The 230,054-nt window shown below is 39.6% G+C and overlaps 4 protein-coding genes and 1 non-coding gene across 14 annotated transcripts; 2 read left to right on the top strand and 3 right to left on the bottom strand.

Moving 5' to 3' along the window:
* Positions 1-5,906: 5,906 nt before the first annotated feature.
* On the bottom strand, positions 5,907-27,411 carry QTRT2 (queuine tRNA-ribosyltransferase accessory subunit 2). 2 transcript variants are annotated; one of them, XM_037057409.1, is made up of 9 exons: positions 27,229-27,411; positions 22,838-23,061; positions 22,019-22,074; positions 20,064-20,140; positions 18,214-18,426; positions 13,610-13,809; positions 11,404-11,555; positions 9,233-9,350; positions 5,907-6,575 (listed from the first exon to the last, which is right to left on the bottom strand). In XM_037057409.1, exons 2-9 carry the CDS (start codon positions 23,035-23,037, stop codon positions 6,344-6,346), a joined length of 1,248 nt encoding a protein of 415 aa, XP_036913304.1. In that variant the 5' UTR covers positions 23,038-23,061; positions 27,229-27,411; the 3' UTR covers positions 5,907-6,343. The 2 variants fall into 2 exon arrangements, with proteins under 2 accessions (XP_036913304.1, XP_036913305.1); XM_037057410.1 differs by having other exon boundaries at positions 22,838-23,058.
* A 112-nt stretch (positions 27,412-27,523) lies between these two features.
* CCDC191 (coiled-coil domain containing 191) lies at positions 27,524-103,917 on the top strand. 2 transcript variants are annotated; one of them, XM_037057400.1, is made up of 17 exons: positions 27,524-27,720; positions 29,790-29,828; positions 37,884-38,025; positions 43,169-43,306; positions 49,876-50,054; positions 52,373-52,596; positions 54,757-54,910; positions 65,779-65,969; positions 72,380-72,623; positions 76,312-76,766; positions 77,524-77,636; positions 79,491-79,573; positions 80,327-80,428; positions 94,531-94,674; positions 99,359-99,511; positions 100,012-100,157; positions 101,172-103,917. In XM_037057400.1, exons 1-17 carry the CDS (start codon positions 27,631-27,633, stop codon positions 101,314-101,316), a joined length of 2,742 nt encoding a protein of 913 aa, XP_036913295.1. In that variant the 5' UTR covers positions 27,524-27,630; the 3' UTR covers positions 101,317-103,917. The 2 variants fall into 2 exon arrangements, with proteins under 2 accessions (XP_036913295.1, XP_036913296.1); XM_037057401.1 differs by lacking the exons at positions 27,524-27,720; positions 29,790-29,828 and having other exon boundaries at positions 37,911-38,025; positions 43,174-43,306.
* ZDHHC23 (zDHHC palmitoyltransferase 23) lies at positions 103,063-116,299 on the bottom strand. 6 transcript variants are annotated; one of them, XM_037057406.1, is made up of 6 exons: positions 116,058-116,299; positions 115,011-115,206; positions 111,685-112,392; positions 109,804-109,971; positions 107,756-107,931; positions 103,063-103,473 (listed from the first exon to the last, which is right to left on the bottom strand). In XM_037057406.1, the coding sequence occupies exons 2-6, from the start codon at positions 115,169-115,171 to the stop codon at positions 103,445-103,447; spliced, it is 1,242 nt and encodes a 413-aa protein (XP_036913301.1). In that variant the 5' UTR covers positions 115,172-115,206; positions 116,058-116,299; the 3' UTR covers positions 103,063-103,444. The 6 variants fall into 6 exon arrangements, with proteins under 6 accessions (XP_036913301.1, XP_036913297.1, XP_036913300.1 ...); XM_037057402.1 differs by having other exon boundaries at positions 103,063-107,931; XM_037057405.1 differs by having other exon boundaries at positions 103,063-107,931; positions 109,804-109,962.
* On the top strand, positions 113,252-113,341 carry LOC118994894 (small nucleolar RNA SNORA27). The gene has a single exon (XR_005068158.1). It is a non-coding gene; the product is annotated as a small nucleolar RNA SNORA27 (small nucleolar RNA).
* A 772-nt stretch (positions 116,300-117,071) lies between the features above and the next one.
* GRAMD1C (GRAM domain containing 1C) lies at positions 117,072-219,153 on the bottom strand. Of its 3 annotated transcripts, XM_037057397.1 has the most exons (18): positions 219,053-219,153; positions 215,322-215,471; positions 188,655-188,739; positions 179,463-179,566; positions 178,652-178,747; positions 173,526-173,606; positions 151,696-151,814; positions 148,407-148,539; positions 145,306-145,468; positions 140,153-140,290; positions 135,491-135,609; positions 133,931-134,073; positions 133,043-133,146; positions 131,601-131,777; positions 130,517-130,574; positions 128,688-128,798; positions 128,361-128,466; positions 117,072-118,681 (listed from the first exon to the last, which is right to left on the bottom strand). In XM_037057397.1, exons 1-18 carry the CDS (start codon positions 219,077-219,079, stop codon positions 118,601-118,603), a joined length of 1,995 nt encoding a protein of 664 aa, XP_036913292.1. In that variant the 5' UTR covers positions 219,080-219,153; the 3' UTR covers positions 117,072-118,600. The 3 variants fall into 3 exon arrangements, with proteins under 3 accessions (XP_036913292.1, XP_036913293.1, XP_036913294.1); XM_037057398.1 differs by lacking the exon at positions 215,322-215,471 and having other exon boundaries at positions 219,053-219,094; XM_037057399.1 differs by lacking the exons at positions 173,526-173,606; positions 178,652-178,747; positions 179,463-179,566; ... (1 more) ...; positions 215,322-215,471; positions 219,053-219,153 and adding an exon at positions 156,926-157,275.
* Between the last annotated feature and the right edge of the window lie 10,901 nt (positions 219,154-230,054).

Genomic DNA, 230,054 nt, shown 5'->3' with positions numbered 1-230,054 from the left:
CCCATGTGTCTACTACATGAGCCTTACAGAATGGAACGCCCGAGCAAACCACATGCCCAGAGCCCTGGTTGTTGGTGCCTTTATGAACAAGGGAAGCCAGAATAAAAGCCCCTCTGTTTAATCCTGAGAGAAAAGCCAAATTTTTGTGGAAGATCTGGTTCTTGCACCTTAAGACATGACCACTGGATACAGTAAGATGACTACGGGCCTGGAAATGTGCCAGCCAGTTGAGACCTGCTCTGGGTAACAATGGAGAGTCAATGAAGACTTTTATCAGAGAGTACCCCAGTGAAGATAATATTTATGACGGCTTAGCCTACTAACAGTAAAACTAAAGGGGGAAGTAAGTGGGAGAGGACAAGAGGGAGTAAGGGCAGGATAGGTGGTAATCTTCCTTGAACCATGCCTTAACTGCATTCTTCGCATCCTCTCTTGATGAAGAGTCGTCAGGTCTGCCGATCTCTTCCTTGAAATATCTTATCCCCACCACTTCTATAAGTTATTCCCTTTATCCAAGGACTAAGTTTTCCAGTTGGATTGACTGGAAGACTAGTGCCATGGCCAGAGGCAGGGAAGTTGGGGCACCAGCTTGGTTGACGATAAATAATGGATTTGTTCTGACATGTTGAATTTGTGGTAGTAGCTGAATGTTCAAATGGAAAAGTAAAGTTGAACTGACTTTTTCAACATGACTGGAGGCAACTCTGATACTTAAACAACAAGAAATTCAAGAGTTTAATCAAAATCAGAAAAAAACCTGAACACACTGTTATTCTCTCTTGAGGTGGAATTACTATGTGGGGAACTGAGTATATCTGTATGGTGTGTTTTCTTCAACTGGCATTATGGGGAATAGCAAATGCACTTGTGATGGAAATGTTATTTAAGATTGTTAAATAAAAATAAGAGCAGGGAATGGAAAACACTAGAAAATATGGATAAATATTTTAGCTTTTTGGAGGTATGGTCAGAAAAACTCTTACCTTTTATGTAACTGGATTCTATGAAAGGAGTCATCACCACCATAAATGATACTGGGATAGTTCTAAGCAATATTTTAACAATTTGGAAGATGGTCTCCCCTCAGAGGGATTCCATCCCTACAACTTGAAGGAGCCCTGGCCAATGTGGCTCAGTTGATTGGAGCCTCATACCACGCACCCATAGACTGCGGGTTCGATTCCTGGCAGAGTAGCTACCCAGGTTGTGGGTTGGATCCCCGGTTTGGGCGCATATGTCCTGGCAGCTGATCGAATGTTTCTCTTCTCATATTGATGTTTTCTCTCTTTCTCTTTCCCTTCCTCCCTCTCTAAAAGCAATGAAAAATATCCTTAGGTGAAGATTAAAAAAATTAAAGGAAAACTTCACTAAGCTACCGGGCTTGTAACATGCAGTTTTGGAGCTAATCTTGTCTAATTTCTTCTTAAGAGTCCTGAAGATGCTTGCTACTTCTCAATGATTGGAGTACCCCTCACTTTCAGTTTCTCTCCCCTTTTATCTCCTCCCTCTTGTGCCTTATTGATAGCAACTATAAAGAAGTAGTTATAAAATGGTAATGAAACTTTTATTTGAAGCAGAGATGATTACATGGTTCGGGAGGTAAGGGGAAAGGACTAAATAGAGTAAGGTGACTCTAAGCTGTTAAAGGAAGAGAGGAACATTAACAGCAACACCTTGATTTTGTTAAGAGGCGAGCTGAAGCCATCTGAAACAGGCAGGGAACAAGGTGATAATAAGAGAAAATGTGTTTCTCAGACAAAGGAGCAGACAGCAGGAGACAGCAGTTCAAGGAAAGAGGCGAACACCAGGCAGAGTGTAGAGAGAACGTGCTAATCCCTCTGCAGGCGGAAGCACGGGCTGTTTGAACTCCTTGGCAACTTCCGCGGGGTCTCCAAGTGGACTGCGAAGAATGAGAACAAAAGAAAAGTTCACTCTGAGTTCCTCGTGTCAGATCTGGGGAAATTGCTTTGAGGCCAGCACTAGAAGATGCTAATGGTGGAAAACAGAACCCAATAAAAGAAGAAAAAAAGTCAGGTCACTGGGACCTGCCTGGCATAAAGGAGGTAAAACCACCCCTGACAAGACATTCAGCCAAGGTCCTACCACATACGGCTGTGCGGGTCACTTCTAACTAGTGCTCAGCAGGCTGAAATCTGCAGATAATGTCTCAACTGCTCTGAGAATTTTCCTTCACCTGACAAAGGGTAATTGAGCTCTCACGGTGTCAGCAAGGGCTATTGCCATTAACACTGGAAGGTGCGATGGGAGCCCTATGCTTTTGCACCGACTGGTTTTGTGAGTCACAAAGGATCCCTGGAGAGTGAGTACTGGGAAATCGCTGCTGACCCTGGAAGGGCAGAACCTAGCAGAAAAGACGGTAAGATGCAGGACAGCCAAAGGGGTAACTGGAAAGAAGTATATGTCTGTTCAGACTCTGTAAGGCATAGCAACAGCTGGCCTTTCTTCTCCATGCCCGAGTTCTCATCCAAAAAACAGGTGATGCTCGTCCTCTTTCTGGGCATTTCAGAATGGTTCTGGGAGTTGTGTGGGAATCTTGCCATGAAGTTGGGAGAACATGAGAATCTTTTAATGTAGGAATCTGTAATCAGCTGCAGGAGCTAGAAACTATAGGTACCTTTTCTCTAGATTTTATGAGTTGTAGAGTTTTAAAATGCTCAAAATGCCTTCCCTCCAGACTCTAACCCAAAGGCTGCAAGTAAGGCACACCTAGGTTTTGTTTGGCTAGCAGAAAATGTTTTCAAAAAGACCCAACACTCAAAAACTGTGCTATTTCACCTGCAAATCCAGAATTTGGCCTCTTGGAGAGACCAGAAGATCCGACAACATGGGGCCCACAGCAGCAATTGGTGAGTGGGCAGCAGCTGCTTGATTTGGCTGGACACCTGCACTCCCTCCTGTTTGGCCAGTGCCCTGCCACGCACAGTGGGGTGACCGTAATATAACTTGTTGTCCAAGCTACTGAGAGTAAAGGAGGTGCTGTTAGTACTCATGCCTGGACCACGGACAGAAACCAGGGTTGCTGCGGACAGTGAGGAGGGATGGTGATCCTAATCCACATGGCTTACACTGGGCTTGCTCTTCTTCCTGCGCACTGGCATTGGGTTATGTGGTCATAAATCAGAGACTCTTGAGGAATAAGGGAGAGAGAGACCTGAAATTAAAAAAAAAAAAAAGGAACAAAATGAAGAAGAATTTTAAATGAATGCCAATTACACCAAACCTTCAGGTAAAGGCAGAGGCTTGCTGGTGGCTGGCTCAGCAAGTAAGCTTGACCTTCCTGGCTCCCTGCCCTACGCAGCACTGTCAGTTTTAATTAGCTGTGATCCTGCAGCTACCAGCACACTAATCAAACCACAGAGAGCAGCCTGTTCCTAATCAGGAAGGCACAGGATAATCATTTAACTCTGTGATTACCCAGTGAGCTCCAAGCTGCTGCAATGGAAAAAAAACATCCTGGATAAGAAAGTTTCTTACACACTCTACTCTTGACCTTTTGACGGTCTTTGTTTGAAGTTTTTATTTTATTTTATTTTATTTTATTTTTTAAAGATTTTATTTATTTATCTTTAGAGGGGAAGGGGAGAGGGAGAGAAATATCAATGTATGGTTGCCTCTCGTGCGCCCCCTGCCAGGAACTGCATCCCCTGCTGGGAATTGGCCTGCAACCCTGAAGTTTTTATTAAAATTCTTTAATTACACTAGTATTTGGTTTAAAAATGTTTTAGAAGACTCTTTCCCTATTCCCAAAGAATAACAGAATATCCCTCCCCCATGGCACATAGGAAACCTCAGACTCCTGTTGATCACCCAGGAGGGCACCTGAACCTATCCCAGACCCAAACACGCTCAACACCATTTAGGATGGGAGTAGTCCCCAAACTGGGGGGGCAAGAGCGATTTGGGGACATGGAATGGCAACACATGCGGAGCACCTACAGACCTGCAGGTGACAGTGGTACTGCGGGTGACACAGGGCAGTGCCAGCTCTCCTCCGTTAGAGGAGGGGGAGCAAGGTCCGAGCTACAGCAAAGCTCCAGAGGCGCCTTATACTTCAAGGCCACACGGCCCCTCTGTTCAGTCCTTGCTTCTCTTAGTCCCTACAACCCAGGAGCCTTCACAAAGGAGCAGGTCACAAAGTAAGAGGTTACTTAGCGCAATGGTTAACTGTTGAGTTTTAATCAGATGGAGCCAAAGTCTAACCTGTGAGCTAACTAGTCCTAGGTAGATCCTTAGGCAAACTATTCAATCTCCCAGAAATTTCTGGTAGGCCCCCAGGCAGGGTACTCAACCTTCCTGAAACCAGTACCAGGAATAATAATACCAACACCTCACAGCCCTGCTCTAAGGGTCAATGAGATATATATGGAAAGCATTCATTTACTGAGGTGCCTGTCACATTAAAAATGCTCCAAAGAGTGTGGTTATTATTATTTTCAATTGTGTGCTAAGCACGGCCTGAAGGTCCCTAATTATATAATTTAAAGTGACAGGTGCATCTCTGAGTCTCCCTGGATTCTGCATTTAGTGTGAGTGCACTTAAAACAATGACTGTAAATGGAGTAAATGTACTAGAATATTTTTCCAAGGACGAACATTTCTGGTACCATGGAAATTCAAAATATTCTGTTTAATAGATTCACTACTATTTACAGGAAACAACATAGTATATATATTTTAGTTGAAATGTTTACTGGCTATAGATTTACATTAAAGACGCATCTGATTCTCTTTTTCATAAGTGCCTTTGCCATTCATGGAGGAGAGATGTCAGAAGAAGGTCCATGAATTCCAAAAGCTGTGAATTCCAAAACAGAATTCATGAACACACCTATGCCACTATTAAAAGACAAACATATAGATGGTCATTCAACACATAAAAATATAGAAACCACATAATAATTTTTAAAAAAATTGTTCACTAATGCCCACTAAAATGAACACACAGCAAAATACTGCACAATAATGTAAAACAAATATTCCACACTCCTACAAACAAAACAAAAGCATCTTTTAGGTTCTGTTGTTATTTTTACAAAAACAATGTATATACATGTCTGTGTGTATTCTTACAGAAAATTTCATAAACATAAAAAAGCACACAGTAAAGTAGAAGTCACCTGCCAGGCCATCAGCACGAATGCCACTCCTTGGACAAGGGCAGGAAAAAACTCACTGAATCAGAGATGATCCGGGAGGGTCTCTCTGGCCTCAGGACCTGCTAATGCCAGTTCACCAAGCACTTCCAAACCCACAGGCCACACCTCTGTGTAGGCTCTCAGATAGCTCCACTGTTGCCTGACGCCAGGCACCGCTGCATTTTTCATCAGGCCAATAGCGATCAATACAAAAGAACGACGAGGCTATGACTCTAACCTAAAACTTTTTGTTCCCCAAATATTAGAGCTAGATGGAATCTTAGAAATTCATTCAGTCCTATCCACTGTGTCTGTGTCCCCATTTGTCCAGGAGGAAAGAGGCATGAAAGGTGAGTACCCTGCGCTCCAGCTGCCAGTCCAAAGCTCTGTCCAAGTGAACCCATGGTGAAGGGACCTCCCCCAGTGATGGGGCCACAGTTACGGTCAGGCTACTGATGAACCTGAGGGTGGATATGGTGGACTTGCACAACCAGATGCAGCTAGTCTAGGGAGACAAGTCTCAAACAGACCATGTAGCCAAATGAAGGAGTGTGTGCTGGGGCAACCGGTCATAGGAGCAATGTGTGAGCCCCGCGTTCCAGAGAGATGAGAGCCTGGTCAAGTCACAGAGCCCTTTCAGAAAGACTGTACTGCTGGGGCAGCTGGGAAGACAGAACAGTCCAGAAGAGGCCCCCGAGAATATAAGTATGAAAGAAAACACTTGACAGAAAACTGTACTTGAAAAATAATTTAAAAAAAAACAAAAAACACTTGATTCAACCCGATTCCTTCTCCAGTGAGTAGGCATGTGTCCAAAGGGTTACGCTAGTCACAGCCAATCATCTCCCTTTAAGTTCCAATCAACTCGGCGAACCCTCAGAATCTCATCACCGCCACCTCAAGGCTGTCTCTTCACATCTGAAGCTTTTGTCTTTGACTAAAAAATGTCTACTGACTTTTAGCACTGAAATATTAAAGGTCATGGTTCAATTCTTTCTGATCAATCCAGGTCACTTAAGTCTTTAGAAAAAAATCTCTTTGGTCTCACATGGACAGTTTGGTACGGATGAGCAGACCTTATTCTCCAATATAAATGATGAAAGCTAAGATCATTTCTTGTTCTCTCCTTCCCACCTTACCAGGGTGGTACTGGCTCAATGTGAAGTCAGACTTCTGTACGCCAGGTCTCAAGATGCTTGCCTGCGGATGAGCTCTTTCAACAGCGCCAGTTTGTCACTTTTTAGTGCTTCCCGGATAGAGTGGAAGAATCCAAAGTAGTGCTCAAAGTTGTGTATCATAAGCAGGACCCCGGCCAACAGTTCACTGGTCACCAGTAGATGGTGGATGTATGCACGAGTGTGATTCTTACAGCAGTAACAGGAGCACCCTCTCACCAGTGGGTCAAAGTCCTCCTGGTACCTGAGAAAGGGAGTTAGAATGACATCCCAGAAAGTGAGGAATACAAGAACTCGACGACCTAGGCTCTCTGTTCTGCTGGAGTGTAAGCAATACAGTTAATAACATCACTGGCAGTGTACGGCCAGGTACCTGCTTAACATGGGCAATGTGGTCCAAGTTAACAGAGCACGATGAGCCAGGAGACTCGGGAGTCTTCCTCTGCCAGACATCACCTCCTAGCCTGAGGCTTACAAAGGAGCAGCAAAGAGAGTCCTGTGGTCGTGCCATCAGGCTGAGCACTATTGGTCACACCATAAAGGTACACAATGTTAGGAAATGCTGTCTGAAGAACACACATTTCTCCTATTTGCCGCCAGAACCATGCCAGAAGACACAGTCTGACCTTTTACCTGCATCGCTTTTTGCACTTTCCAAAGCACTTTTACATACACTGTGTCATTTAATCTTTCAGCAACTCCCGGAGACAGGCATTTTTGCTGTTGTTTAACCTAGGCAGACCACTCAGGGGTTAAGCGGGCTCTGAAGCTACAATGGCTACTTTGGATTCCTGGCTCAGAGTTCACTTGGGCAAGTCACTCACCTCCCTCTGTCTTTGTTTGCNGACCTAGGCTCTCTGTTCTGCTGGCACGTAAGCAATACAGTTAATAACATCACTGGCAGTGTACGGCCAGGCACCTGCTTAACATGGCAATGTGGTCCAAGTTAACAGAGCACGATGAGCCAGGAGACTCAGGAGTCTTCCTCTGCCAGACATCACCTCCTAGCCTGAGGCTTACAAAGGAGCAGCAAAGAGAGTCCTGTGGTCGCGCCATCAGGCTGAGCACTATTGGTCACACCATAAAGGTACACAATGTTAGGAAATGCTGTCTGAAGAACACACATTTCTCCTATTTGCCGCCAGAACCATGCCAGAAGACACAGTCTGACCTTTTACCTGCATCGCTTTTTGCACTTTCCAAAGCACTTTTACATACACTGTATCATTTAATCTTTCAGCAACTCCCGGAGACAGGCATTTTTGCTGTTGTTTAACCTAGGCAGACCACTCGGGTTAAGCGGGCTCTGAAGCTACAATGGCTTCTTTGGATTCCTGGCTCAGAGTTCACTTGGGCAAGTCACTCACCTCCCTCTGTCTTTGTTTGCTCACCTGTAATGCCTACCTTACGGAGCTGTCCCAAGTATGAAATGAGTTAATCGAGTAAAGGCTTGGACACGGCTGAGCACACGTTAAGCACCGTATACATGTTACCTTGTATCAGCTATCAAAAAGAAGCCGAGTGACTTGGCCGATGTCACTGAGGCATGAGCAGGGCTAGGCTCCAAACTCCAGGTCTCTGTAACTTCGAGTCTACTGCTAATAATAAGAAAACTACAAAAACTACAACTTCCAGCTAAATTTATAACATGTAGAAAATTTTAGCAGTAACCATTTATACTACTCTAACAATTTAGAAATAGAGATGAGTCCCTCTGGCTATTTTTCAAGAAGTTAAACATCATTATTTCAGACCAACGATCAAGAAGCCCCTATAGGATAGTTAAGAACTAGGACTTACATATTCTTTCATAAGTTTTCAAGTCTGTACTATTGTTAGACACACATCAGTAAGTCTGAATCTCTAGACTGTCCCTTTACGTGAGACCAAAATCAGCCAAGTTCTAAAGTGGGTGTACCCAAGTCATAGATAAACTACTCACCGGTTCACTGATTATTTTACTGCTTTCAACCGAATATGAGCAAAGTTACAAGATATCCTAATTCATTCTTTATAGAGGAAAATATTTAAGGTCCATAATCTGTATATAACCAAGATAACTTAAATTCCTTAAAATTAAAAAAAAAACTTTGTTGTATTTTTTCTCTCTGTTCTCACCCCTTCTTGCCCAAGTGAACTCTGAGCCAGGAATCCAAAGTAGCCATTGTAGCTTCAGAGCCCACTTAACCCCTGAGTGGTCTGCCTAGGTTAAACAACAGCAAAAATGCCTGTCTCCGGGAGTTGCTGAAAGATTAAATGACACAGTGTATGTAAAAGTGCTTTGGAAAGTGCAAAAAGCGATGCGGGTAAAAGGTCAGACTGTGTCTTCTGGCATGGTTCTGGTGGCAAATAGGAGAAATGTGTGTTCTTCAGACAGCATTTCTTAACATTGTGTACCTTTATGGTGTGACCAATAGTGCTCAGCCTGATGGCGTGACCACAGGACTCTCTTTGCTGCTCCTTTGTAAGCCTCAGGCTAGGAGGTGATGTCTGGCAGAGGAAGACTCCTGAGTCTCCTGGCTCATCGTGCTCTGTTAACTTGGACCACATTGCCATGTTAAGCAGGTGCCTGGCCGTACACTGCCAGTGATGTTATTAACTGTATTGCTTATTAACTTATTTTGCTCTGCCTTATTAAAAGTAACTGGAAGGAGTAAAAAACCCCAAACATGGATTTGGTCTAATCTTTACGACAGCTCTCCTAAAACAACTTACCTAGCCTCAGGTCTATGATAAGACAAGTATAAAAAGGTTTTCTGGAAGTGAATTTGAGAAGGCCTAAATAATACCCAATTGTAAGTATTTTATGAAGTCACAAACTGAAAAGGGAATAGTTACACAAACTATTAGATTGAGATATAAGTCAGAAATCAAAATCTAAACTTAAAAAAAATTCCTTACTTTTTTTCCTTCAGATTAATTTCAAATGATGTCATTTCTTGGTCGCAACTGGTGGTTTTAATTTTCTTTGTTTGATCCACACACTTTATTTCTTCCTGTGTCCCATTTTGCTGTAATACTGAAGGACAAACCAACACAAAGTCTTCAATGGAGATCAGATAAAAAGTGGCCATTGGGAGAATTTTTGGTTACCATTTCATGCCCTTTACTCTCTAGTGTCACTCCTGAGGAAATGACACAAGAAAATAAGCAAGATGATTACTGACCTATTATCTATACATCTATCATACCAAAATTTGGAGGTTCAACAATGTCTAAATTATGGTCACAAGTATATAACACGTATTCTTATCGTCAAGAAGTGATTTTTTAAAACCAGTTAGTGTGTACATGTGTGAAAAAATGTGTGTATGTTAAAGTTATGTCTCTGCATAATGTACATGCAAATTAACTGGGCTTTCGAACTGCCTATGTCCCAAAGGGATTAAAAGTAGAATATGGTTTAAATTATGTACTCTGTAGGGAGACCCTGGTCCTCCAGGGAACTCAGATAATCCAGAACTGAATGGGGACTTGAATTATTCCCTTGAACTCTCTGCTTTAAGAAAGAACATTCCTGGGATTAAAAGAGCAACACCCATTCTCATGCAAAGAGTGAGTTGCCTTAAAGGAGGACAAGTAGAAAGGTATTTCTGGGAACAAGTCATAACAATCTCAGAGTTCACCAAGGAAATGGGCAAATGGTCCCAGGGAGGTAATTTTGTCCAAGCCAAAGGAAAAAGAGAGGGGTGGCCTGAGCATGGCGCACAGGGCTATAATTTTGCTGCCATGAGTTTGCCTGGGGGTAAGGGAACCCATAAAGCCCCGGCCCTGGGGGGAACTGCTGCCTACAGTAGGCAGCTTATTCCTTTCTAATTTTTACATTGTATTTGGCAAAGGACTATAATTTACTATACAAACATACACAAATGGGATTAACAATAACACTTTAATAAAAATGTTCAAGCTATTTCAAAACCTCAATCACAAAGAAACAGCTTTCTCTGGCCAAAAAAGGAACTTGTTTGTTTCAGAGAACTCAATATCACGTTCTTTATCAGAGCCTGCATCTTCATGGTGCGCAATGACTAACAGTCACATATATCCTGGTGGAAATAATCAAGTTTATAAGTAATGTCATAAACGTTTATAAATGTTTATTTATGGTACACACATTATATTCTGGTCTGTCTAAATTAGGACAGTAAAATTGACTTCCTATTTGACCAACTGATTTGTTTTGTTTCCAGAAGTAATTCCATTTAGATCAATGCTTAAGCTACTTTATAAATGTGTAACATCTTCTGAATGAAATTTTGATAACTTGTGGGGAACAAAATGGACCTTTAAAGGAAGTCTCTAGCCCTAGTCGAATTTGAGGTTGACATGACACAGGAAGAGTTTGAAGGACGGCAGGAAGGGAGAGGCCCTGACCCCGCCCCAGGCCGGAGGGGACACTGGGCCTGCAACACTCTCTAGAAACACGCGGCAGGTGCTTTGAGGGCCCCAGCCCAAAGTCTGTATCCCAATTCCTTTACTGCGCCAATTAAATGCCAGAATCTGAAACTGATCTCTCTTGACCTCTGAATAACTAAGCAATAGAAGGAAAATGGCAGTGCTTCAAAGGAATATCAGCAGAGCAAAATGGCTTTCACCTCTCAGTGTGCAGACAAAGACGAAAAAGCCCATGTATCACTAGGATCAGGGGGGATGAGACTCCCCATATTTTAATAGCACAAGGTTTGCAAAAAGCAGACAAGCACTCTTTTGTGAAAAAACAAATTAACTTTTTCCAAGCCGTTCAAAGGTTTTCTTTTGTTAGATTTTCATCACTATTCACTCTGAATGGTCTTTTTCAGGTTGTTAATAGAAGAGGTTTTGTGGGGTTTTTTTTTTTGCTTCTGCTCATTACAAAATTACTTCCTAATACTGATGGGCTATGTGTACAGTATTAAGTACCCAGGTTTTGTGGACCAACATGCCAAAGTGTACAGATAAGAAACAAAGATGGAGTTTTATAAAAGGCTGGCTTCAGAATATGCACATATTTCTAACTTGAATCACAAGCCAAAAAGTGATAGGAAATAGAAGAAACTTAGGGATAGCATTGAGATTAACTTCAAAAGACCTACATGTGTCCTCAGGATTGGGCTGGAAATCAAAGCTGAAGGTCAGGGCACATCCCCGCTCTGTCACTTGATAAGGGAAAAAGCTCTCAAATAAGTCCACTCCTCTTTCAACGCACTCGAGCACCTCGTCGGGCCGGCTAACACCAGAGATGAGCCTGTGAAAATAAGAACAGTGACATGAGAGCAATGCCGGGAATCAGAGTCTTTCCAGAGGGCATTAAAATACTCATGAAAACCACCAGTCCCGGTTGGCATGGCAGGCAGCAAAGAATGAGATGGGGTGGGAAGAACCTTTGCTTTGGAGGCAGAGACCGGGGCTACATTCCCAGTTCTGCTATTAATTTACTTGCTGTGTTCTTTGGGAAAACTTCTTACCCTCTCTGAGTTTTAGTTTTCTTATTTTAAAAATAAGAGCATTGATACAAACTCCAGGAATAATGAGATATTTGAAGAAGCACACGGTGTATTTTCTGGTCCCAAAGAGAAACTCAGTAAAGGTTAGTTTTCTCTCTGTTTTCACCCCTTCCGAACAACCTCCCTTGTCTCAGACTGAACTTACTAGTCTACCTATCCACCACACAGATTTTTTAAGAGTGCAGAGGTGTGTGCTTTATTTCCCCCTCAGATACTTTTATGTTTTCACTGTAATTTGCCTATAATTTTTTTAATAATTGGTTCCAGAAAGACATTTTTATCTACTGTGTTCTTCATGTAGTCATTTACAAAGGAACTCTTGCTCTTAGAATTTTAATTCTGCCCCCAGAATCTAGGAATCTAGTTGGCTTTATTTATGCTTCCTTACATTTTCTCCACTAATAAACTGTCTGCACGGTGGAATGAGATGGTAATTTTAGAGGTACCGGGCAAGGCATTCTGAGACTATGAATAACACTCAGCCAGGTTCTGCCACTAAAACAAGACGGGAAGATGCACTAGATTAGGGCTGACTGGCTACTATGTTTCATGCTTGTTCATAGTTCCTTTTATGAACTGGCAGAGAAAAGCTTATAGACTCTCTGACTTCTATAAGAAGTTAAAAAAAAGGCTTATGCAATATTAAACAAATAGAACCCTTAAATATATGCTGGTTTTTCTGACTACAGTTCAGAAAAAGTAACATATTCTCCTTCAAGTAACATAACGTTTTAGAACTCCTCTCTGACTGAAGCTGGCATTTCTACACACTTACAGAAGGAAAGCAATTTCAGCTTTCAAATCCAGCAACAGACATCTGTGAGCATTTAACTCAAAGTCCAGAAAACGACTAGAAATACTAGCACCAAAACGTTACCTGTACCAGAATGAAAGAGGAGGAGAAGCAGTGAACACAGAGAACTAGGTTAAAGTTGAGGCAAATACTGCTGTGATGAAAATATCTCCTCCTGGCTAGTGTTTACCGCTCTCCATGAGATTCATACGCTTCGCTGCAAGTCATACCTGGATTTTTTAAGCGGTCAAGTTACATATAGATACTGTCCAACAGCCCAAGTAGCACCATGATCAAACCTCTTACTGTATCTGCAGGAAAAGGCTGTGAACATTCACACCAAGTGGGATAAGACTAGTCTTTCAAAAAAAAATTAGGGTAGTCTAAAAAGACATCAGCAGCACTCAGAAACCTTAAGCTCTGAATCTTGTAGATCATCTCTTCTCACCAGCACATCGTAAAACCTGTGATCTAGAGAAAAAAAAACAAAACAACCCAGCTAGTGTTGCTGGTTGTTTCGATTTCAAAAAATGATACCACTGCCTCAAATGTAAAAACTTCTTAAAAGATCCCTATTAGCAGCGCCCATCTTCACTCCGCTACGCATCCCAGATCTGTCCTCAACATGCTTTGAGGAAGGACAGAGTTCCACATGACTTTATACACGTCCCGAGAAACCATGTTATTGTATGAGTAAAGAACAGTATTTGTATTTGCCACAAGAATGAGGGGAAAGAGTATGACACTTGCCCTCACTTAGAATGAACATCAAATAAACTAATTCACATGGCAACTGTCCTCTGGTCTACATTCTGAAATCAAGCACAGGACAGCCTTGATGGAGACTCCCCCTACGGTGGGCACGGCAGATTCAGCTCAGAAAGAACATAATCAACACATCAAAAGATATGCCCATGTAGAGACTGCGTAACACCCATCCCCCAGAACTCCTGTTCTGCAGCAGCCCGTGAGGCTTGGCCAGCATCCTAACTCAACACTAGCCTTGGTTTGTCTTCTGGCAGCTCTGCGGTAACTGATGACAGCAAGTTCAGCCTCGTCTCCAGAGTTGCTGGATTCCCTCGAAAGCCATCCAGAAGGAAGCCGCCTACAGGCCGCTTGGCTGTCTCTCTTGCTGACCTCAGCCTCTCCTCCATCACGTCTCCACCTTCAATCACACCAATGATCGTACTTTTTTGGAGGACCTAAGGTAAAAAAAAAAAATGAATGTTTTTAACTGTTTCCAGTACCTTGGGTGTCCAACCCATGGCCGGCAGGCCGATGCGGCCCAGGATGGCTATGAATGTGGTCCAACACAAAATTGTAAATTTACTTAACACCATTTTTTGGCTTATCAGTTTTCATGAGTGTTTGTGTATTTAATTTGTGGCCCAAGACAACTCTTCTTCATCCGCTGTAGCCCACAAAGCCAAAAGGCTGGACGTCCCTGGAAAGAAATGAACCTTACACATGGCCCTGGACAAGCAGCTCAGTTGTTTAGAGAGTCATCCTGATGCACCCAGGTTGCGGGTTTAATCCCTGGTCAGGGCACATACAAGAATCAACCAACGAATGCATAAGAAACAAACTAATGTTTTTGTCCCTTTCTCTACCCCCCACTCATATATACACATATATATCCCTTTCTCTCTAAAAAAATCTATAAATAAATTTTATTTTTTTAAGATTTTATTTTTAGAGAGAGAGTAAGGGAAGGAGAGAAGGAGAGAAAGCAACATCAGTCAGCTGTTTCTCACGTGCCCCCAACCAGGACCTGGCCCACAACCCAGGCATGTGTTCCGACCGGGAATCAAACCAGCACCCTTTCAGTTCACAGGCAGGTGCCCAACCCACTCAGCCACACTAGCCAGGGCAATAAATACATTTTTAAAAATGAACCTTATACAGAAGACCAGGGGATAGACAAGACTTCAGTGCAGCTGCTACAGTCAAAGCAAGCAAGGAAATGGTGCTCCCTCTGCCCTGAGAACTCTCGGGACTCCGGAGAGCAGGTTAAGTAAAGACTGGGGAGAAACTGAGGCAACCTACATATGCAGCTGTGCTTTAGCTTAGATTCAATTAAATGCATGCTGAGCAGGTACAAGAGAAAAATACAAAAGAGTTTCAATTTGTTTAAATGACCATCCATGCCTGCTTGAGGTCACTGCCAAGTCTTTTAGAGACAACTTGAGGTACTTCGAACCTATTTGGTTAGAAAAATTGACTATCTGGAAAAAAAACAAAAATAAAATACTGCCACATACCATCCTCAGAAGTAAATTTAAACATAAAAATGTAGTTATTCAAGCATTAAAAGAACATACTGAATATTTTTATAATCTTGGCATAAGGAAGACCTTCCTAAGCAACCTAAAGGTTACAGGAAAAGGCCAACATATTTGAGTACAAAAACATTAAAACTTCTCTAGTAAAATATACTATGAACATGGACGAAGGAGGACTTACTCTTTGGAGGAATAGGTAAATATCTACGCAATGGAAAAAGCTCCAAAAATCTTCTAAGGAACTGAAAACTCTAAGGAAATCTAGGCAGATGTGTGAATATGAACTTCAGAAAAATAAATGTAAATTCCCTGTGTATACATGGAGAGCTTACTAAACTTTGCCAGCAAGGCAATGCATACTGGAAACCATCAAATACCATTCGTGCCCATCACACTGACATGAAAACTCAAAGACAACACAGTGGAAGTGAAAGTGAAAAATGTATTCATATACCCCAATAACCAGAGATTAAAAATCACTTCAGCCTCATGGGAGTGCACGTCCACAACACTTGTCACAGCGCCAGTATTTTTATCTTAATATCCTAAAATTCAAACTTCTCTTACAAATATATTCACAGGGTGTTTCAAGAGATTGTTGAACAAAAACAAGCCAATTTCTGAACATGAGATCACATTCATGTTGTTAAAAACACATATACGTACACATATATATGTAATAATCATGTATATGTGACTATAAAAATAAGGTTTGCAAGAAATGACACAAAACAACACTGGCTCTCTGGAAGAACACGGACAGGGAGGGAGCCAGCAGGCTCCGAAGAGTGAGTTTTGCTTCCTGGCTTGAGCAGGAGGGGCACAGTCAGACTGCCTCTCCAGAAAGAACGCTTCGGACACTGTGTGGAGAATGAATTAAGGGGGTGTACAGCTAAAGGATGGGACAGGAGACAACTGCAATGATCCAGGTACAAGGCAAAGAGGACCTGGACCAAGGCAGCGGCAGTGGGGAAAAGAGGAGGGGTGGGAGTTGAAACCTTATCAAGAGGTACAATCTACACAATCGAAAAGCTGTCCAAGGGGAGGACGAAGACAGCCTAGCAGGTCTCCTGGCTCCTCTCTTGGAAGTCCAGGGAGATGGTGAGAAGAGCAGGTGGAGGATCCTAAAAAAATAATAAGACCTCTCCTTCCTGCTGCTCCCAGACACAGCCCTAAGCACCTTGGGATGAAACCCATTTGCCATTCCCGGCCTAGGGAATCTGGGAAGAAGAAAAGAAAGCCAACAACAGAACCTTGGGAAGTGTCAATATTTAAGGGTATTTAGAATAAGGGGATCCAGTGAGAGGGGAGGAACCATAGGAAAAGGAAAAGATGTGTGCAGACATACAAAGCAGATGGTTACAGTCTCTCCCCTTTACATGACCGGCACAGGCTTTTCTGGAAAACTCCTTTTCATGGGTGTAAAAAGTACGATGATATATAGTTTACTGTCCAAAACTGAATATACTAAACAGTAAAAGGGGCACTATTAGTAATCATATCAAGACAATAGCATAAGAGTTAGGGGTATAGAGAGGAACCCCAGCTTTGACCAACACACAGAAATAGTGTGAAATGGTGAGGCTGACGGTAACTGTAACACAGAAGAGGGACTTGAGGCTCATGTGGCCTTTCTAACAATCATGTTCTGTCAGTCGCTGTCCTCCCTTCTACTTATCAGACATTACTTACCCTACAAGGATAATCACTGGCTCAGAACAATGGCCAGTGAGCAACACTGAAAACTCAGACCCACGGCATTGTCCCCAAGCTGAATTCCTACCGCAGATACTGAGAGTCTATTCAGAATGATGACTAAGTTTCCTCTAATTATTTCATGCATATTAACTTCATTAGTCAAGTTATATTTTTATTGGTAAACTCACGTAACAATGTTCCTCACAATGAATGTGCTTGCCATGGTGGGAATTGGCCACTGCTCGGGGTGACTCCACGAGTCACCGGGGACACCGATTCTCCCCTCTGTTCTCCTACCGCCTCTGCTTTCTCCAGGTGAATGCATCCTTTCCCGGCTTCATTAGTCCTGCTATCAGGAGCCCTTATTTATTGCTACAACTTCTTCCCCACCCCATCAGAACCACTCACCATCAGCAATCATTTACTGAGGGCTTACTATACGTCAGGAATTTTGCTACATGATGAAGACACAAAAATGACACACAGAAACTGAGCTTAAGGAGGTCAAGTTTAATAACAACAAACATAAATCACTGCAGTAGAATATGATTAGGGCTATAACATAGCTACATACAAATGAAAGGATGGCAAAGGATGAAAAGTGCTTCCTGGAATGGTCAGGTCAATTTCCTAGAATGAACAATGGAATTAAATGAGCCAATCAGGAAGCAAGAGGGAAAATATGGCTAAGGATTAAAAAAAAAAAAGAAAAGAAACAATCCAGAAAGAAATCTGTGTACAGGCACAGTGGCATGAAATAGGATAACACCTCGGGGAACTGAAAGTAACTCAGAAGGGGCAGAGCGCCAACCACAGGAGAAAGTAGGTCACATTGGGCTGCAGGAAGAGGTGGAGGCTGGATTTCTGCTGGCTGTCCATGCCCTCTAAGAGTATAAGTGGAGAACCACTAAATTCTTTTAAGAAAGCAGGAGACAAGTTCATATTTGTGCTTTACAGCAAGGAGGGCTGAAGCTAGATTGGGTGGAAAGGAGAACAGAAGCAGAAAGAACAATTGAAAGGTATCTGTTCACCTAAGAGATGCTGAGGCTATGATACCTTAAGGTGACGATAAGGGTAATAAGGGGGACAATTCTAGATATATTTAGGGAGATGGAATCAAAAAGGAGTGAATATTGGAGATTAATCGGACATTGAAAGAAATCTTGAAAGACTCACAATTCTGGGCTGAGGAACTTGGTGGCCAACAAAAACTGAGACAGAGTACAGAGGGAGAGCAAAAGGAAGAAGAGGATTGAAGAGATAAGACTCAGAGTTTAGGGTGCACGTGAGGGGTATTTTAGTGACAGAATCTAATGAAAGCCCTGTACTTATGTAATTCTGAAGCTAAGGAGAGTGATCTCGATTGTACCTACAATTTTAGAACCATTCAACAATAAAAAGTAAGGGGCAACTGCCTAGTGAGAACATATAAAGTGGGATATAAAGAGAGCCTTAGACAGAATCCTGGAGAGCAATAATACTTAATGGTTCAGGAAAAAAGACAGAAGAGCATAATAGAGACCAAGAAGTGAGGAGCCGAGAGGTAGGAGGAACAGTAAAAGCAGCATCATGGAATGTCAATTAGCGTGAGTTTCAAAGAAAAAGTAGTGAGATGTACAGCTTTACCTCTGACTCCTCCTGCAGCCGCAGACAATGATCCAGGAATAGAAGCGACCGGTCAACAGACTTTCTGGCTCTTTTTATGGAAGTTGCTTCTGCACAAGATGCTTCTCCATCTGAGAGGCACTGGAACCAGTCTGGCTGGAGGGCCTGCTGAATTGCCATGAACCTGGAAGCAGTCATTTCCACTCGTCCTCCAAAACCCCACACAGACACAGACTGCCAGGGAACAAGATGATGGGGAGTTAGCAAGAGTAAATTGCAAATAAAAAGAAAATAAAAAAATGCTAAAGGAATTCTGAATTTAATTCTTTACAACTAGAGATGGTAGCAATTCAATCCAAGACATGGTGATTAAAAGGTTTCCTATGCTATATTCCAAATTCTCTAAGAACCTTATAGCTCATAGAGAATCCTTCAATAGCCATACAAGCCAGCTTCTGAGCTTGTCCCCAAGAATTCATTATACTTCTCTAGAAGCCCAGGCTTCCAGTCTCCTCTCCCCCACAGCCCGCTCTGCCCATGTTGTTCTTGAGTATACTGCAGCCTTTGATTTTGTCTTTGATCACACTGTTCCTTTTGACTGAAATACCCTCCTGGTAAAATACTGTGCACCCTTCAAGACATGAGTTCAAATACCGCCTAGCGTAACGTGTTCCCCAAACCTTCCCTGGTGTAATCAATTGCTCACCCTTTTAAATTCTTTCAGAAAGTTGTGCTTATTTCCTTTGTAGAAATTATGGCACACCACTGTATATTTGTCTGACTAGAGTATCCCAATTCATGTTCGTACCCCAAAAGCACAGTCTAGGGCCTTGCACATTATTAACAAGTATTTACCGAGTTGACTTAGATGTAGAATTTGTGTGCTGAAACATAAATCCCATAGCCCACGAGAATCTCTGCGTGGCCCTCTGGTTCTTTCTCCTACAGCACCTCTCTTCTTAGAAGAGATTGACAAGGACGTAGATGGGGAGGCAACATACAGTCTTTATTCCGGCATAAGAACACAATTTAAAGGAGTCCTCTCTCCCTTATAAAGGGGGTAGGATAACTGATGTCAAAATATTTTCTTTTGTAAACATATTACAAAATAAAAATTTAAAGCAGAAGGGTAATTTAAAAGAATAGTCTTAGGTAAGATTACGAGATACTGTTGACACCAATGAAGTGGGGGCAGGAAACAAAACTGCATCTGCAAAGTAGCCGTGCATACAGGGGTGGGCAAAAGGAGGTCGGCAGCTGCTCGTATGGAAACACGTATAATACAAGAATAATGAATGATACAAGAATAAACTCTGTGTTTCACGTACTCACAACTAGAAACCTCCTTTTGCCCACCCCTGGACTGAAGCCTTGTCAGAATGCGATCCCCAAGGACAATGAAATGGGGCCACGTCTCAGGTGAAAACTTGTAATGAAGTCCTTTTGATACTGTTCTTCACTAGCTAAAAAACTCTGGCTGTGGACGGACCTTTTTCAAATTCTGTCCTAAAAACAAGCAGTATTACACGGGGGTTCTACTATATATAGTTGTGCATGTGATAACACCCATCAGCAACTTTCCCTACTCTTCCTGAGGTTGTTAAAACTGCAAATAAAGCATGGCAGAAAAAGACTATTGTTTTCTACTATCACAGCAATTTCTTTTTTTGGAATGTACTTAACCCTTTTCCAACCCCCAAATTTTTGCAACAATGAAAAAGCTGAAAATACATTCCTTACCTTCACCCCATCCTCAGGCAGACCGCCTTTAACTCCTATAAACTACCCCACCCCACTATGTTCACAGAAATGAAGAGAAGGAAAAAAGGGTCAGGATGTGGCCAACATCCCAGGAAGAACTGAGAACACACCTTGTTTGTCACATAACCAGCTGGGCAGGGGCTGACTGGATCGTGCAGGGAGCAGTACAAGAGAGATTCTGGCATGCCTGTACAAACACAGAAAAGAACCCCAGAAGGCACTTATGTCAACGACCATACTGCGCTGTAACAAAGAGCAGCCTCATAATGTGTACTGCTAGACAGAGCAACACTAAGCAGAGTGAACTGCTCATACCTGACGTTAGAAGTACAGGAGGCCTATCAATGTGAATGAACAGATCACTTTGAAACTTACTAATCTAAAAGAACAATTAACTGTAAAGGTTCATTTCTGATGACAAAGAAAGTTGCTACAAGGGGAAGGTATATCTTAAAGTATGAGATACATGAAAGTGTTGAATGACATGACCTGACTCAATTTGCTTTGAAGAAGAACTGAGTATCGAGTATGTGCATTCTAGGTACTACGCAAGGAACTAGCTCCTGGAAAGGTGACATGATATAATCAAAGGTACTCATTAAAAAAGCCATCCCACATCAGGAGTCCCTAGTGGCAGAATTAAAAGGAAACTATAGGATAGTTCATTTCAGTTACTCAAGATAACAGTTCCAGGCCCTGGCTGGTGTAGCTCAGTGGATTGAGCGCGGGCCTGTGAACCAGAGGATCGTGGTTCGATTCCCAGTCAGGGCACATGCCTGGGTTGCAGGCTGGTTCCCTGCAGGCCAACTCCCAGCAGGGGATGCACGAAAGGCAACCATACATTGATGTTTCTCTCCCTCTCTCCTTCCCCTCTAAAGATAAATAAATAAATAAAATCTTTAAAAAGAAAAAAAAAGATAACAGTTCCTGGAGGTTCTTTAGACAAATAGTTGTTTAAAAAAATGTTTAACAAACCATATATACAAAAATTTTATATGCTACCCTTCATTTTCATAAGAAAAAAGTTAGAATTCATTTTCATAAGAAAAAAGTTAGAAAAAAACCCAAATAAATAAATAAATAAAATTAACAAAATAAATCTCTGAAGTTCTCCACCTTATTTTCCACAACTTCAATTACTACAATTATCTGTAGAAAGCTTATATTAGCTATTTTCACTTAATTATATGCTTGCGTACTTTAAAGCTGGCTATTAAAATTGGTCTCACATGAAGAAAAATGATATTACATAAATTCCTCTACTGAAATAGTCTTGTCACAACCAAGTCATCATGCAGTCTTTTCCCAGAAGCGGACTGAACAACCAATGGAAACAGGGTTTTCATTTAAGTGAGTCTTAGATATTGGAAAAAGCTTCAGGAGAAGGTGGTCTACAGAAGAATGTGTTCTCTGGCTGTCACTGCTAAGCTTTTCCTGTAAATAAATGGCATGTACATCTGCATTTGAAGTCCTATTTCTGGAACAAAAGATAACATTAACATATCAGAATATAGCAGTATATAAATTCTTTGTCCACTGCCTTATGTTGTAGGCTCCAACGTGACAATACTGCTTTGGACCTTAGGGATGGCCCACGCAGGGTCTCACCTCTGGGTCCCTGCTCTACGCCTGGCACATCTGCCCACACCTGCCTACGACCACCAGCCCCTGACCTGCCTAACTCCCACTCTTCCCTGCCCCAGTTAAGGTGCCCCTTCATCTGCTCTCTCAAGAATTCTTTCTTCATTCTGACCTCCTTCCACGTGGACCGTACAGCAGGTTATGTTTCTCCCTCTGGTTCTCATGATACATGTATGTACTCCTGACCCCGCACTCTACTAGAATTACCTATTTATCTTTATCCCAACTGGGCTTGGGTTCCACGGGGCATCAACTGCTTCCTATTCGTCTTTGAATCCCCAGTGCCTGGTTCTTAGATGCTCAATAAATGCTGACTAAATCAGTGAGTAAATAAATGTATGAAGGAAAGAGAACAGAACAAATAGCACCTCCAAATTCCAAATTAATGTATTACAAGGTGCACACAAGTACTAAATTATTTTACCTATAAACTTTCCAATTCCTTCCTTATATTCTGTCAAGACTTCATGATGTTCAGCCCTGTAAGTAAAACAGAAAAATATGTAACATAACAATGGATCACCCTACAGATGCTCCATACAGCTGAAGCCCTCTGCTCGCCCAAACAAGCTACATGACAGTCCATGTAGTCTTGAACAACAAATATACCATTCCTCCAGAGTTCCAACTCACCAGGCCCACTTCTTTAGCCAGAGTAAAGTTTTTCAATTTGCAAGTGGTAATGTGAGAAGAGAAACTGGCAAAGTTCAACTGCTCTAGGAAAATCTGGATTTTCTTCTTCCCCTTGCTACTTCAAAAGCAGTTTATTATTCACACAATACTAAAGAGGCATTTCATCATATAGGCAGACTATGCAATTAAGGATACCATCCATATGTACATTATACAAAATGATCTAACTCCATCAGTTAGGTTTCCATAAGCAGTATATGCAAGTACATGCACAGAGACCAGAGGAATCACTGAGGCTGGTGCTTGAAGGCAGCCTCTAGGCTCCAAGCTGAGCTCTGTCACCCCTGGGAGCAGCAGCAATGAGGACAGGATGGGACCTTGGATTCATAGGAAAAATAAAGCAGCTTTAACATGTAGGCCCAGCCAATGGCTTCCGTATTAGGGCCAGATAATATACAATATTTGGTATATTTCTTGTGATATCATTCTAAAAATCTACAAGTTTTATACATATAAGCCAAAAAAGTCTTTTGCTTGCTTCACTGAACCTTGTTAAGGTAACTAAGCTGATGCAAAAGTTGAAACTTGGATGGCTGGGCCTAACACTTACAGCGATGACAGTGTCAGCTGAGCCATGGCAGGAACCCCGTGGATTTTATGCAGTGTGTGATGGGTCAGGTGTGGGGCAGAGCCAGTCTTGGTGTACAGAAGGCAGCCTGGGATGTCCATGGAGCTGTCCCGGGCTTTGCCTAGGTTTTTTATTTTTCCTAGGCGACAGCCATCAGCTACCTTGGTAAGACTCAGCTTCATCTTGAGGGGTTATTTCAGGTCCTGCTAAGAAAAGAGCATTAAATTCAGAAGTTTTATGACATCTAAAGGCTAACCATTTCGCAAAGGTAGCAACCTACGAAAAATTAAATGATAGCCTACTTATCACTATTTCCAGTCTAGGATTTTTTTTAGTTATCAGGAATAGGAGAATGGGAAAAAACAAGAAGAGAATAAGGCACCTTCCCCCAAGTCCCAGAGCAATATGACACCCATCACACTGGAATTCAGTCCTGGAATTTTTGTCTGACCTGATGAAATCCAAACAAATAGGGTAGAAGTGAAAATTAATCTCAGGAAGAGTGCTGTAAAGCCAAGGCTCGCTCTCAGCCTTGCAAATGTGGAAAGAAAAGTCATACTGCTTAGGAAATACTGCTGATTAATATGACCCATTTTTGTTTCTCTAACATATGAGGATCCTAGGCAACATAGCAATTTTGTCTAATATGTAGTTAAAAGAAGAAAATGGGTCCCCAAACTGCATTCTGGTGTTTATTAAAAATGCATGAAAGAATATACATCAAAGATAAAACATAGAGATTATATCTGAAAGGTGAAATTATTTTCCAATTTGTTCTTACGTGGTGTTCAAATAGACGTGAGAAACTGTTGAGTATGCATGTAGTTCATAAGCAGTTTAGCAGTACTTTTATAAATGGTAAAAAATATTTGATAAAAGAAAAATTAAGATATACTTTATAATTTCTATAGATACAGAGAAAAAAAGTTAGAAAATATTTATTACTTTGTTGGATGCTGTTAATTAGTTATTAGTTAGTGAAGCAAATCCTAAACTCCACTCCTTAAAATACACTACAAAATTTGGTAACCAGGCATGGCAGAAAATGTCATTGGAGATGCCGGCACTTTACAAATCCTGGTACATCTACAGTGGGTACCACACCCTCTTGCCAGTGCATTCTTGCCAGTGCAGGTAGGCCAAGTTTTACTAGTGGTAAGTTATTACAGCTATCTAGAGGCTCCAACCTTAGACTCTGCCTGTGTAAGCATTATGCTGTAACATACTCTGAAGGTCAACCATCATTCAAGGCATTACCAAACGAACAGGCATCATTATATATCATCAGTTAAAAAATATTCAGGAATGTAACTACTACTTTTTTGGGAGTCGTAAATCCTGATATTGAAATAAAATAGCCAATACAGTCTTTAGAATTTGAGAAATAATAACTACCTTCTGCATGGTTCAATAAGAAATTTCATGCTAAAAATTAATTATTAAAAAAATACTATGTTTAAGGAAGCTTGGTCAATTTTCTATGACTCTACTTTCATTATTTCAAATCATCACAAAGATAGACACAAAAAATAAGTATCAGTGAAACCTACAGAATTGGAGATTCAGGGGAAAAGTTATGCTTTAACAAAGAGTAACATAAAAGCAATTTTTAAAAAGCCTGTTACGGAACATTAAAACTGTTAAAAAATAAAGTGTATACCCAACAAATTATACAAATGTAAATTATTTTAAAAATATTTTATTTATTTATTTTAAGAGAGAGGAAAGGAGGGAGAGAGGAGGAGAAATGCTGATATGAAAGAGAAATAACAACTGTTTGCCTCTCTCTTGCATCCTGACCAGGGACCAAACCAGCAACAAGGCATTTGCCCTGACCGTGGAAAGTGAATGAGTGACCTTTGCTTTGTGGGACAACACCCAATACAGCCACACTAGTCAGGGCAAATATAAATTATTTTCGTATAATTCACATAAATTATAATAAGAACACACTCAGAAAATATAAGAGTCATTAGTTTATACAACCATATTCCTTATTGATTTATTGGGTAATACATATAACCTTCTGATTTCAAGTGATAAAAATATATTTTAAACTAACAGAACTCTGAAGCCATTTGTAGCAAAGTTAAAAACTGCATTTTACAATCTAAGTTCTGGGGAATTGAATAGGAGGAGCAAAAAGATGAGAAATACACTTTAAAGTTAATGAATCAATGACTGTTATTGTGACTGAATACTAGAATCAACCAAATACAGAATAGGTTTTGAAACATAAGTAAGAACTAATGGAAGATTCTATAGTCTAGAATTTTTCAGAAAAGGCTAGAAACAAGCATTTGCTGGTTCCTTTCCTTACTCTAAAAATTCTGTCTCATCTGACTTATTTAAGTCTTGTAAAGAGTTTAAATGTATGCTCATAAGTTGTATTTTTAAAATTAAATTCATACACGCTCTACAAGGTTTGCATATGCACAGAAAAAAGTCAGAAGGATTTCCTAACAATACAGTGCTCCAAGCTAACTCAGAGACAGAGAAATAACAGACTCTAAAATTCTAGAATACAGTAACTGAACATAAGACTTCTTGAAATAGAGTATTTCAGAATCCTCACATTATTTGGGAGGAGAAAGACAATGAGTAGTGTTAAACTTTGTGTGTTTAAAAATTTTTTTAAGTAACCATTAAATGGCTAATGACAGAATGCCTAATCTCCAAATTCACTGTGGAGGGGCAGGAGAGGATAAAGAAAAATGGGTTCCTGGCTGGTGTAGCCTGAGAACCACATGATCGAGGTTCAATTCTCAGTCAGGGCACATGCCTGGGTTGCAGGCCAGTTCCCAGCAGGGGACTCACGAGAAGCAACCATACATTGATATTTCTCTCCTTCTCTCCTTCCCTTCCTCTCTACAGACAAAAAAATAAAATCTTTAAAAAAAAAGAAAGAAAAAATGGGTTAACACAATAAAGAGCAAGAAAGAGGAAAAGAAGCCAAAAACAGAAAATACAAAATAAGATTGTAGAAGTCAGTCTGAATAGGTTAGTAATCACAATAAAATTGAGCAAATTAATTTGACCTATTTAAAGACAACAATAACAGCAAATAGCATTTATTGGACATCTACTATGTATCAAGTACTGTTCTTTATGTGTTAACTCCATTAATATGTATCATCATATTAAGACAGGTGCTATTACTATGTGCATTTTACAGATGAGAAAACTGAGACTAACAAAGTCACTGCCTGGGAAGAGGCAGAGCCAGAACTTAAATCATACAAGTCTGGCTTTAGAGGCTGTACTCTCATAGGCTGGTAACCTGTTAGAAGTCCCGAATCTTGTCCATTAGCATATGCAATATTTACTTATTAACTCTAACGTTAAGATACAATTTTATAGTCATATATTATTCCATTTTGCTCTAGTGTTGTTTTTTCCTTATCTCCCTTATAGGTCTCTATCCATCTTCCCAGCCTCTACAAACTTTTTCCTCTCATACGTTTAAACATTTTTGTATATGGGAATGGGTGGGTGCTTTCTTTTTTTTTTAAAAAAGAAACATATTGTAAGCACTTCTCTGTAATTTGTTTTTCTCCCCAGGATGGCTGAAAGATAGCTGATGGTTACCTTTCCTGAAGAAGCGACACAGAGCTAACTTACTCTTATAAAATAACTACTTCACGATATTGCACGATTTGGCTGTAATACAATTTCATCAACCATCAGCTTTCCCATGAGTAATGAAGACACAGAACAGGTCCTAAGATCGCTGCAAAAAGTGTGAAGGCAGGGCTTCCCTGATCTCATTTTCACCAATCTCACGTCTACGTTAGTTTACGTTTCCTGGCAGAATTCTATACATACCATACTCCAAAGATTTAGATACTATCTCCCTCATTTTGTCAACGGGTCAGAGAGTAATTAAACAAGTTATCTGAGGTTATACAGCCACAAAGTAGCTGGGTCCTAAGTTCCCGCGCTAAACATCTACCTCAGTGTTCCAGAAAGGACTGCCCACGGAAACATCTATGCGCGGTCAATGAGGATGGATTTGTCGTTACCCCATAAGCCATCTCCCAGCGCCCCAGTGCTTGTGAAGCGTTTAGCTCAGGGATTTGCGATCGTCCCAAGCCTCTCGAGTACCCTGGGCAGTCCCGGGAAAAAAACCCCACCGACTAACAACCTGACCCATAAGCAGACGCCAGTCGAAAGGAGACCCCTTCCACTCAGAGATGCGGTGACCCTCACACGATCTGAGAGAATCTGGACTTATGGTAGCCACCGTGAGACCCAGAAAAGAGACACAGTGGGCGTACAATTACAGCTAGTACAACACAACCACAAACATCTGGGAGCAACGCGACTCATCCAACCGTAGTAGCTCCACACCATCAGGGAGAGGGGCCACTTACCTACAAACCTCCCAACTTTTTTGGAATTCAGACCCCTCCAATTCCCTATAGTTCGCAACCATGTGTCCAGCCGGAAAAATTCTGGGCCTCCTAAACCACCGCCTCCGATACAGAGCCAATCAGGAAGCATTGTGTCATCACCGGGCGCCATTAAAAGGCAAAGGAAATCTCAAACCGAACTCTAGTGAAAGCGAGGAAGCGGGACTGTTGTCGTTGCCAAGGGTAACTGAGCTAACGCATTCCTCTTGCGCAAGGCCTCCTGGGAGTGGTGGTTCGTAGGCGCCCCCACAGCTGCCGTCCTTGGGGGCAGAGGAACTACAATTCCCAGGGTGCTCCAGGAGCAGACGGTGCGGAGGAGCGGCTGTTTCAGCTTCGGCCAGGGTTCGGGCCTGGACCTGTAAAATGCAGCTGGCGCCCCAGGGAGGGTCCTCTTCGTGGAAGAGGGCCGGGCGGAGTCGCTGGAAACAGTTTACGAGGAAGTCAAATCCCAAGGTGATCCATCCCACTCGGGAGTTTTGGGGGGCGGGTATCGGCCCCGCCTGTGCTTCCTTCCTCTTCCACCAAGAGCATCCTTATCTGGCGTGCCTTTTGCCTTTACCAGCATTGTCCTGGTGAAGGGGGCCTAGGAACTTTAGGGTCTGGGTAACTTACACCTTTGGTGGGCAGCATCATGGAAGAACTGTTTCGATCTAACGTTCTTTTACAAACCGCAGAGGTCTGGTGGTACTCGTCTGGTTGAAGAGAATTCACGAACTCCTTTGCCTCCTACTTACTGTCACTCTCACAATTTTAGCGAAGTTCCCTCACATTATTTTTGTTTTTTATACTTTGCAAGTCATAGAGAACTGATCTTATTGGAAGATCTTCACGTTAAGTCCTCTGTTTCATATCCCTACCCCTCATTTTACATATTTTGGGTAAATAGTTTTACCCAAAATATGTAAAATGAGCTCAGAAATGCAAGCGGATAGATATATCAATACTTGATTCACTTGAAAATTTCCAAATTCAACCAGCATTTAAAAAATAGACCCTCTTTATATTTGTTTCCTCCTTTGATGCATTAGCATCCAAAGCATGGAAAACTGGTAACCCCATTTTTTAAGCTTGAAATATACGTAAATGACATGTGCAAAGTCGGTCACATGATGTGTGCTTTCCACAGACTACCTTTTTAACGGCCATAAAAATAAATGCTTTGTATGTAGGTGAGAGTACCAAAATGGAGCTGGCTTCTCAGTTTTTAGCTCCAGAGAACTTTCACCAGCTGTTTTCACCCTTAAGTTACACTTTCTTAAAAATATAATCTATAGACATGTGACTTTTCAGAGGGCCCTAGGAAGTTGTGCTTGCAGTGTATTCTAAATATACCAGCTATGTAACTCACTGGATATATTCCACCTGGTGAATATCTTGCCCCACATACTGGAGGGTGCAAATGGAGGTGTTAGAGAGTTGGAAAGAGTCTGCTCCTATTGTAATGTACCAGTTCCATAACGGATTGGATCCAAATAGGTTAGGGATATAGACTTGACAATGAAAGGTAAACATTTGGGACAATTTTTTAGGACTCCAGAAAAAGGATGTTCACTGTTAGTGCTCATTGCTACTTCCAGGAGTTACTTCCTGGAGGATGAAAGGGTAAAAAGGCAAGAGCTCCTCGAAGTTCACTTGTGTTCTAATAGAATGAGCTCCTCTTTGAGTCTTTAATAGAACCAGCAGTGCAGTTCCATTAATTAGTTATCTGTAAGGTGCTTTGAAGGTGAAGTGTTATGTAAGTGAAAGGGTTATATCTTTTCTTCCTCCATATTTAGATATTCCCTTAGTTCTTAAAAAAAACCCACCTGCATTATTAGCAAAGCAAATATCTCTATTCATTAAGTAACTATTAGGGAGAATTCTGCAAGCTTTTGAATGTTACTAAGAAGGAGGTGTATTACTTTATTGATTAACATGCGACTGATCTGGGTGGGCATTTATATGATTTCCACTTCATTTTCTGCTTTGTAAAACAGTAGAAGATTGATTATCCCTCACTGCACCCCTTCTCCCCAGTTCTTACTGGACCAAACAATATCTCTGCTCCAGTTAAGAGAGGAAAACCTCTTGCTACAGGTTACTCCTGAGAAAGGGGCCTGAGGAGAAGCACACACCCTTCTCTAAGCAGATTTGCTTCTGTGACACTTAAATAGTCTGGCTGATTATTCAGTGCTTGTTTGTGTTTTTACAAGCAATGTTACTCCTAGCATTCCTCTGTTTTGGCTCTTTATCCTGTGGGGCTTGAAAAAATACTCATGCCTGGGCTCTACCCGAAGCCAATGAAGTCAGAATATGGTGGGCCTAGGCAGGAGATGAAAACATTGAGATGATGTCCCAGAGAAGGCTCCATGTTTCTTCCTCTTACCATCATTCTTTGTTCTTTTGTTGCTGAACTTTCTAATGATCTGAGATGGGGAAAGAATAAAGGATACTTTCATGTGCTTTGGTCCGAAGGATAGGTTAAAATGCAAAGGTGATGATGATAGTACTGTGTATTAATATTCTGTATGTATTATCCACAGCCTGCTTTTGACCCTGACAATGTGGAACATTGGATTAAGGTAAGGGCATTACACAATTAAGATAGAAAGAGAATTAATACTCAGACATAATCGGATGGAAAAGGCATACTAATAGGTCTCTATTTTGCACATATTTTGCTGTTTTTGTGCCCATGTGACTACATATGTTGCCTTAGTTGAGCAGAGGAGAGAAGAAACCTTAGGAGAGGCATTCCTCAGATCATTGGAAAGACCATATTGTAGGTACTTTAACCTGTGGGACCAATACAATAGGTAAAAGCTATGTGTACATCACAAGTAAGAATCTTTTAATGACTAGAGCTATCCAAATACGGAATGGGCATATCGCTGAAATATTCCAGTTGGTTCTGCATGGTCACTTAATGTTAGGACTAATGAAAAATATGTCTGAGCATTCAGTGAGAAGGTGGGGGGATTGGGTTGGATAACCTCTGAGATCTCTTCCAGGCCTGAAATGAGTGTTTTAGAGTCCAACTGCCATTTAAGTAGAAATACTGTTAAACCACGTGAGGTTCAGGCTTCTGCGTACCTCCCTGGCAACTTGGCATACTCAATTCATTGGCGCACCACATGGTTTAAAATGATGCAGCACTTTCCTGAGAAAATAGTCTTCTCTCTGGTAATGTTTGAAGAGTTGTTACTTACCTAAATTAATAGGTATTATGAACATCAGGCCAGATGGAACCTAGGCCAGATAGGTTAACCATTGTTAAGCATTTTTCACCCCCCACCCCAGTATTTATTAAGTGCCCACTAAGTGCTAGCCCACTATTTTGAGCACTAAAGGTAATACTGTGCTGAGGGCAGATACAGCCCCTGCCTTCCCAGAGTTTATAGTTCAGTGGGGGATAAACAATTTAAAGTCGTTGGGAGAATTAAGAATGAAATGGAAGCACATGGAAGGGGTTGCTAATATAGGTGGAGTCATTTTCCTCTTTTGTAGAGTTGTTACCCAACATGACTTGGTCAGGTTTTTTTACCTTCTTATAAAGCTTCTGCAATAGTTCTTTTCCATTATGTCCTCAATTCCCCTATCTTGAAAAAAAATCAGTAAGTCCTCATTTGACCCCTGCATCTATTTTGATTGTCATGCAATTTCTTTTTCTTATCTAATGCCTTTGGATGCCTGGACTTCTTGCTCTTGTATTTTTATTATCCTGTTTTTGTTCACAATTCCTATTTTATTCCAGTTTCTGTTTCTTACCACTCCACAGAAACTGCTGTCATAAATGATTTACTGATCAAATCTGATGGTCTCTTCTTTCTCCTCAAACTTTTTAAGGTTCATTTGCTATAGTTACTGATTTTTTTTTATTCTAGAACTCCATTATCTTTTTTAACACTGTTTTTACTAGCTTTTCCTACCTCTCTGTTAACCTCTATGTCTTCTTTTCTGATTTTGCTTCCTAATATTTCTCAGCTCTGGGTGTACCCTAAAACAGGTATAACCTCTGGACCTAACACTTCCAAATCTACTCAAGTGGACCACCCTCTCAAAATCAACTAAGACTTTGTTATGTGGAAGAGTGGGGAATATATAGAAAGGATGTGGAGCACGGTGAAGGTTGGGAATGGGCTTTCTTTAGAACAGAAAAGGAAGCTCAATATAACTACAGCACTGGGGACTTGGCTGAAGCAGGTAACCATAGTTTTTTGTGGTACTGAAAATTGCTAAATCAGATAGATCCAGGCTTGAAAGTTCTCATTGGGAAGGGAAAAGAACAGGAGATGTGAGGCTTATGAAAGACAGTAGCTGAGTATCAACACAGAGTAGGAAAGGAAGGGGACCCTTTAAAGGACTCACAGGTTAATAGCGACTTGGTTGGTGCGACACCGGTGTAGTGGAGTAGGGGGAGTGGAAGAGGGACATGGGTAGGAGGTTGGTGTTGGAGAGGAGATGATCATCATTCGGTTTGACCAATGGAAAATTCTGTGTGACATGATTTAGGATGACCGTGTCAGTGGGTTGCAATGAAAGTGTAATGAAAGGAAAGGTTGTTGGAAAATAGGACATCAAAGCAAACCTGGAGGCTGGAATGTGAGTGGGACTTCCTCAGGGATGTTAGAGTCACTTAGAATCAGAAAGATGCTTGGCAGAACTGTGAGTCCTGGGGTAGTTCATCCCAAAAGGGACTGTCCACCACAATTTACAGTTCATCCTCATCCTGATTTGGTAGACTGGGTCATCTTCTATTTATTTATTTTTATTTTTGATATGTTTTATTGATTATGCTATTACAGTTGCCCTAATTTTTTCCCCTTTTCCCCCTCTGTTCAGTACCCTCACTCCCTTCAGGACTCTTCCCCTGTCGTTCATGTCCATGGGTCATGCATATAAGTTCTTGAGCTACTCTAGTCCCTATACTGTTCTTAACATCCCCCTGTTTATTTTGTACCTACCCTTTATCCTTCTTATTCTCTACCTTTTCCCCCATTCTACTCCTTCTCCCTGCAGCTAATAACCCTCCAAATGATCTCCATATCTACGATTCTGTTCCTGTTCTGGTTGTTTGCTTAATTTGTTTTTTAGATTCAGTTGTTGATAGTTGTGAATTTATTGCCTTTTTAATGTCCATAGTTTGATCTTTTTCTTATATACTTCCCCTAACATTCCGTGTGACCATGGCCTGGTGATGATGAACTTCTTTAGTTTTATCTTGTCTGGGAAGCTCTTTATCTGCCCTTCCATTCTCAGTGATAGCTTTGCTGGATAGAGTAATCTAGGTTTTAGGCCCTTGCTTTTAATCACTTTGAATATTTCTTGCCAGTCCCTCCTAGCCTGTGAAGTTTCTTTTGAGAGATCAGCTGATAGTCTTATGGGAACTCCTTTGTAGGTAACTCTCTGCTCTTCTCTTGCTGCTTTTAAGATTCTCTCCTTATCTTTAACTATGGCATTTTAATTATGATGTGTCTTGGTGTGGCACTCTTTGGGTCCAACTTGTTTGGGACTCTGTGCTACCTGGACTTGTATGTCTGTTTCCTTTGCCAAATTATGGAAGTTTTCTTTCATTGTTTTTTCAACTAAATTTTCAGTTTCTTGCTCTTCCTCTTCTCCTTCTGGCAGCCCTATGATTCAGTTGTTATGTTAGAAGATGTCTCAGAGGCTCCTTTGTCTATCCTCGTTTTCATTGGTTTTTTTTTAGTTCTTTTTCCTTGCTGTTCTGATTGAATGCTTTTTTTCTTCCTTATGTTCCAAATTATTGATTTAATTCTTGGCTTCCCCACAGTTAGTTCCTTGTAGATTTTTCTTTATTTCACTTTTTGTAACCTTCATTTCTCCTAGGTTTTTTTAATGCTGTTGCAGTACCCATTGAGTTCTTTGAATATCCTTATAACCAGTGTTTTGAACTCTGCACCAATAGGTTGCTCATCTCTGTTTTGTTTAGTTCTTTTTGTGGGTCTTTTACATGTTTCTTGGTCTCCTCAATTTGGCAGCCTCCTTCTGTTTGTTTCTGTGTGTTAGGTAGAGCTGCTTTGACTCCCTGTCTTAGTAGCATGGCCTATTTTAGAAAAGTGCACCTGTAAGTTCTATGGGGTAGAGCCTTAGGTAATTGTCAGGGCAGGGCAACCCGTGTTACGGCTCTGTGGTACTGTGTTGGGGAGGGTTCAGAGAGGGACGGTGCCACTGCCTGGCATCTGAAGGTTTGCTCAGGAGGGAGTTGTCTCCCACTGCTTGCCCTGTTGCCAGTCACTTCCCTTTTTCCCTGTCTGCCACTTGTTGCCCTGGTGCTGAATTCCAGAGCGGGTGAGTCTGCATAAGTTCTAAGACCTTTGTGGGCCCTTTAGAAGGAGTCTCCTGAGAATCCTGCAGTTTGTTCCACTGCTCCAACCATCACTGGTTTTTATATGCAGAAGTTAATGAAAGTTATTTTCCTTGTGCTGGAACCCTAAGTTGTATGGTCTGGGGCTGGGAGCCCCTGCTTCTGAAAGACCCCCCGATTTTCATTCACCACACATGAGGGTGGAACCCCTGTTCACCTCCCGTCCAGGCCACTTCATGTCTCCATGCCTCTCTGTGCTTCTTCACTCCTCTGCTCCTCTCCGCACGTCCCCACCCCTACTACCCGTCTGGATGGATGTGGTTTCTTTAAATCCTTGGCGGACTCCCATACAGCTTGATTTTCTGATGAATCTGGGTGATATTTGTTTTGTAGTCTACTTGTCATTTTTATGGTTGTGCAAGGAGATGAAGCATGTTTACTATGCCTCCGTCTTGATGGGAAGTTTGACTCATCTTCTTACTCCAGTGCATTCTGCTACTTTGAGCTCTTTAAACGTTTTCATCGTGTTGGTTCTTCAGTGTTGAACCTTCAGTGATTCTCCGTGCCATCAGATGAAATTCTAAATCCGGACTGGCATTTAAGACCCTCTATCAACCTACCTCTTACAGCCCTTCTACTGATACTCGGTGTGACTCCCTGTTGTTAGCTAATCTCCTTTCCCTCCATCATGTAAGACTTCCCTTTGCTTTGGCTCATGCTGATCCCCCCAGCTTGGAATACCCTTCCTCTTTGGGAGGCCAATTCAGATCCTTCCATTAAAGCTCAGTTTGAGATGACCCTCTCAGTGAACAACTTCCCCTCATCACAACCACCTGACCCCCTTGTAATACTCTTTTCTTTGGAATTATTTTGGCGTTCATGCAGACAGATACAGTGTTAAGCATTTGCTTGTATACAGAGTGAATTAAAAAGAAATGGGCACTTTCAAAAATACATTACTCCCAAAACTAGTATATATATGAACAGGCAGTTTGCACATTCAAGAAACTCATGTTTGTACTTCTGAGCCCTGAGGGGATGCAGGAGTGCACTGTAGCTGCTGTTTGTGCCATCGATGGCGATAGTCTACAGAGAGTCTAGTAGCGTGGACAATAGGATTGATGCGTGCCAGGCACATGAGGAGCACATGCAGGTATACCTCGTCTTACTGAGCTCTGCACTATTGAACTTCACAGACAGTACAATTTTATCAACATGAAGGCAAGACCTGCTACCAGCAAAAAGATTGTAACTTGCTGAAGGCTCAGATGCTGGTTAGCATTTTTTAGCAACAAAGTATTTTTAATGAAGTTAAATATGTTGTTTTTTAGACCTAATACTATTGCACACTTAATAGACTACAGTATAGTGTAAACATTACTTTTATGTGCACTGGACAACCCCACAATTTTATGTGGCTTTATTGCGATATTCACTTTACTGTGGTGGTCTAGAATCTAATTCACATTATCTCCAAGGTATATGCCTGTACTGAGAATTTATAAGATCATGGAAATAACTGAGATAGTTCCTTTACAAATTACTTATATATACTGTAGATCTTAAGTAATAAACTTTAGAAGGTATTTAGTTATTTAAAAAAAAAACACACACATACACCCTGTATTGCTTTAGAATTGTTTTGCAGTTGCTTACTGTGCATGTGGTATAGGAAACAAACCAACAGAAAAGTGAAGTCTTTGAAAACAGATTTTAGTTGTGTTTTTCCCTTAATATTCACTACAGAGCTGGCAACAGAGCTACCACTCAGTGAACTAGCTTAAAAAATAATTTGTTCAATCAACACGATGTTTGTTCCACTGAAATATAATGTAGGATAGACCTCTCCTGTCTTTACATGTTTATTAAAAAAATACATGGTAAGAATATACTATTTTAAAACACAAAAATATAGAGATTATTTTAAAACATTTTTCACTTACTGACTTTTAGAGAGAGAGGAAAGGGGAGAGAGAGAGAGAGAGAGAGAAATATCAGTTTGTTGGTCTACTTATTTGTGCATTCATTGGTTGATTCTTGTGTGCCCTGTGCCCTGACCGGGGATCAAACCCACAACCTTGGTGTATTGGGTTGATGCTCCAACCCACTGAGCTACCTGGCCAGGGCTGTTGTTTATTTTTTGTATGTGTGTGTTAGTTTAAAAATTAAAGTTGATTGATTTATTTGCACGTTATTTATATTTGTGTGTATATTCGTACAACCACACACAATATATGTAAAATTCATCTTTCTGTCTTAGAATTTAAAAACCTTAAGGAAGAACAGAGTACCAAGCATTTTATAACTATCCAATAAATGTCATATGGCAGCCACCATCATATCCTTTCCTGTGTGTTCTATTTTTTACATCTTTTTCGACTTTTTAACTTTATTTCTCTGCTTCTGATCTAAACTTAGTATATGAAAACCTTGATACTTAAAATGGAAAGCCCATGCCAAGATTGGCCATACCTAGCCCATTTTCAAAATAGGTCTAGTGACAATGTAAACTATGGGAAAATGCAACTTTTTAAAATAAATTTTTCATTTATTCATTTCTTTAACAAGTATTTGTGGGCACCTATTATGTGCCAAATACTCTTCTAGGTGTTAAGGGTTTCAAGACAAAAATTTTTAGGGGTAAAAGACAAAAATTCGCCATGGCTGGTGTAGCTCAGTGGATTGAGCACGGGCCTGTGAAGCAAAGGGTCGCTGGTTTGGTTCTCAGTCAGGGCACATGCCTGGGTTGCAGGCCAGTTCCTGGCACGGGATGCACGAGAGGCAACCATACATTGGTGTTTCTCTCCCACTCTTTCTCCTTCCCTTCCCCTCTCTCTAAAAAATAAATAAATAAAAAATGTATTTTTTAAAGACAAAAATTTCTGTTTACATTCTACTTGAGTGGAGCCACAAATGAAAAATATTATAAGGTCTTAAGTGCTATAAAGTCAAAACAGAAGGGGAATAGGTAGAGCCATGAGCGGGGTGGTTGCAATTCCATACAGGATTGTCTGCGAAGGCCCTACTACAAAGTGGACATTTGAGTCAAGACTTGGGGTGGAGGGTGAAGGGACAAGTCATATGGATATCTGGGGGACAGCAGTGCACAGAGGGGAAGTTCAGTGCAAAGGTCCTGAGGTGGGAACATGCTTGGTGTATTTGAGGAGGAGGGAACAAGGAGGTTAGTGTGGCTGAAGTCGAGGGAGCAATGGGAAAAGTAGCAGAGGAGGAGGTTGAAGACCTCACGAAGGGCCTGATGGTGCAGGACCTTGAAGCTTGATATAAGGACTCAGGTTTTTATTCTGAGTTGAATGAAATAGGGAGCCATGGTAGGGTTTGAGGGAGGGGGTTAACATGTTATGCCTTTCATTTAAAGTGGTCTCTCTGGCTGCTGTGCTGGAAGCTGTTATAGAAAACCAGTCAAGAAATTGTGGTGCCTTGAGCTAGAATAATAGCTGTAGAGGTGACAAGAAGGGGTCAGATCCTGGATATGTTTTCAAAATAGAGTCAACAGTTTTCCTGTATGTGGGTTAAGAAAGAAAGAATGAGAGAAAAACCATATTCAAGAAGGTTTTTGAGGAACCGAAAGAATGGAGTTGTCACTACCCAGGTAAGAAGACCTGAGACACAGAAGGCATGGAGGAAAGCAGGTTTATGGAGATGGGAAGGGGGTAAAACTGGGCTTTGATTGTAAAGGAAGTTCTTTTACACTGTGTGGGTAAAGCCAAAATGCTGAGAAAGTCTGTCCACCTCTGCCAACCCCTCCCCCAAGCCCCTGAATTCGGCCTTGTTTCTACTAGATCCTTACTGTTGACTTAAAATAGTCTGAAGACTACAGTACAGAGATTATCCCAATTTTATTTAGCCTATGGTTTGCCCACATGGTGGAATACTTCTTTCAGGGTAGTAATTTGAGGAAGTATAGCTACTCTGCCTCTGGCTCACAGTCATATGCAAATTTTAGTAGCATGGAAGCTAGTAGTATATTTTTTTACTTAAAATAAAATATTCAGGTGTTAGAATCCCATAACTAATGCTTAGCGAAAGTTATCTAAAGCTTAGATAACATTTTGTTCTAATATAAACATTGTGAACACCTGTTAAAACTTGGTAAAATACTATAGTTAATTTCATGTTTAATGAATGGAATTATGTAGGGTGGATGTTTAAGCCCCACAGTCCCTGAAGAAATGGAAAAATGAAAGTATTTTAGTAACTGCTAAAAAAATAAGGTTCTTGAGGGTTGGAGAGAAATTTTCTAATGCTGTACAAAGCTGTCATCTTAATGGATTTTTTTTCTGTTATATTAAAGAAAGTGGAGAGAGCTTCAGAATTTGGAGTTTCGAAAGCATTTTCTGCTGGAAATTCTGATTTATTCAGAAGGCTTTGGGGCCAAAATATAGATTTGGAAACATCTGAGCCAATAGAGGATCATGATGAAGTCTACGCAGAAGGTGAGAGACTGCGTTTTCCTGCTTCGAGGTTAACAGTTCTTTGGAGTACGGCCTATTACAGCGTAACCTATAATGAATTCTAAAGTATGAAAGAAAGCTTTTCTTTCTCTTCTTCTTAAGTTTTGTTTACTTTACTGCCCTGAATTTACTCTGAAATTAACTCAGTATTACAGGTTAGGCTGTATTTAAGCCCCATTTTGTCTTCTGAAGTAGAACCACAGCCAGAGGCAGTTTGAGGTAACAGTTAACTGATGAGTGTTGGAAGGTATTAGTCATGTGGCTCAGAGGGCAGCCTGTGAATCTGACCACTAGTTTATAATTCAGCTTTGTTCTTCATGAAGAGAGTCTGCAACTGATCTAACCCTCCGACCTCCCCAAAGCGTTTATTCCTCTGCCGTTTGGTGTTTTAGTCACTGCTGCCCTGACGAACTCCACTGTTTAGGGAAAAAGAGATGAGGAGGAGCTAGCCAAAAAAGCCTGGGAAGGAGAGGCCACAGAGACAGGAGGAAAGTCAGTACCATGTGCTGGAAGCCAGCTTCCATCTGGATTATTTACGTCTCTAGTTATTCAGTTTACTTCTTTTATTCAACACATATATATATTTAAATCTCTTCAGTGTCAGGAACTATTTTAGGCACTAGAGGAACAGGTTGTGAACAAGACAGGCAAAGCCTTGGCTTTTATGCACTACACATTTTAGTGTGGGAATAAAGAAAAAATTTTAGAAATTATCAGATAGTGACAAGTCATTCAAATCTGGACCTGAATAATAAAAAGGAGCTGTCTGAGCAGTAATGGAGGAACATCCCAGGCTGAGAGGCAGGTGGCATCAAGAGCTAAAGTACAGCCCTGGCTGGTGTGGCTCAGTGGGTCAAGTGCCAGCCTGTGACCTAAGGGGTTGCTGGTTTGATTCCCAGTCGGGGCACCTGCCTGGGTTGTAGGTGAGGTCCCTGATAGAGGGCGTGCGAGAGGCAATCACACACTGATGTTTCTCTCTCATTCTCCCTCCCATACCCTCTCTCTAAAAGAAATAAATAAAATCTTAAAAAAGAAAAAGAGAGCTAAAGTGCAGATAAGCTGCAAGAACTGAAGGATGACCAGTGCGGCAACCAATGTGACTGGAGCTTCCTGAGGGAGGTGGCCTTGCAAGAGTGCACAGGAGACATGTCACACAGGACCTTGTAAATCTGCAGAAAGAATTAGATTTTCTTTGGAGTATGATGAGGCATCATTGAAAGGTTTTAAGCAGGATAATTTAAACATTGAAAGGTTTTAATAGGATAATTTTTTTAATGTATTAAAAATTGATTGTAAGGGAGAGAAAGAGAGAAAAGGGAGAACAGTGGGGTTGGCAGTAAAAGTCCCTGGTCTTGGATGGCTGGTAGTGCTGGAGACGGAGGGAGGGGCTAGGTTCAGAAATTGTCAAGGGATGTCTTATCCATCCTACTTTCCATTCCACCGATAGGATTACACAATATACTTTAGAAGGTTTCTGAGAAGTCCTGCAGTTAAAAATGTTTTTACTTATCCCACTTCCCAACTTTCCTATACCACGAAACTCTTTTTATCCAGAAATACCTATTATTATCCTGAGAAACTAGTGACCACATTAGGAAGTACTGTTATGTGGATGGAATGTGGTTTTTGAAGGTTTTTATCCTCTTCTCTCATCAACCAGCTGTTAATACTCTGCATGAGCGAGTGTTCTGAGGCGCATCCTTTGAAAAGTTCTGCTTTAAATTGGCCTTCTGTACCCCTCCTCTGGTCCAACGTGAGGAGTTCCTACAGTTGACTCCTCCAGGGAAAGTTACCATTTTTATTCTTTTGGAACACTGTATCGCATAGTAGTCCCCCCTTACCCATGGTTTCACTTTCCACAGAAAAATATTAAGTGGAAAACTCCATAAATAAATAAAATGCATACATTTAAACTTGCATGCCATTTGGAGTAGATGATGAAATCTCTCCCTGTCCGCCTTGTTTTAATGTGAATCATCCCTTCGTCCAGCTCATCCACACTGAAGACCACTCCCCTCCCCTGAGTCACCTAGTAGCAGTCCTGGTTAGCAGGTAGACTGCACCTGTATCACAGTGCTTGTGTTCAAGTACCATTTATTTTGGTTAATAATGGCGCCCAAGTACAAGAGTAGTGATGCTGGCAATTCAGATACGCCAAAGAAGCTGTAAGTGCTTCCTTTAAGTAAAAAGGTGAGTGTCGAACAATAAGATATTTTGAAAGAGAGAAACTACATTCACATAACTTTTATTGTAGTATATTGTTATAACTGTTCTGTTTTACCATTAGTTATTGTTAATCTCTTATTGTGCCTAATTATAAACTAAACTTTATTATAGGTATGTGTGTATAGGATAAAACAGTACTCGTAGGATTTGGTACTGTCCACTGTTTCAGGCATTTGCTGGGAGTCTTAGAACTTTTCTCCCATAGGTAAGGGGATGCGGGACTATTGTGATCCTCTATTTACCAATGAAGTGTGTTTAGTAGATCTGAATTATTCTATATGTAAGTTATTATACACATAAATATCTGAATTATACATAGGGTTTCTCAATAAATGTCTGCTTCCTTTCTCTGCTTTCCTCTGAAAGCCAAAAATGTTTGCTGCCAGTATAGTTTTTTACATCTACTTTCTACTACCTTGATTCATTTTTTCCTGTTTTCTGTATGTCTAGCTATACTAAGTGCCTTTTAGCATCATTTAGTATATAGAAACATTCCATTCTCTTAGGGCTGTGTGATAATGATACTAATGATGACAATAATGTTGACATATGAGGGGGGAACCCCCCAAAGTGGAATAATTTTCTAGAGGGCACGCCCCTGGTAATACAGCTTTCCCCTGCTAGGTGAGTATTCTAGAAACCAATGTGTATCAGTGTACCAACTGGTGTTATCATGAGAGGCTGGGTTCAGCCTCAGTGAATTTTTGTTGAAGACTGTTTCAGCCTGTTTGCCCATTTCACGATGGGTAATTGACCAGCGCACCTGCCCACAGTGTGCTGAGTGTTTCTGACCAGAAGCGGCATGACTCCCATGCCCTGCCCTCCCTGTTCACCTGAACTCACCCCAAGCAACTTTTCTTTTCCCTTGGTTTGTTTCCCTGGATGAAAAAGTCCTCAAAGGGAAACATTTTGCCAAAGTGGAAAAAGTGAAAGAAAAAGTGGCAGAAGCACTAAAAAGCACCAAAATGGAAGAGTTCAAAAACTATCTTGAGCAGTGGAAAATACATCTCAGTAGTTGTATTGCATCAAATGGAGAGAACTTTGAAGGTGACTGAAGTTTAAACATGTAAGAATAAATACACAATTTTTTATAAATAAATATGGGGGGAATATTTTCCTCTTTGAAACCCTCATACCATACCCATAAGAACTTTGAAAATGAAGAAGGTAATACTAAAGTAGATGTTTTCTCACCTATGCATTTAAGATTTTTCTTGATATCACTAGGAAAGAAATTCAAATGGAATTGGCTTTCAGGATATCACATTCAGTTTTTTGTCTCCTGTCTCAATGACCGCTCCCTCCTAGTTTGCTTTCCTGGTTCTGCCTTATCTCTGCAGCCTGTAAATACTGGAGTTCCTCAGGGTTGGTCCTTGAACTGGTCTCTTTCCACCTTCCTCTGGCAACTCTATCCACTTTTACAGCTTTAGGTACCATCTGTATATTAACAACACCTACATTAATTTCTTCAGCTTGGATTTCTTCACCTCTCCCCTGAAATACCCATTTAACATCCCTATTTGGATATCATAAGCATCTCAAACCTAACAAGTCTAAAACTGAACTGACCTTCCTCCCAACCTGCTGCTCCCTTGGCCTTCCCTGGCTCAGCGAGTGGTATCTCCACTCTTGCAGATGCTTAGGCCAAAAACCTGTATGTTTATTTCTCTTGCATCCCAGTCCATCAGCAAATCATGTCAATTTTACCTCAAAACATTATTTTTTAGAATATTACCATTTTTAATATCTCTACTCGAGATCCCGGCCATCATCACCCGCCTCCTAGATCGTCGCATCTGTCTTCCAGTTGGTATGCCCTGCCTCCGAGTGTATCCCCTTATAGTTTGTTTTAACATAGTAGGCAGAGTGGCCTTGTTGCTCACAGCCCTCCTGGGGCTTCCTTCCCACTGCATTCAGAGTAAAAGCCAAAGTGCCTAGAATGGTGTCAGGACTCTAAAGAAAGGGTTTTCAACTTCAGCACTGTTGACATTTTGGGCCAGGTAAGTTCTGTTGGTGTTGCCCTGTGCATTGTGGGATGTTTAGCAGCATCCTTAGTCTCTACCTGCTAAATGCCAGTATCACCTCCTCCAGTTGTGACAACAAAAAATGGCTTCAGGCATTGCCAAATGTCCCTTGGAGCACGGTTTTGCCCTAATCTAGAGCCACTGCTCTAAACTTGATCCAAATACCACTGCCACCTCATCTTCTACCCTTTCTCCCAGTGCCCTTCACTCACTCCTCTCCAGCTACACTGCCTCCTTACTATTTCTTCCAACACACTGAACACTCGCCTGCCTTAGGTATGGAATAATGTCCCTTACATATCCATATGGCTCACACCCTCACTTCCTCCCCTTTGCTCAAATATCTTCACTGTGAGGCCACTTTTACCACCCAATTTAAAACTACCAACACCTATCTTCCATTTCTTGTATACCATTTCTTATTCTCCTGCTTTGATTTTTTTTAAAATGAAAGATTTTATTTATTTATTTTTAGAGAGAGGGTAAGAGGAAGAGAAACGTCAGTGTATGGTTGCCTCTCGTGCACCCCCTACTGAGCCTGGCCCACAACCCTGGCATGTGTCCTGACTGGGAATCGATCTGGCAACCCTTTGGTTCGCAGGCCAGTGCTCAAGCTACTGAGCCACACCAGCCAGAGCTCTACTCTTCTGACTTAGTTGTTTATGGTCTCTCTTCCCCAATTAGAATGTAAGCTTTGTGGTATAGGTTTAATTTTTCCTGTTTGGTTCGCTGCTGTATTTCTAGCATCAAGAACGATGCATCTGGAGAAACGATCAGTGCTCAATTAATATTTATTGAATGAATGAAAACAGTGAATGAAGTAAGGTCTCTGAAGTAATTGAAATCTTTAAAAAATGTTTTTGTTTTATTGGTAGCTCAGGAGCTGGTCAGTGAGTGGTTAGACACCAAACTTAAGCAAGAACTATCAAGTGACGGGGAAGCTGAAGACACTGCGGCAAGTATCCCTCCTGCGTTAGAAGCCAGTGGTCATTTAAAACATGACAGGTTTGATGGTAAGAACTGATCTCATTGTTCTAAGCTTTAACATCCAATAAATGTGTCTAAGGTGTCTTTTTTTAAAGATTTTATTTATTCATTTCTAGAGAGAGGGGAAGGGAGGGAAAAAGAGAGTAAGAGAAACATCAGTGTGACACAGAAACAGCTATTGGATGAGTGTCATATGCACCCCAACCAGGGACTGAACCCACAGCCTCAGCCTGTGCCCTGACCCGAATTGAATTGGCAACCTTTCACTTTCCAGGACAACACCCAGCCAACTAGCCACACTGGTCAGGGCAAGGATGTATTTATTTTCAACTCTTTTGAATAATGAATATGTTATTTAGCTTTTCAGTGTTTTGCTTATGTTTATAATTGGATTCAATTTTTCTTGACTCAGTTTAAATGATATCTTCAGTAAATTCATGATGTTCTTTAAAATATTCTATGATTGATAATTCTTATGATTATAATAGTAAATAATGCTGTTTAGGAGTGCTTCTGCCTATATGTTGTTAGATGACTACTTACTTTGGACACTGCATTTGAACACTCATACATCACTTTATATTTACTTTATTTATATTTATATGTCTTTATAAAAAATTACTCCTTGTACACAGAGCTAGTGTCAGACAAGTTAAATAGCTAACTTGTGATGATTCCTCAAATGTAGCCAGAGCCTTGAGATTGTTTCCCCTGAGCATAATGGTAGGCAGGTGACAGTGGTGGCAGTCCTTGTGCATTACTGGGACACCCTTGGTCAACTCACCTGGCAGCGTTCCCTTTGTTAGGACTCTTCAAGATCAGCAGCTCAGGACTCGCAAAGTCATGAGCTCTTAAAGTTAGAGGAGTCCTTCAAGATCACCTAGTCCGATCTGTTCCCTTCACCCCTGCACAGAGATCCTTCCACAGCACAGCTCATGGGGACGACACAGTCTCTGCCTGAACCCCTCCCGGGACAGAGAGCCTGTGCTTCCGAGGGGCCCCTCCTGCTGCTGGGAGGCTCTGCTTGTCATTGCGTTTCTTCTTAGGAGAGTCAGAATTTTAGCCTGAGGAACTTTTTTATTTTATTTTTTAAGATATATTTTATTGATTATGCTATTATAGTTGTCTCATTTTTTTCTCCCCTTTATTCTCTGTCCTGTACCCCTCCTGTCATCCTCCCCTCCTTAGTTCTTGTCCATGGGTCTTACATTTAAGCTCTTTGGCCTCTCCATTTCCCATGCTGTTCTTAATCTCCCCCCGTTTGTTTTGTATCTACCATTTATGCTTCGTATTCCCTGTACCTTCCCCCCCATTCTCTCTCCTTCCCCTCCCCGCTGATAACCCTCCATGTGATCTCTATTTCTGTGAATCTGTTCCTGTTCTAGTTGTTGGATTAGTTCATTTTTGGTTTTGTCTTTGTTTTTAGGTTCAGTTGTTGATAGTTTGAGTTCATTGTCATTTTACTGCTGGTATTTTGTTTTTGATTTTTAAATGCTAATTTTATTTTACTGTTGGTATTTTTGATCATCATCTTTTTCTTAGATAAGTCCCTTTAACATTTCATATAATAGGGGGTTGGTAATGATGTACTCCTTGAACTTGACCTTATCTGGGAAGCATTATATCTGCCCTTCCATTCTAAATGAAAGCTTTACTGGATAGCATCATCTTGGATGTAGGTTCTTGCCTTTCCTGACTTTGAACACTTCTTTCCAGACCCTTCTTTCCTGCAAGGTTTCTTTTGAGAAATCAGCTGACACTCTTATGGGAACTCCTTTTTAGGTAACTGTGTCCTTTTCTCTTCCTGCTTTTAAGATTCTCTCTTCTTTAATCTTGGATAATTATGATGTGCCTTGATGTGTGCTTCCTTGGGACCAACATTTTTGGGACTCACTGAGCTTCTTGGACTTCATAGAAGTCTATTTCCTTTGCAAGACTGGGGGAGTTCTCCTTTATTATTTGTTCAAATAACTTTTCCACTTGTTGCTTTTCCTCTTCTCCTTCTGGCACCCCCAATTTGTATGTTGGGATGTTTAAAGATATCCTGCAGGTTCCTAAGCCTCTCCACATTTTTTTGAATTCTTGTTTCTCATTCTGTTCTGGTTGAATGTTTATTTCTTCCTTCTGGTCCAAACCATTTGTTTGAATCCTGGTTCCCTTCCCATCACTATTGGTTCCCAGTACATTTTCCTTTATTTCATTTAGCATAGCCTTCTTTTTTTTCATCTAATTTGTGACCATATTCAACCAATTCTGTGAGCATCCTGATTACCAGTGTTTTGAACTCTGCATCTGATAGGTTGGCTATCTCTTCGTCACTTAGTTGTGTTTTTTCTGGAGTTTTGACCTGTTCTTTCATTTGGGCCATTAATTTTTTTGTCTTAGTGTGCCTGTTAACGTAGTCAGGGGTGGAGCCTTAGGTGTTCACCAGGGCGGGGCAACCCACATTTCTGCATGGTGTATATGGGGCAGGGGTCTGAGAGGGAATAGTGCCACTTGTTCAGCTCTTGGCTGGCTTTTGGTCACTTCCACTGTTACCCACAAGCAAATGGGGCCCTTTTGGTGCTGATTCCTGGGTGGGTGGGTTTGTGTGCATTAGGACCCTGCGGGTCTCTCCAATGAACTCTCCTGTGAGGCTGGGAGTTTCTTCTGTGGCCTCAACCCCCACAGCTTTTTTCAGTCAGAGATTTTGAGGCTCTATTTCCCTTTGCTGGAACTCTGGGTTGTGTGGGCTGTCTTGCTTCCCAGTTGTTTCTCCCAGTTTACCTACACACAAATGTGGACCACCCCATCTGCCAGCTGCCACCTCGCCACCCTTGCCCACCCTGGTCCTCCAGCCACAGCCTTGCCATGAGTCCTCTCTGCCCTGGCTGCCCATTTCCTCCCCTCCTACCAGCCTGGGTGAATGTTTCTTCTTTAATTCCTTGTGTTACAGAACAGACCCTGGGGGGAATGAACAATATAGTATTACCAAAAGGACCCCACCTTTTTCTCCAGGGGTTCCCCCCGTACTAGGTTCACTTTGCCTGCCACCAGATGAAAGATGTCTCTCAATGCCAGAGATTGGTGAAAAGGAAAGAAATTATTTATTTAAAGGTTATACAGACTTAGAGTAATGACTTAGTGTCTTCATTAAAATACTAAAGTTCTTTAGAATACCCACAAACACACACGCAGTCTTTCCTTCTCCCTCTGCCCAGTCTGGGGTACTGTGTCTCAGGAAAAGAAGCAGAAGTCCATGATTCAGGCTCCCAACACCATCAGCTGTGTCACTGCCACAATGTCCAGTTAATCCAAAGCCATGTGGCACCTTCTTATGGCTCACCAGCAAGAGTCCTTTCACTCCCTTTCTTCCAGGCAGTCTCTCCTGTTTTTTAAGCCATATGGTGATTCCTGTCCTGGCTACTACACCTCGCCAAACTTCCTCTGCAGCCCCATTTCCGACTCCTCCCACAACCAGTTACACCTGCCAGCATTCCCGTATTCTTCCAGCTTTACTGGGCTGCCATAGTGAGTCTGGGCAGGTGTGGCCCCATGGCGTGGAGCCAGTCTTCTCCAAGCTCTTACGTAGGTGCTGTAAACAGGGGGAGTTGCTTCCCAGTCACATCCTGGGTTGAAGTCATTCCCATCCCCCTGGCTCAGAGCATGGCCGCAGCTATTTAAAATATCTGTGAAAACAGTTAAAGGCTTTAGACATGTTAAATGACCATGCCATAGGTTAGCTGCAAAGCTGTTGCTGTACAAAACAGCTCTCAATGGCCCTATTCCGTGTGTCCCATCCTCCAGCTCAGATTGGTGGGAGTAAGGACATCATATATACACTTTTCTCTAATATTTCTTGACACCCTGAGTTCTGGACCCCATTACACATCCCTATTTGGGCCCCCTGCCTTGGCTGCAGCCCGTTACACTTGGTTGTCAGACTTCCATACTCTTCGACTTTCTGGCACTTCTGATTATTTTTTGTTTTTAAATTTGTTGTTGTCCTTCTGGTTGTGTGAGGTTGTGTGAGGAGGTAGACACTGTGTCTACCTACGCCTCCATCTTGGCCGGAAGTTGTCCTCAGTAACTTTTACCCTATAATGCCACAGAACATAATAATGTATTCCCTCTCTCAAGAACAGCCTTTATGTTTTTGTGGAAGCTGTAATAGTATCTGATCTCTCATATACTTCACTGCTCCTACATTAAATTAACCCCAGTTCTCTCAACAGTTCTTTATTACCTAATTGTGTCTAGATCTTCCCCTGGTTGCCACCTTTGGAATATTTTCTAGTTCGTTAATGTCATTACTAAAGTGAGGCATTTTCATACTTCATAGTCATTCCGAAACACAGATGAAATGTAGTGGAACTATCGCTTCCTTTCGTGTGGTGCCAGTGGAGCTGGTTGTGGCTCAGGGTGGCTGTCACTGCCTAGTGTCATCCAGGCCTCACTCATCTTATGCTTACAGAGTTGTGTTTGGGGGGTTTAGTCTAATTTAATTTCTGTTTTTAGTAAAACATTAAACAAAATTATTATGTAGCCATAAAAAGGATGCTTACCAAAAATATTAATTAACATGTGATTATTCCAGTAGACATAGGAAAAGTCCTTTGTCCTGATTAAAAACTCTTAACAAACTAGTAATAGAAGGTAAATTCTTTAACTTCACAAGGGGCATTTACATAAGACGTATAGAAAACAAATACCAAGATGATAAATGTATTTCCTGCCTTACCGGGAATTACATTAACTATAAATGAATTAAACACTCTAATCAAAAGACGGATTGGCAGATTGAATCGAAAAACATGACCTACCTATATGCTATTACAGGAGACACAATTTAGTTTCAAAGATATAAAAAGGTTGAAAGTAAAAAGATGGAAAAAGATATAGTATGCAAACAGTGACCAGAAAGAGCAAGAGCAGCTTGCTAATACAAGAAAAAAATAGACTAAGATTGAAAAAAAAATGGTACTGGAGACAAAGGGCATTTTATAATGATCAAAGGGTCAATCCATCAAGAAAGCATAAGCATAAACATATGTGTATATAACAAAAGAGTCCCAAAATATGTGAAGCAGAAACTGACAAAATTGAAAGGAGAAATAGGTAGTTCAACAATAACCGTTAGAAACTTCAATACCCCATTTTATTTTACTTTATTTTTAAGATTTTATTTATTTATTTTTAGAGAGAGTAGAAGGGAGGAAGGAAAAAAAGGGAGAGAGAAACATCAATTGATTGCCTCTTGCATGACCCCAGCCGAGAACCTGGTCCATGACCCAGGCATGTGCCCTGACCAGGAATCAAACTAGCAACCTTTTGGTTTACAGGATGACGCCCAACCCACTGAGCCACACCAGTCAGGGCAATATCCTATTTTTAATAATGTATGTAACTACATAGTATACCAAACAGAACATCAACAAGGAAGATGTTCAATATTGTGAATTGTTAGGATAACACAAGTTAAAAGTACCACTTACATACCTATTAAAATGGTTTAAATTAAAAGACCTTGCTAAATATTTGTAAGGATGTGGGCGAACTGGCACATTCCTATACTGCTAGTGAGAATATAAAGTCATATAGCCACTTTGGAAAACAGTTTGGCAGTTTCTTAAAAAGTTTCTCTTCCCAAGGGAAGAGAAAGCACATGTTTATACAAGAACTTGTACATAAATGTTCTTAACAACTTTATTTGCAATAGCCCAAATCTGGAAATAACCCAAATGTTATTTCCACAGATGAGTGATTGAATAAACTGTGGTATACATTTACAATGGAATACTACTCAGCAGTAAAAAGAGATAAACTATTGATACAGCATGGATGAATCTCAAAATAATTACCCTGAGTAAAAGAAGCCTGACCTCCCCCCCAGCAAAAAAGTACAAAACTCTAGAAAATGTAACATCTGTAGTGACAGAAAGCAGGTCTGTGTTTGCGTGGGATAGGGCGGAGAGTTTGTGGAAGAGCGGGAGAAGAGTTATAAATAAGCACAAGGGCGTTTTTAAGGCTGACAGACATGTTCATTATCGTGATTATAGTAATGGTTTATTGGTATATGTATATGTCAAAACTTATTGTAAACTTTTAAATATTTACTTTATTTGTTAATTACAACTGCAATTGTCATTTAAAAAAAAAAATAGAGCCCTGGCCAGCGTAGCTCAGTTGGTTGGAGCTTTGTCCCATAGACCAGAAGTTCTCGGGTTTGATGCCCCATAGGCGCATATATAGAAAGGAAACTGATTGATGTTTCTCTTTCTTCACCCCCACCTCTGAAAACAATAAAAGTATGTCCTCAGGTGAGGATTAAAAACACAAAAACTAACAGAGTCCTCAAGGATGTTTAGATTAAATAAATTTGTCAGGAATTCTTTAGTGACATGGATGAGGGCAATTCTTCATGAGTAAAGGTTTTTTCTCTCTTAATTGCAGTTAATTGCTGAGGACTATACTCATCCAACTGGCATTAGCAGTTACCATGTATTGAACACTAACAGTATTGTATTTTTATTGTACCAGGATTGTTTACATAAATGTGGAAATTATATTAACATTTTTAAATAAAATTTTTTTGTCATTTTTCTGTTTCCTCCAGATTTCTGCGGCTATTTGGAGGAAGAAGAGGAAAGTACCACTGTTCAAAAATTTATAGACCATCTGCTCCATAAAGATGTGGTGGATTCTGGGATGTTGGAAGATCTTGGAATGAATGGAAAGCAAGACAAGAAGCAGCAGAAGGATCCTCGTCTTACCATGGAGATAAGACATAAGCAGGTGGGAGGGAAAAACAAAATTAAAATGGATAACAGGAAGCAATCTTTGTATAACACATTTAATAAGCTTAAATAAAGACTGAGGATTTATTATGAAAAAGGGTGCCATCTGTGATTCAGTTAGAAAGAATAAAATAAAAGAACTTCAGAAGAAAAGTAGTGCTCATAGACTGAGGATAGGAAACTATTTAAGAAACGTCCAAAAAAGAAATAATTGAATTTGACCAATAGAGCTGTGAGCTGAACTTGATTAGTTGGATATGGTACTTCCTATTATAAGTATGTAGATTGGGTTTTGCCTGAATTTGGTTTTGAATTGAGACATCGGTATGTTAATATCATGAATATTCTGGTGAGTGTTATAGTGATAATTCTTTTCTAGACAACTGAAAAAAATTCACTCGTTTTGTGATTATAATTTGAAAGGGAGGACAAATCTGAATTAAATCTAGTTCAGCTGTTTTGAATTAGAAAGTCATATGGAAACTTTCTTTTCTCTGGAGGGAATAGTAGGTTATAGGAAAAAGATGCATCTCCACACTTTGTAGAGAAGCTCCACGGAATCAGAAGGACTCTATCTTTGCCATATGTCCATAGCCGAGACTAAACCAGAACTCATGTCTAGACATGAGTGCTGTCTTTCATAACACTGAACTTCCGATTGCTTTAAATGATAAGGTGTGCCTAATCAGGACTGGGCATGTTAGGAAAACGACATAGAAGTACATCCTGGTTTGGATTTGTAACGAGGAGGAGGAAAGACGTTTCATAAGAGATAGCCATTACCTAGAAGTCATATATCTGGAGGGTAAGATAGGAGTAAAGTCCAGTGAAGCAGGAGGGGAAGGACCAATCCTTAATTTATAGCTAGTCCAGCCTCTAGCAGGGATATCCAATCTTTTGGCACCTCTGCACCACCCTGGGAAAAGAAGAGTTGTCTTGGGCCACACGTTAAATACACTGTAACACGTGACCAAAAACAAATATCCTTACGTTCTGAGTTAATTTAGAATTTTGTGTTGGGCCGCAGTCACAGCCATCCTGGGCTGCATGCAGCCTCCAGGCTGCAGGTTGGACACTCCTGCAAATTAGTAGATTTTTAAAAAATCACTGTGCTTATTCAGAGATATCTGTGAAGTTCATGGTTTTGATTTTCAAATTTGACCCAGAATCGTTAATATATTTAAATAGTGATAGAAATGAATGCAGGATTGTGATGTTTCTTAAGACAATACAGATGCTCCTTGACTTGTAATGGGGTCACACCTCAATATATCCACTGTAAGTTGAAAATATTGTGAGTCAAAACCTCATTTACTGTTTTTTGCTGTGTATAATGCACTCCTGTGTCTAGTGCACACCCACGTTTTTGGCCCAAACTTTCAAGAAAAAAAGCTTTCATTTTAATTTTTGATTAAATTATTTATTTATTTATATTTAGAAACAAAACTGATTAACATATTCCAAGGCATTCTTTTGCATACAGATATTGTTACTGCTCTCTAGTGTTACACTTTTAATGCATAAGCATAAATAAAAGAAGTAAAAACATTTATATAGGTACAGAATTAGTACTACCCATGTATAATGCGCATCCTTATTTTTCCCTCAAAATTTTGGTAAAAAAGTGCACATTATACACAGCAAAATACGGTAACACACTTTCTGCCCAGACTACCTTAAACGTGCTCAGGACATTTACATTAGCTTCCAGGTGGGCAAATTAATCTCACTGCTGCTGCCCAGTATTACAAGAAAGTGTTATACCACATGCCACTAGCCCGGGGAAAGATCAAAATTCAGAATTTAAAGTATGGTGTCTACTGAAGACATATTGCCTTTGTACCATTGTAAAGTCAAAAAATTGTAAGTCAAGCAATCATATGTTGGGGACCATCTGTAAATCACTGTTCTCTATCCTTCACAATGTAGCCTCCCCAAAATATTATTTTTAAAAAGATTATAATTAGTATGCAGACATGGCATAAATAAATAGTATAATGTATATTTTGAAAAATCTTATGGGTGGGAAATCATTACTAAATAAGAATCCAGACCTTGGCAGCTGACCCATTAGATTTTCAACTTTTCCATGGTGCAAATAATTCCCTAACTGTTGGAGAGTCATTTTACCTAACTTCACTTAAAATTTTGTATTGGCCCTTACCCAGTAAACAAATGAATTCCCTCCATTCTTCTGATAAACAGTGGAGTTCTGGAGCAGAATGGGTATATTCTAAACTTCAAAATGTGTTCTATGATTTTGCAAATCTCTTTTCTACTTGAAAAGCTGCATTTTACCTTTGTATTCTCCTTAAGGTAAAAGAAAATCGCGTAAGACGGGAGAAAGAATTGGAGCGCCAGAGAATTGAAAAGACCCTGAAAAAATCAGCCTTCGTAGAGGCTCAGTATCTGGTACAGGAAGAGAAGAAAAGGAAGGCTCTGGAGGCCAAGAAAGAGGAGGAGGAGATTCAGAGGGAGATGGTAAAGCTGCGGAGAGAGATAATTGAGAGGAGGCGCACTGTGGAAGAAGCTTGGAAAATGTAAGTCAGCTGTGATGAGCAGTGTAGCGTTTGTTTTTGTTCAAGCAGTCATTTTGGAAGTACTTTAAAGTTTTTTTAAGTGAACAAACATTAAAATTAGAAAACACAACAGAGAAATCACCCATTATTCCACCATCTTAACAAATTAACTCTTTTCACTTTTCCATATGTCTTCCTGGTCTTTGTCCCTTTACATACTTAATTGCAACTATAAAGTACATTTAATTTGTTATCTGGTTGTTGTAATTATCACATTAACTGGAGTCCTGAGGTCTGTATGTTACTCCATTGAGTTCTATACCATAATTTATGTAATAATCTCCTCTCCTTATACTGGTAGTCATTACAGCTATTTCAGACTTTTCCACCGATAGTGCACTGAGCATCCTTAAGCAAAGAACTTTTTTATTCCTTTGAATTATATTCTTAGGATTGTAATTACTGAGTTAAATGGTATAGGCCTTTTTATGACTCTTGAAATATTGCCAAGTTGCTTTCCAAATGGATTGGACTATTACTATTCTGGTTGTGGGTTGGTTTACCAGTTTTCTTAACATTAAGGAGTATCCTCATTTTCAATGTATTTTGCACTTATAATAGGTATTATATTGGTTGGTTTGCATCTCTTAGGTTACCTGAACATTTCGAAGGTTTAACGTGTTGCCTTATGCACGGTCACTAATTGTGCCTCATTCTATTTTGAATGGCGTCCATGTAGTGTCTTGTGACAGTCACAGGGAGAGTCTCCATGGCCAGGCTGCCACTGATAAAGAAAAGGAGTATCTGACATAAGAGGAAAATCAAAGTAGTTCTCACAGGATGTAGTACTATTATGTGTCCTCATGAAGGAAATGAGCTTCACAAAGGAAATAACATGTATTTATTCAGAGACACAGCATTGATGCTTGAACTGCAAAGGCCTGGGAACAGTGTGCCTGAAGTGACTGAATACTCAAACAGAGAGGCCACAAAGACCTATTAGATAGCCGCTTCCACGCCCATCAGCCCACACAGCTTTGCCCTCTGTGTTCTTGATTGCTCTCATTCTACCCACTTTAAAACAGCTCTGCAGGGGGCTTGCCCTTCACTTTCAAGTGCTGGGCTCAGCCTCCTCTGGACACCATTCATCTTAGAAAGCCATCACCAGTGTTTTAGTGAGTTCTTGCTAAGGTCAACCATGCTTTTTCCATTGCTCTTAAGCCCTGAGAAATCTAGGCTGACCTGAAATAAACTGTGAAGCTAGTAACATTTGTTGGTAGCAGGGAGCTCTGCTCCAGTGGGCACTCAGCAAATGATCACTCACCAGTCATTACTTTTAAAAGTTAAAATCTTATCCATGGTTACAGTGAGGCCGATACTGTGCTATTCTTCTGGCAGATGAACTGATTTAAATGCTGCAGAAAGCAATTTGGCAATAAAAACAAGAGCCATAAAAATGTTAGTATCACTTGAGCTGGGAATTTCCAGTTCTAGGGGAACTGCCCTAAGAAAATGATCAGAAATCCAGACGAAGATTTGTGCACAAAGATAATTAAAGTAATATTACTTATGATAACAGGCATTAATAAACCGTGGAGGAATGAATAAACAGTGACTCTATAGTGAAACAGCACTGGCATGTTATCAGTGTTTGAGTCTGTGTGGAAATATAGATAGCTTTTATCTCCCTCCCGTTTTTTACCATGAGCCAATAATACTTCTCTACTTTTCAGAACACATTACAACAATTTCCTTTCATTTAATCCATACTTTATTTTTTAAAAAGGAATAAATTAAGGCTCAAAAACATCACCATACCATGTAGTTTTTTGTTTTTGTTTTAAAGATTTTATTTATTTATTTTTAGAGAGGGGAAGGGAGGGAGAAAGAGAAACATCAATGTGTGGTTGCCTCTCGAGCGCCCCCTACTGGACACCTGGCCCTCAACCCGGGTATGTGCTCCAACTGATAATCAAGCTAGTGACCCTTTGGTTCTTAGGCCGGCACTCAATGCACTGAGCCACACCAGCCAGGGCCCCCTATCATGTAGGTTTAGATTTTAAAGCCAGATCTAAATCTGTGTCTTCTGATGGAAAATTGAGTATTCATTCCACAATGGTCTGTAATTACTCATTGTTAAGTCTATTGTTTATGTATGTATTTTTAAATTGTTATAAATAGAGAAAAGAAAAAGCAAGAAGAAAGTTCTCCAAAACATCCAGAAAAAGACATGTTTCAACATGTTCATATTCTTCAGGAGGAAGAAAAATTGGCAAAAGAAAGAAAGAAGAAACTGAAAGAGCTATTAATTCAAACTTACAAGGAAAATCACCAGGTGGGACTTGTACTGTTTTTTATTCATCATTCTGTCACATCATCTACAAGCATCCTTGTAGAATGACAAAAGGCTCCATCAGTGATGGGGCAAAGTAACCCTAAGCCCACCTGAGTAATCTTTTCAGAAAGCTGGTTGTGTTTGGTGGTGGCATTTTGGACTGATGGTCAAGAGGTCATAATTATTCAGATATAAAATAACAAGAATTTGGTCAGATTTTGGTTTTAGGAATAAAGAGGAAAGTGTGGTGGGAGGAAATGTTAAGAACTGGGATTAACATTTTGAGAAAGATGAGCAAATAGTCTTTGATGCTGTGTTCTTCCTGAAGTTAGATCGTCCTAATGCAGTAACCATTCAGGTTTCTGACAATAAGTAGGAAGGGGAATCAGTACTCAGGGGGCCCTCTTGAGAGGGCATAAGGAAAAAGTGCCAACCAGTGAGAGACGAGTAAGACTTGTGTTCCCGATAAGATTCACTTTTAAATTTCATTGAAGTCCTGTACAAGAAGAAATAATGTATGTTTTAGATAGAAGTGTTAGGTATGAATTTAAGACACATAAGAGTTTTACAAATTGAGTGCTCTACTAGAACAGATTACTCGACTTTAACAGGACCAGCCAGTGTATTTTAAAATGAGAGATTGTGAATTAATTACTTCCCTTTTGCCACAGATTCTGTTTGATTTGAAGCTATACTCTATTGTTTTTAAGTTTTTATTTTGAAACAGTTTTAGATCTACAGAGTCGTACACAGAGTTCCTGAATAGTACACAGAGTTGCTAAAATAGTACACAGAGTTCCTGAATACCCTTCACCCAGCTTTCCCCAATGTTAATGTCTTACATAAACATAGTATAATTATCAAAACTGGGAAATTAACACTGATATAATATTATTAAATATCATTGCCTAAACTGTAGCTTTTAGTAGAATGTTATTGGTTTTTCCACTAAGGTCCTTTTTCCACTCCAGGACTCAGTCCATTATTTCACGTTGCCTTTAGTTGTAATGTCTCCCTAGTCCCCTCCCGGTGCCTATCTTTCCTCGTCTTTTATAATCTGGGCATTTTTGAAGAGTACTAGTCAGGTATTCTGTAGAATATCTTTTAGTTTTGGTTTTCTGATGTTTTCTTTTGTTTAGATTGAGATTATGATCTTCTGTAAGAATACTACAGAAAGCGAGGCCCTTCTCAGTGTATCTTATCAGGGGTAAATAGCATTAATAGGTCTGATTACTGTTGATGTTAACCTTGTCTGATGAGTTTCCCCACTCTAAAATTACCATTTCCCCTTTGTAACTCATAAATGCCTTAGAGGGAATATTGTGAAATTATGCAACCATCCTGCTTATCCTTTAACTTTAACCTGTTAATTTTAGTATCCATCGGTGGAGCTTACCTGTTACAGTTCTATAGTGAGGTGTTTGTCTAATGATAATTTTATACTTATTTATTCTCCAGTTATTAATTGAAATTCTTTGAGAAAGAAAAACTGTCCTATTCCCCCATCTGTTTATTTATTCATTTATTCAATTATTTATTTGTATCAGTATAGGCTCGTGGGTATTTATTGTATTCTGTGGGTTATAATCTAATATTATGGTTGTTTTTACTTTGTTACTCAAATTGTTCTAACTTATGCCATTAGAAAATATTTTAGGTTGACTCTTTTGCCCTTTTTTGGGCACTCCCTTTCTTTCTTTCACCACAAGATGTTTCAGGCTCATATATATTCCCTGCCCTAACCCTGGAATCAACTACTTTTACATGGAAGCCTGGTTCCTTTTATTGGAGAATAATATTTAGAAACCAAGACCTTGGAACTAGGTGTGTTCACTGCTCCTGGAATGTCACTGTTTCTGGGCCCTCTGAGCAGACAGGACTTGGAAATGTAATATATATATATATATATATATATATATATATATTTATATATGTGTACTAACCCATACACGTTATATTATTTCTGTGTCTATCAGTGTGTATATTAAAACCCATCAGTTCACACCAACACATCCAATTCCAGTGCAGCAACACGGGGTCATGCCATCCCTCCTCCTTCCTTATTTGCATCTTATTTCTGTATCTGTATGTATTTTAATCATGAGTTTATAATGATAACTTCTACCCTACCCTAGTACCACAGGTTTCAGCATAGCTTTCCCTTCTTGCTTGTCTATAACTTCTTTCTTGGACAGTGAGAAACCTGAGCTTATTATCTGAAATATATTTACTTATTTGTTTATTTAGTATATTATAGTTCAGAATTCCTAATCCATATAGCTATGGAAACAAATTTATTAACGAGGGTATAATATTTGTAGAATTATTTTCATTTTTAGCCATATTAGCCAAAACATTGTTTTTCAGAGTTACTTAGGTTAGTTCTTTTCTTCTTTCCCCTTCAGTGGGATTATTGTCAGTGCCTCCTACTTAGATTTCCCCAGTGTGTACAGGTGTAGCTGAGACACAGGACAAATCTACCTGCCATACTTCTCAGGCTTTTACATTGACTTGGCTGGAGACCACGTGGTCCTCTGGTAAATGTCACCAGAGTAGCAGGCCCTCTGGGATCCTCTTGGTCCCAGTCCACATTCCTAGCCTGGTTCTAGAGGAGCCTGAGGCTGCCCTTGGGTAGTGAAACTTGGACACTCAGCAGCTTAAATATGACCGCAGGAGAAAAGGGGGGAAATGCCTAGCTGACTTCACTGTGAGTGACTAAACAACAGGAAGCTCTTGTCAGCACCCTCAGAATGTGCACTGGCACAAGCCCAGCGGCTGGGTCTGTGGAGCATTTGCAGGAAGACTGAATGTTTCCAGGAGTTGCTTGACTTTGGGCTCCTTTAATTTCTATACTTTTTTGTGCTTTGACTCTGGATTGTATTTGCTCCTCCAAACAGTCTCTAGCATCACATTAGGACCACATTATTTAATAGAAGACTTTCTGAGAGAAGCAGAACAGGCTCTCATTAAAGTTCAGATGCAGCACTATTCATGCATCTTTCCTGCACATTTTGTTTCTACGTCTCTTTGTTTTATTAAAAAAATTATTTTTATAGAAATTTTCTACTTCTAGCCTATCTTATTTTTTCTATGATCTTGCAGTGAAATCTCTTGGGAAAATTCAGCAATCCACATGTCATTTTTGTTTAGCAAAAACAAGGGATTAACTATGAAATTCTTATACCATTTGGAAAACAGCCTTCGTAATTTTGCACCCTATTCTGAAATACATTTCATGTTTTCTTAATGAAAGTCTGTGATCTTTCCTGCTTGTGAAAGTTGGAACAGTGAAAGATGTGTTGCCACTACCTAAATCTTTAACCTATAGGGGAACCAAAATTGCTTATTTTGTTGTTTTTTTCCTGTTAGAGAGTAAGATAGTAATGACCCAAAGGAGTCATTGTTACTGTTATGTTTGTGACACTGTGCCTTCCAAAAGGCCACCTCAAACTAAACCAAGGGATCATGGGTATATATGGAAAACAAGCCTGGATTTTTCTATTACAAGATGATGAAAACTGTGGTTAAGGTTATAACCTCATTTATATACCATGATTCCTTCCCAAAGATCTTAGTTTTACCAGGATTGCCTACAGACTACTGAAACAAACTGCTGTGTTTCATTTCTGAACTGAAACACAGCAACCATGCTCTCAGCAGTATTGTCTGTTTGGGGAAAGAAATGAAGGAAACACCACTTTGCAAATAAAATTGCAGGTAAGAGAAATGTCGGGCACATAGGTAGAGAATATTGAGGTTCGTTTAACTCCCCTCTTAAGTTTATTGCCAAGAGCCATGTGTGGTGTACAATTGAGTATTTACAGCATTATTACATGTTACCTAATATAGCCAACTCTAGAAATTTATCAAGTAAAATTTTAGGATTGGTAAGGAGGTTGTTTGTTTTGTTATTATATTCTTTCTTACCCTCATCCTACAAGTAACCCGGGTTTCCTATTCTAGCAGAAGGGACAGTGAGGACCAAGTTACCAAACCGTTGCACTGGTGTTTTGTTTTTCAAACATAAAGCCTTTTTTTGATCCCACAGGTTCCATTTATGCACAGATGGAACCCAGCAGTGGTTGTCAAAGTTTAGGCCTCTAGGCTTTTCCACGGAACTCAATAGCATCAAGTCTTAGCACTGCGTGCTGAGAGTTGAATGCATTTTCCCTAATGTGATTAGTTATAGAAACACATGTGGCTGAGGTTAGGGGACACAATGATTTCCTCTGTTTTCTTTTGAAAATTATAAAAATCAGGAGTAGGGTGGTTCACAAGGTAGCACTTTTCAGTGCTGCTCCTTCCCAGGGTATTTATTCTGCCAATACGTAGGTCTTCCCCTCTCCAACTCCCACACACTTCATGTGGCATGTGGGGTCTTTTGCCCAGCTATAGTTGTTCCCAAAAGGAAAAAAGGAGTTGGGGGTTGCTTCCTTATGTAGCAATCCAATGCCTGTTCCTTTTGGCCTGGGAGCAGCAAGGAGTCAGCGAGGGCCCTGGGGAGAGTGTAGCCTGATTCCTACCACTCACCCCATGGCCAGCTCCCCCAGACCCACTAGTTGCACCAGTTATTTCCATCGACAGAGATAAATTGTGAACTTGTTGACATTCGTGTCCTCTTTACAATTCATTGTTTATTTTTCCATGGCGGAGAATTTTCTAGCAATTATCACTAGGCTTTCTGACAAAAGGGAAATAGCTGAGGAATTTTGATGAGTTACCCACTTCATTAATCAGAACAAGCATCTCTAGTGACAGGGTTAGAATTACAATGAAGATTAGATAGCAAATTGCTGTTCCACCTAAAGTCAATCATTCCCGGTGACAGCAGTGTGATTACACTTCAGGCAAGAGCTTTCTTGCCGAAACAATGAGGGCAATTCCAGTGCAGGTAATACATTTGGCAGGGAGAACTGTCATTTCTTCTCGTTAGTGGAATTCTTAATGACCTGATGATGCCTTGTAGAAGATTCTGAGAGGGGAAAAGCATTTCACTTAGCATTTAAATTTCTATAAATTTAAATGCTAAATTTCATAAGCATTTAAAAAGTTTCTAAATTTCACTTTGTAGTATTTTATTGTCAAAATTATTATAGGTGTTTACTTAGGTGTGAACAGTCCTTCCCACCGTGATTTTCAGTATTTTATTGACCTGAATCAAGCCTTAATTATCATGACAACTGTGGGAAAATATGTGGAAGTTAGTAAAAGAATGCTTGACTATACAGGGGTGGGTAAAAGTAGTTTTATAGTTGTGAGTATGTGAAACTACAGAGTTTATTCTCATATTATTATTTATTAATTATTATCTTATTATTAACCTACTTTTTCCCACCCCTATATTTGAAAATCTATCAGAAATAAAAACATGGTACAGAAATAACTGAACTAGGTAAGAAGTGGAGTCTGAACTAGGTCAGTCTGGCCGTTGGACTAAGTTAAAACACTAAGTTCCAACTTAAGCAGAATGTATTCCTCTTCCACCCCAGTTGTGGTTTTAAGTAATAGTTCTGTTTCAAAGAGCCAAGAGATGAAGTAGTATTGTAGCTCCAGAGTGTAGAACTACAGAGGAGGAGCAGTCCGGGAGCAGCAGGAACTCAGCTGGGTAGTGGGAAGGATACACAGATAATGACTGCGAAAGTTGCCACTTCTCATCCCTTCTGCGTCAGTCAGAGTGCGTTCATCTCCCAGAGAAGACAGAGTATTGTCCTTTTCCAAATATTTTTCTCTAAGCACATTTGCGGGACTCTTGTTTGCCTGAATAATATGTGCTGTAAATCAAGAATATCCAAGCGGCTATTCTTGATTCATACTTCTCTTTTTTTTTTTTTTTTTAGATTTTATTTATTTATCTTTAGAGGGGAAGGAGAGAGGGAGAGAAACATCAATGTATGGTTGCCTTTTGTGCGTCCCCTGCTGGTAGTTAGCCTGCAAGGAACCTGCCTTCAACCCAGGCATGTGCCCTGACTGGGAATCGAACCGCGATCCTCTGGTTCGCAGGCCCGTGCTCAATCCACTGAGCTACGCCAGCCAGGGCCATACTTCTCTTTTTTAATTAAAGTTTTAATGAGATTGCTTTTTTTGAGTTGGCAGAAAAAAAACCAATAGCAAGCTGACTTTGAGAAAGCTGCTATTTAAAACAACTAGGGTGGATCTTAAGAATATCATGCTAAGTGAAGTAAGGCATACAGAAAAAGTTAACCATATGATTTCACTCATGTGTGGCATATAAAACCTAAAGTAACAAGTGAACAAAGCAAGAAAAACAACAAACGAAAATGTAGACACAGTCAAAACAGTATGATGGTTACCAGAGGGAAAGGGGGTGGGAGGTAGCAAAGGGTACGAGGGGTCAAACGTATGAGGGAAGAAGATTTCAGTTTGGGTGGTGGGCACACAGTGCAGTATACAGATGATGTACCATAGACTTGTGCACTTAAAACCTACATAATCTTATGAACCAATGTCACCCCAATAAAATTATTTTTAAAAGGTGGGGGCAACATTAGCCTTAGGAGGTAGAAAGGAAGGCAATTGCTGCATGAGTTTGTCACTTTGCTGATACTAACTTCTGTATAGTAAGACTGAATTATAGACCTTTAAAACTGATCATTTTTGGCTTCTGGCCAAGATGGAGACATAGGTAGATGCACTTTGCCCTCCTGCATAACCAAAAGAAGGACAACAACAAATTTAAAAACAAAAAACAATCAGAACTACCAGAAAATCAAACTGTATGGAAGTCCAACAACCAAGGACTTAAAGAAGAAACCTTCATCCACACCAGTAGGAGAGGCAGAGACTAACAGTGAGGGTGGGGAAGACTAGTGGCAAGGTGGTAGCTGGAAGACCAGGTGGTCCCACATTTGTGTGCAGATAAACCAGGAGAAACAACTGGGGAACGAGACATACCAAGCAACCCAGGGTTCCAGCATGGGGAAGTAAAGCCTCGAAACCTCTGACTGTAAAAACCTGTGGGGATTGAGGCCACAGGAGAAACTCCCAGCCTCACAGGAGAATTCTTTGGAGAGACCCACAGGATCCTAGAATGTACACAAACCCACCCACCTGGGAATCAGCACCAGAAGGGGCAGATTTGCTTGTGGGTAGTGGGGGAAGTGACTGAAAGCTGGCAGAGAGTTGAACACAGTGCATTGTTTCTTCTCTGACCCCTTCCTCACATACAGTGCCACAATACAGCTAGGGGGGGTTGCCCCACCCTGGCGAATACCTAAGGCTCCACCCCTTACTACATAAAAGATGTGCTGAGACAAAAAAAGTTATGGCCCAAATGAAAACAGATCAAAGCTTCAGAAAAAATACAACAGTGATGAAGAGATAGCCAACCTATCAGATGCAGAGTTCAAAAACCTGGTTATCAGGATGCTCACAGAAATAGTTGAATATGGTCACAAAATAGAAGAAAAAGTCAGGGGTATGAAAAGTGAAATAAAGGAAAATGTGCAGGGAACCAACAGTGAAGGGAAGGAAACCAGCCCTCAATCTATGGTTTGGAGCAGAAGGAAGAAATAAACATTCAAGCAGAAAATAATGAAGAAATAAGAATTTTTTAAAAATGAGGAAAGGCTTAGGAATTTCTGGGGCAACTTTAAATGTTCCAACATCTGAATCATAGGGTACCAGAAGGAGAAGAGGAAGAGCAAGAAATTGAAAACATAATGAAGGAGGACTTCTCCAATCTGGCAAAGTAAATAGACTTCGAAGAGGTCCAGGAAGCTCAGAGGGCTTCCCCAAGAAGTTGGACCCAAGGAAACACACACCAAGGCACATCATCATTGCATTACCCAAGATTAAAGATGAGAGAATCTTAAAAAGCAGCAAGAGAAAAGGACACAGTTGCCTGGGAAGGAGTTCCCATAAGACTGTCAGCTGATTTCTGAAAAGAAACCTTGCAGGAAAGAAGGGTCTGGAAAGAAGTATTCAAAGTCAGGAAAGGCAAGGACCTACATCCAAGATTGCTCTATCCAGCAAAGCTCTCATTTAGAATGGAAGGGAAGATAAAATGCTTCCCAGATAAGGTCAAGTTAAAGGAGTTCACCAACACCAAGCCCTTATTATATGAAATGTTAAAGGGACTTATCTGAGAAGAAAAAGATCAAAAATATGAACAGTAAAATAACAAACTCACAACTGTCAACAACCGAACCTAAAAAAAAACAAAAATGAACTAAGCAAACAACTAGAACAGGAACAGATTCACAGAAATAGAGATCACACAAAGGGTTATCAGCAGGCAGGGGGAGGGGAGAGAATTGGGGAAAAGGTACAGAGAATAAGAAGCATAAATGGTAGGTACAAAAGAGACAGGGGGAGGTTAAGAATAGTATAGGAAATGGAGAAGCCAAAGAACTTGTATGTATGACCCATGGACATGAACTGAGGTGGGGAAATGATGGTGGGAAGAGGTAACAGGGTGGAGGGGGATAAAGGGGAGGAAAAAAATGAGACAACTGTAATAGCATAAACAATAAAATACATTTTAAAAAACATCATTTTGCTCTCAAAATCTAAACTTAAGTATTTTTCAAGAAATGTATTAACAGTAGAATTTATCAACTCAAATTTTCCCCCTATATATTCTAGCAGTGCTTTTCTACCCATAGCAAGTTTTATATTGAATTCTTCTTCTTTCAGTGAAAAACAAAAACAAAAACAAAACAAAGAATGTGCCTTCCTTTTGAAGCAAGACTTTTTGCCTAAAAGATGAGGGTCACCAGGATGCCAGAATGTTCCAGTTTTAGCCTCAGGGGTACCACTAACTTTTTACTTTGTGAATTTAGTTGTTAACTCTTCTCTACTTGAAGTTTAACTTTGTAGTGTAAATTATAATGACATGTGCAGTATCCATTTTGTAATGATGGTCTACAGATTAATAAAATAGTACATGTAAGGTGCTTTGAACTTCACAGAGAAAAGGAATGTAGAAATCCAAGAAGGACACTATTAATAGTGTTGCTGCCGAAGTGGATTATGTTTGTGCTATTTCATCATTAGAAATATGCCAGGAGTTAAAATTAAGTCATTCAAGAAGAATCCTTTAAATGAATCTGGTAAATAGAAGATATTTTCTTTTGACGATGGCATACGAGTGAGCACTGTTTTGTCATACTGTATTTTGTGCGATAATAATACAAGAAGCATAATCTGCTGAACCTGGCAGCTGTGGGTGTTTTGCGTTAGGACGGAAGGATGTCCTGTATTCAGCCAGTCTCCCCCCTCCGCTCTTCTCCTCCTCTCTCCTTCTGCCATCTCTCCCTCCTTGCCTGGAGTCTGAGGTAAAGGTCCAGGAAATGTGCCCTCGTTTGACATAACAGAGGCAATAATGGCTTTTAAAAGTTTTACGTGGTTTCTCCTGATGGGAAATACAGATTTTGTAATTGGATTAAATGGGACTCTGACTGGTTTCCTACATAGAAAATATTTTTAGCTAAATAGCCTATTTCTAAAATTCTAGCATAATGTCCCTCATATTACAGATCTTTTAATTTATATATTTTCTCTCCCTATGACACCTCAAAATCTAGATCTTAAACAACTTTGTTCAGAGTTCCCAAATTCAAATACAGTGGTGAATGCTTAGTAAATGTTGAGGCCGTGAACGATAAGTCTCTTTATAGAGAAAGAAGCAGTAAATCAGGCTGACCTTGGTTGGGCTTCCAAGTTCTTGATGTAGGTCATCAGCCGTCCCTCATACCTGCCACAAAGGCACTTCTTATGAGGTCACTTTCTATTGCTTAGTGCTTTCCACACTTGGTAACACTCCCAGATCTGCCATTCCCATTTGTGGGACCCATCTCTTCCTTCCAGAGAACGACGGCTCATATTCTAGTGGAAATCAGTAAACACATGATTATAATACAGGGCGTTGGGTGTCTTGACAGAAGAGAGCGTAGATTGCTCTGGAATACAGTGGAGGAGAGCTGACATTTGGGAGAGTATTTGGAAACAGGAGGACTCCCTCCGAGAAGTGACTCCTGAAGTAGTCAGGCGGAGAGAGGGAAGAAAAGGATGGAGAATTAGGAATTAGGATGACCACAGATAGAAAAGTGTGAAACAGCAGGGTTGATGCAAGGCCAAGAGATGAAAGTAATTTGGTGTGCTAGGAACGTAAAGTTTGCTGTGAAGATACAAGAAATACTCGTAGGTCAGCATTGGATCTCAGAGATATTCTAAGACTAGGGCCAGAGTGCTTCTCCAGGATGTCCTCAGGGTCAGTAAACCTTGTGTTATTTGCTGTCACTTGCACATAGTGGAAGATAGCAAGCATCCTGAGTATCTAGGCCTGTTCAGACAAGGCCCTAACACAGTTACTGGTAGCCCAGCTGAAGCTATTGTTTTTACCTCTCTTGTTCCTAGAGACTAGAGAACCCATTCCATCCTCATGGAATCTCCCATGTCATTTGTGCAGGACATTGGCAGAGTCTGTAACAGGAATGAACGAAATGGTTGGCAGAGTTAGTAACAGGAATGAATGAAATGGTTAGCATTTTAAGCTCCCAGACAGCCTGGCAGGGGAGGTCCTGTTGGAAGCAGGTCTTTCAAGCCGCTCAAACAAGCCCTTTAACTTAGATCTTTGCTGGGACTGTTACTCCAGCTCCCCATAGGACTGGGGCCTTAACCATGAGGATTGACTATTTCAGTTTGTCACAAAGCTGAGAGTGTCGCAATTTCATGACTTGAATATTTCTCGTCATTATTAGCATAACGCAGTTGTGCCTGGTGTCCTTCCATCAGGACAGTGGTTCCCGCTTTTGTTAGAGTGAGGGGAGAGTCTGAGGGAGGGCTCTAGTTCATGTTAGAAACACTGTTGCGGATCAGTGATGATTTTCCAAATGTTTCCATTGTAGTGTCAAAAACGATACTTCTCTGCCTGGCACAAGCTGCTTCTTGATCACAGGATTAAGCTGGGGAAAGCTGGGGCCCTTTCTGACTGGAAGTTTCAGCTGAAGGTCCTGAGGGCCTGGAGAGACTACACGAGATCTCAGAAGCTGCAGCGGGAGACACAAGCCATGGAGAATGACCTTAGGGAAGAAAACAGGTACCATCCTTGTACCGTGAAAACCCCTTTAGCATGTTTAGGACAGCTCTCCTCCTGAAGAATCCAGAAATGGCCTCCGAAAGTGCTGTTCACTGGAATCATCTCATCTGCTTATAAATGTGGTAATCACTATTTTCCTGTGTTTCATTCCAAACTAGGGAAATCTAACTGAACACTATAAGTACGAAATGATTTGATTAATATGTACTAATGTGCATGCTTTCCTTTGTTAAAGGAAGCGAATATTATGCTTTCCCCTTGTCCTTTGATGTAGTAGCATTGCACTTGGACCATTTTACAATTCAAAAGACAGAGTTTGGTTTGTATGCCAGCAATTCACATTTATAGAAATCACTGTCTGCACTCAGAATATTAATCAGGGACACAGGGAACATCAATCTGAGAGGGCAGACCTGCCAAGAGTGATGCCTCCTGTTCCCCCATCTTTTGTTCCTCATCTTATACAGTTTTGACACCTTTGTATCAACTCCCTCATATTCTTGTGAATGACAGAATTTGCCTTCAAATAAAAATCTCTTTGCTCCATCGTCTTAAAACTAAATACATTTTGTTCTTTTCATTCTAAATTTAGCTTTGCATTCTTGAACCAAAATCGCAAATTTAGAAGGAACCATTTATTTATTGGGGAGAGGGCAGTTCATGTTTTTCTGTTTGCTCACTTCTCTACCAGCAACTCTGTTACTCATTGAGGATGACAGATTAAACAAATGGTATGTGAAAGCATTGTTATGTGGAAGAGAGCGCCCCCTACCCCCGGCGTTGCACAGCCTTGTGTTAGTGCTGGGCCCTGAGGATGACAGAGGAGAATGATGCACGGCCCCTTGTCCTCCAAGAGCTCACTTGTTTGTGGGGGAAACAAGATCTGGAAACAGTAGAGATGTTGAGGATCATCATAAACTGTGGAGTGCATCCCCTTCTGAGAAGACCTTAGCCGAGGGCTCCCACGGAGTGCCAGGAGAGGCGTTATCTAGGAGCTGGGTCTTGAGCTGGGCTCTGCACAGTTAGTGGGATGTTCCTGGTGGAAATGGGGAGACAAGGTGGTGGCATGCAGTGTCACCATCCCGACAGGCTGGAGGCCATCAAGCATGTGCTTGTAAAGTTCATTGACTTGCAAAGGGCCTTTAATGCCAAGACAAGGAGTTTAGTTATTTTGTAAATAAAGATAAATTATTGAAGGTTTTTAAGCAGAAGGGTGACCTAGTCAATTTTACTTTCTACAGTGTACTGGGAAAAATCTTCATTTTTTTTTAAAAAGGTCAACATAGAGAACTCTTCCATAATTCATTTCCAAGTTCTCAGGTCCTAGTGACTGATGTAAGGGTGGGATGACAGTCTAACTGAAAGAGCAATGGCTGAGAAAAGGTCTGCTGGACAGCGAAGGGTGCGTGGCGGTGCGGCGAAAGGGCGGCAGCCTGGGTGGGGGCCCGGAGGGGTAGACACTGAGGTGTTCAAGTCAGAAATGGCCTGTGAAATTTACATGCCAGGAGAAACTTGTAGAAAAAAAATCTGAAGAACTAGGTATGCCATTCCAATTAAACTGTTTTATANGACAGTCTAACTGAAAGAGCAATGGCTGAGAAAAGGTCTGCTGGACAGCGAAGGGTGCGTGGTGGTGCAGCGAAAGGGCGGCAGCCTGGGTGGGGGCCCGGAGGGGTAGACACTGAGGTGTTCAAGTCAGAAATGGCCTGTGAAATTTACATGCCAGGAGAAACTTGTAGAAAAAAAATCTGAAGAACTAGGTATGCCATTCCAATTAAACTGTTTTATATAAAAAAACACTAAAAGGGGATTTCATAATAATGTAATGTGCCTTTTTCATAATAGCATAGTTATTCATAGTTAACATAGAGGATTTCATAATAACATAATGTGCCTTTTTTTTAAGATCTCAGAACTTCCTGTCTCATATCTGTGAATTATTTTCAAGTGTCTATTTTTAAATGTTTAGAATGGGTGCTACATTTTTTAAAACTGCAAGAGATAGAAAATATTTACCTTATAATAATTTTTAGTGTAATACTTTGGAGCAAACATACCTTAGAGCAGGAATGCTCTAATCCCGCCCCTCGTTTTACAGACACTACAAGGAAAGCCCGAGAGGGAAACCGTTTCCCAAGGCTGTGGAGTCAAGAGCAGCCAGCCCAGAGCCGGACCCTGGCCTTTTGATTCCGAGCCCAGTACTTTTTCCCTGTAGCACACAGCTCCTGTGTTCAGTGGCATCTGGGTGATGGTGTCCTAAGACAACCACGTTTGTCAGTTACAATGTAATTTACTCATAGATGGTTTCAGAAAAGAGCAGCAATTTACAAATGATAAGTCATGCTAAAAACATGAGGAGAAAGGATCTGTTAGACATAAACCACACATTGTGCTGCTTTCCTACAAATCCCTGGCTTTCTGCATCTTATTCTTTGTTCTAGAAATTGGTTTAGGATATTAAGTTGGGAGATATTGTTCAAAGAAGGCTGGGATATTAATGGTGGAAAAAATACTCGAAGGTAGTTGCTGCAAGCAGAAACCAAGAAATGTCAGTGGGATTGAGGGTGTCAGTCCCCGCTTCTGTAGCGCTTTTGTTAATCATGTCAGACCACCCTTCCTCCATGCTCACCTGGGTATCCAGGTCAGAGGCCAGAAACTGAAGGGCGTCTGAAGCTGGTAAAATTCCTAATGTGTCTGTCAGAGAGGCAGGAGGGAGGACAAGACTTGCATCGTTTGGCTCACTTGAAAGCTCTAAAACAGAATTATCTTCTCCTTTTTCTCTGAGAGGTGCCTGCTGCATTATTGAATACATAAGCTTTTTTCCTTCCTATTCTTGCATTTGCATCATTGCTGTTTTTGTTTTGTTTGCATCAGATCTCTGCACTTAATCAGATTACTAGTATGTGGCTATTTACTTCTTGTTTCTCACTTTTAAAAAATTCAAGACATTCTTTAGATACCTAGAATCGTCCTGAGGTAGTATTACTAACTTACGTGAGAATTTGTTTCCTATTTTTCAGGTTCTTTTATTAAAGATTCCTGTAGGATAGGTAGTAGAGGGCTTTTCTGGCGGGGGCCAGTGACATCATTTTGAGGAGGAGTCTGGAGCTTAGAAAATTCAGGTCACTCCGGGCTTTTCTGGCGGGGGCCAGTGACATCATTTTGAGGAGGAGTCTGGAGCTTAGAAAATTCAGGTCACTCCCCAGTATCCCATGTATAGTGAGTCCTCTGACTTTTCCATTCTGTAACACGCACCAACAGCTAAGTATCATTTGAGGTGTTCTGAGAATCATGGTTCATATATTTCTATTTAAATCTTTTGTAAGGTTTAAATAGAAACCTTATTCTTTTACATGTATAAGAGAATATATTTTATATTCTTTGGTCTGCATGCAGTTATATAATTGTGATGATCAATTTATAAATTTATATACTCTTGCCACAAATTCCCTGATTGCGGCTTGGAAGCATATTGGGACAGGATGTTTTCTGTGTGGGAACTCTGTCCTTCATTTTATGGTTATCTGGGAAATATGTCTGAAACCATTTCTTTGGGTTAGCGTACCCAAGCAAATCACATCTGGTTGAGCTTTTAAGAAATTTAAGTGATTTTTCATTTTCAGAAATACTTATGTCTTTTGGTATAATCTTTTTAAAAGTATAGAAATTGGCTTATCTGGAACATCATCACTCTGCTAAAGTGAATTGCAAGGGTGCAGGAGTAGAGGCAACCTGGTCTCTGGATCCCTGGCTTCGGTTTCTACCTTCTACCTCAATTCAGAAACATAGATTATTAAATGGGTATTCAAGACGTCCACATAACCATCGGAGAGTGGGCTCTGAGCACTATAGTGAACGTGCATTTTTATACCTATTTTCTTACTGTTTAGTGTTTTTGTTATACTTACAACAGTATTTTTCTCTTTGCCTTTTTATAGTGTCCAAATAATTTTTTTCCCTGACAGTCAAAACCTCAGTGTTGTTTGACTGTTTATAACTGTAAAAACATGAAAATAACACATCAGGTAATATATACTCCTCTTTTCTGAGCAGATTCATATAAATCGAATTTCACATTAATCAGAGCACTGTACATCCTCTGTTCTGTGAAAATTTATGATTTTCACTTAAAGTGCTATAGAGTTGTGGGGGCTTTGTTCTTACCTGTGTTGCTGCCTGACTTACTATTTTTATTTCCTCTATAATTTTTATTTCAAGGTTATTCAGTCTCATATTAGATACTTCTTTTCTTTTTAAAAATATTTTATTTATTTATTTTTAGGCAGAGGGGAGAGGAGAAAGAGGGAGAGGAACATTAATGGGTGGCTGCCTCCTGCATGCCCCTTACTGGGGACCTGGCCCACAACCCAGGCATGTGCCCTGACTGGGAATAGAACCCTCAGCCCTTTCGTTCGCAGGCTAGTGCTCAGTCCACTGAGCCACACCAGCCAAGGCTAGATACTTACTTTCATCAAAGTAAAATAATATACAAATGTCTATTGTACCTATATTGTACTTTCATTACAAAAACCATCAGTCAGTCACCAAGTATTTATTGAATACCTATTATTAAATTATTAAAAAGAAGCAATTACATGTAATAAAAAATGCTGTTAGCAGAGGTGCCATTAGTTTTTATCCTGAAATTCATTATTTCAGTCGACTTTGCTCTCACTGGTTGGTTGTTTCACCCAGCTCTTCTGACACAGAGTAAAGTCCGTGACCCTAGAGTAGTCTTTTTCAGAGTAAGGGTTTTAACCCAGCAGTGGGTCCTGAAATCAGGCTCAAGATGAGCTGTGTGTTTTAAAGAAATAGAACATATTAGAACAGAAATAACCAAGCACATCTCTGGTAATAGAGTAGATATTGTTTGGTGAAACTTTTGTTTCAGTTACGTATAGTTTTGCTTCATACATGCACATGTAAATTTACATAATGAGTCACAGTGTAACATTTTTTCTTACTGTAGGTGGCAATTAAAAAGATTTAAGAGTCACTTAAGTGCCCCAACTGGTGTGGCTCAGTGGATTGAGGACCGACCTGTGAACCACAGGGTCACTGGTTCAATTCCCAGTTGGGGCACGTGCCTGGGATGCAGGCTGGGTTGCCCAATGTGGGGCATGCAAGAGGCAACCCAACATTCATGTTTCTCTCTCTTTCTCCCTCCCCTCCCCTCTGTCTAAAAATAAGTAAATAAAATATTTTTGAAAAACAGTCACTTAAGTATTTAAGAATTATAAAAATGTTCTTCTGACACATTGACTTTAAAACGGTATAACTTCTATCTTGTTATAATCCCCAAAAGTCCATGAGGAGAGTGAAGCCTTTTGTTTTTTTTTAAACAGAGATGGATATATAAATAGTGTTATGGAGAACTTGATTTTATCTTTACAAGATAAAATTAAAGATTTATCTTTACAAGATAAAATCAAGTAGGTATCTAAACAATATTGGATTTTAAACTTCTACACGGACCCATTTATGATGCGACATAATTTCCGAGCTCTATGCCTCACTTCTTCAGGGACAGTAACCATCCGTGTGTGGGTAGAGCACAGGGAACTCTACACTTCATTCTCAACTGGCTGCTTCCAGACTGCCTCCTAATGGAGATCCCCTGTGCGAAGGGAGTGTAGCTGGCAGCTTATACCTCCACTCAGTCACGTCCCACCATGTTCGTGAAGTGTCCGGGAATCAGAGGAGCTCTTCCTTAGGGAGAGGGTGAATTGAGACAACCCCCACCAGGCTGTGAATGAGTTCCATGAGAGCAAGTGCCTGTCTCTGCCTTTCACATGTGTCTGGTGTTTGGCGATTATTTTCACAAGGCAGTCCTTCATTCACTTAGTTTTCAGGTCTGTGAATGAGTCCTTCTTTAGGGAACCTTTCCCCAACTAAGTCCTCCTTTCCTAAGAGGTACCTCCCTAGTTTCATGTTGACTTTTATAAGTTGGGCTCTTACACTTAATTATTGGCAATTCGCTTGTTTTATTCCTTTCCTTTTCTCCCAATCTCCTATCTTCCTTAGATTTCCAAGCATAGTTGGATGTCTCCCTCGTGCATTCATCTTTTAAAAAGTAGTTATTTATATACTTATTCTTTTTGCTACTTCCCCTCCAAAAAGCCCTCATAAACTATTTTATGGTCATCAAAAAATGTGATATCTTTGTGACATGATATAAAGAACTGTCACTCTTTCCTCTGAGGCAATATGTTGAAGTGCCACTGCCTTCTATGAGCACACCCTTTCCACCAGGGAATTTTATAAAGTAATTCCATTTAGCTTAAATAAAAGAATAAGCTGGAGCTAAGTGGAGCATTTCTGGGACTCTTCTGGACTTGTGTTCCATTTATATTACCAAGTAGCAAGTTGTCAATGGCTTCTTTTTTTAATGGAAGTGCTTTGTTGCTTAGGAAACACCAACTAGCCGCTGAGTACAACCGGAAACAAGTTCTCCGACACCACTTTACAGAATGGCAGCATTGGCGTCGTGCAGAGATCCTGAAGAGAGAGCTGGCTCTAACAAAGGGGGAAACAAGGAAGAAAATGAACGAGTTGTTGATGGCAGTATCACTAGGGAAACTCCATGCAAACCGGGCATCAGGCATCGGTCCACCTGAGGCGGGAACAGCTGCGGAGGAGCCACCTGTAGGAGAGGTGCGTTGTGTTTCTTTTGCTTGGTCTTCCTGCCTATTAATCACTTGGTTTTGAGCTGGCGTGTGGGTAGCTTGGGCTCTTAGCCACTGTCAGATTGCCTTGCCTAGGCCATCTAACAGGTGAGAACTGCCGTAATGCCCAAAGGTTAACTTGCAGTCAGTGTTCATTTTCTTGAACTGAATCTTCTTTTTATGATCACATATAAACTTTGGTGTAGCTGAAACTTAGTAGGAAGTTAACACAGGGAGTTTAAAACTAGTAAGAGAAGGACCCCTTCAGGAACAGGTAGTAGAAAGTATTGTCTACTCATCAACTCCCGTTTGATCATCAAACATTTCTTTCCTAAGTGAGCCTTGTGACTTATATGAAGGGAGTGTCTAAGTGTTTATTTTTCTAGGGAGAAAAATAATATATATTAATTGTAGCAGTTTAGTAGGAGAAAATGGCAGAGGAAAAAAGAAAAATAGCCTGTAATTTCATCATTTGAGGATAACCAGCAATAACTTTGAAGTATAGGCATCTTGTCTTTCTTTTCTTCAGGCATATGCAAATTTTTCTCTGTTATTTCACTTAGCTTTAATCATTTCTTCAGTCAAGTCATTGAGGGCATTAGTCTGCCATAATACAGGAAAAGAAAAGCCATGTTTCTTTCTTTTTAATAATAATGTAATTTTTTAACATGAAAACTTTCTTTATGGCAATAAATCTACAGCAGTAGTTCTCAGCTGAGAGCACACTGCAGAACCAGACCACTGAATCAGAGTCTCTGGGAGAGGGCCACCTGCATGTTTTTAAAGCTCCGCAGGTGAACCTGATGAATACCCCCTGGTTAAGGACGACCAAGTTCTGTGCCATCATTTCTCAGTGGCTGCGTGGTACTCTGTCATGACCTGTAAGCCAGACTCTGTTTACTTCCTTCTCTGCTCCAGGACATTGAAGTTGTTTACAGTTTGCCACTATTTCCGACAAAGCTTCACTGGTCACCCTTTTAGCTAAGTCTTTGCACATGTCCATACTGCTTTAGTTTGGATAAGTACCTAAAAACAGAATGCACATTCTAAAGACTTACCAAATCGTCATCCCAGAAAGACTGTACCAAAGAAGCACCTATTTTCCTGCCTGATAACATATTTTTCATTTTTTACCGAGTTAACAGTTAAAATATTTTCATCTTATTACTTAAACATTCTCAGATCCTCTTTTAAATTACTACTGAGGTTAAAGATTTTTTTCATTGGCTATATATACATATATATATGCATATATGTATATAATATGAAAATAGATGTAGTAAGATAGATGCATCATGACTGGTCTCTTCATGCCCTTTGTCCATTTCTCTACTTGGTTATGTATCTTCTTCTTATTTATAGGAGCTCTGTATATTTTTAAAAGTGTTTATTGTCTTTATTATGTATTTTGCATATTTTCATTCTGTCATTTGTCTTTTCGATTTGTTTATGGTCTTTGGTACTATGCACAGTTAAGTTTCTAATAAAGGCCATCATATCAGGTTTTCTCTTTCATAACTGCACTTGTGTTTGAAGAGCCTTTCAGAGGAGCTCCTGTGTGCTCATCTCCACCTGCCCCTCCACCCCCACGAAGTGCTGCCAAGTACTGAACTCAGCTGTGTGAAGTTACACTGGGCACTAGAGGCTCCCGGCCTTGCTTTTTACTCTGACTACTGCTAGCAAGCAGCTGGATTCATTTAACCTTCGTCTCTCAGCAAAAAGGGATCATGAGTATGCTTATTGGCACTTATGTAACATCTTGGTCCCTTCCCCTAGGCAATTTATCTACCTTTATGTCAGTCAGATAAATTTGTTTCCACTGGGACCCAGGGGAGTCTTCTATCTTAGGAAATAGCTATGTGGAACCTTTTACCTTACAAAGGTCCACTGTTATTATCTTTAAATGAAAAAAGAAGTCAGGAGAAAGTATTTTTTTTCCCGTGTAAAATGGAAAAATTACTAAATATATGTATATAACTTAGACTCAAGAAAAAGAGTCTCCAGATCTCTGAAATCAAAAACAAAAGAATTTATCAGGAAAGGATAATATTATAAAAAAAGAGAGCAAATGAAAATACAGGATTATAATAAACTCTATAGGTTACTAGATAAACTGTAATCTTTTCTAGAGTGTAGATCCTAACATGAGCAAATGAAAATATAAAATCTTTAGTTAGATGATTGTTAATTACACAATCATAGGAATTCATGTACCACAAGCATATATATTATATCTTGAAATCTTTCAGAATTACCAGTTAGCAAATAGGTGGTTTTCTCTAATTAAGCCAGACTGTTCAGTTCTGTTCTATCAAGTACAGTCTGTACCAGTAAGCTTTTCTTTCTTTCTCTTATTTTCACCTGAAAAAGTTACCATGATCCAAAAGAAATCTTGTTGCTATACTCAAGGCTTTTACAGCCTTGCTGGGTTAATAATGGATCATTATCACACAGTTTAAAAGGGCATAAAACATGTACCCCCCTTGATGCTAAATGACTTAAGCAGGGGTTGTCATGAAGAAATGTCCACTGACATTTCTGAAGTGGGTTATTTTTTTTGAAGTAGGTTATTTTGAAAAGTATTTAACATGTCAGAGATTCCACATATCACATCTTTCACTTTAGCTAATCTACAGAAATATTTCTGTCAATATGAAAAATATCTTTGAGTACCCAAGTATGGCACCCTGTTAGAACTGGAAGCTTCTAAAATACATGACAGTTCACAGTATTTTTCTCCTTGTACCACTGCAGATGGAAGAACCAAAACTGGCTAGACCATAGACCGTGGCGTCCTGCCACACTAGAAGAGGCATTTTAACTATGACAATATTTTGGCCAGAATAAATTTTTTGGATTAAAAATTCTATTCCTTCCCCTTTGTATAGAATTGTAACACCTCAGTCTGTTAAATGATATTTAAATGATAAAGCTTTGAAACTAATTAAACCATATGCTAATATAAAATATTATTAGGTAACATTATTCTTATGTGATGCAGCTATCAGTCTGTTGGCCCCAGGTTTGCCAATATTTTCCACATATGACTTGTTTAGAAGTAACTGGAGTCGATAAACTTTAATCCAGTCCTTAATCCTGAAATAAATACTCTGGCTTTAATTTTATGATGGTAAGAGAGTCATTGAAAGAACTATTATTAAAGAGTTGTTATTATTAAGCAGCTATTTTAAAGAGCTATTGTTAATTAGTAAAGGTATTCCTTCGTTTTCCAACATTCTTGAGAAAGAATATGTCCTTTGCTACTTTCAAATAGCAATTCAAAATTGCTATTTTCAATTTTCTGCAAAATTCGGTGTTAATTCATGTAGATTAAAATTCCTGTGACATATATCTGGAGTATCTTGCCTAATTCACAAATGAACTATCCTAATTAGAAAATTATAGCAGCGCATTTCCCATTGTCCTGGTCCATGTCAGTGGTCCATACGGCTGTAGCCACCCTCCTGCCCAGTTTTCCTGGCCAGCAGCGCACTCTCTCAGAGTGGCTCCGGAGCTGAGGCTGGTAGCCTTTGAGGTAGCTAGGCCAGGAGCACAGGGCAACTCTGGCTGGGGTGCAGGGCAACTGTGCCGTTGAACAAAGTAATGCTGACTAGATGAAGTTGGTTCTCATCAGCGCAGTCCTTTCAATAGCTGAGCTATACCATCTCCTCTCTCAGGTGACTGCAGTACCCCTTTTGTGGGAAAAGCCTCCCTCAGGGAGCAGTGGTTGTTTGCCTAGCCCCCACCTAGGCAAACCAACAGACAGCATCTTGCACGTTTCCCTCCAGAATGTCCCTCTGAACACATCTGACAACAAGCTTCACAAAACCCTGCATGTTGAGCCCTCCCCACAGCCTGACAGCAACGAGAAGCTCAGAACCACCAGCCAGAAAGCAAAACCCATTTGCATGAGTCATTTCCACAGTCGCCATGCCCTCCAGCAACAGCTGATTGAGAAGCAAAAGAAGAAACTTCAGGAACAGCACAAAACGATTCTGGAGCTGAAGGAAAGCCAGAGGCTGGCAAAGGCTCGGTGGGCAGCAGAGCATGACACAGCAGTGATTGACACACACAGCCGCCTGCTGTCAAACCCCAAAGAAGAACCAAAGAGAACCTGCAAGGCACTTTCAAAGTATGTCCATTGTATCAGAACACTCCCTGGACTCATTATTTCTAGTTTTCCACTTGGCGGTAGATGGGCTTCTAAACTTTGCCTAGCTTCCAGGCTGCATGGTCTGTCCTTCCACTGTGCACTTTCAGACCAAAGAAACCCAGGCATTGTGACTGGTCCATGAGAGACACAAATGGGTATTTAAGGCAAGTGGCTGCCTGTAAGGATCCACTTATATAGTTAGCATTTGTTGTATCATAGCTGCCTTTGTCTAAGGAGCTCTGGTAAAAGAGAATACTTACCTGCTCTAACTTCATTCATGGGTTTCTGATTTTGTTTAGTGCCAAGGAGCCAGGTTACACAATATCAGGTCCAAATGGAGCAGTCCCTGGGACCAGCCAACTATCTAGCCTAAATTTATTGTTGTTTGGGATTAAAGTAAATAACTTGGAGCCTGGAATAAGAGTCTAAATTTCTAATAACCCATTTAACAAGGTTTCAGACATGTACTCAATATGTGTGATAAATGGTAGGATAAGAAGTGGGCAACACCTACTGATTCGAAGTACCAGGATGGGAATCCGAGTGCCTGACTCACTCTGTAGACTCGGGCCAGTCACTCAGACTTTCCCTGCCAGTTTCTCTAGTGGGTGTAGTAATGTGTAGTTATCTCAGAGAGGAAGGATTAATTAGAGTTTTTTTTAATTCTTTGAGTTCTTCAGGTGCAAAGGCTTTGAACAAAGCTGATTATGGGTCTGAATTTTTTTTCCCCTTCCAGTTCGTCTGTTGCTTCCCCTGGGACTGAAGGTAGTAGAAGTAACTCCCAAAATGATCTTTCTGGACCCAGAAGAAGCCCCAAGAAGCTGATGACACCCCATCCCATTCTTAAAGGCAGGGCTGTCTTGCTTTGATTTTGGTGGTGATTATCTTCCCTTTGGGTTAGAATGTGCTGGGACTGAAAACTCTTGGGTTTTGAGGTTTGTCAAAACCTGGTCGGTCTGAGGGGGTAGACACGGGAGAGGGGAATGCACCAGAGAGCTCCATGGCTTTTCCCCTGCCTCTTCTGCCAAGCTTTTTGGCCTTTCCACCCAATTCTAAAGAGTCAATGCTAAGAGGTTTATCATTTTCCTGTAACTTAAGATTTTTATTGTGATAAAAAAATAATGGGACAAATATACACGTGAGGAAACTCTGAGTAGCTGCTAAGAATAAACACTGATGGAGATCACCTATCATTGTACTTCATTAACATTAAAATATTGGTTAGTTCACAGCAGTTTACATCAAGTTAGTATATCATTTTATAATGAGTTATACCTTGATGATAGGATTTTAGTAATGGAATTTATAAATCTCCTATTTTAATTTATAGGATTTTTGATAACATAGAAATTGTTATTTAAACCAAACAATACTGTGAGACAAGAAGCATTCTTCAGAACCCACCTAATGAATCTGATAATTGTTTTCACTGCAGTCACACACTCTACATATGGTAGGAGCTTTGACAATTATATTGTGTTTGGTAAATGTGATTTTTCTCCTGTGGCAAAATGGCTGCCCCAACAAGAACTGACGTCATCCGAATGACATGGTACCTAAAGCTGTCAGTGAAGGACTGAGCAGTCTTTGCATTGACTCTGCCAGGACAGCAGTTTATGCCATCTCTGTCCACCACTGAGGACAATCAAAAAGTGGCCAGGCTACTTTTCAAGTGGCCTTTGATGACCAGCTCCAGAAAAGAGGAGGGGCACATTACCGGAGACCATTTCTCAGAGCTGTCTCCCTTTAATCCATTCTGCCTCCTTAAAGGCAGCTTCACCACCGCTATATGTGACACACCCACTGTTCTTTCTCCAGCGAAGTAGACATTTAGTATCTATAAGACATAGCCTGGTGAGTTGTTGTTTCTTTATTAATCTTTAAAACTTGGAGTTAAATTTTCTCCACCTGTAACATGGCACAAGGAATAGAAAGTAGATATTGACTGACGTAGGTGAGCAGAGCTTGGTGCCCCTCCCACCCACGCTCCTCTTCCTGGGAAGGTTGGACGGGTGGCAGTCATCGCATCAGACCATCTTGCGCATTTGCTTCTTTTGGACCAATATTTAATAGACTGTTAAGAACAGGAGTCTGACACTCAGATTCATTCAGATGCCAGCCCTCCCAACACTTAGTACAGTTCCATTTCCTGCCCATCTGAACATCCGGCCTTTAAACTAAATTAAAATATATTCATCATCACCCTAAACTTTATTTGTGCTTCTTTTTATTACATATACAGATGTATGTATAGCAATTTAGGAAAAATTAGTAGGATCAATGCAATTTCAGGAGTAATTCTATTCTCAAAGTACATATTAGATATAAGTAAAGTTTTATACATTCATTAAAGGAATTATCAAATTAAAACTCTGGTTTCTGGGTTTCATATACTAAAATTATCATCAGCACTTTATCTTATTTAAACCAGTGAACAGTTATTCTACTAGAAATATAAATAAAAACATAATCTACAAAGTGTTTGTCATTGCTGAGGAAGGGATTATGGTTCTTTAACCTTTAGAGAATATGTATATAGACACCTAAAATTTATATATTTATATTTTATACATATATATTTCTGAGATTGTGAATACTCGACTTATAAGAAAACCTTAATAACACCAAATTTTACTAAGAATAGAGGCATTTGTTTTGCAGTGTTCCTTATATTTTTGATATTGGAACTCTACCATTTTCTAGCCATGGAAGAGAGAGCAGCTCAGCGAGCTGAACGTAGGCGGATCTTGGCAGAGAAGAAGAAAAAAGAAGAAGAGGATAAATTGGTAATAAACCAAGAATGCAAACTGAGGCAAGAAAAAGGATTTGCATAGGTCTTTATTAAAAAATTAAACCTAGCTTGTTTAAGCCTAATGAGACAATAGAGTTAAACCAACTTCGGTGATGGCTTTTTGCCCACGGGCCTGAACTCTGTGACAATTTTAGAAAAATGAGGGGGAGAAGGCGTGATGTTGATCATTAGTATAGCAGCAAATGTTGCAAAAGTTGATGGGAACTAGCAAATTGGAAGATTTACACATAAGTAAGATAAATGTGTTACAGGTAGATGTTCTACCTGACAAGTTTGCAAAGGTCTTTTGAAGTTTTTGAAGTTTCAGCTTGGATTGTCAGAAGTAAATTTTGTGCCTAGTAAAAAAGTAGATATTACTAACATGTTTGAAAGGTTTTCGGTGAAACGAAAGAAAAAAATTTCCCATACTATATATATTTCAGACTTAGTATTTCATAGATGAAAATAAGAACTAGAAAGTAATCCTTTTATGATAAAAAAGTTAATGGTCTTATTCATGCTTAGTCTCATCTTCCCAAGGAGAAGAGAATTCCTTGGAGAAACTTTCAAGTTATACAACTGACCACCTGCTGATTGGGGTTTTTACTTTTATCACAAAGAGCAAAATTTTCCCACAGACAGGGTGGATACCTTGGTAGATACTTAACTTTGCTCAGCCTCAACTTAAAAGATCATATTTGCATATAAATTGAAGGTTCTGATTTTTACAAATTCTGGTCTTGATCAGGCCCAGTTAAAGGCCCAAGAGGAGGAGCGTCAGAAGAGAGAGGCAGAAGAAAAGGAGGCAGAGCTTGAGAAAAAACGAGAAGAGAAGAGACTGAAGAAAATGGTTAGTAGCAAGTGTCTGTCTGGTCAGCTGCCTGTCTCTTGAGGCCTCCTGTGTGCAGGTCGGTGGCCCTGTGCACTTTCCCCTCCCCAGAACTTCTGTCTAGAACACTCTTTTCCCACCACCACCCTTTTTCTCTATTTTGTGAAAACCCTCTCGTTCTTTGCATTTTAGATCAATCTGACTTCTTTCAGGTTAGCCTTTCCTGCTTTGCCCTGCCCGTCTCTCCACCCAAGGTTAGGTTAGGTTAGGTTAGGTTCTCTCTGCCTCTGAATGTATTTCCTTCAAAGCATTACCAGGACTTTAATTATGCATTTGTTCTGTGGTTGTTTTATTTATGTCTGCATCTCCAGTTAAGCTGTAATCTCCGTAAGAGTAGAGGGTGCAGTCTGATGTTGCTGACGATTGTATTGGCTAGCAGTGTGCAGAGCATACTAGGAACTCAGCAAGTGTGTTGAATGAGTGAATAAATGAACTAATGGAAGGAAATACACACAGAAGAAATAAGAGGTAAAACTCTTATTTTCAAGGCTATTAAATTCTAGTTGGAAAGATAAGGCCTTAAAATACAACCTGTCAGAGACGGGGCAATGCGGCCATGCTGCTCTGTGTGTCACGGACCAGAAGAGATGACAAGGTCACACAAGGCAAGATCTGTGGAGATTTGGGAGACATTAGAGGCATTTTCATAGAAAAGAGATTTGAAGTGAAAATTGTATTAGGGTTCTCCAGAGAAACAGAAAGTATAAGATATATGTGTGTATAAATATATACACTATAGGAAAAGATTTATATAAGGAATTGGCTGACATGATTACGAAAGCTGAGAAGTACCACAATCTGCTACCCAGAAGCTGGAGACCCAGGAAAGCCAGTGATATAATTCCAGTTCACGGGCAGGAGACCAATGTCCCAGCTCAAGCAGGCAGGCAGGAAGCAAAAGAAGGCAAATTCCTCCTCCTCCTGCCTTATTGTCCTATTTGAGCTCTTAAAGGATTGGGTAATGCCCACACATGCATGGGAGGTCAGTCTACTTTACTGAATCTGTGGATTCAAACGTTAATATCATACAGAAGTATCTTCACAGACACACCCAGAAATAACATTTCCTCTGGGCACCCTGTGGCACGGGCAAATTGACATGTAAAATTAACCATCACAAGTCCACCCCACTGTTAACTGGGCATCCATATACATCTTAAACCAAACTAATCTTCAAATAAAGACAATAACAATATCATAACTCTGCCTAGCATGATACAGCTACCCTGGAAATGCACTAACCTCTGCCCCAAAAGAAGAGGTAAAGTCTTTGATGTTTACTCTTCTTGATATCCCATAGCTTAAATACTGGAATATGAAATGAATACTACTTAAATACCATGATACGAAGCCAATACATCTTATGTTACATAATAAGAGAATAATAAAGAAAACAAGTGTATATATATATATATATATACACACACATACACACAAATATATTCATAGCAAAATAAGAAAAGAATACTCATGACAATTACAGTCTTCATTTATGTAACTGGTCAAGTGGGTGTAGCTAGATTTATAACTACCTTCTTCCACTACCCACTCTCCCCTTTTCCTTCAGCAAGCTCCTCTGCTGGTTGCAGTTTTTCACCTGGTGAGGCAACCCCAAATCTTCAGTCCTAAGGGTCTGGGCCATTAGTAGTCCAGTTTGGGTTGGGTTTTTGTAGTTTTCAATTGACCTTAATCACAGGGCGTGGTAATACTAAGATACACTCTAGCAGGGGTGTCTAACCTTTTGGCATCTCTGGGTCACACTGGAAGAAGAGTTGTCTTGGGCCACACATTAAATAAACAAACGCTGATGAAAACTGATTAGCCAAAAAAAAGAGCTTTTAAGGAAATTTACAATTTTTTGCTGGGCCTCATTCATAGCCGTTCTGGGCTGCATGTGGCCTGCAGGCCATGGGTTGGACACGCCTGCAAAGGTCTCCCTCCCGTATTCCAGAAATACTCCTCCTTACCTCCACTTGGAGTGGTAATCCAGTTTCCCTTAGTACTCAGGAGCATGTACCCCAGCCAGCACTTCCTTCTGTGCCTGTTGATTTAGAGTCATAGGAGCCCAAAACGAATGGGTGGCGTTCTTAAATTCTCGTGCGGTAGAATTACTGCTGTGTCTCCTGGTAGAAGCATTCCCCCCCATTTGGAACCAAGACCTCCTGACTGACAGGACTTAAAGTTGTGGGAAAAGGAAGCAAACATTTCACTAGTGGGTCATTGGAGATAATCATGAGTCAGTAGTACCACTCCCATTTCCATCTCTTGATTCCTGGAGCCCGTGAATCCTGGCTATGGGAGAACAGTAGCATATACTGGATGTGGATGCAGAGTATGTACACCTTCTAGAGAACCATACCCCAGACCTGCAAGGTATTGCTGCCTAACTGGCACTACAACTGATTCTTTGGAAGACCATGTCACCATTCTGTCAAGCCAGCTGCTTCGGGATGGTAGGGGGCATGATAAGACCAGGAAGTTCCATGTGTATAGGCCCATTGCCATACTTCATTTGCTATACAGTGAATTCTATGATCAGAAGCCATGCTGTGTGAAGTACCTTGATGGTGGATAAGCATTGTGTAAGTCCACGGATGAGACCCTGGAAGTCCATGGATAGTAATTTGGGCGGAAACATCGGGTAGGGGAAAAGCAAATCCATATCCAGAATAAATATCTATTCCAGTAAGAACAAAACACTGCTCCTTCTATGATAGAAACAGTTTAATATTATCAACCTGCCACCCAATAGCTTGCTGGTCAACTCAGAAAATGGTGCCATATTGGAGACTGCTAGCCATCTGGGCAGTCAGTAGTGGCCATAGCCAGTCAACCTCGGTGAGCGGAAGTCTTTGTTGCTGAGCCCTTGTATAACCTTCATCCCTGCCACCTCGGCCACTTTGTTTATGAGCTTATTAGGCAATGGTAGGACTGGCTGGAGAAAGAGGCTAACTGGGTATCCCCTGAATGGGTAAGTTTGTCCATGGAGCAGAAGGCATATACAATGTACTATAATTCATCCTTTGCTAAGGCAGTCTAAGAAATCTCTAAATACAGCTCAGTTACCTCCCTTAAAAATGACATAAGTGGTTCTAAAGTAGCATTGCCCAGTATGTGTGCTATGTAATTTTAGTGGTTCCTGATATCAAGTAGTTATGAGATATTTTCTTACCTTTGTCAAAAATCAGTTAACTATATTTGTGGGTCTGCTTCCGGGCTCTATTCTGTTCTACTGATCTTTATGTATATTTCTATAACAGTACCACACTGTCTTCGATTGCTGTAGCTTTATAGCAAATCCTGAATATAGTAAATGTGAATTCTCCCACTTTATTCTTTTTCACAGTGCATTGGCAATTCTGGTTCTTTTGCCATTCTATACAAATTTTAGACCAATCTTCTTGATAAGTACAAAAATCTTGCTAAAGTTTTATTCATGATCATATTGAATTATGGATCATATTGGAATAATAGCTATCTTAACAACATTGAATCTTTATGAACATGGTATATCTCCATTTATTAGACCTTTGATTTGTTTCATGATTGTCTTATAGCTTTCCACTGATCTTATATATATTTTGTTAGATGTATAGCTAAGTACATCTTTCTGTGGTACTGTTGTGAATGATATCTTTTTAAAATTTCAGATTTTATTTATTCATGGCTAGTATGTAGAAACACAATTTATTTTTGTATGTTGACCTTGTATCCTGTGACCTTACTAAACTCAATTGTTAGTTCTAGGAAGTTTTTGTGGATTTGTTGGAGTTTTGTACATATGCAACCAAGTCTGCTAATAAAGGCAGTTTTATTTCTTTTTTTCCAATCTGTATGGCTTTTATTTATTTTTCTTGCCTTACTACACTAGCTAGGTATAGCAGTGCAAGGTTGAGTAAGTAGTGGGAGAAGACATCTTTGCCTTGCAGTCTCTCACTATTATTGTCATATATTTTGTGTATTTATATATATAAATACCCAGTACCTTGTAACTTTTATTGCTTTAAATAGTTATATATTAGTGTAATTAAAAATAAGCTTAAGATTATATTTTATCTCTTTCATCCATTTCTGGTGCTCTTTATTTCTCTGTTTTAAAAAAAGATTATTTATATTTTTAGAGAGGATAAGGGAGGGAAAAGAGAGGGAGAGAAACATTAATGTGTGGTTGCCTCACGTGCGCCCCGCACTGGGGACCTGGCCCACACCCCAGACATGTGCGCTGACTGGTAGTCTAACCATTGACTCTGGTTCACAGGCTGGCACTCAATCCACTGAGCCACTCCAGCCAGGGCTGATGTTCTTTGTCCTTTTGCATAGGTCTAAGTTTTTAACCTTTATCTTATTACTTCTGCCTGAAGAATTTTAACATTCCTTGTAGGGAAGGTTAAAACCTTAACCTTGTAAGGTTTTTGGTAGTGAATTCCCTTTTAAAAAAAAACAACATTTTTCCTCACCTGAGGATGTGTTTATTAATTTTAGAGAGAGAAGAAGGGAAAAAGATAGATAGATAGATAGATAGATAGATAGATAGATAGATAGATGGAAAAGGAAAGGAAGAACACCAGTGTTAGAGAAGCATCAATCAGTTGCCTCTTGTACATGTCGAGACCAGGGATGGAACCCACAACCTAGATTCATGCCCTGCTTGGGAATCAAACCCATCACCTTTTGGTGTATGGAATGACACTTCAACCTACTGAGCCACCTGGCCAAGGACCCTTTTGTTTTTGTTCCTCTGAGAAAGTTCATTTCTCCTTCGTTTTTGGAGGGTATTTTTGCTCAATACAGAATTCTGGGTTGACAGTTTTTTCTTTCAACACTTTAAAGATCTTACTTCATTGTCTTGCTTGCTGGGTTTCTGATAAGAAAATCAAGTTCACTTTAATTCTTAGCTTTGCTCTATTGTAGGTGTCAGGCTACTCAAGCTGCCATACCACAGAGTACCACAGACTGGGTGGCTTAGATAACAAAAATTAATTTTCTCACGATTTGGTAGGCTGTCCATCTCAGATAAGAGTTTCTACATGGTTGGTTTCTGGTGAGAGCTCCCTTTCCAGCTTGCGATTGGCCCCCTTTTCACTGTGTCCCCCAGTGGCATTTCCTCAGTGCATGCACTTAGAGGAAGAGAGAGAGAACGCATGAGCTCTCTGGCTTCTCTTTGTATAAGGACATTAATCCCACCCTTAGGACCTCATTTTCCCATAACTACTTCCTTAGAGGCCCCATGTCCAAATACAGCCACACTGGGGTATTAAGGCTTCAGCATACCAATCTGCGTGGAACATAAACATTTGGTCTATTACAGTGGGTAAGGTGAGTTTTTCCCACTAGCTGCATACAAGACTTTTTCTGTATTTGGCTTTTAGCAGTTTGAATATGGTATGTCTAAGTATATGGGGTTTTTTGTCTGTTTTTCCCTGCTTGGTGATCACTAAGTTTCTTAGATACGCAGTTATTTAAAAATGTGTTTACTCATTATTTTCTCAAATATTCTACCTGGAAATATTTTCCCCTCCTTCTGGAATTCCAGGTCTGCTTGTGTTACATTGTTCAGTATTGTCCCTCAGCTCCCGGATGCTCTGCTGTGTTTTTTACTCTTATTTCTCTTTGCCTTTCAGTATGTATAATTTATATTGCCTAAGTTCAGGTTCCTGATTCTTTCGTTAACTGTGTAATGTCTAGAAATGAGCCCATTGAAGGCCTTCTTCATTTCTGTTATGAAGAGGGCCTTCATTGAGTGATTGATGAAGTTGTTGATTTCTGGTGTTTTCATTTGACCATTGTATATATTGTCCATGTCTCTGCTAAAACTACCTATCTGGTCTTGAATGATGATTACCTTTACCGTTAGAGCCTTTACTGATATCATAAATTATTTAAAACTTCATTTCTCTGATATTTTCAACATTTCTATCATATCTGAATCTTGTTCTGAGAATTGCTTTATTTTTTCAGACATTATTTTTTGTCTTTTGGTGTGCCATATATATCTGCCAGGCATGTTGTTCAGAACAGTAGAAACTGAGATAAACAGGCCTTTACTGTGGAGATGTGTGTTAATCTAGCCAGAGTTGGGCTGTGTTTGGAGTGTGTTAATTATGTGATTACCATTGTTGAGGTTTGTTGTTGCTATGGGCACCATAGACTTCAGTTCCCTCCAGTGACTTTGTTTTGTCCCCTCTTTTGGCCTTGGGTCTTCCCTTTGTATGGTTCCCTGTAGAGAATCTGTCTCCTGCAGCTCTCTCAGTTGTACTCTATTTTATTACTGGAGGTGTGTTAGCCTGCTGGCAGGGTGTAAACAAGGGGGACCATTCTCTAGTGTTCTGATGAGGCCTCACTCTTTGAGGCCTAATGTTGGTCATTAGGGGTACAGTAGGGGCAGATATTTAGGAGAATACCTGCCCCTACTGTAGGAGGAGAGCTTTCCCTTACCCTTCCGTTCCAGTCGCTCAGTACCCACTAGGTAGTGTATGACCTGAAAGCCCTTCCCCTTGTGGGGTTCCCCTCCACTTAACTGAGATAGGGCTAGTAGCCTCGTCAGAGTTCCCTCCCCCAGCCACAGCGGCATTCCCCTGGTGCCTTCGGGTGGTGCCACTTGCGGATGAAGTCTTTTGTTCCCTAAGGGACAATGATCTGGGCAAATTTTGCAGTGGTCCCTGTTTCTCTCTGTCAGCCAGAATCATGGTGGGAACTTAACTGGGCTCTCTCTGATTCTCTGTTTGGAAACCTGGTGGAGTTCTTAGAACAGAGATCTGCAAAAAAAGGGGAATGTCCCTATAGCTGTGACCCACAGGAGCTTCGCATTTCTTGTGCTGGCCCACCTTTGGCCTCCAGCAATTTGCCAAAATTTCGACTTTAATCCTCTTACTGGCTCCTGAGTGTATGGTAGCTTCTGCCTCAGATAAGCAAATGGTCTGGTTCTGTGTCTCCCCAAAGGTGCCTATTTCTCCAGATGTGCAATGGCTTGAATTCTCTGATTGGTTCATAAAAAGTCATTAGTTTACTGTCTGTCCAGCTTTTTCTTGTTGGAAGATTAAAGCTTATGCTGAGCAAGAAGAATGATACATAATGGACAAATAGGACATAAATGGACATTATTTTATTTCTCTCACTGTACCAAACCAAAATCTTTCATTTTGGGGAAAGTTAAAATGTGCCTTGGGTCTCCAACAATAGACAAGGGACTTTGTCACATAGACTAATTTCTTTTTAGTAAGTTGTTTGTGGCTGTCTCAGTGGAAATAGATGCATTTACCCACTGGTTGTGTTTGAGCTTTCTTTGCGAGCAGCTTTAGATCTAAAGTGCACGTGGCAGTTGTGTCTTTTTGCTTCCGGCATAGATGCCCTACACAGCGTGTTTCTCCACCCAGCTTAGTCTGGGTGGTCTTATTCCTTTTACTCCTCATATTCTGCACTGGTGATTCTTTACCTCCTTGTATGCTTCATAGAGCCATTCACAGTAAGCCACTTCCAAGGCCATAGCAATGTTATTTCTCTGGACATCAAAAAGAGAATGACATTTCTAAGCCAGTGCCTGCTGTGACTTCTCAAAGGCAGTCGCATCTTACATGTGTTTGATTGAAGCCTGCTTCACCTCTTTTAGTTGTGTACTTTTTTGCTCAAGTTTATCAGCAAGTTGTTCAACCGTGGTACCATATTTTTTAACTACATAGACAAGTAACCCAAATGCTAATATGGTAGAGAAGGTCTCAAGGCATTCACATATATTTCCTTGGATAGAAAATACAAGGTAAGTCCTATGGCACCAGTTTTAGGATAAAGTAAGTGGAAGACTTCCTCAGGAAAGATCTCATGACCTATTTGTCTTCCATATTCAGGAAAGAGTGGTTCAGTATGGAGACTTGGCTGTCCTTTGTTGTCTGCAGTTCCCCTGGACCTACATGTGCTTCAGTCTTCAGAGAGGGAGCCACAGTAGCAATGGGGGAAGCCCCACCTGGGACAGCATGGTCACTGAGGGGCCACAGGTGGCCCTGATCTTTAGTGTCAGATACAGCAGTAACATGGCCACTCACAGGTCTCACAACGATCTTTTAAAATAAAAATCTCAACTTGTCTTAACATCTCATTGCTCATTTTTTAATAAAAAATTTTAAATATTTATTTATTTTTGGAGAGAAGGGAGGGAAAGAGGAAGAGAGGAAGAGAAACATCAATGTGTGGTTGCCCCTCAAATGCCCCCTACTGGGGACCTGGTCCTCACCCCAGGCCTGTGATCTGACTGGGAATTGAACCAGCGACTTTTTGCTTTGCAGTCCGGCACTCAATCCACTGAGCCACACCAGTCAGGTCCTCATTGCTCACTTTAGATAAAAGCCTACTTTCCAGACAATGACTTTAATGGCTGTATAAGTATGCTTTTCATTGATAGTTGATGAAGTTTATGTTTGAAAGGGTAGTTTTATCAGAGAAAACCAGATTTTCTGGTTTATGGAAAATTATGAAAGGCATCAAATCTTCCGTAATTGCTTAACAAGCATATTTGTTCATTTAACAAATACCATTAGAGCATCTGCTGTATGCTGGGCATTGTTTTGGATGTTCGAGTAGAGCAGTGGAGAAGACAGACAATAGCCCTGCTCTCAAAAATATGTAGGCTATCTGGGGAAAACAGGTAATACATAAGATAACAGCTAGGAAGTATTGAGGTAAAGCTATAATAGGGGAAGCAAGATGGGAAAGGCCTCTCTGAGGGGGCTATGCTGAGAAGGCCTCCGAAAGGTCGGCTGAGGGCACGTTAACTGTGAGGACTATTAGACCTCCCTGTGAATTTGTCAGACTGGCAGATAAATATACAAGTCTGGACATCAAGGTTTTAGTAAGGAATCTAGGAGTCAAAAGCATGTCAACGTTTCTGATGCTCTGGAAGTGAATGAAATCACCTTGGGAAATGGCCTGCATAGAGAATAAATATGAAATTGATTTCTAATTTCATAACATTATCATCAAAAGAGATGCTAGATATGTTTTTAATCTTTGTCAATTTATTAAGACTTATTTTGTGTCCTAACATATGATCTATCCTGGAGAAGGTTCCATGTGCACTTGAGAAAATGTGTGTTCAGTTGCAATTAGATGTAATGTTCTGTATATGTCTGTTAGGTTCATCTGGATTAACATGCAGTTTAAGTCCAAAGTTTCTTTATTGATTTTTCTGTATGGATGATCTATTCATTGTTTAAGTGTGTTATTGAAGTCACCTACTGTTGTTCTATTGATTTCTATTTCTCTCTTCAGTATGTTGGTATTTGCTTTTTGTATTGAGGTGCTCTTATGTTGGGTGCATAAGTATTTACAATTGTTATAGCCTCTTCATGAGTTAACCCTTTTATCCTGATATAATGACCTTCTTTATCTCTTGTTATAGTTTTTGGCTTAATGTCCATTTTGGCTGGTATAAATATAGCTACCCCTCTCTTTTTTGGTTTCCACTTGCATGGGATATCTTTTCCCATCTCTTCACTTTCACTCTTATGTGTGTCCTTAAAGCGGAAGTGAGCCTCTTAGAGTGTATAGTTGGTTCTTGTTTTCTCTGATACATTCAACCACTTGTTTTTTGATTGGAGAATTTAATCTCTATACATTTAACAGGAATTATTAATAGGTATGGACTTACCATTGTCATTTTGTTAACTGTTTCCTGGCTGTTTTGAGTTCCTTCTTCTTTCTTTCTTCCTTTGATTTGATGATTCTTTTAGTGATATGCTTTGATTCCTTTATTTTTTGTTTTGTGTGTGTATCTGCTATATGTTTATATTTTGTGATTACCTTGAGGTTTATATAAAATATCTCATAGCTAATAACTTTAAATGTGTACAGAAACTTTATTTTTACACTCCTGCATCCCCAATTTATGTTTGATGTCATAACATTCATCTTTTTATATTGCTTATCTACAACAAATTATTGTTACAGTTATTTTTAACACTTTGTCTTTTAACCTTTATTTAGACTTATAAATGATTCACCCACACCATTACAATATTAGAGTGTTTTGAATTTAACTATATGTTTCCCTTTACCAGAGAGCTTTATACTTTCAGATGTTTTCATATTACTAATTAGCATTGTTTGTTTTAGCTTGAAGTCCTTTTAACATTTCTTGTAAAGCTGGTCTGATGGTGATGAACTCTTTCAGCTTTTGTTTGGGAAATTCTATTCATCCTTCAATTTTGAAGGACACCTTTGCTGGGTAGATCATTCCTATTTGGCAGTATTTTTTTTTCAACACTTTGACTATATCCACTCCCTCTGGTCTTCAAGGTTTCTGCTGAAAAATCTACTTATAGTCTTATGGGAGTGCCCTTTATGTAACAAATTACTTTTCTCTTTCTGCTTTTAAGATTTTCTCCTTGTCTTTAACTTTTGGTGGTTCAATTATATAATGTGTCTTGGTGTATGTCTCTTTAGTTCATCTTTTTTGGAATTCCTCAGGCTTCCTGGATCTGGATGTCTGTTTCCTTCCCCAGGTTAGGAAAGTTTTCAGCCAGTATTTCTTTGAATAGCTCTCTTCTTCTTTCTCTCTTCTTCTGCAACCCCTATAATGCATACATCTGTCCCCCTGATGATGGTGTCACATACCCACTCTTTTGCATTCTATTTTCTTCTTGTTCCTCTGATTGGATATTTTACTACTCTGTCTACAAGTTAGCTGATCCTTTCTTCTGCTTGATCTAGTCTATTGTTGAACCCCTATGAAATTTTCAGTGCAATTATTGTATTCTTCAGCTATGTGCTTATGATTGGTACTTTTTAAATATTTTCTATCCCTTTGTTGAAATTCTCTCGTCGTGCTTTGCTCTCCTAACCTCAGTAAGCATCTTCATGACCATTATTTTGAACTCTTTAATGCATCAATCACTACCTCCATTTCATTAAGATTGGTTTCTGAGAGCTGTGCTTCTTGGACTTGCATGTCTATTTCCTTCACGAAATTAGGGAAGTCTTCTTTCACTATTTTTTCAAATAGATTTCCAATTTCTTGCTCTTCCTCTTCTCCTTCTGGCACCCCTGTGATGCAAATGTTGTACCTCTTGAAGTTGTCCTAGAGGCTTTTTACACTATCCTCATTTTGGGGGAGGGGGTTCCTTTTTCATCTTGTTGTTCTGATTGGTTACTTTTTGCTTCCTTTTTTTCCAAATCATTGGTTTGATTCTTGGCTTCATCCACTCTACGGTTGTTTCCCTGTAAATTGTTCTTTACTTCATTTAGTGTATCCTTCATTTCTGACTGGATCTATGGATCTATTTTGTTCTGTTAAGGTCCTCATTAAGTTCCTTGAGTATCCTTATAAATAGCGTTTTGAACTCTGCTTCTGATAGATTGCTTATCTTTGTTTCATTTAGCTCTTTTTCTGGAGTTTTGATCTGTTCCTCCATTTGGGCCATGTTTTTTTGTCTCCTCATTTTGGCAGCCTCCCTGTGTTTGTTTCTGTGTATCAGGTAGAGCTGCTTTGACTCTGTGTCTTGATAGCATGGCCTAACGTAGTAGGTGTCCTATAGGGTCCAGTGGCACAACTTCCCCTATCACCCAAGATGGGTACTCAAGGTACACTCTTTGTGTGGTCTGAGTACACCCTCCTCTTGTAGTTGAGACTTGGTTGTTGTTGGCAGATCAATAAGAGGGATTTACCCAGGCCAGTCAGCTGCAAGGATTGGCTGTGACAACTGACCACCAACCTCTACCCTCCATGGAGGATCTGCTGTGCAGAGGCAAGGTGGTGGTGCTCTGACGCAGTCTGTAGTTGTCCACTGGGTGCTCTAGCCCTGGTGTTTTGTAGGTAGTCCAAGCCAAGGTCAACCCCCACCTGTGTTTTGCCTGGGACCACCCTGCCTGAGCTATAAGGCAATCTGAGATATCTGCTCCTAATGCTGGGCCTGGGGTTTACTGGGGCCAGCTGTTGCTTGTTTGATAGAATTTAGGAAGTTGTGAAATATGAGCCAAGGCCAGGCATTCATATGGAAAAGCAGCCTGGATGTGCCCATAAGTTGGATGGGGTGGAGTCTGTGGAGATCTCCAAGACAAGTCAAATAGTGTTAGTCAGATTGATGGAGTCTCAGATATGGCCCAACCTTGCTGATTCTGTGGGCAGAGGGTTTAGAAAAGGAATAATGGCCTCTGCTCACTTTGAAGCCAGTTACTTCACTGCCTCCCTATATAACCCAGGATGCTACCCCAGTGCTGAGGCTCAGAGTGAGTGAGTCTGAGTAGGTGAGTAGGTGTGTGGGATCTTTAAGAGGAACTGCTTGGGACTCCAGAAGTTTCTTCCACTGACTCAACTCCCCACTGGTTTTTGCATCCAGAAGTTGTGGGGACTTATCTTCCTGGCACTGGAACCCTGGGCTGGGGACCTGGAGTGAGACTGGGACTCCTTACTCCTGAGATATCCCTCCCAAATTTTTATCTACGACACGTAGATATCGGAAAAGCCTGTTCCAGGTCTATGCCCCTCCTGCCAGTCTGGATGGATGTGGTTTCTTTAATTCAGCAGTTGTCAGACTTCCATTCAACTCGAATTTGTGGTTGCGAGACTTCCATTCAGCTCAGTTTCTGTCACTCCTGAGTGATGATTATTCTATATTTTAGTTGTAATTTTTAATATATTTTATTTATTTATTTTTAGAGAGAGGAGAAGGGAAGGAGAAAGAGTGGGAGAGAAACATTAATGTGTGGTTGCCTCTCACGAGTCCCCTACTGGGGACTTGGCCTGCAACCCAGGCATGTGCCCTGACTGAGAATCAAACCAGTGACCCTTTGTTTCACAGGCCTGTGCTCAATCCACTGAGCTACACCAGCCAGGGCTAGTTGTAATTTGATGTGGTTGTGCAAAGAGGTGAGCCATGTATGCCTATGCCTCTATCTTGACCAGAGTCCTAATGTCCTTGCACATATTTAAACATTGCTTCTTTGTTTTCTATAGTCCTGTGGGAATATGAATTGGCTATATGCCAATATGAATTGGCTTCTTTTGGCTATCAGCCAGCGATCCAGGGACCCATTCCTCAGGTGTCATTCACAAAAATTGGTGTGCCAGATGTGTACACAAACTTTTTCCAGAGATGCTGCCAATCTGGTTTTATTATTTGAGCGAGCAAAAGGAAGAAGGTCAGGTAAGGGCCAACAAGCTCCCCCAACCTTCTGGAGGTTTGCTGCTACCTCCTAGACGCATGCTAAATTAGAAGCCAGACCCTCAGGCAGACCCTCGTAAAGTACGCAGTGAAACTCCTTTTAGGAAAAGACTAGGAGGTGGGCATTTTTACCTGTTCTCCCTTAGGGCTGAACCCTACGGGCATAGCCAGTGAGATCTCACCCATCCACTAAGAACTGTTTCTTTGCACAGTTGCATGTCTCATGGACATAAGCCCCACTGCTTTTCAGAGCTAGGTGTTTTGGGGACCATCCCTTTGGTTGTTTTAAAAATAGGGGTTCTACTTGTATATAATACCCATATGTCTACATCTACATGGCATATTATGCAGCCATTAAAGGGGAGGGTGGCTGCCCTGGGGTATTTTTCTAAGGTGAATTAAGCTCTGGTAATAATCAGAGCTCTTGTTTTGTTTAAAAAAATCATTTCTAAAAAGACACGTAGGAACTTGCTAATAGTAAAGAGGAAATCCATTTGGCTAGAGGACAAGAATGGGAAAGGAGACTTTGCTGTATATCATTTTCATCAAATATTTCGACATAGATAATGTACAACTCAAATAAACTTATTTTTAAGAGTTTCTTAAATGGTGTTATAGATGTGCAGTCCAAAGCCTTTGCTCCTCGGGGGGAAGCTGCGAGTTGGGAGTTCCCTCCCTGTCGTATGGGTCTGTGCCAGGGATGAGTTCATGGCAAGAATGTGTCTCAGCCTTTTCTACTCATTTTAACGTGGGTATTTACTCATTTTCCCAATATAGGAAAGTCACTCAGTTAGTTTCGGGATTTTTTCCAGGGGAAATTGCTCTACGCAGTGTATCCAAAGGAGAAGGGAAGTTCACGAGCCTCCTATGTTGCCATTTTTGTCTTTCCTCGGCATTTTTACTTTTTTTTCCCAGAGAGAACTAGAGAAGCAAAGAAGAATTAAGAGGAACCAGCAGCTGGAAGCAGTAGCCAAAGATCATTATGAAAGTGTGTTGCTGAGGAAAAAGGGGCTGGAGCCTTGGAAGAGATTGAGAATTCAAAGCAAGCAAAACATGCAGGTATAAGGTCATTCTCCTACCCTCCAAAATTTGAAAATGAACTTTTGAAATAAGATAAACACCTAATTAGGTTTTAGGTGTTGTTTGGTGATTTAAAAGCCAGAAAGATAAATGAACTGAGTTTATATTTACTTGTTTGGGGTAAGAGTTTAGATTTGGTCTTCCAAGGAAGAAAAAGATTGCTATGATTGAATAGGTTTAAAGAGTAAATATTTTAGAGTAAATATTTTAGAGCAAATATTTTATTATAGACCTTCAGGTAAGATAGATAGAAGCCTCTGTCATTATTAGCAGTGTTTAATAAAGAGAAATATAATTACCATAATGTCTGTTAGTCAGGTTTCTGCTGCAGTAAAGCTACATAATAGCCCCCAAGTATCAGTGGCACATAACTCAGGCATTTATTTCTCTCTCACATGTCTGTGGAACAGTTGTGGACTGGGTTCAGGTTTCTTTGTAGCTTCTCTTTGTGGCTCCAGAAGTTGTTCTGAGCATGCTTTTCACCTGAGCTGCAGAGGTACATTTGGCAAATGTCTGAGGTACAAAGGCCAAAACCCTGTTATGTAAACCCCTATGAAACAGCTTGTATCGTGTTTACCAACATCCTGTTGGCCAAAGCGAGTCATGGGGCTAAACTAATAGTCACTGAGGAGTGAAAGGGGCTTACCTGCTCCATTGGGGGCACTGTGAAATCATATGCAAGGGAACATCGATGTAAGAGAGAAACGTCAATCAGTTGCCTCCCGTCTGCACCCTGACTAGGGATCTAACCCGCAACCTGGATATGTGTCCTGACCAGGGATCAAACCCACAACCTTTTGATCTACAGGATGACATGACACTCCACCAACTGAGCCACCCGGCCAGGCTGGTTCTTGTTCTTCATTGTGTAAAATCAAAAAAGGTATGTCATTTAGAAACAAAACAGAACTTTTTTTAAAATATATTTTATTGATTATGCTATTACACAAAACAGAATCTTGAGTGAATAACCAAATTAAACTTTTAAAAAATTCATTCACAAGAATGTAAAAATAGAAACAGAAGTTTGAGCTCAAAATAACAATTACAGGCTTTCTATATGGAAAACCCAATTAAAATAAAAACAGGAAATCATAGGTCTGAAACCAGCATTATCAAAATTTATTGTTCATAAAACCATCTGGAGAACTTATAAAAATGCACAGTCCTGGTCCCACCACCTGGGGCAGGAGACGGAGAAGGGGGGCGGGTATCAGGGAGTCTTCATTTTTAAAAAGTAGCCCAGGGGATGTTTATATAAGTGGTCTGAGCACCATATTTTGAGAATCACCTTTCTAGTTCATACAAGTTTATTTGTTCCTTATCGCAGTTATAACAAATTACTACAACCTTAGTGGCTTAAAACAACACGATTTGTTACCTTAACAAAGTAAGGAGGTCAGAAGTCCAAAATCAGACTTGCTAGGCTAAGGTCAGACTGTGAGCAGAATGAGCTCCTTCTGGAGGTTGGAAGGGGAGGATCTGTTTCCTTGCCCTTTTAAGCTTCTAACGGTGGCCTGCATTCCATTGCTCATCACCTCTTCCTCAAGTCACTCTAATGACTTCTGACCCTCCTGTCTCCCTCTGAGGACCCTTTTGATTACATTTAAGACTCTGCCATATAATCTAAGCTAATCTCTCTCCATTTTAAAAGTCCTTCACTTAGGTCCAACTTCCTTGGGACTCTCTGAGCTTCCTGGACTTCCTGAAAGTTTATTTCCTTTGTCAGATTGGGGAAGTCCTCCTTCATTGTGTTTTCAAAGAAGTTTTCAGTTTCTTGGTCTTCCTCTTCTTCTGGCACCCCTAAGATTTGGATGTTGGAACATTTAGTTATCCTGGAGGTTCCTAAGCCTCTTTTCATTTTATCTTAATTCTTGTTTCTTCATTCTCTTCTCGTTGAACATTTATTTCTTCCTTCTGGTTCAATTCATTGATTTGAGTCTCAGTTTCCTTCCCTTCCTGTTGGTTCGTTGTACGTTTCTCTTCATTTCACTTTGTGTAGCTTTCACCTTTTCCTCCAGAAGCAGCAAGAGATAAGGAGACAGTCGCCGACAAAGGAGTTCCCATCAGACTGTCAGCTGATTTCTCAAAAGAGACCTTACAGGCAAGAAGGGGCTGAAAAGAAATATTCCAAGTCATGAAATCCAAAGACCTACAACCAAGATTGCTCTATCCAGCAAAGCTATCATTTAGAATGGAGGGGCAGATAAAGTGCTTCCCAGATAAGGTCAAGTTCAAAGAGTTCATCATCACCAAGCCCTTATTATATGAAATGGTAAAGGCACTTATCTAAGAAATAGAAGAAAATAAAAAATATGAACAGTAAAATGACGACAAACTCACAACTTAACAACCGAACCTAAAAAAAAAACACCAAAAATGAACTAAACAAACAACTAGAACAGGAACAGAATCACAGAAATGGAGATCACATGGAGGGCTGTCAGCGGTGGGGCAGGGTAGGGGAATGGGGAAAAGGTACGGGGTGTGAGAAGCATAATTGGGAAGCACAAAATAGAGGCAGTTTAAGAATAGTATAGGAAATGGAGAAGCCAAGGAACTGATATGAATGACCCGTGTGTGAGTGAGGGGTGTGCAGGGCAGAGCGGAATATGGGACAACTGTAATAGCATAATCAATAAAATTTTTTCTTAATAAAATCCCTCACTTAGTCACACGTGCAAAGTCCCTTTTACCGTGTTAGGTCACCTATTTACAGGCTCCAGAGATAAAGACAAGGCCATCCCTGAGGGACCACTATTCAGCCTATCACAACAAGATAATAAAATTTAGAACATTAATAATCCTCTCCAGCTCTTTCAGTTTGTAGCTAGGGAACCAACTTGCTGAAAGTCACACAGTGCATTGGTTGCGACGCCGGAGTGGAGCTCAGCACTGTCTTCCTGCACGAGTCCTGCCCAGTTCTGGCACGCCTTGTGCTATGGCGGAATCAGAGGTGGATGTAGGTGCCAAGCACCCATTGAAAGTAAAAAAAATTAAAAAGTACAACGAAGAGTTCTGGAGAACAGTAAGAGGGAGGAATAGCTTCTCACCCATCAGAGTTGGTTTTCAGGAAGGGACAAAAAAATTAAGAAAGGAGAAAGGTCCAGTTAAACAATTCCCGGATTGTTTCTGACACTTTCTTCAAAAGGGTTAGGTAGCATTTTCCCTTAAATTCACATGTGCTTGTTAAACAAACAAACAAAATTAACCTGCATGACTGAACTCTTTTCTGAGTAAGGTTTTATTTGTCCAAGTGCTAGCCCCAAGAAGACGGGTCTTGGGGTGTAGAGTCTAAGTCACCAGCCTGACCAGATGGAAAGGTCAGCGTGGCCGTGGTCCCAGAGTTTCACCAGCGTTTTTGTACATCCAGTAGGAGGGAGGGGAAGAAAGGGGTAGTCTGAAAGAATTTTCATTAGCTGCATGTAGGCCAAGGGGTCGGAGACGGTAAAGCAGGACCAGCATACAGAAGCGTTCACTCCTGTGGAATGGCTGTGGGCAGCAGTCTGGAAAGCACACATGCAGACAAGCTGAGGCTGCCCTAGTCAGATGGGACCCAGCTCAAATAGTCTGTGGAAAAAGCCACCAAGAAATGGAGCTGAAGTTCCAACAGACAACAGAAGGAATGTGAGCCGTCATTAAGACTGCAGTTCTGTCTTTCTCTCACTTTCCAGCCACTGTAATGTAATTCAGAACATCTACATATTTTCTTCTCCTCATGCTGTGTTCCATTTAATCCAGCAACTACTTTCAGAACTTTTAAGGAACCTTCTGAATCTTTTTTCCCTTTCTGGTGGTTTTCCCAGAGGATGAGGAGAAAGGAAGGGAGGAGGCTGTGTGTTTCTGGCTGCCCTTGCCTTTTGGCTCCAGACCGTGAGGGGTCAGGACCTGCAGCCGTCTCAGGTGCCACAGAGACCTCCTGGGATGGTGGTTTCGACCAAGGAGTGTGACTGCCGAGGGAGTTGCTCCCGTCGGTCACATTCACAGTGCTGGGTGGCCGGGCAAGGCCTAGAAGAATTGGAAAGGACCAAGAGGGAAGGGTTTCTTCCTCCTATCTCTTGAAAATATATGTTACTTTTTAAAATCTATAAACTCCGAGTTATATTATTACTTTGATAGAATGATGCTTTGAGCCTTTTAAGTGTGTAAGATATTAAATTATTCATCATGTTATTTTTCTATCAAATGGTTTTGTGGTTTATTGATAACGTCTAAATTTCAACACTGGTGACAGCTCATTCTACAGAACTAATTGAAAGTATTCATGTTCCCTCAATTAGACAGTGGTTAAGTAAGTACATAAAAAAGAGAGGTTTGTTATGGAGCTGCTGTCTAAGCTCCAATCAAGCAGAGAACGTTGCCAGCCACCCACTTCAAAACTCGGTGCAAGGGAAATGCTGGCTTTGGGGGTTGTTTATTCCAGTTTCCTAATGACCAGCCAGTCACTGTGGTCTTCAGGGAGTCAGCATTGAAAGGCTGCGCGTGAGATGAATCTAAACCCCCATACAATAGGGTCAGTAGTCAAAGCTTTGGGGACATAGATTATTCTCTCTAGTAACTGCCTGGATGTGGTTTGCAGCATCATTTGCCAAGGGAATCTGTTTCCTTAAGTGATTTAAGATAAAAGGGATAATTTCCTTTTCTTATTTAAAATATTGTCCAGGTGGCCAAAGAACATCACTCTTCGGCCCTACAGAGGAAATGTCTGCTCGCCTGGTTGCAGCACAGTCAGGAAAGTCTGGCGAAGAAGACAGCCCAGGCCACTCAGTTTCATTCACAGACGTTGCTTAGGAGAGTCGTGCGGAGCTGGCTGCAGGTGAGGCCACAGGGAAGGGCGCTTGCAATACACGTCTCTACTCAACGCTGTTTCAGGAAATCAGATGCAACCCAGAATGTGCAGTCGTGTTTTTTCAAGAACAATGTAAAATAGTCTATCCAAATCACTTCCTTGAAATGAATGTGAAATTTTGAGTTTTTTGTTGCTAGAAAATCTTAAGCATGTTCTTTTATAGTGTTTATAAATTATAATGTGTCATTATATCAGCTTTTGATTTTATACTCTTTTCTTATCCCATAATTGCTCAAGTGATTTTACTAGAAACCCACCCCCTCAATCTTATAACTGTTTCTGCCCCTCTGGCTCCATTATTATTTCCTTCATGCATGACAGAGGGTATTCATTTTGGCTGCCATGTTCTTTCTTTATGCCTCCGGTGTCCTTTGTTTTGTGTTTGTTCAGTCCTTTCTCTTTTGCACTATTTTCCTAATTCTTTGTGACACTGTTTGACTCACTTCTGTTCCTTTCCTCATCCCCAGTACCTGACTGACCTGGAAGAAGAAATACAAAAACTGTGCATACATTTTCTTCAAAAGAAGATTTTCAGGGCCTGGGTTACCGTGGTCAGGGAGGCCAAGACTGAGTCGCAGAGCAAGCACAAGATTGCAGCGGAGCATAGTGACAGGTGAGGCTTTGATCTCTGGGGAAATTCACTCATTGGCTTCACAGTCACGCTGCGACGCATTCTGTGCCTGGAACGTGTCTGAAAAGATGAGGTGGAGGCTGGGAGAGCTGGGCATTCAGAGACTCCAGGCACAGGCGGGAACTCCAGCTCAGCTCCTGACTACGAGGGACTCCAGGTCCCCATCTTTAAAAGGAGGAGGATGCCGCCTTCTCTGCCCCACAGATTGGCACAAGAATAAAATGACGTGCAATGCATGAAACAAACTTAAGCAAATGTATGTATTCTTTATTCCCTAGGGGTTAAGGTCATTTGATATATTTTCCCTTATTTTGTAATTTTAAGTGTTTTGGATAGAAATGCTCTAAACTGTATTATGCACCTCCTTTGACAGTAGACAAATGATCTGTCCTTTTTTGGTGACTGGGTGTCGTTGCCTGTTGAGCACAGCACGGAGGGCAGATGCCTCCATGCTCTGTGGAGTGAAGACTGCCCTGTCTGCACGGAGGCATCGCCTTCCCCTGGCGGGTTTCCCCGACCTCCTGTGGCCGTCAGTGCCGCCCACCCACTTTGTGGGTGCTTTTCTTTTTTTTTAAATTTTTATTTATTTATTTTAGACAGAGGGGAAGGGAGGGAGAAAGAGAGAGAAACATTCATGTGTGGTTGCCTCTCATGGCACCCCCTACTGGGGACCTGACTTGGCCAGCAACCTCGGCATGTGCCCTGACTGGGAACTGAACCAGCAACCCTTTGGTTCGCAGGCCGGTGCTCAATCCACTGAACCACACCAGTCAAGGCTGCTTGTCTTGTTTTGTATTGGGTCTTCTTCCATTACTATTCAGTCCCTTAGTTTTATTGCCTTTACAGCATTTCTCAGTCCGAATTCCAGTGGTGATTTCCATACCTTTTTTTATATGTTTTATATACATAAGGATTATTATTATTATAAGGTTTTTAATGTGGAAAGTCAGTCAACTTTCCCTTAGTATTTCACAGTTTGTCCTTTTACTCTTAAAGGAGGATTCTCTGGATCACACTTCAGACATGGAAGAAGTTTGTACAATTCATGAAAGAAGAAAGAGAGAGAGAAGAAAGGCGACAGCAACTCCGAAAGAAGGTAGCCGAAATTCTGCCCGACTTCCAGGTGCCGGACCCGCGGTGACTCCGGGCCGTGCTGGCACACACGCAGCACTCGTGTCGGGGTCCTTGGTGTGGGGAGCACCAGCCTGCACACCGAGGACAGGCGTGTCCATCGGTCCATAGTACATCCACACCACTCCCACCCACACACATACACACGCATCTAGCTGCTTATGTTCTATCAGATACTCTTGGACCACAGGGATTATTTTTGAATTTGCATTTCCTTCCCTTATTCCTCTTGGGCTGCTAATCAGTTCACTACAGCATTTATCACAGCAGGATCGTCCAAAGGAACTGTTCCTATTCCACTGTTCAAATGCATCGTATATATTTTTAGCATCATAAACTTTACAAAGGACAAGTGTTTGCTTGCCTGAGCTTGTGGGAGAAAATGTGTCCTTATAGTTTAACGTGTGTTGTTGACAAATGTAATTTTAATTAATAGAAATTAAAAGTAGTGAGTACATAGAAAAGGAGTCATACACGGTCAGGCACCTAATATCTTCAGATCAGCAACAGGCATTCTGCCAGACTCCATCCTTTTTGCCTACCCCGATGGAAAACTGCATATCAAAAGGCACTCTATGCGGCTGCTGCAAGGGTAACAGTGTCTCCTAATTTCAGAGAAATTGGGGCACCAAAAAACTGCTTTTCTATGTACCTAATAAGCAGCAAGAGAGGGCCAGCAACTTGTTAAACTGTCTGTTCATGCCCCCAATTGCAACTTCCAAATAATAATCTGGCTTCTAGACCTCAGCTCAGCTTGATCTGCCTGCCAAGATATTTATCTTGAATTCAAAGAATGTTTTAATCTTTAAGATGCTAAAGACTGTAAGAACAATCCCTTCTGTGAACCGAATCATCTGCTAGAAAAAAAATTCATTGCAAAACACATTTATCCCAACAATTTCAAATAGTAGGTAAATGCACACAGTAAAATGAGAAAGTCCCTTGCAGCCCTGAGGCCACTATTATTTAGTAAATTGAAAACATGAGTTGATAAATTCTGTGTTCAATAAATTCTGTTCTTGTCTCTTACTTCCTAGAAGGGGTATCTAGCTATACCACTGGCAAGATGACGTCTGTCCTTTTTTCTGGGGAAGATGTGATGTGTGATTCACTCAGATGTGACAAAACACCCTACTTTGAACTCTATTTTCCTCTGCAATATCCCCTCCCCATACCTTTTCCTTTAATATGATTATACAGTTGTCATCTAAGAACTCTTTTTAAGACTAACAGCCACTGAAGAAAATGGGACTAAAAGTAACTCTTTAATCTTTCCATCTAACCCACCGTTTATACTTAATTGTATGTAGTACAGTTACGGAATATTGGCTGATATTAGCACCCAGAACTCAAATACCGATTTTATTCTAGTACCAAGACTCATAAACCTTAAGTTTTCTCTTAATTCACCTCAAGCATCATTTAGAAATTGAGTCTTTAAGCAGCCCATACTGACTGAGCCAGTGAGAACTTTTTACCTACTTGCAGAACCTTCTAAAGAGACATAAGGAAAAAAGTAAGTGACCTCTTCCTTGCTGGGTTATCTTAAAGATATGATTTGAAATGTCACTGCTAACAAAATGCCCAATAAGCAGTATCTGGCCTGCAAAACTGGAAAAGTCATCACTAGGAAAGTGAGTTTTAGGTGCACAGGCTGGGGACCTCCAGGGGCCAGAGAGCGGGCTCAGCTACAACGCAGGCTTTTCTGAAAGCAAAGGTGTTCAGGAGACACACCAAGAAACACCAACTAGTTTCGTTGAAGAAAGCACTTTATTTTCCATTTAAATAACTTGGTCACAGTACATTGTTTTACATAAATGGCAGTAATTTTTTAAAATTTCCATTTGAAAGGCCTTGTGTCTGAGTCTGAGGTGATAAGACGTTATGAATACAAGTATAAAAACAGTGCAAAATGTTTAGCCTAAGCTTTTGCAGTTGGCTTCAGAAATCCCCTGCAATGTTGCTGGGCCAGTTACATTAAATGTTAAATTCAGTGTTAGATAAACGTTCCTGGGTTTCCATTAGTTGATAATATCAAGCCCAGAAACCTAATCAAATGAAAAAGGCTCAAAAGCCTAAGAACTTCAACCATCCAGTCACCCAGACCACAGGACCGAACTCGAGCTTCTTGCAAGTTCCTAACATGGCATCTTGTCAGTGACGCCATCTGAAAAAAATGCAGGATTTTAGTTGCATCAATAACTAGAATAGATCTGGTTTTAAAGCTGTGCCTTTAAAGATGAATTTTCTGGAAGGGGAAGGTGCCATACAGAGGCTGAGAGCAGTAATAAGTCACAAGCCCAAGCTGGAAATAGCCACAACCTCCAGGAACTCTGTCTTCATTGAGCATTCAGTCTGTGGCCGGCGGCTAATACTACAGTGAAACACTTAGTGCCAACTGGGGTAGGGAGAACCGGCCATTAGCAACAGGATCAAATTTAGCTGATTCGGCAAGTTTATATTAGTCACAGCAAATATGTACAATGACATTTGATTTGATTCAGCACTAAGTTAAGCCCAGCTCTCATTCTCCCTCTGCATCACCTTTGCAATGTTTAATACAAAACGGTGCACCTGTCAAGCTGCTGCTGAGAAAACCAGATTCCAAACAGGTGCCTCGAGCAAAAGTTTCTCTCATCCACTGTGTATGTGAGGAAATTCTCTTTTAAAATTCAGGGGACCAAAATATGGGTAAAACAAAGTCAAATCATATAAACCTGCTTACCTAGTTTAAAGAGACCCTTAAGTCTGACAAAACATTAATTTTTAGTTTTTTAAAGATTTTACTTATTTATGTTTAGAGGAGACGGGAGGGAGAAACAGAAGGAGAGAAATATCAATGTGTGGTTGCCTCTAGCGCACCTCATACTGGGACCTGGCCACAACACAGACATGTGCCCTGACTGAGACTCGAACCAACAAACCTCTGGTTCACAGTTTGGCACTCAATCCACTGAGCCACACCAGCCAGGACCAAAAGATTAATTTTTAAACATTCTTGTTAAAGCTGCTTCTATGTCATATTTTTGCTTACGTTAGTTGAGTTTCATAATAAAAATCTAATGTCCTACCCAATGGAAATTTGGTCTATTGAGCAGATTGCAAGTATTACAAAGAACCTGTGTTTTCTGGCAGTGGAAGATTCTAGTATGGAAAATTTTCTCTTGCTAAAAATATTCAAAGTCCCAAGGACTACTGCATGAGAGAAAGTCTGTAGCAGTCTTTCTGCTAGGCAGATGGTACAGTGGAAGACAACAATCGCTTCATTCACCAAAGGAAAACGCTGCTTAGATAGCACAGATTCACAGTGTCCTACTCACAGACACACAGGTGGCTGAGGTGACACAGCAGCAGTGTCCCTGAAACACACTTACAGCTCGACTTGAGCAGTATCAGAGAAACCCAGCAAAGAGCCGCCGTTGTTATGATCAGTTCAGGTCAGGTGGGCCCAGCTCTAACCACAGAATACTCGGTGTCAAAAGAAACATTTTAAACATTGAAGGATTTTCTCCCTTCATGTTCTGATCCTTAACTATTTCTCCACTGCATCTTGCAAACAGACCCATTTCTCTTTCCCAGAAATAGCACACCCGGCAAGACAGCAATGCTGATTAGAATACAGTTGATCATTTACTAAACTCCACATCCAGTATGTTTAGAAACAGAGGCCAAGTCTATGGGGGGAGAGAAGGGGACCCACTTATCTGGAACTATGTGGGCAGCATGCTCTTTCTTAGGGACCTGGGACGCCAGCGTGGAGTCTGCAGGGCAGTTCCCCATGGCCACCACCAAATGTTCCTCTGGGGCTCACTCGCTCACAGAGGCTTTGTCCTTTAGAGGACATGGTCCCTCTGATGGTTTCAGTGCATAAAAAGCTCGAAAAGTCTAGGAGTGTAGGCTAAGGGTGTCCCAGAGCCTACAGAGCACTTCTCATGGGGAGCTGCTAGTTTGCTCTCTGTTTGGTGCAAATATTTCAGTACACCTTTACCCGCAACAAAACCACCGAGATTTTCACAGGTTTGGGCTTTGTCCTGTAAACTGCCAATCGTGACGTTCTCAAGGAACTAAAAATAAGCCTCTGAATTCTAGGAAGCCAGAATAATGTATGAGGAGTCCTTAACCAAGAGAGGGACACTGAGCCACCCGATCCAGGTGACGCTATCATGTGGCTTTAAAGATGACCACATTCCCATTCTCTCAAATGACTGGTCTTTCTGGTGGGATTCATCTTCATCATGTCATATTTTGATTGTTTTTAAAGATTTGACAAGAGGCTAAAATTACTGACTATACTGACATTTCTGTGAATGTTATTATCAGTTGTCAGACAGAGTTGGTACATGTCTGGTATTCAAGAGACTACAGCTAGAGATTTCTGGCCACATGTTGTCCTTGACATTATTACTGTCTCTCTTCTCGCAAACCTACGCAGAAGGGAGTTAGTTATATCAGATCCAATGTTAATTCCAAATGAATGCGTGACTCTGGGCCAGGGAGAATGCCTCAGCGGAGAAACCACAGCCTCGGCTAACACCCCCAGACTTGCTGTTTGGCTCATCCCAGGGGCACACAGAGCCTATCATGTGTTAAACCATGGCTGGGGAGAGCGGCGACAAGCCGTCTTAAGGACAGCTGCCGTTCCCGGCTGGGCTCAGTGCGAGCTGCACAGGGTGGTGCGGCAGGAAGTAGCACTACTCCCTCTCGACGTGTCTAAACCTCTCACTGCAGCAGCACGCACAGAGAGATGGAAACCTGGCGGTGTTGTCTCTGTGTTAAGCTACAAGCCAAGGCAAATTTAAGGACCATGAATTGCTGTAGGGATTGAAAAAAGAAAAAGACTTGGCATGGTGAACACACAATACAACATACAGATGATGTGTTACAGAACTATATACCTGAAACATATAATTTTTATTTACCAGTGTAACCCCAATAAATTCAATTAAAAGGATACACTTACAAAACCAAGAGGGTTTTCTTCCCCATCTGAAATTGCCTTATCTGAATTCTATGGCAGAATATATCCATTATATGTAAATATTTAATTATTTATAAATTTTCAATTTTGAGATATGATTAAAGAAACAACTTGGTATTTTAGGAAGAACTAGGGAAGAGCAGCAATCCATTAACTCCTGAAAACCACACATATTACCCTGTTTTTTCTCTCCTGGTGAGATCCAAGGGAAGGTGAGTGAAAAGTAATGTGCAAAGTAAGAGGGAAGATGTCAGTCAACCCCTCAAACAGAGTCCATGCCAGAATAACGTGAATACTAGACATGGATTATTGCAACTTAGTACTATAGCTGACAATGTTTGAATCAACTTACATGAACCAAAAAAATCAAGCCCTTGATACTAACCAGCCACCCCCCACCCAGGAAAGAGTAGCGTTCCCTGTAGGGGTGTCTGTTTTCCTCTTCCAGCCATCGTCACGAGTGTGGCTGCCACCTTACCAGGTGAGGCACGGAAAGAGGCAAAAACAGTAATGCCTACTGGAGTTATTCAGAGTAAATCTCAACAACACCACCTAAGAAGAAAACATAAAAACTCATCACCTAAACTCATGACCACTGTACATTATACCAGCGATAATTGCAACCAGCATCCACTCTGCTTTCAAGATTGGGCGACAGTGTGAATCCATCTGGTCATCTCCTACCCTGTTTGAGTAGTGAATGTCCAATACTTCCAAAAGAGAAATTCCCGTAACTGTACAACATGGTATTCGTGGATATTTCTTTCACTCTGAAATGATGAAAAGAGATTACTCTAATAACACTAGCTTCAATATTCTGACCTACAAATGATTTTTTTTTCAGTCTTGAGATTTTCCTAATAATGCTTCATACCTCCGTGGTGCTTTTACTATTTTTCAGTGCTTTCCACACACCTCATCCCTCCCATGCCCCTCGTGACTGCTCTGTGAGGCCCCAGGGCGGGCACCGGCACCCCACGCAAGAGATGAACCTGAGACTCGGGAAAGTGACTCGATTAAGGGTCACATGGCTATTAGGAATTAAGAGGGACTAGAAACTATCCTAATCCGAAACTCTTCCTCCTATAGTAAGAGATGGGAATTGCTTCAGTAGTTTGTGCATTAGCAATCCACATCCATTTCAACTTCTTGTGATTGAGCGTTTAACACGGCGGCTGGAAAGGAATGGCTCTACTTGTACTGCTTCAACAAAAATCTCTTAAGTTGTGAAGTCAGAAAAATTCATTTCTCCAGTCCAGTCTCTCAACCTGAGCGTGGCCCTATAATGCCTTTAAGAGACTAGGGATAAAAACGAACACCCTGCGTGGACAGTGAAGTGCACGATGGAAGGACACAGAGGGAGCCGCCCAGAAGGCACTTCAGACGATGTCCTCGGCAGGGCTGTGGGAGGGGCGAGCGCCCAGGGTGGAGAACTGGTGCCAGTTCCGCAGGAAGCCCCGATTGTACTGGCCTGTGTCCACAATGAGCCCACACAGGAGCCGGCGCCCCGTCTTCTGTCGAAGGGCCTGCTGCACTTCCCTCTCAGTCACGTTGTAACTGATGTTTATCAGCTGGATCAGGAAGATGTAGGCCATGCCCGCTGTGACGATCACAGAGTACCACACGCAGGTGAAGGACAGTGCTGAGCTGGGGAGGGGGAGGGGCAGGTCAGGGCCACGGGTGTTTGCACATTCAGAAGCCTGTCCCTGTCCTAACAGCTTACACATGCAGCACTTACTCCCAAGGACTTCAGTGCCTTCCCCAATCATGCCACTGGAAGATGCTTTTCTGTCCTCAAAACACCAACAACCTGCTTAAATGATGACTACTACCATGTTCTATTTTAATTATTAGTGCCTCTTTTTCTAGTATACTTTACTAGAACAACAAGAACTATTTCCTGAATTTTGTATCCCCTACACAACCAACACAGTGCCTGACCTAATAGGGTTCAAAGTCTGTTTGCTGAATGAATAATTCCTCATTTGTTCTCTTAACTCAGGAGAAAATGAAGGCTCCATGAGTTGGCTGTAAACATCCTCAAGGAAGCTGTGGGTGGGAAGTTCTTAATTTCCATTTTTTCTCAGTCCAGTGCTGATGAGCACAAATACAGAGACAACTCCCAACCCCAGAGGCCCTTTGCATGTGAGATGTGTGGGAGCCCCATCACATTTCAAGTTCTACTTCCTGAAGCCAAACCACCACACAGGACACGGAAGCTCCCTGCAGCTCATTAAAGGACTGGGAGGAAAGGGGACCAATCAATGGCTGCCAGCTGATCATTTTCACTCAAACATTTGCAAATGAGTTAGGTGGAAATAAATTCATTCAGAACCTTCATTTCTTAAGCCGAAAGGGCCTCAGAGGTGGTTAAATCACCGTAAAGACGAGGTGATAGGAAATCACCCATACAGAGCAGTGAGAACCGATAGCAGGACTATTTTATTTAAGTGGCCCACAGAAAGTCTACAAAACCCAGGCTTTGTAACATACAGACATGCTCTGCTCTAGGACATTTGTCTGCACACACTAAGAATAGTGGTTAGGGAAGAATTTCAGTGTTGCTGAAGAATTTCACAACCTAATGAAACTCACAACACGGGGGGAAAGGAACTCACGTCCAAGGAGGAGGGCCAGTCTATTCTAATGATGCCTGTAAATGTCTAGATGTACATGGCAATGGGGGAGGTCTGTCCACAGACTAATGAAAACAAATACCTGCACAGGGACACTATGGAGATAAAGCAGGGATTGTTCTGAAAACAACCGGAGAAACAAATGACAGAAGGAGGGGGGCAGAGAAACATTTCTCTGTTTCCGCCATGGAGCAGAACTGCCTCGGCTTCAGACCACAGACAGCAGGGAGCATCCACGTCAGAGAAAAGTGGTGAAGGGAACCGAGATCATAGGCAGGGGGCGCCTGCGGCTTTCAGCGGAAGGAGTGGCTCAGGCCAAAGCTGAAAAGTGTTAGCTTCGCCCGAAGTGTGCAAATCTTCACAATACAGAAACGTGCCCGAAAGAACAATGCGGAAGGAAATTTTGACCTAGATAACTACAGTAATCATGAGTGGTAATTAAAAAAAGTAGAACAGGGAAAACAAATAGAGGCCAAATAGAAAAGAAAGATTATAGAAATTGTAAGCACTTCGCAAATTAAGACTGGGCTAAAAAGCCCCAGAAAACAGCAATAAAGTGAGGAGGTTGCTGATATTTATGACAAAATGGACTGTTAGTTAGTTTTAAGTTTCACTGCCACTTGCGTGGACATGTGAGTGGTCACCTGACCCCTGAAGTCCCTGATGAAGCCGGTGATCCTGCTTATACAGCAAGACTTCCTCATTTTTAAGGGCTAGGATCCTTTTGACATCACCATAGAAAAAGGCACCTATCCACTGCACAATGTTGTTGGCAATTTCAGGGCCACCCAAAAGCCCTATAACCTGTCCTATGTTTGGTTGAGAGTTCCTAACCTGGCAGCAAATCATTGCCCCTTCCAGTAACAGCAACTTTGTGCCTCACCTGTGATTTGCATAAACTCCAGGACAATAGAAGAGAGCTGTGAAGACACTTCTATCCCTACAAATGGTGTCCAACGTCAGGGTGATCCCGTACACGGAGGTGAGCAAGAACACGGAAAGCGCAAGAATAAATGCTTGATGATTTGATTCTCCGACGCAGCTATTTATCCTCAAAACAGCATAGGGGGATAAAAAAGGAAACACGTTTTAGAAAGTTTTCTACATGACTCAGATAAACAAAGCTTTTAAAACAGGAATGGTGTAAGTATCAGTTATTAAAAAGTTCTCTTATTTTTCAATTTGAGGGCATTAAAGTCTTGTCCACTGAGAAATGTAGTCTTCCTGTCTTTGCTCTTTACAAAGTGAAATCATATCATCAGTCTAAGGACAGGACTAAGTAAAGAACCAGGTGAACAAATCTTTCTAAATATTAATAAATGAAGTCTATTACCCAACTATGCAGAGAATTAATATTATCATTTATAGAAATAAGGTGATGACAGAGTTATGAAAACTTAAAAATGCTAAATCTGAAGTGTTACCCAGCATCAGAAAATATGTTAAATACTTATTCATAAAAAGCCCCCAGGAGATTTTAAGTGGGGGAGAAACAGTGTGGGATAGAGAACAACGCGATGATGTGCAGACTACTTGTCAGGTAAGAAGAGTTCGTGTCGCGGCCATTTGTAGGACAGGGTGTACAGAGACACCGGGATGCCACAGGAGGCAGAGATCTTTTGGGCGAGACTATCAGGACTTCTCACACCAGCACTTGTAAATGGGCCACACACTCACTCAGAGAGAAATAAATGACAGAAGTTGAAAATCTAAAAATGAAAAAGCTATTTACTCCTAAAGACAACGCCCCAGAAAAGAGCTGTGCCTGCCTGTACCTGAGGTCCACCCCAACGCCCACCTGGCCCCTGTGCACCTCACACACCCGAGATCCCCTTCTGAGAGGGAGGTATGCTATATAACCAGAATCCTAGTCATAAAATGCGTAACTCACTGACCTTGACTGCTTTAACAGCAATAAAATTGCAAACATGAATTAATTCCACCCCCTTTAAGATTTACGCAGTAACCCTAGCCGGGTAGGTCAGTTGGATGGAGCATCGTCCTGATGCACCAACATTGCAGGTTTGATCCCTGGTCAGGGCACATGCAAGAATCAATGAATGACTGCATAAATAAGTGGAACAACAATCAATGTTTCTCTCTCTCCTCTCCCCCACTTAAAATCAATCAGTAAATTAAAAAAAAACTTTTAAAAATTTACTCAATAAAGATGCAACATTAACAGTTGCACTTTGTATAGTATAGGCCTTACTATGTCCTCATTTGTCAATGGCCAGCAGGTATGTACCCAAAAGGCCCATTTCTCTACCAACAACCAAATAGGGAGCTATCTGGCAGGGCCTTACCTCAACAATGTGAACCAGAAATCATCAGTAGTATCAAAACTATTAAGGATGTATGGTGAGGACAAAAGGGTCACCTAAAAATAGGGAAATACTTGCTTAAACTTTGTGTTGTAAAGAAAATATGCCTATACTGATTTTGATAAATTACTGTTTTTTAAAATTATTCAACTCTAGATGCTTCTCTTTTAGAAAGGAGAAGATAAATGAAGGGCAGCTCAAAAGAGAATAGCAAAAAAGGAAAACGAAAAATCACCTTCAGGAAATGACTGTGAAAGAACTAAATGTGTGAAACTTGGAAAAAACTGGTGACTAAGTGGAAACACCCTAACAGCCCACAGATATCTCTACAAGACGTAAGGCTGGGAAGGAGAGAGCTCAGGGTGATACAAAGGAAGATCAAACATGGCGAGTCTCACGTGCATTTTCACTTTGCAAGCCTCCCAATTTTTCCCACATACCAGACACAATGATGATCCAGCCTTCTCACACAGATGCCACATATCCGGCAATGCCACGCCCGGGCTGGTCGTACCAGCTGGCACTTGGCGCACCAGTCATCCTTCACCTTGGTGGGGCTTCCAGCCAACAACCTGGCAGAGTCCTTCTGATCATCCTTCAGTGTGCGATTGTTGAGCATGCCCGTCGCATCTGCGCCGGGGAACCCTTTGGTCTTCCGCCCTTTTCCATTCAGGCACTCAATTTGGCTGCTGCCTAGAGATCTGTCCCTGCCCGCTGGATTTCTGAGGTAGCCTGGATTCTTCTTGGCTCTGTACAAAGCTAAGAGGATCAGAAATAACCCGCAGGTAAGAAGAGCCAGCTGAGTGGGCCCCACACGCCCTTTGGGGACCACTTCCTGCAGGAATACATAGTACATGTAGCCCAGAGAGAAGAGCCCAAGGCTCAGGAAAAACAGAGTCTGTTCTTTCCTTCTGTGAGTGAGGTAGTAGTACCACAGGGCCAGCACAGGGAGGGAGGTCAAAACCACCACCCCCAGGAGGAAATGCCAGGAAGCCACTCGGAGCAAGACAGGCAGGAGGATGAGAGGGGGAATGATGCTAATGTTAACTTTTTTGGCTCCTCTAAGCCAAGGAATTCGGAGGCGATCAGAGATTGTATCCATGATCCTTTCACAAGTCTCCGGCTGCACGGACTTACACGTAATCCATCTATTTGGGACGAGCAGAAAGAGAAGACACCTCACATGAGTTTGGTGAATTACAAACCACTGAACACTGTAAGCCAAACAGCAAGATAAATGATAAAAAGAAGCCGAAGGCCAAGTAATCTACTTTCTGACTACTAAACGTGCTATTTTCAAATTCATGTGTCATTTCTAAATATGAAGATGTTTAGCTATTTAACAGTTAAAACTATTTCTCCATGAAACACATATGTATGAGAAGGGAACCCCTAAAATGGAATTTATAAAAAACTCTGTATTTATTCTTCCATGTTTAAACTTCAGTCACCTTCAAAGTACTCTCCATTTCATGCAATATACTTATCGAGGCATTTTTCCCCACTGCTTAAAACAGTTTTTGAACTCATTGATTCTGACGTCTTTTAGTGCTTCTGCCGTTTTTTTGTTTCACCTCCTCCACATCAGCAAAGTGTTTCCCTTTGAGGACTTTTTGCATCCAAAGAAACAAAAAAAAGTCACTTGTGGCAACACTGGGTGAATAAGGAGGATGGGCCAAGGGGGTCATGCCATTTTTGGTAAAAAACTGAACACTCAGTGCCATGTGGGCAGGTATTTGTAATCACCCATCATGAAGTGGGCAAAGGCATTGAAAGAGTCTTCAAAAAAAATTCACTGGAACCAATGCAGCCTCTTACAAGGAAGTCTGTACTACAAGGGGCCCACTCTCCAGAAGGTAACTCCGGTTTTGGGGGTCCAACCTCATATCAATACACACATTCCCTACAAGTACTGTTTGTACTTGGGTGGGTATAAAGACACACATAAAAGTCTTTAAAATATTCACAATCCAGTTATGAAGACAACATGGGATCAAGAATTATTAGGACCCCCTTTTCACTTTGATGGTTGAACTTATCCTTTTAAAACTCAAGCAAATTGGGTATTTGTCTTGTACCCTGTCTGAGGAAACAAACGGGGGGCGGGGGGGGGAATTATTAGGTAAGTGACAAAGCAGCAAAATCACTCAATGAACTGTTATTCTCAAACACTATAAAGAATGATCAAAGGATGGGTCATTAGAGGAGGGGTCTTTGTGGAAAAGCTGGGATCTGTACTTGACCTTGACAGCTGGCTAGCATTTGTACATGTGGAGAGGATGGGAGGGAGGTGTTCCAGCGGATAGACTTGGGTATGGCACAAAACCTGTCCTGGGCCCAGGGATGTACCAGTTCAGCAGGGACAGGGGGTCTGTATGGGGAAGAACAGAGGTCAAACTACTATAAGTCAAATGACTGGGCTTGGAGGAAACACGGCATTGTGGACTTTTTTGCATACTTAACGCTAGTAAGGAAAGGAATGGTTTAAGGAATGAACACACCGATTTTAGACAATAAAAAAAGGGCTAGAACTTGGCAGTGGGAGATAACTATATGGGAATCATCAGAGCAGCAGGAGAGTAGAAATGCAGGAAGCCTATGTCCAGAGAAATGTGTGGAGACAGCAGATACAAGAACTCAAAGACAGCCCAGGTCTCAAGGGCTGGGAGGGAGGAAGAATTAGAAGGTTAATGGAAGAGCTGCGGTCTTGAGTGATGGAGATTATGGAAGAAGTATCACTTATTTCATTAGCACAAAGTGCTCCATTTTCTCTCGATTTTTAGACTAAGTCCAAAGAACCCATATTCAATGATATCTGTAAAAAAGATAACAGACACTGTCAAGTAATAATTACAAAGGGGTTATGTGGTATTCAAGTGTCAAGGTTGGTACTAGACTACAGTGGTCCCCAAGAATGCTGTTCATGCTAGATTAATAAGCAGCTCTAAGTAAGCAACTTACCATTGCAATGACTTTTTGCCGAATAGTTATTAATGGGAAAAGCAAAAGCATGTTTCCAACATCCTTATTCTTCCCACATTATATCTTCCATATGGCAACAATCTTAAAATATATTAGTAAAACTGGATAAAAACCAGGTTATCATTGTTTGATACAAAATTGTTGCAGTGATGTTAAAAATTATATTTCTGGATAGTAATTCCCATCACTTGGATTAATAGTAAAAATAAAAGCCAGATACAATGACATCGGACAAAACATTGTTGCCACTCATGTTGGAAATAGCCAGTCCAGAAGAGGGACCTTCCTTCTAGCTGGATTTCCTCCCCAGAAACAAGGGGTGAGATCAGTTCCAACAGCAGAAAAATGATCTTTCAACCCTCAAGGCCCTTTGTGGCCAAGTACAGTCCAAACCCACCGTCTCTAAATGCTGAGATCCCAGAGAACATAGGAATTTTCTGGTACCATGTTCATTTAAAAATTACAGATTCTGCTGGGCTGTATTTTATTTTTTTTATACATTTAATTCGCCTTCTATCCCTTTATCTGCCTGTTCTCTCCATCTTCTTCCTTTAAATGAAAAATAAGGTGCTAGTAAACTGAGCTGAACAGTCAGTTGTGCACGACTGAGTAATCCATCTTAATAAAATCCTTACCCTTGACACAGAAGACAACTCTCAATTTTAGATCTTTGGAAACAGAATCGAGAGCAAATTCTAGTGTCCCGGATGGCTAAGCTAAAAGTATACATGGCAGTTCTCAAAAGGGCCAATATGGTCAGCATCAAGAAACACTCTGCTCTTACCTATCACACCCTTCATCCAGATCTTGGCAATCACACAAACAAGCAGCCACGTGGTTCTTTTCCCCATTTCGATCTATGTACTCGCAGCAGCACAGGGGCTCCAATTCAGGTTCTTCCGCTTTGTTTTTCTTCATTGCCTTCACACTGCCCTTCTGTGTCATGATTTCTCACCTGTCACCATGAGGCGTAAGAAACCCCCAGAAGGTAAAAGAGGAAAGAACACAAGTCACACCTTGTAAACACATTCACACCTCTCTCAGATCAACAGCCAACGCCGGAGAAATCAAAAATAAGAAGAGGGGGAGGGGGTCCTATTTTCATCAGGCTTTTCTGACTCGGGTTGGCCAGAGGAGAGAGAGAGCACTAGGGCTCTAGGGGCTCCGAGCCGCCTTCACCTCCCTATCCTATCCAGGAACAGGCTACTGGGCACAAGCTGTTCCCATGGCGACAGCCGACCACGCTACCAGGCATAGCCCGGACGCCGGTGCCCACGCGACCCTGCCGGTGTGGACTGAGGAGGGCTGAGCGGTCCCCGCCCGAACCTGGACGCGGNGTTGGCCAGAGAGAGAGAGAGAGCACTAGGGCTCTAGGGGCTCCGAGCCGCCTTCACCTCCCTATCCTATCCAGGAACAGGCTACTGGGCACAAGCTGTTCCCATGGCGACAGCCGACCACGCTACCAGGCATAGCCCGGACGCCGGTGCCCACGCGACCCTGCCGGTGTGGACTGAGGAGGGCTGAGCGGTCCCCGCCCGAACCTGGACGCGGGTGGAAAGTCACCCTCGGGGCTGCGGGCAGAGACGCAGCATGTGTCCGCTGGGGAGGGCGAAAGCTCCCGGCTGCAGGGGCCGGCGACGCGGCTCTGAGGAAGTCACCAGGTGCCCGGGTAGCGCTCGAGGTCTCCGCCCAGCCCCGTTTCCCCAGCCCCGCGCACGGCTTGCCACTCACGCCCCCACCAATCTTGAGGACGTGCCCCCACCAATCTTGAGGACGTGGGCGGGCCTAGAGCGCCACCCCGCCCGAAGAATGACCTTGGAAGGGAAGTTACCTGCTCTCCCGGGCCGAGGTGCAGCTGCAACTAACGCGGAGAGAAAAGGGTCCGCTCCTCCACAGGCGCAGACGCGTTGCCTGGCTCTCTCTAGCGCTCCCGGCGTGACGGCTGGAGTCTCCAGGACTCTGGCTCAGCTCGGCTCCACCGAGCCCTCACCGCCGCCGCCCACCTGTGACCGCAGCCGCCTCGGCCCGGGCGGTGCGTCCACCTCCCCGCGCCGTCCCCGCCCCCTCGCGGCCGCCTGGGCTCCCCGCGGCAGCCCGCGCACTCTTCCGGGTGCCCCGCCCCCGGCGCCGGGGATCCCCGCCCGCACGTGCACCGCCCACCGCCCGGCACAGTCCACTCGCGAGGCCCCTCCCTTGTCCCGGAGCTCTGCCGCTGCGTGAACTGGAAGAGCAGAAGACAGGCTCCCGTGAGCGGGTCCCGACGGCGGGGCAACCGCTGGCCAGCCCCTCCGCTCCGCCCCGCCCCAGGGGCGGCCGCCAGAACCTTGTCCCGCCGGGGAGCCGCGGAAGAGAGGCACAGGGGTGGGGCGGCCTCCAAAGCTCCCGTCGCCGGAGGCGGGGAGACCGACGTGTGGGAAACCGGAGGGCCCTAAGGTTTTCTAAAGTACTTGAAACCCGTGGGTGTGCCCTCGCTCCTTCAGACGCCCGCAACAGGCTTTGGGAGAGCTCTCCGCCGCCAAAGGTTACTGAGGTACCGCCCCAAACTCGGTAACCTCTTAAAGGCCCCAAACTGCCTCTGACTGGTGGTTTTGCGCATTTTTTGATTTCTGGTGAGCAGTCACTAACATTAGACCCGCAGGCCTATGTAGAGTTTTTGTTTTCAGTAGTAGGCATGTTTGAAATGAAACTGTTCTAAAATGAGAGTCCTCTTCGGTTTTATTCTTACCCAGAATTTTGAAGAGTGTAAGCCCATGTACACGTTTTCACTACAGTCGACTTTATTCTTTTGGGTTTGGGTTTGGGTTTTTGGCTTTTTTTTTCCCAAACAGAAAAGGAAGAAAAAACGACAACTCAGACTTTGGGTTTATTGATACTCAATTTATATAACACTCAAGTACTATTAATTGAACTGCATACATATTTAATCGTAATTTACACAGCAACTTTGGTCATTTTCTTTGAGGTATATTATGAAGTACAAGTTTTAAAGAAACGTCTAAAAATACTCAGCTTTTCACTGATAATTTTTGTGAATTTAAGAGAACAAGGTTTCGAGTTATAATTCAGTCACTCTGGCTCAGGGCCAGACACTTCATAAAACAACCCAGGTAAGTACACTGGTTCTCCAAAGTTGTGAGTTGGGATTCACCCAGAGAATCCTTTTCCCTCTGAGTCAATACTGTCATTCTCTATAGGCATCTCAAAAATGACTTTAGCAATCCCATGCTGCTGTGGTGACTCCGGGGAGAAAAAAGAATTTAAAGGCAATAGTTGCTCAAACAGTAAGAATATATACAAATTATTCTGCACTATCCTTTTCTTGTTCCAGGGACATCACTTGTATCGAGACATTTGCCTACAGCCTTTTTATGAAAGGAGCAGAGCTTGTGTCTGACTTACAGCTTTCCATTAGTGCACTTTTCTTGGGAGATAATGTATCCAGAAGTTTTTATTAAAGAGCCACAGTTTGTGTCTTACAACTTAATGAGTAAAACAAGGCACACACATAAATAAATAAATGAAGGGATTCGTGGCTACTGGAAACTAACTCACAAATTAGACTGCTAAACTGACGGCAAGCTTAGTTCAAGTATTTATTTGATCACTAAATGTCCAGGTTTTAACCTCATTTTCTGGATTTTAAAACTCAGAGCTTGGTTCTTCACTTTGTTGATTCCCTGCATATCTCCTTTTATGAAATTGACTCTTTAATTCATTTGATGTATGAAGAGGCAAAATAATCTCACCTCTAACAGTTACCTGAAGAAGAAACAACTATTTCTTTCATGAAGATAAAAACATGCCTGAAGAACCTTTCAGATAATTATCATCCGTGTGCAGAGTCAAAAGATGTACTGAATTTGCATGCTAAGTAAGTGAAGACACTATAATATTTATACTCTGCAAACCCAGAAATATGCCTGAAAACTGATCCTTCAGAATTCATAATGGTTTAGAGGTTTCTTCTTAATATTGATAGTCTTTAGCCTCTTGGATGTATCTCAACTGTGAAAGTAGCCAGTTGGACACATGCTGATTCTGTACTAACAGATAAAGCATCAAACTTCAAACCTCACTGTAAAAATGAGGCCAAGCGTCTCATTTTGTTTTGCATCACAGAAATTCAAATCCACAATATAGTCCATGCTCCACTGAGAAATTCACAGCTTAGAGTTATGTATAAGAAGAAAGGGATGGATTCTTAAGGCCATCGGAGACCAATTATGAAATAAACGTTATTAAAAAGAATTCAGAAGGTACCAATGAGAAAACATGGAAATGTTCTATGACAATTAAAATCCTTCATCCTTTGGTTTTCTCCTAGATGATTTCTTTTAGTTCCGAGTATCTCTCCAGTCTCAATCCTAAGGATCACTAGTTCTCCACAGCCATGCCGGTCTTGTTTTTATTTAGTAGATCAAAGGTTCTTTGAAGCATAATGAGTGAGCTCTTCAACTGCAAACAAAATAATTTTCAAAATTGATCGTTTAAATTTTTCTGATTGTCTTTATGCAAAGTTCATATTCCCATCTAACATAATTTTGTTTGTGCTGATGCCCAAATAAAACACTGAACATAAAACATCTGATTCCTTAGGGCATCTATGCCCTAAGTATGTTTGCTGCAGAGTTGTTCCATTCGCTCTAGGATTGCACTTCTTCCTGCAGTGAACTGCTGTGTATTCTACCTCCCATTAGGTCCCTAATCAAATTATCCAAAGTGAAAGGCTAGTTTGTTTTCATAAATGGTTTCTGAAGGTGCAGTGGTCTTACTATCTCCTGAATAATTCAAGTTTCACTTCCAGGCTTGTGCTTGCTCTTACACTAATGTTTGTCTTTACCTTCTAAAATTTACCCGTCCCCACTGTCTCCATGTTTTTTCCCTAATTATCCAGTCTCTAAACTCCCAAAGCATTACCACTTACTTTGATACTTAATTTTGTACTTTTTAAGTAGTTTTTAACAATACACATGGACATTGGATTTCTCTAAAAATTGTAGGCAACTTGAGAACAAGAATTATGTCTTCTTCTTTGCATTCATTCTTTCATTCTTTGTTAAGACTGGGTGTGCAATGGTGAACTGAGCAGACATTGTCTCTGCCTTCATGGAGCTTACAGAAGAGTAAGCAAAACAGAACTAAAACCCATGATTACACACAAATATGTAGTTACACAGTGTATTACGTTTTTGACTTAACCAACTGGAGGAGGGTAGTATCATTTTCTAAAGTTAGGTCAACTAGAAGAGAACTGGGTTTGGCTTGGGATGAAATGGAATTCTGTTTTGGACGTGATCAGTTTGGGATGCCTGTTATTAGCCAGGTGAAGAAGGCTATGAGTCTAGAACTCAGGGAAAAGGTCAGGGTAAGGACCATGGACTTGGTAGTTATGTGGCATCCAAGTTATGGGAGTGGATGTGATCACCTAATGGGGAAGCAGAGGCAAAGGTGAGAGAATCCAACACAGAACCTGGAGCCCTGGACTGGGAAGATGTCAGGTACAGGAGATGGTTTTAAAACAAAAAGTACTTTCCTGTTATGCTAAGTGAAAGAAGCCAGTCCTAAAAGATTCCATTTTTAGGAAATGTCCCAAACAGGCAAATTTATAGAACTAGAAAGTAGATTGGTGGTTGCCAGGAGTGGAGAGAGTGAGGGATGGGAGTGACCACTAATGGGTATGGGGTTTCTTTTGGGGGTGAAGCAAATGTTCTGGAATTAGTGGTGATGGTTGCATAAATGTGTGAATATACTAATAATCCTTTAAAAGGGTCAACTTTATAATATATGAATTATTTCAGAAATAAAACTTGGCTTTTTCCCATGGTTTTAAAGAAAGCAAGATTAGATACACTACAAGAAAAGAGTGGTCAGCTCTGTCAAAATGCTTACACTGTAAGATGAAAACTAGAAAAAGGCACATTAATGATACAAGCCAGAGGTCACTAGGCATCTTAGCTCACGCAACATCAGTGGAAGATGGTGGAGAAGAAAAAAAGCAGAGGGCACTGAACAGCATATGCATCAAGTTTTCCTCCCCACTGAACCTCACAGGAGGATTTTTTTAAGACCTAAAACACAAATGCAGGTAACAAAGTGAGAAAAGCTGTTGCAAAACAACTTTGGAAATTGGAAAGCAGAGGAATGACTTTGCAGCCTAAAAAAACTGAATACTAAGCTAATAGTAAAGAAAGATGAGAACCAACAAAATTTACCCCGAAGAATCCTCAAAATCCTCAGGAACTGATGGTCAGGTATCTCTGAGAGTAGGAAATGAGAGAAAGAGGCTAAAATAGGAAGGATCAAATGAATCTTTGGGCATATGGTCTCTCTCCTATACCTGTACAGATGTCTGAAATCTTACTTTCTGGAGAGGATATAAAACAAAGAGTCTCAAAAAAATAAGGTACCTAGGAATAAATTTAACCAAAGAGGTAAAAGACCTGTATTCAGAAAACTATAGGACACTGAAGAAAGAAATTGAGGAAGATAGAAGTAAGTGGAAGCACATTCTGTGTTCATGGATTGGAAGAATTAACATCACCAAAATCTCCAAACTACCCAAAGCAATCTATAGATTCAATGCAATACATATTAAAATACCAATGACATATTTCACAGGTGTAGGACAAATATTCCAAAAACGTACATGGAAACAAAAAAGACCCCAAATAGCCTCAGCAATCTTGAGAAAGAAAAACAAAATTGGAGGGATCATAATACCTGATATAAAACTACAGCTCTGGCTTGGTGTGGCTCAGTGGATTGAGTGCCAGCCTATACACCCAAGGGTTGCAGTTCAATTCCTAGTCAGGGCACATGCCTGGGTTGCAGTCCATGCCCCCAGTTGGAAGTGTGTGAGAGGCAACCACATATTGGTGTTTCTCTCCCACTCTTCCTCCTTTCCCCTCTCTCTAAAAATAAATAAATAAAATCTTTTTTAAAAACTACACTATAAGGCCATTATAATCAAAACAGCCTGCTACTAGCCTAAGAAGAGATACATAGATCAATGGAGAAAAATAGCCCAGAAATAAATCCATGCCTTTATGGTCAATTAATATTTGATGAGGCAAGAGCATACAGTGGAGTAAAGGCAAGTCTCTTCAATAAATGGTGTTGGGAGAACTGGACTGGTACTCGCAAAAGATACATATAACTAGACCACCAACTTACACCATGTAGCAGAATAAACTCAAAATGAATAAAAGACTTACATATGTTGTGATACCATAAAAACCCTAAAGGAAAACATAGGCAGTAAAACTTCAGATATCTCATGTAGTAATAGTTTGCCAATATATCTGCTAGGCAAGGGAAACAAAGGAAAAATAAATGGGACTATATCAAATTATAGAAGCTGCACAGCTAAAGAAACCATAAGCACCCTGGCTGGTGTGGCTCAGTGGATTGAATGCTGTCCTGCGAACCAAAGGATGGTGGGTTCAACTCCCAGTCAGGGCACATGCCTGGGTTGCAGGCTGGGTCCCCACGTGGGGGCATGCAAGAGGCAACCGATCAATGTATCTCTCACACATTGATGTTTCTCTCCCGCCCTTTCTCCCTCCCTTCCTCTCTATCTAAAAATAAATAAAATCTTAAAAGCAAAAAAGAAGCCATCAGCAAAATAAAGAAGGAACCCACTATATGGGAGAATGTATTTGCCAATGATACATCAGACAAGGGTTTAGTCTCCAAAATATATATAGAACTCATACAACTCAACACCAAGAAGACAAACATCCAATTAAAAAATGGCCAAAGGACCTGAACAGACACTTGTCCAAGGAGGACATACAGATGGCCCATAGACTCATGAGAAAATGCTCAACATCACTAGCCATCAGAGAGATGCAAATTAAAACCACAATAAAATATCACCTCATACCTGCGAAAATGGCTATCATTAATAAATCAACAAAAAATATGTGCTGCTGAGGATGTGGAGAAAAGGGAAACCTAGTACATTGTTGGTGGGAATGCAGACTGGTGAGGCCACTGTGAAAAATAGTACTAAATTTCCTCAAAAAATTAAATAAGGAACTGCTTTTTGACCCAGCAATTCCACTTCTAGAATTATATTCTAAGAATTCCAAGACACCAATTCAAAAAATATATGCACCCATATGTTCATAGCAGTGTTATTTACAATGGCCAAGATCTGGAAACAGCCTAAGTTCCATCAGTATATGAGTGGATAAAAAAGCTGTGATACATTGATACAATGAAATACTATGCAGCAATAAAACAAAATGAATTCTTACTTTTTGCAACAGCATGGAAGGAACTGGAGACTATTATGTTAAGTGAAATAAACCAGTCAATGAAAGACAGATACCATATGATCTCACTTTTAAGTGGGATCTAATGAACAAACTAATGACCAAAATAGAACCAGTGGCTTAGAAACATGGAACAGACTGACAACTCTAAAAGGGGAAATAGGAGTTGGGGACTTGTTGAAAGAAGGTGAGGGGATTATCAAAGAATATATATACATGACCCATGGACATGGACAATGCTGAGGGGATTGACTGTGGGGATGGGGGGTAAGGGGGGAAAAGTGGGACACCTATAATAACATAAACAATAAAATATTTAAAAGAAAAAAAAAAGAAACAGAGGGTCCCTGAGCTCATTGGCTCAGGGGATACCAAGACATCATTAAGGACAATGGTACCGTACCAAAAGCAGGGGGATTACATGAAAACATGTATACTGAATGTTGAGACCATCCCCTCTGCTCTGACCTCCCCATCTTTCTCTTTCAATCAGCCTCTAAAATGCTGGCAGCCAGCCCTTAAATCCTTCATATAGGAGACTGGAAGAGTCTTCTCTATGGAAAGTGATGGATCCAAAAATCCAGACACCTAAACATACTCAGATGAGGATTTCTGAATCAATAGCNTGGGGACTTGTTGAAAGAAGGTGAGGGGATTATCAAAGAATATATATATACATGACCCATGGACATGGGCAATGCTGAGGGGATTGACTGTGGGGATGGGGGGTAAGGGGGGAAAAAGTGGAACACCTATAATAACATAAACAATAAAATATTTAAAAGAAAAAAAAAGAAACAGAGGGTCCTTGAGCTCATTGGCTCAGGGGATACCAAGACATCATTAAGGACAATGGTACCATACCAAAAGCAGGGGGATTACATGAACACATGTATACTGAATGTTGAGACCATCCCCTCTGCTCTGGCCTCCCCATCCTTCTCTTTCAATCAGCCTCTAAAATGCTGGCAGCCAGCCCTTAAATCCTTCATATAGGAGACTGGAAGAGTCTTCTCTATGGAAAGTGATGGATCCAAAAATCCAGACACCTAAACATACTCAGATGAGGATTTCTGAATCAATAGCCCAGCCAAATCTACAGAGAAGTTCAGGGTAGACCAGCCTGACCCACATGTTTAGAGATTCTGAGCCACATGAGCAGACAAGCAAGGACTACAGACTCTAAAGAAATTCTCTAACACTAAGTATAGAAATCAGGAAAGAAGGGAAAGGATTTTGATGAAAAGTGAGTATGCAAGAAGAAAAAAAATTATTTAACTGTCAGTAATAGATCAGAGAGAGAAAGATTTGGCTATGTAAAAAGATCATGACCCACTTCAGTCAAGATGGTGGCCTAGGCAGACGTGGCCTTACCACTTCACCTATCATCAAAATTACAACTAAAATATAGAATAACTGTCACTCAAGAAAGACAGAAACCGAGCTCAATGGAAGTCTGACAACCACGGAATTAAAGAAATCACATCCATTCATACTGGTAGGTGGGGCACAGATGCAAAACAGGCTGGTCCCACACCCATGTGGATAAAAATTTGGGAGGGATATCTCAGGAGTGAGGAGTCCCAGCCCCACACCAGGTCCCCTAGCCCAGGGTTCCAGTACCAGGAAGATAAGTACTCACAACTTCTGGCTGCAAAAACCAGCAAGGATTGAGTCAGTGGAAGAAACTGCTGGAGGCTTAAGCAGTTCCTCTTAAAGAACCCACACATAGACTCACCTACTCAGACTCACTCCCTCTGAACTCTAGCAACTGGGTAGCAGCTTGAAGGGCACCAGTGGTCTACGGAGAGAAACTGAAGTGTCTGGCATCAAGATGAGCAGAAGCCATTGTACCTTCTCTAAACCCTCCCTCCACAGAGCCAGCAAGTTGGTGCCATATCTGAGACTCCATCAGTCTGGCTAACACTGTTTGACCCACCTTGGAGATCCCCAGAGGAGCTCCCATACCCAACCTATGGGCCCACCCAAGCTCCTTTTCCATAAGAATGGCTGGTCTTGGATCCTAAATCCTATCAAACAAGCCAACAGCTAGATTCAGTGAGCCCTAGCAGCAGCCAGATTAGAGTTAAGCTTGGTTTCACCTGGGAATCTCCAAGCCTAACACAAGTAGTGGCCACCTCAGATTGCTTTATAACTCAGGCATAATGCCCCAAGCAAAACACAGGTAGGGCTGACCTTGGCCTGCACCCCACCCCTGGAAAACCCCAGGGCCAATGCACCCATTGGATGGCTATACACTACCACCCTGGCTCTGCACAGGTGATTTTCCATGGATGGTGGAGGTTGGTGGTAAGTGGTCACAGCCAGTCCTTGCAGCTGACTGGCCTGGGTAAATCCCTTCCATTGATCCGCCAACAGAAACCAAGGCTCAACTATAAGAGGAGGGTGTACTCAGCCCACACGAAGGGCGCACCTCAAGTACCCAACTTGAGTGATAGTGGAGGCTCTGCCACTAGACCCTATAGAACACCTACTCATTAGGCCACACTACCAAGACACAGTCAAAGCTGTTCTACCTAATACATAGAAACAAACACAAGGAGGCTGCCAAAATGAGGAGACAAAGAAACATGGCCCAAATGAAAGAACAGATCAAAACTCCAGAAAAAGAGGTAAATGAAAGAGATAAACTAGCAGAAGCAGAGTTCAAAACACTAGTTATAAGGATATTCAAGGAACTTAGTGAGGGCATCAGCAGCATAAAAAAGACTCAGTCGGAAACGAAGGGCACACTTATTGAAGTAAAGAACAATTTACAGGAAAACAACAATAGAATGGATGAAGCCAAGAATCAAATCAATGATTTGGAATGTAAGGAAGCAAAAAGTAACCAATCAGAACAAGAAGAAAAAATCCAAAAAATGACAATAGTATAAAGAGCCTCTGGGACAACTTCAAGAGGTCCAATATTCACATCATATGGGTGCCAGATGGAGAAGAGGAAGAGCAAGAAATTGGAAACATATCTAAAAAAATGGTGAAAGAAAACTTCCCTAATTTGGTGAAGGAAATAGATATGCAAGTCCAGGAAGAACAGAGAGTCCCAATTATGATGGATGCCATAAAAAATGAAAATCACAGTGCCATAAAAATGAAAATTCAGAGGAATAACAGCTCCTTGATATTAAAAATTAATTAGCAAAAATTTTAAAACTCAATAGAAAAATTTTTTATGTAACATTTTCAAATGCATCAGAGTAAGACAATGTCTGTCTATAAATGACAAAACTTAAAATGATGTGTTTATAGATTGAGTTAAAATATAATTGAGAAAGACTTTGCTTTTTCTGCAAGATATAATATTCTAAGGTTACAATTAGAATTATAAATGAAAGTACATCTAAACTTTTTAGACTCCTGGAGGTTTTTAATCAATAATCTCTAGAACACTTACTTTAATAAAAAATATATGTATACAAAATAAAAATAAAGATTAAGATGAGGAAATCACTGAGAAAGCAAAATAAAAAAGGCAAAGAGATGGAATTTGGAAAAACAGGTTAAGAAAATTAGACAATCTGTCCAATTAACTGAATTTTAGGAACTATAGATAGTGAAAGGAACAAAACCATCAAATATATAAAACAATACTTCCCAGAACTAAAGGGCATGAGTTTCCACATTAAGAGATTAAGAATGATACCATCCTCCAGAATTCTCAATGGTAGCACTGGAAGCCAAAAGGCAATGGAGCAATGCCTTAACCATTCTAAAAAAACATTATTTCCAAGTTAGAATTCCATCCCCACCCTAACTATTAATCAAAGAGAAGGACAGAATAAAAAATTTTCAGACAAGTGGAATCTTAAAATATTTACCTCCATACTCTTTCTTAGGAGGCTTCTAAAGGATATGCTCCATTAAAAAGAGGAAGTAAATTAAACAAGGAGAGAACATGTGCCATAGGAAACAGAGGAGATGGATGACAGCTGGACACCCACACAGAGGGCCACAGACCTGCCTGGAGCCAGACAGACAGAGGCTCCATTGACAGAATGCCTAAGGTGAATGATTATAGGAGATTTATACAATAGACAGGATGAAATACTTGTAAATAATATTGATAAAACTAATCAACCATAATGAAATTCAGGGATAAGAAAAAGAACAGAAAAGAAAAAGCAGTTATAGTTTATTCTGTGGCACAGTTCAGAATGGCAAAGTTGGTCAAAACAAAGCAAACACTAAATATTGACCTAACCAAAAGTATGACTTCATTTGGGAGAATGGGGAAGTTTGAAACGGGGAAGATGAGATGAAAGGAAAGAAAACAAAATCACTGTGTTCTTTTGACTTCCCTAATAGGAAGTCAAAACAAAATATCTAAAACTGAAAAATCAAGACGTATCAATATATGCTTATTTATGAATGTGAAGGTTAAACACCAACAGAATAAAGTAAAAGATTCTTGTCTTAGGAAAGAAATGGAGAAGAGTGTGCTGGGATTGCTATTTTCTCAACAAATCTTATAGAACAAGTTAACTCTTTAAACTACATGAAAGAGTGACTTTAGAGAAAATAAAAACTTACAAAAGTGAATGATATATGAAGGATAAAGTAGTGACAGCCAGAGTAGGCAAGTCTGAAAGAGCTCGACCATGAAAGGGAGTAGAGAGATGATGTGGATATGGTGTAGGTTTTTAAATGCAGGAGATAACATAGCACAGTAATGTGCTGATAGTTAAGATCCACTGAATGAGGGAGACTGAAAATGGGAAAACTAGAAGGGAGATGCATGGCGTCTCCTGCTAACACGTGCTGGGACTGGCCTATCATAGGCTGAGGAATGCATCCAACTGGAGTGGAGAAGACAGGGTGCAGCAATAGGAGGGTCTGCAGACTTCGTGATAGAAGGAGAGGAAAAGTCTCTTTCTTCCTTGATGCACAGTCATCAGTTGAAAGTGAGGGGCAATGGAAGGAGATAATGAGGAGAAAAGTGGGAATATGATATACTCCTTGCTGAAGAGTAAGAGGAGAAAATTACTAAGGAACTGTAGATACTGTGCACTTGAAGAGTGTCTAGTTGAAGTTACATCCTTCAGTGTCCCACATGATATACTATGAAATGCTCAATAGTTGATTCTTCTAAAAAACAAACCTACACATGGGAGAAAAGGATGAAAGGAAATAAAATATTAACAGTGGTTATGTCTGAATGCTAGAACTATAGGTTTTCTTCTATTCTCTATTTCTTCAATTTTGAAAAGTAAACATATATATTATAATGGAAATATTAATCTTTATTTTTCAAAGGGAATCCTAACTTTTGGTTCATGGAAGTATGTGGCACACATTGATAATACTATGTTCAAAAGATAATGTTTATAGCAAAACACTGAAGCAACCTAAATGTTCAGCCTTCAGTGGATACACAGTAAAAATAATTGGGGCATGTTTATATAGTTGAATTCCATGCAGCTGCTAAAAGAAGAGGAAGCGCTTTATATCCTCATACGGAAATATCTTCAACAAAATAATGAACAGTGTATATAGTATCTATCATTTCTATAAAAAGGGTTAAATTAAGCATAAAATTTCATATAGAAGAATCACTAAAAAGAAAGAAATAGATGTAAGTATGATGATATGGAAACATCTTCAAAATGTATCACTAATTGAAAAAAAAAAGATACACAATGGTGTTTGCAGTATGCTCCTATTTTATAAAAAAATGTACCAGGGACTATGTGCATACTATGCATAATACAAAAATTGGCAAGGCAAGGGTAGTGCCTCTAGGAGGGAGTTTCTTACAATAATGGTATATGGAATATTCTCCCACAGCCGAGCAGCACCGGGTCCAAACTGGTGAGAAAGCACACAGAGTGGCCTACCTCTTCGAGCATCACAATGGAGTCTCGGAGCACTCCTTTTAAACGAGGGGCCTGGTCTTTATGCTTTTGATTGTATTCTGCTCTTGACACCATATCAGAGGCTAAACTGAAAGAAAAATACCATATTAAAATTCAGGAAAATAACTCCTAATATTTTTATTTCCAGAAATTACCAGTACTCCATAAATTTACAAACAAAAAAATTAAGAAACAAAAAAAAGTACGACTACAGAATAGTTAATAGACCAAAATCTCTAAAACAGGAGTTTTCTTCGACTAGGGAATTACTGAAATAATAACAGGTTGGAGGAGGAAAAAAAGACTTACTTCAAAGATTTCTCTTCTTGGAGGTGGAGACGGTAAAAGGACTGAGCAGCATATTCTATCTTTGACAGCTTCAGAAACAGTGTTACATTCAACAAAACTAGCAACAGCAAACTAGGCAGAGCAAAGCATACCCGGTTAATCCACTCTTCCCCAGACCTGAAGCATTGCTAATGCAGAATATACATGCAAAACCTTCAAAAATGTGTATTATCCAGACCAGTTTTCAATTATTGTTAACATTTAAATCAGTTATCCCTATTACATAAAATAATTACTTGTAAGTACTAAACAGACATTGAGGGAAAAGTTAGAAGGCAAGTGGAGGACAATGAAGCCCTTGAAGCAGGTCGAGATGGTCCCCGACATCCGCTCTGTTAGGAACCGCAGCCAGGGCAGATGTGCGGCCCCTGGCTTAGAGATCGACCAGGTGAGCTTTCAGTATCTGTTTTGGGTGCTTTTGGCTTAAGCGGTTATAAAACCATAATGCTGTACTTCAAACAGAAAATGAAGATCAATATAGACTAATCTTAGGTAGATCATGATGTACTTGCTATTCCCAGTGGAAACCAAAATAAATTTTTAAAAATCACCATTCAGCAAAAATTTCCTCTAGTTTAACTTGGACTAAGAAAGTATAAAACCCCAAATATACATTAATGGTGTAGTGTACAAAATGTTAAATGCTAAATGAACTTTATTTGTTCTCACGGCAGCCTTTCCAGTGAATGAATATATTTCTTATTATACACATATACAAATACATAGGTGGCACCACATCTCATTTTTTCTGTTAAAATATCTGACTTGCCCTTAAAAATATATACAGTATTCCCTTTATCCAGAAGAGAATATTTTTTAAAATGAAAGCTTATATTGTAACAATAAAATCAAATTTATGAACTTATTATGGCACTGAAATGGTTCACTAATGAACATTTCGACATTTGAGTATAAACTTTCTGCAAAGTAAAGCAAAAGACCACTGATGATATTTACTATTCAAAACTGCCATAGCAAATCAACCTAACTGGAAGATAAAAACCTTCTTATAAAACTCAAAGGCACAATAATCGTTTTCTATGTTCTGAAATCTGTAATTAGAAAAAAACAGCTGATATGAGAACTTCATTCCAAAAAATCCCCGAGTGTGTCACCCAGTCGGAGCCAAGTCAATGGAATCTAAGTGACTACCCCGACATTCACATATAGCCATGTAGATAATAGTAGTCTGAACATAACTGGCCAAATGGATTACTATAGAATATGAAATTCAGACTAATTGCCCAGTATCTCTCTTCGTGGGATCTTCAATCACTTTCATCAGAATAACCTGCACAGAGTGTTTTGAAATACTGATTCCTGATCCCTACTCGAGACCTACTGACTCAGTCTCTGGACTTGGGGCCAAGAAATCTTCATTTTAGCAAGTGATTCTTATGCACAGGAAAGGGTAAGGACTACTGGTCTAATCAAAAGAATAAAACAGCATTATTGGGATTTCACTAGCCTACATATATAAATACTCCCTTTAAATTTATGGAACATCCCATAAAATTCTATGATAGAAGAAATAAATCAAATTAGTTTAAAAATAAAAACATTTATTGAATGTGTACTTGGTATTTGCTCAAATTTAGTGATTTTTCTGAAACTCATACATCAAAACTATCAGACTGAAGAATATGTTGTAAAATTACTGTTTTTGTAAGTTCAAACTGGTCAAATAGTGGTAAGTTCTATACAATAATATACAAATGCATTCAAATCCTTTTGTAAACTGTTAAAGGTAAAAACACAAGCTAAATAAGCATTCAAGAACCAATACTTACAAAACACTCATCACCACGATAAGGGCAGTGTTCCAGTTTTCCGCTTCCTTTTTCTTTCCTACAGATAACACACACAAACACACACACACACACACACACACACACAGAGGCTGCATTAGAATCGGGACTGTGATTACAACTGGAAAAAGTTTAATTTCATTTGAAATAACTAGAAACTTAAGAAACTATTTGTAAGGGAAAAAGTGATTTAGGGTGCATTGCTGCACCATTTTTTGTTTGTTTGTTTCTGATATCCTGAGTAATATGAGTCAAATCTACAACAAGAAAACTTACATCAGCCCTTCAAATTTGGCCTATATTAAAAATTAATTTACTCTAAAATTAAATATGCAATTCAATACATCATGTATGATCTGTAGCTAAGTTCCATTTCTTCAAACAATATTTGAGGTAGGTTTATGTATAATACTTCCCTCCTGAAAACAGTTTTGTAAGTCACTGCCACCTGTTCTCTATTGCCCATACTTTTAAATTCTGAAATTAGAGCCATTAAGCTTAAACATATTCACACTAAGAAATGAGCCTTGGAAGAGAATTTTTTATGTGGAAGGATGTGAAGGTGTTACAGTTTTACAGTTCTGAGAGAGAGGGAATAACAGCAGATGCAGGATGCCTTTAAAATTGAGAGTGAGGGTAATAAAAGTCAAATTCCATTTCTACAGTTTTGCTGGGCTAGCCCTGAAACTACATAAGCATTAAAAACATACAACCATTTTAGTACATTCAGGGGTAGAAATGTAATGTCTGAAAATGCTTGGTGGGAAGTTAACGAGTGAAGTGTCCAGCATCCAGGGACAATGGTGGGGACTGGTGACCTGGGGACTTGGTCTAATGAGGCAGCAGCTATTAAGCTCCAACTGATTGTTGCTATGAAAGTATTTGGATCCAGGGCTCTCAGATCTGAGTTTTTATACAAAAATGTCCAATTTTTAAAATACCATGTGGCCCAGTAAAATACTTCTATTGACCACATGCCTGACATTTTACAACTGCCAAAGAGACATATTCTGCTTAATATAAGTAAACTAAAACCTTTCATCTCTGTTTACCAGATAACAGATACCTGTAACATCCCCTTTGGCATCTACACCCCCATCTCCAGAAGAACGCCGAGAAGCAAGTTTAGGAACTGTCTCTGCTGTTCGATTGAACGTTCGCCTTCTCCTTCGCAGGCCACTAAGTTTTCCAGGGTCTTCAACAGACTGATTTAACATAGATTCTTCCATTAGCAAATCTGATTCTAAAGGGGAAAAAAAAACTTTGGGTAGTTGAGAAACCTCAACTATAAGATAAACTTCATCTTTGGGGGGTTAGTGGTTGTGTTGTGTTCTGTTTGTTTTTTTAAGCTTTGGAAAATTTCTTTGACAATTACTTGGGTTTCATGGCCTAGATTCAAACCTACTCTAATGAAAAGTTTTGGAGAGTACAGTGATCCCATAATAAGGCTTCATTATTCTAGGAAGAATGAATTATATTAATAAATGATGAGATCATCAGAGCAAATTTGCCATGTGCTATATTAAATATTAATGTAACAATTTAAGTTTTAGAAACAATAGGCCTATCCTGGATCATTAGAAAGATTTCCAAGATAGAGTATGGTACTTGATGGTCAATTTCCAAGGAAGGAGTAGCATATAATAGTTCTAATTTACAATAAGGGTTTGCAGAAAAGGAAGCCCTAATAATGAAAATTTGCAAACAACCTAAAAAAATCTCATTTTTGTCAATTGTTTCAATCTTTTCCTTTACCAGATTTTTTATTAGAAGTTCATTATCCAGTGGCCAAACTAATTTTTGAGTTCCAGTTTCTTTGCTCCTGATTAGGAGTTTAATGACAGAATAACCAAAGAGAGAAAAGCAAGGAAATAAAGTAAATAATCAACAAACTAGAGGATGACCAAGAAATTACAAGACTTGACTGACCACCAGCTTGTCTTTAACTAAAATTGATTATGCTCATGTAAGTATATTTTTTCTTGTGTGTATTTTAAGGAATATCCAAATAGAACTACTATATTACTCCCCCCAGTCTAGCACCCACCTCCACCAAGTTCATACTTGTACAGGACACCGTTACTTAGCGGGCCCGTGTAAAACCAGGAACACTGTGCTGCTGAGGACAGTGTGGGCCTGAGGACACTCTGAGATTAGCAAGCACAGGTGTCCCTGTGCGCTCCAGCGGTGGAGTGCCCTGTTTCAGTATTTCTTGTTCAGTAAAATGGAGAAAAATAGTAACAGTACCTACCTCATGGGGCTGTAATGAGTTGATATTTATGAAGCACATAGAACAACATCTGGCTTATAGTAAGAATTATTTAAGTGTTTGTTGGACCAATGAAAATTAGAAGTTTGAAAGTCCAAGTGGGGTGGTTACAAGTACTTCAGTGGGAGACATTCCAACACCATATACCAGTTTCTGCTATTAATCCAAATGCACAATTAGTCCATTCTGTTAATAAATGCTGTCTTTACAAAAACAGATAAATCAAGAAATGCACAAACCAAGCTGTTTGAAATAGTCTTCCAGTGAGCTCCAGGAATTCTTCTCAATCAAAGATTTGACAATGGCCCATGGCTGTTTTCTGTATTTCAAATCTGTGGAGATTCTAATAGGATAAGGATAATATTTATTTAATGGACAAGGATTTAAGTATATTAACATTGCCATTAAGTATAAGATTGTATTCAGTGGACAGCCAGAAGGATTCAAAGTCATTTAGATTGTAAAAGAAAATTTGTTCACTGATAACAACTTCTTTCAAAAATTACTGTGTGCTACTAATAATTTCATCAAAATTTCCTTCTAAGTACATGGGATTTTACTTCTTTCCTTTCTCTACTCCTGACTTTTCTTTGCATAGCAGGAAAGGCTCAAAATAAATTCTAAATTTCCTACATGCCTTGTAAAAAAATCTCCAGTGGTCAGGAATTAGTTGAAAATCACTACATTAGCTAAGACTAGGCCAAGCATATGATGACATCCCATCACTAATTCTAATGCACCAACACTGCTCACTCCCCATTGTAGAAGAGTCATTCACCCCTCACCCTGTGCCCCTCAAGAACTCCCAGCCCCCTTGCCATTAAAGAGGGACTGGTGTCGGGTTCTGGCCACAGACTGTGAGCATGGTTCTACAGCTCTCTCTTACTGTAGCAACAGAAACACCACATAATCTGGGTTGTGTAGCTCCAAGATATCAAAGCCTTCATTGGCTTGGGCCTTGAGGGAGGAGCCCCATCCCTCTGCTGACCAAGGATGGATGTGTAATTTGAACAAGCAAAAAGCTCTGTTGTGGAAAGCCATCACTAAGATTTTAGGATTACTACTATGGTACCAGAGCATAATCTAGCCTACCCTGACTAAAACACTCATCATCTACAGTAGCTCACCTCAGCCGGCACTTCTGTTTTGAAGATGGGATGATGTAGTATCTGTTCAGGGTGTAGAAGTAGTCATGGTAGGGGACATCATGTGTCAGCACTTCTGAGTCTACCCAATAAAATTGCGCTTCCCGACTTTCTTTATACAGTGTCTGCCAAAATAAGATAATTTTTTTTGCATGTACTTGTTTAATACATCAAATTCCTTGCCAATTCAGAACATATGTATTAGAATTCCTTCTCACGTGTTACAAAAGACATGAGAAGCCAATGTACAGGGCCAGAAGGGCCTCCATGCTGGCTGTGCTATCTACGAATGAGAAGAAAGGACCTGCAGAAATGGTATTTGCTGCCTCTCAGTCATTTCACAGTATAATTATTTTTCTTTCTCTTAGATAGGAGGAGGAGAAAAGAACCATATAACCTCTTGTGTATATTACTAGTTTTTAAAGAATTTTAAATCTTCCTGTTAGGAAACAATTAAAAAATTATTTGAAAAAATTAAGGATACCACCCAAAATTCACCAAGGTGTAATAAAACCACCCTTCACCAAATAAATGAAGGGAGCAGGCAAACAAACAAAACGCTACTTTTCCTCAACAGGATTTGGCGTGGCTGCTGGGCAAGCCTTGCTCATTGTGATCATGCCCTTTATACCCGTGCTCTAAGGTTATCAAAGACACTCTAATGCCAAAGTGCCAGACTTTTATTTATCTAAAAATCTTTTGAGAAAAAAGTTTAAGTTCTTTTTAACACTGATGGACAAAATTACAACAGCAGAATTAGTTCAGATGTTAAGAGGTGTTTTCGAACTATTTGCACAATAGACACACTGCACTCCAACACGAACTGGCCATGCACAAACTCCACGTGGACACAGTGCCACACTGGCACAGAGCCGGGCATTCGATGTCTCACCATCTCTTTCCCATATGCCACAGCAGCCATCGTGATTTGACCCAAACCCTTGACATGATTCTGCAAATCAAATTCCCATAGCATTCTTTTTTAAACCATTTATTATTTTTTAAAGGTTCAGTCATACACAAGAGTAGAAATGAAGTATAATGAATTCTCATAAGCTCATCAACCAGCTTCAACAACACTAACTCGCACCTAGCCCTGTTTCATCTGTACCCCATTCCCACATTCCCCCCCTCCCTCACACCTAGCCACCCTCCTCTGCCTGGCTAGGCTACTTTTAAAAGATCCCAGACATCAGTAGAATTTCATCCATAAACACCTCAGTATTTCTCTCCATAGATTCTTCAGTATGCCTCTTTAAAAGATACTTTATTTTTTTAGATACTTTTCTTTAAAACATAGCTACAATACCATCACACACACACACATACACACACACACACACACAAAATAACAGTTCCTTAAAGCTCATGAATATATGGTTGATCTGTTTCTTGAGTGTCTTTTAACCTGTAACAGTTTCTCCTCACATTTTTTCTTGCCATTTACTTGATGAGATTGTTTCGTAAACTGGCAACTCAGACAGGCATCTTCTCTCTTCCCAGGTGCATGGTTCTTCTGTGGTTCTGACAGGGCAGACATACCTGCTTCTCAGTGGCAGCGGTGGACTTCCCAGTGAGCGGATTATTAAGAATTATAGTGTAGGTCATGGTTCTCAGTTGATCACCTCCAGGTTCCACATTCCAAGGGGTAGATACTACGTCTAATCACAGCAAACATAAAATGAGTCAGTTGTAGAAATGGGAAGGGTATGACTTGAAATGGAATCAAAGAGCTAGTTTTTGAATATTTTAAATTTTTATTTTTGACCATTCCAAAATAAAATTAAATGTTAGGCACTCTTCTTATATGTGACATCCCCTGTCTCTGATCTGTTTACTTCTAAATTGTTGTCTATTAATACACTTTTTACTTTCCTTTAGAAGATAAAAGTTGGTTCATCTGTAGGCCTCTTTTTAAAGTCCCCAATACCTATGAAGAAAAGTAATGTCACCAGCCTTGTCAAACTGAGACAGAACAGCACTTCGTCATTCCCATCATTGAGCATGAAACCTTGAGAGACATTTGTGATACGCAGCAAAGTGGTCTTGATCCCAACTTGTGGAGAAACCACGTAATGTTAGTGGCTTAGCTGCTGAAGTCTTTAATTAAGGAGGAAGCGATGGAATATACATAACTATATAACCTATACAGCACAAGCTATAGGATAACCTCTCTATGGCAAGACCTTGGCTAAAAGTCTCTTCTGTTTGCTTAGCAACAACACTGAGTAAAGACATACTTTGAACAGATATATCTTTAGAACACTGTACTATACAACAAAGGTCATTTTACGAGCCAAAGACTGAGCAAGTATAGGTAAGGGCGTCATGAACTCTATTCAAAGATCTGACTAAATCATCTAATACTGTCAGCACAAGTGGACTTGGGCAATTGGTATGTCTGGCTGCTACTCACCAACATACTGAAACACAGGAGCCCTTATCTAACTCATTCAAGGGAATGGCGCCAGGCATCATGATCTACCCAGTGTTTCTCAATTTCTTTCACACAGCTAGGTCTAGCTGAAGCTACCTTTTGAATATCTGGAAAAATCTTACAACTAAATTTAAAAAGCAACATCACAAACCATGGAAGGTATCATCCAAAATTTGCTATAAAATGATTTATTATATTGTTTTTCCCTATCTTTCCTACATTTTAGTTTCTTAAGAATAGGTAAGTGGTAATAATTCTACCCCTTAATTCTTTTTTTCTCTCTTTTAAATTGTTGTTCAAGCACAGTTACCTCCATTTTCCTGCCACCATCATTTCAAGATGGCATTCTGAGCACACATCTTTTCCTTCCCAAAATCCTAATGAAATGACTATGGAAACATAAAAATAAGGAAACCATGAGATTTTGATTTATGTTAAAAGTGTATATTTGGTCTTCATCTCATTTCCATCCAGCACAGAGCTCTTAAAACTCTTAGAATTTCCTGGGTAAGCAATAAAGGTGCCTTTTAAAAAAAAAGGTTTTATTTATTTATTCTTAGAGAAAGAGGGAGGGGAGGAGAAAGAGTGGGAGAGAAACATCAATGTGTGGCTACCTCTTACGCACCCCAAACTGGGGACCTGGCCCACACCCAGCCATGTGCCCTGACTGGGAATCGAACTGGCAGCCCTTTGGTTTGCAGGACAGCACTCAGCCCACTGAGTTACACCAGCCAGGGCAAGGTGTCTTTTTTTATTATGTCTTTTGTTCAGGACCTTGCCCTATTTATTTCTTCCTTCAGCTGGCTGTTGATTTGTATATTTTAATGTCCTTTATAATAAACTGGTAATCTAGTGAGTAAAAAAATATTAATTTACATAAACTGGTAATCTAGTGAGTAAAAAAATATTAATTTACATGAAAGCTATAAAATTCTAAAATACTTTTCAAAGGTTACTTTGATTGTATGTCAGTCTGTTTCAGAAAAATTATACAAATAATCCACTGTGGATCAGCAATAGAATTTAAAGATATTGTTGAATTCTGCTGTTAAAACAGCACACTATTCAACAAAGCAACAATCAATAAGGAGAAAGAAAAGTGTCTTCCACTTATGTTTCACCAATGTTACCAACAAGCCACTGAATATCATGTGCCATGGCACCGTCTAATGAACAACATCCTGGAGTAGTCAAGTCCCCAATACCTGAGTAAAGCTCATCATAGTATAAAAAATTGGAGACAAAGTTCTAAGAAAAGTGGGACTAGCATACAAAAGAGATACAAGAGCCATTTTGATATATTGAGTTGAGGTAATAAAAATAAAAGTTGAATTTCAGAACAACCACTTCAAGCATCCTTTGATATAATAAAGTTTTAAAACTGGTGAGTTTTCATACCCATTAGGATGGTTGTTATCACCAAAAAAATGAAAATAGCAAGTTGGTGAGGATGTGGAGAAACTGGAACCTCTTTACATTGCTGGTGGAAACGTAGAACCATGTTGCCACTATGGAAAACAATGTGGCCATTCCTCAAAAAATTAAACACATAATTACCTTATGATTCAGCAATTCCATGTTTGAGTATACACCCAAAGGAATTGAAAACAGGGACTCAGATATTTGTACACCAGTGTTCACAGCAGCATTATTGACAATAACCACAAAGTGGAAACAAAACTCCATCAAGATATGAATGGATAAACAAAATGTGGCATATACCTACAATGGGACGTTATTCAGCCTAAAAGGGAATGAAATTCTGACACATGCCAAAACATAGGCACACACTGAAGACATTATAGTAAGTGAAATAAGCCAGTCACAAAGGGTCAAATATAATATGATTCCACTTAAAGAAGGTACCTAGAGTAGTCAAATTAAAAGAGAAAAAAGTAGAATGCTGATCACTGGGGGTTGGGCGGAGGGGGAAATGGGCAGTTACTGTTTCACAGGCACAGAGTTTCAGTTTGGGAGGATGAGGAAGTCCTGGAGCTGGATGGTGGCAATGATGGCTGCATGGCCATGTGAATGCACTTAACAGCACTGAGTTATGTGCTTTAAAATGGTTAAAATGGGAAGTCTCATGTTATATACATTTTACCACAGTAAAAAAATTGGTAAATTTAGGTGATGTATATATGCATTTTATTATACTATTCATGCAACTTTTCTGAAGATTTACATTTTTTTCAAAGTTAAAAAGTTGAATAAAAAAGACAAAAGCTTTTGAAGCTTTTGAACTTTGAAATACAAAAGCAGTCATACAACTGCAAACAAAGACTTAAAATAATACCTACATAAAAGCTCCTTAATTCACACAAAAAATTAAATCAAATCATAGGCATTTTAATGCTAAATTAGATTACAAATAATTGACTGAAATTTTTTCATTAAATTCATAATATTTTTAAAAGACCCTTTCAAACCCATTATCAAGAAATATAACTTTGTCACAGCCCAGCTGGCTAGAGCGCCATCCCAGTATACCCAGGTTCAATCCCCGGTCAGGGCACACACAAGGATCAACCAATGAGAGCATAAATAAGTGGAACAACAAATCGGTGCTTCTCTCTCTTCCTCCCTCTTTTTCTCTAATAATCAATAAATTAAAAAAGAAATATAACTTTGATTACCAGGTAACTAGTACAAAAGATAGCATAACTGTGTGCAATGTGTGCAATCATAAGATTATCTCTTTTGGAGAAAACCTGAGTGGTTCTAGGTCTCAATAGCAGTATGACTATAGATGTTCAGATTTAGAATTAGCCAGAAGCCTTTGGTTCCCGAAGCCACTTACACCATCAGATAGCACATATATTCATCCATACTGAAGCTAGATGTGAAATCAGACACTAAATGCAGCTGTGATTCAACAAACGAACTTCACTTAGGGATAAAATGCTAGTTCCTCGTGGACCTTTTCAGTATAAAAATAGTAGGGCATCGTCTTAGATAATTAAGAGAAATAATGTCTCCAGCTCTTCTGAAATAGCAACTTCCAACAGGTAGACATGAATAATAAGGAAACACAGAATAGATTCAGAACAGATATAATAAGCTAAGTGAAAAAGAAGACATACACCTCAGATATCCCACTTTTTTAAAACTGAAAGAACAAAAAACAATAAATGATTACCTTTTTAAACTATGGAATTCTTAATATAATCACAAAACTCAATTAATAGCTATCAGAAAATGCTACTCTACTATGAATAATAAACAGTTATTTTTTGTACCTAGCATTGGTGAATATTTGGGCTTTTTTTGAGTTTTGCAGCATTGTAAATAAAGCTGCTATGAATAATAGTACATGTCACTCAGAGCACACGTGTACCCATCTCTGAGGAATACATGCCTAACAGCAGAGTTGTTGGGTCAGAGAGGATGCCTACGATCAGCTTTAGTAGATTCTGCCAAGCCATACTGCTGAGTGACTGTACCTAGTTACACTCCACCAGCATCCAGGTGTTCCACGCTACACCCTTTTAAAACGGGGTTCAACCCAACTGAACTGCTACATTAATTAATACACTGAATTTTAGTTTTCAAAGGGTCTTAATTATAGGTAGAATCTGACTAACTGAATAACTTTAGATGTGAATTTAATCAAAACACTTAAATACCAGTTCATATATCACCAAAATAAAATGAGAACTTGTTTAATTTTTCTCCCTGACAACATAAATACATATATACAAGCTCAACCCACTAAAGATAATAAAATCCTCCCAAGTTTATCATTAGATAAGAACACAAGCACCAACCTATTATGTTTCTAGAATTGGTAAATCTCTGCATAAAGCGTGAACTGGTGAAGAGCAATTCAAACATTTTCTCAGCACTGATGTGAAAAACACGGTTGATGTAAAGTCTTCCATGAAGATCTTTCTCAGAGATATTTTCTGGGGGAAGAAGAACAGAATGAAAGGGAAGAAACCAAAAAACAGATAATTTCAAGGTTTTGTTTTGTTTGTTTGCTTTTGGTACAATACAAAATAGCTTTTAAATGTGATTATAGTGATCAGCACATTCAGGGCAATATTAAACCTCTAAACTGGTGTCATATACATATATATGATGTATATCCATACATAAGAGTATATTGTTAATTCAACTATAATGATAAACATTTTCGCTGATCATAATGAAATACAATAATCAATATTTCAGTTGTCAAAATTCAAAAAATAAATATTTAATTTGAGTAAAATCAAATTTCCATAATATATCACTCAGAAGAATATATCAAACGTGATGAGGGCAAGACTGAGATGCAGAGTGGTACCTGCCACAGCACATAGCAGGCCCTCTGTCTGAGCGCTTGTGCATTCGGTAAACATGAAGTCACAAATGGCTCTAACACCTGTTGCACTCACTAACTTGCTAGTATTGTGACTCCTCCACTGACTCCTCCAAGCCAAGTATCATTGTATTCAAAATTGTTTCTTAATATCACCCATTAAACAAAGAAACACTTCTGAAAAGTATACTTCAAAGCCAAATAATGTCCAAAAGAATACTACATTTCTCTGGGAACCTAATAATGATAATGAGGTTGAAAACTACTGGCAGCAAATGAAGCAGCAGAATCTGCTCACCTCTCCACAAAGTCCTAGGAAATATTATGTAAAGTAGCCCATGTTTGTATGGTGCTTACTACGTGTCATGCATTGTGCTAAGCACCTTACAAGTACACACTCGTCGTCTTCTCACAGCAATCCTGTGAGACACATGGGTCATCATTTCCATCATGTAGATGCGCAAACAGGCACTGGGAGACTCCACAATGCTCCACAGCTAATGAGTGATGAACTGAAATTTGGATTCGCTCCAGCTCCAGAGCACATACACTTAACCTCTATTTTACACTTCCAGGAGTTTAACTTAGAAGAATCAAAAAGAAAAGACAGCTAGATATAGGAGCCTGGTAAAGCACAGGAAATAGAAGAAAGCAATTCAAAATTTCAGTGATTTCAGGACTGGGGTTATTTATTATTTCAAGGATTACATCCCATCAATACAGAATGGAAAAGCATGACCAAAGCTCCCCCTACATCAGAAATCAAGCTCTAAAAATTATCTATTTAGAGCACCTGTCAATGTTACACCACGAGAAGCAGTCTGGGAAATAAAAGACAGACAGATCTAAGAATCAGAAAAACTCTTCCAGCTCTGCCTTCATTCCAACCATTGTTTTTTTTCTCATTAACTGATTTGTGTCTCTCTTTGATACTTTGATATTAACTACTTTGATACAGGTACACAGAACTTAGAGATATCAAGTAAATATTGATTTACCTTCTTTCTGCTAGACTATTCCACGGCCTTTTCTCTGTCTTGCCCCAGAGGTCTAGTGGTCCTCACATTTATTAATTAATAAGCATCAACTGATATTCTGATTCCTGTTTCTCTCTACATGGCTTTGCCTCTAATTCATCTTGCTCTACCAGAGGTAGATCATGGATTCCAGTTTTGCTATTCTTATGCACTCCTCCCCTGGCTTAATTTCCACCTAAGTTAGCTTACATTCTCTGCAGAAGTCACTTTGGTTTGGAAACCCTGTCGCACCAAGTTCTTACCCCAGTTATACAAAACTGAATTTAACTTTTATCATATGACACAGGCCAGGTGTCTCATGCCATGAGCTAGTTTGTCAGCTTCCACTCTCGCCTCTTACCTCCTGGGGCAGATGCTTCCCAGACTACCCATGGCATGACAAGGCAGGGTGGGAGAAAGAAGGAAACCTGACAGCAACAGAAATATTAGATCCTTGAAAAGACAACTACAATTTCCTTGTACTTGTGGATGTGAATACATCGTGTCAACTCATCTCCACTTGCGAGGAAACTCCTAGCACCTCTCGGATGCTCTGAACTCCTCCCCCAAAGTGGGCAAATAGCACAGGAAGTCTATCAGCAACGACCCTTGAGAGCAGCAGTCTTCAACCTTTTCTACCTCATGACATACATAATTACTAAAATTCTGCAGCACACCAAAAAAAATATTTTTCCTGACCTGAAAAAAAATAGGAATAATTTGATTCATTCACACTGGATAGCTATTGTTGTGCTGGCTGTTGGCATTTTTTTTTAATTTGACAACCAAAGGGAAAAGAGGTCAGGTATTACGAGTTTTAAAAATTCTCGCGGCACAGTAGCTGAAAATGGCTGCTCTGGAGAAACAAAGTTCTGTAGCTTTTTCTGTGAATTATTATATATCAAAGTTTTAAGTTAGTAATATGGTTTAACAGATTAAAACACAATGCTTAGCTATTGTGTTCAGCAGCTAGAATCCCAGAATCCATTTCCAGAAGTACAGAAATGTCCCTCAAAAAGGCACTCATCACTCTTGATGGGTTCTAAACTGCTTGGTGAGGATTAAGAGCATTCAAAAAGGAGCCAGTCAAAGCAGATTCTAGGCTGTCCATCTCTGGGTTCTGGTTAACCTCCACATCAGAGGGACTGTGCTAGAAGTTATTTCAGGGCTCCCTCCATGAGGTATTTCACGATGCTCTGCTCTGTTGATTCCTATCAAGTTTGCAGGGACCTAAAAGGAGTCTCTTTAATAGTCCAGTGCCTCCCTCCCAAAGATTATAGGCTTTATGTGGTAGAAAAGAAATCCTCTCCTTTTCTAACTCAACCTGCTCACAACAGTAATCAAAATATTATTTTAAATAAAGCAAGGTGTGGTTTAAAGTAATCTGCCATCTACCTAGCTGCCTCTAAATCCCTACACACATTTCCAAATTTCTTAGGATGATTTACTCGTTTTGACCTTTCCCATCATCTCCCCAGTTCATGAACTTAGGCATCTTCATCACCTCATAAGTTTCAGAAATAAAAAAATAGGTTCATTCTAAAACCCACTTAATACATTTTATAAGCCCAAGATTTTGTAACTTGCTTCGGGAAAGCAATGGGAGTACTTGACTTGTTATTGAATGATCATCTAATAAGAACAACAAAAGTCATCCCATATACCTGAAAGAAAAACAGCACAAACGGAAGGCTGAACATCACACAGAAGGCCTCCCTGATCTAAAACCAAACAGGATCTTTAAAGGGGCGCCAGCAAGGAGCAAATTGTGATGAGAGCCCCATGCAGCACAGCATCTACACCACTGTGGTTCTTTCTTTACTTCTAGATATGAACACAGCTTATATGAGTTTTAATATTACCCTTCATGTAACTTATCATTAATGTTAATTTTATAGGAACTCAATAAGGAAACTAACTACTTTTTTGGCAGTTTCTTTTCTTCTTTTTTTAATATATTTTATTGATTATACCATTACAGTTGTTCTATTCCCCCCCTTCATTCCCCTCCACCCTACACACCCCCTCCCCCACCATTCCCCCCTTTAGTTTATAACCACGTGTCTCAAGTTCTTTAGATTCTGTATTTCCCCTACTATTCTTGCCCTCCCCTGTCTATTTTCTACCTACCATCTATGCTACTTATTCTCTGTACTTTCTCCCTCCTTCTCCTCCTCCCACTCCCCTGTTGCTAACCCTCCATGTGATCTTCATTTCTATGGTTCCACTCCTGATCTAGCTGTCCTCTTGGTTTGCTTTTGTTTTAGGTGTGGTTGTCAGTAACTGTGAGTTTGCTGTCCTTTCACTGTTCCTATTTTTATCTTCTTTCTCTTATATAAGTCCCTTTAGCATTTCATATAATAAGGGCTTGGTGATGATGAACTCCTTGAATTACTAAATACTTTTGAAGCACCATTCTTATAAACGAGCAGGTGAGTAAAAGAATCCTTGCTTGGCGTCACTTACTGATCTGGCCACTGGGTGCCAGAGCAGATCTTCCTAAAGTCAGAGGTGCAGACAGGCAGGCCATAACTAACTCACACCCACTGCCCACCAAAGCATGAATGGGAAAAACACTAGGGGCCTAGTCACTTATAGGACTCAGTCCATTTAAAAAACTTCCCCTTGACTAATTTTTCAAAAGAACTCCACAACTGTCTTCTTAAAGCAATCTATGATTTCTAGGAAATAGTAGCTTTTTATTTGTTTTTAAGAGCATGAATTTAGTTTTATTAAAGTTATTTCAGTGTTCCCAAACCAGGGTCTAATCTGATTTGGATTGGGTTTTCATCGATTTTGTCTTGGTTGATTAAATTTGGATTTGATTTTAGATTTGGACTTGATTTGAACTGGATTTAGATTTGACTGGGATTTAGTTTGACTTTTCCTGGGTCTGGTTTTCACACTAGTAAAGACTTCAGGGGTTCTCAAAGCAGGTCTAACGTGAACAGCAGCTAGGCTAGTGCATGCAGTGTGTCCTACAGATCTGACCTACTGTGATGTCCCCAGTACTGTTCGGGCACCGATGGCAGGAAAGTGGGTACAGAAAAAATCTAGACACTGTTCCAGTTCCTGAAACCTGAAAAGTAGTCACTACCTGGAATCTGTCCTAATGTCTCCCTAATCCACTGGCTTACAGTTTTTAAAAAAAATTCCTTATAATGCCAACCTAATAAGTATGACAAGCCTCAGATTATTGGTACTTAAAGAAAGTAAGAAGAACATGATTTACTATAGTTTGTTGAAGTAATTGCTATGTTTCTTTTATTTTTGGTGGTTGAAAGAAAGTATAATTATAATGTAACAAATTTTATTAAGATTTGCTTTTTTGTTGCTGCTCCATCTCCATTGATTTAGGGTTTGGAATTTTAAAAGCTAAACGTGATGAAGATTTTCAAAATCAAGGCTTTTGGGAAGTGGAGATGGGTTAGACTTAGCAGCTTCTTCCCCCTGTATTTTATTAACTCCCATCCTTTTTTTGTTCTTTATTGAGCGAGACTATATCTAAAGCAACTAATTCCAATTTACACACAACTAATACAAAGATTAACATTAAAAGACATAACTGAAATTTCATTAAAATTTATAAGGAATTCTTTACCTTCATCAACAGAATCTGAAGTACTGCTTTTATCCAGAGAAAGATACTCATTTTTGTTCAAGTCCAGCGATTTTGGCGGCGCTCTGCTTAACCTCTCTTCTGAGGTTAGGAAAGGACTCTTTTTGATCTGTTTCTCACTTTGAGCTTCCTCTTTCCCTAACTCCTAAAAGGCAAACAGTCCAGTTAAAAAAAAATACATTCTAGGCTTAATTTTACAGTGAGGTCTTTAATAATAAAGACACCAAAATGCTACTCTTTGAAAATTGTGTTTGTTACGTTTGCATCACATTTGCAATTCAGTCCACAAAAAACTGGTAAACAATATGCATTATTGTAGAGTCATCTTAAACAGAAATGAACAATAAACTTATAAAGAACATCATATAAAAAGAACTCGCAGAGAATTGACACCATGTGAATCACTTTAAGCAGAAGGGAAAGAAGGCAGAGGGCAAAATAATTCAGTTCTTTGGGGTCGGAAAGGAGAGGAGTAAAAAACCCAGCTAGTTTCCCCAGACAATACCTGCCCCATCATCTCAAAGAAGAAAACTCACCCATCTCTCAAGACCAGTAACTAAAGGGAAAAGAGAAAGAAAACAGAGAGATAAAAGTCACATAAGAGTATAGTGGGGGACAGAGGATTAAAAGGGAAAATTAATTTCACTGCAAACTCACAGCACAATGGTCCTTGCTGTGAAGGGACTAAGGGACTGGGCATTAAAATATATTCACTGTATGAAGCTATCTACATTTTCCGGGGATGGTTTAATAAAGATACGTATTTCTTATTAGCCATTAAAGTATGAATGCTAATAGTACAGAATGCTAGTGCTGTTAGTATTCAAGGTGAATAGTACTATAATTAGGCTTATTAGAACAGTGTAAAAAATATAAACTATACAGCAAAGTACTTTCTTGCATTGTCTGTGTATAAGCAGATGAAAGAGAGCAAAAGCCATAGATACCATCCTTATACTTCCTGCCCATGAGACCTTGGAGCACACTGCACAGCAGAAGCACCAAGGGGGACACAGGTTTCCACTGGGCATGCAGAAAGCAGAATGATAACTGGGATTAGGACACAATTTATTAAAGGAGTAGCCTATCCTGGTCAGAATATTGATTCTTCAAGCTTAGGTTACTGCTAAAATCAAGATTTGATTTATTTGGGAGTTCCACACTACAAGGCAACATGCTTATTTAGTTGACCCAGCTTGTCTTTAACAGATGTTAAGTAGAGTAAATTTCCGCACATATTTCTTCTGTTGTTCTAATTAAGACATGGTTCCTATTAGAAAGAATATAGATAGATACTTATAGGAAAAGTAACAGTCACTATCTTCAAGTAATTCGCATCTAGACAATTTTTATTTCTTTTGTATATTTTTCTATATTTCCTAAATTTTTACAGAGTATTAATTTTATAACTTAACAAAAATCTGTTTTTGTCTTAGAAAAATATTATTTCTGACATCATGTTATTTCTAACTTTTTTGGAAGTAAAAATGAAATAAAGTGACATGATATTTGTTGACATCTGAGAATCTCACCATAGTGCTCTTAAATGCAAAAGGTTAAAAAAAAACAAACCAAACTTCTATATTATATTTCTAACCTACAGACATCTATACTAAATATCATTCCTAAAACAATCTTAAATCAATCCTAAAACAATCTTAAATCAATCCTAAAACATTAAACTGTCCCTTTGCATTCCATTCCCTTTCCTTGGGAAAAAAATGACTTCCTTTAGGGATGAAACTACAAGCAAGAACCAACCAGTTAACTATTCCAAGTGGAGGTACAGGAGACATTGTTAAGGAAGGTGTAGGAATGACTCAGATTAAAACTAGTAGTTTTGAAAACCCAGTCTTCAAAGTCAGACTTTTGTAAGAGGATGAGCAGACTGCAAGAGATTCCCCTGTCCTGCTACCTCCCCAAAATTGAGTAGTGTGGTTTTCTCAGTGAACACACACAAAGAAAATAGCATCTAGAATCACCTCCCTTGTACCAGTAGGAAGTTCCTCAGGGTCACATAAATACAGTCTGTTTCAATGTTTTCCAAATGTTTACTCATAGGAGATGCTGGGAGCTCCATGGGAGAAGGCAGAAAAGGTCCATTGCTGGCCACACACAGATTCACCATCACTTGTAACACCTTATGGTTACTGAGCACTTAATGTGTGTCAGGGACTGTTCAAAGTACTTTCACATACATTAATTCATGCAATCTTTATAAATACCCCTATGGCATATTATCATCCTCATCTTCTAGAAATTGAGAAAACAAAAGCACAGAAAAGTTAAATAATTAAGTTAACTTAAAGTTATACAGCAAACGGCAGAGGTAGGATTCAAAGCTGATGGCTCTGCTCTAACTGAGAATCCAGGGTTTGCCTCAATCCCGCATCCCCAATCAAAACAGAAGCTCTACCGTAGCTGCAAGCTTAGCACTCAGACGCGGTCTTTAAACACCATTCTTCGCTAAGAGCTATGGCTCATTAAGAAAATGGTTGACACAGGATGGAGGACAGAAAGTACACAAGATGTGCCTGGGCATGTTCTTGTACCAGAAAGAAAGGAAGCCATCAGAAATTACCGATCACTTCAAAAGGACAAAGAAGCCAATCTGAAAGGACTCAGAAGGGGCCATCTGAGCACTAAAAAAAAAAACACACTCCAAGTGATATAAACTCATTGAAATTTTTTAAAAAATCAGTGGGCTTTTAATGATACCTGGAAAAATAAAGGAAGGAACTGACTAACTAGGAAACCCAGTGACTAACTGGGTGCGCCTGCTTTAGCAGTCAGCCTAGAAGCTTCTACTGTTACTCGAGCCTGCTGCACAGGGTTCTCATCTCCCCTTTCAAAACAGATTCCAGCACACACACTCCCTACTTGGGGAAAAACTTCTGCTAACTATGAATATCTCCATCTTAACCTCTGCTACTCAGAGACTTGAAACTCTTCTCCCAAAACAAAGGAGCAGCCTGACGTCTTGAGTTGGAAACATTCTGTATACTGCACTCTTACTTGACCTTGTGTTCTGATGAACACACAGCAGCATCAGCCATATTTTTAAAAGGGTGTCACACACTAACCGCTTTTGGTGGATTTCCATCAATGGACTCTGTTTCTGAAACCCGATTAACTGATTCACGGGTAAAACTGATAGACTTGGATGATTTTTCATCTCTCTCCCCACAGTCATCCACGCTGCTCCTTTCTGGACTTCTGTAAGAAACACACCATTATGGAAACATAAACAAGGTCATACAAATAAGTGAGTTAGTCTCTTCACAGAGGTCCTTCCCATTATAAAGCATTTTGACAACAAATGTTTTTTTTAATATTTTATTTATTTATTTATTTTTAGAGAGAAGGGAAGGGAAGGAGAGAGCGGGAGAGAAACATCAATGTGTGGTTGCTTCTCATGTGTCCCCTGCTGGGGACCTGGCCTGCAACCCAGGCATGTGCCCTGACTGGGAACGGAACCGGCATCCCTTTGGTTCACAGGCTCGTGCTCAATCCATTGAGCTACACCAGCCAGGGCACAAATGGTTTTTAGTAATGTAACAAATAAGCCTCTACTTACAACATGCCATTTTCTTAAATCATGTGCAAACTGGCTGATTTGCACAGCCAATTTGAAAGTAAGATAATGCTAATATGAGATTGCATAAATTTCAGTAACCATTATAAAATTAACCAAATACAAGTGGCCATAACTAATAAAATGAACATTGCTTGTTTAAATTTCAGTTATGGACATGACAATGCTTTGAAAGGCACAGGGTGGATGTTTGAGTTGGGTGCTGGTCAGCACTGAAGACAGTGTAAGGCCTCCTTCCCTCTGATTCAGTCCTGGCTGAGATGGCGAACCCTCCCCAGAATGGAAGCCCCTGATATCTGAGCACAGAGCCCACCAACCCGTCCATGCCCCACTTCTTATTTCTACGACAAAGGTTTAAGGTACAGCTTTCAAATGGTCATCAGGACAAGACTAGAATAAATGTCCTGGGGCCTGCTCTTTTTTTCTCTCAGGGAGCAAAGAGAAAGGGAAATCTATTAAATACAAAAGGAGCACAACCGATCTAATTTCCAGTGCTTGGCCTTATTAAGAAATTGTTATTCTGTGTAATCTCTGCAACACATACACTTAAAGCTCTTCTAAAATAAAGTAGCAGCCTGACCTTTTAAGTCATATTATCCTGAGGAAGGAACAGAAATGCCAAAGGGCCTTTCAGCTCTGTTCTCTTCTATCCAAATAATACCTAGGTCTGCTACCAAGTCACTTTTGGCCAGGCGAGCAGGGCTTAGAGGGAACCAAAGGAAAAAAATGGCTCCTTGTGACTAACCCATGAGCCATGTGTCTGAACTTGAGGATTTTAAAGATGGAGTTGGGTTGGGAAGAAATAAAGAAAAAAGGAAGAGGGAGAGTGAAGGAAAAATTGAAAATGAAGAGGATGATGGAAAAGCTGAGGAAATAAAGGTTAGAGACAAAGATACTTCTTTCACAGACTGGTAGAATGGGAAAAGGAGTAGAAGGTGGAATGAGGATCCTGCCACAGCTTTTCTTAGAAAGCACTCAATCACAAAGAAAGCAGCATCTTTTCTGGTGACCTTAAGCTGCTTCATACCTTAGAGTGTATAAAGCAGCTGGTCAAAAATATTTATCTTTTTTTTCTTCAAAGGCTAGAAACTTTTTGAGTTGGCAGGGGCCTTGGAGATCATCTAGTTTAACTGCCTCATTTCACAGATGAGTAAATTGAGGATCAGAAAGTCTAAGTGATTTGTGTGAGGTTGCTCAGCTGCTTGGTGGCAGAGTCCACACTAGAATCCAGATTTTCTTTACCACTATCCAAGCCTCTTTGCATTGTACCAGTTGCTTTTCTACCCAACTCCAGTACCTGAAAGAAGCTAATAAACTTGACAAGCGATGCAATAGAAATTTTTAACTTTACAGAAAACTAATAAAATATGCACATGTAACCATGTAAAAAAGGCTGTAAAATACTGATGCTTAACTAAACATTATAAAGAGGATCAGCATAACTAAGAAACTAGATAGTATAAAAATTCTGTAGACATATCAAGACTTTTGATTTTGATTTTAAGATCTGCTACAGAATTTTTAATGACTTTTATTAAGTTATAATTTACATGCCATACAATTCGCTCCATTGAAAGTGTATAATACAGTGGTTTACTGAGTTGTGCAACAATCACCACTATCCAAGTTTAGAACATTTCATCACCCCCAACGAAACCCTGTACCCATTAGCAGTCACTCTCATTCTTCCTCTGCCAAGCTCCTGGCAACTACTAATCTACTTTCTGTCTCTGTGGATTTACTGACTCTGGAATCCATTTTATATAAATGGAATCATACAATATGTGGTTGTTTGTGACTGGCTTCTTTCATTTAGCATAATGTTTGCTTTAGAATTATAATATATTGTCCTCTCCTGTTTTTACTACTGCTATGCCCTCAATTATCATTACACAAAATGCACTTTTACTTGTACAGGTTAATAAAAATGTCCACTCTTCCATATGAATTCCCATATTGATCAGTCAAGAACAATATCACTCTACTCTGAATTTATCACATTATCTATTGCTTCATTTGGCCCTTATCATTTTCAAACTTGTATTACAATTGTTTGCATTCCCTACAGTACTATAACTCCTTTCATTAATGTATTCAATATTTGTTGAGTACCAACTACATCTCAAGCACTATGCTAGGATATCCTTGAGGAAAAATTGTAGTATCTGCATATCCCTCAAAATACCTATCAGCTGCCTTAGCTGGTGTGGTTCAGTGGATTGAGTGCCCAACTTGCAAACTGAAAGGTCACTGGTTCGATTCCCAGTCTGAGAACATGCCTGGGTTGCAGACCAGGTCCCCAGTTTGGGGTATGAGAGAGGCAACCAGCAGATGTTTCTCTGGCACATTGATGTTTCTCTTCCTCTCTTTCTCCCTCTCTTGCTAAACAAATAAATAAATAGATAGATAGATAAAATCTTTTTAAAAGTTCTTAAATAAAATGGTTTAAAAATTAAAAAAATATCTACCAGCTAATTTACTTTATTGTTACCAATAAGCATACAGATTTCACTAAGTACCTCTCCAGATCCTTAATTTAAAAAGTTTATAAAACCACGCTTTAAGCAAATCCTATGTGACACAGTTACAGAGACATATTTCCTTATATGTCTTGTATTTGCTTACCGATTTAGTAAACTATTTACTATCCATCAGGGAGAATGGAGGCAAATTTCACCCAAGAGTGAATTAATAGAAGTTCTGAATTAGTAAAGGTTACAATAATTCTGCTTTGAGTAATAATTAAGAAGTCTTGACATTTCAAAACATTGCTGTACCTTGGCTGCACATTTTCCTCAATCGACAGGGACAAGCTTTCCATCTCTTCAGCATTTAAACCTAGTTCAGTGCCATAGTTCTGCTGCAACAGCTGCCAGAATTCCCGTCTGATCAAGCGCTAAATGACACAAAAAAGTAAGACAGTATAATACCCTGATTCAAACATGTATTTTGAATTATTGAATAAAAATGACCTGTTGTGCAGCTACCAGATATATAACTTGGTAGTTATGTGACCTTAATAGACATCAACTTTCCATAGCTATAAAAATACGGGTTAACAAAACTTACCTGGCAGAGTCCATGCTGGGAATAAAGTACATTAATATATACGTTATGATATGATAACTACTGTAAATTGAAGGAAGGATGTTTAAAATTTTCTTTTTATAAAATGATGTGTTCATGGTTTCCAGCGATTACTAATCTGCAACTTGAATTCTGCAATCCAACCAGTCTCCCATGACCACCGAACCACCACTCAGAGTTCTGATCATCAAACAGAACCCATCCTCTGAATCTATAATATATATCTGCATATTTTAACCATTTTAAAAACTTACATAGCAATAAACTCTAATTATATATTTTTTAAAATAGAAAATGTAAGGGGTTGGAATTCAGAATATTTTTTATTTATTTTTTAGAGATTTTATTTATTTATTTATCTTTAGAGAGAGGGGAAGGGAGGGAGAAAGAGGGAGAGAAACACCCATTGCTTGCCTCATTCACACCACCCCCCAGGGACCCAGCCCACAGCCCTGACATGTGCCCTCATGGGGAAGAGAACTGACGACCTATTGGCAGGCAGCACAATGCCCAACTCACTGAACCACACCAGCCAGGGCTTGATTTATTTTTAATGTAGCCCATCTCATTTTTTCATCAGAGGTAACATATCAGTATTGAAATAATTTAATGCAAAAAACTCACATTACATAGCAAAACAAAAACAAAAATAGTGTGATACCCAATGGTCTCATTTCCAGAAACATTTCTAATGATTAATCACATGATTAAACAAGGTAGAGGGAAGCAACACTTGAAGCAACTGTTGGCAAGATTCTTTACCTCTTATTTATACAATAGATATTTACTTAGAACCTCTCAAATGTTATTTACTCCACTAGATGCTAAGGAGGATAAAATGCTCTCGAACAGCTTACAATACAGTTGAAAAAACCCAGGAGACTTTTATGTCAATTAAATGTGACAAGCTGTATTATTATGTACTTAAGTCCCAGTGGAATCAACACTGTAATACTACTGTGGGTTTGGGTAATCAGAGAAGGCTTCACATTGGAGAAAGGTCTTCCATTGAAATGAAAGGAGGACATGAATGGGGGAGATGGAGAAATGAGAAAATTTTGGAAAAGGAAAACCAACATACAAATATGGAATAAATACATGATGAACCTAATACTTGTTTTGAAGTCATTTAAGAGTTTATCAACCTACTGGAGTAAAAATTTTAAGTTGGGAAGTAGTAGAAATAAATATAGAGATTTAATGGAGCCAAAACATAGAGATGCCTTGAAATCTTCCCTTGTATTATCTATGGCAAATACCACTTCCCTGTTTTATAAAAATTATATTTTATTGATTATGCTATTACAGTTGTCCTGACTTTTCTGCCCTTTGAACCCCTCTGCCTAGCACCCTTCACCTCTTCAGGCAATTCCCCTCACTATTGTACACGTCCATGGGTCATGTATATAAGTTCTTTGGCTACTCCATTTCCTATACTGTACTTTACATCCCCATGGCTATTAGGTAACTACCTATTTGTACTTAATTCCCTCATCTCTTCACCCTCTCCACCTCCCACCTCCCATCTGGCAACCATTAAAATGCTCTCTGTATCCAGATTCTGTCTGTTCTTGTTTGCTTAGATTTAATTGTTGAAAGATATGGTTTTTTTGCCATCTAATTGATCATAGTTTTGATCGTCTACTGTTCCTGAAATAAGTCCTTTTAACATTTCTTATAATAATGGTTTTGTGATGATGAACTCCTTTAGTTTTTCTTGTCTAGGAAGCTCTTTATCTGCCCTTTGATTCTAAATGATGTCTTTGCTGGGTAGAGGAACCTTCACTGTAGGTCCCTGCTTTTCACGACTTTGAATATTTCTTGCCAATCCCTTCTAGCCTGCAAAATTTCTTTTGAGAAATCAGCTGACGGTCTTATGATGTGTCCTGGAGCGGGCCTCTTTGCATCCATCTCTTTTGAGACTCTCTGTGCTTCCTGGACTTGCATGTGTATTTCCTTCACCAAATTAAAGAATTTTTCTTTCATTATTTTTTCAGACAGATATCTGATTTCTTGCTCTTCCTCTTCTCCTTCTGGCACCCCTATGAGGTGAATGTTGAACTTCTTGAAGTTGTCCCAGAGGCTATTTATACTATCCTCATTTTTTAAAATTCTTTTTTCTTCTGATTGGTTGGTATTTTTCCTTCCTTATGTTCCAAATCATTGATTTGGTTCTTGGCTGTTTCTACTGGTTCTTACTTCTACTGTTGTTTCTCTGTAAATTGATCCTTATTTCAATTAGTGTATCTTTCATTTCTGACTGGACCTTTTTTATGCTGTTGAGGTCCTCACAAAATTCCCTGAGCAACGTTATAACCAGTTTTTGAACTCTGCCTCTGATAGATTGCTTATCTCCATTTCTTTAGCTTTTTCTGAAGTCTTGATCTGTTCTTTCATCTGGGACATGTTTCTTTGTCTCTTCATTTTGGCAGCCTCCCTGTGTTTGTTTCTATGTATTAGGTAGAGCTGCTTTGACTGTGTCCTGGTAGTATGACCTAATGTAGTAGGTGTCCTATAGGGTCCAGTGGCACAGCCTCCCCTCTCACCAAAGCTGGGTACTTAAGGTGCACCATTCCTGTGGGTTGAGTACACCCTCCTCTTGTAATTGAGCCTTGATTGCTGCTGGCAGATCAATGAGAGGATTTACCCAGGACAGTTAACTGTAAGGATTGGCTGTGACCACTTACCACCAACCTCTACCCTCCATGGAGGATCAGTTGTGCAGGGGCTCCAACACAGTCTGTAGCTGTCCATTGGATGTACTGGCTTTGGGGTTTCCTGAGTGATGCAGGCCAAAGGCAGCCCCCATCTGTGTTTTGCCCAGAGCCACCGTGCCTGAGCTACAAAGCAATCTAAGATGGCTGCTACCTGTGCTGGGCTTGGAGATTCCCAGGTGAAGCCACGCTGCTGCTAGTGTCCAGCCTGGGGCTCAATGAAGCCATCTGTTGTTTGCGAGAGAGAGGATTTAGCAAGTTGTGAAGCATGAACCAAGACTAGCCACTCATATGGAAAAGCAGCTTGGGTGGGCCCACAAGTTGGGTATGGCAGCTCCTCTGGGGATCTCCAAGGCAGGTCAAACAGTGTTAGCCAGGTTGATGGGGTCTTAGATATGGCACAAGCTTGCCGGCTCTGCTGGGGGAGGGTTTAGAAAAGGTACAATAGCCTCTGCTCACCTTGATGCAAGACACTTCAGTTCCTCCCTGTATGTCACTGGTGACTTTCAAGCTGCTACCCTGGTACTGGAGCTCAGAGGGAGTGACTCTGAATAAGTGAGTCCATGTGTGGGTTCTTTAAGAGGAACCTCAGGGCTTCCACCATCTCAATCCCTGCTGGTTTTCGCAGCCCAAAGTTGTGGGGACTTATCCTCCTGGCACTGGAACCTTAGGTGGGGAGCCTAGGACTCCTTGTTTCCAAGATATCTCCCCCAAATTTTTACCCACTGCGCATGGTTGAGAGACTAGCTTGTTCTGCATCTGCACCCCTCCCACCAGTCTCAATAGATGTAGTTTCTTTAATTCTGTAGTTGTCAGACTTCTATTCACCTCAATTTATGACAGTTCTGAGTGATGGTTGCTCTATATTTTAGTTGTAATTTTGATGTGATTGTGAGAAGAAGCAAACCACATCTTCCCAAACTGCCACCTTGACCAGAAGTCCTTCCACTTCCTTTTTTATTTCTCCTTGTTTCTCTGTCTAGTAGCTATGGCATCTTTGTTTGTTACATTATACTTGATGAACTTCATTATATTTCATGAAACCTCAAATAAATTAAGAATATTCTGCAATTTAGACTACTAGTTCCCAATTTGCCATGCCCAGAGTATTAAGATTCCGCAAGAGTAGTTGATGAAAATTCAGAGAATATTATCAGTATTTCAAAAGCCAAAAATATCCAAACAGTTACCTACAATAAAGTTATTCAAGCTAAGTAAAACGTCCAGCCTCTTTGTTTGGGGCTGTATTATATTAACCTAAAGTGGTTATGTCAGACTGATAATAAATATTTCTCATTGGAAATAACATACAACTAATAAACAATAATGTTCTAACATTTTATTCTTTAATATACAGCACTTATTTGGTGGACAAAAAGTCTTTTGAAACATAGTGTCCATAGGAAAAAATAATCAAAAGGATTGCTCCCGGTAGAGAAAGTTAAGGAACCCCTGTCCATGATCCTAAAGGTATCCCCACTCATTTCTTCTTGCCTCCCACTCCAGAAGAGCTATTTGTGAACTTTTTTCACAAACAGCAGTTAGCTCATACTAATAAATTAACTCACTTTTCCTAAGACATTATCATTGAAATACTTTTAGTATCATAAATGGATGGTTAACATTATAAAAAGAAACCAGCAACACTTCAGTATACTTCTGGAATATTAAAACCTGTTATAAAAACTATCCTGAAATAATAGATACTAAAATATACCAAAAGCAGACTAGAGCAAGTATATGAATCAATGATAAGTATTCAGGCAGCTTCCTAAGAGTGAAAGAAATGAAACTTATAAGTAAAAATTAAAACAAAAATTCCATTTTATTTGACTACATAAATAAATGATTTAGTTACAGTATCAAATACAATTGGGAAATTAACAGCAGGGTAATTTCAGTATTTTTTAATATGTTAGGTTTTTTAAATGTATACATAAAAGGTTAATGGAAAACAAAATAGAACTCAACTCACAGCTCACCATCTTATAGATTTGCTAATTTGTTAAAAAAAATGACACTTTTTTCAAAGTTGGCCAGAAGTCACAAAAATGTAGTTATTTACAGCCATGCTGAATGTTCAAACACTGAAACACATATCCATCCACACTGTTATTCATTATTCTTTCAACAATCGGCAGCTGAATCAGAGTTAAGTAAGCTTAAAAAAAACAACCTAAATTTTAAACAAAGACTGAACGCCTACCTGCAAATGAAGCGTCTCCCCGTTTCAGCCTACAAGAGTACTTTAACAAAATAAAGATGAACCAAGCAGTAATCAGATAAGGCTCAAAAGGCAGAAGATCAATTTCTGGCCCAGAAAGCTTTGTATTCTCAATGTGCTGCAAAGTCTTTATCCCACAGCAGAGTTCCAAATATTTAATGACAACTATGTAAAATCACTGCTTCAATCTTCTAGTTTTGTTTTAAGAAGCTTTTCCTTATTAAAAAAACAAGATGTACTGTAGTTTAAAGCACATTATTTGTTACTTCCTGGTTTGTAGTATGAGCATTCTTTCCAAGGTGGCAGGTCAGAATGCAGAATTGGAAGTTATACCTCGCTCTACAGGTTCCTAAGCCACGCCTATTAAAAGAGATAGGTAAACAGGGTTTCATTAAAGGGACAGTTCCCAATTTCTTCTAATTAGAAACAATAAAATGCAAATGAAGTTATCTTACTTATGTTCAATTATGTAAAATGCTTCTTGCAATATTATTTTAATCTCATTCTAAAAATTAAATATATTAAGGGTTAAACTTTCTTCTCCATACTAATACTTTCTATTCAATTCTGGCAACGTCATTATTACTTCTTCAGTACTGAGGTAGCAGCCCCTCAGCCTCCTGTATTAACCTTTTACTATTATCAAAGCCTGAATCTCTTCATTAGCATAAATGGAATGTCAGGAAATAGCAGGAAGACTGAGCTAATCAAATGGAGCAATTCTAATATGTGCATCTTACATCATCAAAAAGTTTACATCTTGATTACTCAATAATTCTGTCCTTCAACAATATTTTCTTACTTTATTCAGAATAATTTCCTGTCAGGGATCTGGACTACAATAAACATTATAGAGAGTCTTTACTAATAATTCCAATATATTTCTTAGAACAAAAATTTTCTTCTAAATGAAAAATAGGAAAGCTTCCCTAATTTCTACCTAGTTGCTCCATTTAATTCAATAAGGTGTATAGACATGATAAATGCTACTTGATGATCTGAAAAGATAACATTTTAGGAGGGTTGCTAAAATCTAACCATTTTCTACAATAGCAGAATGAGGGACCAGGCAGACAGTGGAGAAGAGCACTCACTCAAACTGAAGAAAGCACACGGTGGGAAGGGTCAAGGGGGCTAGCTTCTACTATCTAAAAAATTAGTGCTTTTGGAATATGTCAGTTCTCATTGACTGAAACTGCAGATAGATATCCTTATTCTCGTATAGTAACTGAACAGTTATGAAAAAATAGATAATAACAAATATTATAAATAATTTTTATATATTTGCTAAATGTAAAAATTCTTCTAGTAAACTACTGGTATATAGAGCAGTGCTAAATATAGAGTAGGCGTAACAGGGAAAGTAGAACCTAAGACTGAGCCTTAGGAAGGCCAGCGTGTAAATGCGGAGTCGAAGAGGAGTAGACTGCCAAAAAGAAGGAAGGAAATACCAGAAAGGTACGAGGAAATTCCAGAAGGAACGCCATGGATATCAGGGAGAGAAGGTATTGCAAAAGAGAGGGAGTGTGCAATGGTGTGAAATGCTACTAAAAGATTAAGTAAGATAAGCACAATTACAGCAAATGCAAGTGTGCAATGGAGTGGAGCGGCCTGGCAAGTCAGGTCACCATGACTAACACCGGTTTCGGGGAAAGGAGGGGAAGGGGGAAGCAGCCACATCATGAAGAGCCTCATACGCTGCAGAAAATAGTAGGGTTTACATGTCAAAATATAAAAAGCCACCTACAAGTTTCATATAGAAAAGAAACAAGTTCAGATTGTGTTTTTAAAAGATATGCTTTTTATGTGTATTTATCCAAAGAATATAAAAACATTAGTTCAAAAAGATATATGAACCCCTGTATTTATCACAGCATTGTTTACAATAACTAAGAGATACAAGTAACCTATGTGTCCATTGACAGATGAAGAAATAAAGATGTAGTAATATACATAAACAATGGCATATTACTCAGCCATAAAAAGAATGAACTACATTTGGAAGTCAGGAAGTGTGACAATGCCAACTTAATTCTTTTTTTCTCAGGATTGTTTTGGCTATTTGGGTCTTTTGTGGTTCCATACAAGTCTGATGATATTTTGTTCTATTTCCTTAAAAAAATGCCCTTGTGATTTTGAAAGGGATTGCATTTAATCTCTGTATTACTTTAGGCAATATGGCCATTTTGACTATGTTGATTTTTTCAACCCATGTACATGGAATATATGTCCATTTCTTCATGTCTTCTTCAATTTCTTTTAACAACGTCCTGTAATTTTCAGTGTATAGGTCCTTCACATCCTTTGTTAAGTTTATTCCTAGGTATTTAATTCTCTTTGACAATTGCAAATAAATTTTTTTTCATTTCTTTTTCTGAAAGTTCATTGTTAGTATATAGGAACACACTGGACTTTTATATATTAATTTTGTATACTGCAATTTGTTTGTATTTGTATTTGTTTCTAAATAGGTTTTTGGTGGCATCCTTAGAGTTTTCTGTATAGAATCATTTGCAACAACATGGATGGATCTTGAGAGTATCATATGAAGTGAAATAAGTCAGATGGAAAAGGACAAAAACTACATGATTTCACTCATATGTGAAAGGGAAAAAAAGAAACAAACAAACAAAACAAAACTCATAGATACAAATAACAGAATGGTGGTTACCAAAGGAAAAGAGGAGTGGAAGGAGGGCAAAATGGGTAAAGGGGGCCAAGGATATGGTAGCAGAAGGAAACGACTTTTGGTGGTGAGCACACAATAGAGTATACAGATATAAAATTATAAAGTTCTACATTACATACTGTTACTGATGAAGTTCACCTCAATAATAAATAAAATTTAAAAAATAAAACACTTTTAAAACTACTGCTACCTTGGTAACAACATAAAAGACAGATTAGAGTATTAAAAAGAAATAGGGCCCTGGCTGGCACAGCTGAGTGGGTTGAGCACCAGGCTGCAAACCAAAGGGTTGCTGGTTTGATTCCAAGTCAGGGCACATGCCTGGGTTGTGGGCCGGGCCCCCAATAGGGGGCATTCGAGAGGCAATCACACATTGGTGTTTCTCTCCCCCTCTTTCTCCCTCCCTTACCCTTTCTAAAAATAAATAAATAAATAATACGAGGTAGGGCCTTGGCAGGTGTGGTTGAGTGGGTTGGGTGTCTTCCTGCAAAGCAAAGGGTTTGATTCCTGGTCAGGGCACATGCCTGGATTGTGGGCCAGGTCCCCAGTTGGGGGCATGTGAGAGGCAGCCCTGACTGATGTATCTCTCATAAATCAGTGTTCCTCCCCCTTTCTTTCTTCCTCCTGTCCCCCCTCTCTAAAAATAAATAAATAAAAACTTTAAAATAAATTAAAAGGTAGGACACTATTATAATGGTTCAAGCTAAAAATGATAAGGATTTTGGTGACCAGCATTACATGGTTAAAGAAGAAGAGATAAGAAACCAGGGAGACTTCTGGCCAAGATGGAGGCGTAGGTAGACACACTGTACCTCCTTGTACAACCAAAATAAGGACAACAATAATTTACAAACAAAATAACAACCAGAACTGACAGAAAATTGAACTGTATGGAATTTGGACAACCAAGGAGATAAAATAGACACATTCATCCAGACTGGTAAGCAGGGTGGAGTCAGGCAGCCCAACGGAGAGGGGTTGAGGCACAAAAAGTGGTGGCACCAAGCGGGAAAGGCACCCTGGGTGCACAAGACAGCAGCGGGCAGACCCTGGGTGCGCAGGCAGTGGCTGGCAGACCCCGGGCACAGGGTGGCAATGGGCAGACCCAGAAAGGCAGCAATTGTGAAGCAAGGCACTATGCACTGTGCACAAGGCAGCTGACCAGGTGGTCCCACATTTGCATACAGATAAAACAAGCAAAATTGGGGAGAGAGACGGACCATGCAACCCAGGGGCCCAGTGTGTGGAAATAAAGCCTCAAAACACCAAATGATAACACCTGTGGGGAGGTAAGGCACAGGAAGAGACTCCCAGCCTCACAGGAGAGTTTGCTGGAGAGACCCACAAGGTCCTAGAACGTACACAAGCCCACCCACACGAGAATCAAACCAGAAAGGTCCAATTTGCTTGGGGGAAGTGGCGGAGGGGACAGATCCGACAGAGAGAGGAGCAAGTGCAATTGTTCCCTCTCAGGCCCCGCTCCCACATATAGTGTCACAACCCAGGGACTGGGTTGACTCACCCTGGTGACCACCTAGGGCTCCACCCCTCATTGGTAACAGGCACAACAAGACAAAAAATGGCACAAACGGAAGAAGAGATCAAAACTCCACAGCAAATACAGCTAAGCAATGAACAGATAGCCAACCTATCAGATGTACAGTTCAGAGCACTGGTGATCAGGATGCTCAAAGAATTGGTTGAATTTGGCCGCAAATTAGATGAAAAAATGAAGGCTATGCTAAGTGAAATGAAGGAAAATGCACAAGGAACCAATAGTGATGGAAAGAAAACTGGGACTCAAATCAACGATGTGGACCAGAAGGAAGAAAGAAACAACCAAACAGAAAAGAATGAAGAAACAAAAATTCAAAAAAATGAGGAGAGGCTTAGGAACCTCCAGGACATCTTTAAACGTTCCCACATCCAATTATAGGGGTACCTGAAGGGTAAGAGGAGGAGCAAGTGGAAAACTTATTTCAACAAATAATAAAAGAGAACTTTCCCAGTCTGGCAAAGGAATTAGACTTCCAGGAAGTCCAGGAAGCTGAGAGTCCCAAAGAAGTTGGACCCAAGAAGGAACACACCAAGGCATATCATAATTACATTAGCCAAGATAAAAATGAAGAGAATCCCAGAAGCAGCAAGAGATAAAGAGACAGTAATCTACAAAGGAGTTCCCATCACACTGTCAGCTGATTTCTCAAAAGAAACTCTGCAGGCCAAGAAGGGGCTGGAAAGAAGTATTTCAAGTCATGAAAAGTAAGGACCTACATCTAATATTACTGTATCCAGCAAAGCTATCATTTAGAATGGAAGGGAAGATAAAGTGCTTCCCCGATAAGGTCAAGTCAGAAAAGTTTATCACCACCAAGCCCTTATTATATGAAATGTTAAAGGGACTTATCTAAGAAAAAAAAGAAGGTCAAAACTATGAACAGTAAAATGACAACAAACTCACAACTATCAACAACTGAACGTAAAAACAAAAATAAAATGAACTAAGCAAACAACTAGAACAGGAACAGAATCACAGAAATGGAGATCACTCTGAAGGGTTATCAGCGGGAGGGAATGGGGGAAAAGGTACAGGGAATAATAAGCATAAATGGTAGGTACAAAATAGAAAGAAGGAGGTTAAGAATAATATAGGGTTTAATCTCTAAAATATACAATGAACTAATACAACTCAATGCCAGAAAACAAACAACCCAATTAAGAAATGTGCAAAAGACCTAAGTAGACACTCCTCCAAAGAGGACATACAGAGCACCTATAGACATATGAAAACAATGCCCAACATCACTAATCATAAGAGAAATGCAAATTAAAGCCTCAATGAGATATCGCTTTATACCTGTCTGAATGGCTACCAACAATAAATCAACAAACAACAAATGTTGACAAGATATGGAGAAAAGGGAACCCTAGTGCACTGTTAGTGGGAATGCAGTCTGGTGCAGCCACTGTAGAAAACAATATGGATATCCTTTAAAATTAAAAATAGAACTTTCTTTTGACCCAGCATTTCCACTTCTGGGAATAGATCCCAAGGATCCCAAATGACCAATACTAAAGAATACATGCACCTCTATGTTTGTAGCAGCACTACTTACAATAGCCAGGACTTGGAAGCAGCCTAAGTCCCATCAGTAGATAAGTGTATAAAACAGCTGTGGTATATTTACCCAATGGAATACTACTCAGCAGTGAAGAAAGAAGGAGGAAGGAAGAAGGAGGAAGAAGAAGAAAGAGGAAGAAGGAAGGAGGAGGAATAAGGAAGGAGGAAGAAGAAGGAAGAAGGAAGAAGAAGAAGAAGGAAGAAGGAGGAAGAAAGAAGAAACTCTTACAACAGCATGGATGGACTGGGAGACATTAAGTTACATGAATTAAGCCAGTCAGTGAAAGACAGATACCATACAGTCTCACTTTTATGTGGAATCTAATGAATACAATAACCCAACGAACAAAATAGTAACAGAAGCTTAGACACTTAAAATAGACTAACAGCTGCCAGAGGGATCGGGGGAGATGGGATGAAAGATGGTGAAGGAATTAACCAAAGAACATAGACAGTATGAGGATTGGCTTGCAGTGGGGACAAGGTGGGGCTGGATGGAAGTTGGGAAAGGGAGAAAAAGTGGGAACAACTGTAACAATATAAACAATAAAAATAAAAATAAAAAAGTAAAAATATATACACAGTTTTTTTTTTTACAAATAAGCTCTGGGTTTTTTGGGTCCCCCCTTGTAGTATTTAACACATAGTATATACTTAAACACTGATTTTTGTCTTACTATAGAGCATAAATGGTCATCATTCTATTTATGAAAATGAGAGTATAGTGTCCTTCTAAAATAGTTGCATGTTTAATGTTAAAGACAACCAAATTACCCAAATATTTGAAAGGTATAACTACTGTAAAGAGAGTGATACTCCTCATATACACATCAAGAACACACATGATGTTAGGATCTTTTCAAAGAGGGTTAGATTTTACTCCCAGCCAGTGGATGGACAGTTGCTCAGCCATGGTGGCCTCAGCAGTATCCTGGAATTCCCTTTCTTCCTTCCCCTTCAAATAACTTTTTACTTTTACATTAAAGTTCAGACTACAGTTTCTCCCTTGACTCATCTGTAAACCTGAACTTTATGACTTCCCTGAAGGTATTTGTTTTAATGAGGCTATATCCCAACTTACTAACATGTGATTAGCGTAAATCTGATTCTGGGAGCACACAGAACCAGTGCATAATCAAATGTAGGTTGCAATAGCAGTCTTCGGTTCCTTATTAAATAGAATGAGGGAATGCACCTGGGGGATTTCCAGAGCACTGGAAAAAACTTGGCATTTGGGGATAGGATCAGCCAGGACCCTAGGGCAACACTTGTTTTTAGCCCATGACAAAGTAGCCACTGTAATTATGACAATGCATCTGAACTGGGCAGGCCTGCCGTGGGGGTACGAGACATCTGCAACATGACCAGAAGTGTGGTATGGACTTATGGGGCCCGCTTCACCTCTGAGCTGAAGCCTCTAGCAGGTGGCTGCTATGCACCAATGGTCCCTGCACCCACTCGAGAGCCCACAGCCCAGGGGGCTCAGAGTGCCCAAGTGTCAAGACTCACAGTGTGAGGAGAGATTGGTTTGGGAGCTTTTCTGCCAGCCTTGTTTATTCCCCCCTCCCCCACCCCCCACCCCCACCTCGAAGGGTAGACAGTCAGCAGTCAGCAAGCTCCCCCACCCCACCCTACTCCCAGCTCTCCCCTCCATCTCTGGACCTCAGGCCAATTCTTTGCATCCCCTGCACTCCAGGAAAGTGGAAGCATCTAAGCAAGGAAGACCCTGTCCCCAGCTGCTGCCAGAAAGTTCTCAAGCCATTCAACCCAAAGAGTCCTAGCAGCCAAAATTGGTCCACTCCAATGAGGGGCTCAGCTAGGGTGGGGGGAAGGCAGGAGGGAAAGTTCAGGCCCATCCTGCTAAGTTCCTGCTGTGAAGAGGAGCATTTCCTATCAGCTGGAATTCTCTACTCTCCCCCATGCCACTTTTTAACATAACAGCTCCATGGAGCTATAATTCACATGCCATAAAATTCACTATTTAAAGTGTACAATCCAGAAGTTTTTAGCATATCCGGAGTTGCAGAACTATCACCATTAACTTTAGAACATTTCATCAACCCAAAAGATACCCAAATCCATTAGCAGTCACTCCTCCTTCCCCTGACAACAAGTTTTTTCTGTTTCTATGAATTTGCCTATTCTAGTCATTTCACAGAAATAGACTCCTAAAATGTTTTCTTTGGGACTGGCTTTTTCTCACATAGCATGTTTCTAGGTTCACCTCTGCTGTAACATGCATCGGCACTTCACTCCTTTTTATAGCTGAATGATATTTCATTGACTATAAATTTTGTTTATCCATTCATCCATTGATGGACATTTCAGATGTTTCCACTTTTTGGCTTTCAGGAATAATGCTATGAAATTCAAGTGCAAGTTTCTGGTGAACATATGTGTTTAATTCTCTTGCACATAAACCCAGAAGTGTAATTGTAGAATCATATAGTAGTTCTATGCTTAACATTTTGAGAAACTGCTAAACTGTGTTTCATAGATTTCAAAGTTTTATAATCCCACCAGGAATGTATGAGGGTTCCAGTTTCTCCACATCCTCAGCAACATTTCTTAATGTCTCACTTTTTATTCTAGCCATCCCAATGAGTGTGAAGCAGTATCTCACATAGGTTTTGACCTGTTTCTCTAATGGCTAATAACATTGAGCATCTTTGCATGAGTTTACTGACCATTTCTTCTTTGGAGAAATAGCTGTTCAAATCCTTTGCTCATTTTTTATGGCTTTTTTGTCTTTTTCTTATTCAGTTGTAAGAATTCTTTACATATTCCAAATACAAATCCCTTATTTGATGCATAACTTGTAAATATTTTCTCCCAATCCTTAAGTTGCCTTTTCATTTTCTTGATAGATTCCTTCATCCACAGAAGCTTTTTATTTTGATTTTGATGAAGTCCAATTTATTTTTTTGTCACTTAGGCTTTTGGTATCATATCCAAGAAACTACTATCTAATCCAAACACTATGAGGATTTACACCCACAGTTTGTTATGACAGTTTCATAATTTAAAATGTTACATTTAGGCCTATGATCTATTTTGGATAATATTTTGTGTATGTTACAAAGCAGAGGCCAAAACTCATTCTTTTAAATCTGGATATGTAATTGTTCCAGCACCAATTGGTTGAAAAGATTATTCTTTATCTTTTAAATTGTTTTGGCATACTTGTCAAAAATCAATTTATGGTCAGTAAGTGTTGGTAAGATTTTATTTCTAGACTCTCAATTCTATTCCATTAATCTATATGTCCAGACTTAAGTCACGAGTTAGTCTATGCCTTAATTACCACAGCTTTGCAGTAAACACCAGAACCAAGAAATACAAGTCCTCCAATGTAATGGACTGAACTGTATCTCCAAAAACTCATATGCTAAAGCCCTAACCCCTAATGTGACTATATTTAAAGATTAAAAACTTTAAGGAGGAAATTACAGTTAAATGAGGTTGCCATGAACTGAATTGTCTCTCGTGCCCCTCTGCCCCAATGTCATATGTTGAAGCCCCAACTCCCAATGTGATGGTATTTGGAGATGGGGCCTTTAGGAGATAATTAGGTTTAGATGAGGTGATGAGGGCAGGGGGCTTCGTGATGGGATTAGTGCCGTATATAAAAACACCACAGAGTTTGTTTTCTCTCTCTTTCTTTCCCCATGTCAGGTGACAATGAGAAGGCGGCCATCTACAAGTCGGAAAGTGTTCTCGCCAGAACCTAAGCATGCTGGCATCCTGATTTCAGATTTCCAGGCTCCAGAACTATAGGACAATGAATTTCTTATGTATGAGCCACCCAGTCTATGGCATTTTGTTATGGCAGCCTGAGCTGACTATGACAAAGGTCATGAGGGTGAGGTCCTAAAGTTATAGGACTGGTGCGCATATAAGAGGAAGAGACTCTGGATTGTGCATAAACAGAGGAAAAGCCATGTGAGGACTTAGTGAGAAGCCTGCAAGCCAACAAGAGTGGTCACCAGAAGTCTGCCCTGCTGGGACCATACTCTTGGACTTCCAGCCTCCAGAACTGTGAGAAAATAAATTCCGGTTACATAAACCACCCAGTCAAGTCTGTGGTATTTTGTCATGGCAGCCCTAACATACTAATCATCCAGTGTTATTATTCTTTTGCAAGATTGTTTTGGTTATTCTGGATACCTTGCATTTCCATATGAATTTTAGGATCCACTTGTCAATTTCTACCAAAATGTTAGTGGGAATTTTGATAGTGATTGCATTAAATCTGCAAATCAGTGGGGGTGGTGAGGGAGTTGGCAGTTATTGCCATTTAACAATATTAAGTTTCCTGATCCATAAACATGAGATTCTTTTCATTTACCTGTCTTTAATTTCTTTCAACAATGTTTATTAGCTTTCAGTATACATGTGTTACAGTTCTTTTCTTAAAGTTAATCCCAATTACATTACTCTTTTTGGTGTTATTACAAATGAACTGGTTTTTTTAATTGTTAATTGTCAACATACAGAAATATAATTGTTTTTTGTGTGTGTTTTGATAATGTATTCTGCAACCCTGTCAAACTTCTTTTTATTTTTTTAATATATTTTATAGATTATGCCATTGCAGTTGTCCCATTTTCCCCCTTCACTCCCCTCCACCCTGCACACCCCTCCCCCTTCATTCTCCCCTTTTTGTTCATGTCCATGTGTCATAAGTTCTTTAGATTCTGTATTTCCCATACTATTCTTGCCCTCCCCCCTGTCTATTTTCTACCTACCATCTATGCTACTTATTCTCTGTACCTTCTCCCCCCTTCTCCTCCTCCCACTCTCCTGTTGCTAACCCTCCAGTTGATCGCCATTTCTATGGTTCCACTCCTGATCTAGCTGTCCTCTTGGTTTGCTTTTGTTTTAGGTGTGGTTGTTGATAACTGAGTTTGCTGTCCTTTCACTGTTCATATTTTTTATCTTCTTTTTCTTAGATAAGTCCCTTTAGCATTTCATATAATAAGGGCTTGGTGATGATGAACTCCTTGAATTTGACCTTATCTGAGAAGCACTTTATTTGCCCTTCCATTCTAAATGAAAGCTTTGCTGGATAGAGCAATCTTGGCTGTAGGTCTCTGAATTTCATGACTTGGAATACTCCTTTCCAGCCCCTTCCTGCCTCTAAGGTCTCTTTTGAGAAATCTGCTGACATTCTGATGAGTACTCCTTTGTAGGTGACTGTCCCCTTATCTCTTGCTGCTTCTAGGATCCTCTCCTTCATTTTCATCTTAGCTAATATAATTATGATGTGCCTTGATGTGTTCCTTCTTGGGTCCAACTTCTTTGGGACTCTCTGAGCTTCCTGGATTTCCTAGAAGTCTATTTCCTTTGCCTGACTGGGTAAGTTCTCCTTTATTATTTGTTCAAATAAGTTTCCACTCCTGGCTGTTCCTCTTCCCCTTCTGGTATCCCTATAATTCGGATGTCGGAATGTTTAAAGATGTCCTGGAGGTTCCTAAGCCTCTCCTCATTGTTTTGAATTCTTGTTTCTTTATTCTTTTCTCTCTGGTTATTTTTTTCTTCCTTCTGGTCCACTCCCTTGATTTGAGTCCCAGTTTCCTTTCCATCACTATTGGTTTCCTGTGCATTTCCCTTCATTTCAATCAGTTTAGCCTTCATAAGTTCCTCTAATTTGTGGCTAAAATCAACCAATTCTTTGAGCATCCTGATCACCAGTGTTTTGAACCGTGCATCTGAAAGGTTGGCTATTTCTTGGTCACTTAGAATTATAGGCTCTGCGGCTGTGAGCTGTTCTTGAGTCATAATGTTTGGTCTGTTGGCACCTGTTAAGTATGAGGGGCAGAGTCTTAGGTGTTCACCAGGGCCAGGCGACCCAGTTGCTGGGTTGTGACACTGTACGTGGGGGCGGGATCAGAGAGGGAAAAAAATGGTGCTTTGCTGAGCTCCGCTCTCTCTCAGATTTCTGTCCCCTCTGCAGCTTCCCACAAGCAGATTGGGCCCCTCTGGTGCTGGTTCCTGGGTGTGTGGGCCTGTGTACTCTCCAGGACCCTGCGGGTCTCTCCAATGAACTCTCTGTGAGCCTGGGAGCCTCTCCCAGCCCCTTGACCCAGAGAAAGTCTTTCCAGTTGGTGCTTTCAAAGTCTAATTCCCGTCGCTGGGGCCCTAGCCTGAGCAGTCTGCCTCACTGTTCGCTCCTTCGCTTGGTTTATCTGCTCGAGAATGTGTGACCACAGTTAGCCAGCCACCCTGCGCCCTCACTGGGTCCACCTGTCACCACCCCACACCTGGGATCCACTAACTGCCGCCGCCTCTGCTCCTGGGTCGGTCGGACCAAATGATCTTTCCAGCCCAACCCCACTCCGCCACTGACTTCTCCCCTCTTGCCAGTCTGGCTGAGTGGTTTGTTGTTGTCGGACTTCCGTACAGTTCAATTTTCACTGTTTTGGCTGCGTTTTTGTTTCTAAAACTGTGCTGTCTTTAAATTTAGTTGTGGGAAGGGGCACAGTGTTTCCACCTATGCCTCCATCTTGGCCGGAAGTTCTCGAACTTATTTCTATTAGATTTTTATTGGCTTTCTTACAAATATATATATATATATATATATATATACTTGTGTGTGTGTGTGTATGTGTGTGTATATATATATATATATATATGTCATCTGCCAATAGGGACAGTTTTATTTCTTCATTTTTAATCTGGATGTGTTTTACCTTTATTTTTCTCGCTTTATTTCCCTGGCTGAAACCTTCAGTACAATGCTGAATAGAAATGGCAACAAAAGACATCCTTGTCTTACTCCCGACTTAGGGAGAAAGCATTAGCTTTTCACCATTAAATATATTAGCTTTTAGTTTTATTGGGTAAAAGAAATTCCCTGCTAGTCCTAGTTCACTTTGTTTCGTTTATCAGAAAGGGATGTTAGACCTCATCGAACACTTTTTCTGTATTGATCAAGATGATCATATAGTTTTTGCCTTCTACCAATACAACGTGTTACACTGACTTATTGTCATATGTCAAAACAACCTTGTACAAATCCCACTTATTTCTAACATATAATCTTTTCTGACGTTGCTGGATTTGATTTGCTAACATTTTGTTGAGGACTTTTATTTCTATATTCATAGGCATAATGAACATAATAAATATTGTCTATAGTTTTCTTGTGATGTTCTTTGTCTGGTTTTAATATCAAGGCAATAAATACCAGCCTCATAGAGCAGCTTGTGCAGTGTTCCTTTCTCTTCTGTTTTTGGAATACTTTGTGAACAATTGCTGTCAACTCTACTGTAAACATTTGACAGCATTCACCAGTAGAGCTATCTGGGCCTGGGCTTTTCTTTGTGGGTAGATTTTTTATTATTAACTCAGTCTCTTTCCTGTCATTGGTCTATTCAGATATTCTGTTTCTACTTGAGTCAGTTCCAATAGTTTGTAATTTCCTAGACCTTTTTCCATTTCTCTTACATTAATGGATTTGTTGGTCAATTTAGCTAAAGGTTTCTCAATTTTGTTAATTTTTTCAAAAAAAGAACTTTTGGTTCTGTTTATTATTTCTATTTTTCTACTCTCTAGTTCATTCATTTATGTTTTAATTATTTCCTTGCTTCTATTTACTTTGAGTTTAGTTTGCTCTCCTTTTTCTTAAGGTGGAAAGTTATGCTATTATTTTTAGATCATTCTTCTTTTTTCATATAGGTGTTTATAGTTATAAATCCCCCTCTAAGATGTGTTTTAAGTGTATCTCATAAGTTTTGGTATATATTTTTGTTTTCATTTAACTCAAAGTATTTTCTAGTTTCCTTTATGATTTTTTTATTTTATCCACTAGTTATTTAGGAGTGTTCTGTTTAATATCTACTTTTGATGAATTTCCCAAATTTCCTTGTTACTGATTTCTAATTTCATTCCATTGTGATCAAAGAACATATTTTCTATTATTTCAATCCTTTTGAATATAATAAAGCATATTTTATAACCTAGCATATTGTTTGTTTTGGAGAATACTCCAGGTATACTTGAGAAGGATGTGTTTTCTGTTTCAAGTGGAGTGTCCCATAGACATATTTTAGTTTTAGTTAGCTTACAGTGTTGTTCAAGTCTTCTATTACTCCATTGATCTTCTGTCCTGTTGTTCTATCCATCACTGAAGGTGAGGTAATGAAAGCTGCAACAAGTCTTTGCCTCCTCGCACAACCAAAAGAAGGATAACAACAAATTTAAAAATAAAAAACAACCAGAACTGACAGAAAATCAAACTGTATGGAAGTCCAACAATCAAGGAGTTAAAGGAGAAACATTCATCCAGACTGGTAGGAGAGGCAGAGATGGGCAGCTGGGGTGTAGCAGACTTGCATGCAAGGTGGTCCCACATTTGTGTGCAGATAAACTGGGAGGAACAGTTGGAGAGTGAGATATACCGCATAGCCCAGGGTTCCAGACAGGGAAATAAAGCCTCAAAATCTTTGACTGAAAAAACCTGTGGTGGTTGGGGCCACAGGAGAAACTCAGCCTCACAGGAGAGTTTGCTGGAAAGACCCACAGGGCCCTAGAATGTACACAAAACCATCCACCCGGGAATCAGCACGAGAAGGGCCCAATTTGCTTGTGGGTAGTGGAGGAAGGGACTGAAAGCTGGCAGAGAGGTGAACAAGTGGCACTGTTCCCTCTCGGATCCCTCCAACACATGCAGCATCACAACACAGAGACGTGGGTTGCCCGACCCTGGTGAACACCTAAGGCCCTGCACCTTACTACTTAACAGGCATGCTGAGACAAAAAATATGGACCAAATGAAAGAACAGATCAAAGCTCCAGAAAAAATACAACTAAGCAACAAAGAGATAGCCAACCTATCAGATGCACAGTTCAAAACACTGGTAATCAGGATGGTCACAGAAATGGTTGAGTATGGTCACAAAATAGAGGGAAAAGTCAAGGTTATGAAAAGTAAAATAAAGGAAAATGTACAGGGAACCAACAGTGAAGGGAAGGAAACTGGGACTCAATCAATGGTTTGGAACAGAAGGAAGAAATAAACATTCAACCAGAAAATAATGAAGAAACAAGAATTCAAAAAAATGAGGAGAGGCTTAGGAACTTCTGGGACAGCTTTAAACATTCCAACATCCAAATTATAGGGGTGCCAGAAGGAGAAGAGGAAGAGCAAGAAATTGAAAACTTCTTTGAAAACATAATGAAGGAGTACTTCCCCAATCTGGCAAAGGAAACAGTCTTCCAGGAAGTCCAAGAAGCTCAGAAAATCCAAAAAAAGTGGGACCCAAGGAGGAATACACCAAGGCACATCATAATTATATTACCCAAGATTAAAGATAAGGAGAGAATCTTAAGAGCAGCAAGAGAAAAGGAGACAGTCACCTACAAAGGAGTTCCCAGCAGACTATCAGCTGATTTCTCAAAAGAAACCTTACAGGCAAGAAGAGGCTGGAAAGAAGTATTCCAAGTCATGAAATCCAAAGACCTACATCCAAGACTGCTCTGTCCAGCAAAGCTTTCATTTGGAATGGAAGGGCAGATAAAGTGCTTCCCAAATAAGGTTAAGTTAAAGGAGTTCATCATCACCAAGCTCTTATTTTATAAAATGTTAAAGGGACTTATCTAAGAAAAAGAAGAAGGTCAAAACTATGAACAGTAAAATGACAACGAACTCACAACTATAAACAACTGAACATAAAAACAAAAACAAAATGAACTAAGCAAACAACTAGAACAGGAACAGAATCACAGAAATGGAGATCACATAGAGGGTAATCAGCAGAGAGGGGAAGTGGAGAGAATGGGGAAAAAGTACAGAAAATAAGAAGCATAAATGGTAGGTACAAAATAGACAGTGGGAGGTTAATAATAGTATGGGAAATGGAGAAGCCAAAGAACTTATATGTACGACCCATCGACATGAACTGAGGTGGGGGAATGATAGTGGGAGGGGAGTACAGGGCAGAGGGGAATAAAGGGGAGAAAAAAATCAGACAACTGTAATAGCATAATCAATAAAATATATATTTTTTAAAAAAGAAAGGTCCAACTATTCCTGTTGAATTTTCTATTTCTCCCTTCAATTCTGCCTGTTTTTGTTTCATATATTTTAGGGCTCTGTTATTAGGTGCATATAAGTCTGTAACTTATAAATTCCAGAGATATATCTTTTCATTATTACAAAACATACTTTCTTATCACTATTAATTTTTGTCTTAAAGTGTCTTTTGTCTGATATTACAATAGTCTAGCTCTCTTTCGGTTATTGTCTGTACAGTATATCTTTTTCCATCCTTTTACATTTCTTCTGTTTATGCCTTTAAATCTAATGTGTCTCTTATATTCAGTATATAGCTGGATCATGTTTTTTTCATTCATTCTGCCTATCTGCCTTCTGACTGAAATATTTAATCCATTTAACTATTTAATATAATAGCTTCAATTTTGCTATTTCTTTGTATGTGTCATGGGTTTTTTCCCCCTCTATTCCTCCATTACTGCCTTCTTATGTATTAAATAGATCATGCTAGTGTACCATTTAAATTCCTTTAGTGTTTCTTTTACTGTATTCTTAAAGTTATTTTCTTGGTGGTTACCCTGGAGATTATAATTAATATCTCAACTTATAACTATGGATTATGTTTTACTTCAAGTTTCTTCTTGAAATTTAAATAGCTTAGTCAAAATTAACTCCAGAAAAGTAAAAAGGAGCTTTCCGACTGACAAGCACTGTTTAGGTGCACATCGGGAGGCTGCTCTTATACCAAGTACTTGCCTCCAGTATGAACACTCACCTTGTCTAACAGAGCGTTCTGCCACAGTCGAAAGATACTGAGGTAACTTCTGTCCCTTGCACCAAAAGATGTAAAGAAAAACTGAAAAGAAAAATAATAGAATAATTTTAGTGTCATTTTAAAAAAAGGGGAAAGTATCTGTCATGAAGGTTTGCTGGTACTTGCTATGGTCAAAGCAAGCTAACAGATCATCACTGCCTACTTTATATACTATTTTTGTTTAACTTTTTACTACATTAGACAAAAAATAGGTAATTGGTGCATGAACAAGGTGTCTTTCCAACTGTATCTTACAGCAAATACCATTTTACAATACTGACTAGGGAAAGGAGTTTGAAATATATTTATATATATTTATATACTTAAGTTCATCAGAGTTTAACTATGAAAATCAATCTAAATGAATTTATAAAAATACTTAATTTTATTTATTGTAAACTCTGCTAAGAAATGTGACTTGGTAGGCATTTGAGACAAGTATAAATAAAGAAGAAGAAAAAATACAATGGATTTCAAAGACAGATTTATTTTAAGGATCTTAATTTAAAATTATATCATCTTTCATAGTCTTCTCAAAAATCTAGAAATAGCTAGTCTCTGATAATTATATATATAAAACACCCATATTAACAATAAACTTTGCTTTGAATGTTGTAGAAGAAAAACAGCATGTTTCGATCTATAATTCTGTTTGCCTTTAGCCCTATTTCTTCCCATGCATTTAAGTGGGTTTTTGAAAAGTCACATTTTAAAATAGGGATTTATGAGAAAATCTGACAAGTGGCAGCACTAGTACAGTTTCTCAGTATATCATCTCTTCCAATCCCCTAGTTAGTGACATTTTATAATTAAATGCTTATTTTAGGGAATGAGAAAGCTCAGTTCTATGTTTCACTTATTAAATAAAATGCCAAACTCATATTTGGGGTGTTTTTTTTCATACAAAGATATTAAAGTGCAATTTTCCGGTTAATAAATTAAAACCTTGCTATATAATAGTTTATATACTGCAAAACTTTTTATAATTAGGATATAGCTAGCAGCTCTTCCAAACAGGATTATATATATAATATGTGGCCTAATAATCATTACTTATTTTCCCCTATTCCCATTCCTTAGATCAAATTGTTTTGCTTTTTGGATTGTAACAACCTTACAACCCTGTGTTCAGATATATAATAAGAAAAATCTCCTATTTCTTCTCCTTTTCACCACTGTGTTATGCTTACTAAATTCCCACTTCTTAAACTAAATATTTTCTCATCAACATTACCCACCTTGTACACAACCACCACATTCTCAACTACTTACGGTCCCATCTTTCTGGATAATCTATGTAAATTATAATTTTATTTTATTCTTTGCTAGATATCCAGCTTCAAAAGTTAATTAATAATTCTTGGTTCAATAATAACCTTAATTTGAGAGGAGTTCCAGATGACAATATATCCACGCTGCTGGGGCAAAGAACTACAATAGAATCTAAAACAGCTGGAAGCCATGATTCACCGTCCTTCAACACATACAACACGTGAATCTTCAGTAGTGCGGGCATCTCCCCGTGATGATGGAGAGAGAGACCGCTGAATCAACACTGTGAGGTGGTGAGAACCAGGGTGTCTGCAACTCAACTCCCCAGGTTCACGTCCTGCCTCTACCACTCAGTTCTCTGACTTTGGATCACTTTTCTTTTCCTACGTTTCCTTATCTACAAAGTGAGAATACTTAGAGTAGCAAATTTTGTGAGAATTAAATGAGGAAATATATGTAAAGAATTTAAACGAGTGTCCCGAACAAGTTGTGTCCAGCAAATGCTAGTTGTCATCATTAAAATGCCTGAAATTCCAGTACATAGATGGGAAATAGTCACACACGAGCTTAAGAAGGCATCATTAGGCCATTCACTGCAGCATCAATTGTAATAACAAAACAATGGAAATTAACTAAGTGTCAAGCAAAACATGGTAAATCCATTCTATAAAATACCATACAGCATTTTAATAAACAAAGATAGGTCTGCCTGTATGTGCTAACCTGCGACTCCGAGAGATAACATTACGTTCTTTTTTAAGAAAGGAGAACTGAAGACCAGCATGTATAAAAGAGCCACTTTAAAAACACACCAAAACTATATGTATGTATGTGTGTATGTATATGTATACACATACATACATATATACACACATACATACATATATATATACACACACACACATACACATACACACAAAAGAAGGTCTGAAAAATACACACCAAACTGATAACAGTGTTTTCCTCTAAAAAAAGCAGTGGGGTTGGGAGTTTTAGACATGAAAAAAAAGATGTCTAAGAGTTGTCATGGGTTTTAAGCATAGCAGAGGAGTGGCAGAAGAAATGATAAATTAATTATAAAAATAAGAATAAGTTTATTTTAGCTCTTCTTCTCTTCCTGAAAAGTTCAGCCCAAAAGGTGTTGGTGGAACAGAGTAAAGTAGGCATCTGTCCTAGAGGTGAGGGTAGAGGTAGAGGAGCTTCAGTAGCCAAAGCAGAGTGTTGGGCTACTGAAGAAAAGAACATGGAGGTGACCCACACGGAAGGGCTGCCCTGTGCAGTGTGTCAGAGCCCGAGTGGGCAAGTGGAGATGCCACAAACAGGAGTGATCTGGAGCACGGTGTTAGAACAAGAATAACGTGAGAGGCATGCATCAGAGGCTGGGGTTGGGGGATGCCCATGTAAGTGGATAGCCTGGTGCGAGTGTCAAAGCCCAAGCATGGGAAGAATGTGGCCACACACAGGGGAGCCTGAAAGGCATGTCAGAGCCAGAGTGGGTGAGGACAGCATGGTGTGATGGAGTCCATGAGGGTGACTCTGAGCTAGGGAGTCAGAGCCCGAGCAGGGTGAGAAGGGTGACCAAAGTGACAGACTGGCACAGAATGTCACAGCACAAAGCAGGGAATGGAGAGCATCCCTGTGGAGGGGTGACCTGGCACAGGGCAAAGTGGACACAGGGAAGGTGCCTGGCATGCAGGGCAAAGAGAGGCTTCATAAGGAGACAGCATCTGTGCTGTGGTGGGATGGGCGGCAGCCTGACTCGAAGTGTCAGAAACCAAGCTGGCCAAAAGGGCATCCATGTGGTGGGGGAGTGGCAGAGGACATGAAGATTGGTTACATGCGGGCCAAATGATAAAATAAGTAAATATATTAAGGATAATGGTGGCCTGGTTTTTCACAGTCAGGGAAGGAAGTACAAATACGAAAGGGAAAAACAAAAATGAACTCTGTGGTGCTGAGTAGCAATTAGAGGTATTGGTGTGAATTGTGGTTTATGGTAAAAAGGTAGATAAACATTGATGCATATGTGGGTGGACATGTGCATACTGTGGATATGGGTATGTAATTATATGTACATTATATTTACTTGTTCTGCACACTTAGAGGTCTCAGGAACAGTGACACCTCAATTGCAATGAACACACTGGCTTCTAAATATCCATCTACCCTAAAAGAAACCAGGACTCTTTGAAGAAATGACTGATTCCAGGGCTGAGCAGAAAAAGCCTGTAACATCTTGTGCTAAAAATCAAGGAAATGTTCAAACAAGGCTGAGAATAGTCAAAAGGACAGCAGATCTAGCTTGGGGAGGGGTTCTCATTGGCCAAATTTGTGACAATTTTAGAATCAAAATAAATAATGGTAGTAATAGATTACAACTCATTGAATAAAACAAGAAACTATGAGATCATACTGATATAAGTAAATAAATGAAAAATGTAAAGTTTGATGAGGAATAGGTATTTACCTAGTTTCAAAGTAGCTTGCCACAAATTATTGTTACAAAAGAAAACAGGCTAGCTTTATGGTAGAGTCTGACAGACACCACCTTAATCAGGTGATCAAGGTGAGTATCACCAGGAATAGTGTGTCATTTGACAGGATGCAACAGTAAGAACAGACATCACTTCCATATTATTTCTGCCAAAACTGCATAAGCTAAATAGCAGACAAAGAAATACCAGACAAACACAACTGAGGGACAGCCTATAAAATAACTGAACTGTAATTTCCTAGAGTGTTGAGAGCACAAAAGCCAAGGAAAGACTAAGGGACTGTTCCAGAATAAGGAAATTAAAGACTATGGCAACCTAACGTAATATGTACTTCTGAACTGGGTCCATTTGTCCCAAAAGATATTATACGGAATTGAAGAAGGTTTGCGGACTGAAGAGTGGTAATGACCGATGTTGATCTCTTGATTTTGATGCTGTGGTCAAGTAGAGGACGTCTTTGTGGGACATGATAGAGTATGTGGGTTGATGTCTGGGGTGATGAGGCTTTAGAGTAAAACCTTACTTTCACACAGTTCAGAAAGGAAAAGTTCTTTGTACTGTACTTACAAGGAGAGGATTATTTAAAAATAAAACAAAGTGCATTTAAAAAAACTACAAGATTCAAAGTACTACAATGATTCAATGTCATGAGAGCATTTCTGTCCCTGCTTCTATCTTTCCTTTTTCTCTTTATTTTTTTTATTTCCTTCCTTCCTCTTCCTTCCCTTCCATACCTCCTTCCTTCTTTGGTTCTTTTTCTTTCTCAACATTACGCTTCTAATGTCACACACAAAGCCCTAATTAATTTTTAGGTGGGTATAAAATGACTCTTCATACATCCCCAGTAAGAAATGGCAGATGTCACAGGTGGTGAAGAACATGATGGCAGGTAAAACAGCTGCCACCCTAAAAGTATTCCAGTGATCATGTGTTACTTGTAAGCTACCCAAATCTCTGTTCACTAGAACCATTTGCTTTTATTAGTTACTATTTTATTAGTTACTATTGTGCATAAAAAACAATTATGGAATTATTAAGGATTTAGAAGTAATAAGCATGTTTTACTAATGCTTACTCTATCTACTTCTCATAATGAAAAATGATAAATATGAGAGAAAGTTCTCTTTAGACTAAAGTATAAAAATATTAGCAGTCATTTAAAGTTAACCATCAATAAGCATTTAAGTATACAGAAATCTAGTAGGAAATTCAATGTATCTCGATTAGATATTTCTAACTCCAAGAATTGCTTATACTCCCAACACTGAGGCAGATTTTCTCAACATTATGTAATAAGGCAAAAGTAGAAAAGTTTTTCACCTTTTCACCCTCTGTAGCAATCTGGATAGCATTTGGGATAAGTCGAGCAGTTTTCTCCTTGGTCATGAAGGTTATATTCTTTAAAGCAATAGAAATCTAAACACACAAAAGATGAAAAATCACAAAATGGATTTTTTCATAATACATATAATACCAAATACCAAGTATTACCCTGATCTAATCAACAGATCAGGGTAAAAACCTAAAGGAGTTAATAATATTAATTACATGCTTTCATTCTCTGAGAAAAATAGGGTGAGCAGTCAGACTTTCTTCCCTTCAGTAATTTTCCACATCAGCTCCTGTCTCTAACATTAGGGTGAAGTGTGAAAAGGCAGGTGGGAGCTGATGCTCTACATTGACACATGCACATAAAACTCGGACAGTCTGTCACATAAGATATGACTGCACCAGTCAAAAGGATATATATAAGCTTTTTTCAATCTGAAATCTTTCTCCAACTGTATTACATATGTACAAACAGAGCTCAATGTATTGAGAAAAACAGATTACACACTTCTACAACACATATACTGTGTTAACATATATACAGGTATACATATACAAATATATGTAAATTTACTTTAGGAAGGATAAATGGTGATAGAAGGAGACGGCTAGGGTGGTAAACACATGATACACTATACAGATGATGTACTGTAAAACTGCACAGCTGAAACATAATTTTATTAACAAATGTCACCCCAGTAACTTCAATAAAAAATAAAAAATTAATAAAGTACATTGCTTTTAGGAGGCCTGCATACATTTCTATCTATGCAGTTACTTGTATTAACAAATCAAATCTTACTGTAGTCTCCCATCTGAAGATGTTGCTATGGAAACATAGCCAGTTTTCTGAAAGGTATAGTCGTCCCTGAAGCAAAATGTCCCTCTGAAGAGCACAAGCATAATCTACAGACACAAAAACAAGGAACAGCTTAGTCACAAAACTATGGCAACTTCATAAATCTTATACTACTTTAATGCATGGGAAGTCATCACTCTTTGTTCATTAGTTCGTTCATTCATTCACTCATTCACTTACTCATTCTTCCTACACCTGCACTAGGGCTACCAGAAAAGGACCTTGCCTTCATGGAACACAGTCTAGAATGGAAAGCATATAATAAACAAATACATTTATAAGTACAATGACCAAAGTGTAGAGAAAGCTGTAAGAAAATACAACAAGGCATACACAGATATGGAGGACTGGGCAGGGAGAAAGTATGTCAGGAAGAGTTTTCCAGAAAAAGTAATCTTTAAACTGAGATCTAAAGATCAATCAATACAGGGTCAGCTGGACCATGAGGGCATGGTGTGTGCAAAGGTGCCATGGTAGGAAGAAACACAGCACATTAAGCAACTATACAAAGAGAGATCTCTGGCCCAGATAAGCTGGAGAAGCTAGATCATGTAAGGTGTCTCAGGCCATGGTAAGATATTAAATAAGATGAGAACCCATTGATGAGTTTTAACTGGAAGGCGCATGACCAGTTGTATCTTATTAAAGACCACTTTATTCACACAGTGAAAATGGATTTGGATAATTCAGCTGGGAATCCAGGGAGAAACTGATGGTGGCTCAGACCAGCTGACAGTATTAAGAGAAAGAGGTACTTAGATTCAAAGATATTATGACATGGGAAAGTGGCATTTCCCAACGATGGGAAATTGGTGATTAGTTAGGTGGTGGACAAGGGTGAGGAAGGGAATAAGGATAACTCCAAAAATTTTAGTTTGTTTTAAAGTTGATCCTTCCACCTCAGCACTCAAATCTAGCAAAATCAAGACTGTGCTGGTAAATGCCACTGCCTGTCAACAAGTTAATACCATGCTCCTAAGATTAAGATCTGTCTCTTTCGATAATGTAAATAGTATTGCTAAATTATCAATAATACAAGATATAAAGAGCTGCTTTGAGGAGATTTAGTTAAACCAATAAATTTTAAAACTATACATGGTGATTAGCAATTTTAGGGAAAAAGTTATAGAGGTTGTCAACCTCAAAATATTTACTCATGTTAAAATTTTAAGCCAATACCAAAAATCGAACAAAGTAATATGCTCTTTCAAAATGCGTCCTTCACCAAAACAAAACTAAGATGTCACCAAACAAAAAGTTCTAGTAAATAATTAAGCAGATTGAGGTACTCATTTACTAGCATGCTTCTCTAAAACAGGGATTGGGCTAAAGGTCACCTTGAGGTATCCTGAAATTTTTATCTAAATCGCTGAAACATTTTATTAATTTAATGCTTCTAAAATTTCACATCAGAAAAATATCTGGTAGACTTATTAAAACACAGATAGCTAGGCCCCTCTCCCAGAGTTTCTGATTAAATGTCTGGGGTGGGGTGAAGAGTTTACATGTCAAACAAGCTCCTAGGTGATGCCAACATTGCTGGTCGGTGGACTACGTTCTGAGAACTACTGCATTACTTCACATTAACTATGTTCAAAGCTACCACAGCCAACTGGATTACTTTAACTGTAGACTAATATAGGTTGAAAGACCTTTTCAGTGCTTTTAAAAATGGTTTCTCAAAAACAGGTATAATAAACTTTTATCTCAATAACATTTAATTTTGGGGGTGGGATGGGATGGGAGTAATAGACAGAAAACTGTACTTGAAAAATAATTAAATAAAAAAAAATTTAATTTTTATGAAATAGCATTATGGCAATATATCCTATACAAGAAATGACCACAACTTTTTAAAAGCTAAGAGATTTTACTATTTTTCTTTCAATTTCCTTACTAATAAACAAGCATGCAGTTATCAGCATTTTATTTTATTTTTTATTTTTTTACCTATATGCATGACCCATGGACGTGAACAATGGTGGGGGGATTGCCTGAGGGAGTGGGGGTTGCTGGGTGTAGCAGAGAAAAGGGGGAAAAACCTGGGAAACTGTAATAGCATAATCACCTAAATATAACAAAAAATTGGGTTTTTTTTTATCTTTTTGTTGTTGAGTTGTTTAAACATTCTGGAAACCAAATCCTTCTCAAATATATGATTTGCAGATAATTTCTCCCATACTGTCGATTGTCTTTTCACCTTCTTTATAATGTCCTCTGATGCACAAAAGTTTTAAATTTTGATGTAGTCCGATTTATCTATTTTCTTCCTTTTGTTGCTTGGTGTCATATCTAAGAATTCATTGCTAAATCCAAGATCATGAAGACTTGCTTTGTGTTTTCTTCTAAAAGTTGTACGGTTTTAGCTCTCATAGTTAGGTTGTTGGTACCTTTCAAGTTAAATTTTGTATACAGTGTGAGACACAGGTCTAATACCATTCTTTCCCATGTGATACCCAGCGTTCCCAGAACCATTTGCTGAAGAGACTTTCTCTCCCCGTTGAAGGATTATCACATGTTGTTGCAAATTAGTCAGCCATAGGCATATAGTTCTGTTCCATTGCTAAGGTCTGGCTCTTTCCCTGGCTCTCCAATTATCAGCATTTTAGAATGCAATATTCTACCTGATTTGAGTCATGCTAACAATTTCATTCGTATAAAATGGAAATAAGAAAGTAATGTTTATCAAAAATCATTTTATGAAATTTTTAACTTTATAGCTGTTTACTAGAAAGTTAGAATAAAATTAAGTAAATTCAAAAGCAACATATAGGCCAATTTGATGCCTGTGTTACATCAACTATTACATGATCAATTTTGGCATAAACAAATGGCTCCAACTCAAAGATTTTAATAATTATTATATAACAATGGATATAGTGGAAATATATACAAAGTGTTATGGAAATACAGATGGAATGATCTATCTGTACATATTTCTAGAGTAAGCTTTCAGAGTAAGTAGTATGCACATTTTAAATAAACAAGATGTACTATTTAGTTTTACAAAAGAATTTAGGCATATCTATCCATACAGGAAATGACAGTGAATTAAAGAATGTGTTTTTTAAGTGAGATGATGAGACAGATGCCGTCAGAGCTTTGTGAATCAGCTGGGGGTCTTCACAGATAAACAGTGCACAGCACATGTGCATTCATTACAAATTCATGCATCTGCCAAGGTGGAGCCACTTTAAAAGTGAGTTTTGCCTTGTATGTAAAGTGAATACAATTGTATGTTTAAACAGTAAGAATTTTACTTGCTAGAGAATGTTTAAACATAGCAGTTTGGCCTCTGCTTATTTATAGGTTTTATAAATTTTAGAATCAATTTCTCTTTAAGGTGGCTCAGATTTTTCAACTCTTGTGCACATAAAATTGAGTTGAAGTTCATTCTGCCTTTTTTCTTTACCCAAATTTTGAGTTAAAGCTTCATGTGGTAACTGCACCCTATTCACACACTGTAGTCTAAATTTTTGAAGTTGGTACTCAGTAAAAGTAGGAAATAACAGGGTCAAAGCTAATTAAGGTCACAAACTTCCATGAAACCCTTAAAGTCCAAATCTTCTTGAAATTGTGAATCATACTCCTTCCAGTTTAGTTTCTTCTGCATTTGCCATACTTACTGACACTTACCTTTTAGATTTTGCACACATTGAGATTAAACTGGGTCTCTAATGTGCCAATTCCCATTTCCTCTTGTGTTATAAGTGCAAGCTAACATAAGTGAACATTAGCATCAAGTAGCATAGACAAATGTATGTATTTGCTTGATTCAATTTGTTGTGACCTCATCAGTATGGAATTGGACTTGAGCCATTTCAGAGATAATGAAACTAAGTATTATATATTGTTGCACTCTTAAGTTTTCAAAACAGTGTTGAAAAATTATTTTTATTTTTTAAAACTCAGTTTAAAAAGACTAAAACATTCTTTCAAAAAAGGCTTCTAAACATGTTCCCAGTTTTGCAAATGCGCTTAGGTTTTGTAAAAAAAGCTGCTATTGCCCTGGCTGGTGTAGCTCAGTGGATTCAGCACAGTCCTGGGAAGCAAAGGATCGCATGTATGATTCCCAGTCAGGGCACATGCGGGTTGCAGCTCCCAGTAGGGGATGCATGAGAGGCAACCACACATTGATGTTTCTCTCCCTCTCTTTCTCCCTCCCTTCCCCTCTCTCTAAAAATAAATTTTACAAAAACCTTTGGGGAAAAAAAGCTGCTATCAAATACAATTTAAAAAATGAAAAGCTTGCTGGGACTTTCATTTGAGGGATTTGACATACTAACAACATTAAATCTTCTGATCTATAAACATTTATTGGATCTTCCTTTATCAATGTTTCAGTTATCAGCATAGAGAGCCTGCACATTTGCTAGGTTTACACCTAAGTACTTCATTATTGGGAGGTTCTCATGTAAATGGTATTTGTGAAATTCAAATTCTAATTGTTCACTGGCAGTGTGTATTAATATGATTCTTTCTTTTACTTTCAATTAACTTTCCATCCTATGACCTTACTAAACTCACTAAATATAGATTATCTGAGATTTTCTACATGAAAAGCAAAGATACCCACTGAAAGAAATATCTAGAAAGCTATCCACAAAATGTTAACCAAAATTATCTATAGGTGGTAGGATCCTCAATGACTTCATATTTTATCTATACTTTTCTGTATGGCTTTAATGTTTTATATATCACTGTGTCATCAGATTAATTTCTTTCAATACAGCAATGATGAGTATGATATATTTACGAAAGTTTCCACAAAAAGCAGTTGATTTCAAGAAACATTTGCAACACTCATGAAAAATATTTTAAAAACCTAACAAGCTACTTTGAATTAATAAAAAACAAATAACCACTAGAAAAATGAGCAAAGCTTATGAAAGAAAGCTTCACAGAAAAAGAAATACAGATAGTTTATACACATATAAATACATCATCAACCTTCTTCATAATTAAAAAATGCATATTTAAACAATGATTATGTACCATTTCTATCTACCAAATTTTACTGAAGCCAAGTTCCTGAGGTATGGCCAAAATAGGTATTTACAAACACTGTTGATGAGATTTTAACCCTTTTGGAGGATAACTTAGCAACAGCAAACTTTTTAAATGTTCATTGCCACTTTGCCACAATTCCATTTCATAAAATTTACCCTACAATGTATGCACATGCGTGATAAAACAAATGTACAAGAAGATTCAATGTAACATTAGTGATACCAGTAAAAGACAGGAAGCAATCAAAATGTCCATTAATAGGGGTTATGTTGAACAAATTATGGTACAAAATTCATTCAAATAAATATGAAGCACCCATTAAAAGAATGAAGTGAATCCATATGTAGTATTAATAGAAAGAGCTCTAAATAAAATTCAAACAGTAAGCACAGTTCTCTTAGAAATGTATGTATATTCCCCTTGAAATACACAGGGTAGGCAAAAGTAGGTTTCTAATTGTGAGTATGCAAAACACAACTTACTCTTGTATTATTTATTAATTATTGTATTATTTTCCATACAAACAAATGTAAACCTACTTTTGCTCCACCATGTATACAGAAAATTTCTGGAAATATCTGTAAGAAATTACTAAAAGTGATTATCACCCAGGAAAGATGTTGGAGTGGTCTTCATTTGTTAGTTAGCACCTAGAAATGAGAGGCCGGAGGTAAAACGGAGGCAGGGCCCTTGCCACTGCAATCTAGCAAAGAGTTTACAGTAATATAAGAGGCTTAGAAGCAAAATAAAGACATGTCTCGCCAATTAACTCAGCAGTCCTAAGCTGGGTTTGATAAGATTGCCGGGGATCCCAAGCACTGCAACCAAAGTAGCACAGGAGGAGGGGAGAGCCCTTGATACTAAGCTGAGAAAAGGGGCTTCTGTCACAGTCTTACTAGGATTGTCAGGTGTTCTGAACCTCAAAGCGGGTGGTCTGAAGGACTACCTCAAAGCACAGAAGGTAGTCCTTCAGATTCTATGCCAGGAACTAGAGCCTCTTTAACAATTTCACTAAGACAAAAAAAAAACCTTTGCTAACTGAAAAGAAAGCCTTTGTAGCTGTATGTTATTCCCAAGGTTGAGAAGGAGAAGGGGGAGGGGGACCTAGAAGCTGAATAAGGTATGTAACCCTGAAACCCAATAGTCAGAGCATTCAGATTAGCTGAGTGCCCACTTGTAGCTTTTTGCTCCAGTGTATAAATAAACTTGCTACCTCATTTCCACTATATGTGTTTGTCTCTCACCTGAATTATTCTCTTGTGAGCAAGACAAGAGCTGAGTCAAGGGAGGGAGCCTCTTGACACAGGTCTCTCTCTCCCCAGCGCTAAGACACTGAAAGGGCCACACTCTTTTCACCAAAGTTCGCTTGCAGTATTTGAACATTTTATCTTGAGGATGTAATACTTTTAAATGTTCCTAAAAGTTGCTTTAATTCATCATTACAATTTTTAAGATACTGGGCTTTAAAGTCCTTAGCTATCTCCAAGTTCAGCTATGTTGAATTGAATACTGACCAACAGTATCAGAAATCTGACAAATTTCTCTGAATAAATTATTTAAATAAAGTATATACTAAAACTAAAATATAGTTCCATATTTTGATTGTAAAGTATCTATATTAAGCTTAGATTAAAAATAAAGCACTTTTGTAAGAAAAATGACTAAACTGTTCCTTTTAAAATCTGTTTCCAAAAAATCTATCTGAAAGATTACATGAATAAAGACTTTGGTGAGTTCCAGCCAAGATGGAGGCACAGGTAGAAACCCATTGTTTCCTCATACAACCAAAAGGAAGATAACAACCAATCTAAAATCAATAAACACCAGAAGCACCAGAAAATCAAACCTCATGGAACTCTGACAACCTAGGAATTAGAGAAAAAATCAACCTGAACAACCAGATCGGTAAGACAGTTGGACCACACAGGCCGGCTGAGAAAAACTGCTGTGAAGCGGTGGACCACAGGGGCAGGGCTGACTTAAAAGAAAACTGAGACTCTGAGTTCACTGTGGACTATGGTGGTGGTTGCTGCAGTGGGAGAAACTCCCAGTCTCACACCAGAGTTGGTTGGAAAGTGAGCTAGAGACAAACAGGAGAGCTGCATTGTTCCTTCTTTGGCCCCTCCTTCACAGGCAGCGCAGCAACTAGGGTTGCCCTGCCCTGCTGAGTACCTAAGGCCCTGCCCCCTTAAAACCAATCAGCTGCGCCAAGACAAAGAAATATGGCCCAAATGAAAGAACAGAGCAAAACCTCAGAAAGAGAACTAAGCGATGGGGAGATAGCCAACCTATCTGATGGAGAATTTAAAGCCCTGGTAATCCAAATGCTCACAGATCTGATTGAGCTTGGTCAAAAAATGAAAGAACAAATGAAAGACACCCAAAATGAAATTAAGTAAAATATTCATGGAACCAACAGTGACAGGAAGAAAACCAGGACTCCAAGCAACAATTTGAAACAAAAGGGAAAAATAAACATTCAACCGGAACAGAATGAAGAAACAAAAATTCAAAAAGTGAAAAGTGTCATACAAACCTCTGGGACAATCTGAAACATTCCAATATCCGAATTACAGGGGTGCCAGAAAGAGAAGAAACAACAGCAAGAAACTGAAAACTTATTTGAACAAACAATGAAGGAGAACTTCCCCAATCTGGCAAAGCAAATAGACTTCCAAGAAGTCCAGGAAGTCCAGAGAGTCCCAAAGAAGTTGGACCCAAAGAGGAACATACCAAGGCACATCATAATTACATTATCCAAGATTAAAATGAAGGAGAGAATCCTAAAAGAATCGAGAGGAAAGGAGAGAGTTACCAACAAAGGAGTGCCCACAAGACTATCAACTAATTTCTCAAAAGAAACCTTGCAGGCAAGAAAGGACTGGCAAGTAGTATTCAAAGTTGTGAAAGGCAAGGACCTACATCCAAGATTACTCTATCCAGTAAAGTTTTCATTTAGAATGGAAGGGCAGATAAAGTGCTTCCCAGAAAAGGTCAATCAGAGGAGCTTATCATTACCAAGCTCTTATTATATGAAATGTTAAAGGGACTTATCTAAGAAAATGAAGATCAAAAATATGAACAGTAAAATGACAACAAACTCACAACTATCAACAAATGAACCTAAAGGAAAAGAAAAACAAAGAAAACAAGAACTAAGCAAACAACTAGAACAGGCACAGAATCAGACAAATGGATATCACAGGGAGGGATTTCAGTGGGGAGGAGGAAGGGAGGAATGGGGGGGAAAGGTTCAGGAAAGTAGAAGCATAATTAGTAGGTGCAAAATAGACAGAGAAAGATAAAAAAAGGTATAGGAAACAGAGGGCTCAAAGAACTTATATGTATAACCCACAGATACGAACTAAGGGGTGGGGGAATGCTGGAGGGTTGAGGGGGCAGGGCAGAGAGGGGATAAAGGAGGGAAAATTAGGAAAATTGTAATAGCATAATCAATAAAATATACTTTTTAAAAAAAGATTATGTGTCCCTGGCTGGTGTAGCTCAGTGGATTGAGCGTGGGCCTGTGAACCACACGATCGCGGTTCGATTCCCAGTCAGGGCACATGCCTGGGTTGCAGGCCAGTTCCCAGTGGGGGACTCACGAGAAGCAACCATACATTGATATTTCTCTCCTTCTCTCCTTCCTTTCCCCTCTAAAGATAAATAAATAAAATCTTTAAAAAAAGATTATGTGAATAATGTGTATATATATTATATGTATATACCCCTAGAAAATTTTGTTAAATTGCTCTACAACATGTTAAGGAGTATCTTTTATATAGGGAAAGATAACATATATTGAATATCAAATTTCAATTTTTCTTACAGAGCCATTTGAACCAAGCACAAGTAGAAATAGTAACAAATCCTTTCCCTTTATTTCTATTTTCTTAGCCAGTACTTAGTATTTTTACAAATCAGAAATCTCCCTTCTTCAAATTACAACTTAATTTAACACTGTATAATTATTGTATAATTATGAATGGATAACATGCTGCTTATATGGAAAAATATTTTTTGTCTAGCACAAAGGCTAACATTTTCTATAATACTGTCACTCATCAGCTCCGGTTTGATAATAAGGTGGTAAAATGGGTTTTTGCAACTTCTGGTCTTTTTTACCTGCTATCAGCTTCTCTGTATCAGGTAGATGTGGGAACTGTCTTTTGTATTCCTCATTCCTGTCTTTATAGGTGGAACTTGAAATCTGTAACAATGAAAAGATTAAATTCCTGTTTAATTATAATCTTCATTAAATGAGCTGAAATGTAGCACCTTAGAAAATAAATTTAAAATGATCTTTAAAATAATATGCTTTTTATACAATATTTTGTATGTCTTTGTATAGAAAAACCACATAAACAAACATTTCAAAAAACACCAAAAGGAAGCTACCACTAGGATGGAGTAAGGAGCTTGGTAAATCTTCTCTGCAAAAGCAAATTTCTACCTAGAAAAAAAAAGGTCAAAAACAATCACCTCAAAATAATAGGAAGTTGACCAAAGGCATACAAACTCAAAAATATTTGTTCGTGAAATTCCATGGAACTTGGAAGCAGCAGAAATCTGTGGCCCCATTTCCTTAGCCAGCCTCCACTACTCTTCCTCTCCTGAGAGTTCAATCAGTGTTGAAGTTCTACTAGGACAGAACAGACCATGAGAACCAGCAGCTTTGCTGAGAGAGCAGGCTGAGTGTATTCAAAGTGAAACGCAGAAAACGTATGCCCAGAAGTGAAATGGAAAATTGTGAGATTATAGTCCTAATGGGAGCAAGAAACAAGCAGACTGACATATTAGCAGGGGATTAAACAGAGATCTTAAAAAGAAAGACAGCCATAGGTGGGCTTTATAAATATTCAATGTATTTCCTGTTGAACAGAGGCTGCATGCATACATACGCAAGGACTAGGGGAATCCCAGACTACCCACACGTTCCAGACTAGAGACACAGTAAGTCTCAGGGTAACATAAAAACTGAGACAAACTTGAAAATGGTCTGAACTTTGAAGGCATTCCCCAACCCACACAAATCTGTCAGCAGAAAGAAAAGTCTTACTGGCTGGCTGTATTTGCGCACACATTTTGACCATTCATTGTCTGGCATAAAAGGTGACCACTAGGAGGCCATCCCTAAAAATAAAAACAATAACAACAATAAACAGAGCAGAGATATTTGTTCCCATTAGCCAAAGGACAAACTGACTTCACAGATTTACTTACTCTAGGCGTGTTATTAAATAAAAATCTGCAATGACAAGCTTTAGAGGCAGAGAGGATGTAATCAGAATCCACAGTTGCTACAATATATTATCAAAATTGTATAATTATCAAAAAATTATAAAACACAAAAATAAACAAAAACCATGTGGCTCAAAAAAGGAAACAAAAGAGCAACCAATAGACTCAGGGACCCCAAGAACTAGATTTAGCAGACAAAGACATCAAGGAAGTTATTATAAATATGTTCAATAACCTAATGAGAACCATGCTTAAAGAATTAAAGTATGACAACAATGACTCAACAAGTACAGAATTTCAACAAACAGCCTTTTTTTAACAAAAAAGGGAAATTCTGGACTTGAAAACTACAATCACTGAAATAAAAAACTCACTAGAGGGGTTCAACAAAAAAAGTCAAATGGTAAAAAAGAATTAGTAACCTTAAAGACAGGTAAAAATTATCTAATTTCAAGAACAAATGAAAAAACTGTAGAAAATGAAGAGACAGAGACCTGTGGGACAACATTACATGATTCAAAATACATGTGATGGGAGCATGAGAAGGAATAAAAGAGGCAGAAAAACTTGAAGAAATGGTCAAAACTTTCAAAATGTGATGAAAAACATTAACCTATAGATCAAAGAAGCTTAATGAATCCCAATAAGGATAAAGGAAAGAGATTCATACTTAGACATGTCACAGTTAAGTTGTTTCAAGACAAAAGGAGAACTTGAAAGCAGCAAGAAAAAAATTATTCATGCATACAGGCATAAAATAATATAATTAATGGCTGACTTCTTATTATAAAACAATAGAGCTCTGGCTGGTGTAGCTCAGTGGATTGAGCGCAGGTCTGTGAACCAAAAAGTTGCTGGTTCAATTTCCAGTCAGGGCACATGCCTGGGTTGCAGGCCAGACCCCGAGTAGGGGGTGCACAAGACGCAACCACACATTGATGTTTCTCTCCCTCTCTTTGTCCTCCCTTTCCCCGTCTGTAAAAATAAATAAAATCTTTTAAAACATAAAAATAAATATTAAAAGTTTTAAAAATAAAATAAAACAAAACAATAGAGACAGCATAACTGCCTAAAAGAAATAATAAAGGAAATCATTCAAAGAAAAACAAAATATGGTAACTCAAATATGCAAGAAAAAGGGCACCAGAAGTGAATATATGTTGGTAAACATAAAAGCATGCAAATCTATTTTCTAGTTTCTCTCTTAACATCTTTAAGAGATATACGAATCTATAAGGCAATAATTCTAGTGCTGTATTATTGATGGGTTTATGAGACAAATAGGTGTAATATACATGATAATAGCACAAATGGAGGGGAGAGATAATGGAGCTACGTTGGGGTAGAAGTTCAATACTCTAAGCAGAATTAAGTTAGTAATCTGAAATACCCTGTGAAAAGTTAAGATGTATACTGTAATCCCTTAGCAATCAACACAAAACCCCTCAAATATATTTTTTTTATTATATTTTTTCCATTACAATTTGTCCCCCTTACACCTCCTACCCCCCACAATCACCACACTGTGGTCCATGTCCATGAGTCCTTTTTCCTTTTCACTCAACCCCTCCACCCCTTCCACACCCACCCTCACAGAGCTGTCATCTGCTCTCTATCTATGAGTCTGTCTATTTTGCTTGTTAGTTCAGTTTGTCCATTAGATTCCACAGATGAGTGAATTCATATGGTATTTTTCTTTCTCTGACTGGCATATTTCACTTAGCATAATTTTCTCCAGGTCTATCATGCTATCACGAAAGCTAAATTTTCTTCTTTTTATGGCCAAGTAGCATTCCATTGTGTAAATGTCCCATAGTTGTTTCATCCACTCCTTTACTGATGGACACTTGTGCTGCTACCGTATCTTCATGATTGTAAATAATGCTGAAATGAACACAGGGGTGCTTATGTTCTTTCAAACTAGTGTTTTGGGTTTCTTCAGATAAATTCCCAGAAGTGGGACCTCTAGGTCAAACGGCAGATTAATCTTGAATATGTTGAGGAAACTCCACACTGCTTTCCACAGTGGCTGCACTAATCTGCATTCCCACCAACAGTGCAGAAGGGTTCCCCTCTGTCCCCGTCCTCACCAGCACTTGTTGTTTGTTGGTTTACAGGTGACAGGCATTCTGACTGATGTGAAGTATATCTCATTGCAATTTTTATTTGCATTTTCTATGATGATTAGTGACATTGATCATTTTTTCATATGTCTGTTGGCCACATGTATGTCCCCTTTAGAGAACTGTCTGTTCAGGTCCTTTAACAATTTTTAATTGGATTGTTTGTTTGGTTTTCTTGGTGTTGAGTTTTGGAAGTAATTTATAAATTCTGAGTATTAAACCCTTATCAGATGTATGGGCAAATATGTTCTTCCATTCAGTGGGTTGTCTGTGTATTTTGTTTATGGTTTCCTTTGCTGTGAAAAAAACTTTTTAGTTTGATGTAGTCCCATTCGTTTACATATTTCTTGTTTCCTTTGCCTGAAGAGGTACATAAAATATTATTATAAGCAATGTCTGAGATTTTACTGCATATGTTTTCTTCTAGAATTTTTATGGTTTTGGATCTAAAATTTAAATCTGTAATCCATTTTGATTTTTTTCTTGTGTGTGGTGTAAGGTGGTATAATTTCATTTTTCTGTGTGTATCTGTTCACTTTTCCCAGCACCATTTATTAATAAAGCATCTTTAGCCCATTGTATGTGCTTGCTTCCTCTGCTGAATATTAATTGATTATAAAGGTGTGGGTTTACTTCTGAGCTCTCTGTTCTGTTCCACTGATCTACGTGTCTGTTTTTATGCCAGTACCACACTGTTTTGATTACAGTGGCCTTATAGTTTGATATTAGGTAGCATGATTCCTTCAACTTTGTACTAAATGAAGAACTAAATGAAATGAAGGCAAGTAACTTATCAATTATAGATTTTAGAGTAATTATTATAAGGATACTCAACACCATGAAAAAGATATGGAAATCATAAAAAAGGATCAGTCAGAAAAAAAGAATGCAATATCTGGAATAAATAATACACTGGAAGGAATAAACAGGTTAGATGAAGCAGCGGATTGAAACAGCAATTTAGAAGACAAGGTAGAAAAAAACACCCAAGCAGAGCTGCAAAAAGATAAAAGAATTTTAAAAAATGAGGAGCAATTAAGAAAACTTTGGAACATGAAGCATAACAACATCTATTTCATGAGATTACCAGAAAGGGAAGAAAGTGAGTAAGAGGTCAAGAAACTATTCAAAGAAATAATAACTGAAAACTTCCCTAATCTGGTGAAGGAGAAAGATACATAAGTCCAGAAAGTGCAGCGAGTCCCAAACAAATTGGACACAAAGATGCTCATATCAAGACACATCATAATTAAAATGGCAAAGTTTAAAGAAAAGAAGAAAATCTTAAAACACACAAGAGAAAGGCAGTCAGTCATCTACAAGGGAGCTCCAATTAGACTGTCATTGATTCCCCAACAAAACATTTCATGACAGAGGGACTGGCATGAAATATTGAAGATGATGAAAAGCAAGGACCTACAACCAAGGCTACTTTACCCAGCAAGGCTACCATTTGAAGTTGAAGTAGAAATAAGGAGCTATCCAGACAAAAGCAAAACAGAACTAAAGGAATATGTTAACACCAAACTGGTACTGCAACAGATGTTAAAAGGCTTTCTTTAAAAAGAAGGGGAAGGTAAACGGGAAGAGGAAGGAGAAGAAGAAGGAAGAGGTAGGAAGACAAGGGAGGAGGAAGGAGGAGCCAGAAAAATGGTTAAAAAATGGCCATAAATTTGTATTTATCAATAATCACTTTAAATGTAAATGTCTTAAATACTCCAATTAAAAGACATAGGGTAGCTGAATGGACAAGAAAACAACTCATATACATGCTGTCTCCAAGAGATCCACCTCTAATCAAAAGATATACACAGACTCAAAGTAAAAAGATGGGAAGTTATTTCATGCAAATGGAAAGAAAAAAATGCTGGGGTAGCAATACTTATATCTGACAAAATAGACTCTAAAACCAAGGCTATAGTAAGATACAAAGAATGACACTTTGTAGTGATAAAGAGACCAATCCAACAAGAAGCTATAGCCCTAGTAATCATGTATGCAGCCAACATAGGAGCACCTAAATATGTAAAGCAAGTCTTGATGGATGTATAGGGAGAGACTGTCAGAAATACAATCATATCAGGGGATTCTAATACTCCATTGATTTCAATGGATAAATCTTGGAGAAGTCTCTTATTCTTTCATTTGGTGCCTTTTTCTGTGTCTTCCTATATTGACTGCCTCTTTATATTTGTTTCTACATGTTAAATAGATCTGCACAGACTCTGGTATAGACCTATATAGTCAGATACTGTACATGACTGGCCCTGGCCAACCTGTTTGGAGTTATCAGCAATCCATGCCATGGCCTGGGTATGTGCAGAAAGAACCAGGCTGCACACCGAGGCTGACCTTTTACAGCACTGAGCCCAGGGGAGGGTCAGCTAAAGTTTCAGAGCTCCCAGAGATCCTCCCTCACCTGCAGGATTTGTTAAGTTTAAACACTAAAATAGCCTCCAGCTGTACTATTCTGCTTAACGTCCACCGGGTGGGGCAGAGTAATTCCTGTGGGCAAAGCTTTTGCTTCACCTCAGACTGATGCCTCTTGGAGAGGAGTGCTCTCTCCATGAAAACTGGCTTCTGTACTATGGGGAATGACTCAGCACAGGGATCCTGGAGGCTGACCCTTCAGCTCTCTCCCCAGAGCCACCAACCCCAGACTCCCCTCTTGTGGCTCTAGTCCACTCTACCCTCCCTCTGCTGGAGCCCAGGGTAAGTAGCTGCAAGTGAAATTTTGTGCATTGGCCCTTTAAGAGGCTCTATCACCCTAGCCATCTGTCCCTGGCAGACAGAAAGCCCTGCTTTTTACAGCCAGATGTTATTTGGGTTCCTTTCCCAGTTCTGGTGCTCTAGGCTGGAGGAGCCAGCTTGGAGTTTAGACCCCACACTTCTCAGGGGAAATGCTCTCCATCCCCCAGCCACTGATCTCTCTAGAACTTCAGCTGCCACCTGTGGAAATCCCTCCAGCCCTCTCATGGCTCCACACTTCCTACTAGCCTCATTGTGGTGATGCAGTTTCTTCCATAAGTCCTTGGTTATAAGGCTTCTTTCCAGCTACTGTTCATTCAGTTGGTGATGCAGAATAATTTTTCTATAATTTAGTTGCAATTTGGTCCTGGGAGATTACTGTGACTTCCACCTACTCTGCTGCCATCTTGGATCTCTCAAATATATTTTTAGTCCAAAGTAATTAAAATAGTATCCTAATCTATGCTGTAAACCTGAAACCAATATAAAAATAATATTGAATGTACACTGTAGTTGAAAATTCTTTTTAATTTTTTAAAAAATTGTATCAAAAAATATTTGGCACATCAAGAAAGAAGGGGAAAAGAAGGAAAAAATATTCAAAACATAGTGAAAACAAATAGCAAATTAGCTACTCTTAAATACAACCGTAATATAACTACATTAAATATAAATGGACTTAACACAGAGACTGTCAAACTGGATAAAAACAGACCTAACTATAAGCTGTCTACAACAGACACACTCTACATCCAAAAACACAAAGAGGCTGAAAGTGAAAGGATGGGAAAAGATAAACCATACAAACAACAACCATAAGAGAACTTGAAGGGCTATATTACTATCAGTAGAAATAGACTTAAAGACAAAAACATATTTAACATATTTTCATAATAATTAAATATAAACATATTTTCATAATAATAGTCATTACATATTTTCTTAATAATTAAAAGTATATGGAGAAAATACAATTTTAAATGTATACACACAAAAATAAAGCCCCAAAATACATGAAGCAAAAACTGACATGACATGACTGAAAAAAATACCAATGAACATGAGTTAAATATATCATTAACCCATTCTCAGTAACTGACAGAATGACTAAACAAAAAATAGGCAAGGAGGGCTTTAACAACAGTACCCAGTCGTTTCCAACAACTACTTTGAGGGCACTATGCTAAGTGAAATAAGCAAGACAGAGAAAGACAAATATTGGGGAGTATCATATTACTGTGGAATCTAAATAAGAAGTGAAACTCACAGAAGCAGAGAGTAGAAAGTGGCTTCCAGGGAGATGGGGATGGAGATAATAAGGAGAGATTGGTAAAGGGGTACAAATGTTCATCTATCAGATGAATAAGGTCTGAGGATCTCATGTATGACATGATGACTATAGTTGATTAACACTGTATTGTATAATTAAAACTGACATTTGCTAAGAGAAAACTAAATGTTTTCCCAACAAAATTAATATGTAAGGTAAGGAATGTATTAATTAACTAAATGTTAAGTATAATTTGACAATATACATGTACATCAAATCATCACAATATATACTTTAAATAGCTTACGATGCTATTTGTCAATTATAGCTCAATACAACTGAGAGGAAGGAAAGAAACATTATCCACCAACTATACCTGTCACTTATAAAACATTTCATTTGACAATTCCAGAATATGTACTCTTTTCAAGTACACACAGACCATTCTTCAGGATATAAAATATGCTATGTCACAAAACAAATTTCAAAAAGGATTGAAACCATATGAAGTATGTTGTCTGTCAACAATAGAATTAAATTACAGATTAGTAACACAAGTACTAGAGTCCAGCTTCAGGTCACCTTAATTCTTGAAAATGGACTAATGTGATCTCAGACTCCTTGACAAAGAGTACATGAAAATCCTCTCTGGAAGAAGACACCATTGTGCTAGGACTCAAATGTGTCTACAAGAATGATGGAAAATAGAGCAGAAATAATGAGGATCTGAGGATCCCATAAGAAGTTCCAAAATATGCTAGCAGCTACCCCCCCAAAACAGAATTTATTTATAAAAATTGTGCATTTATTCTTACATGTTTAAACTTCAGTCACCTTCAGTGAGAGTCATGCAGTTTCAAGAAGTACACAAAGTCCCAATCAAGATGAACCCAAAGAGGACTTCCGCCAAGATGGAGGCATAGGTGGAAACACTGTGCCTTCTCCCACAACCAAGTTTGAATACAACAAAGGTTTGGAGAAACAAAGACACAACCAAAGGACAGAAAATTGAATTATACGGAAGTCCGACTATATCTAACCATTCAACGGGGACGGTAAGAGGAGCGGAGCCAGCAGCGAGCAGGGTCGGGCAGGACAGGGCCCCCAACCCAGGTGCGCAGGCAGACGGGAACCAGTTGGGGTGCGGGGCAGACCGCGGGCGCATATTCGCGCACAATGAGACAGACCACGCAGGCCCCAGGAGGCGAGGGCTGACGGCGGTGGCACACTCGCGTGCAGTGGGACGAAACGCGTGGGCCCGGTGACGGCAGCAACTGCGGCACCGGTGAGGGCCGTGGCGGCAGGCGGCGGACAGGACGCCATAGTCCCTCTTTGACCCCGCCCCCACATACAGCGTCACAACCCAGCGACTTAGTTGCCCTGCAAGACCAGTGAGAGCCATTGTCCCTCTTTGACCCGGCCCCCACCTACAACGTCACAACCCAGCGACTGAGTTGCCCTTTTCTAGTGAACACTTTAGGGCTCTGATCCTGCTATGGAACAGGCACGAACAACCCGAAAGATGGCACAAGAAGAACTCAAAGTCCCAGAGCCAATAACTCTAAGCGACCGAGAAATTGCCAGCCTCTCAGAAGCACAATTCAGGACACTATTTATCAGGATGCTCACAGAACTGGTAGATTATAGTCACAAATTAGAGGAACAAAGTCACAAATTAGAGGAACATATGAAGGCTAAACTAATTGAAATGAAGGGAGATGCACAGGAAACCAATAGTGATGGAAAGGAAACGGGGACTCAAATCAATGGAATGGACCAGAAGGAAGAACAAAACATCCCACCAGAAAGGAATGAAGAAATGAGAATTCAAAAAAATGAGGAGAGGCTTAGGAACCTCCAGGACATCTTTAAACGTTCCAACATCCGAATTATAGGGGTACCAGAAGGGGGAAAGAAACAGCCACGAGTGGAAAACGTATTTGAACAAATAATAAAGGAGAACTTCCCCAGTCTGGCAAAGGAAATAGACTTCCAGGAAATCCAGGAAGCTCAGAGAGTGCCAAAGAAGTTGGACCCAAGAAGGAACACACCAAGGCACATCATAATTACATTAGCCAAGACCAAAATGAAGGAGAGAATCCTAGAAGCATCAAGGGATAAGGGGACAGTCACCTACAAAGGAGTACCCATCAGACTGTCAGCGGATTTCTCAAAAGAGACCTTACAGGCAAGAAGGGGCTGGAAAGAAGTATTCCAAGTCATGAAATCCAAAGACCTACAGCCAAGATTGCTTTATCCAGCAAAACTTTCATTTAGAATGGAAGGACAGATAAAGTGCTTCTCAGATAAGGTCAAGTTCAAGGAGTTCATCATCACCAAGCCCTTATTATATGAAATGCTAAAGGGACTTATATAAGAAAAAGAAGATGAAAAATATGAACAGTGAAAGGACAGCAAACACACAGTTATTAACAACCACACCTAAAACAAAAGCAAACCAAGAGGACAGCTAGATCAGGAGTGGAACCATAGAAATGAAGAACACATGGAGGGTTAGAAACAGGGGAGTGGGAGGAGGAGAAGGGGGGAGAAGGCACAGAAAATAGCATAGATGGTAGGTAGAAAATAGGTAGTGGGGAGGGTGAGAATAGTGGGGGAAATATAGAATCCAAAGAACTTGAGACACGTGGTTATAAACTAAGGGGGGCAGAATGGTGGGGGAGGGAGGGTGTGGGTGGAGGGGATTGAAGGGGGGGAATAGAACAACTGTAATGGTATAATCAATAAAATATATTAAAAAAAAAAGATGAACCCAAAGAAGCATACACCAAGACACATCACAATTACAATGGTAAAGTTTAAGACAAAGAGAATCTTAAAGGTAGCAAGTGAGAAAAAATCAGTTACCTGCAAGGAACTCCAATAAGTAGTGTTTTTCAGACTACAAGACGCATATTTCCCCCTACCCCACCCCCAAATTTGGGAGGAATAATAGTTGTTAATGCTGCTGTTGATTTGTTTACATTTATATTGGTGAAATATTATGTTATTTATGTTATTAAATATTTTACCACATTTTTTGCTTTAAAATTTTTTTCCTATTTTCCTCCTCTAAAATTTAGGTGTGTTTTATGGTCTGAAAAGCATGGTATATCAGCTGATTTCTCAACAGAAATACTACAGGACAGAAGGTACTGGCATGAAATATTCCAAGTACTAAAAAGCAAGAACCTGCAACCAAGACTACTCTATCCGGCAAGGCTTTCATTTTAAATGAGGATGAAATAAAGAGCATCCCAGACAAAAAAAAAATAGGCTGAAGGAGTGCATATCCATCAAACCAGCATTGCAAGAGATGTTAAAGGTACTGCCTTAAGAAGAAGAAGAAATATAGAAAGGAACTCAGGTACAAAGAGGAGACACGGCAATGAATAAGTACCTATCAATAATAAATGTAAATGTAAATGGATTAAATGCTCCAGTTAAATGACATAGAGTAGCTGAATAGATAAAAAGGCATGACCGGCATATATGCTGCCCATAAGAGAGCCACCTCAGAACAAAAGATTTACACAGGCTAAGAATGAAGGGCTAGAAAAAAATATTCCATGCAATGGGGGTAAAAGGAAAGTCAGGGTAGCCAGGGTCAAATACTCCTACTTGACAAAACAGACTTCAAAATAAAGACCATAACAAAGATTAAAAAGGACTTTATATAATATTTAAAAGGTCAGTCAACCGAGAGGTAATAACCCTTGAAAACATATATGCACCCAATATAGGAGCACCAAAAATGTACAAAAGAAAATCTTGGAGGACTTTAAGAAAGAGAGGGAAAACAATACAATCATTGTGGGATATTTTAACACCTCATTGTTAACAATGGACAAATCTTCCAGAAAAAAATCAACAAGGATATAGCAGCATTAAATGACACACTAGAACAAATGAACTTAATTGATGTTTACAGAATGTTTCACTCCAAAGAAGCAAAAATACACATTCTCCTCAAATGTACAAGGAGCATTCTCAAAGACAGACCACGTGAGAGGACAGAAAATACACCTTAAAAATTCAAAAAAATTAAGCCCTGGCTGGTGTAGCTCAGGGGATTGAGTGTGGGCCTGTGACCCAGACAATCACGGTTCGATTCCTAGTCAGGGCACATTACTGGGTTGCAGGCCAGTCCCCGGCAGGGGCCAGTTCCCAGCAGGGGATGCACGAGAAGCAACCATACATTGATGTTTCTCTTCCTCTCTCCTTCCCTTCCCCTCTAAAGATAAATGAATAAAATATTTTTAAAATTTCAAGAAAATTGAAGTCATATCAAGTATTTGTTTGGCTCACAATGGCTTGAAACTAGAAATCAACCTCAAGAAAAAAACTCCAAAACATTCAAATACATGGAGGCTAAATGACATGTCATTAAATAATAATGGGTTAACAATGAGATCAAGGACGAAATCAAAAAGTACCTGGAAACAAATGTAAATGGACACAGAACAACCCCAAACCTATGGGACACAGCAAAAGCATTCCTGATACAGAAGTTCATAGTAACACCGATCTATCTAAAGATAGAAAAATCTCAAATAAATAACCTAACCATATATCTAAAAGTACTGGAAAAACAATAACAAAGCCCAGAGTGAGTACAAGGAAGGATACAGTCAAAATCAGAGCAAAAATAAATGACATAAAGACTTTAAAAAAAAATGCAAAAGATCAATGAGTCCAGAGGCTTCTTCTTTGAAGAGATAAATAGAAAACCTTTAACCAAACCCAACAAGAAAAAAAGAGGACCCAAATAAATAAAATCAGAAATGAAAGAGAAGTAACAACTAATACCACAGAAATATAAAGGACTGTAAGAAATTATAATAAACAAATAGATGCCAGAAAATTGGACAACCTGGGCAAGATGGATAAGTTTCTAGAAGCACGCTATCTTATAAAACTGAATCAGGAAGGCACAGAAAACCCGAAAAGACTGATAACTTCTGAAATTGAAGCAGTAATCAAAAAACTCCCAGCACACAAAAGCCCTGGACCAGATGGTTTCCAGGCAAAATTTACCAATCATTCAAAAAAGAACTAACACTTATCCTTCGTAAACTATTCCCAAAAATTCAAGGAAAGGGAAGACTTCCAAACTCTTTACATGAGGCCAGTATTATCCTAATACCAAAACAAGGAAGATACAAATAAGTAGAATCATATATCATTTTTATGGATTGAAAGAATTAACACAATTAAAATGTCCATACTACTCAAAGCAATATATGAATTCAACACAATTCCTATTACGATACCAATGGCATATATTTCACATATCTAGAACAAATAATCCAAAAATTAATATGGAGCCAAAAAGATCCCATATAGCCTCAGCAATCTTGAGAAAGAAAAACAAAGTTGGAGGGATCACAATACCTGATATCAAACTACAGCCCTGGCTGGTGTGGCTCAGTGGATGGGGTGCCAGCCTGCGAACCAAAGGGTCACTGGTTTGATTCCTATTCAGGGCACATGCCTGGGTTGCAGGCCAGGTCTCTAGCTGTGGGGCACGTGAGAGGCAACCACACATTGATGTTTCCCTCTCTTTCTCCTTCCCTTTCCCTCTCTCTAAAATAAAATCTTAAAAAAAAAAAACCTATACTATAAGTACGTTGTAATCAAAACAGTCTGGTACTGGCTTAAGAACAGACCAGATTAATGGAATAGAATAGAGTGCCCAGAAAAAAACAGCGTCTTTATGGTCAGCTAATAGTTGACAAAGGTGGCAAGAGCATAAAATGGAGTAAAGACAGCATCTTTAATAACTGGTGTTGGGAGAACTGGACTGGTACATGCAAATAATAAAATAAGATCCACCATCTTACACCATGCACCAAAATAAACTCAAAATGGATAAAAGACTTAAGTATAAGTCATGATACCATAAAAAGCCTAGAGGAAAACATAGGCAGTAAAATTTCAGATTATCTCAAACAGCAATATTTTTGCCAATATATCTCCTAGAGCAAGGGAAATAAAGGGAAAGAATAAACAAATGGAACTATATCAAATTAAAAAGCTTCTGCAAAGCTAAAGAAGCCACCATCAAAATTAAAAGGGAACCCACTTATAGGAAAACATATTTGCTAACAGTACTTTGAAAAAGGGTTTAAATTCCAAAATATATAAAGAACTTATATGACTTAACACCAGGAAGATAAATAATCCAATTAAAAATGAACAAAGGCCTCTGGCTGGTGTGGCTCAATGGATTGAGCACCAGCCTGCATACGAAAGGGTCACTAGTTTGATTCCCAGTCAGGGCACATGCCTGGGTCCCCGGCTGGGTCCCCAGTGCAGGGTGTGCAAGAGGCAACCACACCTTGATGTTTCTCTCCCTCTTTCCCTCCCTTCCCCTCTCTAAAAATAAATAAATAAAATCTTTTTAAAAAATGGACAAAGAACCTGAATAGACACTTCTCGAAGGACATACAGAAAGATACAAATTAAAATCACAATAAAACATGACCTCACACCAATCAGAATGGCCATCATTAAGCAAATCAACAAACAACAAGTGCTGGCACTTTTGGGGTACTTTTGGGTCTCCCTGAATCAGGGGGGTCCCAAAATTCGGGGAGACCCTGCTGGCCAGGTTGTGGAGAAAAGGGAACCCTAGCGCACTGTTGGTCGGAATGCAGACTGGTGTAGCTACTGTGGAAAACAGTGTGGAATTTCCTCAAAAAACTAAAAATGGAACTGCCTTTTGACCCAGCAATTCCACTGCTGGGAATATACCCAAAGTATCCTAAAACACCAATTCAAAAGAATTTATGCACCCCCATGTTCATAACAGTACAATTTACAATAACCAAGATTTGGAAATAGCCTAAGTGTCCATCAGTAGATGAGTGGACAAAAAACTGTGGTACATTTACACAATGGAATACTACACAACAGAAAGAAAAAAGGAATTCCTACCTTTTGCAACAGCATGAATGGAACAGGAAACTACTATGCTAAGTGAAATAAGCCAGTCAGTGAAAGACAAATATCATACGACCTAACCTATAAGAGGGATCTAATGAACAAAATAAGGAGCAAAATAGAAGCACAGGCATGGAATCATGGCATAGACTGACAGCTGTACGTTGGAAGGGGCAAGGTGAGGACTGATTGAGGGAATGTGATAAGATTTGTCAAAGTCATATATGAGAAACCCATGGACATGGACAACAGTGAGGGGACTGATATGGAAGTTGGGGGGTGCAAGCTGGGAGGAGGGGGGCAAAGGGGGAAAAAGTGGGACAACTGTAATAGCATAAAAAACAAACAAACTTTAGTCACCTTCAAAGTACTCTCCATTTGATACAATACACCTATGGAGACAGTTTCTCCACTACTCAAAACAGTTTTTGAACTCATCAGTTTTGATGCCTTTTAGTGATTCTGCTGTTTTGTTTCACCTCTTCCACATTGGCAAAACATTTCCTTCCCAGGGCTTTTTACACCCTGGGAAACAAACAAACAAAAAGTCGCTCGGGGTGAGATTGGGTGACTAGGGAGAATGGGGCACAAGGGTCATGTCCTTTTTGGTCAAAAACTGCTGAACAGCCAGCGTAGCATGGCAGGTGTGCTTGTAAATCATCCATCTTGAAATGGGCAAACGTGTTGAAAGAGTCTTTAAAAAATTTTACTGAGGCCAAGGCAGCCTCTCATAACAATGCCAGGTGGTATACTGATACAGATGGGTTTCTAGCACATTCACCTATCCCGAAAAGCCTGTACTACAAGGGGCTCCAGATGATAATTCTGGGTACTTTTGGGTCCCCCTCATATCTGTTGTTCCAGGAGGAAGGGAGGGAGTGTTGGGAACTGCTCTGCCTGGTTTCAGGAGTTGTAACCACCCTCCATGGCTGAGGCTGAGTGAGCAGCCTCCGGAATTCGAGCCATGAGGAGACAAAGCTTGTCTCTGGTGGCAAATGCTGCCTCTGCTTCCTTCCCCTTCCCCCAATGCATGGTCGGATAGTCTATGATGGGTACAACCCCTCAGAAGGGTGCAACCTAAGCCAGACACAATCACTTGGGAGGCCATGATGGAAGGACTCAGGGGGCTGCAACAAAGAGGGAGTGATGGACCCTTACCCCTGGCTATTCTGACATAGCCCAGTCCCCACATCCTCTGGGAGAAGTGCTTCCTGGCTCTAATCCACCGAAGCCTGAAAACCTGTGATGGGGAAGGTAGTGCAGCCCTTTGCCAGCTAGAGTAAGATCCGAGGTGATCAGGCCTAAGAAAGAATTCCTAACAATCCTGTGAAGCCTGCTTTGCTAAGAATGCTTTTACTTAAGTGATAAAAGCCCGGGCAGAAAATGAGTTTACTTTCCCAAAGTTTTGTAGCCTTTTAGCTGATAGACCCTGACTCAGAAGAAGCCCTAATAGTTTTTTGTATACTATCTGTTGACTGCCTGACGATGATTAATAAGTTGTACCTGAACTCCTGTGCAAAAAAAAAACAATAAAAGCCTGTCTAGGCAAGGGGTAGCATACTCTCCCCTTGAGAGAGTTGCCAGGCAGCTCCTCCCTTGAGGGAGTAGCCGTGCCATCCCTTTTCCTCCACAGGACTTGGTAGTCCGTGTGAATTTGTCTCATGTCTCATCCATGACACCACGGGCACTGTGAGACAGTGCACGCATCCAGGGAGAAAAAGGTAGATGTTATATTTGAAGCAATAATGGCTAATCACTTGCCAAATCTGATGAAAGACAGCAAAAATATTCAAGAAGCCCTACAAACCCCAAGCAAGATAAACAGAGAATAATACTAGGTTAAAGGACATGAGTCATATTTATTGGCCAGAATGATCTAAGTCATGCTGTGAAGAATCCTGAAAGTCGTAAATTAGTATACATGTGACCTTGTTGAATAGTTCAAGAAAACTCACTCAGAGGATATATATACAAGAAAAAAAATGCTGAGTAAAAATCAAGAGATCAGAATCTATCAGTGTTACCTGGGAAACAACTCACTAAAGAATACCATTAGTGCTGCTCTGAGTGTGTCAAGAATTCCCCTCCTACACTACAGAAAGTGAGATTCTGACCTACATACACCAAGGTGTACCTCTCAGTACACAATGCTTATCAGGTTAGAAGCAAAAAACACCATTAATTTTTTGAATAATTGTTTTATAAATCAAGCTATGCTTTGAGAAGCACTTATGTGTGACAAATGAATAACACCTAAAATTAATGTTCATAAAGATGATGTTTCATCAAGGACAATCTAATTTTAGAAAGATATTTTTCACTAAAATGAACATTTCAAATTTATTTTAAACTAAATTTACATAAGGATAAAATATAATGAGATTAGTATATACTCTCATATACTACAGCTAGGAGTATAAACTGACACACTTTTTCTTAAAAATGGGTTTGCAATACATATCAAAAGATAAATAATAGCCCTGACTGGTGTGGCTCAGTGAGTTGGGTGTCATCCTGCAAACTGAAAGGTCACCAGTTTGATCTCAGGTCAGGGCACATGCCTGGGTTGTGGACACAGACCCCTGGTGGGGGTGTGTGAGAGGCAACCGATTGATGTTTCTCTTGCTCTCATTCTCCCTCTTCTCCTCCTCTCTAAAAGATAAATAAATAAAGCCTTTTTTTAAAGAGAAACAATACACAGATTTTAATCAAGTAATTCCATTTATAATAATCTAAGTCTAAAGAAAATAAACATTTGGACAGATTTTATTCAAAAATGCTCATTGCAATGTTTATGATGATAAAAATTTGGAAACTAAATGTCTAGAAGAAAAGAGACATTAAATAACTTTGAAAACATTAATATAATGATACATAACACCGTCAATAAAACTCAAGATTATGAAAAAAATTTTGGCCTTATAAAAAGCTCAATAGGTTAAACTTTTAAAAAAGGAAATATAAATGTATATGAACACTGATTCCAAATATGCCAAATGAAAAAATTCACACACATACACGGAAAAAACAAAAATTCTCAAAATAGTTTTCTCTATTTGGTGGGAGCACAAGTAACTTCACTTTCCTTCTTTACATATTTTTCCAATTTCCAAGTTTTAAAAATTTCCTGAAATTTATAAAAACTGAAATCATCCAAAAAATTAAAATACAATTTTAAGTTTTAGTTTCAAATCTTATAGTTTATTCAAAATCATTCCATTCTATTTTTACATTAAAGACAGTTTTTCTCTGACCTTAAGGAGAAAGCATCTAAATGCTTTCCCCTAAAGGATGCTGCCAGCACCCAGTTGCACTGATCGGAAACCTAGGGATCATTCTTATTTTTTTTAAATCCTCACTCAAATACATTTATAGATTCTAGACAGAGAGGAAGGAAGAGAAAGAGAGAAACACCGATGTGAGAGAGAAAATCAATCAGCTGTCTCTGGTAAGCACCTGACCGGGGACCAGGAATCAGCCAAAACCTAGGTACGTGTCCTGGCAGGGGACTGAGCATGCAACCTTTTGGTACTCGAGGACAAGGTCCAACCAACTGAGCCAGCTGCCAGGGCAGAATGATTATTCTTGATCTTTCTCCTTCCATTGCTCACTGTATCTGATCCCAGCAGCAAGCTGTTTATTAAGCAAGCCAATCTCTTCCCCACCTCAGGACTTTCCCTGGAACACCACTCCCCTTTCCCCTCCTTCAGGGTTTGTGAGTGTCCTTTCTTTGTCCCCCACCCCCACTCCCATATAGGGCTCTCTCACATGGCACCTCCTCAGAGAACCCTTTTCTGGCCATCCTAACTAAGGATGCTGCTCCTTCCCATGTGATTCTCTACATGTTTACATTCTCATACTGACTTCAGAGGTTCCATCACTACCTGACATAATATTACACATTTGCTTATTCATATACTATCCATCTCTCATTTTGGACTGTCAGCTCCAGAATGGCAGTCCTGTTCACTTAAACAGTCTGGTGAATGAAAGACTCACATGAATTAATAAGGTTATTCCTACCTTGAAAAAGTTACATTTACCTTCGCCACTTCTACTATAACGATGTCTCTGCTCTCATACTCTTTTAATTTATTTTGTGATTTGCTGTACTTTGTGATTCTAAAGTCTTTCATCAAAAGCGGAAAATTTTCAGGCATATTGTCTTTGAATATTGCCTCTTGCTCAGTCTCTATCTTCAACTTCTGAAACTCCTAGTAGATTCATAATGAACTTCTCTACTTTTCTCCTAAGGTTTCTCCTTAAACCATTGTTTCAAATATTTTATCTTTATGTATCAATAATGCAATCTCAATAATTTCCTCATATATATATTTCAGTTTACTGATTTTCTCTTCAGCTGCTATTTCCCATGTTCACTGAATTTTTAATTACTTCGACAAACATATTATTCACCTCTAAAGGTTGTATTGGATTGTTCTCCAAATCTGGATAGTATTTTTGAGAATATCTTATCCATTTATTATATTTTTAGTTTCTTCTATTAAGCCTTTAATAATATCAAATGACTGTTTCACAGTCTTTATCTGGTAGTTTTATTGGAAGTTTCAGAGGGTTTGATATGCTATTTATTCTAGTCTCCAAACTTCATGAGAGATGAACTTATACAGTTATATACTCTCAGGAAGACTTCCCTCCCCCCACCACCAAGCCCAAGTTCAGACTGATAAGCTTCCATGTCTTCTACCTGCATACATAGGTGGATTTCTTTCCTAGTCTACCTTTCACAGAGAATATAATTCTTCAAGAGTCATGGCTTTATAAACAGTTCTCAGTACCAATTCACACACATCTAAGGCACCATTTCCTATCCCAATGTGGCCATTAAAGCTTTAGTTACTGAGGCTAATAAATTCCTCAGGGTGGCCTCAGTATGAAGCTTACGCTGCTTACTGATTACTGATTACTCTGGTAATCAGTTCCTTCTTCTTATTTAGCCCTTAGATATTTCTCTTGCTATTCTGTGAACCCAGACATGCATTTCAAGATGTTTATAACATTTCATCCAGCATTTCTAAGGACTTTGTAACAGAAAAGCTTTTAAGTTTAATAGGCCCATTTCCATATTTCTAAAAATGTTAGTTCCTATGCCTTTCTAATTAAAAGTAATCAGAAAGTATTAAAAGATATCTAGGCTTTCAAATAATATCTATCTATTATTGTAATTTTGAACTGGATAAAATGGTTTTTTAATCCAACAGATATTGGAATATGAGTTTATTCTTTATCAGTTACCAAAGTAAAAATCAGAAATATCCTTTTTATGTTGAATAAATCCAAGATATGTTGTAGAAGACAACATATAATTACAGAAAGCCTCTTCTCCAAAGTTGCCAAAGTATGCGACAAACATACTAATTAATCCTCTTGGGCTTTTTCAAAATTTAACAGTACAACATGAATTAATTCTCATGATGTATAGCTCTCAATCAGCTTTGTAGCAACAATTATCCCCACTTATGAATCTGAAAGCTTACCTATGAGTCTCATGACTGTGATCATGTGACAAGTGAATGATAAAGTACAGAATCAAGGCTTCTGATTTCTTGTACAATTAGAAAAAACTTGATTATAATCCAGAAAAATTAAAATATAAATATTTTTATTGAAACATAAGTATAACATCACTAGCCATCAGAGAGAGGCAAATCAAAATTACAATGGGACATCACCTCACACCTGTCAGAATGGCCATCATTAATAAATCAACAAACAAGTGCTGGTGAGGATGTGGAGAAAAGGGAACCCTAGTGCACTGTTGGAAATGTAAACTGGTGCAGCCACTGTGGAAAACAGTATAAAATTTCCTCAAAAAAATTAAAAATACTGTCCTGGCTGGTGTGGCTTAGTGGACTAAGTGCCAATCTGAGAACTGGAAGGTCGCCAGTTCTATTCTCAGTCAGGGCACATGCTTGGGTTGCAGGCCAGGTCCTCAGATGGGGGCGTGTGAGAGGCAACAGACTGAAGTTGTCTCTCATACATTAATGTTTCTCTCCCTCTCTTTCGCCCTCCCTTCTCCTTGCTCTAAAAATAAATAAATAAATAAATAAAACCTTAAAAATTATTGTTTAAAAAATTAAAAATAGAACTGCCTTTTGACTCAGTGAATCCACTCCTGGCATTATACCCTAGGAATCCAAAAAAAACCAATTCAAAAGAACCTATGTACCCCAGTGTTCATAGCAGCACAATTTACAATAGCCAAGTACTGGAAGCAGCCTAAGTGCCCATCAGTAAATAAGTGGATCAAAAAACTATGGTACATTTACACAATGGAATACTATGCAGCAGAAAGAAAGAAGGAGCTCCTACCTTTTGCCACAGCATGGATGGACCTGGAGACTATTATGCTGAGCAAGCCCATCAGTGAAAGACAAATACTATATAATCTCACTTATAAGACTAATCTAATGAACAAAATAAAGTAACAGACAAAACAAAACTAGAGATATAAAAACACAGAACAGCTTGACAGCAAGCAAAGGGGAATAGAGAGGGCATAATGGTGGAAAGACGGTGAAGGGACTAGACAAATAACATGTATGAATGGCCCATGGACATGGACAACGGTGTGGGGATGGACTGTGGCAGCAAAGGTTGGGCTGGGTGGAGGAGGGCAAACAGGGAAAAACTGGAACAACTATAATATAAAAACAATAAATAAAAATATAAAAATTTAGGAAAAGCATTTGTATACTAGTTATTATATGAACACATATAGGTAATGTTTCAGAATATAGATTTGTTTTTATTTTTACAATATTTTAGAACAAATATATAAAAGAAATAACAAATTTGAACTCTAACCTCTTTTAAAATTTTCCTACTCCATCTTCTTTTTTTCCTATTTCCCTTCCTAAATCAAAGATTCGAGGGAGCTGAGATTTTATATCTTCTTTGCTCTCTATATATTTGTGAAGATTTTCAAATACACAATTTTTCAAAGAAAAACACACCCTAAACAAATTTAACTTTAGTTACACAATCAGAAAACTTTATAAATCCCCCATTTTTAAAAATGTGATTATCAAGTAAATCAGCTATTAAGGAGAAAAGTATTAACAAATGACACATATTTCTAAGGGAAACATTATTAATGAACCAGGTTACAAATGGACACAACATTAAGTGCCTGACCCACAGCACTTTACTTCCATGAAATACCCAGGAAAGTATGTCATCTTCCAAACATATACAGCAGGAACTCTCAGAGGCTTTTTCTCCTCCCAGTAATTGCTAGCTCTACATCACTAAGAGACATCAAATTAAACAAATGTATCTGCTGCAGATGTCTGTATGGTTTTCCTCTGAGACCTTAATCCACCTGGAGTATACCATTATTTTAAATAGGAAAACAGAAGCCTCTTGTTTAAAGTTTTTTTATATTTATTTTTTATATATATTTTATTGATTATACCATTACAGTTGTTCTATTCCCCGCCTTCATTCCCCTCCACCCGCACACTCCCTCCCCCACCATTCTCCCCCCCTTAGTTTATAACCATTTGTCTCAAGTTCTTTAGATTCTATATTTCCCCCACTATTCTTGCTCTCCCCTCTATCTGTGTTCTACCTATTGTCTATGCTATTTTCTGTACCTTCTCCTCCCTTCTCCTCCTCCCACGCCTCTGTTGCTAACCCTCCATGTGTTCTTCATTTCTATGGTTCCACTCCTGATCTAGTTATCCTCTTGGTTTGCTTTTGTTTTAGGTGTGGTTGTTAATAACTGAGTTTGCTGTCCTTTCACTGTTAATGTTTTTCATCTTCTTTTTCTTAGATAAGTCCCTTTAGCATTTCATATAATAAGGGCTTGGTGATGATGAACTCCTTGAACTTGACCTTATCTGAGAAGCACTTTATCTGTCCTTCCATTCTAAATGAAAGCTTTGCTGGATAAAGCAATCTTGGCTGTAGGTCTTTGGATTTCATGACTTGGAATACTTCTTTCCAGCCCCTTCTTGCCTGTAAGGTCTCTTTTGAGAAATCCGCTGACAGTCTGATGAGTACTCCTTTGTAGGTGACTGTCCCCTTATTTCTTGCTGCTTCTAGGATTCTCTCCTTTATTTTAACCTTGGGTAATGTAATTATGATGTGCCTTGGTGTGTTCCTTCTTGGGTCCAACTTCTTTGGCACTCTCTGAGCTTCCTGGATTTCCTGGAAGTCTATTTCCTTTGCCAGACTGGGGAAGTTCTCCTTTATTATTTGGTCAAATAAGTTTTCCACTTGTGGCTGTTCCTCTTCCCCTTCTGGTACCCCTATAATCCGGATGTTGGAACATTTAAAGATGTCCTGGAGGTTCCTAAGCCTCTCCTCATTTTTTTGAATTCTCATTTCTTCATTCTTTTCTGGTTGTATGTTTCGTTCTTCCTTCTGGTCCATTCCATTGATTTGACTCCCGGTTTCCTTTCCATCACTATTGGTTTCCTGTGCATCTCCCTTCATTTCAATTAGTTTAGCCTTCATATGTTCCTCTAATTTATGACTATAATCGACCAGTTCTGTGAGCATCCTGATCAGCTGTATTTTGAACTGTGCATCTGAGAGGCTGGCAATCTCTTGGTCGCTTAGAGTTATGGGCTCTGGGGCTTTGAGTTCTTCCTGAGCCATCTTTTGGACTGTTCGTGCCTGTTACGTATCAGGATCGGAGCCCTAGGTGTTCATCAGAGCAGGGCAACTCAGTCACTGGGTTGTGACGCTGTATGTGGGGGCAGGGTCAAAGAGGAGCAATGGCCGTCCCGTTTGCCACCTCCCGCCGCTGCCGCCGCAGCTGCCACCATCACCAGGGCCCGCGCATTTCGCCCCACTGCACTCGAGTGTGCCACCCCCGTTAGCCCTCCACCACTGGGTTTGCCCGCTGGGGCCTGCGAGGTCCGTCTCACTGTGCTCGAATGTGTGACTGCGGTCAGTCTGCCCTGCACCCTGACTGGGGCAGTGCTGCCTGCGCGCCTAGGTTGGGGGATCTTTCTTGCCAGACCCTGCTCCGCTGCTGGCTCTGCCCCTCTTACAGTCCTGGTTGAACGGTTCGTTGTTGTCAGACTTCCGTATAATTCAATTTTCTGTTCTTTGGCTGTGTCTTTGTTCTCCAAACCTTTGATGTATTCAAACTTGGTTGTGGGAGAAGGCACAGTGTCTCCACCTATGCCTCCATCTTGGTGGAAGTCTCCTAAAGTTTTTTCTTTTACTATGTATTTTTACTAACTGTTAAAAAGCAAAAGCATAAATATTTATTTGCTATTAACTTTATTTTAAACTTCATTTCTTCATTTCACATAATTTTTATTGTGACATTAGGATTTAAAAGTTAATAATGAAACTCACTTCCCACACGCTAGGATTAAATATTTTCATTTTGAAATAAAAAATAAAACAAATGCAACACTTTATATTTCTATCTTAACACTACAGGATTGAAGTGGAAAATCTGCAGCTGTTGCTCTCACTATCAATTGGTATGGAATTTAATCATATTCCTTTAAATTAAAGTCCTACTGTCAGAAAGACACTAGCCAATCTGTCAAGCAGCCCAAGATTAAATGGATAGGGTCTAAAAGAAATTAACCTCAGTGAACACAACAACAAAACTTTCATAAACTTTGCTTCACTTTCTTGTATCGTTTTAAGTTTTCACAATTATGAGAGATTCATCAAAACATATTTTCCAGTATTACAAATAATAGGTCCTTTTACCCGTCACTTTTCTACTTTTTTTACTCTGGGATGGTCCTAAGGAAAGTTGTTCCCCATGCAACACACTCCTGTTGAGTGTGCCCAGAGTTTTTTATAACTAACACATAGCTACTGGGACTGTAAGTTATTAGCACTTGCTAGCCATACTCCCCTTTTCTATTGATTCAAGACATGCCAAATTTGCAATACCGTGGCCCAATCTCTAATTTTATAAGTGAGTCACCTGAGGCCAGACAGGTTAAACAGCATATTCAAGAGCACCACAAGGTGAAGTCACCAGAGACAGAGCATATTCTCTACCCCAGATGTTTTCTTCCCAAGCACTAATCTGTTCATTATATTATGCTGCCCTCTAAATTCACAGCTATGGAAAAAGTGAGTTAGCCAGCCCAGAACATGAGCTATTCTACATTAGTGAATTTTTCAGGTCCCTAGATCTTAACACCATAAATACCAAAACTTTAAAAAGTTATTCATCCTTTTTGGTAGAAACCTTTCAAAAGTAAAAAGGCACAAATGCAGATTCTTCGAATGTTCTAGTGAAATGACTCTGACATTCTTTTAACTCTTGCTTAAGGGCCAGGTCATGTGCCTCATGGATATTTTCCCTTTACTGCTACTGGTCTTCCTTGTGTACATTTTGGATCCCTCAGTGAACTCCACCATTTCACTGCCCTCATTCAATTCCTACTTTATTGCTGGGAGAACATGGAAATAGTGACATGATAGAGTCAGTGGGTAGAAGTAGGTGAATTTAAAATAGCAGAAAAGAGAAAGAAATAAAAATAATAAAATGGCAGAGAAAAACAGGGCATTATTTTCCAGATTTCTTAATCATCATTTCTACGAGCTACAGTAAGTACTAGGGCATTAGGGCTAACTCATCTGCACAGACCTCTGGCCTCCACATTAGGAGGCAAAGATTACTACTATCTTTTTTGAGCTTCTGCTGCCATTTCTTGCTTCTTTTCTGTGCTGTCATCATATAATCCCCTTATTGCCAACAGTCTATTCAACTAAATAGTGGAAACCAACTTATTTCTTAGGCTTAATAAAAACATGTCAAAAAAATATTAAATTCCAAAGGAAGACTTGAGAAATTCTCCCTTTACAATATATGCATTCTTCAGCATGAACTTTTGATTTAGATATTCAGGTTCTTTTTTATTTTTGCTTGCCTCTGAGTTCTGATAGTTCCAATTTCTGGGTAAGTGACCTCTGGAAAAGTCAGTAAAACTTCTGAGAAGTTGTATTTGTCTTTAGGTATATTTCATACAAATTCCTATAAAAATTCCTCAAAATAAAGTGCTTACAATCAGCATAGGGACCTAAAACAGCCTTCAACACTGTAAACCAATGCTTCTCAAACTTGAATGTGCATACAGATCCCTAGGAAATGTGAAAATGAAGATTCTGACTCAGGAGGTCTGAGGTTGGGCCCAGGATCCTGCATTTTTAATCAACTGACATGTGACACCAATATTCTAGCTCCACATTCTACACTTCAAGTTACAGAGCTACAGAACACAGAGCTTCTTCCCCCTCCCTCCTTCTGTTTCTAAATCTTCACTCCCCTGCTTTTTCCTTTTCTTGCTTTACCCTGTTTCTTGCACCAAGTCTGCCAGGAGTAACCACAGTAACTCTTTAGGCCTGTACACAGCCCTTAGAAATATAAAGGTTCCCAATCTGTAACATAAGCTATAAAATTCAGAGTGCACAAAGTTCAAAATACTTTAACATTCACTAACTTTCTCTGAATGTGACCAAAAATAATAAAATCAACATAGATATAATTTTAGGGTGTAGTTATTTTCATTTATTTCTTAGTAATAAAATATTTTGCTTCTTAATAGAAAGTAAAAACCTGTTACTCATCTGAACATTCAATAACATTCAACAACTGAGCTGCTACTTATAAACAGAATGAAGGTACTTGTATTAATCCGTACAACCTGTTAATAATATGTCTTTTTTGGTCTACCCTAAAATTATTAGAAATTCTATTACCAAGTGTAACTAATCCTCAAGAGATCAGTGTTCTAATGAATTAATATTGGAACATATATGCCTCATAATCTCATATAAATTTCACTTGTAGGTGCATTATTCTATCAAATGGTCCGTAAATCTCATAGGAACTGTTGGATTTAGAATGAGTCCTTTAATATAATTCGTGCTAGCAATCACATGAAAAAACAAACGTTCTTACCAAAAGACTCTATGCGCCTACTCAATAAGCAGTAGTCTCACTGTACAGTGAGGAAACCTGAGGCATATCCGGGTTACACAGCCTAATGAGCACAGTGCAAGAGAACACGAAATGCCTAACTTTAAAACCTATCTCACAATCACTACAGACTACAGGTCAAAAATAGTTCAACTTCCTTTTAGGTACAGGAACTAATTCTTGAAATCAAAATTATGTAAAATAGCTGGCTTCTCAGTAACATCTAGAAATACGGTTTCTGTACAACGTTAGTCTCTTGCCAATACAATGAACAACAGTGTAAGCGGAATCTAATTCTGTGGGGTAGTTCGCTCCCAGGGAAACTGAAGCAGATGATTCCACTCCATTAAACCAGACAACAGTGCATTCTAGTGGCCAAAGGAGAGCATAATCAGAAATGTCTTAGGGACTCTGGACTAAAGCAAATAATTAAAATCTAGAAGCTAATATTATAAATAATATATGTATTGCTGTAGACTTATAAAAATTTGCATTTAAGATTAAAATAAAGATATAAGAAAAAACATTACCCAAAAGCTCCAGTCACCACTCCAGTTATGTAAATGTGGCCCCTGTTTTTTAGCTGACACTACATTATTCTCATCCACAACTGGACTAGCATTTTCCTCTAATTCTTCCTGTGATTCGATGGCAAAGCTGGAATCTTCTTCATTTATTACCTGGAAACAAGTATCAATTTAAATCACTTATTGAGAAATGCCCATTTTAAAAAGAAAAGAGTTAATGTTCAAAATATGTAAATTAACTTGAAAAGGACAATATTTAAGCTTCTAGAAAACAGTAATTAGTATGTTTTTGCTTCCATAGTTCATACAGGTACACACACAACAAGCATTTTCCAACTACTACTATTTGTTGGGTAGCTTATTTGGCACTAGGGATTCAAAAGTGAACAAAACAGTGTCCTTACTCTCTAGTAGTTCAGTCAGCTAGAGAAATAATTGAACAGAAAACAAAAAAATGGGAGTGACAATTGGTTCAACCTCTTTGGAAAATAATATTCAATGCCTAGTAGACTCTTAAATGGGTAGATATACTACATTACGGCAATTTAATGGGTATGTGGAGTCAGCAATGTTTTTTTAACACTAAAAAACTGCAAATAACCTTACTGTCCATTGATAAGGAAATTGATACATTAATTCTGGTTTATTAAAACAATAAAGTTAAAATAAATGAATCAGATGTCTCAACCAGGCATTGGCCCCCAATATATAGAGTGCTCAGGGAAAAGGCTACATCCTGTGCAAGACATGGGCCCATCAGGTGGTCACTCATGAAAGAGCAGTTATAGAGTCAAAAAAAAAAAAGAGGAGAGGAGGAGAGGTGTGGAGGGGGAGGGAGAGCAGCCAAGACAAGAGCACATAGTTCTGCTGCTGCTGTTGCTGCTGCCACCTATTCTCCATTTAATAAAAATCCTGATCAGGGTTACAGGGAAAAAGCTCCCAAGGCACCTGTGTGGCACAGCAAAGGGTTAATTCAAACTCAACTTAATCTTGGGGCTTAAACTCTACAGAGTAACTATTGGCATGGGAAGCAACTACCCCATAATGTCCATAAGTTGTCCACAGGCTTCTGACATGAGAAACTATCTCCTCAGCTCCATACTATACGCCATTAGAGCAGCAAGTACTGGCAGCATACAGGACTCTGTGGGAAATAAAGCCTGTGACTGTCCATCACCAGGGGCTAGTTATGCCTTCCATGCTGAAAGCAACACCTTGCAACTGCCTACAGGAGGACATGGTCTTCCTTGTCCTCATTCCCTTATTATCTTTTTAAAAAGATTTTATGTATTTATTTTCAGAGAAAGGGAGAGTGAAAGAGAGGGAGAGAAAGATCAATGTGTGGTTGCCTCTCGTACATCCACCACTGGGGACCTGGCCCACAACTCAGGTGTGTGCCCCGACTGGGAATCAAACCAACGACCCTTTGGTTTACAGGCCATTGCTTAATCCACTGACCCACACCAGCCAGGGCCTTTACTCCCTTATCAGATGTCATGGTATTGGGAGAGGTCAGCGCTTTCTAAACCCTTTGATTACCTGAGGAGCAACTTGCATTCAACTGAGTAAACAGCAATAGCAGTTTGTACTATTCAAACTCCTATTTGAAGTTTAATGGACAAACCTGCTGTTGGGTGGACAGCATCATTTCCATGGCACAAGATGAAACTCGCTGGAGACCTACTGCCTCTTATCCCTAACCAGAATGTCCCTGATGAAGGAAAGAACCCAAGGATCAATACAACTGGCTAACCTTCGCACAGTCATCTTAACAGTGAATACTCTGGTCAACAACTGGAGCCATCAGCACATTTTTACAGACTCTTGGGCCATTGCCTAAGAGTTGTGCCCTGTGGGGTAAAGAACTCTGTTGCTTTCCAGATACTCAAAATATAAACCAAGGTCACACATTTCTCTATATATATTAAAACCATAACAACAGCTGTTGCCAATACACTCCTTATCCCCATCACAGTTCCAAACATTACTCACAGTGACCAAGGCACTCATTTTATTTCTCAAAATCATCATTGGGATCTTGAACAAGGCATTCAGCGGAACTGTCATCTTCCTTACTAGCTTCAGGCTACAGGCCTCACAGACAGCCATGATGCCTTTCATAAGCAAGTTCAAATTCAACTAAATGAAAAATGGTACACTTCTGTCATCAAACATCAGGGATGAATTATAACAAGGAGCCTCATTCAATTTTTGTTTATGTTTGCCTGCTGACAGCTTTTAAGCCTCACCCCTCCTTCTTCCTCTTCTGTCCCTCAAATGGGCATGTTCCCTTTGGTGCTCTTCCCTTTGGTGTGGGCAGGAGAGTCAAACTGGGCAAGCCCTCTCCACTCACACTGGACCCCACCTCCTAACCACAATAAAAACCTGGGGCCAGTCTCCTTTCCTTGCCCTTTCAAGTCATTCAGATCTGCTTGAGACTGCCCTGTTCTTCCCTTTTCATTGCGTGAGCACATAAGTAATAAGCCTTTATAACTGAGTGATAAACCTCTTCATACCTTTGTGGTATGTGTGTGTGGCATCATTACTTTCTACATCAAAATCAAATTTTGGATGGGGGTCCATTCTGGCTTGGTAGAGTGGCCACCAGAAAATCCTTTCTAACTTATTTAGCTGTGTGGTCATTAGCTGTCACACAATCTCTCTAACTCTCTTTTCTCCACTCTACAGCAGGAGTACTAATTCTGTCTAGTCTAGACAATAAGCTCGTGGACAGCGTGTCATGTCTGTGTTCCACACCGTCTTACCCCATACACCCAGTGCCAGAGACATATCCCGATGGCGTGAAAGTAGGTTTATAGTTTTGAGTACACAAAACAGTTTATTCTTACATATTTATTATATATTATTTATTTGTATTATTTGTACTATTATTGTTATCGTTTCATACATTTACTTATTATTTATCGTTTAGGTAATGATGCAAGTAATTTAACTTACTTTGCCCACCCTTGTAGTTGAATGAGTAACTGATTAAGTTCATGAATATCTAACTTTCCTGTTTCATAGTAATATGTTGATAATCAACTGAAATAGTACATTTATCATTTGTTCACTTAACAACTATTTGAGTGTTTCCACCGTTTTTGTAAACTGTAAAATATTACTCAAAACGTATTGCATTGGTTGCAATTCTCTGAAAGTAAAATATATACCCCAAACCAACGTAAAAGTAATGAAGATAGTGTTGGGAAATACATGTACTCCTGCAACAAAAGTAGGCTTTCACTCTGAGGATTAACCAACAAGTTCTTCCGTTTACCAAAGAAGGTACTAAACAAAACTACTTGAAACCAGAAAGACGTGGTCGGCAGCACAGTGATTTAAACTCTCTAGTCTGAGCCCTTTCATCAAGAGCTGACAGTTAAGGGAAGTGGGTGAGACTGGACCAACGTGACGTGGGTCAGAATCAAGGTCATGGAGCCTGAGTCCGCGGATCCGAGGCAGAGACGTCTGGAATAGGACAGCTCGGGACCACATTCCCGCACTCCACGCCCACAGAGATGCAGACCTTCCCGCCGTGGCCCCGAGGGCACTGGCTCGCAGGAAGCACAGGAAACCGTGTCCTCGGTAACAACTTTCCACAATACTCCAAAAAGCACCAGGAAAAGGAAAGGGAGAAATGAGTTACCATAACGTGAAAGGATTTAAAAACCGTCGCGAAAAGAACTGGTAAACCACCGTTGGGGAGCCCGACCCAGCGCGGCGCCACTTACCTGGCGGACAGTCAGAGGGCCCTCCATCGCGGTTCCCTCCGCCGCCCGCCGCGGTACCGCGCACGCGCGCCCGTGAGGGGAGGGGGCGACCAACCGTGCGCCCCGCGCCCACCCCTGGCGCGCCTCGCCCGCCAGCCCGCCTCCGCAGGCCCCGTGGATTCCTGCCCGCGGGGCTCGCGCCCTCTGGCGGCAGCTGACGACCCCTACATTTGGCTAGCTCCTGATGTACTGTTGATTTGTTAGCCTGGAAGTCAGTCTTTACTAGGGGTCTGGATGAGCCTGCCTTTCCTTACCTACCTACCAACCTCCAATTCCTGTATCTACCCTGAAATGGCTTCTGGGCACCAGTCACTAATCACAAAGCCCCTTCTCTGCTGCGATACATACCCTACACCATCGGGCGCAAAAATGAGTGCACCGCGGTCTTGCTCCTTTAATCCCTTCCTTGAAGTTACTGACAAAGAGTGCAAATCTTGATTCCCTGAAATGCAGCTATAAAAGACAGTCTAGAACAGTTTAGAACAAAGTATTTAGACAATCTAGAACAAAGTATTAATTGTGGATAATTAATACTTTGAGATTATGTTGAATATATTTATTGTTAGAAAATTTGTGTTCAAGTATTTAGGAGTTAAGTGTTATGAAGTGTGCAAATTGATTGCTAATGTTTCAACAAAAATAGATGCCACAGACTGAATGCTCCACGCACCAGAAATTCATATGTTGACACATAATCCCCTTTCTCACCCCTTCTGATGAGAAGACTGCATTCTATGAATAGCACGTGGCCCTCACCAGACACCAAATCTTCTGGTGTCTTGATGTCAGACGTCCAGACTCCAGAATCCTGAGAAAAAAAAATGTTTATTGTTTAAACCACCCCATCCGTAGTATTTTTCGTATACCAGCCTGGATAAACTAAAACTAACTGGATGGATGGATGGATGGATGGATGGATAGATAGATAGATAGATGAATACCACTGTTCAATGATTTTTTTCTATTTTTGTATGTTTGAAAATAATAACAATGTAATGATGGAAAGAGTCAAAGAGTCAAATCCAGTTCCACACAAAGTCGAATAATGGAGTGTATTTTTAAAGTATATATTACATGCTAAATGACAAATTACCTAATAAGATATTCAAGAAAGAATAAGTTTTTGTCCTTGTTCAGTAAAACTTAGCATAAGCTATATTTTTCTTCACTGTTGTGTACAAGAACAGGCTGAAGGAAAAATAACTGCCTATTCTTTGAACTGGAAACCATACCAAGAATTCAATTGTACTTTGAATTGAAAGAGCTTAATAGTGCCAGTATCTTTTTAATGGTTCAAGATAAATGTGATCATTATGTAAAGTATTTTTAAAAACTGTTTAATTTGAAACAAATTCAAACTTACAGAAAAGTTGCAAATATATTACAATAATTTTTTCCCTAAATCATTTGAGAGCAAACTATCAACATTGTCCCCTCTAAACTCCGAATACCTCAGTGAATATTTCCAACACACAAGGACATTTTCCTAATATATAAATAAATAATAACATATATAAATTATGATAAAATTTGGAAATTAACATTATATTGCTATCTTCTAATGCTCACATCCCATTAAAGTCCCCCCCATCCCAATAATGTCCTTTATAGCAAAAGAACCAGGCCCCAAATCATGTTACAATTAGTTGCCATATCTCCTTCAGTGTGCAATATTAAACATTCCCCCCAGGGCAGACTCACTCATCACCCATCCCACCGTAACACTCCTTGACCAACATCACAGTCCCTGCGTTCTACACCCTCCTCACTCTGTGCAGGTGCTAACACACCTTTGAACGCCACCCCTACTAAATAGTGTAAATTATTTGTAAAGGCTGAAAAGATTAAAATAATCTGATAAAGGAATATCCTGAGGTAGGGCTGAGAAAATCACTAGTTTGGCTTTAGATTTAATTTACAATGAATGACAACATTTTTAATGACCTAATTTTGAAGAAAGAGAAGTGACTAGAATTGAGTATCTGAAAAAGGAAAGATGGCTTATGTTAAAAGCAATAGGTGAAATCACAAAAGAAAAATTAATGATTTCTACTAAAATGACAAATTCCAAATGTGGAAAAATAACACATTTTAAAAAGACAAAGACTTGGTATCTTTAAGTACATAGAAATTCATTAAACAATTTAAGACATAAAATAACATAGATGGATCTCAAGATCATAATGTTGAGTAAAAAGAAGTGAGTCACAAAAAATAGTAAAATTCCTTCTATAAAATTTCAAAACATATACAACCAAACATTATACTACAAATACAGTTAAAAATACAAATATAATAAAACTCTAAGAAGAAGCAAAAAGTGAGAAGCACAAATTTCCCTTTAAGAGAGAAAGGAATTAGAATCCCTAGAGAAATTTCTAGAGAAAAAGGTGTATAGGGAACTTCAAACCAGAAAGTTGTTTGTTATATAGCCATTCTGGAAATCTTATATTTGTTTTATATTTATTCTATTATGTAATTATCTACTCAATATTCAATAAAAGTAACCATTAAGATAAGACCCTTCATAGATAAAATGAATGAAGGACATGACAGAGAATCTTGTTGGTTAGATAGAACAAACGTAGTAAAAATTGTCTGGGTTCAAGTTTTGCCTCTGCCACATATCAGCAACTCACCTAATGCCTTTTTGCCTGTGTCCTCATTTGTTATATAATAATAGCAACAGTACAGTGTTAGACCGCTAGGGTTGCCATAACAAAATTCCACAGCCCTGGCTGGTGTGGCTCAGTGGATTGAGAGCAGGCCTGTGAACCAAAGGGTCACAGCTTGATTCCCAGTCAGGGCACATGCCTGGGTTGCAAGCCAGTTCCCGGCAGGGGATGCACAAGAGGCAGCCATGCATTGATGTTGCTCTCCCTCTCTCCTTCCCTTCCCCTCTAAAGATAAATAAATAAAATATTTTAAAAAATAAAATAAACGCACTTAATAATCTGCATGTACTTATTTTTAAAAAATTCCACAGACTAGATGTCTTAATAGAAATTTATTTTCTCACAGCTAGAGGCTAGGTGTCCAAGGCTAATTCGACTTCTGGTGAGAGGACTCTCTTCCTGGAGGGGAGGTGGTGCTTTCTTGGCATGTCCTAACATGGTATGCTCTTTGGTGCCTCTTCTTATAAAGACACTAATCCTATTGATGAGAACCCAATCTTATGACCTCATTTAAACCTAAATACTTCCTGACTTTAAATTGAGCTGCACAGGGATGAGGGTTTTAATGTATTAATTTAGACAGGACAAAAACATTCAGTCCATATGTACTAAGTAATAATGGGCTCAGACGTGATGTTTTTTATAAAATAGCACAGCCTCTAGTACAGAGCAAATTTTCAGTTACCATTTTGCTCTTTTTAGTATATGCTAATCAAAAATCAAACAACAAAAAAATGCATAGCCCTGGCTATGGCCCTGGTGGATTAAGAAATAGCCTGCAAACCAAAAGGTCACCCGTTCCATTCCCAGTCAGGGCTCATCCTGGGTTGCAGGCCAGGTCGCCAGTTGGGACATGCATAAAATCTTTCTTAAAAATTTTAATAAATGTATAGTTAGGCCCTAGCCAGATAGCTTAGTTGGTTAGAGCACCATCCCAATAAATAAAAGGTTATAGGTTCAATCCTCAATCGGGGCACATATAAGAAGCAACCAATGAATGCATGAATAGGTGGAACAACAAATTGGTATTTCTATCTCTCTCCCCCTTCCTCTCTCTCTCCAAAATCAATAAATACAAAAATATAAGGCATATTTAAAAATGAGAGACCAGCCCTGGATGGTGTGGTTCAGTAGATTGAGTGCTACCTTGCAAACTGAAAGATCACAGGTTTGATTCCCAGGCAGGGCACAAGCCTGCATTGTGGGCCAGATCCCCAGTTGGGGGTGTGCAAGAGGCAATCAATGAATGTTTCTATGGCACATCGATGTTTCTTTCCTTTTTCTCCTTCTCTTTTCCTCTCTCTAATAAATAAATAAATAAAATCTAAGGAAATAAAATGATAACTCACTTTTATATCTCAGGTGTATAATAGTATAAATTGGTACTTAATAAGTCCTTTTCTGGGAGTCTATACTACTAAAGAAACAGTCCTTTATTCACCAAAACATTCTCTGTAGCCTTTCTAATATTTGTGAAATATTAGGAAGTAAATATTCAAAAAATATGGAAATGGTATTAATGAAACCATGAAAAGTTTCAGATACTATCTGTAAGACACTATTTTGGTTTTGGCAGAATCAAAAATTAAATTTCCTAAACTTAAAATATCAGAATGAAGATGGGCATCTACATAAAATATGAGACTGCAATTTTTATAGGGCTAAGCTTAACTACATGCTAATTTATTTCTGTTTAACCAGCCACAAAATTGGTACTATGTTAATAAGCAATGACACATTTTTACTTTGGGTCTCTATGCACCACTGTATTGAAATAAAAAAAACTGAAAACAGTTTGTAATCATTAATTCAAAGTTATACATCGAGTCCCTTGTATAGGCTATACAATGTTTGGAGAGCTGGATATGCATAAATAAATAACAGATAAAATCCCAATCCACATAGAGCTTATATTCTAAAGCAGGGAGACTGGTGACAGGTAAAATTATATCTATGTGAGATGGTGATAATAGCTATGAAAACAAATAAAATAGGGAAGGGACAGAAAGATTTTGAGTAAGGAGGTCATGGCCCTGACTGGTGTTGCTCAGTTGGTTGGGTGATGTCCTGAAAAGCAAAGGATCAGTGGTTTGATTCCCAGTCAGGGCACATGCCTGGGTTGCAGGTTTGATCCCAAGACCGGATGAGTTCAAGAGGCAACCAATCAATGTTTCTCTCTCACATCAGTGTTTCTCTCCCTCTCTTTCTCCCACCCTTCCCTTCTCTCTAGAAATAAATAAATAAATATATTAAAAAATTTTAAAGAAAGCACAAAAATGATAACCATTTAAAAAAATAAAGAGGTCATTGCCTTCAATAGGAAGGCAATGTTTGAATAAAGGCATGAAGGAAGAAGGGAATACGCCCCATAGATATCTGAGGCAAGGGGTTGGAGACAGAGGGATGAGTGAGCTCAAAGGTCTGTAGGGTGGGAGGATGCCTGGTCTGTTTGAAGAGCAACAAGGGAGGCCAGTGTAGACAGAGACAAGTAAGCGAGAGGAGGAGGAGTATAAATCAGATCGGCCGGGCAAGGTGGCTGAGGACTAACTAGCCAGGTCTCAGAGAGCCTTTTAGATATTGTAAAGACCGATTTTTCCTCTGCCTGAGGTGGAAGCCAGTGGAGGTTTCTGAGAATAAGAGTGGAATGACTTACATTGTCAAAGAACCACTCTGGCTACTGTGTCCTCCTGACTGGCCTTCTTGCTTCTGTCCTTTCCCCTTATGGGCAGTAAAGGGGAGTCTGGCCTGACACCCAAATAAGAAAGGCCCCTGCCTTGAACTATTTTTGAGGGCTCTATTCCGGGCCTCCTCTGGCCACAATCTCCCTTTCTAGATCATACTCCAAGTAGCCAGAACCCTGGAATTCCTTGCCCAGACTGCCCAAGTCCTCTTCCAGGAACTACAAAGTCGTCCCCTGTTGATTTGCTCTTCCAAGAGTGGATCACATCACTCTACAGCATACCCTCAGGCTGTAGAGTTGCCAACCCGGTGGCTGTTTGCAATGGATATGGATGGAGCATGGACATGCAGACTGCAGTGTCCATATGCATGAAAACAGCGCTCCTTGCAGTGGGGAATGGAGCCAGATCTGGGAACAGAAGAAGAGCAGGCTGCAGGCTAGTGGCCAGGAAACTTATCTCCACATCTCTTACTTCCTGGCAAGAACTCTGACAGTTCTTGAGGAGCCCAGGAATTCTAAATTTGTACTGGTCTCTCGGGTCTTTGTAGATAAATATTTGTCAACACAGGAAAGTAGAAGATATTTATGTTTTTTATTTACCATTTTAAAAAATGATTGCAATATGGGCGTCCATTTTCTTGGCCCAAGCTCTACAAATGCTAGAGATTATAAAGGGGTGATAATAGAAACAAAGAGACCAATTTGAAAGTTACTGCCATAACTCAGATGAGATAATGATTTGAACCAGCATGGTGATGATAGCAGTGGTGAGAAATGGTCAGATTCTGCATGTACAGTATTTTGAAAGAAGAATTAAAATGATTTTCTGATGAATTGGTTTTGTAGTGTGGGAGAATAAAGTTAAGGTAAATTCTAAAACCATTTGCCTGAACAACTAAAAGGATAGAACAGCTATTTAGTGGGATAAGAAAGTCTCAGAGAATAACACTCTGGAGAGCTATGAGTTTTAAATATAATAAATTTGAGCTGCCAGTTACACACCCTAGTAGAAATGTGGAGTGAGGAATTGTATACATAAGCCTGAAGCTCAGAGGATATAAATTTTGAAATTATCAGAATACCAATGGTATTTTCCATTTAATACCAAAATGAAGGAAAAAATGAAGACCACACAAAGTGAAATAAAGCAAAATATACAGGGAACCATCAATGAAGGGAAGGAAACTGGGACTCAAATCAACGATTTGGAACAAAAGGAAGAGATAAACATCCTAGTGGAATAGAATGAAGAAACAAGACTTCAAAAAAATGAGGAGATAGCCCTGGTTGGTGTAGCTCAGTGGATTGAGTGCAGGCCTGCCGAACCACACAATCGCGGTTTGATTCCCAGTCAGGGCACATGCCTGTGTTGCAGGCCAGTTCCCAGCAGGGGACTCATGAGAGGAAACCATACATTGATATTTCTTTCCTTTCCTTTCCTTCCTCTTTAAAGATACAGAAATAAAATCTTTTAAAAAGTGAGGAGAGGCTTAGGAATCTCTGGGACAACTTTAGTCATTCCAACATCCAATTCATAGGGGTGCCAAAAGGAGAAGAAGAAGAGCAAGAAATTGAAAATTTATTTGAAAAAATAATGAAGGAGAACTTCCCCAATCTGGCAAAGCAAACAGACTTCCAGGAAGTCCAAGAAGCTCAGAGAGTCCCAAAGAAGTTGGACCCAAGGAGGAACACACCAAGGCACAACATAAGTATGTTACCCAAGATTAAAGATAAGGAGAGAATCCTAGAAGCAGCAAGAGATAAGGGGACAATCACAAAAGGGTTTCCATCAGCCTATCAGCTGATTTCTCAAAAGAGACCTTACAGGCAGGCAAGAAAGGGCTGGAAAGAAGTATTCCAAGTCATGAAAGACAAAGACCTACATCCAAGACTGCTCTACCCAGCAAAGCTATCATTTAGAATGGAAGGGTAGATAAAGTGCTTCCCAGATAAAGTCAAAGTAAAAGAGTTCTTCATCACCAAGCCCTTATTATATGAAATTTTAAAGGGACTTATCTAAGAAGAAGAAAGTCAAAACTATGAACAGTAAAATGACAACAAACTCACAACCATCAAGAAGAGAACCTAAAAAACAAAAACAAAAACTAAGCAAAGAACTAGAATAGGAACAGAATCACAGAAATGGAGATCATGTGAAGGACTGTCAGTGGGGAGGGGGAGAATAGGGGTAAAAAAGTACAGGGAATAAGAAGAATAGTTGGTAGGCATAAAATAGACAGGAGGAGGTTAAGAATAGTATAGGAAATAGAGAAGCCAAAGAACTTACATGTACGACCCATGGACATGAAATAAGGGGTCAGGGGATGCTGGAGGGAGAGGGGATGCAGAGCAGAGGGGAGATAAAGGGGAGGAAAAAATGGGACAACTGTAATAGCATAACCAATAAAATATACTTTAAAAAAAACCCAGAAGTACAAATTGGGCCCTGTCTGGGTAGTTCAATTGGTTAGAGCATCTTCCCAATATGCCAAAGTTTAGGGTTTGATCTCTGATCAGGGCACATACAAGAATCAACCAATGAATTTATAAACAAGGGGAACAATAAATCAATGTGTGCGTCTATCTCTCTTCCCTCCCTTCCTTTCTCTGTCTAAAATCAATAAATAAAAAAATAAGTACAAGTTGTTATTACAGAATAATCATGGGAATGTTAAGTACAGCTAGGGGATATAGTAAATAATATGCTAGTAACTATGTACTGTGTCCAATAGGTACAAGATTTATCAGGATGATCACTTACTAAGTTATGTGATGTGTAATCACTGGGTTGTACACCTGAAACTAATATAATATTGTATGTCAATTGTAATGGAAAAATAAAAATGATTTAAATTTAAGAAACCCTCTTAAATCCCACTTTTTGCCTACTAGATTACAAAAACACAGACATTTGATAACAGATTCTATTGAGTAGATTGTTGGGAATACAGGAACTTTCTGTGGGAGTATAAAGTGGCATACACTTTGGCAATAGCTATAAAAATTACAAAAATGCATATACTCTTGCAGCATTTCCACTTCTGGAGTTTTTCCTATAGATTTAATTGCATACATGCAAAATAAGCTGCAATGATACTCATTGGAGAATTGTTTGCATTAGTAAAAATTGGAAACGAATATTCATTAGTGAATGCCTGGCTAAGTAAACTATATACATTCACTAACTGGAATTCTATGATGTACCTTTTTTTTTAAATAATGAGAGGGATTGAGAGCAACAAAATGGCAGAAGTAGGGAACATTGTGAATCTGCACTTTCACAAACGCAACAAATAAGCTGGCAAAAGCTGTCAGGGCCGACTTATTCAGAACTCTGGAATCCAGTCAAAAACTTTCAACAATCAAAGGAAAACTTCATTAAGAAAAAAAACAGCTGAGTCTCAGTAAAATTGCTGGTGACATTTCAGTTTACCCCATTCCCATTCCCTACTCCGTAGTCCACATCCCGGGGACTGGAGGAAGTACTATTGGAGGAAGCAGTAGAGAACTTACTCTTGAAGAATTGTGGTTGTTTGCTTTGATCTGTCTGACAGGTCCCTGGAAGACCAGCTCGGGGATTTGCCTTTATTTTACCTAAATCAGAACTCTCCCAGGATTGGGACAGTCTACCTAATGGGGACAGGGGGGTGGGGTGTAGGGGGCATTGTTTGAAAACATTTGAAGGTATATTATTAGGTGCTAGCTTGGGGCAAAGGAAAACAGTTGAGGCAAACAAGGGACAACATGAAAAGTTTGGGAGGAAATGCTGGAGAATGAGATGTTTGGAGGAATAAAGGCCTTGAGAAGCTTCCACAAATTCCTGGCAATCTAGAAAGACACGCACATGTCCAGATTTGGGTGTACGTACAGAAAAGGGGTAAGAAGGCCCTAAGCTCTCACCTCTGGCTGACCTTCGGGCTCTGCACAAGCAGTAAGGTAAGACGGAGTTGTAAATTGCCTTCCTGGGTGTTGAAGGCAGGACAAAACACATATACGTACAGCCCATCTGCAAAAAGTGGGATATCTTTCTTTTCCCCTCCCTCCTACTCTCCCTTCCTCTCCCCTCCCTTCTCCTCCCTTCTTTCCTTCCTCTGCTTCCAGGAGTTTAAGGAAATCTGTGAAATCACTAGCTGATCATTAAGCTAACAAAGATTTTTATTAGCTTAGCAGAGTACAAACTTTACAAAACTAGTTCAATTCATGAGTTATCTAGGGTAGTCAAATTCATTGAGAACAGAGTAGAATGATGATTTCAAGGGGCTAGGAGAGGGGGAGTCCAGAATGAGGAGCTCATGTTTAATAAGTACAGAGTTCGGTTTGGAGAGATGAAAAAGTACTGCAGGTGGATGGTGGGGATGGCTGCGCAGGAGTGTGAATGCACTTAATGCCACCGAACTGTACACTCAAAATGGATAAAATGGTAAATTTCGTTATGCATATTTTGCCACAATAAAAAATAATAGTTCATAAAAATAACTAAACAAACAACAAATACCAGGACAAGCAGCAATAACAAACCCTAGGAAGGTGGACAATCTGATTTCCAGAATTTATAATATTCAATAGTATTCATTATAATATTCAAATAATGTCCAGTTTTCCAACAAAAATTATTATAAGGCTTGAAGAAAATAAGAAAGTATGGCCCATACACAGAAAATGGATACAAACTGTCTCTGATGAAGCGCAGACACTGAACAGATACAACTTTATTTTTTCAAAAGATTTTATTGATTAATTTTAGAGTGAGGGGGAGGGAGGGAAAAAGAGAGGGAGAGAAATATCAATGTGTGGTTGACTCTCACATGGCCCCCAATGGGGATCTGGCCTGCAACCCAGGCATGTGCCTTGATTGGGAATTGAACCAGCGACCCTTTGGTTAGCAGCCTGTGCTCAAACCACTGAGCCACTCTGGCCAGAGCAAACTTTTTTTTTTTAAGTTTTTATTTATTTATGTTTAGAGAAAGGGGAAGAGAGAAAAAAGAGAGGGAGAGAAATAACTATTAGGTTGCCTTTTGCATGCCCCCAACCTGGGACCTGGCCCACAAGCCAGGCATGTGTCCTGACTGGGAATGGAACCAGCAACCTTTCGGTTCAAAGGCAAGCACTTAATTCACTGAGCCGCACCAGCCAGGGCCAGATAAAACTTTAAATTAACTATTTGTATATGCTCAAACTGCAAAAGGAAACCATGTACAGAAATGGAAGCCATGAGAACAATGTCTCACCATATAGAAAATATCAATAAAGAGGCTCTGGCTGGCGTAGCTCAGTGGATTGAGCGCGGGCCTGCGAACCACACGATCACGGTTCGATTCCCAGTCAGGGCACATGACTGGGTTGCGGGCCAGTTCCCGGCAGGGGACACACCAGAGGCAACCATACATTGATATTTCTCTCTCTCTCTCTCTCTCTCTCTCTCCTTCCTTTCCCCTCTAAAGATAAATAAATAAAATCTAGGGGAAAAATTTAAAAAATAATAAAAAAATAAAAAAAATATATCAGTAAAGAAATGATCAGAGGAGCCACATAGGAATTCTGGGGATGAAAGGTACAATATAACTGGAGCACAGTTTATGCCTGGTTTTCTCTAAAGCTGAGATGGCAT

The sequence above is a fragment of the Sturnira hondurensis genome, unplaced genomic scaffold (assembly GCF_014824575.4).
Source record: "Sturnira hondurensis isolate 20B ecotype Veracruz unplaced genomic scaffold, ASM1482457v3 Scaffold0009719, whole genome shotgun sequence".
NCBI classification, from domain to species: Eukaryota; Metazoa; Chordata; class Mammalia; order Chiroptera; family Phyllostomidae; genus Sturnira; species Sturnira hondurensis.
Note: the sequence above shows the minus strand (reverse complement) of the source record. Positions and strands in the feature narration are given on the sequence as shown.

What these genes read in the sequence shown, in the direction of transcription:
- GRAMD1C (XM_037057397.1), bottom strand. Translation starts at nt 219,079, where the DNA reads ATGGAGGGCCCTCTGACTGTCCGCCAG. An exon ending in TCTTCAGATGGGAGACTACA is followed by an intron (nt 178,748 to 179,462) that starts GTAAGATTTGAT and finishes TTGTGTGTTTAG; the next exon opens with ATTTCTATTGCTTTAAAGAA. An exon ending in TTCAGATTCTGTTGATGAAG is followed by an intron (nt 140,291 to 145,305) that starts GTAAAGAATTCC and finishes TTCTTCCCCCAG; the next exon opens with AAAATATCTCTGAGAAAGAT.
- CCDC191 (XM_037057400.1), top strand. Translation starts at nt 27,631, where the DNA reads ATGCAGCTGGCGCCCCAGGGAGGGTCCTCTTCGTGGAAGAGGGCCGGG. An exon ending in TGATGAAGTCTACGCAGAAG is followed by an intron (nt 38,026 to 43,168) that starts GTGAGAGACTGC and finishes TTTTATTGGTAG; the next exon opens with CTCAGGAGCTGGTCAGTGAG. An exon ending in TCGTGCGGAGCTGGCTGCAG is followed by an intron (nt 99,512 to 100,011) that starts GTGAGGCCACAG and finishes CCTCATCCCCAG; the next exon opens with TACCTGACTGACCTGGAAGA.
- ZDHHC23 (XM_037057402.1), bottom strand. Translation starts at nt 115,171, where the DNA reads ATGACACAGAAGGGCAGTGTGAAGGCAATGAAGAAAAACAAAGCGGAA. An exon ending in CTGGATGAAGGGTGTGATAG is followed by an intron (nt 112,393 to 115,010) that starts GTAAGAGCAGAG and finishes CGTCCCAAATAG; the next exon opens with ATGGATTACGTGTAAGTCCG. An exon ending in CTGGATCATCATTGTGTCTG is followed by an intron (nt 109,972 to 111,684) that starts GTATGTGGGAAA and finishes TGCTGTTTTGAG; the next exon opens with GATAAATAGCTGCGTCGGAG.
- QTRT2 (XM_037057409.1), bottom strand. Translation starts at nt 23,037, where the DNA reads ATGAAGCTGAGTCTTACCAAGGTAGCTGATGGCTGTCGCCTAGGAAAA. An exon ending in AGGAATTGGAAAGTTTATAG is followed by an intron (nt 20,141 to 22,018) that starts GTAAAATAATTT and finishes GTGTTTGTACAG; the next exon opens with GCATGCCAGAATCTCTCTTG. An exon ending in GGCTGCAGGAGGAGTCAGAG is followed by an intron (nt 13,810 to 18,213) that starts GTAAAGCTGTAC and finishes TTTTTACCTTAG; the next exon opens with GTCCTCCAAAAAAGTACGAT.